Source organism: Tamandua tetradactyla, chromosome 22, assembly GCF_023851605.1.
Source record: "Tamandua tetradactyla isolate mTamTet1 chromosome 22, mTamTet1.pri, whole genome shotgun sequence".
Classification (NCBI taxonomy): Eukaryota; Metazoa; Chordata; class Mammalia; order Pilosa; family Myrmecophagidae; genus Tamandua; species Tamandua tetradactyla.
Window position 1 is genome coordinate 34375778 of NC_135348.1, and position 288358 is coordinate 34664135.

Consider the following 288358-nt stretch of genomic DNA (forward strand, 5'->3'; position numbering starts at 1 on the left):
CATAGACATTAAAATATAGAACATAGGTTATCAGGATATAGAATGATCTAAAGAATGAGAAGGGGTGGCTTAATGTGTGCAGAATGCTTAACTAGGTTGAACTTAAACATGTGGAAATGGACAGAGGTGATGGCAGCACATCATTGTGAGAATAATGAACAGTGCTAAATGGTGTGTGAATGTGGTAGAAAGGGGAAGTTTAGAGTTATATGTGTCACCAGAAGGAAAGTTGGAGGTTAAAACATGGGAAGTAGTCACACTGTGGATGTTGTGGTGGACACAGCCATGATTAACTGCACAAATGTAAAAAAATTCTTTCATAAACTTCAGCAAATGTACAATACTATTACAAGAAATTAATAATAGAGGAGTAGACAGGGAAAACGTACCTATTGAAAACTATGGGCTGTAGTTAACAACAATATTTTAATACTATTTCATCAACAGTAACAAACAGGTACCCCACCAATACTATGGGTCAGTAATGGGGTGAATAAGGAGTAGGTGAGGATTTGGGTCTCCTTTTCTATTTTTATTTATTTTTTCTAGAGTAATGAAATGTTCTAAAAATGTTCATGGGGTTGTATGCAGAACTCTGCGATGATCCTGTGTGTCAGTGGCTGTATATTCTGGATGGTTTTTAAGGTGTGTGAATTTATTTCAACAAAACTGCATTAAAAGACAAAAAAAAAAAGCAAGACCACATGTGAAGTGATTGTTAGACCGACATCAAAATCAAAGGCATTAAAAGAGAAAAATAGAGAGCCATAACTCTCATGAACAATAGATCCAACATCCTAAGTAAAATAATGACCAGTAGAATTTAATAATAAATAAGTACAACAATATATAATGGTCAAATGGTTTTATCTTGTTAGTTTAAGGTTAACTTAACATTTAAAATAATAAATATAAACCAGTTACAATCAACTCAATATATGTAATAAATACCTTGGACAACATTCAGCATTCACGTATATTAATTTTTTTTAAATGATAAACATGTAGAATCAGAGAAATAGGTAAACCATAACTAGGCAGATTCTTAAAAGAACCAAACAGAGTTTTCATGAAGTATTATTGTTGAAATAGGCATATATATTTATATAATGAATGGTTGAAACTGAAAATTAGCTGTAACTGAATAGAAATAAATAAATTAGTAGATATTGCTCAATGAATTACGCAGAATGTAACAGAAACAGATAAGAATATAGATGATGAGGAAGAGTAGAGACATACAGAGCAGAATAAGAGCTTGTACCATAACATGCTTCTAATCCATGTTATACGAACAGAGAATATAGAAAAAAGAACTAGAACAATATATGAAGCAATAGTAGTAGCCCAGAATCTTCCCAAATTGGTAGAAAGCATGAATCTACTTTTATGATTGAAATAAAAAGAGAAAATACCAGAAAATGATGGAAACAAAAACAATACCTCTCTCTCTTTCTCTCTCTCATAACAAGGAAAAAGAAATCTAGAAAAATGTGGGAAAAAGAATGTACAGAACCAAATAATATGAAAATACTCTGATATACCATATTTGCAAGAAATATAAAAGATAAAATCATCAGTTTGAAAGACCGTTGTAGAAGGTATTAAAGTGATTTATCTAATAGAACATACCTGCCAACAGCACTGCAGTAGGCTTGTCATCAAGCTCAGAAAGAACTACTGGTGTCTGATGTCTCTAAATATCAGTAGTTGGTTTACTTGAGAGGCAGGTCAAATAAACGGGTTTTGGGGAAAACTACAATAAATTTAAATTATGGTAGGATGAAAATGGACAGTTTTGTCACTTATCACTGTTAAGTAATAGACTATCATACCTCACAGAAAAAGATTATTTTTCTCTCCTTGAGTGCTGCTGGCTGACATTGGAGAGTTACATGAAAAACATGCTGTCAACTCTGACAAAACATGGGAGCTGTTACCAAATAACTGGGAGCTGGTGTTTGTAAACACCTCTACTATGATATTGGAGATACAGTTATTTCCATTAACCAGATATATAATCCTTGTTTTTTTGGGGATGCAATAGAGAATACCGAAATTTTAATGGATGCCTGGTGTGTCAATGCCGCTTTACCATTTCTGTCACAGCTATAAGGTGAACCAGTTTGCATGGCAATTGTTAGAATTAAATATAAACCAGATTTATGTAAAGATTAACTCACAGTATGAGAAAAAAATTTAAAGAAACATTAATGATATGTAGAGAGAAAATACATGAAGTATGAAATATTTTGAAATGAATATAAAGAAATATTTTGAAAGAAAGAAACTATGTAAAGTCTTAATGAAAATAAATTGGCCAGAAAAAAAGCAATATTGGTATTAGAGAAATTATGCCTTCAAATGCTTTCTTCAACACATATAAAAAGGTTGGAATAACTGTGGATGGTAGAAGAAAGATCATTGATGAGCTAATCAAAGAATATAAAAGACTCATGCATAAATAAGGTCGTGATTGACAAACCTGTAGGTGAAATTCCCACTTTTCATCGGGCGATTCAAATTCTAGTGATCACTTACTCCCTTCTATAAAAATTTGCATGAAATGTAAAAAAAATAATGAAAACAGTCTTGACAAATGCAACAAGGAGACACTGACCAAAAATCAGAGTATGGACTGGGGAAGAAGAGATTAAACACCCACTCTATTATCCAGGGCTCAGCTGTTACCTAGGGAAACATTCTCAAGAGAAAGTTGAGTGACCCATAAACATTCTGATCTGAACCTCCTATTAAACCACTAATGACATTTGCTAGGGGGAGAGCCCTTATCTATGGAATTCATCCGTGGCTGGGCCTGGTGTGTGACGGTTTATAATAAACAAACAGAAAATCTGTAGATTTATGAGGCATGGCTCCTTGGAAAATATTATGAAAACTATGAAACAATCTGGACATAAAATAGAGATGCTTCATAGCCTAAATGCCCCTGTTGTGTGGTTATCTGCATCCCTCACTTAGAGAGCTCATTATTGCTCTGAGGCCAACAGTCCTTGACCAATGCTGGAAGGAACTGGGCAGTCGTAATTGATTTCCCAGACCTCTTCTTGCTTCACCTTACCTCTTGATTCTTATAAATCATTGGTATTATTAATAAACATTGGTATCTGGTAAACATGGTCCTATTTAACAATCTAACACTTTGTTTATACATGTTCTGCTTTAGTAGACATTATCAAATATTTTTCCTAAGTATTTTTAACAGTTTACTTCCCCACCAACAATGCACCATTGTTGCTTGTTCTTGTCACTGCTGGATATATATATTTTTAATTTATTTAAGCCATCAAAATGTCTGTGACATTTTATGACATGAGGTTATAAAATCATTTCTCATAATGTAGTAGACAGGATAAGTCCCCCAAAGATGCACATATGCTATTTCCCAGAACTTGTGAATGTTATCTCCATCAGCAAAAGGAATTTAGTAGACGATTGAAGTAAAATTTCTGAGATAGGGAAAGTATCTTGGATTATCCACATGGGCCTTTTTTTAATTACCAGTACCCTTACAAAAGGGAGGCAGGAGATCAGCGAAGAAGATGTGACCATAGAAATAGAGAAAGAAAAGGCAATGTGATGTGAAGCCATAAGCCAAGGAGTGAGGACAATCTAGAAACTGGAAAAGGCATTAGATTGGTAGGAAAATATAACCTAAATAAATCTTCCTTGGAATCTCCTAAGGGATTATAGAAAGGATTGTATGTAATTCTTGTGACACTCATATAGTGCTCCTCAGACTTGGGGATTCATTTGGTCATTATGCCACCTCTGTCCGTGGTGATATCTCTATAACGTGTCTCCTCAGGCCCACTGCCTTGCTCCTGATTCCGTGCCATTCTTGGAGCATGAAGATCTTCCTGTAGTCTATCAGTAATTCTCCTCTGCTAAACACACTACGGAGCCATTTGTTCTATCTTCTTGCCATTTTTCTGACACCCCTCTTGCATGTGTTTCTATTCTTGCTATAACAAATTATGACAAACCCAATAACTTAAAACAATATAAGTTTACTACCTTACAGTTCTGGTGGTCAGAGGTTTGAAGAAGGTCTCACTGGACTTAACTCTTGGTGCTGTCAGAGTTGCTTTCCTTTCTGGATGATCTAGGAGTGATTACATTTTCTTGTCTTTCCAACCTTCTAGGGGGTCCCACATCTGTTGCCTCATAGTACTCTTCTAGCCTCAAAGCCAGCAATAGCAGGTCAAATCTTTCTCATACCACATCTCCCTGATTCTTACCCTCCTACAACTTTCTTTCACTTATAGGAAGCTTACATGGGGCCCACCTAGATAATCCAGGACAATTAATCCATCTCAAAATCCTTAACTAAATCCCACCTGCAAAGTCCCTTTTGAAATGTAAGCTAAAGCGTGCAGGACATGAATATTAATAAGGGGTAGGAGGTGCTATGCTGCCTACCAGACATCGCTCTGCCTGGGAAACCATCATTTTGTTTTCATAAACTATCTCCAATTCATAAAGGAACCCTTCCCACCAAATGGATTCTCCCTTAGGGAATCTCTGCAAGATGTACTGTCTGAAATTCTTTTTTTAGTAACACTCAAACCTTATAAATATCCTTACAGATTTAGAATTTTGGAAACAAATATCAAGACTTATAGACTATTTATGTACTTTTTCCATGTCTTTTGTCTTTCACATGAAAATGAACAAATGAAGGGGGAAAGCAGGGAACATAAAAGAGAAAATAAATGTAGGTTAAAATCTCAAGATATCTTAGAACTGTACATGTTAATATTCAAGGAAACTAAAAATTCTTGCTCTAGGCAAGAGAAACTGTGTAACAATAGCACATAATAATATAATCTATATGGAAGATAATGGTGATGTTCCAATTATATTTAAAAGATGAGTTAAAGCAGAGTTGAAAGCAAAGCACTTCATCATGCAGAAAATGAATGTGAATAAATAACTTTAGCTTATTACTAAAATTTATTCACCTCAATTATCAATTAGGCCTGTTGTCTTTAGGATCATTCATTTAAAGTTCTCTTGTCTGCAGCCTTCCCATAAGAACATGTTCACGACATGAGAGAAGATAGTTTTCTATTGGGGTATATGTCCATGTGAGAAATCTTTAATGGCACACCATTTTGGTTCACATATTTTTATAAGGGTAAATTTTATGCTCTGCCTGAACTCACCAATCCTTTTTGTTATGGGAAGTCTTAGCACAAACTAAGTTGCTTCCAAAGTTCTTTTAGTTGAATACTTTGATATGATCCATTCATATAATGCATGTAGATCACCCAAAGTAGTTGTAGCAAGAGAAATAAACAGGGGGCTTGCTGTAAGGTCAAGAATGAGGTTTTATTGAGCAAAAGCAAAATGTATGTGGAGTGGTCTCACAATGGGGATCTGCTCAGAGAGTTGCAGTTAGGAGATGGCCTATGTGGCATCTCAGGGGAGGGGACAGATGAGGGAGTCGGTACGTGGTCAGGATGTCTTTGGGAAAATGGTTGACTAATCAGCAGGTCCAGGAACAGGACATTTGGGCAAATGGTCAGACATTGGCAACTCCCAGGAGCAGGACATTTGTACCAAATCTTGGCCATCTGGTGAATGTCAGCAGACCCTCTGTCACCAGCTTGGACTTGTTTTCCTCACAAATGTGGAGGTCTCTGTTACCACCGCAAAGGATCACTGGTATGCCAACTCAGCTAGATTCCTTCTCTTCTTCATAGTTGCCTGTTTAAAGCAGAAGCTTAGCAAATCACGAGGGTTAGTGTAGTCATTAACCATTCCATTTTCACAAAAGAAATGTCTACACAATCATACTGGACTAAAATATTTAAATGAATCTATCAAATGTTTTCTTTATTCATTTTATCCAAACCAAAGAAGTATTTTGCATTTAGAATGAGGGTCATATCACTAGATTAGTTGTAAAATATTTAAGAATTATATCTACTGGCTTGCAGCTAGACATACAAGCTACGGACAGATCTCCTTCAAAATGCATCTCTTTCCATTACACAGAGAGAGAATAATGGAAGGCACATAGGAAGCTACTAATAAATCAGGTCATTCCAGAGGAGACTACATAGCAATTGAAGAATTTGTTAAAACTATGTAATTGGAGCAAGATATGGAGATGTTTATTTCTTATTAATAAACTTGACTATGTTGTATATGCCCATAGATAACATTTTCAGTTAAATGGCAAGATCTTTAAAAGGACAAAATATATCTGCATTAAAGTTATTTGATCCAGTACATATGCTGAGATGTGTGTTACTATACCTACATACATATTACATATGGACCATGAAAGGTAATGATGATGAAAATATAAACCCATACCAGGACAATTCTTACTAAAATGACATTTGTCATTTAAATTCAATCGTAATTCTTGTCTTAGAGCACTTATTAATGATATTTGGAACAAAGCTATAGTTATGAAAAGAATAATTGACGAGAAAGACTAAACCAATGAAACATAGCTTTTTCGAGGCCATATTCTTATCTGTTGGCACATACTCTTAGGTAATATGTAGGTCCTTTCCTCACTTTAGGCCATCCGCCCCTTTGTCAAATGTACTTGAAATTGTTGATGGAACTAAAATGATTTTGTAATGAACTTTAGTTTCGTGGAAAATGATTTTTAAAGTGCAATATTAAATCTCTAGCTTTCACTTAATATGAAATCTGAAGTGGAATAATTTAAAAGAGGCTTATTTTATCTATTATGCCACCTGCAGCTGATTTAAAAAAATATATATTTCTCGCCATGCTGTGCTGGAATGGTTGCCTCTCAAGAGCAGTCATGAGACTTGGGGAGACGTATCTCCCCAAGTCTGCACTCAGTAACCTCACACTGACAATTCAGAGCAGACATGTTGAGGGTATTTATAGGAAAGAAACGAGGAAATGCTACTAATCCTTACTCCCCCCTGGAGATAGAGTTGTTAATCATTTACCAGTACATTGCTGAACTGTGCCAGTGATCTCTGCTTGCTCTTAGAGCTATGTCCCTAGACAATACTCTAAGGTGAATTGTTTCCTAATGGGTACAGCAATCTCTTTTATTTTTTGAATTAATATACATTAATGATTGGGTGCAGTTAATTTCTTTCACATCTAAAGATGTTTGTGCTAAAAGAAAAATGCTGATTTCAGATTTTCTTATTTCATTACTGCACTTGTCAATTTGAATACATTTTCCTAAAGAGTCTAATTAATACATAAAAAGGGAGAGGCTACAAATTTAGATTGTTTATTAGTAAGTTCATAATGAGAGGGTCAGCAAAATCCAAGGTGACACTGAGGTCAAATGGATAAATTTTGCGTGGATGATATTTAACAAGTTTAAATGGAATATAAAAAAGGAATACAAGCTATGCTACTGAGGGTGGTTAAAGAAATGTCATTACATTTAAGTGACTGACACTTAAAACAATATTTAGAGAATGCTCTAATAACTACTTTCATTAATGCCCAGAGTATTCTGGGAATCTAAAGAAGGGAACCTAGTTTTCAGGAGTATTTGAGGTGACCAATACGGCTTTCAAGATATTCCACAAATCATTTCAATTCTTCCATGTAACTTGCATTTCTAAAATTACCCAGATGAAAATCCTACACTAGTGTATCATCTTGAACTATCATAAAAAATAAATTCTTCAATTAAGTAGTTTGTGGCTTTTACCCTTTTTATGAAAGGAATCACTTAGAATGTTCATTTGAGTTCATTGTGAAATAAACAAATAAACAAAAATATCTATCCTTAAAATGAATTAATTACTGCATTTATCTTATGTGTGGAACCAGAATTTCTCCAGAAATTACTAATTTATGGATACAAAAGGAATCAAATCAACAGTACTAAAGTTCATTCCACTGCCACTGTGTTTAGGTAACTCCTCAGTTTTCTAATTATCCCTCAACTATACCTGGGTTTTCCACAGTGCATCTCCTATATCTAATCTCGGTGGACATATGCAGATGACGAAACTACATTGTCTGCTGGGAAAATTTGTCTTTTGCTTTTTAAATAGTTTTAAACATTTTTTTCAGTCTTTTCCTTTGAAGGAAAACACACAGAGAAAGGTGCACAAGAAAATATATTTGCCTCACAGCCTGCCCCATGGATTTTGGACTCTTCTATCCCCATGGTTTTGTGAGAAACCTTTATGAATCTCATATTTACAGATCTCTACTCTTCATTCTGATTCTCTAGAGAACCATGACTAAGACAGCTTGGTACCAGGAGTATTTCTTGTGAAATAGAATCTTAAAAATGGATTTTTTACCATTAGTTTTCTACCCTGACTAGACTCAGAGGCATTAAGGACTCTGTTTCCAATAATCAACATGGCACTGACAGTCCAAAGGGTGTTTTAGCAAAAGCGATTGTCAAAATATCACCATTATATTCTGCTAATTGTCTGCTTATATGAGGTAAGGCTCTGGGTGATAATGTTTTTGACACCTTTACGGAGTTTTGTGGAATTAAGAGGTATAATGGGGCGGGCCACGGTGGCTCAGCAGGTAAGAGAGCTTGCCTGCCATGCCCGAGGACCCGGGTTCGATTCCCGGTACCTGCCCATGTTAAAAAAAAAAAGAGGTATAATGATGTTGGCTGGTTATTGTTAGATATGCTAGATACAGTGATGGGTGAAAAGGATGAGCTGAGAGCTTCAAATTCAAAACTTTGGCACTCTATGAATGATATAAAAGTTTCCATGTCTGCCCTGAAAGAAAATCTTATTTCCTGTGGTCACAAACTTGAGATCTCTGAAAACCAAACACAAAGCCTCGTTGTGAGAGTAGGAGATTTACAACTAAAATCTCAAACTTGAAGGGTGTTTGCTGTTAAAGTAAGGGGTTTGATTGGAAAAGCATTGGATCCTGGCTTGAGCATGAAGGTGATGGGGAGATAGGGACCCTGGAATCTGCTGAGCCTTTTCTAGATAGACCTATAAGGACTGCTCTGAGGAAAGAGCTTTCTGCACTCCATGCTGCCTTGAGGACTCAGGTTCCCAGCTTCCAGTCTCCCTAGAGAAGTCTGCCATATAACCTCCACCTAATGAGATTAACCCTTCCATGCCTGCTAACCCTGTAACCACCTCCCCTGGGGAAACAGCCCTCACTCTCTGTTTGGATTGACTAATCTTGTTTCACGAGATGCAACTGCAATGGAATGCCCCAAGGTATTTGGCTTGAAAGACATTTCTATTTCTTTTTATGACCCCCACCACCACACCTCAAAGCCTATAACTAGACTAAAGTCTCAACAGGTCCCAAAATGTGTGGTGCAAAGTGTGACCCATAAAAAGTAGACTGTACTCCAAAAGAACTTCATGAGTTTTCAAATTTACATAGGCAGAAATCATGGGAATATGTGTGGGAATGGATATTAAGGGTGTGGGATAATGGAGCAAAGAATATAAAGTTGGATCAAACTGATTTTATTGATATGGGCCCACTGAATAGGGATTCTGCACTCAGTGTTGTAGCTCAAGCATTTAGAAAGGTCATTAACAGTTTGTTTGGATGGTTGGCTGAAACATGGATCAAGGGGTGGCTGACATTACCTGAGGTAGAAATGCCAGAACTGCCAGGTATGATGTAAAAGAGGGGATCCAGAGGCTTAGAGAGTTTGGAATGTTAAGAGTGGATTTATCATGGAAGACATGCTCCCATACGTCAGAAATGACAAGAGGGCACATCTTTCACCAGAATCTTAGGAAATAAATTCATGAGATTAGTTCCATCATCTCTGAAGAGCTCTGTAGTTACCTTTCTCTTTAGGTCAGATATTACTGTGGGAACTGTTGTCACTGAACTGGAATCCTTAAACACAATGGGGATGATTGGATCTTGAGTTTGCAGAAGCCATGTGATGACAGTTAATCATCATAAACAGCAGACTCAAAGCATAGTCAAGGTAATCTGACTTACAGAGACTTGTGGCATTGGCTAGTAGATCAAGGCATACTGTGCCAGTTTGAATCTGCAGTGTACCCCATAAAAGCCAAATCCTCATTCAATATTCCTGGGTGGGAGCAATTTGATTGCTTTCACGAAGAGATGAGCCCCCTCTTGTGGGTGGTAATTTTTGATTAGATGGTTTCCGTGGAGATCTGTCTCTACCCATTCAAAATGGAGTTTACTTACTGGAGTCCTTTGGATAAAATCATTTTGGAAAAAGCTTTAGAAACCTCAGAGCCAGAGACCTTTGGAGTTAAAGAAGGAAAATTCTCCAATGGGGAGCTTCATAAAAGAAGCCTGAAGATAAATCTAATAGGCATTGCCATGTTCACCATCTGCCTTTTCAGTTGAAAGAGAAACCCTGAACATCACTGGCCTTCTTGAACCAAGCTGTCTTTCTCTGGATGCTTTAGATTGGGCATTTTCATAGTTTTACCTTAATTTGATCATTTTCACAGCTTAAGAACTATAAACTTACAACTTAAAAAATTCCTCTTTTTAAAAGTCATTCCATTTCTGGTATATCCTGTCCCAGCAACTTACAAACTAGAACAGGTACCTAGAAGTAAAATTGATGGGTAGTCTACTAAATTCTTGTTTGAGCTGTATAATCAGAATTCCAGATCAAGTGGATAGAAGTCTAACTTGAATTACAAAAGCAGAGTCATGACTCTCAATCAATTCCCAGACTTGAGACAGTTTACAAACCCAGAGCCCCTTGAATGAAGGGAGGGCCAGTTACCCTAAATGAAGGACTCTTTTACACTGCCCCAAATTTACACTGTTAACCTTCCTCCCACCCTTCCCCAAGGAGACCTACAGCCTTTTACCAGGGTAACTGTGAACTAGGGAAAAGGAAATGATCAGATAGTTCAGGGATTATTGGACATTGGCTCAGAGGTGGCACTAATTCAAGGATACCCAACATGTCACTCTGGTCCATCAGTCAGAATAGGGGCTTATGGAGGTCAGGTGATAAATGGAATTTTAGCTCAGGTCCATCTTACAGTGTTTACAGTGGGTCCCTTGACCCTTTCTGTGGTCCATTTCCCCAGTTCCAGAATGCATAATTGGAACTGACATGCTCAGCAACTGTTAGAATCCCCACATCAGTTCTCTGACTCACAGCATGAGAGCTATTATGGTAGTAAAGGCCAAGTGAAAGCCACCATAACTTCTTCTGTCTAGCAAAATAGTGCATCAAAAGCAATATTCTATTCCTGGAGGGACTGCAGAGATTAGTGTCACTCTTTGAAGAATGCAGGGGTGGTGATTCCCATCACAGCTGCATTCAGTTCTATTTGGTCTGTGCAGAAAACAGATGGGTCTCAGAGGATGACAGTGGATTATCATATGCTAAACCAGGTAGTGACTCCAGTTTCAGCTGCTCTTTCAAACGTGGTGTCATTGCTCAAGCAAATCAACACACCACCTGGTACCCGGTATGAAGTTGTTGATGTGGCAAATGTTTTTTTTCTCAATAGGTGTGGGTAAGGACCTCCAGAAATAGTTTGAATTCAACTGACAAGCCCAACAGTATACTTTCACTCTCTTCCCTCAGGAGTATATGAACTCACCAGCCCTATGTCACAATTTTGTCTGCAGAGGCCTTGATCATTTCTCCCTCCTACAAGGTATAATGCTGGCCCAATATTTTGATAATATCATGCTGATTGTACCTAGTGTGCAAGAAATAGGAACTACTCTAGACTTATTGGTAAGGCATTTGTTGGTCAGGGATGAGAGATAAATTCAACAAAAATACAGGGGCCTTCCACCTCAGTGAAATCTCGTGGTTTCTGACAGTGTAGAGCATGTTGAGATATCCCTTCTAAGGTGAAGGATAGGCTGTTGCATCCGGCCCCTTCTATGACCAAAAAAGGCACAATGTTGGATTTTGGAGACAACATATTCGTCACTTTGATGTATTACTGCAGCACATTTAGAAAAGCTGTTAGCTTTGAGTGGGGGACCAGAACAAGAGAAGTCTCTGTGTCATCTCCAAGCTGCTGTGCAAACCACTCTGCCACTTGGACCATATGGTATAGCAGATTCAATGGTGTTGGAAGTGTCAGTGCCAAATAGAGCTACTGTCTGGAATTTATGGCAGTCTCCTATAGGAGAATCACAATGCAGACCCTTAGGATTATGGAACAAAGCCTTATCATCTGCAGATACAACTGTCCTTTCAAGAAACAACTTTTAGCCTGCTACCGAGCCTTAGTAAAGACTGAATGTTTAACCATGGACCGGCAAGTTACCATGAGACCTGGGCTGCTTATCATGAACTGCGTATTTTCTGACCCACAAAACCATAAAGTTGGGCATGCACAGCAGCACTTTTTCATAAAATGAAAATGATATATGAAAGATAGGGCTCAAGCAGGTCCTGAAGGCACAAGTAAGTTACATGAGGAGAGGGCTCAAATGCCCAAGGCCCCCACTCTTGCCATATTACCTTCTCTTTCCCAGACCAGAGCTATGGCCTCTTGGCACGTTCCTTAATTAGTTTACTGAGGAAGAGAATACTCAGCTTGGTTCACAGATGGTTCTGTATGATATGCAGGGACCACCCGGAAGTGAACAGCTGCAGCACTACAACCCTATTCTGGGATGTCCTTAAAAGACATTGGTGAGGGACATCCTCTCAGTGGACAGAACTTTGAACAGTGCACCTGGTTGTTCATTCTGCTTAGAAGAAGAACTGGCCAGAGGTGCATTTGTATTCTGACTCATGGGCTGTTGCTAATGATTTGGCTGGATGACCTGGGACTTGGAAAGAGCATGATGGGAATATTGGTGACAAAGAGGTCTGGGCAAGAGGTATATGGATAGCCTTTTCTGAATGGGCAATGAATATGAAGATACTTGGGTCCCAGGTGAATGTTCAACAGAGGGAGACTTCATCTGAGGAAGGTTTTAATAATCAAGTGGATAAGATGATCTGTCTGTGGATACAAGTCATCCTCTTTCCTCAGCCTCTCCTGCCATTTCCCAATAGGTCCATGAACCAAGTGGGTATGGTGTCAGGGATGGAGGTTGAGTATGGGTCCAGCAACATGGACCTCCACTCAAGAGTGACCTGGCTATGAGTAACAAATCTGCAAGCAGCAGAGAACCACACTCAGACCCCATTATAGCACCATTCCCCAAGGTGGTCACCCTGCTACCTAGTGGCAGATTGATTACATTAGAACATTCCATCATGGAAGGAGCAGTGTGTTCTAAAAGAAATAGATTCATACTCCAGATATGGGTTTGGATTCCCTACAAGAAATGCTTCTGCAAAAGCTACCATCCGTAGACTCATGAAATGCCTTATCCACTATCATGGTATCCCCATATAGTATTGCTTCTGATCAAGGAACCCACTTCAGCAAACAAGGTGTTGAGATGGGCACATGCTCATGGAATTCTCTGGTCTTATGATATTCCCCATCATCCAGAGGCAGCTGGGTTGATAGAATGGTGTAATGGACTTTTGAAGACCCAATTACAGTGCCAACTAGGGGGCAATACCTTGCAGGGATGGGCCAGTGTTCTCCAGGAGGCTCTGTATCCTCTGAGTCAGCATCCACTCTATGGTGCCATTTCTCCCATAGCCAGAATTATCGGGTTCGGGAATCAAAGGGTGAAAATGGGAGTATCATCCCTCACTATCACCCCTAGTGATCCACTATGAAAAATTTTCTTCCTGTCCCTGAAACCTTAAGCTCTGCTGATCTACAAGTCTTCATTCTAAAAGGAAGAATACTCCTACCAGGAGACATAGTAGTGATTCCATTGAATTGGAAGTTCAGTCTGTCACCTGGCCAATTTGGACTTCTCATGCCACTGAATCAACAAGCACAAAAGGGGATTATTATTCTGCCTTGGTTGGTTGATCCTTTATAGGGGAAATAGGAGGTAAAGAAAAGTTTTCCTGGAATACAGGAGATCCCCTAGGGTGTCTCTTAGTACTACCATGCCCTGTGGTTAAAGTCAATGGAAAACTGCAACAATTCAATACAGGCAAGGCTACCAATGGCCCAGGAACTTTAGGAATGAAGGTCTGGGTCACCCTACTTGATAAAGAACCACTGCCGATTGTAGTGCTTGCTGAGGATAAAGGGAACATAGAATGGGTAACAGAAGATGATAGTGATAAATATGAACTATGATCACATGACTAGTTACAGAAATAAGGAATGTGATTTATGAATATTTCCTCCTTGTTTTGCTATGAATATGTTTGCACTGACATCAGCAAATATTTTGTTTTCTTCTTATCATATGACATAAGTTGTATTGTTCACGTTACAGTATTTAAGTCTTAAGATATGACACGTGTAAGAGTGAATGTTACCTAAGGACTTGCATCCTATTCTAGAGAGATGTAGTACATTTCCAGTTGTACACAGCGCAATTGAGTATTGTGAGGTGAAACACGTCTGCTATTTTGTTCTATTTTGAAATTAAGTGTGTTTCAATGTGAAGTATATAGCTGCTAATTGACAAAGTGGTGGACTGGGTTGGGTAGGTTTTGGTCTCACCTTGGCCAGTGGTTTTCTCCAGCTGTGTGGCCAGGCAAGCACTGGCTTGATCATTGTTGCAAGGATATTTTGTGACTGATTGATAAACCAGAGGCTGGTATATTAAATTATCAGCCAGTTGATTACATCTGTAACTGATTCCATCTGCCATCAACTAAAGTATGTCTCCTACAATGAGATAATCCAATCAGTTGAAGATTTTAAGGGAAGAGAAAGCTTCTGCTTCTGAAACCCACAACCTCTTTTATGGAGCTCACTCAGAACTTTCATTGTAGCCGACAGCTTCGCAGCTTGCCCTATGGATTTTGCACTCTTCCATTCCCACTGTTGCATGAGGCACTTTTATAAATCTCATACTTACAGATCTCTCTGGTTGGTTCTGTTTTCTGGAGAACCTGGCTAACACACTGTTCATGGACATTTAAGCTCTTTTTAATTTCTCAAATTTTGTGATTATGAACATCGTCATAAAGTCTCAATGTACATCAGCAATAATTTTTATTGTATGCACTCATAGGACTTGAATTACTGTGCAAAGTAATGTACCTATTGAATAGGAGAGATGACAAATGACTAAATATTTTTATGAAAATACATTCTAACTCACAATTTTTCACAATTCCAATTGTTCCCTAATCTTCCAAGAGTTGCTATTGTCTCTATTTTAAATTGTGCCTTTGCTGGAAGATATGTAATATTATATATCTTTGATTTAACACTTTTTTTCAAGTTATATATAATCAAAATTCCAGTTTTTAAATATAAATCTCCGTAAAATACTGCAAAATAAACATATATAAACAATCCATATTCAGGTAAAAGATACAACATGATGACTTCTGTTTTCAGCTCAATTAAGTAAAGAGCTTGTAAGTTATTGGTCTCATCTTTACAAAAAGTAAAATGCTAAACAAACTTAAAATCAATGACTGTTCTTAGGAAAAGAAAATTCTGACAAGTGATATTGTAGGGCAACTGCCATCTTGAAGTCCCATAATATAAATAAATAAATAAATAAATAAATAAATAAATAAATAGAATCACAAATAAATCAGTCTGCCTGGGGCAGAAGCCACTGGAGTCATAAAGTGCTAAGAAGACAAATGGTACTTTTTATGAATTGTTGGAAGTTGAATATAGATTAGCTAAAGAGTGAGAAATTCCTGGTGGTACAGTCTTAACAGGGTTCACAGTTTTGTATGATTTCCCTCCATAAATACCAACAGATTTCTAAATAAGTGAAGATGCAAGCAATATTTTCTCATGTTTCTGACAGGAGAGCTCAGAGAAACAGACAAGATAAATTAAGAAAAAAACAAAACAAAACTATACCTAGAAATATCATATTGAAACTGCAGAAAAATGAAGCCAAAGAGAAAAATCTTGAGTAAACCAGAGGGTGGGAATGAACCACTTTTCCCATAGAGGAACAAGGATAATAATTAGACTTCTTGTCAGAAACTATTTAAGCAAGATGAGAGTAGAGTGAAATGTTAAAAGTGTTGAAAGAAAAAAAAATCCACTAACCTAGAATCCTATGTCCAAAGAAATTATCACTCAAAAATAAAGTTGGAAGAAAGACTTTCTCAGGCAAAAATAAAAACTAAAAGTCCAAGGGAATTAATCACCAGTATGCATGTTCTGCAATAAATATTCTAAAAATTCTTCAGGGAGAGATAAAATTATATAGGTTAAAAACGTATAGCTAAGTTTTTGAAAGAAAAAAAGAAGGAATAAATGAAAGTGAAATAAAATACTATAGCTTGTATTTCTAATTGATAACTTTTGGTCTAACTTGTAATAGAATTAATGCATTTTGTGTTTTTATCATATGGATAAGTGAAATTAATTACAGCAATTTTGTAAGGGAAGAGGGGAAGCAATTAAGAGTGCTCTGTGATAAGTTAACTGTACTACTCATGTAGTGGTAAAATGATATTTGTAAGTGGACTCAGATTAGTTGTAAATGCATACTGCAAATTGCAAAACAACTACTAAAATTAAATTAAAAAGAAATATGATTGATATGCAAAGAGAGGAGAAAAATGGAATCACATAAGATGCTCAATTAAAACAGAGAAGGCAAAATTCCAACAGGAAACCATGAATAAGTGCAATAAATAGAAAACAGCTACAAACAGGGTGGATATTTTAAAAACTTTATCAATAAGCACTTCATATTAATTAACCAATTAAACGAAAGAAATTTTTCAGTTGACAAATAACAAGACCCAACTACAAGTTTCTATAAGAAATCCACTTTAAATATAATGACATAAAACTGTTAAAACAAAAGAAACGGGGAAAGATACACTGTAATAACCATAGTCAAACAAAACTCTATTAGCTATTTCATTGTATACTAAAACAAGTCCAGAAAAATAGAAAGCTATCAAGTAGAAGAGAGGCCTCACAGAATGACTAAAGGTATCAACTCTCCAGAACACGTAACAATCCTAACCATGCATGCATCTTACAACAGGGTAACGAGACACACAGGGCAAAAACTGACAGAAATGCAAGGGAAAATGGACAGTTACAGTATTACAGTTAGGGACATCATCAGTTTCCTTTCAGTAAATTATAAATCAATATCCAGAAAATCAGTAAGGGCATGCTGACCTGAAAAGCACTATCAATCAGCTTTCTCCATTCAACAACAAAAAAATAAACTTTTTTCTTGAATTCACATTGGATATTCACAGAAATAGACAAATACTGGGCCGTAAAACACAACTTATCAAATTTAAAAGAAAAGAAATCATACAAAATATGTTCTCAGACTACAATGGACTTGAAAACAGAAAGATAGGTGGAAAATCCCCCTAAGTTTAGAGATTAAAAATGAGGGAGGACAATGGTGGCTCAGTGGCAGAGCTCTCATCTGCCATGCTGGAGACCTGGGTTTGATTTCCAGAGTCTGTCCATGCCAAAAAATAAAAATAAAAGTAAAAGAAAAAAAGAGTAGGTCAGAAGTTTTCAAGAAAATTCAAAATCTTTTCACTAGATGAAAATGCAAATGCAAATTATTAAAATCTGTGAATGTCAGTGAAAGCAGACAATTAAAGAGAAATTCATATAATCAAATACATATATCAAAAAAGAAGAAATACCCAAATGAATAATCTAAGCTCTCTGGAATCTAGATAAATAAGAGCAATTTAAATGTAAATCAAGTGAAAAAAAAAGAAAAAAGAAAAATTAGAGCAAAAAGCAATAAAATTGAAAACTGGAAAGAAAAAAATTCAACGAAATAAATAATTTCATTTTGAAAAACAATAAAATTGATAAAATTCTAGTTAGGTTAACCAAGAAAAAAAGGGGGAAGAAAAATCAGTAGGATCACAAATTAAGGAGGGGGGTCTTAACTACTGGCTCCGTGATTATTAGGACAATAAAGGAATAGTATGAACAAATGTATGTCCAAAAGTTTGATAACTTCATTGAAATGGATGAATTCCTTGAAATACACAATCTATGAAGACTCACTCAAAGATAAACAGATAATCTGAATAATTCCATGTATATATATTAAGGAAACAGAACATATAATTAACAATCTTCTCAAAATAAAACACCAGGCTCAGATGGTTTAATGAGTGAATTCTATCTAACAATGAAAAAATCATACCAATTCCAAAAATAAACAGCAGAAATGCTTTCTAATTCATTCTTTGAGGCCAGCATTCACCTTAATATCAAAACTTGATAAGGACATTACGAGAAAGAAAAATTAAAAACTGATATCTCTCATGAATAAAGATGCAGAAATTCTCACACAATATTAGCAAGTAGAATACAACAATCTATAAAAATAATTAAATACCACAACCAAGTGGGATTTATTCTATGTATGCAAAGCTCATTCAACATTTTAAAATCATTTAATTTAGTCAAAAACATTCAACAAGTTAAAAAAAAGTTTATATCAACCTTAGAGGCAGGGGACTGGCTCAGAAAAGTGATTTTATTATTTTTTTCTCTCTCTTATTTTTAAGTATTCTAGGCATTTCATTGGAGAAAGCCTCAGGTGTTTTCAGTGGTCAATGCTGACCCAAGCAAGGGCAGAGTTAAGATAGGTCTGAGAGACAAAGTGACAAATCAAGTGAGGGAGATAGTTCCCTAAAGGGCATCTCTTCCCCAAGAAAAAAGGGGCCAGTTCAAGTAGTGATTCTCCTTCAAAGAATTCAGACCCCAGAGCTCGGAATCAGAAACAGCCTTAGTTTGCCTTCCACTTCAGCCTCTGTCTCAACCACTCCCCTGGCAGGGACAGGGGCTGTGGAGAATTAAAGGCACCGCACCACTTTATGCCAGTGGGGAGCTGTGGGCTGACAAGCACCATTTGCTGGGCATCATAGGAAAAGCACAAAATATACAGGCTCACCTACAGGAAAATCAGACAACCTGCAGGTTTCACCCTCAGGAAACACTGACACTGATTAGGCCCTCCTCCTGAGCCCTGGGCTTGCTTTGTCTGGGAAAATCTGATTGGGAGCAACCATATCTATGAAGACCTTCTTCAATAAGAGGTTCCATATAGCAGTAGCAATAACCAGAAAAGCTAGAGTTGAAAAATTCTGATCAGTTAAACAGAAACAATGCTAGAGGTCTAGAAGAAGTTGACCTGAACGTCAAACAGAAGATAGAGGACAAAGACAACCTTCAAGAAAACCCTAGGTAAAAGAAGTGAAAATGACCTCCAAAATAAACTGATCAAGGAAATTAGAGAACTAGACACCAGCAAAATAATTATGAGTCATATCAAGAAAAACAAAGATTTATCCTAGTCAAAGGGACAAACTGACACTTCAGATGAGATACAGAATTTGAAACATGTAAAGATGTTCACATAGGCATGCTAAATCAATTAAAAAATCAAATCCATGAATTGAGGGAAGATATGACAAAAAGAGATGAAGGATGTAAAGAGGACATTGAGTGACCATGAAGAAGAACTCAAAAGCTTGTAAAAAGCAAATGGCAAAAGTTATGAGAATGAAAAAAGTAAATGAAGAATTACAACAGCAGATTTGAAGAAGCAGAAGAAAGAATTAGTGAACTAGCAGAGAGGATATCTGAAATCCTACACACAAAAGAACAGGTAAGGAAAAAGATGAAAAAAATACATAAGTTGAGTCTCAGAGAATTGGTGACAATATGAAGTGCATGAATATACATATTATGGGGTAGTGCCAGGAAGAGAAGAGAAAAGGAATAGGGTAGAAAGAATAATGGAAATAATCCCTGAAAATTCCTCATCTCTTATAAAAGCCATAAAATTGCAGTTCCAAGAAGGGCAGTGTACCCCAAACAGAACAGACCTGAATAGACCTACTCCAAGACACTTACTAATTGGACTGTCAAATATCAAAGACAAAAAGATCATTCTGAAAGTAGCAAGAGAAGGGAAGTACAAGGGAAGCTCAAGAGGGCTATGTGTGGATTTCTCAGGAGGTACTTCCTCACGACAGGAGTCTGCCTTTTTTTTTTTTTGAGTGAAAATATCCTCTTGCTGAGGTCTTAATCTATTAAATTTTCATGGTCTTAGAACTGTAAATTTGTAAACTAAAAAATCCACTTCGTAAATGCCAATTCATTTCTGGAATATTACATTACAGCAGCTCTACCAAACCAAAGCAGGTTATTTGATGCTGAAAAGGTAAAAGAATGTTCAGCAGGATTGATTGTAAAGATCCAAAATGGATAGCACAGTACAACCTGATGGGAGCACAATATTGTAAGTACATGGAAAAAAGCTGAATGTGAGTATGATTGAAAAAGTAAGGCCAGGGGCATGTAACCCATAGGAATGACAAGATAAAAATTGGATCTGTATAATTTACTGAAACCTAGAGTGGGCAATTATGGTGATTAAATGCACAAATATAAGAATGTTTTTATATGGGGGAGAACAAATGAATGTCAACAGCGCATCCCAAAAAAATGGGGTGGTATATGGAAAATATAAACAATGCAAACTAGGGTCTATGGTTATCGGTAGCATTGTAATACACTACCGTTAAGTGTAACAGAGGCAATATGCTAAAGCTAAATGTCAATTAGAAGGGAATTCAAGGGAGGGATATGAGATTCTTGGTGGTGCTGTTTCTTCTTTTTATTTTCTAAATTTAGTTTAATTTTTTTTTCTGAGTCTCATTTCTTTTTTTTTTTTATTAATTAACGGAAAAAAAGAAATTAACCCAACGTTTAGATATCATACCATTCTACATATGCAATCAGTAATTCTTAACATCATCACATAGATGCATGATCATCGTTTCTTAGTACATTTGCATCGGTTTAGAAGAACTAGCAACACAACCGAAAAAGATATAGAATGTTAATATAGAGAAAAAAATTAAAGTAATAATAGTAAAAACAAAACAAAACAAAACAAAAACCTATAGCTCGGATGCAGTTTCATTCAGTGTTTTAACATGATTACTTTACAATTAGGTATTATTGTGCTGTCCATTTTTGAGTTTTTGTATCTAGTCCTGTTGCACAGTCTGTATCCCATCAGCTCCAATTACCCATTATCTTACCCTGTTTCTAACTCCTGCTGGACTCTGTTACCAAAGACATACTCCAAGTTTATTCTCGAATGTCGGTTCACGTCAGTGGGACCATACAGTATTTGTCTTTTAGTTTTTGGCTAGACTCACTCAGCATAATGTTCTCTAGGTCCATCCATGTTATTACATGCTTCATAAGTTTATCCTGTCTTAAAGCTGCATAATATTCCATCATACATATATTTCACAGTTTGTTTAGCCACTCGTCTGTTGATGGACATTTTGGCTGTTTCCATCACTTTGCAATTGTAAATAACGCTGCTATAAACATTGGTGTGCAAATGTCCGTTTGAGTTTTTGCCCTTAATTCCTTTGAGTAGATTCCCAGCAATGGTATTGCTGGGTCGTATGGCAATTCTATATTCAGCTTTTTGAGGAACAAACTGCCTTCCACAGTGGTTGCAAAATTTGACATTCCCACCAACAGTGGATAAGTGTGCCTCTTTCACCGCATCCTCTCCAGCACTTGTTATTTTCTGTTTTGTTGATAATGGCCATTCTGGTGGGTGTGAGATCATATCTCATTGTGGTTTTGATTTGCATTTCTCTAATGGCCAGGGACATTGAGCATCTTTTCATGTGCCTTTTGGCTATCCATATTTCCTCTTCTGGTAGGTGTCTGTTCAAGTCTTTTTCCCATTTTGTAATTGGGTTGGCTGTCTTTTTGTTGTTGAGTTGGACAATCTCTTTATAAATTCTGGATACTAGACCTTTATCTGATATGTCATTTCCAAATATTGTCTCCCATTGTGTAGGCTGTCTTTCTGCTTTCTTGATGAAGTTCTTTGAAGCACAAAAGTGTTTAATTTTGAGGAGTTCCCATTTATTTATTTCCTTCTTCAGTGCTCTTGCTTTAGGTTTAAGGTCCATAAAACCACCTCCAATTGTAAGATTCATAAGATATCTCCCTACATTTTCCTCTAACTGCTTTATGGTCTTAGACCTAATGCTTAGACCTTTGATCCATTTTGAGTTAACTTTTGTGTAGGGTGTGAGATATGGGTCTTCTTTCGTTCTTTTGCATATGGATATCCAGTTCTCTAGGCACCATTTATTGAAGAGACTGTTCTGTCCCAGGTGAGTTGGCTTGACTGCCTTATCAAAGATCAAATGTCCATAGATGAGAGGGTCTATATCTGAGCACTCTATTCGATTCCATTGGTCGATATATCTATCTTTATGCCAATACCATGCTGTTTTGACCACTGTGGCTTCATAATATGCCTTAAAGTCAGGCAGTGCAAGACCTCCAGCTTCGTTTTTTTTCCTCAAGATGTTTTTAGCAATTCGGGGCACACTGCCCTTCCAGATAAATTTGCTTATTGGTTTTTCTATTTCTGAAAAATAAGTTGTTGGGATTTTGATTGGTATTGCATTGAATCTGTAAATCAATTTAGGTAGGATTGACATCCTAACTATATTTAGTCTTCAAATCCATGAACACTGTATGCCCTTCCATCTATTTAGGTCTTCTGTGATTTCTTTTAGCAGTTTTTTGTATTTTTCTTTATATAGGTTTTTTGTCTCTTTAGTTAAATTTATTCCTAGGTATTTCATTCTTTTAGTTGCAATTGTAAATGGGATTCGTTTCTTGATTTCCCCCTCAGCTTGTTCATTGCTAGTGTATAGAAATGCTACAGATTTTTGAATGTTGATCTTGTAACCTGCTACTTTGCTGTACTCATTTATTAGCTCTAGTAGTTTTGTTGTGGATTTTTCTGGGTTTTCGACATATAGTATCATATCATCTGCAAACAGGGATAGTTTTACTTCTTCCTTTCCAATTTTGATGCCTTGTATTTCTTTTTCTTGTCTAATTGCTCTGGCTAGAACCTCCAACACAATGTTGAATAATAGTGGTGATAGTGGACATCCTTGTCTTGTTCCTGATCTTAGGGGGAAAGTTTTCAATTTTTCCCCGTTGAGGATGATATTAGCTGTGGGTTTTTCATATATTCCCTCTATCATTTTAAGGAAGTTCCCTTGTATTCCTATCTTTTGAAGTGTTTTCAACAGGAAAGGATGTTGAATCATGTCAAATGCCTTCTCTGCATCAATTGAGATGATCATTTGATTTTTCTGCTTTGATTTGTTGATATGGTGCATTACATTAATTGATTTTCTTATGTTGAACCATGCTTGCATACCTGGGATGAATCCTACTTGGTCATGATGTATAATTCTTTTAATGTGTTGTTGGATACAATTTGCTAGAATTTTATTGAGGATTTTTGCATCTATATTCATTAGAGAGATTGGCCTGTAGTTTTCTTTTTTTGTAATATCTTTGCCTGGTTTTGGTATGAGGGTGATGTTGGCTTCATAGAATGAATTAGGTAGTTTTCCCTCCGCTTCGATTTTTTTTAAGAGTTTGAGGAGAGTTGGTACTAATTCTTTCTGGAATGTTTGATCGAATTCACATGTGAAGCCGTCTGGTCCTGGACTTTTCTTTTTAGGAAGCTTTTGAATGACTAATTCAATTTCTTTACTTGTGATTGGTTTGTTGAGGTCATCTATGTCTTCTTGAGTCAAAGTTGGTTGTTCATGTCTTTCCAGGAACCCGTCCATTTCCTCTAAATTGTTGTATTTATTAGCGTAAAGTTGTTCATAGTATCCTGTTATTACCTCCTTTATTTCTGCGAGGTCAGTAGTTATGTCTCCTCTTCCATTTCTGATCTTATTTATTTGCATCCTCTCTCTTCTTCTTTTTGTCAGTCTTGCTAAGGGCCCATCAATCTTATTGATTTTCTCATAGAACCAACTTCTGGTCTTATTGATTTTCTCTATTGTTTTCATGTTTTCAATTTCATTTATTTCTGCTCTAATCTTTGTTATTTCTTTCCTTTTGCTTGCATGGGATTTGTTTGCTGTTCTTTCTCCAGTTCTTCCAAGTGGACAGTTAATTCCTGCATTTTTGCCTTTTTTTCTTTTCTGATATAGGCATTTAGGGCAATAAATTTCCCTCTTAGCACTGCCTTTGCTGTGTCCCATAAGTTTTGAAATGTTGTGTTTTCATTTTCATTTGCCTCGAGGTATTTGCTAATTTCTCTAGCAATTTCTTCTTTGACCCAGTCGCTGTTTAAGAGTGTGTTGTTGAGCCTCCATGTATTTGTGAATTTTCTGGCACTCTGCCTATTATTGATTTCCAACTTCATTCCTTTATGATCTGAGAAAGTGTTGTGTATGATTTCAATCTTTTTAAATTTGTTAAGACTTGCTTTGTGACCCAGCATATGGTCTATCTTTGAGAATGATCCATGAGCACTTGAGAAAAAGGTGTATCCTGCTGTTGTGGGATGTAATGTCCTATAAATGTCTGCTAAGTCTAGCTCATTTATAGTAATATTCAGACTCTCTATTTCTTTATTGATCCTCTGTCTAGATGTTCTGTCCATTGATGAGAGTGGTGAATTGAAGTCTCCAACTATTATGGTATATGAGTCTATTTCCCTTTTCAGTGTTTGCAGTGTATTCCTCACTTATTTTGGTGCATTATGGTTCGGTGCGTAAATATTTATGATTGTTATGTCTTCTTGTTTAATTGTTCCTTTTATTAGTATATAGTGTCCTTCTTTGTCTCTTTTAACTGTTTTACATTTGAAGTCTAATTTGTTGGATATTAGTATAGCCACTCCTGCTATTTTCTGGTTGTTATTTGCATGAAATATCTTTTCCCAACCTTTCACTTTCAACCTATGTTTATCTTTGGGTCTAAGATGTGTTTCCTGTAGACAGCATATAGAAGGATCCTGTTTTTTAATCCATTCTGCCAATCTATGTCTTTTGATTGGGGAATTCAGTCCATTAACATTTAGTGTTATTACTATTTGGATGATATTTTCCTCTACCATTTTGCCTTTTGTATTATATATATCATATCTGATTTTCCTTCTTTCTACACTCTTCTCCATACCTCTCTCTTCTGTCTTTTTGTATCTGACTCTAGTGCTCCCTTTAGTATTTCTTGCAGAGCTGGTCTCTTGGTCACAAATTCTCTCAGTGACTTTTTGTCTGAGAATGTTTTAATTTCTCCCTCATTTTTGAAGGATAATTTTGCTGGATATAGGAGTCTTGGTTGGCAGTTTTTCTCTTTTAGTAATTTAAATATATCATCCCACTGTCTTCTAGCTTCCATGGTTTCTGCTGAGAAATCTACACATAGTCTTATTGGGTTTCCCTTGTATGTGATGGACTGTTTTTCTCTTGCTGCTTTCAAGATCCTCTCTTTCTCTTTGACCTCTGACATTCTAACTAGTAAGTGTCTTGGAGAATGCCTATTTGGGTCTAATCTCTTTGGGGTGCGCTGCACTTCTTGGATCTGTAATTTTAGGTCTTTCATAAGAGTTGGGAAATTTTCAGTGATAATTTCTTCCATTAGTTTTTCTCCTCCTTTTCCCTTCTCTTCTCTTTCTGGGACACCCACAACATGTATATTTGTGTGGTTCATATTGTCCTTGAGTTCCCTGATACCCTGTTCAAATTTTTCCATTCTTTTCCCGATAGTTTCTGTTTCTTTTTGGAATTCAGATGTTCCATCCTCCAAATCACTAATTCTATCTTCTGTCTCTTTAAATCTATCATTGTAAGTATCCATTGTTTTTTCCATCTTTTCTACTTTATCCTTCACTTCCATAAGTTCTGTGATTTGTTTTTTCAGTTTTTCTATTTCTTCTTTTTGTTCAGCCCATGTCTTCTTCATGTCCTCCCTCAAGTTATTGATTTCCTTTTTGAAGAGGTTTTCCATTTCTGTTCGTATATTCAGCATTAGTTGTCTCAGCTCTTGTATCTCATTTGAACTATTGGTTTGTTCCTTTGACTGGGCCATATTCTCAATCTTCTGAGCGCGGACCATTATCTTCTGCTGCTGGCATCTGGGCATTTAGTCAGATTTCCCTGGGTGTCGGACCCAACAAGGTTGTAAGATTTTTCTGTGAAATATCTGGATTCTGTTTTTCTTATTCTGCCCAGTAGGTGGTGCTCGTGGTACACGTTTGTCTCACGTGTTTGGAAGGGATCCCCCCGGTCACCATTCTCCGCAGCCTGGGGATTTCTGATCCAATTCTCTCAGTTGGTTTGGGGGGCCGCGCGTGGTGGGGGCGTCAGCCGCCGTGGCTTGAGGGGACCCTGTGGCTCCTTTATTAATTTCCCTATTGGTGTTTGGTTGGACCCAGTCTCTGCCACTGTTGGAAATTCCCTCCTCTCCCTGGAGGGGTGTCGGTCGCTGGCCGCAGCAGCCCGGGGAATTCGCCACCAAACCAGAAATCCGCCCGCGGGGGAGGGCCACCGCGGCTTGGGTAGCCCTCTGATCTGAGACTCGTAGCCGGACCAGGAAGCCGCTCGCAAAAGAGGGGCGCCGGCCGCCGTGGCTGGGGGAACTTGCCTCTCCGAGACTCTCAACCGGCCCGGGAAGGAAGGAGGGAGGAGCTTCGGCCGCCACAGCTGCCGCTGCTCGGGGCGTCGCGCGCTGCTCGGGGATCTCACCGCAGCTGATTCTCACAGTCAGACTAGCCAGTCCAGACTGGGGTACGCTGTGTGTCCATTCCCTGCCGTGGCCCCGGGAGCTGTTCTGCACTGTTTCTGTTCACCTAGTAGTTGCTCTGGAGGAGGAACTAAGACGCACGTACCTTACTAAGCCACCATCTTGGCCCCGCCTAGTTTAATTTTTTATTCTTCACTTTTTCCAGTTTTTTTTTTTTACAGAAAAAATTGAAATGTCTTCATATCAATTGTGGTGATGATTGCATAGCTATGTGATTATGCCAGGAAGCACTGATTGTTTACTTAAGATGGACTGTATGGTATGTGAATAAAACTACTGAAAAATAGTCAGAAAGATACAAATGCTGGAGAAAATCTGGAGAAGAGATGTACCTATTCACTGTTGTCAGGGAAATATTTTGTTGCAGCCCATCTGGAAGGCTGCGGTTTCTATAAGAGGCTAAGTACAGTATTACTATATAATCCTGCAACCCCACTGTTAGGTATATGCTTGGAAGAACTGAAAGCAGAGACAAGAATGGATATTTGCACACTGGTGTCTGTGGTGGTTTTTTTCAGAGGATAGAAGTGGTCACAGGGTACCTCAACTTATGAATGGAATGGATTACTGTGGAGTATACATACAATGGAATAGTGAGTGACAGCAATAAGGAATGAAGTCATGAGGCATGCAACTAGGGGAATGAAACAGTATATTGAGTGAAATAAGCCAGAAATGAAAAGACAGATATTATAATGCATCACTAACATGGGCTATCTGTAAAGTGCAAACCCTGAGAATTAGAACTGTAAATTTGTAATCTAATAAATCCACTTTGTAAATGCCAATTCATTTGCAAGCATACGCTACCAGGGGAAAGTATACTGTGAACAGTCGTAGATTGCAAGCTCTTTTATAGAAGTTTCATTTATTCTTGACTTGTTACTGTTATTTCTAAATTATGAAATGCTGAGCTCTTTGTGTTGTTCCCTAGAACATCAGAAGTTCTGATTGTTCCCTAGAACTTCAGGTATCTGTGTAACACCTGAGACTAAGAGCTAGATATATGCAGCTATGAAAGTCAGCATTATCTCATAAACAACAGTTTAAAAAGCTGAAAAAGAGATCGGACTTCAATTAGAGATGAATGAAGTAGATCTAGTTACCAATAAGTTTAATTAGAATATAGGGCAAAGGATGATATCGACTGTATTTTAAAACTTCAACTTCTGTGTGAGATCAAAGGAAGAAATATTTATTTTACACAGATTTTATATTTTCTGCAGCACACTTTCTAATTCAACTTGTATGATCAATATATTCAAACACCATAATTACATAGAACCTAGAATAGGGAGTGAGATCCTTTTGGCTTGTACAGTTTAGTGCAGTGCCCTTCAAAATCCATAGTAATCTGGGCAGAAGAGAAAAAAGTATTTACAAAGTCCCGTTGAGGGACTGGAGAAAAATGTAGAAATATTAAACTTACGCAACTGGGGAAAACCAAATATTCTCAATCTTAGGCTTGCCATTATGAAACTTATTCGTGCAAAGGAGAAGTTAAAACTACTTATAGTTATGCCTAAGAGATTCTTTTTTGCTGTTCAGATGTGGCCTCTCTCTCTCTCTCTCTCTCTCTAAGCCAATCTGCAGGTAAACTCACTACCCTCCCCCCAGTGTTGAACAGGACTCCCAGGGATGTAAATCTCCCTGACAACTGGGACTTTACTCCAGTAATGAGCCTGGCCCTTGCATCATGGGATTGGGAATGTTTCCTTTACCAAAAGGGGGAAAAGAAATGAATCAAAATAAAGTTTCAGTGGCTGCAAGATTTCAAGTAGAGTCGAGAGGTCATTCTGGAAGTTATTTTTATGCCTTATGTAGCTATCTCCCTTTTCAATTTTTGTTTTATTGGAGTAGCTACAGGAAAATGCCTGAAAGCTTTGAATGTAATCCAGTTGCCTTAATTCTTGAAGATAAATGTATAACTATGTAGCTTTCATGGTGTGAACTTGTGATTGTTAAAACCTTGTGATTGACACCCCCTTTATCCAGTGGATGGACAGGGTAGGAAAATTAAGTACAAAAATGAATAAACAATAGGCGGTTAGGGATTAGGGATGTTTTGGTTGTTCTTTTTTTACTTTTAATTTGTATTTATTCTTATTTTTATTGTTTTTGGAGCAATGAAAATGTTCCAAAATTTATTACAATGATGAACGTACAACTATATCATGATACAATGAACCATTGATTGTGTGCTTTAGATGATTATATGTTATGTGAATAACCTCAATAAAATAGCACATTTGAAAAAGGTCATATCAATAGATTCAGAAAAATCATTTGGTAAAAACCAGCACTCATCCATGATAATAAGACTCAAAAAGTAAAAATAACAGGGAACTTCCTCAACTTTATAACCATAATTACATATACCTGTTTTCAGCTGACATCATGTTTTAGTTTGTAAAAGCCACTGGAATGCAACATACCAGAAATAGACCAGCTTTTACAAAAGGAATTTATTAAATCTTTACACTTGTAAGGCCAGGAAAATGTTGAAAATTAGCACCAACAAGAGGTTATCTTCACTACATAAAGTTTGAAACCATCCAAAACACCTCTGTCAGCTGGGAACTCAACATAGAGACATCTGCTCACTTCTTTTCCTCATTTCATAAAGTTTCCCCAAGGGTGCTTTCCTTCTGCATCTCCAAAGACCTCTGGCTGTGTGAGCTCTGTTGGCACTAGAGCTTTTCCCAAAATGGTCCCCTCTTAAAGGATGCCAGTAAGCAACCCCACCTTGAATGGGTGGATATATATCTCCATGGAAAACAACTAATCAAAAGTTATCACCCACATTTGGCTGTGTCACATCTCCATTGAAACAATAAAAAAGATCCCACACAGCAATACTGAATGAGGATTAAAGAACATGGATTTTCTGGGGTATGCAACAGTTTCAAACTAGTAGAAATCATAGTAATGGGAAGAAGCTGTATAATTTCCCCCTAAGCACAGGAACAAAGAAATGATGCCCCCTCTCACAATTGTACTACAAATCCTAGCTAGTGCTATATGAAAAGAAAATGAAATTCTGGGAATGAATAAATGAAACTATCTTTGTTCACATATGACATGGTTGGCTGTGTAGAAAATAGTGAAGAATCAACAAAAAACCCTGAAACTAACAAGTGAATATAGCAAGGTAAGAAGATACAAGATTAATATACAAGTATCAATTGATTTCCTATGTACTATCATTGAAATTTTCAACTTGAAATTAAAAACACAATGCCTTTTACAGAAGCACCAAAAGTATGAAATGCTTATATGTAAATCTAACACAATATGTGCATAAACAATAGGGATAAAATTATAAAATTGATTAAAGAAATCAAATATGGTCTAAATAAATGGAGAAATATGCTGTGATCATGGATGGGAAGATTCCGTTTAATGTAATCTTGATAAAAATCCCAGCAAGCTAGTGTATGAACATTGACAAAGATATTAAAGAGTTTATATGGAAGGCAAAAGACCCCTAATAGCCAGCACCATGTTTAAGAAGAACAGGTTTGGAGGACTGATACTACCAGACCACTAGATTTACTCTAATACTACAATAATCAGGGCAGTGTGATATTAGTGAAAAGATAGGCACATAAGTCAATGGAGTAGCGTGAACCCCAGAAGAGTCCCACAATTATAATAAAACTGATCTTGGACAAAGGAGCAAAAAGTATCCAATGGAGAAAGCAGTCTCATCATCAAATGGTGTTAGAATAATTGTACAGCCATTTACAAAAAAGTAGTCTATACACAGAATGTACATGTTTCGCAGAGGTCTGCTCAGAATGGATTATAGGCCCAAATATAAAGTATAAAACTTTAAGGCTCCTAAAATATAACAAAGGAGAAAATCTAGATGACTTTGTGTTTGACAATGAGTTTTTTGATACAACATCAAAAGCATAATTCATGAAAGAAAAAATGATAAATTTAAATTTATTAATATTTAAAACGTTTGCTCTAAGAAGGGCTCATCAATGATGATGAAGAAAATATGTGAAACACATGCATCAAATAAAGAACTTTGATCAAATAGATACAAACAATTCTTAAAATGCAACAATAATAAAACAAAGAGCACAATTTTTAAATGGACAAAATTTGTGAGTGGGGACGTCATCAAAGAAGATAGATGGCAAATAAGCAAATGAAAATATGCCCAACATCAATTGTCATTAGGGAATTGCAAGTTAATACATGCCTATTACAAGGGCTAAACTCCAAAACACTGACAACACCAAATGTTAATGCTAATGGGAAGCAACAGGATGACTCAGCTATTGTTAGTGGGAATGCAAAATGGTACAGCTACTTTGGAGGACAGCTTGGCTGTTACCTGCCAGGGGAAGCCAACATGCTCCTAGGTTGAAAACGTATGTCCACACAAATACTTTCAAAATAATATTCATGGTTTCTTTATTCAGAATTGACAGAATTTGGAAGCAGCCAAGGTGTCCTTCAATAAATGAATAAATTGTGGTACATCCATCGATGGAGTGATAAAAAAGAAATGAACTATCAAGTCAGACACACACACACACAAACACAACATGGAGGAAACTTAAAGGCATGTTGCCAAGTCAAAGACGTATACAGACATACAGTACATAGTTTGAAAAAGCTATATACTGTATAGTTTCAACTATACGATATTTTGGAAAAGGCAAACTTTTATAGTTAGTTTTATTAGCGAGACCATACAATATTTGTCATTTTGTTTCAGGCTTTTTTCACTTAATATAATGTCCAGTTTTTTATTCACAGCACTAGCAGTTGCTAGAATATCAATACTGTATGTTGGTTATCTAAGTGCCATTTCTTACAGGATGAAACACAAGGGCTAGATGATACTTATATATGCAGGAGGCTGTAGTACAGGAGAAGAACTTACAGTTCAGGACACTTGAAAAATGTATAATTTTCTCTTAGTATGCATGATCTTTGCTTCAGAAGAAAACACTGACCCTATTTTCCAAGACTGTAAGCTATGTACTTGGCTCAAAAGGGAGTTGCTATTTCTGTCTTCTCAAGCTGTCTGTAGACAACTAGCCTTGAGGTAATAATCCAGAACAGAGGGCAGTTAAATTGTTAGCAACATGTGCAAAAGTGAGAGACTCAAAGAATATTGTCTCTTAACTAAATAGCACAACAGCACAAAGAACTGGAGGGGGAGTTTGAGAATATACTATTTTAAGGTTGTTATAATGTATGTAAGCTAACAGTATTATTTGAAGGTTGGCATTGGTTAATTGAAGATGTTTTTGCTACAGTCTAGTACAACCACTAAAAATTAAAGTAAGTATGAATAATTAGTCAATAGAGTAGAACAATGCAGTCATAAAAATAATACATAAGAAAGGAGATAAGAGAAAAAAGAAAAACTAAAAGGACTGTCATAGTCAGGTTCATGTGTCAACTTGGCCAAGTGGTGGCTGGGCAAGTACTGGCCTGTCTGTTACGATGAGGACATTTCATAGAATTAAATCATGATCATGTCAGCTGCATGCACAGCTGATTCCATTTGTAATCAGCCAAAGGGGAGTGTCTTCTGCAATGAGTGATGCTTGATCTAATCACTGGAAGCCTTTTAAGGAGGATTCAGAAGAGACAGGCTCTCTTCCTGCTTCGGCTGGTGAGCCTCTCCTGCGGAGTTTGTCCAGACCCTCCATCAGAATCGTCGGCTTCACAGCCTGCCCTGCGGATTTTGGACTCTGCATTCCCGCAGTCACGTGAGACATTTTTATAAATTTTATATTTGCGAGTGTTCCCTGTTGATTCTATTTCTCTCGAGAACCCTAACTAATAAAAGACCTAGCAAGATGATATATTTTAACTCTATTATCTAAAGAGGCCAATTAAAAGACTCAGATTTAAAAATTTATATAAGAAAGGAAAACCAAGTACTTTATGTCTACAAGAACTGATCTTTTGACATAGATAGGTTAAAAGTAAAATGATGGGAAAAAATATGCCATACAAAAACTCACCAAAAGTCAGTTGGGTAAATAATATTTAATATTAAAAAAATACTTGACAAGAGAGAATATTATCAGAGAGAAAATAGCATTGGCTAATGATAAAATGGTGAATTTTTATGTCATTAAAATCTTAAATATGCATGCACCTAAAAATAGATTCAAAATACATGAGGCAAAAATTGGTGGAATTGAAGTAGAAATAGAGAAATCCACAATTAAAGTTACAGACCAGAATGTTTCTCTCAGTAATTTTTAAGCCCAGATTCACTATGTTAATATGTTATTTAACCCCACAGCATTGCTCAAAACAGTGAAATTAGGGTGCAGTTGTAGAATGCTTGCCTTCCATGTGGGAGAACTGGGTTCAATTCCCGGACCATGCACCCCCCCCAAAAAAAACAAAATAAAACAGTGAAATTAACTTCATAACAATGCTATTAGCTGTAACGCTGATCTCATTTGGATTCGGTCGGTTTATCCACTCACAGCTTTTCCTGTTGCAAGATCCAAGCCATCAAACAACATTGTATTTAATTGTTGCCTTCTAGGTTCCTGTAATCTGTGACCTTACCTCAGGCTTTCCTTGTCTTTCACGCCCTTGACCCTTTTGTACAAATGTCCCTCAATTTGGTTTTGTATTTTTTTTTAATTCCACAATTAACTGAAGCGATGCATTCTTGAGAAGGATAACACAGAGCCTTTGTGTCCTCCAAGCATCATACGAGGAGGTACTTGAAGTTGAAAAGTATTACTGGTGATGTTAAGTTTGATCATTTGGGTAATGTAGATTCACTACAACCTTATTATTTTAATAAAATAATAACTTTATATTATACTATAATTATGTATTGTATAATAATAATTTTATTTTCCCTTTGTAAGTGCTAAATACTATGCATTATAATACCTATTAGGACTCATAAGATCTATTTTAATATTTGGGTTATAATGCAATACTAACATAATAAAGTTGCTTCAATGGCTCTGACTTTGGCCATTGCAGCTCTTGAAGATTTACCCTGTACGTTTCAATGTGTTCCCATCTTTTTTTTCTCCCCCTGACTTTCTAGCGCAAGGTGATTCATGAAAATGTAAGATGAATCACTCTCCCAGCCTTGCAAGCAACCAGTTTTCTAAGGAGTCCACACTGAAAACTCCATTTCCAATCCAGCCCCACAGGTATCCTTCTAGCGTTCCTCCTTTCCTTATTAGTTACTTCTTTCTATAACAGTGAAATACCTGGTTCTCCTTATCTGTAATTTATTTCCATAGTTGTTCAACCACATTACACAGAACAGGTAGTTTCAGACTTTGTAAACCATACCACTGAGAGAAACAAATTTATTAACTAAGTATACAGTGTTTATTGTTTTCAGCTCCTTTTGCCATTAGGCATTCAGTAACCAAAGAAGAGACTGCTATCTGATAATATAGTGGTTTTTGTAAATAAGAAATCACAGCATGAATTGTGAGGCAATTTTAAGCATTTCAAGCTTTAGAGTCACTTAAAATTCACGTCTTAAAAACATTCTTAATTTGATATATTGCCATATCATATTGCTATTCATGGTGCCATAGATTTGTTCACAGATTATTGGAAGGAATAAACTCTTAATGAGAAAATAAATCATTAAATTTTGCATCAAGGGGACAAAAGTAGAACAATTAAACTTTTTTATTTTACATGGACTTTTTCTTAGTGGGAGTAAGTCACTTAAAAAGGCATATAATTTTCCAGTGACCAATAGTGTCTTTTTAACACACACTTATCAAAACTCCTAAATTACAAATAAAATGAGGTGAAATTAGGTGCAGTTTAATTTCAGGTTGTAGTTTTCCTAGATTGTATTAAAGTATACTTTAATTTAAGCTCTTCAAAATCTTTATTGCCTGCTGAAAGTTATTAAATAGTAGCCTTAAAATATAAACTTTTCAGGTGATCTCTGCTCTTCAGAAGTTGGAGCATTTATTTTAAAATATCAGCTAAGCAATATCAAGGCAATAAAGCAAGAGAGCAGAGCCATTGTCAGAGTGACTAAGGAAAGGAAAACAAATGCAGGTTAAGGTAGAGACACACACTCGGGCTTAGGTTACCTTTCCTTTAAAACATTGTATTAATTTTAAATTTTGTGTACTTGGACAAAAATCTAATAATACATATAAATTTAAACATTAGAAACTCTTTTACATGATATTCATCTTAACTTCCTTGCTTTTCTTTTTCCTTAGTAAAACAGATTGAATATTAATAAGAAATAAAGTTGTATTTAAAAACTGGAGTTGCTTTTAAAAATCTTAATAAATTCGAAGAACAAAAAATATTTTCTGATGAGTTAGGTACAGGTGAAACAACTATAAAAGATCAGACAGAACAAAACTATTTAGGAAAATATTGCATTTGGATAGCTTTGCAAGCGTCTCTAGGTTCTCACTTCCACTTAACTAAATTGAAAATGGAAATTGTGAAATGTTCACTGTGAATACAGGTAGAGTTCAGAGATGTTGTAGATTTGATTCTAGACCACCACAATAAAATGAATACTGTATTAAAGCACGTCACCTGAATTTTTGAGTTTCAAGGTGTATATAAAAGTAATGTTGATATTACACAGTACTCTATTAAGTGTGCATAACATCTAAAAATAAAATGCACATACCTTAATTTAAAAATACTATTTGCTAAAAGTTATCAACCATATCTTGGCTTTCCTTAAGTTGTAATCTTTTTGTTGGTGAAGGGTCTTGTCTTGATGCTGGTGGCTGCTGACTGATCAGGGCTTATAAAGGTGGGGGGAGGGAGCTATGAAACTTTCTTAAAATAAGACCAGGGTGAAGTTAACCACATTGATTGACTCTTCCTTTCATGAAAGATCTCTCTGTAGCGTGATGTTGTTTGATAGCTTTTTACCCACAGAAACACTTCTTTCAAAACTGGAAACAGTATTCTCAAACCTTGCTACTGCTTAATCAACTAAGTTTATGAAATAGTCTAAATCTTTTGTAGCAACTTCAATCAGTTCACCGTATCTTATCAGGATTAGTTTCCATCTCAATAAACCACTTTTTTTGCTCATCAAAAAAAGCAACTTAACATCTGTTCAAATTTTATTATGAGATTCCAGGAATTCAGTCACCTCTTCAGGCTCCACCTCTATTTCTCTTGCTATTTCCACTACATCTGCACTTACTTCCCGCACTAAAGTCTTAAATTCATCCACGAAGGTTGGAATAAACTTCTTCCAAGCTCCTATACATGTTGACATTTTGACCTCCTCCCATGAATCATGAATGTTCTTAATGGCATGCAGAATGGTGAATAGTTCCCAGAAGATTTTTGATTTACTTTGCCCAGATCCTTCAGAGGAATCACTGTCTATGGCAGCTAGAGCCTTATGAAATGCATTTCTTAAACAATACGATGGGAATATTAAAATTGCTCCTTGATCCATGGGCCGTGGCATAGATGTTGTGTTAGCAGGTGTCATGGTTAGGTTCATGTGTCAACTTGGCTAGGTGGTGGTACCCGTTTGTCTGGTTGGGCAAGTGCTGGCCTGTCTGTTGCCATGAGGACATTTCATAGAATTAAATCATGATCATATCAGCTATATCCACGGCTGATTCCATTTGTAATCAGTCAAAGGGGAGTGTCTTCTGCAATGAGTGATGCTTAATCTGATCACTGGAAGCCTTTTAAGGAGGATTCAGAAGAGACAGGCTCTTCTTGTTTCGGCTGGTGAGCCTCTCCTGTGGAGTTCATCCAGACCCTCCATTAGAATCATCGGCTTCACAGCCTGCCCTGCGGATTTTGGACTCTGTGTTCCCATGGTCACGTGAGACATGTTTATAAATTTTATATTTGTTAGTGTTCCCTGTTGATTTTGGTTCTCTAGAAACCCCTAACTAATACATCTTGGTACCAGGAGTTGTTCTTAAGAAACAGAGTCTTAAAAATGGGTTTTTATGAACGGTTTTCTACTCTAACTGGACGCAAAGGCACTAAGGGCTCTGATTCCCATAATCAGAATGACATTCCCAATCCATGGAGTGAGCTGGCAAAAGAGATAGTCAAAGTATCACCATTTCATTCTCCTAATGCTTTGCTTGTACGAAGCCAGGCTCTGGGGGATAATATTTTTGATACCTTTACACAGTTTTGTGGAAATAAAAGGTATAGAGATGTAGGCTGGTTGTTGTTAGATATACTGGCTACATTCAGAAGTGAAAAGGATGGCCTTAAGGTTTCAAATGAGAAGCTTAAGTGCCGTCTGACAGATGTAGATGTTTCTATGAGTATCCTGAGGAAAAATCTTATTTCCTATAGCCGTAGACGTGAGATCTCTGAAAATCAGACTCAGAATCTTATTGTTAGAGTAGCAACTTTACAACATAAACTGAAATCTCAATGTCTCATGGTGTCTGCTGTTAAAGTGAGGACATTGACTGGAAAGTAGAGGGACCCTGAAAAATGGGATGGTGACATATGGATTGATAATGATGTCGGGGGTGAGGTTGAAACCCTAGGTCATGCTGAGTCTTCTCTAGGTAACCCTATAATAGTTTGTCCTGAGGACAAAAACTGCCCCACCCCTAGCCTGCTTTGAGGAGTTGGCCACCCAACATCCTCCTGAAGGGATTAGCCCTAGAGTGATTAATCCTGTTTTACCAGATGAAACTGCAAATGAAGGCTCTGAAGCAAATGGCTTGGAAGATATTTCTAATTCTTTTCATGACCTACCCCCAACAACCCTCATTTCTTCCAGACCTATAACTAGACTAAAGTCCCAACAGGCCCCTAAAGGTGAGGTACAAAATATAACACACAAGGAGGTACATTATACTCCAAAAGAACTGTGTGAGTTTTCCAATTTATATAGACAGAAATCAGGGGAATATGGTGGCAATGAATTCTAAGGGTGTGGGATAATAGTGGGAGGAATATAAGGCTGGATCAGGCTGAATTTATTGATACGGGTCCACTAAGCAGAGATTCTGCATTCAATGTTATAGCTCGAGTGGTTAGAAAAGGTATTAACAGTTTGTTTGGATGGTAGGTTGAAACATGGATCAAAAGGTGGCCAACATTACCTGAGGTTGAAATGCCAGAACTGCCCTGGTATAATGTAGATGAGGGGATCCCGAAGCTTAGAGAAGTGGATTTATCATGCAAAGCCTGCTCTTACACCCCAGGAATGTCCAGAGGATGCATCTTTTACCAGAACAGTGAGAAATAAATTTGTGAGACTAGCACCATCATCCCTGAAGAGCTCTGTGTTTGCACTTCTCTGTAGGTCAGATGTTACTGTAGGAACTGCTGTCACTGAGCTGGAATCCTTAAACACAATGGGGATGACAGGTTCCCGAGTTGGCAGAAGCCAGGTGGCAGCACTTAATCGCCAAAGACATGGTAGACATGGCTATTATAATAGACAGCAAACTCAAAGCAGGTGTCAAAATTATATGACTTGCAGAGATTTGTGGCATTGGCTAGTAAATCATGGGGTACCTAAAAATACAATAGAAGGTCAGTCTACTAAATTTTTGTTCAAGCTGTAAAAAAAAAAAGAGTTCTAGATCAAATGAACAGAAGTCTAACCTGAATTACAAAAACACAGAGTCACGGCACCTTAATCAATTTCCAGACTTGAAACAGTTTACAGACTCACAGCCCCTGGAATGAAGGAGAGGCCAGGTTCCTATGGGGGAGAAACCTGTTACACTGCCATAAATTTACACAGTTAATCTTCCTCCAGGCCTTCCCCAAGGAGACCAACAGCCTTTTACCAGAGTAACTGTGCATTGGAGAAAAGGAAATGTTCAGATATTTAGGGGATTATTAGACCCTCATTCAGAAGTGACATTAATTCCAGGGGACACAAAACATCACTCTGGTCCACCAGTCAGAGTGGGGGCTTATGGAGGCCAGGTGATCAATGGAGTTTTAGCTCAGGTCCGTCTCACAGTGGGTACAGTGGGCCCCCAGACCCATTCTGTAGTTATCTCCCCAGTTCCAGAATGTGTAATTGGTGTAGACATACTGAGCAACTGGCAGAATCCCCACATTGGCTCTCTAACTCATTCAGTGAGGACTATTATGGTGGGAAAGGCCAAATGGAAGCCATTAGAACTACCTCTACCAAGCAAAATAGTAAATCAGAAGCAATACTGGATTCCTGAAGGGATTGCAGAGATTGCTGCCACTCTTAAGGACTAGAAGGATGCAGAGGTAGTGATTCCCACCACATCCCCTTTCAACTCTCCTATTTGACCTGTGCAGAAAACAGATGAGTCTTGGAAGAAGGCAGTGGACTATTGTAAGCTCAACCAGGTGGTAACTCCAATTGAAGCTGCTGTTCCAGATGTGGCATCATTGCTTGAGCAAATCAATACATCCCCTGGTACCTGGTATACAGCTATTGATCTGTCAAATGCTTTTTTTCTCAATAGCTATTCTTAAGGACCACCAGAAACAGTTTGCTTTCAGCTGTCAAGGTCAGCAATATACTTTCACTGTCCTACCTCAGGGTATATCAACTCTCCAGCCCTATGGCATAATCTCATCTGCAGGGACCTTGATCATTTCTCCCTCCCACAAGAGATCACACTGGTCCATTATATTGATGATATCATGTTGATTGGCCCTAGTGAGCAAGAAGTAGCAACTACTCTAGAGTTACTGGTAAGGCGTTTGTGTGTCAGAGGATGGGAGATAAATCCAACAAAAATACAGGGGCCTTCCACCTCAGTGAAATTTCTAAGTGTTCAGTGGTGTGGGGCATGTCGAGATATCCCTTGTAAGGTGAAGGAGAAGTTGCTGCATCTGGCCCCTCCTACTACTAAAAAAGAGGCACAATGCCTAGTTGGTCTTTTTGGATTTTGGCGACAACATATTCCTCATTTGGTTGTGCTACTCCAGCCCATTTATTGAGTGATCAGAAAAGCTGCTAGTTTTGAGTGGGAACCTGAACAAGAGGAGGCTCTGTGACAGGTCCAGGCTGCTGTAAAAGCTGCTCTGCCACTTGGGCCATATGATCCAGCAGATCCAGTGGTGCTGGAAGTGTCTGTGGTAAATAGAGATGCTGTCTGGAGCCTTTGGCAGGCCCCTATAGGAGAATCACAATGCAGACCCTTAGGATTTTGGAGCAAAGCCTTACCATCTGCTGCAGATAACTACTCTCCTTCTGAGAAACAGCTTTTAGCCTGCTACTGGACCTTAGTAGAGACTGAATGCTTAACCATGGGCCACCAAGTTACCATGAGACCTGAGTTGCCTATCATGAGCTAGGTGTTGTCTGATCCACCAAACCATAAAGTTGGGCATGCACAGCAGCACTCTATTGTAAAATGAAAATGGTATATATGAGATAGAGCCAGAGCAGGTCCTGAAGGCACAAGTAAGTTACATGAAGAAGTGGCCCAAATGCCCATGGTCTCCACTCCTGCCACATTACCTTCTCTTTCCCAGACCAGAGCTATGGCCTCTTGGGGAGTTCCTTACAGTGAATTGACTGAGGAAGAGAAAACTCGGGCCTGGTTTACAGATGGTTCAGCATGATATGCCGGTACCTCGCGAAAGTGGACAGCTGCAGCATTACAACCCCTTTCTGGGATGCCCTTGAAGGACAGTGGTGAGGGGAAATCCTCTCAGTGGGCAGAACTTTGAGCAGTGTACCAGGTTGTTCATTTTGCTTGGAAGGAAAACTGGCCAGAGGTGCGTTTGTATACTGACTCATGGGCTGTTCCTAATGGTTTGGCTGGATGGTCAGGGACTTGGAAAGACCATAATTGGACAGTTGGTGACAAAGAAGTCTGGGGAAGAAGTATGTGGATAGACCTTTCTGAGTGGGCTGAAAACATGAAGATATTTGTGTCCCATGTGAATGCACACCAGAGGGTGACTTCAGCAGAGGAAAGTTTTAATAATCAAGTGGATAAGATGACCCATTCTATGGATACCAGTTAGCCTTTCCCCAGCAACTCCTGTCATTGCCCAATGGGCTCATGAACAAAGTGGTCATGGTGGTAGGGATGGAGGTTTTGCATGGGCTCAGCAACATGGACTTCCACTCACCAAGGCTGACTTGGCTACAGCCACTGCTGAGTGCCCAATCTGCCAGCAGCAGAGACCCACACTCAGCCCCCATATGGCACCATTCCCCGAGGTGACCAGCCAGCTACATGGTGGCAGGTTGATTACATTGGACCACTCCCTTCATGGAAGGGACAGGGATTTGTTCTAACTGGAATAGATACATACTCTGGATATGGGTTTGCTTTCCCTGCATGCAATGCTTCTGCCAAAACTGCCATCTGTGGGCTTACAGAATGCTTTATCCATCGTCATGGTATTCCACATAGTATTGCTTCTGATCAAGGAACACACTTCACAGCAAATGAAGTACGGTTATGGGCACATGCTCATGGAACTCTCTGGTCTTACCATGTTCCCCATCATAGAATGGTGAAATGGCCTTTTGAGAACTCAATTACGGTGCCAACTAGGTGATAATACCTTGCAGGGCTGGTGTAATGTTCTCCAGGAAACTGTACATGCTCTGAATCAGCATCCACGGTATGGTGCTGTTTCTCACGCAGCAAGAATCCATGGGTCCAGGAAACCAGGGGTGGAAATGGGAGTGGTACCACTCACTATTACCCCTAGTGATCCACTAGGAAACATTTTGCTTCCTGTCCCTGTGACCTTGAGCTCTGCTGGTCTACAGGTTTTAGTTCCAAAAAGGAGAGTGCTTCCTCCAGGAGAAACAACAATGATTCCATTGAACTGGAAGTTAAGACTGCCACCTGGTCACTTTGGGCTACTTATGCCACTGGATCAACAAGCCAAGAAAGGAATTATATTGTTATCTGGGGTGATTGACCCTGAGTATCAGGGGGAAGTAGGACTGCAACTACATAATGGGGATAAAGAAGAATTTTCCATGTGGAGATCCCCTAGGGTGTCGTTTAGTATTACCATGCCCTGTGATTAAAATCAATGGAAAACTGCAACAAACCAATCCAGGCAGGACTATCAATGGCTCTGAAACTTCAGGAATGAAGGTTTGGTCACCCCACCAGGCAAAGAACCACGGCCAGCTGAAGTGCTTGCTGAGTGTAAAGGGAACATGGAATGGGTAGTGGAAGAAGGTAGTGATAAATATGAATTACGACCACGTGATCAGTTACATAAATGAGGACTGTGATGCTGTTTTGTTCTTGTTATACTACTTAAGTTGTAAGATATCAAGTTTAGGAATGAATATTACTCAAGGATTTGCACCCTATTCTGGAGAGATTTAATGTGTTTCCAGTTATATGCAGTACAGTTGAGTATTGTTAGGTAAAAGAAAAAATGTGTTTTGTTGTTTTCTATTTAGAAATTAGGTATGGTTTAAGGTGGTATGTATAGCTGCCAAGTTGACAAGGGGTGGACTGTCATGGTTAGGTTCATGTGTCAACTTGGCCAAGTGGTGGTACCTGTTTGTCTGGTGGGCAAATGCTGGCCTGTCTGTTGCAATGAGGACATTTCAAAGAATTAAATGATGATCATATCAGCTACATCCACAGCTGATTACATTTGTAATCAGCAAAGGGGAGTGTCTTCTGCAATGAGTAATGCTTAATCTGATCACTGGAAGCCTTTTAAGGAGGATTCAGAAGAGACAGGCTCTTCCTGCTTCAGCTGGCGAGCCTCTCCTGTGGAGTTCATCCAGACCCTCCATCAGAATCGTCAGCTTCACAGCCTGCCCTGCGGATTTTGGACTTTGTGTTCCCACGGTCATGTGAGATACTTTTATAAATTTTATATTTGTAAGTGTTTCCTGTTGATTCTGTCTCTCTAGAAAGCCCTAACTAATACAGCAGGCATGAAAACAATATTAATTTTATGGTAAATCTCCATCAGAACTCTTGGGTGTCCAAGTGCATTTTCAATGAGCAGTAATATTTTGAAGAAATCTTTTCTGAGCAGTAGGTCTCAAGAGAGGGCTTAAAATACATGTTATGCCATGTGTAAGCAGATGTGCTGTCATGCAGGCTTTGTTACTCCACTTATAGAGATAAGCAGAGAAGATTTAGCATGAGTCTTAAGGTCTGTAAAATTTTTTGAATGGTCAATGAGCACTGGTTTCTATTTTAAGTCATCAGATGCATCAGCTCCTAGTAAGAGAGTCAGCCTGCACTTTAAGCATGGACTTCTTTTCTTTACCTGGGACAGTCCTGGTTGGTATCTCCTTCATTAAAAGGTGATTTCATTTACACTGGAATTCTGTTTGGTAGAATCACCCTCATCAGTCTTAGCTAGATCTTCTGAATAACTTGCTGCTGTTTCTACATCAGCACTTACTGCTTCACCTTGTACATTTATATTATGGAGATGGTGTCTTTTCTGAAACCTCATGAACCAACCTCTGCTAGCTTCCAACTTCTCTTCTACAGCTTCCTCACCTCTCTCAGCCTTTACAGAATTGAAGAATGTCAGGACCTTGCTCAGGGTTAGGCTTTAGCTTAAGGGAATCTTGTGGCTGGTTTGATCTATGCAAACCACTTAAACTTTCTCTGTATCAGCAATTAGACTGTTTCATTTTCTTATCATTTATGTGTTCACTGAACCAGCATTTCTAATTTCCTTCAAGAAATTTTTTTGTGTGTGCTCACATCCTGGTTAAATGTTTGGCACAAGAAGCCTAGCTTTTGGCCGATCTCAGCTTTTGACAAGCTTTTCTCTTTAAGCTTAATCATTTCTAGCTTTTGATACAAAGTGAGAGACATGTCACTCTGCAATTCACTTGAACTCTTAGAGGTCTCTGCAGGATTATTAATTGGTTTACTTTCAAAATATATATTTTTCCTCAGGGACTAGAAAGGCTGAAGGAGGAGAGAGATGGAGAGAGAAGGAGACAAGAAATGATTGGTCAGAAGGTACAAAATATTCACCCGTTAAATTTGCATGTAGTCTTATATAGATAGTTTGTGGTACCCTCCATTACTATAGTAATACCAAAGATCACTGATAACAGATCAACATAATGGATATAGTAATAATGAAAAGTATGGAATATTTTGAGAATTATCAAAATGTGACACAGAGACACATAGGGAGCACATGTTATTGGGAAAATGGCACCAAAAGACTTCTTGGTGCAGGGTGGTCCCAAACCTTTAATTTGTAAAAAAAAAAAAAAACATATCAGTGAAGCACAATAAAGGCAGGCACAATAAAATGTGGTGCACCTGGATAGTTTATAAAAGAAAGGTGATCTGGGTGTAATTTCAGCTGCCCTGTTCAGTTTACCTAGGACTGTCTTAGATAGAGAGGAGAAGTCCATGCCTCAAAGTGCAGGCAGACTCCCTTGCTAGGAGTTAATGCATCTGATGACTTGAAATAGAAGCCAGTGACCATGGACCATTCCAAAAATCTTAGTGCCCATAAGCTCTAACTAAGGCTGAAAGAAGTTAGGAAGCTGCAGAAAACAAGTTGGAAGCTAGCGGAGACTGGTTCATGAGGTTTCAGGAAAGACACCATCTCCATAACATAAAAGTACAAGGTCAAGCAGTAAGTGCTGATGTAGAAGCAGCAGCAGCTTCTACATTTATCCTCATTATGATAAAGGAATTGCACAAGTTATATGAAAACTTTTATTTCTGCCATCCTGAATTAAAAGCTTTTAGGCTTATTTTTCCAAATTGTCACTATTTTTCTGTGTTAATCTTATGTATGCATTAAACAAAGTATTAAGCCATATAATTTTAAATCCCCTTCACTCTTCTATATAAAAATTTATATGTGCTAATCCACAGGAAGAAAATTCTGAGAATCATTTTTATTTAAATATGAAAATAATGCCTTCTAGAAGTAAATGGAATACTTTGCACTGAAGACCATTTATAGCCATTCAGAGATGATTGCTTTATTGCAAAATCTTTGTAATTACACTCAAAACTTGAGATTATCCAATAGTTTAAAAGTCCATATTTACTCTAGGGCAGAAACACAGATAAACTAGATAAATGACATTATATGTTGTTGCGTTTAATGCTTGGAATTTGTTTCAGAAATTTATCTCCTAATTTTACTCCTGCGGGCAGTGAATTTAGAGAAATAAAGTGAAGCATGGAAACTAAAAATAATGTTTGCTTTTTAAAATTAGGGAAAATATTGAATATCCTGAAGTTTTTTTATAAAATCCTCTTCTTTTTCACTTAGTTTAAATGTAAATATAGTACAAATAAAAGCATTTTTTATTCATCATCTTATTTGTTCTTGTTGGATTTTTGACACTGTTGACTAGTTTTCATTCTTAAAATCTGCTCACCTGTTGGCCACCATTCAAACATCAAGACCTTATTTCTTTCTCATCTGCTCTATAATTATATGTACTAAAATTATTGTAATTATTATTAAATGATGTACTGTGCTCAACCAAAGGGCCATCACCAAATAAGCAGTCAATGAATGCTAATGGTTTTATTTTTTTCTGATATCTAATAATCTCATTTTCATGTCCTACTAGTGAATATTCTCTATAACTTAATTTTCTTGTGTTTTTTCTTTATCTGTAATCCCTGGTCAATAAATTTAACCCCACGGCAAATGACTTTCTACCTCTGCTGGTTCACAGTTGGACATTTCCAGTGTAACACTCTATTGTGTTCCATTCCCATATCTTCAAATAGCAAACTGTGTCTCAGTGTTAACATGAAAAGTATTCATAATTCAGCCTTACACTTTACAAGTACCTTCAACCCTCTGCAGTCCAGACTAATTTAGCATTCTTCTACTCCCTCCTCTTGCACTGGATTTTCTAGAAATATGAAACTACTTGCAGTTCCCTTTTGACAGCATCCTTTTACACTGGTTAGATCACCCACCTAGGAAATTTTTCTTTGTTTCATCTGGAGCATTTTTTTTTTTCCATTTTTCCCTTAGATTCTCCTATTTGCCCACTGCTATATTGACACATCTCTAACCTAACACATTTAAAATCTCTCTACTGACTAGGCATTAGCTCTTTTATATCTGAAACTCAACTACCAGAACCCAGTTTACATTTTTTAATGCTCTTGATAATTGGAACTAAAAATAGGCAGGAGTTCATAATCTCTGATAAAATATTATATTTCTTTGACAGCAACAAAGAGAAATATTTGCATATCTGCCTTATAGTTTATAAGCTTTATAGCTATGGTTGGCAATCAAATAAAAGTGAAATGTACCTTGGGATTGGATTTACTTATTAAAGATGTGGACATGCGCATTTCTTCATGGGAAATTAATGAGCCTCAAGTACATGGTTCGTATTACCTCACATCCACTTTTCCTTTTCCTTACCAACATGTTTTTTTCCCCCCCCTCAGGTAACTCTATGCCAAGGTAAACAGCTACATTTTCCAAACTTCTTTGCCCAAATAACATAGTTATGATTAAAAATGTTACCCAAATAACATAGTTATGATTAAAAATGTATATTTTTGGAGCTTTCTGGGAAAGATTTGCCTTTTCATTCCTTTCTGCCTGTTGCTTTCTTCTTCCTGAGTGGCATGCAATAAAAGGATGGTGATGTTGAAGATTTTTTGTAAACTTTTCCTAATCATGAGAAGCCAATCTGCAAAAGGGAAAAAACAAGATCTCCCTATTTTAAGATACATAAACTTAATCACATCTGTAAAGTTCCTTTTACCATGACATGTAACAGATCCCAAGAATTAGAACAAGGACAATGGGGGTGGAGAGGTTTTATTCAGCCTGTCACATCCACCCATCAAGTTCCTGTGAATTAAAAAAAAAAAAAAAAAAAAAAACCAGAAAATTTAACAATTGATTATTTTTAGTTTTCAAATGAAAAACTGTTTCTATTTTGATACAAATGCAGATACATACACAGAGACCACACACACAGAGATGTCGTTTCTTCATCCCTGAGGGTGTTACTTCTCACAGTGATAACGAAGTCATCATTTTATGCTGTCTTCTCCTCTGAGCTTAATTGTTGAAGAAGGTTTATGGGTTTTGAATGTGTGCATGTGTGTTTGTTTACAGGCATAGGAGAATTTGAAATGAGATACGAAGCAAATCGTAGATATTTAATGACCTTTTCTGTTTGTCACTTTACTTTAAAACTTGCAACTTTCCCTTAATATCCTTAAGCTAAAGATCACCAGATACACACTTCTATTTAAAGAAGTTAGACAAAAAAAAAAAGTTGGACATATTACTCATTGTAACAAGGAAGCATATACACTGTGGTGAACTTTGGAATGTTTCAACAAAAGTATTAGAAAGAACCTATTATATTTGGGCTTTGATTTGATAATTTGTGGGAGGATCTAAGGAATCAGGAGTTCACTCAAGATTGGATGTCAGAAAGTAGAAACAATTCTGTGATTGACTATCTCAATAAATCATATCTGTGGTGAGAGGAAGCTAAGCACAGGTAGCAAGCTGTTATTAATAGATAAGTAGCAGTCATTTACTGTGGCCAAAAGAGGGATTATTTCAAATTTTGTGTGTCACATAAACCTTATTTTTTCCTGTACTTGGACAAAATTATGAAGTGGCCTCATTTGGTCTCATTTTATTGTTGTCTCAGTATAACCTTGTCTGTGTTGTCCTTTGTAAGATTATTTATATCTAAAAGGAGAACAGCATGGCCTAGAGGTAAGTGCCAGGACAGTTCTGAATATTAGAGGCTGCTCTTTTGCCTTTCTCAACTCTACTGTGGTCAGTGAAGAGGAATCCAATTCGTTTTATAAAGTTTTAGAGTTAAATGACTGCCTGGACCCATCACCTGTTCACCCAATATCTGAATGGACAGTCAAATTTAATTTGGAAAATCTTTAAGGTTAATGCTACTTGATGTCTCAACCAAACATTTGCTGAGAAAAACACTGTGCATGAATATTTTCTATAAATCATTCAAGGATATGATATTTAAATCTCTGATTGCAAATTAAGCTGAAAATAAATAAATACTGAATAATTTGATCTATTTTTTTGGGGGAGGGACATTCACTGGGAATCGAACCGAAGTCTTCTGCTTGGCAGACAAAGGTTCTAACACTGAACCACCCGTGCACCTATTTATGTTTTTTGCATCCACTTCTTCCCACAAATCACTGCACTTTTGGTCTAGAGCATGTTGTTATTTGGCATTCTTTAATCATTTGTCATAAACTAGTTACAGATAGATATTGGTTGATTAGTAACATCGGAAGTAAATATATAATAACATAAAGAACTTGAAGACTTTTCTTTCTACTGTACAGGATATTAGATTCTAAATATATCAAAAATTGTATCTGAATGTCAGATCTTATTTACAACAATTTAAGATAGGAATTGGCATTGTATGCGATCTCTTGTAGTTGAGAAATACTGCTTATTGTGCTATTTTTCTAATTATCTAAAAGAAAGTTTAATGAGATTTAATGAGTGTCTATTTTTGTTAGAGAGCATGTTAAAGTAAATAGCAGAATTTTAAAATTATCTAAGGCCTTATGTTAGTTCACAGACTCTTCAGAGAAATAACAATCAGGTAAAGTAATTAAATGTAATAACCATACTCTAACTGTTCTTCTGGGGATGATACTTTGTTTTAATTTGGCTCATTTGGTAGAAAATTACATTTAAAGTAATATCAGGCATATTGGAGTCAGGGTGGAAGTCCTATACAATTCCCTGCATTTTCTTTTTCCGTGAGCTACTCAAGGATTCAAGGTAACTGTTTGGGAAGATAGGGATGGATTTTTTTCCTTGGATCTCCTTATCAGTGAATTTCCTTACACTTGCAAATTAGGAATTAAACCTTATATACCTGAGACTAAAAATACAATATTTAAATATTAATTCTATAAATAAAAAGAAAAGGGATTTTATTCCCCTGATTAACATATCTCTAGCTTGACAGTGTCATAAGTCAAAGAAGAAATGGGGTATAAAATTATTGTATAATGACACAATTATCTATCACTGAGTGGGAGCCAACACAAGGCAAGGGTGATAAATACCTGCCTGAGTGAATATCCACAGAGTAAGGCAGACATATACCCATGAGCATGGGCTCTAAGGATGGGCATGTGTTCTCCCTGGCAATACTCTGCCTGTGGAATAGATTGCTATGTGGTGATGTGTTGTGGGAACACAGACTCAAGCACAAAAGAAACTTTCAGCAAATGACTACTTAATACCCACGGAGCTCAAAGGGACCAAAAGATCAGGGAAAGACACCCCATTATGGTGGGCATCTCAGCAAGGCCAAGCTGCTTGGGTCAGGCTCAAGAGTCTCCAGCCGCCCCTTCCTGTCAGAGTGGAGAGAGAGAAATTTCTGCTGCCAAGGGTGTGGTATTTATTTGACCTAGGGGGGAGGGGGCCATACCCCTGAGATTTCCCACCCCAGGAAGCATCTGGGGCTGCTTGTCACTGGTTTCTGGGTTCATGGTGTGGTCAAGTCCTTTCATTATACCTAAAATCTCCCCTGGGTTGTGGAATGGAAACATACTGAAACAGTAGAAAAGGAGGTGGAGTAGAGGGGTGGGGGATGAGGCAAAGGCTGAGAGACAGTGGATAAGCCTGTGACTTCCCCAGCACTGCCTGTCCATACATTCAGAAGATTGGCTCCATAATTTCCATAAGCAATCCTTAATAACAAGCAAATGTCAACTGTTAGTCTCCTTCTCCATTCTTTTCCTTTGATTAAGTTATGATCTCTGCATTATTATTGTTCCAAAAATTTTAAACAAAATTGAAGGCAGATTTCACTTAAATTTTAAAAAAGTTTTTTGTGCTTATCAAAGATTTCTAGAATCTAAATAATCCGACTAATGTAATATTCCCAACACAGCTAAAATAATTTTGCTCCATCCCCAAAAACTAATACAGAAGAACTGAATGACTCCTAGAGACATCTCTCCTTTTGATTTCACCAATTAGAAATCTATTGTACTTAATAAGGGTTTAAAAAATATTAATGACCCGTCAGAGACATTAAGTCTATTTATCATTCAAATCACTCAGGGAATAATTTTAAGTTTGATAATCAACTGAGATGATCAGTAATCAAGAAATGGGAGTTTTGATATGAATAAGGAAGGAGCTGAAATTTTAGAGCTGAGAAAAACATAGGCAAGGTTAGTGACATGGGTATTCCTAAGAGCTAATTAGAGGACTGGTATCCAGTGGATCAAAGAATAAATTTAGGAAGGAGAAATAGGATTCTTTTGAGAAGTGAAAGCCATATATTTTGAACAATTGATTATAGATATTGAGGTTGATATTTAGATATTAAGATGTGGAAAGATTTAAAACTCAAATTGCAAACAAATCAGCCTCCTTGATGGAAGCTACTCTACCAGTTAATTTAGCTGTTCACCCAACAAATCTACTTCTTTCTCTAAAAAAATGGAAAAAAAATTCTCTCAACTTTGAAATGTAAAGCAGTGGAAGATATAAAGATTTGTAGTAACAATCTTTCTATCCATGCATCCAACTGTATCTATGCATAGAGATATTGTAGTGTAGTTCACTAAAAACTATGCTCATTCTCTCTAATGATGAGATAAGGGAAGATTTGTCGCTTTCTCTTTTGTATCTTTTTGATGGCTTACAAATGTTTGAAATGAGCATGTGCCATTTTTATTAAACAGTAAGTTATTGCTCTTAAACAGATCTAATGATGATAAATTATATTCAATTCAAACGATATTTGGAGTCATTAGGAAATACCCGTGGTTGATCCATCTACCTCTTGGCGGAGATCAAGAGTCTGTGAGATCATCAAACAGCATTAGGCCATATGATGCAGTTGTTTAACCATAGTTTTCTCTGTACAAAGCTAACTAGTTTGTTTGGATTGCAACCCTCATATATTGCTAGTGGGAAGGTAAAATAGTGCAGCTGCTTTGAAAACAATCTATCAGTTCCTTTAAGAGTTAAGCATAGAGTTACCTTTTCAGTTCTACATTTAGGTATTTATGCAGTAAAACTATATATATATATATTGCATGTCTATATACATATATGCAAAAGCTGTCCGTGAATGTTCATAGATGTGTTGTTCATGACCATCAATCAAATGCCTGTTAACTAATGAATGGATAAATAAAATGTGTACATGCAAACAATGGAATATAGTTACACGATAAAAGGAATGACGTTTCTGATACATGCTACAATATAGAACCTTGAAAACATTAGTCTAGGTGAAAGAAGCCAGTCATAAAAGAGTGGATACTGTATGAGTCCATCTCCAAATGGAATGTTCAGAATAGGCAGCTCTATAGCGATGGGAAAATTATCGATTACCTAGGACTAGAGTTGGATAAGTGGGGGAAAGGGGTTTTCTGAGGAGGGTAATTAAAATGTTCTAGAATTAGATTGTATGGTGGTTGTACAACTCTGTGAATATATCACATATGATTGTATTGTGCCTTTAAATGGGTAAATTGTATGTATGTAATTATCCATATATAGTGTAAATTATATCTAAAAGCTTTAAAATAAAAATAAAAGCCATGTTTGACCACTTAAAAAAATCTGTAGTAAAATTCATTTATTAGCCAATGGACTTACCCGGGTTCTATCCCAGTCATTCTAGTTGGCGTATTCCAAATTTCCTGGGGTGAATATGCATTACCCCAAACCACTGATTTCCCTGAAAGTGATTGGGGCTTGAAGAAAAGCTTTTACTGAGATAAGAAAGGTTTAAATATTAAATTGCTTCTGCTTTTCTGAGATTATTCTGGCTGCATGAGACCCTTGGAACTCTTGCAGCTATCTAGAAAGCTTAAGGGGAACCAGCTTAATGGACAAACACAAACCAAAGAGAACAGCACACATACTTGTGCTCTTGATATGGTCTTTAATTTAAAGAACTCTGGGACTGCTCTACCTTGGGGTTTCTTTTTAACTGAGATAATACACTTTACTTTTTAAAAACATGCTTTCAGTCCTTTCAATGTTTGAAGCTGAAAACATTCTGACTTAGATTTTCCCTCTTTATTGTTATTTATTTCTGGGGAACTTTAGTAAATGTTGTTTATCTCTTGCATATGAAAGAATTTTGGAAAGAAAATAAGATAATAAACAATAGGAGAAAATACAAATAATGGAATCCAAAGGTGTCAGAAAACTCTTCAGCGGGAAGAGGAAACCAAGGACTGGGTTTGATAGATGAGAATGTACAGAGAAAATAAGAGGATGAAAAAGCCATATGTCTGCCTGGAAAGCCTGATCTGACAGCCCATCAAAGTACATTTCAAATATATCACTTATAAATCAGTGCAGCTCATTTTCCTGTACTGAAAGCATTACCCATTATTTCCATTACTCTTAGTTGGAATTTCAGGGTTTCTGAGAGTTTGAATTTTGAGTAGCCCATAATGAGTATATTTATCAAGTTATAGATTTTCATGCTAATATTGATTCTTTGTTTATTTCAAACCAATATTAATTCTGGAAAAAATACAATGTTAAATACATTGTCTGAGTGTGGATACAAAAACTCAATTGGTTATCTCAAGGAAAAATCCCCTAAGTCTTGAGAAAACTAGACAGGAAATACCAATATGAATTTTGTTTTTCTATTTATCAGCATTTATATTGAGTCCTTGCAATAAAAAAATTTTGAATGACTAAAGAAATATGGGAACCTGGGCAGCATATGATCTAATTTTAGGATTTACTTTTGCTATTTGTTTATCCACTGTTTCTCACTCTATATATTAGCAAATTCTTAGCTTAGCATTATTTTATCTATTCATAAAAGCATTAAATTAACTAACCTTAAAAGATTGAGTGAAAAACAAGAATAACAAATGTATATATGCAAAATCAACACTGATTAATCAAGTTGATGTCTGTATATGTGTATATGTGTCAAAAGATAGGTTCTGATATGAACAAATCGGAGTATATATATAAGATAAAGAACAGTAGCAATTTATCTGGACATGGTTATTTGTTATTGTCATTATTACTGTTACTGTTGAGCCTCTGACAACCAAAACTAAAATCTAACTTCCAAAAATATAGCTATATTTATGTTACAAAACATAGCAAAGTATCACATGTATAGTGTGGGTATGCCTTTAACGTTATTAAATAAGATTTTCTTTTCCAAATATTGGTTCTTTGTTCAAAACTTATCTTCGAAGTATTACTTAATATTTAAACATTTCAACATTCTTTCACATATATATGTGAACACTAATGTACTAATATTGATTCCAGTCAGTTAATAGCAAATACATTCTGAATACAAATAAATGCAGAAGAAAAATTTAGATACAGTCTCTAACATAAAATAAATAACCTTATTCTTGAGGTTTAGTCTACTATTGGTTAAACTCAGGAAAAAAATGGTATTCTTTTATTATGCCATGGGTGCAAAAAATTTTGAAGTGGATTAAATGACTCTACTAGAAAAATACTTTTTAATGCACTGTTGTAAGAAAGGGGTTCTTAAAGAAAATAGATATAAATGTATGCAAATATTCAAATATATTCTTAAAGATTGAAAATATATACAAGAAAATAGAAGCATGAAAAACAAATTGATAAATATTGTCATGGTAAATGAAAAAAACACCATAAATATATTAATGTCTTCCTTTAACATGTGTGGAAATATTTGCACTTCATACAATTGAAAAAGCATTGATATGCAGGAAGTGTTACAGCAAAACTGAAAAATGGAAAAGAATATTAAAAAAGAAAAAAAAATAGGCGAGGGAGAGATATAAACAGGCAGATGATCCAAAGAAGATAAAAAGGAAAGAAGATGGAAGATCAGTTTATCTAATGTGCCAGTTACCAATTTATTTCCTTTCTGCTACAGATTTTACTGAGTGGTTTCTAACTCCTGATTAGCTCCAGACTCTCATGCCAATCATAAAGATAAATTAAATGAGATTCAATTTTGTACCCACTAAATGGTCAAATTTGTAAAATTCAAAAATATTACAATATAGGGAAGAATATGGAGAAATAAATTTTTTCATACTCTGTGGCAATGCAAATAGAAATCACACATTCATTGATAGCATTCTCTCAATATGTAAAATATGCTTGTGACCTAAAACACAAGAATTCTACTTCTGGTATGAGTTCTAGGGAAACCTTTGGTCAAGTGGATAATTTGATCTGTCAAAGAAATATTTATAAGATAGCTTTTGTAAGAGATAATATTCAAATGCCTAAACGATCAATAATGATAAAGTAGATAAAAGGGAAAAATGATCTGAGTAAAATATTATATATATTTTTAAATGCGTGAACTAAGACTGTTTATATCAACCGAGATAAATTTCCAAAACACAATGAGCAGTTCACAATGGGAACTCTAGAAATTAGAATACTATTTTCCAAATTAGCAAATAAATGAGATAAATAGATTAAGTAGCAAAGTATACTATTTTGCATAAATATTTTACATAATGAAGTTTTTAAATATTATTTTAAACCTTATTCTATCATTACAATGAACATAAATTACCATAAGCCCTTCCATGCTTTATATATATTACATAAAACAAAATGTGTGCCTTAAAATGTTTAAATCTGAAAAATTAATATTTAATATTACAATGCTAGATGATGCTAATAAAATAATCAATACTTTATAGATGTATAAGATTATAATTTGTATGGGATTGTGTGTTGCTTTAAAGGAACTCCAAATCTATCTAGAACTAAGATAGCACATTAGGAGAAAAAGGAAGTGAGCACACCATAACATACATAAGAAGACACTGAAAGAACTTCTGCAACTAATAACCCCAGACTATTAACATAGAAAGGATTTTTAGTTGCAATTGGTAATTATCAATGGTACAATGTTATTGAAATAAAAGAAATGTTTTTTTCAATTGTATGAATTGCAAATATTTTCACACATGTTAAAGGAAGACATTAATATATTTATTGTGTTTTTTTCATTTTACCATGACAATATTTGTCAATTTGTTTTTCATGCTTTTATTTTCTTATATATATTAACAATCTTTAAGAATATATTTGGATATTTGCATATATCTATTTTCTTTAAGAAATCCTTTCTTACAACAGTGCGTTAAAAAGTATTTTTCTCGGCGGGCCACGGTGGCTCAGCAGGTAAGAATGCTTGCCTGCCATGCCTTGAGGACCCAGGTTTGATTCCTGGTGCCTGCCCATGTAAAAAAAAAAAAAGTATTTTTCTAGTAGAGTCATTTAATCCATTTCAAAATTATTTGTACCCATGGTATAATAAAAGAATACCATTTTCTTTAAAATGACTTCTTTGTGACGGTGACAGTGTTAGGTAGGGGGAACAGCAGTGGGCAGGAAAAAAGCGTATCTTCTGGTGGAGATTTCATTCAGTTGGGCTAATTGATAATGGACAGATTCTACACAAATAAATATGTAACTTAAGTCCCAGAGAAGTGAGTGCTATGCAGGAGAAGTAAGCAAGGCAAGGAGTTAGAGACTAATGGGATACTCTTTTAAATAGATTATCAGAGAAATTCTTTCACTGGTATTTAATTTGAACCACTATTGAGTCTTGGCTTTACTCACCCAACTGAATAAATAATTAGAACCACTCCTGGTAGCCTGAGCTAGTCCGTTCGAAATCAGATTTTCTCATAAATCTCCCCACATAAACATACTATGTTTGATGTCATCTTATGTTTCTCCACTCAGACACCTTAAATGTTTAAGAAAATAAAAGCAGAAAAGGAATTATTTGTCACTTAAATCTCTGTTTTTTTTATTTCATGGGGCATTTTCCCGTAGACATTGTTTTTTTGTGTATGTGTGTGGGGTGGGTGGGTGGGAATTGTGGGTTTTAAGGGAAAGAGATGAAGTGAAAATTATTTCAAGCAGTTTTAATTTCCAAAAGTTCCAAATACCAACTGGGGAAATTTCTTCTTGCCCAATGCTTTTATGATAAGAAAGCAGCCAATAATAAAAAGCCATGGGAGAAAACATTTTAATTGCTCATACACTATACACACACACAGCACACAATTGCTATCATAAAGTACTCATATAATGTGACATCATTACCTTGATTTCCTTAATATGGAAAATTTTTAAAATGTTCAGAGCCATTTAATATCTTGTTAGTAAAATGATTTTCAGGTTATAATTATTGGTGCCTAAAAACTGGAACTAAGGCCTTTCACAGAAGCCAAATTTAGGATAATAAAATACACAGTGAAGAAAATATATACAGCCATAAATTCTGAAACTACATGCCTACATATTTACTTCCCCTTCTCTCTGTGACAGCTACATAAATGACTTTCACCACCACTGCCACCATACATTCAAAAAAGCCAGAGAAGTATAAATTACTATTACTCCAACAGAAGTAGGCACATGTGTTTTAATGTTTCAAACTTTGCCTGTAAGTTTCATGCAGCTAAATCTCATGAAACATGCTTGCTGTCGTATTCTAGATTCAACTCTCTCACACCTTCACAGAATTTCTTAAAACCAATTTAATTTTTACTTTGATTACTTTAACAAAGCTAATCTTTTGACTCTGCCACTCTACTTGCTAAGCCTTTCTATGCTACATATTTTTCTCTCATTAGCTTCAAGTTCATAGGCCATAGTGACAACTGTGATGAAATCAATGGTGTTTCACATGGTCAATATCATCTTTTCTAGAAAAAATCACAATAATGAATGAAAATACTTATTTGCTGAAGCCAGATGTACTCAAATAGAGGACACTGGATTATGCAGATTGATTCTATTTAAAATTGATATTCTCCAAATTCGCCTGGAGCCTCAACAATGCAGGAAGTCATGCTATACTTTTCTTATCTATACTCATTATTTTTATCTGCCAAAATTATGTAGAAATAGGTCTGGGGACCCCTCAGAGCCAAAAAGCCTATGCTTTATTACCTCTTTGGACTCCTCACAAGTTTCTGCTTGATGTCTTTTGAAATTTGAAATACCCACAAAGACTCCCAACCCAGAGAGGTAATCAAGCCCTCAGCGCATTAAGCTTGACACAACACAAAATAAAGCCTCCCTACCCCAAACTTGCCCCTATAAGATGGACAAACTCCCATCCAGTCACTAAGAGTCAAGCTAACTTCCGTTTTACATCTATTAAAAACCATTTGCCATCCTTAAAAGCTTGATGCTGCTTCCGTTTTTGCTAGTAATCCAGTTTCCTTGCAGTAGTGAAACTTTTTGTTGCCCTCAACAAAATGCTGTAACCTGAAAACTCAATTCTGTTTTGTCTTTTGACATATCTTAAAACCTATCCGTTGTTCTCCTAAAATTCCAATCTGATAAAATAACTTCATTTCCTACTCTTAAACGTAATAGTAAACCATAACATACAAATTTCTCTTAAACTCTGTCTCCGAACCAGGACTTTTCTTTTCATTACAATGTATAATATCCTCCTCTCACTATCTATCTTTTACTAGCTACCTGTTTTGCTTCTACCTCCATGCAGGATTCTATATTTACTTCTTTCTGAATAACCTCATATAGTTGATTATTTCTTCTCTTCTCTGCAAATTCATTGTCATTTTTATAAGCTTTAAAGCATAGTCTGATATCTCCCAAAACGGAAAAACAAGCAAAAACAAAACTCTTAAGCTCCAGTGACACCGACATACATGCAAAATTTAAGAAGACTTTAGACTTTCCACTATCAAGACAGAGCAAGATCAATATTTATACAAGTATATTTAATACTTTTCATGTCTTGCCTTATCTTACTCCTCTTGTGCTCTCTTTCTCAATGAAACTTGCAAGCATCCATACAAATGTTTAAATGATAAAGTAGGATTTGTTGTGATATGTAACTATACTGTGTTATGGTATATAAGTATACTATGCTGTATTTTTTTTTTTTTTTATTAACGGAAAGAAAAAAAAAAAGAAATTAACACAACATTTAGAAATCATACCATTCTACATATGCACTCAGTAATTCTTAACATCATCACATAGATGCATGATCATTGTTTCTTAGTACATTTGCATCGGTTTAGAGGAACTAGCAACACAACAGAAAAAGATATAAAATGTTAATATAAAGAAAAGAAATAAAAGTAGTAGTAATAGTAAAAAACAACAACATCAAACAAACCAACAAGCAAACAAAAACAAAAAAAACCCTATAGCTCAGATGCAGCTTCATTCAGTATTTTAACATGATTACTTTACAATTAGGTATTATTGTGCTGTCCATTTTTGAGTTTTTGTATCTAGTCCTGTTGCACAGTCTGTATCTCTTCAGCTTCAATTACCCATTGTCTTACCCTGTTTCTAACTCCTGCTGAACTCTGTTACCAATGACATATTTCAAGTTTATTCTCGAATGTCCGCTCACAACAGTGGGACCATACAGTATTTGTCCTTTAGTTTTTGGCTGGATTCACTCAGCATAATATTCTCTAGGTCCATCCATGTTATTACAAGGTTCATAAGTTTATCTTGTGTTAAAGCTGCATAATATTCCATCGTATGTATACACCACAGTTTGTTTAGCCACTCTTCTGTTGATGGAGATTTTGGCTGTTTCCATCTCTTTGCAATTGTAAATAACGCTGCTATAAACATTGGTGTGCAAATGTCCGTTTGTGTCTTTGCCCTTAAGTCCTTTGAGTAGATACCTAGCAATGGTATTGCTGGGTCATATGGCAATTCTATATTCAGCTTTTTGAGGAACCGCCAAACTGCCTTCCACAGTGGTTGCACCCTTTGACATTCCCACCAACAGTGAATAAGTGTGCCTCTTTCTCCGCATCCTCTCCAGCACTTGTCATTTTCTGTTTTGTTGATAATGGCCATTCTGGTGGGTGTGAGATGATATCTCATTGTGGTTTTGATTTGCATTTCTCTAATGGCCAGGGACATTGAGCATCTCTTCATGTGCCTCTTGGCCATCCGTATTTCTTCTTCTGGTAGGTGTCTGTTTAAGTCTTTTTCCCATTTTGTAATTGGGTTGGCTGTCTTTTTGTTGTTGAGTTGAATAATCTCTTTATAAATTCTGGATACTAGACCCTTATCTGATATGTCATTTCCAAATATTGTCTCCCATTGTGTAGGCTGTCTTTCTACTTTCTTGATGAAGTTCTCTGATGCACAAAAGTGTTTAATTTTGAGGAGCGCCCATTTATTTATTTCCTTCTTCAGTGTTCTTGCTTTAGGTTTAAGGTCCATAAAACCACCTCCAGTTGTAAGATCCATAAGATATCTCCCAACATTTTCTTCTAGTGTTTTATGGTCTTAGACCTAATGTTTAGATCTTTGATCCATTTTGAGTTAACTTTTGTATAGGGTGTGAGAGATGGGTCTTCTTTCATTCTTTTGCATATGGATATCCAGTTCTCTAGGCACCATTTATTGAAGAGACTGTTCTGTCCCAGGTGAGTTGGCTTGACTGCCTTATCAAAGATCAAATGTCCATAGATGAGAGGGTCTATATCTGAGCACTCTATTCGATTCCATTGGTCGATATATCTATCTTTATGCCAATACCATGCTGTTTTGACCACTGTGGCTTCATAATATGCCTTAAAGTCAGGCAGCGCGAGGCCTCCAGCTTCGTTTTTTTTCCTCAAGATGTTTTTAGCAATTCGGGGTACCCTGCCCTTCCAGATAAATTTGCTTATTGGTTTTTCTATTTCTGAAAAATAAGTTGTTGGGATTTTGATTGGTATTGCATTGAATCTGTAAATCAATTTAGGTAGGATTGACATCTAAACTATATTCAGTCTTCCAATCCATGAACACGGTATGCCCTTCCATCTATTTAGGTCTTCTGTGATTTCTTTTAACAGTTTTTTGTAGTTTTCTTTATATAGGTTTTTTGTCTCTTTGGTTAAATTTATTCCTAGGTATTTTATTCTTTTAGTTGCGATTGTAAATGGGATTCGTTTCTTGATTTCCGCCTCAGCTTGTTCATTACTAGTGTATAGAAAAGCTACAGATTTTTGAATGTTGATCTTGTAGCCTGCTACTTTGCTGTACTCATTTATTAGCTCTAGTAATTTTGTTGTGGATTTTTCTGGGTTTTCTACATATAGTATCATATCGTCTGCAAACAGTGATAGTTTTACTTCTTCCTTTCCAATTTTGATGCCTTGTATTTCTTTTTCTTGCCTAATTGCTCTGGCTAGAACTTCCAACACAATGTTGAATAATAGTGGTGATAGTGGACATCCTTGTCTTGTTCCTGATCTTAGGGGGAAAGTTTTCAATTTTTCCCCATTGAGGATGATATTAGCTGTGGGTTTTTCATATATTCCCTCTATCATTTTAAGGAAGTTCCCTTGTATTCTTATCTTTTGAAGTGTTTTCAGCAGGAAAGGATGTTGAATCTTGTCAAATGCCTTCTCTGCATCAATTGAGATGATCATGTGATTTTTCTGCTTTGATTTGTTGATATGGTGTATTACATTAATTGATTTTCTTATGTTGAACCATCCTTGCATACCTGGGATGAATCCTACTTGGTCATGATGTATAATTCTTTTAATGTGTTGTTGGATACGATTTGCTAGAATTTTATTGAGGATTTTTGCATCTGTATTCATTAGAGAGATTGGTCTGTAGTTTTCTTTTTTTTTTTTTTTTTTTTTTATTAACGGAAAGAAAAAAAAGAAATTAACACAACATTTAGAAATCATACCATTCTACATATGTACTCAGTAATTCTTAACATCATCACATAGATGCATGATCATTGTTTCTTAGTACATTTGCATCAGTCCAGAGGAACTAGCAACACAACAGAAAAAGACATAAAATGTTAATATAAAGAAAAGAAATAAAAGTAGTAGTAATAGTAAAAAACAACAACAACAAACAAACCAACAAGCAAACAAAAACAAAAAAAAACCCTATAGCTCAGATGCAGCTTCATTCAGTATTTTAACATGATTACTTTACAATTAGGTATTATTGTGCTGTCCATTTTTGAGTTTTTGTATCTAGTCCTGTTGCACAATCTGTATCCCTTCAGCTTCAATTACCCATTGTCTTACCCTGTTTCTAACTCCTGCTGAACTCTGTTACCAATGACATATTTCAAGTTTATTCTCGAATGTCCGTTCACAACAGTGGGACCATACAGTATTTGTCCTTTAGTTTTTGGCTGGATTCACACAGCATAATATTCTCTAGGTCCATCCATGTTATTACATGGTTCACAAGTTTATCTTGTCTTAAAGCTGCATAATATTCCATCGTATGTATATACCACAGTTTGTTTAGCCACTCTTCTGTTGATGGAGATTTTGGCTGTTTCCATCTCTTTGCAATTGTAAATAACGCTGCTATAAACATTGGTGTGCAAATGTCCATTTGTGTCTTTGCCCTTAAGTCCTTTGAGTAGATACCTAGCAATGGTATTGCTGGGTCGTATGGCAATTCTATATTCAGCTTTTTGAGGAACCGCCAAACTGCCTTCCACAGTGGTTGCACCCTTTGACATTCCCACCAACAGTGAATAAGTGTGCCTCTTTCTCCGCATCCTCTCCAGCACTTGTCGTTTTCTGTTTTGTTGATAATGGCCATTCTGGTGGGTGTGAGATGATATCTCATTGTGGTTTTGATTTGCATTTCTCTAATGGTCAGGGACATTGAGCATCTCTTCATGTGCCTCTTGGCCATCCGTATTTCTTCTTCTGGTAGGTGTCTGTTTAAGTCTTTTTCCCATTTTGTAATTGGGTTGGCTGTCTTTTTGTTGTTGAGTTGAATAATCTCTTTATAAATTCTGGATACTAGACCCTTATCTGATATGTCATTTCCAAATATTGTCTCCCATTGTGTAGGCTGTCTTTCTACTTTCTTGATGAAGTTCTCTGATGCACAAAAGTGTTTAATTTTGAGAAGCTCCCATTTATTTATTTCCTTCTTCAGTGTTCTTGCTTTAGGTTTAAGGTCCATAAAACCACCTCCAGTTGTAAGATCCATAAGATATCTCCCAACATTTTCCTCTAACTGTTTTATGGTCTTAGACCTAATGTTTAGATCTTTGATCCATTTTGAGTTAACTTTTGTATAGGGTGTGAGAGATGGGTCTTCTTTCATTCTTTTGCATATGGATATCCAGTTCTCTAGGCACCATTTATTGAAGAGACTGTTCTGTCCCAGGTGAGTTGGCTTGACTGCCTTATCAAAGATCAAATGTCCATAGATGAGAGGGTCTATATCTGAGCACTCTATTCGATTCCATTGGTCGATATATCTATCTTTATGCCAATACCATGCTGTTTTGACCACTGTGGCTTCATAATATGCCTTAAAGTCAGGCAGCGCGAGGCCTCCAGCTTCGTTTTTTTTCCTCAAGATGTTTTTAGCAATTCGGGGTACCCTGCCCTTCCAGATAAATTTGCTTATTGGTTTTTCTATTTCTGAAAAATAAGTTGTTGGGATTTTGATTGGTATTGCATTGAATCTGTAAATCAATTTAGGTAGGATTGACATCTTAACTATATTTAGTCTTCCAATCCATGAACACGGTACGCCCTTCCATCTATTTAGGTCTTCTGTGATTTCTTTTAACAGTTTTTTGTAGTTTTCTTTATATAGGTTTTTTGTCTCTTTGGTTAAATTTATTCCTAGGTATTTTATTCTTTTAGTTGCGATTGTAAATGGGATTCGTTTCTTGATTTCTACCTCAGCTTGTTCATTACTAGTGTATAGAAAAGCTACAGATTTTTGAATGTTGATCTTGTAGCCTGCTACTTTGCTGTACTCATTTATTAGCTCTAGTAATTTTGTTGTGGATTTTTCTGGGTTTTCTACATATAGTATCATATCGTCTGCAAACAGTGATAGTTTTACTTCTTCCTTTCCAATTTTGATGCCTTGTATTTCTTTTTCTTGCCTAATTGCTCTGGCTAGAACTTCCAACACAATGTTGAATAATAGTGGTGATAGTGGACATCCTTGTCTTGTTCCTGATCTTAGGGGGAAAGTTTTCAATTTTTCCCCATTGAGGATGATATTAGCTGTGGGTTTTTCATATATTCCCTCTATCATTTTAAGGAAGTTCCCTTGTATTCTTATCTTTTGAAGTGTTTTCAGCAGGAAAGGATGTTGAATCTTGTCAAATGCCTTCTCTGCATCAATTGAGATGATCATGTGATTTTTCTGCTTTGATTTGTTGATATGGTGTATTACATTAATTGATTTTCTTATGTTGAACCATCCTTGCATACCTGGGATGAATCCTACTTGGTCATGATGTATAATTCTTTTAATGTGTTGTTGGATACGATTTGCTAGAATTTTATTGAGGATTTTTGCATCTGTATTCATTAGAGAGATTGGTCTGTAGTTTTCTTTTTTTGTAATATCTTTGCCTGGTTTTGGTATGAGGGTGATGTTGGCTTCATAGAATGAATTAGGTAGTTTTCCCTCCACTTCGATTATGTTGAAGAGTTTGAGGAGCGTAGGTACTAATTCTTTCTGGAATGTTTGATAGAATTCACATGTGAAGCCGTCTGGTCCTGGACTTTTCTTTTTAGGTAGGTTTTGAATAACTAATTCAATCTCTTTACTTGTGATTGGTTTGTTGAGGTCGTCTATTTCTTCTTGAGTCAAAGTTGGTTGTTCCTGTCTTTCCAGGAACCTGTCCATTTCTTCTAAATTGTTGTATTTATTAGCGTAAAGTTGTTCATAGTATCCTGTTATTACCTCCTTTATTTCTGTGAGGTCAGTAGTTATGTCTCCTCTTTCATTTCTAATCTTATTTATTTGCATCCTCTCTCTTCTTCTTTTTGTCAATCTTCCTAAGGGCCCATCAATCTTGTTGATTTTCTCATAGAACCAACTTCTGGTCTTATTGATTTTCTCTATTGTTTTCATGTTTTCAATTTCATTTATTTCTGCTCTAATCTTTGTTATTTCTTTCCTTTTGCTTGCTTTGGGATTAGTTTGCTGTTCTTTCTCCAGTTCTTCCAAGTGGACAGTTAATTCCTGCATTTTTGCCTTTTCTTCTTTTCTGATAAAGGCATTTAGGGCAATAAATTTCCCTCTTAGCACTGCCTTTGCTGCGTCCCATAAGTTTTGATATGTTGTGTCTTCATTTTCATTTGCCTCTAGGTATTTACTAATTTCTCTTGCAATTTCTTCTTTGACCCACTTGTTGTTTAAGAGTGTGTTGTTGAGCCTCCATGTATTTATGAATTTTCTGGCACTCTGCCTATTATTGATTTCCAACTTCATTCCTTTATGATCCGAGAAAGTGTTGTGTATGATTTCAATCTTTTTAAATTTGTTAAGACTTGCTTTGTGGCCCAGCATATGGTCTAAATTTGAGAATGATCCATGAGCACTTGAGAAAAAGGTGTATCCTGCTGTTGTGGGATGTAATGTCCTATAAATGTCTGTTAAGTCAAGTTCATTTATAGTAGTATTCAGGTTCTCTATTTCTTTATTGATCCTCTGTGTAGATGTTCTGTCCATTGATGAGAGTGGTGAATTGAAGTCTCCAACTATTATGGTATATGTGTCTATTTCCCTTTTCAGTGTTTGCAGTGTATTCCTCACGTATTTTGGGGCATTCTGGTTCGGTGCGTAAATATTTATGATTGTTATGTCTTCTTGTTTAATTGTTCCTTTTATTAGTATATAGTGTCCTTCTTTGTCTCTTTTAACTGCTTTACATTTGAAGTCTAATTTGTTGGATATTAGTATAGCCACTCCTGCTCTTTTCTGGTTGTTGTTTGCATGAAATATCTTTTCCCAACCTTTCACTTTCAACCTATATTTATCTTTGGGTCTAAGATGTGTTTCCTGTAGACAGCATATAGAAGGATCCTGTTTTTTAATCCATTCTGCCAGTCTATGTCTTTTAATTGGGGAATTCAGTCCATTGACATTTAGAGTTATTACTGTTTGGATAATATTTTCCTCTACCATTTTGCCTTTTGTATTATATATATCATATCTGTCTTTCCTTCTTTCTACACTTTTCTCCATGTCTCTCTCTTCTGTCTTTTTGTATCTGACTCTAGTGCTTCCTTTAGTATTTCTTGCAAAGCTGGTCTCTTGGTCACAAATTCTCTTAGTGACTTTTTGTCTGAGAATGTTTTAATTTCTCCCTCATTTTTGAAGGACAATTTTGCTGGATATAGGAGTCTTGGCTGGCAGTTTTTCTCTTTTAGTAACTTAAATATATCATCCCACTGTCTTCTAGCTTCCATGGTTTCTGCTGAGAAATCTACACATAGTCTTATTGGGTTTCCCTTGTATGTGACGGATTGTTTTTCTCTCGCTGCCTTCAAGATCCTCTCTTTCTCTTTGACCTCTGACATTCTAACTAGTAAGTGTCTTGGGGAACGCCTATTTGTGTCTAATCTCTTTGGGGTGCGCTGCACTTCTTGGATCTGTAATTTTAGGTCTTTCATAAGAGTTGGGAAATTTTCAGTGATAATTTCTTCCATTAGTTTTTCTCCTCCTTTTCCCTTCTCTTCTCCTTCTGGGATACCCACTACACGTATATTTGTACGTTTCACATTGTCCTTGAGTTCCCTGATACCTTGTTCAAATTTTTCCATTCTTTTCCGGATAGTTTCTGTTTCTTTTTGGAGTTCAGATGTTTCATCCTCCAAATCACTAATTCTATCTTCTGTTTCTTTAAATCTGTCATTGTAGGTATCCATTGTTTTTTCCATCTTTTCTACTTTATCTTTCACTTCCATAAGTTCTGTGATTTGTTTTTTCAGTTTTTCTATTTCTTCTTTATGTTCAGCCCATGTCTTCTTCATGTCCTCCCTCAATTTATCGATTTCGTTTTTGAAGAGGTTTTCCATTTCTGTTCGTATATTCAGCATTAGTTGTTTCAGCTCCTGTATCTCATTTGAACTATTGGTTTCTTCGTTTGACTGGGCCATATGTTCAATTTTCTGAGCGTGATCCGTTATCTTCTGCTGGCGTCTGGGCATTTAGTCAGATTTCCCTGGGTGTTCGACCCCACAGGTTGAAAGATTTTTCTGTGCAATCTCTGGGTTCTGTTTTTCTTATCCTGCTCAGTAGGTGGCGCTTGTGGCACACGTTTGTCTGTGGGTTCCACCAGTGAAAGTTGCTGTAGGTCCTTTAACTCTGGAAAATTCTCGCCGTAGGGGAGGTTCGGCAGCCGAAGCGTCTTGGAAGAATGCCAGCCGGCCTGGGGTTCCGAACGCAGGGAGGGTCGCCGGCCGTCGCAGCACAGGAGAGCGTCCGGCCAAATTAGCTTGTCGGCCTGGGGCACCAAGCGTGGCGGGAGGGCGCCAGCTGTCGCAGCCCGGGAGAGTGCACTGTTCCCAGCCGATGGGGGAGTCACGTGTTTGGAAGGGATCCCCCGGTCACTGTTCTCCGCAGTCTGGGGATTTCCGACCCAACTATCTCAGTTGTTCCGGGGGGCCTCGTGTTGTGGGGGCACCAGCCGCCGCGGCCTAAGGGGACCGCCTGTCCAATTCTACCAGCTGGCCTGGGAAGGTGGAAGGGAGGGACTCCGGTCGCTTGCCGTCCCACCCAGGAAAGCCCGTGCCCCTTGGTGATCTCACCGGAGCTGGTTCTCCCAGATAGTCAGCCGTTCCAGGATGGGGTACGCTGTCCCTTTGATCTCCCTCGTGGCTCTGGGAGCTGCTCTGTATTATCTCCACTCCCCCAGTAGCTGTTGTGGAGGAGGAAAGGTGAGGGCGGCAAGGCTGTCGAGGCTGGTGGCGGAGGAGCACGGTGAAGGCGGGGGAAGAGGGCACCGTGGTGGTTGGAGAGCAGCCGGAGCAGGAGGGGGAGGAGGGGGGGGAAGGAGGTCGGGCGGCTCGGCTGCTGCGGGGCGCGGGCGCCGCGCGGCGGGCCGGCGGAGAAAGAGAGGGGGGAAGGAGGTCGGGCGGCTCGGCTGCTGCGGGGCGCGGGCGCCACGCGGCGGGCTGGCGGAGAAAGAGAGGGGGGAAGGAGGTCGGGTGGCTCGGCTGCTGCGGGGCGCGGGCGCCGCGCGGCGGGCCGGCGGAGAAAGAGAGGGGGGAAGGAGGTCGGGTGGCTCGGCTGCTGCGGGGCGCGGGCGCCGCGCGGCGGGCCGGCGGAGAAAGAGAGGGGGGAAGGAGGTTGGGCGGCTCGGCTGCTGCGGGGCGCGGGCGCCGCGCGGCGGGCCGGCGGAGAAAGAGAGGGGAGAAGGAGGTCCACTATGCTGTATTTTGAAGCGGAAGTGATGACATTTTAGCCTAAAGAGAAATTCTTTATCAAATTAGAAAAGCTTTAAAAAATTACCAGGTAATTTATAAAGACATGGACATTTTCACATGTATAAGTACTTTTATCCTTTTAAACATTGCAAATATTTAAAATCTTATCTTTGGGCACTTTTCTTTCTGTAGAAATATTTTTCTATGTAATTTTAAAATGTGAACCTTTTCTTGGCTTTTATTTTTCTATGCTGTGAAATGGAAAATATTGGTGTGGAGAGTGTCAAAAAACTTTCCCATCTTCCAAAATAGCTTCTGACGCCAACTATGCAGGAATCTGAAACTTGAATCAGTTTAGTTCTGATTCTAGTACCGGCCATTCCGAAGTTAGACCAGACTCCATAGGTTAGGGGCCATCCTTTGCGAGACTGCCCTTCAGACACCAGGCACATCCGGGGCCTCTGACCACCCACCCTGCCGACCACCTGGCAGGGTGAGCTCTCAGAAGGTCTCACACACAAGCTCGCAGTGTCTTCTCCACATGAAGCCAGAATGCGTCCCTCTACCGGCTCAGCAGTAACGTATTAACTCAATCACGGAAGTTGTTAAGTCTTCAAGTGTCCTGAGTTTATATGAGGTCTTATTACACGAGTATGATTGTGTCAGTGTCCACCTGGCTGAACGCCATCGGAAGCCCTATTGCCCTCCTGATATGACATGCTCGAAGTCCTAACCCCCTAAGCACATACTTGCTCCAGCATCCATCCTAAGACTGCAGGAATGGCAGTTCCTTCCTATTGTCTGATTAACAAAGGACCTATCAAATGTGGTCCTGGCCAACCAGGAAGAAGAAAAGCTACTCCTGTTATAGGAAATCCACAAGGTTTAGAGGTTGATTCCCCAGGAACTGAGGAAAAAGACCAGCCAAGTTTTACATAATACTGCAATTGGCAAGGAGTAATTTAATCAAAATGCAAAATAAATCAGCAAGTTCCTGGCAAAAGATAAATAAAGTAATTTGTAAAAAATTCCAAGGGTTGGCAAATTCTGGCAATATTTAAAAAAACAAGTTTATAAATCTACCTTGTAATCTGTGAGATGAATATAACGTTAGTATTAAAAATATACTCTCAGAGGACCAGCGTAGCTTTATTTAGGGGCTGATTGTTTTGTAAGCAGTGCATTCTAGATGCGTGATCTTCATCATTATTGGTCTCCTATTGTTACGAGAGTACGCTGTAATTACCCATAGAAAATGTACTGAGGTAACAAATTGATCAGTATGCAAAATAATGTGCATGTTGAAAAGATGGGACAGAGTCTAGAGAGCAATATGCCTCGTTTCTATGCACTAAATAATGTTAACAAATCCAAATAAAATTTTATGCCCTGAGGTTAGTTTGCAGTAGGGTAAGCAATCAAACACAACTCAAATTTGGTAGTCAATATGACAGCATCAACCTCAAACAGCTATTGAGTTGTTGATGAGAATAACAAATTAATGGAATTTCAAATCCGAGGTAACCCATTATTTCCAAGAGAAAACTTTGAAATAAATGCTTGCATCTGCACATATTTTCAAGGTAAGGGAGGTAAAATGAAAACTTACAAATACCACCCATCCCATCAAGCTAATTTTGTCCTTAGTGTATAGAGAGTTCAGAGATCTGTGTTGCTTATTGGTTTGCTTGAAAGTTTGTGATGATATGTCGATAATTGCCATATATAAACTTTGCATTTCTAAACAAACTTAATATGTTAATGACTTCTAGAAGTGTGGGTAATGTGAATTCAGTCAGTAAGTTAGAGTCAACCATACATTATTAATTGATCGATTAGCACAAGAACATAAAAATGAATCAAACGCATTCCATGATTTGAATAATCTAACAAATGAGATAGATCTGTTATTAATAATTGCCATGTAATAATATGTAATGGTTTCACATAGAAAATATCTTCAAAGATGGGGTGGAGTTTCTTAGAAAGTTATAAAATCCATTTCTGAGTAATTCAGAACAGGTGCAGTATATAGTCATGTATGGCATATTTGTGACGTGTTGAATACCTAATGGCATATTATTCTCTATAATAGATGAGACAATTCATGAAGGCTCTCTCATGACTTCATTCTATAGAGAATAGTGAGACAATGTGTATATAATTATCAGGAGAGTGAAAACATGATACCGTTTGTATTTTAGTTTCTACTTTAGAGAAATAGAAGTGTAAAAGATTGTTTCGAGAGAGAAACTACTTATATAGAAGGAAACTATTATGACTAGAGAAGACAGTAATCCTGAGGATTTCCACTAAGACTTGGGCATTCAAGACAGAGAGATGAAAGGATTTTTAACAACTATTAAAGCTATTTCTCTCGTCATCAATATTCTTGTTTTGTATTTTCTGAGAGGTGCATTTAAACCACAAGAAATGTACACAAAAACAAACTTGAAAGAGGAATATTTTTACAATTCTAAATAATAAATACCCTTTCAAGCCAATTGCCCTCTAGTGAGTTGATCATTGAGGCAGCTGTGGCATAGGTTTAAATGATTTATATATATTATTTTTACTTACACAAAGTCTATGTAAATCATTTATATGAGAGAGAAAATTCTGTAGATGGCAACATTGTTTTTATACAGTTCGCTTTCTGTGGGCAGTAGAATGGTAAATGAAATTGTAGCAGAGAAGGGGTGAATGCAGCCAGTCTAGAAATCCATCTATCCACAATGGCAGAGGGATGCTTCAACTGAGAACACATAACAGTTATAAAATTCCAACAGAATTTGTAGCGCAGTACTGAATTCTCACCAAAGCATGAGGATTATTTACAGTTTACTGTCAGTCAAGTTAAGCATATTTGTATAAGACAAATTATTCATGATATATAATTTGATGACATAAATAACCAACTTTTCCTCATTACGAACTGCTAAAGCTAAGTGAGTGGTTTCTTTTCTGTCCAAGCCATATTTTTCTTTATTTAACCATGGTCTGCTCATACTATCTTATATTTCCTTCATTCCCTACTCTGGGCTGTTGCCTGCTGGAATTAAAGCATTTGTGTGTGTGCGTGTGTGTGTGTGTGTGTGTATCACAGGAAATACTTATTTTCTGCTTTTGCTCTAACATAAAATTTAGGAATCCAATTTATATATAAAGGTTTGCTTTATTATATTTTCTACTAGCTGCTTTCTTCATTAGTCAATGTGATGGTTTGAAGCTGTGTGTATCCCAGAAAATCATGTTCTTAAACCTTATTCATTCCTCCTGTGCATGTGAACCCATTGTAGTAGAACTTTTGAGGAAATTACTTCAGTTAAAGTGTGCCCCACTTCAATAATGATAGGTCTTAATTCATTACTGGGGTCATTTAAAAGCAAAGAGAATCCAGACAGAGAGAGGAAGACACAGAGCAATCAGGCAGAAACTAACATCAATAGAACCGGGAGAGACCAAGAGACGCTGCCATGTGCCTTTCCGTGTGACAAGCGAAGGACCAAAAATTGCCAGCAGCCAGTCCCAGAGCGCTACTGTCATCCACGAGAAAGCATCAACTCAAGATCAGCAGCAATGCCTTCATTTAGACTTTTTTTTTAGTCTCAAAATTATTAGCAAATAAATTCCTCTTGTTTAAGTCAAACCATTGCACTATTTGCCTAAACACCCAAGAAAACTAAAAGAATGTGAACTACTTTCACTTCCTTTTCCCTCTGATTTCCATGAGAGCCAATGCTGTTTAAAGCTGAAGACAGCATCCTGTCTTCTCTTAGACTGAGAGGAGTGCAATCAATTTATCCTCTGGCTCCAAATGAGTGTCAGGTAAAAATGGTTTCCTTCATTACATCAACACGTGAGACCCATTGTAATTCCTGAGAAAGGCTGAATGCAGTTTCTTGTGGCTTTACCATATGGGCCTTTCACATACAGTATTTGTGAGTTCTTTGCTTATTTATGATTAATAAACATGTCACTGAAAATTATGATAAATGTAATCACTATTGTAACAGAGACTGTCTCAAAACCAAATAATTATAATGTAAGATTGAGTCTGGTGGCCATAAAGTGTCCAATAAAGGTTTTATATAACTACAAGCAAAGCTAAATATAGCTAAAAAATAAGAGGATATTGAGATGTTGTTAGCCTTTCTTGTTTTGGGTACCATTAGTCAAAATGACAGCAATTCAGTCTGGCTTTTACTTTCGATATTTTTCTCCAAAATGTCCAAATAAAAAGGCATACAATGGCTTTTTAGTAACTAATATGTTTTTTTCACCATCATTATGTGCATATGTAACTCTGACACCATGAAGAAGAAATACTAATTTTCTATATCAACACATATTTTGAAATAATCATAACTTCAGCATAGAAGTTAAAAATAAAAAATTTCTGTGTCTAATAGAGAATGTCATAGTAAATTGTATGGGTTTAATAAGGAAATAAATGTCAACAAGGACAGTATTCCACATTTAATACCATTACTATCTTCTTAAATGTGTAGAGCTATCTAAAGATATACAAAATACCTGCAATATTCAGTACATTTAAAGAGTGAAACATTTTTCAATTTTCTAAGATTAAAATTCTGGCCCATTTTAGAATATCTTTCTCTATTATACTTAATCAGATGGGAAAATGCCAACTTACTTTAAAACGAGTGTCAATAGCCAATTTAAAGAAATGTATGATTTTGATAATTTCTTCACTAGGGTAACTCAAAGCAGATATAGTACAACATATCTTCATAATTTTGCTGACCGAGGTAGCTAAAACAGGAACTTGTTTAAAAACCGTTATATGTATGGTTGATAATCAAAGAGCTGTTCAGGGTCACGAAAGTTCTAACTAGGTCCATGGAACAAGAAGATGGGCTCTAAAATATTAACATTTTTATGCTATGGTGATATTACATTTTAGTTGGCTAGGCTGCTCAAAAAAAATACCATGAAATGGGTCCAGTTAAACAATGAGAAGTTATTTGCTCACAGTTTTGAGGCTGGGAAAATGTACATAGAGGCATCAACAAGGTGATGCTTTCCTTCTCGAAGGCCAGCTGTCAACAATCCTAGGCTCCCATGTCACATGGCAGGGCACATGGCAGCATCTTCTGGCTTCTCCCTTCTCTTCTAGGTTTCATTGATTTCAGCTTCTTATTGCTCATTCTGTGGCCTTCTTATATCTGAATTTCATTCTCTTATAAAGGACTCCAGTAATAATATTAAGACTCATCCTGGTTAATGTGAGACACAACTTAACTGATGTGATCTCATCAACAGGTCCTATTTAAGGGTTTACACCCACAGGCATGGATCAAATTTAAGAACATGCCTTTATGGAGTACACACAGTTTCAGACCACTGCATTATCTAGAACAGTTTGTCAACTTGCATGTCTCGGCCCTTAATGAATCATGAAGCCAAGGTAGTAGCACATGGATAAAACTTCCAAATGAAACAAACTAGATTAAAATAGCAGAAAATTTTTCAAAATGCACCTCAACTATTAAGTATACATATAGTTTCATGAAACTTTCACTTTGGTTTTAACTATACATTTGCTACTGTTTAGCCATTGTTATGGGTTGACAAATTCCCCAAAAAGATATGTCAAAGCCCTAATCCATTGTATTACAGAATGTGATCTTATTTGGAAACTGTGATACCGATGGAATTAGCATATTAAAGTGGAGTCATAGATGAGTAGGATGGTACTTTAATCCAACGCGACTGGTGTCTTCTTAAGAAGAGAAAATTTTGAGAAAGACAGATAGAGAATAGGAAAGAATGTCGTGTCTTACCAGCAAGCCACCAGAAGCTAAAAGAGGCATGGAGCAGATGAAGAGAGCGCAGGCCCTGCCAATGCTGAAAAGCAACACATTTCTGTTGTTTTAAGCCACCAGTATTTGGAGGTTTCTTATGGCAGCCCTAGGATACTAAGACAGCCAGTGAAGGCCTTTGTGGCCACATCACTTGTTCATATTTGCTATCCACATGGATTGATCAACGTACGCACTATAGTCACTAAATCCTACACCATGCCCAATGTTACATGGCTCGAATACCAACCCTGGGTATTTGCATCATTTTCAAATTCATATGAAAAAGATCATTTGGATCTGTGTATTGATTTGACATGCAAAAATATACATATTTTTAATGCTGTCAAAATGTGATAGTGAACCGCAGACTGCAATTATATATTCAGTAATAATGGGAAGCGAAGTGGAATATATCAAACTTACCACTTTGAGAATTGGCACCAACCCACACCGGGTTGGTTGTAAGCCGAGGCTGTAGCGGCTGAGCCCTCTCTGCAGAGGGTGTGCCAGACTGCAACGATGAGTTGACCCAGTTTTTCTGCCCTCAATCGTCACACTGAAGTATCCTCTTGGAGCTCTGTTGGCATTCAACATTCCAGAAGGAAATTCCTCCCAGCTAGGCAGGCATCTTCACTTCATGGTGATTCCTAGCACTCATGCACATTGAGCTGCACTTGAAGAAGGAAAACAAGTCCTAGCTGTGAATGATGTGGATTTTCAAGATACTGAGCGCAGCAAGGCTGCTGAGATCCTGAAGACAGCCCATCAGTCAGCATGTGCAACCACTTCTTTCCCTACAATCATCACCACCGATAAAAGAGAGGACTGTGCACTAGAGAGCTGCAGCCCGAATTTCTTTCACATGGAACCTGCCTGAACCAGTTGGCTAGGCCCTGGAAAGCCACTTAGGAAACTCTCCTCTTAACCCTTCCCTGGCCTAGGAGGATGTAGAGGAAGGAGAATGAGGAGGCAGTGAGATCCTGCACTGAGCCTGCTGGCCTATTGCATTATCCAAACTGCACTGCACTTTCGGTTCCCCAGTTAGTTTGCTGGGTAAAAATGACTCCCTGAAAGGAGAAGGATACTAATGTCTAAGTATAACCAAGCCTGTGGGGAACCCTGCTAGGAAAGCAGCTGACACTTTTTGAATCTCACTTTCACAAATGCCACATCACTCTCATTAACATACAGAAATTAAGGGAAAAAAAGAATCCTGGAGTCCTGCATTCTACTCTGACTGGCCATCTCATCCAGAGCTGAGATGTTCTAACAGAGGTCCCCCACACCTCAAAAACTCCAAGGAACCTTGTTTTCCCCCTTCCCCCTCCTAACTGCTCTCAAAAAAGTAAAAGCAATGCTGAAAAAAAGGAAGTAATTGGCAGCAGTTTAAAAACAATATTTTTGAGCAAAACAAATAAAACTAACACAATTATAATATCTTTCAAAAGCAGCAGATTCTCACTCTGGGGAATAGGATAGCATATTTTCTGGGAGTATTACTCTTCTATTAACTGACATGCTTTTTCTTCACTCTTTTCATCCAATTTGAGGTCAATCCAAGAACTTTATGGAAGCTGAATCTTTTCATTTTCTAATGATGCATAAGAACAGAAAATGTATAAATTATGAATAGATAAAAGTGAATGGCCAAAAGTGTTATCATTTCTGGTGGTCTTGCATTTAAATAGATGGCTAAGTAGTTATAATTCAGGTCATGCTCCTAATGCAAATAATTTCCCTTGTAGAGAGGAACTGGGTATTGCCAGTTACTGCATATGTTTGTGTATAAGTAGAAAACTGAAAAATAATGTTCTTGCCAGCAGGAAAAGCAGCCCAATTGATCTTGCTCTATTCAACTCCCAGTATTTTATAATAATCCTATGCGATCCACTCTCCCCAAAGAGATAGATTCTTATCCCCACTCCGTATTTATGATTCCATTTTCCCTTTTGAAATACTTGCCCTCAGGACTCTGTTGATATCAAAATTCTATCATCTATAGGTAAGTTAAAGTCTATAGGGCAATGTAGAAAATAAAAGTGTTTGTATAAGAGCATGAATCTTTACTCCTAATAAAATTAAAACATATTTTGGGGGAAAGGCATAATCAATTCTTAAAACAAATGATATTTTTGCTTACTTCAGTGATGTTCCTCAGATATCTAGGAACCCTTTGACAGAAAGTAACTTTTACTCTGTGATATCTCTTGGAGTATGAAACTAAGTGGGCTCTTGCAGACCTAACAGTCTCCAAGGAAATATTATTCATTATACATTTAGTTATTGGATTAAAACTTTGTAATGTGCTCTGTTCAATTAATAATAATACAGACCAGGGTGAGCTATGAAATATATTGTGCTTTTTAAAAAAGCTCTAATATGGGAAAAGACAAGCGGTTTGTCCTAATGAATGCATCTAATTGGTGTACTTTATTATAAAACACTGGAGCAGCATTTTTCAAGAGGCAGTTCTATTTGTAACTGGCTGTCTTCAGCATGTCAGGGTGTAATAAATGTGCTGCAGACTAGAACTGCTGATTAGCATTTCTGGAATCGCAGGAAGTTAGTAAAAGCTGTTTGCTATTAAAGAAAGACCTTTTTAACAGCCTTCAGAGAGAGAGCTACATCCAATGACCTATGGATGTTATTCAGTGTAAGGAACTTTAGAAAGTTCTTATAATTTATCCAGTGATATATATGTGACAATGGAGGAAAAATGCTAATGAGAAAATTACAATGCATTGCTATAGTCTTATCATATATCAATGTTTCTCACATATGTATGCATGAAATATCTAGTACAAGAATATCATCACCACAATTATGTGGGGGACCTTATTATTACTTTTTATGCTTGTGGTTTATATTCCTTATTTAGGCAAAGTCAAGAATGGATACAAAACAGCTACTGGTAAGACAAAAAATGAACAAGGACCAGGTTTCAGCAGAGTTGTGTAGTGATGACAAGAAAAGCCATATCAAAAATCACTTATGAAATCGATTTTGAATGGCACACTAACAAGGAAATGGACTTCATTCCTTTCTAAAAGCATAATAAAATACAACCTTAATACATGTGCAGCTTTTGAGACATTTGCTAGCTAGGATATTTAACCCTGAAAGCCTTAAAGTTGCATTTAAATAAACATAGTTAAGATTAAAAAATGAGCAGAAACACAAATCATATTTTGATGCATATTAATTTTCAGGGCTCTCCTCCGTTAGTATATTTTTATTGTTACTTTCTTCTATCAGTTACATCTCAAAATCAAGTTGCATAATTCATCTACACCTGATTTCAATTATAATATTTTCACATGATGTATTACATGGCTGAATTCTCTTGTGGTTTTTAAACTCAAGTGCCCACATACATATTTTTATTTTAAGAGATGAAGTTAATGCCAGTCTTCTAAATTAGAAATGATGATGATAATAAAACACAAATCATGGAGTGTGTGGATAGAAAATATGAATGGAATTACTGATGCATTAGCAAGAGCTCTAATATAATCTTACGTATTTAAAATAAACGTGGGGGGATGGGAGATAATATAATCTCAGATTATTAGTTGAGAGATTAAAAGAAACATGGACCTCCTGGCAGTGGAGAGCATGAACTTCACAAGACAACCTGAAGTCTCACAATAACTCTCTTTCTAACCATTCATTTTTCCTGCTGTCCCACTTTTCTATATAGCCACCTCCTTCTACTAAGATTCAAATATTTTATATGGAACTCTTGTGCCTATTTAAAAAAATCTGAATAAGGGAATGATAGGCCATACTCAGTGATGTGTCCACACCTGGGTTTGGTATCGACTGAGACCAGGACATGAGATATTTTACCAAAATGGGTCAGGTTTTTTAAAGAGAGGTGCTGTTATTTATAGATCTCTGCTTTGGTTTCTTATTTTTTAAACTATAAATATTCAGTAATAGATATGATTATTTTATCAAAATAGCATATTTTATTTTAATATAATAATGAAAGAGGGCCTCTTCTTCAGAATAAATGAGCTCACTACACACACACACGCACACACACACACACACACACGAACACACACATACCGTTCCAAGTTATTTCTAGGGTTAAAATACTCCCTGAAATCCATATATCAGCCTTGAGTTTAGAATCTTCAGCAAAGAGAGGTGGGCTTGTTCTCTGGAAAAATGAACATATCTAAACACACATGCACACACACACACAAACACTCACACTCAGATACTCACACGCTCACAAGTACCCATGGTTGCACTGAGTATTTCCAATTCAAATACTCTGTATTCCATCCATGAAAACTTGAGTAATTCTCTTGCAAAAAGATAATCAAATTCTAAGAAAGGGATAGGATAAGTAAAAAGGCATTCAGTTGCTTAGTGAGGTTATGTGAAGATAGCTACATACTTATTTCTGGGCTGGAAGTATGATATACAATTGTAGTTTCCAACACTTTGAGAGTAAAGCTCCATTTGGTTTTACCCTACAGTCTCTTATAGCCATTATCTATTTAAAAGAAAAAAGAAGCAGGAGGTAGACAAGGGTATTTTCTCAGGTTCTTATTAACTTTTGAACTTTTCCAGAAATAGGGACGCTCACTAATGATATATGATGTATTTTGAAATGATATACTTTCCATTTCAATAATCTGTTTAGTTTGATTTTATCCGCACTGTGTATGCATATTTTGCATAGCTGTGTCATTCAAATCCTTCTAACCATCTCCTTCAAAGTTGCATAGGAATCATTCATATTAGTCACTTGCATAGTAAATCCCAAACATTTTTATTATTCATTCCATAAATTTGATTTTGCTATAACTCTGTGTATAGACTTTTCCATAATTACCTTACAATTAACTGTTTCACTGCATTTTTCACAGATGACAGTCAGATTTATCAAATGTAGCCTTAATATCACCTAATCTTTATCACCATAGCTGCAAACACTCAGGGATATGTTATAGTACACATGCTTATAACACTAACTGTTCCTGAAATTCAGTGCCACATAGAATTAATGGACATGCAATCATTTCTCAGGAGCAAAAAAGCTGCACCCACCAGTGTGTTTCATGTTCAATTACTTATTTCTCATATACAATCATTTTATCTTTGTGGTTACAAATACAGTGGTACTAGCTATTTACTCCTCATAAACCATCTAGCTACACTTATGAATGTCAAATCATAATGGATATTATAATACATGAGCGCTTATAATAGGCTTATTAAAACAGGTCGTTACCTTCTTATTATTGTTGAGTATTGACATCAACAAAACGAATGACAGTAAAATGATTGTTTCAGAATATATAATAAAAACTCACAAAAGAACATAATAAAATGTTATTACATACCATAAGGAAAATAAATAGTTTTAGGAATGAAACAGTTGAACCATTAAAAATGTTGCAAAAATTATTTCAAAAGTCCTTTGTGGACAAAATATTATGTGAGATGAAAACACAACATAAAAGTTACATGGAAAATTAAATGAGTTCATTTCAAACATGAAACCATACAAAAGTTCAGATAGCTAGAAGGAGATACGCCTGAATTTCTATCACACTCAAACATAAATACGTGAATATTGTGCATTTTTCCTTAAACCAAAACATATTAAGTTTAATGATTCTGTTGATAAAACAGGTTGCACTAAAGGGTCCTAACATGAGCTCTTTATATGTGCAAAAGATTCACAATTATGAAAAATGGAAGGAAACTGTTGATGATGCTATTTCAATAGGAACTGGAGGTGGTATTCATCTTAGTTATCACAAGTCATAGCCGAAAATGAGGATCAATGGCAGTCTAAGCAACTGCTGAGCCAGACACTCTGACACTTCCAACCTGCCTTCAAATGTGCATAATATAATGTGGGAGGATGCAGAAGGACTAAAGAGTGTACATTAAAAAGAAACAAAGATTTTAAAATGTGATATGTGAGCTTCATTATAAATGCCTTTGCATATCCCTAAAATAAAATAAAATAAGAGAAAATAGAATAAAATAAATCAGGCTATATGGGGAAAGGCCACTTGTTTAGGAGTACATAGGCATATAATAGAACTCAATACTAATGTTTAAATAGATATTGTATGTTGGATCAAGGCCCTGCTTTACTAAGTGTGTTCAAATAATATCTGTTCTGAGAAATTTTTGTGGAAAAAATACCCCATGTCAAATCAGTTTGGGAAATGCTGCGTAAATATCCTCCTCTGAGACCATCAACGTTACACTGGCAGATCAAATACTTTGAGAAATCCTTACGGATAGACATTTAACTTAATTAGCCTACTATTTCCCCACCTCATGATAACAACTATTCATTTTTACATGACACACTTTAATCTATATATCACTAGTCATTGTTTTGGGAGATGTGTCTTTTAGAAACATCATTTTTCAGCCTTTTATGGCCAAATCTCATTCCCAATTTATATATTAACCTACTTACATTTATTTATTACAGTGAAAACTATTGGACATGCTTAGACTTCATCTTGTCATCTTGCTTTACTCACTATTATGTTTCTCTCATCCCTTTATTTTGATATTTTGCCATCTGTGATGAGCTCTATTTTTGTTTCTCTTTTTAGATATAATTATTACCCTAAAACAGTGACTCAGTAAGATAAATACAGATATATGGATAAATCAGATATATGGAGAAATATAGCTTGAATTTTTATAGGCGTTAACGTTAAAACATTTTTAAAATGTGGATTTACCAAATTAGTTTTGATTATTAGCGATAAGTAACTATTGATGTCTTATTATTTTACATTTAACCCCTTCTCAATTTCTTTCCTCTTGCATTTTTGTTTATGTCTTTTGGCATTTACAAAAATGTACTAATTTATATTTCATAATATAATTTGCATATTTAGTTTCAAAAATATCAACAATATGGACATTGTTTTGTAATAGTCCTTTGAAAGTATCTACACAGTTATAATGTTCAACGCCTGTCCTTTGTATACTGGTGGTTCCTACGATTTACTAAAGTCTGAATTAGTTTTTTCTCTCAAAATATGCTATAATATTTAAGACTCACAAACTAATCAAAAGTTGATTTAATTGAACAAAATAAGTTAGATGTCTTTAAAACTTCTGCACAAAGATTTATGTACCATAAAATGTTTTCTGATTTTCCCTGTTTATAAATTAGTATTAAACTATTTTATTTCACAAACATTTGCATCTTCAGTCCTATCTTCATCAATTTCTTGGTCTAGAACATTAGGTATTCTTAAATTACAATGCCACAAATTTCATCTATTTCCATCCACTAGCTATCAGTGCATTTAGATCATACTGCACTAATGTTTAACTAAAAATATTGTGAAATATTTGTGTGTACGTAAAAATGAATTTAGAAAATGACCAACTTTGTACCTATTACCCAGCTAGACATTGAAAGCATCCAGTACATTTGAAATTTTTTGCATGTTCTTCTTCTTTTGCATCCACCATCTTCCACAGAAACTATCACACTTCTAAATCTTGTTTTAGTTTTTGCATTGCTTTTCCTTATAGTTTCAGTACCTATACACAATACATACATACATAATTTATATGTATATATATATATATATACACACACACATATAATACATGTAATTTTACCTATTTTTTCCTTTGTATAAAAGGAATCACACAGTATGTTTTCTTGTGTGATTTGCTTTTTCCCTCTCACCAAAGTGCTTTTCACAGTCCTCCATCCGTACAGATGAGTGTAACTGAACTAATTTATTTCTCTGCTCTAATAATCCATTCAGGCATTAATTAACCCAGGAAACTGGGTTTTGTGGCATGTGCCTTTTCAATTTTTCTGGTAATGACAAATTGCTTTCCAATGTGGAACTTATTTACCTTTGCATTTATATTATACACATCCACTAGCCAAATCGTAGAGAGCCTCTTGCTCTGTAACTTTGCCCACATTTGATATTATCAGACTTTTGAATTGCATACTTTTGCTTATTTTCCTTTATTTTCAAGCAAAAATTATTTCTGGGAGTACTTGCAATATGTTGGATACCAATCTTTTGTTGGTAAACATTTCTTTCTTGATTGTAATTTGTTTTTGTACAAACTTATAACAATATTTATTACTTTCATTATACTCTAATTTATGATTCTTTGTTTCCTTTTGGTATGTGAATTTTGGTGAACTTTGGTGAACACACACAGGCACTTATATGATCAAGAGAAGTCAAGTGTATTTAAAGGGCATACATTTCATGAAGTAGTTATCTGGTGAATTAGTTTAAATTATTGATGTTAATGGAAGTAAAAACTAGAGGAAGTTTTAGGCTCAGGGAAGAATTAAAAAACTTCCTTAATGTGGTGATTGAGGTGACTGAATGCGATAAGGAAAGGTCACTTTTCTTACCAGATTTAAAGAAATCTCTGCATTGGAAAACTGTTGCCCTGAGTAAGTCTGGATGAGAAGAAGTAACATGAAAAACATCAAGACTGAACAATACTCAGAAGAGCTATTTGATGATGTGGAAAGAGGGAGAGAGAGTGCGAACTAATTGTGTTCTAGCCATTTAGAACACAATTACTATAAACAGTTCCATGATATTCCATTTACTGGGCACATATGGAACAAAGGGCAAAACCCAATTGAGGAAAAGAAAATTTCTTCTAACTATCCATGTTTTGGAAAGTCAACAGTCAGCGATAAACAGGGACTAACATCTAGGGGTAAAAAGATACAAGTTGAAGATCTTTTTTCACTTACTGATTTTAGACACATTTTTTAGACACACTTCTCTCAACTCCTGTTGTCCTCATGGGTATATTTAACCCATTTAAAGTTTATAGAAGAGCTTATAGACAGTTCAAAGAGGAAAACATTTATATTATAGGAAGGTGTTACTCTACCGAGATGGTAGTAGTCTGTACTCTGTAGTTTGCAGAGTTGCAACAAAATTTATAGAGGGAATTTAAGAGGAAAAAATGTAAGAAACAAACTGTGACATTTAAAGTAGAAAAGTATAAATTATGATGCTCTTAATTAGCACTTTAAATAAATCCTCATTGTCTAATTATTAAAATTTGCAAGTATTAAATATTTCCCACAAAATTATATATCATTTATTCTTGGAAACTTTATTTCAATTGTAATATCTTCTTAACTAGGTTATTAAGTATTTAAATTCTTAACAAATTTATTATTAAACTTAAAGTTACCCTAAGCTGATTCTTTAGGAAGGATATAATTTGCTTTGTATCTCATGTGATTAATATGGTTTATATTTATAATCAAATTCTTGCCCTTCATTATGTATTTTTTACAATGCTTAAAAACAAAGTCCTACTCTGGGGGGATCATTTTAATTAAATGTCTACCCTAGATCTAATATTGAATATATATATTCTATTAACTAGATGTTTGCTATTTCAAAACAGTTTTGAAAAAATATGTATTGGATACCATGTTTTAATATTAAAATATCTACATTTAATTATAAATATCTTTTAGTTCTGCAATGACTCAGTCAATAAAGATTTATTGAATGTAGTCTTTGTAAAGGCCTATGTAAATTTCTGGGATGTAATGGTAAACAAGAAGGTATGGGTCATACTGCCTCGATCAACATTTAATCAACAAATCCAATTTTTTGTAACATATCACTTCTTGTTGAGAATGGTAATATAATAAGTGAATTTATGTAAAAATATTTATATCTAAGTAGATTGTGCTATACTTGATGAACATTTTCTGACTCATGTTTAAGCATCTAGTAGGACATGTCACTTTCTACTTAGGAACATCCTAAGGAAAAAATGTGATATTCCATTGAGTCACCACAAATGAGTGATGATGAATTGTCACAGCAGACTCATGTCATCTGGCCCAGCATTAAATTTTACCAATGATTCAGAAGATATCACAGACCTCTGGTACAAAAATAACTTTTCCTAGAGTAGGTGGCAGGCCGTCGGATACCACTCCAGAAATTATCTCTGCTCTTCCACGCTAAAGTGCTCTTGGTTTTGGAATAACAAATGGCCTTGCCTAATGCACACAGAAACAAAGGGAGCCACTTAAGTCTGGGGACTATGTTTTTACTCCCTTAGTCACTCAGATGGAAAAAATGCTTACATGCTTAATCCCATTCTTTAGCTAGCAACGCCCCTCAAATTTATAAATTTCAGCTTGATCTACAGGTATATCCTTATAAAGTCATATTATAAATAGGGACTTTGCTATTTTTCACAAGTAAGTGTACTGGAAGGTCTGGAGAAGTCATCAATGTATTGTGAAGGAGGGATTTGTTTACCCAGGCGAGGATGTAATAGATACAGTCTTATCCATTAATTTAAATAGCTTATAAAAATTCTACTGGAAAGGGAAGAAATTTTTTAAGGTAGCTTTGTCCCTTAAACTGAGAAAACTTTTATATGTAACTAACAAAGAAGACATTTCAGAGTTTTGTAAAAGGTACTGAAGTATAATGTTTTGAGTTAAAAATATTATATGCAAGTGTTACCTCTTTTTCTTCTGGAATAAAAATGACTGTCCACCTGTGGGGGGGGGGGAGGCATGCAATTTTGAGGTTAGCAGAAATACTACATTAGGGAAATTGAATCTCTTCCAGGGATTTCTGAACACAAGAAAAACAAGCTCAAAACACACAGATCAGGGTTGTATACACCATCGCGAGTGCTCATAAATAAGTGGAAAAGTTATGGTCATTTTATTGAAAGTGTAATGTATATATAAACCGTCTTTATTCATAGTTTCATTAAATATATATTTACCCCTTTTACATAATTCAGGCTTAAAAATTCTTATACCAGTCGATGCCAGAATGGAACACTGAGTAAGAGAGGAAATAATCTTACACTTTTGAGCAGGTAGTATTGAAGGCAATTTCATGAAGACAATTCATTTTTTTCCACCATCTGAGGTTCTATAAAGTCACAGATATTTACCCTAGGAGATCTGAGCTCTCTTTCTGACTTCTCCACTAATTCCTGCTTGATATGTGATTTGAGAGAAGGAGAGATGATTCTTGCTCCCTATTATTCTGACGTCCAGAATGGACTTATGTCTGCATAAAAAGTGAGCAGGAAATTGAAATTGCCATTTAAAACATTCTTTTCTAAATACATGTACTTGCATTTCCTGCCTAAGTAAGTTTTCATGTTAAGGGACTGTAGCATCTAGAATTTGGGAGCTCTATGGATAATTAATGCAATGCAATAATCATCTCAATTCAAATATTATTGAAGTATAGAAAGTGACTTTTCATACTTAGCTCAAAATTACTACTTGATAAAGCAAAGATAATAAAGAATCAAAATAAATCCGGAAATGATAAGTCTCCAATTGTTAAAGATTTCAATGTTTTGGCAAAAATCTTTCCTCTAAACATTAAGCTACAAAATGTATGTGATGACATGACTGAAGCAAGCCAGAAATAACAGAGGTATCTGATGCAGTCACTTTGAAGGCAGAATCATATCAATCGGTGTCAATTAATTACTCACAGATTAATAACACCAGAGAAAAATCTTATATGCTGAGCTGTAACAGACTTGTAGCCCTAACTCACACAAAGCCTTAGTCATGGGCAAAATAGAAATGGCCTTTGTGTAAGAACTGAACATTGCTCTTGAGGAATCAGAAGTTTTTCTGTTAGGAAAAATGTGAGAAATGTTAAATATAATATATTTATAAATATGCAAATATAGAAGTCTTACATGAGAAATGTTAAATATAATATTCTGTTATTTGCTGGGAACACAGGAGCCAAGAGTTTGAAAGTAATCTATCCACTCTGTTAAGGGGGTTGGTTGCAAGAGTTCCTTCTGTGGGAGGCCGGGACTCAGGTCATTGTGCCTGAAAAGCAAAAATCAAATTTATTCCAGGACATCTTCAATCACAAGCAAAGTGGTTCATCAATTTTTACTACTCATTTTGCCTTATTTTAAATGCTAGATGTTTACAATATGATTGTGTTATCATTTGGGAAATCCAATTATTCACACTCGGAAGTTTATTTTGCTGATGCTGCTTGTGCTGCGCTGGAACAGAAGGTGAGGAAGTGCCTTTTTTGTACCAAAGATTAACCTTAAAGGTTTATAAACATAATGCAGAATCAGAGAGGTTGAAAAGTTTACTACAGAAATACAGCAGGAGTAGGGTTTGCTTTGGGAACAAGGAGACAGCTGTCATTTGCAGATTTTTTACTTCAATCTGACTAGTAAGTCCAGCCTCATGAAACCTATGACCTTAAAACTGTATGCACATTCTCACAGAATAATGATATTTAAAATAAATGCTGTCATACTTACATGCATTTACCACAACAGCCCAAACACAATGTGCACTAAATAAATGTTAGCTAAGTATATTCCAAAATGAGTGTTAGTAAAATTAGTTTTCAAGGACCTCTAAAGTATTCAAAAATAATCATTAACTTGCTGATAACTAAAATAAGAGTCTGTGCTATACAGCGTAGATTTACCTAGCATTCATTGGGTAAACAGTCTTGCCTTATATGTAAGGGACATAGGAAAATCCAACTCCTAAGAGTTTCTCTGAATCATGTGAAAGAAAATTAAAATAAATGAATCAGTAAAATAAAGAAATATAAGAAGCATAAAGTTAATAATATAAAAGAAAATCAAGACTATGAATATAGAAATTTATTCTGTATTCCTGAAATACACATATTCTGAGGATAGAAATACATTAAAGTAATTTTATTCCAGAAATATTTGAACATTTTTATAGAATTGATTGCTTCTCAATTGTGGTATTCACTTATAAAAACAGAAATAAATAAAATAGTTCAGAAAATAGTTAGATAGTCTTTTTAAAGACACAGACTTGTTTTTAATACTCTGGCAGTATTGAATAAGATAAATCAAGGAACATGTTATAGTAAAGTCTTCAATAACCTTATATAGTAACAATATAGAACTTCCTGCAAACATACCGAAAATCATAAGGCCTTGATTTAAACCCAATTTGTCACTTACTAGTTTTGTGCTTGTGACCCCATCTTTTGAATAATGATCTCAGTTTTCTTATTGGTCAAAAAATAAAAGAACAACAATAATGCCTACTCTGTCTTATTTGGCTCAAGAATTCATAATACAGTCAAAAAGTTCATAAATAAAATAAAAGCCAATAAAACTTATGACAGTATTTGTAAGTATTTTCCTCTGTCTCTTAACTTTGATAAACAATTGTCTTGCCTAATTTTCTAATTTACACAGAATTTATGCATGCAAAGAAAATTTACTTGAAAGAATAGTAATTCTGTTGAAAAACAAAAACAAAACAAATAGAACATATACATATAAAAAAGCCACTTGGTACATACACACCACAGACAATTTGATAGTGAAAAATTAGAACTGATTTTAGAGTTTGTGTAGCTTATAAAACTGTATCATATAAATTCTACCTTATAAAATACATCCAGTATATAAAATATGTGTTTTAATATCAACAGTTTTATAGCCCAAGTGAAATAAAAAAAAAAACAAACTGATACATCACTATCAGGAACAAAAAATAAGGACTCAGTCACTACACCTGCATTCAAGGGCATGCTAAGGAAATATAATACTTGATATATGTATGGCAACAAAGTCTCAAAAAAGAGGATATGTTGTTCCTTTAAGTGTTGTTTAAAGTTCATCAAACTATAATAAAAAATAAGTTAAACAACCCAAAATTGTAAAATATGCATAAAGATTTCATCGAGATATATGAGCTTTACTTAAGGTTAATATCTTAGCACTGGTTCAGGAAATATGTCACTGCCACCGAGAATTAGAGAGACACGGGATATTTATGCTTAGACATGGTAGCTCTCACATTATACAATAGATTAGGGTGAGTGAACTAAGCTTATGCTAGTATATTTACATAAAAATTGCAAATAGTTCATAGGATTTCACTGCAATATTATTGCTGGTAATATATCTTCTTCCTCTCCCCTCCCCACAAACATATAAACAAAAGGAGAAAAAACTGTTGCACTTGGTTCCCACCCCCCGCCTCCTTTTCTTTTTAAATGTTAAACTGTAATATTATCTCCAGGCTTGTGCTGAGTGTTTTTTTTATGTGACTATATTTTCCTCTTTAGGATGTCACAATAAAATAAAGCTTGAAATGATGGAATATCCTCAGATATATATTTTAGGGGACTTTTCATAAATTAACATATCATTACATCATTCTCAGGAAAGACATAAATATGATGAAGATGCAATTAAGAAAAATTAGCTATGGCTTCATTGGCTTTTTTTCATGTACCATTCCATAAATACATGTACAGCCAATAATCAACTCTAGTCACTTTTTTCAGCAAACGCACGGCTTGTGCATTATTCAAAACATGCATTTTGGATTTATAGTGAACCTAAGTATCTGGCAATGGACTGATCTCCATTCTTTTCAATATAGTCCATTTCAATCAAAGAACTCAAAGTTTCTTAAATATTTCATATATGCTCATACCAACTACAACCTTTTCTCCTTTTGTCTCTACTCAGATAATGTCTACAATCCTTTGAGACCCCATTTGACTATATAACTCTCCAAGAAATCTCTAATTCCTCTTGTGTTCATATCCACTTCAAACTGGATTTTGAGCCTTTTTCTAATTCTGTCATTATATTACGAGCTTCAGCTTACATCTCTGATTACCCAACTATATTCTGCATCTAGGATATTGATTGTTGCAATTGATGTTCAGTTAGAAGCAGTTGTAGGAAATAGCCCAATTACCACTACTTTTGCCACCCCCAACTTGCTTAGCATTGAAGCAAAATTTGGGAATAACTATGGTTTTTTTTCTGTTTTTGCTTCTTTTCCCTATTATTTTCTTGCCCTTTATTGGCTCAGACACCCCAAAGGATTAGATTGCTTAATAAATGAAACACAATGAATATTTTCAGTTTTTTTGTATTTTTTTTGGTGGATGGGAGTAGGCAGTCTTTAAACCAATGCATCATTTTTCAAGAGATTTTTGGGAGAATACAAAGATTTGAGGACAAAGTGCTAAGTAATGAAGGAAACAGCTCCTAGCATTTATACCATAAAGAATATATTAGGAAGAAAAATTGATAAAGAAGTAGAAGTTTCCCTAGTTGGGTATGAGACTGAGTCCTTGGGACTTGCTATGAAATGGATGAGGCTCATGACAGGAAAACATGACCAGGAGAGACCATACGGAAAAGAGAAATATCAGCGTGAAGTGACTGCTCAGCTGCCTGGGCAAGCTCCTAAATTACCAGCAGCACGAAACCAAGTGGGAGCTAACTTACACATGATACTCCCTGTGCCTAAAAACTGTACTGACTTGTCTTCTTTGTTGCCACCTCAAGTGGGTTTTCACATCACAACCGTCCATTCATGTCCCGAGGCAATTTTCAACTTAATTCAAACCACTCTCCATGGACACTATTTTCAGTAACTCCATCACTTAAAAATCTAACCCCTCCATTCTAAATAAATAGTGTGTAGACCTTAATTCTTTGCATTGTAGTAAAGGCAGAAAAGAGAAGATCAGGAGCATCAACAATTGTCTGTCACTGAGCCAACCATCAGCTTGTTGTTTTTTCATAGAAAAGCAGAAAAAATCTAAAAATGTGCAAATTTCTTACCTTAATAAGTGTATCAAAAGTTAAGGAAATGTTTGAGCAACCTCTGAGGAATGAGTAGTTAAAGAAATTAATTTGATTTATTTTTTTTCTAACATAAGTTATTCTAGAAACATAGTCAAGTGATTGTTTTTAAGTTGTGTGGTCAAATATATTAATTTTTAAATATCCTTCTTATAATTCTAAGAAAAGGAGATCTCCATGTGTAACCCAGTTCTCCCTAATCAGATGGCTACAAAACAAAACAAAATAAGTTGCAGCTGGAACCCTCACTGGCATGAACAGCTGATAATTATTTATAGAAATTCCCAATTATTTCTAGAGCTTATCAATGACTGTGATATTTGCAGTCAACAAGCAATATCTGCTCTGAACTTCTCTCAATCCTGCTTCTATCTGTGATCAGTTGAGGCCTGTGTTTATAACCACTTAGACCTGACTACAACCAGTCCGATGTTGATCATAAAATAAAAAATGACATAAAATGTCCACATTCTTTAATAATCATAATCTAAGAGCATCGTTGTGGTCTAAACAAAGCACAGAGCCAGGATAGAAAGTTAGAGGACAGTGATAGAGGCTAACTAGAGAAGAAGCTTAGGGAGTTCTCTCAGAGGAGAGTTCTGTAAAGTGGGTGACACACCCACTTTTTCTTGGAATAGTGAGGCTGTTTTACTGGGGGTGGATGTTTGGAAATTCCCATTGCATTATTTTTGTCAAAGAATTATGATAAACAAGGAAACAGAAACATGCAAAATCATCATTGCTTTAGTTTCCTAGATGCCAAAACAAATACCCTGCATTGATTTGGCTTAAATAATGGAAATTTATTAGTTCACAGTTCTGAGATTATGAGAAATACAAAATCAAGGTATCATCGCAATGATGTTTTCCACCCGAAGGCTGGGGTCTTGTGGTGCTGGCTGCCTGGGATCCCTGGCCTTTGGCTTTTCCTTTGTCACATGGCAATGAACCTGGCATCCTTTCCCGCTTCTCTTCCAGGTTCTGTTGATGATGCCCAGTTTCTGGCTGCTTCCTTTCTCCCTCTCCTTGACCTTCCCTGTAAGGCCTTCAGTAATCAGATTAAACCCATTCTGATTCAGATGAGCTGCAACTTAACTAATGTAACCTCATTAAAAGACCCTATTTACAAGATTTCATACTCACAGGAGTAGATGATGCTTAAGACATGTTTTCCAAGAATCTATAGCTACAAGCCGCCACAATCATCTTTTGTGTTTGTGCTGTAAGGCCAAAGGGAATCTTTGATTGTTAACAGAATTTTAGGCTAAAGTGAAGGGTTTTCCTGGAAGTCAGTGAAACTCAACTCTCATTATTTTTCCTCAAATAGGTATTCTAGTAGAAATTCATCCCATTTAATTTTGAGAAAAGAATCGAAACAACTCAAATAAAAAATTTGTTTTGAAACAAATCAAAACAACATTTTGAGTTTTGTAGCATGTCTTTATGTCACATATCTACTATATAGCAAAATAGGTAAAGCAAACAAAGCAAAGGCAATGAAAATATGTATTGAGCACAAGGGTTGATTAGCTGATGGGAGAAACTGACTACTGGTGCTTCCATTTCACCACTTACTATGTGACTTCAGCAATCAACTTAACCTCTCTGCAGCTCATTTTCCTTATCTGTGCCTTTGGGACAATGGTACATAAATGAAAATTTGTGAAAAATGTAAAATAAAGTAAATCTTTATGAAAAGTCTTGTAATGACAACTGATCAGAAATAAGCAGCTATTGCTACTTTCTTTGCATGCAAACATATTTATAATTCAGAAAGCTGCCTCATTAAATAATAGAATAAGATAAACAAAAAAAGGCAAAAATACAACAATGCTAATTGTTCATTCTGAGGAATTTCAAATTTGGCCTTTTCTTCCATTTAGAACAAGACCAATTTGAGGATATTCATATCATAAAAAAGATTTCAGAGTAAAGCACATTTTGGTAAACTTTTAAAAACATTTTAAAGTGTGGAATTCATGGTATTTAGTAAACTTCTTTTGTACAACCATCACCATATCTAAATCCAAATCATTCCATCACCCCAAAAGGAAATTCATACAGACTAAAGAGTGTGCTGGTTTGAATCTGTTGTGTACCCCAGAAAAGCCCATGTTCTTTAATTCTCATCCAGTATTGTTGGGTAAGATCTCTTTGATTGTTTCCATGGAGATGTGACCCACCCAATTGTGGATGGCACCTTCTGATTAGGTAGTTTCCACAGAGATGTGCCTCCACCCATTCAAGGTGGCGTTGATTATTAGAGTCCTTTAAGAGGGAACCATTTTGGAAACAGCTTTAGTGATGACAGAACCCACACAGCCAGAGACCTCTGGAGATGCGGTAGGAAAACATTCTAGAGGATAACTTATAAAATGAAGAGATAAAGCTAGTAGACATCATCATTTGCCTTCCCAGCTGAGAGTCATGTCAAGAAGCCAGAGACGCCAGCAGATGCCAGCAACGTGCCTTCCCAGCAGACGGAGATGTTCCAGAAGGTATCGGCATTTCTTGAGTGAAGGTCACCTTTTGGTGGTGCCTTAATTTGGACATTTTCATGGTCTTAGAACTGTAAACTTGCAACTTAATAAATTTCCATTTTAATAGCCATTCTGTTTCTGGAACATTGCATTCCAGCAGCTTTAACAAGCTAAAACAAGCAGTTACTCTCATTGCCCCCAGCTTCCAGTCCCTGAGAACCAGTAATCTGTTTTCTGCCTCTATGGATTTGCCTATTCAGGATATTTCGTATGAATGGAATCATACAATGTGTGACCATTTGCCTCTGGATATTTTCACTTAACATAACGTTTTCAAGGTTCATCCATGTTGAGGCATGTGCTAGTAATTTATTCCTTTTTATGGTTGAATATCATTCTATTGCATGCATATAACATTAAGCTTATCCATTCATACACTGATGAACATGTGTGTTGCTTCCACTTTTTGGATAATGAGAAAAGTGTTGTTATGGATGTTTGTGTAGAAATGGTAAACTTTTGTTAAATAGCAAAATGGTCTCTAAACAAGAGCACTGTAAACTGCTATTAACATGACGGTAATATATTATTTGCTAAAATATTTATTTTAATGACACTAAACTCAGAACACAACAGATAACATTGCCAGGAGTTAGGTACTTTACTAAGTATTGGACACTTCTCCCTTCTTTGATCTTGAACTTGGCAAATCATGTCTTAGCATCTCATTCTTCCTCACATAAATGTCAATAATAAAGCATTTTTTTATTTGCTACGTTTCACATGTGAGAAAAAAATGAATGATGTGTATGAAAATAACTTGTGAGCTACATAACCAACAAATATTTTAACCACTTTATCTGATGAATGAGAAATGTAACAATAGAATGCTAGAAAGAGGAATGTTTTTAAACTGCATGGATTTGAATGAAGAGAATTGCTAATGGCTTTATTTTCTGCATTTCTTTTCTTAATCTATCCATGCTTACATGCTTTAAATTTAAATCGTTTTTAAACTGAGTTAATTCTGGCTCCAAAAAGTGCAAGCAATACATTTAAAGAATTATTATAAATCTCATTTCAAATAAAGGACTTGTTACAGGATTTTACCTAATTAAAAGTTGAAATCCCAGTTTTTGAAATATTGAAATTTTTCTTTTTAATTATTAAAGTAAATTGAATACAATATTTTAAAAAATTGAGGGGCTTTGTATTTTGAAGTAGAATTGAAAATTAATTTAAACATTAGAACCATGATGGCATTTGTTTCAGTTTGCTAATGCGGTCGGAATGCAACATACCAAAATGGACTGGCTTTTATAAGGGGGTTCATTAAGTTATCATTTTACTATTGTAAGGTCATGAAAATGTCCACATTAGGGCATCAACAATAGTATTCCTTCACTGCATCCGGGTTACTCTGTCACAGGAGGAGACATATGGCGACATCTGCTTTCCTTGTCTCTGGGCATCTGGTTTCCCAGGGCTCGCAGCTCCAGTATCCAGTGGCTTTCACGCTCAGCATCTGTGGTTTCTAACTTAGCTTCTCCTGAGCAGACTCTCGGTTTCATCTCTTAGCTTAGCCTCTCTAAATGCCTGTCCCTTGGTTCCATTTCTCTGCTCTCCGTGTTGGTTCAGACATCTCTCTCTCTCCTTGAGCTTCTTTAAGGATTCCAGTAAATGAATTAAGACCATTCTTTATGGGCGGAGCCATACCTCTGTGGAAATAATTTAATCAAAAGGCCAATAGCTGACACTGACACTGAGGCTACCACTATTAGATGATAACTTTGACCCCTTCCAGTCTGGAAGGCAGCAGCAATCCTTTGTTACTGGAACTGATACCCAAATATGAACTTGCCATGCCTGTTCTAGTGGCGACAGAGGAAGCAGTTTCTTCAGTAATGTCTGCCAAAACATGAAAATACAATATATGTTAATTATGAAGATGAATACCATCAGTAAAGCATAAATATAAAGAGGAAATCTTGCATATCCTTCTTCTTGCTTGCAGGCAAATTACACAAATGATCAGGTTTCAACTAGTTCAAAGCTAGGGTGTGAAGAATAAATATATTTTAAGGAAATGGAATATAATGTGCAATAAAAACCCTGAAGTAATAGCTATTTTTCTTTAAAATTTCTACTCAGTTTTATTGAGGTAATTGCCTTTGTAATATGTACAAGTGAGTGTTTGCCATTTTCTGTTTGTAATGCATAAAATAAATTATTGAGAGTAAAGACCACATATTTACAAAAATAGACTGTCCTCTTTCTAATTTGACACACACACTTCCTTCTTATGTGAATTAGTTTATTGAACTGGCATCTACATTTGTTTAATTACACTGAAGTTTTTATCCTTTTTTTCCCCTTTAGTTGCTGACTAATTTAGAAGCCATCCATGGAGCTAAATCATTCACACTGTTCTTTTTTCCATGTCTATCTGTCCAGCCTATATTAATTTTGATGTTTTATGAGAATTTTAGCCCATTACTGGAACCATGACATGATAATATGAATTACAGGATTTCACTTTATTATATAAGTGGATACTCTGCTCCCAACAGGTTTGCCAGAGGAATCTGCAGTCTATTATGTTAATAACTCATGGATATAAAATATCCAACTGAAAATAATGAACTATAACCCAGAATACATAACAGATCACAGAGAAATATTTAATTATCTTACTTCAATCCCCAATGAAGTGATTTTAAAAAACAAAGAAGAATATTCTAATATTGTACAACCTCATAGGGAGTTTGAATGTGTCCTTCAGATTCAGTAGATAAAACCATGCATTTAAGACCACAAAGGCCCTGTTGTAAAATTCATAACAACTCTATAAAGATTTAGAATTCTTATGGCATACATGATATATAAAATATACATCATGTTGTTCATACATGATGTATAAAATATACATATATTTTTACCAATTAGGATAAAATATACATATATTTCTACCAATTAGGCAAAACAATGAATAATATATGAAGAGAAGATTGAAATATATTATCATAGAATTTCATCTTCCTAATGAGTTTATTCATTGTGACATTTTGTTGTTATTCTTTTATTCTGTGAAACGACTGAGAGCCCTGTGTCTGTTAAGCAATGTTCCCAGGACTGGGATACAGCAGAAAACAAGACAAAGTCATTGTCTTCCATGCCGTGAGAGGTCACCAATAAACCAGAATTAGGAAAAAAAATACATAACTAGTTAGATGGAGAGAGCAGGATGAAGAAAAGTGATGTAAGGTATGGATAGAGTGGGTGGCGTGAAAGGGAAAGTACGAAGTCGTGCTACAGTTTTACAGAGTGAGAAAGGAAGATTTCATTGAGAGTGAAATTTGAGCTAAGTCCAGAAAGATGTGAGAAGGTCAGCAATGGGGAAGAATGTATGGGACACAGGGACCAGGAGGGTGAAAGTCCTGAGGTGGGAGCTTATTTGTGTGTTTGCAGGCTAGCAATGAAGGCTGCTGTTTTTGGAGAAGAGTCAATGAGGGAGAGAGAAGGAGATGGTTTGAATGCCAGATAGTATAGGATCTTGGAAACAACTGTTAAGGAGTGACCTCAACCACGTTCTCTATTATTATATGATGAACAGTGCTCAAAGTCACATAATACAGTACTTGCAATTTGTCAATATGATTATACTTATAATAATAATAGCTATTTTATAGCATCAGTCATGTGTAGTGCATTGTAAAAAGTACTTTGTAAATCTTAATAGTGAATATATTTTTAAAAGACCCTTTTATATTAGAAAAGTTTTAGATTTACAGAAAAGTTGGGAACATAGTTCAGAGTTCCCAGATATCCAACATCCAGTTTTGCCTATTTTTAACATCTTAAGTTAATATGGAATGTATGACAACCAAGGAAGCAGTACTGATACAATTGTTATTAACCAAAGTGTATACTTTATTCAGATTTCTGTTCTAAGATCACATGTGGAATACCGCAATATAATTAGTTGTCATGTCTCTTTAGGTTCCTCTTGGTTATAACAGTTTCTTAGACTTCCTTTTGTTCAATGACCTTGAGAATTTGGAATACTGGTTAGGAAATTTCTAGAATGTCCCTCTATTAGAATTTGTCTAATGTCCTTCTGGTCAATAAACCAGGCTATGGATTTAGGGAAGGAAGATTACAGAGGTAGAATGGAATTTTCACATATGATATTAAGAGTACATATGATCAGACTTGCCTTTGTTAATTCTTTTAACATTTTTTAATTGTGAAATATATATACAAAAAAGCAATAAATTTCCAAGTACATTTTCACAAGTGGTTGTAGAACAGAATTTAAAGTTTGGTATTGGTTATAGATCCACAATTTTTTGTTTTTTCTTCTAGCTACTCCAAGACACTGGAGAGCATAAGAAATATCAATATATTGATTCAGCAGTCATACTCATTTGTTAAATCCTATCTTTTCTGTTATAGTCCTCCCTCTTCTTTTTATTTTTTGTGAAAAATAATATATATGCAAAAAAACCCCAATAAATTTCAAAGTACATTGCAACAATTAGCTGTAAAACAGATTTCAGAGTTTGGTTTGAGTTACAATTCCACAATTAGTTTTTTTATTTTTTAAATTTATTTTTTAAATAAATATGTATGTAAACTTTAACATACAAACATTCTTGACATACAAATATTCTATACATGGTATACAATCAATGGCCTACAATATCATCACATAGTTGTGCATTCATCACCATGATCATTATTTTGGACATTTGCATCCCTCCAGCAAAAGAAATAAAAAAGAAAAAACTCATACATACCATGCCCTTTGCTCCCTCCCTCTCACTGACCACTAGTATTTCAATCTACTCAATTTATTTTAACTTTGTTCCCCCATTATTTATTTTTTATCAATAATTTTTATTCATCTGTCCATACCTTAGATAAAAGGAACATCAGACACAAGGTTTTCACAATCACACAGTCACATTGTAAAAGCTAGAACATTAGATAATCATCTTCAAGAAAGAAGACTATTGGAACACAGGTCTGCAGTTTCAGGTACTTCCCTCCAACCACTCCCATATGCACCATAAACTGAAAAGGGATGGCTATAAATCGTGTAGGAATAACCTCCAGGATTACCTCTCAACTCTGTTGAAATCTTTTAGCCACTGATACTTTATTTTGCCTTATTTCCTCCTTTTGGTCGAGAAGGTTGTCTCAATCCTTTGATGCCAGATCCCAGCTCATCCTGGGATTTCTGTCCCATATGGCCAGGAAGATCTGCATCTCTGGGAGTCATGTCCCACCTAGGGTGGAGGGAGGGCAGTGAGTTCACTTGCTGTGTCGGCTTAGAAAGAGAATGGCCACATCTGAGCAACAGAAGAGGTTTGCTGGGAGTGACTCTTAGGTCTAATTTGAAGTAGGCTTAGCCTATCCTTTGCAGGGATAAGTTTCATAGGGGTGAACCCCAAGATCAAGGGCTTGGCCTATTGATTTGGTTTTCTCCACTCCTTGTGAGAATATCAAGTATTCTCCAAATGGGGAAGTTGAATATTTCCCCCTTTCTCTCTAGTCCCCCATGGGGACATTGCAAATTCTTCTTTATTCACGGTCTGTATCACTTGGGAATTATCAGGGCATCACACTAACTTGGAGAAATCAACAAAATCTCATGCCCTATGCAAAATCCCATGTACTTATGCTGTTAACTAAGCTGACCATACAAGTTAAATTAAGAAATGCACTACCCAAAATATAAACTTTGCACCAAATAAACATCTCTCCCTTTAGTCTCACACATAAATTGTAAAATATGGATGGATGATATCACTGCTTTCCCAGTCTTCCAATCTGCCATAATCCTATCAGCTCAGCTTCATTTATATCTGTACTCAATGTTTGATCACTTTTTCAGCTTTTTAAACAGTTCCTGTATGGGATAATGCTGTCTTTCATAGCTTCAGAGCTCTAGCTCTGAGTCTCAGGTGTCACACAAATACCTGAAGTTTCTGGGAAAAACCATGCTATATTCAAACAGCACAGCATTTGAGAATTTAGAATTAACACTTACACCTCCTGAATATATTTGAATGCTGTAATAGCTTGCAATCTAGGGCCCTTTACAATATGCCCAACCTAATATCCCATGCTTTCAACTTAGTTCACTGAATTTTTATATTGTAGTTAGTCCATCTGATTGAGGCATGATAATATGTGTTTTTTGTTTTTGACATTTCATTCAATATAGATCTCTTAAGGTCCATTCATCTAGTTGCATGCCTCACAAGTTCATTTCTTTTTGTGGCCTTCAGTAGTCCATTGTACGTATACATCATAGCTTCCCCATTCATTCCTCAGTCATTGTACCCTTTGGCCACCTCCATTCATTGTGGGTCAGGAACACTGTCACCAAAGACACCAGTGTGCAAATGTCCATTTGTGTCCCCACATTCAGCTCCTCCAGGTATATACTGAGCAATGGGGTTTCAGGATCATGTGGCAAACCCACCCCTAGCCTCCTGTGGAGCCACCTCTCTGCCTTCCAAGGGGCTGCGCTTCTCATTTCCCCACTGCCAGAGAATAGGTACATCTTTTTCTCCACATTTTCTTTAGCACTTGTTTCTTAACTTTGATCATCTGGCTCAGGTAGTGTTTGTTAGGTTTCTCCATTATAAAGTTTATCTCTTTTTTTCTCCGTTCTTTTCATACTGGATTATTTGAAATGAAATCACATTGTGAAGCCCATGGTGAAAGAATGGGGGGTTATGCTCCATCTTCTTGAGGGTAATGTATCTGAATAATTTATTTGGAATTCTTCTGCACAGCAGATTTATTCAAACTACCATTTATTTATTTACTCAATACTTTTTATATCATTACAGATTTATAGGAGTACATTTTATACTTTGGGTAGTTTACAAGCCAATAATATTTTACTTATTTGATTGCTTAAACTGATTGAGATTTGTTCATTAGAAGATCTTTCAGTTGGCATAAATTTAATTTTAATAATTTTATCCAAGGTTTAAGCTTTACCATAACTCCAAAACACTTATTATTTGATGTATTTTTTTGCCAAATTCTATCATATTTCAAAAAGCATTTCTGCCATTTTTACTTTAACTCCATGCTTACTATCACAAGTCACTAAGTTTCTATTCAGAAGAATTTTTCTCTTGCCTGGGCCATGAAAATCATTTCCTAACTAACTGCCTATGTCCAGTTGATATCCTCCATACCCACTGTTATCAGACAAATCTTCCTAAAGTACAGTAATGATCATAAGAGGCGTTGGTGGAAATAACTTTAATGTACATCCCTAACCAACCAAATAAAATTCTAACTCTACTTACATCAGAGGTTTCTATATCTTGTTGCATACAGAATTTCCATTCTTATCTTCCTATATTCTCTTCCCCAACTTCAAATGTGAGCAAATAGAATTTTCAAGGGGCTACACATATACCCATGATTTCCCAATTATGTATCCTTAGTCATATGTTCTCTGTATCAGGAATATTACCCATAGTCACATGTCTAAATCATACTTATTCTTCCCTGACAAGACCAAATATATTTTGCTTGATCAAACCTCTCCTAATATTTTCGGTTATAAGCAGTATCTTCTCTGAGCATCCTAACATTGAGCCTTTCCTCTTTTATATATCACTTGCTCTTATGTTATTTCTAATATTATTGAAAGCAGGAGATATATCTGAGCACTTCTTAAAATCTTCCACAGCACCTAACACTATATTTTCTATATTTAGTTTGATTTTATCTGGGATTCATGTGGCATAAGTCAAGAAGAATATAATTATTTTTAATCTTCTGTTAAACTGACAAAATTTACAAATCTCATTTCAGTTAACTCCAATTGCCTAATGATATATTGAGTGTCTCCTCTGTATCCAGCTCTCCATCTTCAACAAACCACTTAGTGGAGCTTTTCTAGCACATGATAATTTATAAAATCAGATATTTTAGCCCTGTCTCTTTCTTCTTATTAGTTTCACATTTTATTGTATCTGCAGTACTTGTTTTCTGCATGTATATAATTACATATCTTTGATTTGTATATGCAGGTTGCACTTAAACTACTTTAGACTCACTCTTTCTTGGAGTGAGGGAAAGGGAAGAATCTTTCTGTGAAACCATATTTAAAGAAGTCTTTAAATCTGGAAAACACTTGTGAATGAAAGTGATAACTATGTATCTCTAAATTAGCCAGTGACATTTTAAGCCTCAGACAATTTTTGAGTTTCTTGCTAAGAAATAAATAAAATCTGATATATAATCTAGAGCATTAATGTGGTGAAGAAGCAACAGGATACTAGCAATAGCACTAAAATGGAAAAACTAAAAGTCAAAAATGCCTTGTAAAAATAATGTAACAGCAGAGATTAGTGTCATCATTAATAGCAATCATATGTCATCGCTGATTCTATCCGAGATTGGTCAACACTTCCCAAAATGTACTTGTTCAAATAGACAAGTATATTTCTAGGAACATATTTCTTTTCAATGACCCTTACTTTGAAAATTATAATCCCTAATTATCTGCAGAAAAGTTCTTGACAGGTTAACCTGAAGATTCATGTATGAACAGTATTTGCCTTGAGCTCCACATGTATGTCTGGTGTGGTTCTAAACTGTGAATTCAGTGTTGAATAAGTCACTGCCATAACATACAATTTCACTATGTGATGCTCCTAGTGGGATGAACAGAAAATAAAGTTAACAATTTTAACAATAATGCCAAGTAGCAATAATTCTTAGGAAGAAAAATTAAGTAAAATAAGTGAAGATGTAGCTAGAACTGTGAGCGTGTACATGCTAGTGTGTGTGTGTGTGTGTGTGTGTGTGTGTGTGATAAAGAAAGTTAACAAAGGCTCCTTTGGTAATTATGATATGAACAAAAGCCATGAGTGAAGTGAAAGCATGGGCAATGCCAATACCAAACATTGGTTCAGTCCTTCTTCACTGGGAAATTCCGATCCTGAAAAGAGAATAGTTATTTAAAGAAATTTAAAGAATTTGGACAAGATGAGGATTTGAGATACTTCAACTCAATTCTGCAGCTGCCACATGGTTTATAGCTTAATCCAGACCTTTCTAAATCTCTCTGCACCAACATGTATTTTGGATTGCCTAAGAGATATAGAATACTTTTAAATTTTTGATGCATAAAAACCCTTCTGGGATTCAGCTTTCTGTTAAGGTAAATGAAAAATAAAATCCACCTTAGCCTAAAGAAACCTCAGGTAGCTGTTTCATAAATAAAACACGGATTTGCCACATAATTTTTTCATTCTAAAATAACCTTTAGTTTCTTTCAGACATAACTTCAATGTAATAATAGCTGTTTAGGGAAATCGTTAACAATATATAGAATATGTACACACAAAATGTGTAACTGCAAAATTTTTGTATTTATTCAATACACTTTGAATAGGTCCTAAAAAGCCATCTTAAATCTGTCTGAAGATTGGTATTTCACATGCACTATTGTGGCAATATTATATTTTTTACCCCAGACTTGTGATTTTAGACTCTAGGCAATTGACCATTCTAGTACAATTCCCTATACTCTATTTGTCTTTAGCTGCTACTTGTTTAAATTCATAGTATAATTTTTCCATTCTGATTGTATTTTTGTTTGTTTATTACCTGATACGCTTGTTCTTATATAAATCAATCAAAATATTTCACCCAGGATAAGAAGTACCATAGTGATCATCTCTTCACCACAACTGAAGAAATGATAGATACAATCTCTTCTATGAGGGAAAAATGAAACACAAAAATCCAAGATAGTTGGTGATTGCCTATTGTATTGTCTGCTATGTGACTTGAAACTAATCTATAATCATCTTGATGTTTCATTTTAAGATTATCTATCTATCTATATATTATTTTAGAAGATATTTTGATATTTTTGTTATCAGGAACTAGGGATAAGCATTTAAATTATACTTCAATTTCGCTCTGCTAATAACGCAAATAAATCAAGTGTAGTGAAAATCAGTGGAAAAGATCAATGCTAACTTCCCACTGGTATAGACAATGAGAAAACCATTATAACTCATTCTTATTACATATATAAAGTGCTCCTTAAGTTCAGAACACCCACCAATAACATCTTCGTTTCCTTCATTTAGAGCTGGATGTATTTAATAATTTATTCATAAGATGTCCAATACAACCTGTTTGGTGCTATGTGTAAATTTTCCAACAATCCAGGAATCGTCTGTCATTCAAAAAGGCCAAATTCAGCATTTGCATACCCAGTGCATACTGGAGTCAGATTAGTTTACTTCTATTACTGCTTCTTAATACCACATGGTCTTCTGCTGAAAATGAGCCCAACACTGATAATTTGGTTTTATAGATTTAATGATTTCTTGTTAGTCTTATCCTAGGCAGATCTCATTGTTCAAGGAAGAACAAATCCATTCTATCAGGACTGAGGTCTGACTTAGGGCCCCAGTATTACAGCCAATGTTTTCTGTCTGTAACTCACATAAGTTCTTCCTTGCCGCTAGCTATTTAGATTAGTTCCAGCAACTTCTACCTAAGAGACCCATAAGTGCTCTGCCACATTTCCCCCCCTTTATTATCATAAAAAGTCAAACTGCTGGTCCTTTTTAATATTCAGATTAATAAGTGTTAAATTTTACCTCTATTCTCCAAATCCGTATCCTCCGAAGGGGGAAATATTTAATGATTTCTGTGGACCCAAATTTGTCCTCCTGGGGGAGACTTCATTCAGTAATACAAACAGAACTTCGATCACATCCTCTTCTAATAGAGGCCAGTCTTGGTGATTCCAAGATGATTTTCAGTTTATGTATGCATTCTATTAACTGCTCTCATTAAAGAAAAAGAAGTGCAAACACACACAGGCTTGGTCTCTGCCAGAATATCCCCTCTGGTTGTTTCCTTACAGCGTTCCCCTGCCAAGTGCCTGGCAAATTTATTTTGGCATCAATTACAAGATATCTTGATTTCAGAAAAAGAAAATGTGAGAAATGTGCTACTTAGACTTATGGCAACATATTATGTAGAGTCACAAGCTTTCATATTATGCCCTCAAGCTTAATTTGAAACTGTTGAATTATGCCATGAAAGAAGTTTCATGGGAAAAGTTAGGAGATCAATTGTAATCTTGATTAACATGTTCAGCTCCTCCCACTCCATGGAGGAAAGTGGCACTGCCGTCTACCCATTCATTTAAGCCAGGAAACTGTATCATCGGACTTCTGATTTTCGTTTTTCTTGACTCCTACATCGGATTCATAACCAGATTGTGTCAAGTCTGTCTCCTTAATATGACTCACATTGGTCCATTGCTTTTCCATTTCCACTGATACACTTTCGTCTTTGCCATTAGCATCTCTGGCTTGAATTGCCATAATAATGTCACAGAGTGTCTCTGCCTCCAGTCATGTCTACAAATCAAAACCATTTTCCACATTGCAGCCAAAGTGTTCTTTTCAAATACAAATCTGATCATTTCACATCTCTGGTAAACTGTATCATTGGTTTCCAATGTTCCCAGAATACAATTCTTCTATATGGCTTACTAAGCTCTTCGTGATGTGGGTCCTACTTACCTTTCCAGCTTGAAATCTTAACGCTTCTAATCCAAAACCCAATAATACAGTAAATTGAACTTGTCTCCAGGTAATTTCGCATGCTGTGGTTCTCTCTAAATGGACTGTCCTTCTACCATCTCTTTCTATCAAGTCGCAAGTACTCCTTTCAACCCTCGGCTTAGATGCCACTGCTTCAGGAAAGCCTGCTTGTCTCTCTCAAGTTCGTCCTTATGCATATCCCTAACATAACATCTATTATTCTGCATTGGGATTGGTAATTTTATTAACCATTTTTACCTATAAGCATTCTGGTGTCTTCGGTAGAATGAAACGGAAAGACATACATTGTACGGTCCCTACTTTTCTTTGTTTAAATACTCTGCATTTCAGTGTCATTAGAGGAGCATATCGTGTCCCATTTGGCACAGTCTTCACTACTGTCTTTCCTCTATGCCTGGCTGTGGAGCCCAGGCTCAGACATAGCAGAGATTTCAGAAAATGGCTACTTTATTACTTACACAGCTCACAGGGTACAAAAGAGCAGAGGAAGAGGCCCCTTCACTGCCAGTCCTATGTGGGGGCCCAACTGCTTGGATCAGGGTGAGTGGAGGGTGGATCCCCTCACCTTGCGTTGTCAGCAATGAGGGACACCTGTGCTGCCCGAGTGTTGGTTTTTTATGTGCTGCAGGGGTCGGGCAAGGGGGCTACTATCAGGAAAAGCATATGCTAAACAAATTTTGTGTGGCGTTTCCACCCTGGGAAGCACGTGGGGCTGCTTGTTCCTGATTTCATAGTAAAGCTACCATTAAACCATTCAGTTTCTGGTTGCTTTTTTTCTTCATGGATGAGATCTAATGGCTTCTCTGGGCTGCTTGCAATTTCTTGTGAAATGGGAACATACCGAAAATTCTTGCAAACAGGCAAGATGGAGAAAAGAAGAGTGGGTGGTAGGTGAGAGCCAGGAGATGGTTATTGAGCATGTCCATGACTTGTCAAGCACTGACTTGCTATACACATTTGAATAACTTTCCTTTCTTCTGAAGGGATTTACTTTTCTAGCCCTTCTATTAGAGTGTTAATTTTTGGTACTTTCTTTGTTCATCATTGTATCTTCTTGTACTTGCACTGTATCTAGGAGTGGCTTAGTAAATATTTATTGGGTGAGTGAATAATACCATCAGAGTGAGTTATACATAACTTATTCATATTACCTATAGTTTTATATCAGATAAATAAACCTATCCCAAATTTTAAAACTCCTATGTGCTTCTTTAAATTTTTCATTGTGGAAATAGAATGAATTATTTAACTACTAATTATAAATTACATCATTGTCCAGAGTCTTTATATTATTATGAGTGAAAAAAAAGGAAACTCAAAACTTACAAATATGCTCAGAAGAATTTGAAGAATATGGAGTGATAACAGACATTTCCCCTGAAATTTGTTTACCAATATCTATATTTTTTATGTTAAAAATAAAACAACAATGTGCCTTAAAATATCAGATACTTTTTGATGGCAGAGCATACTGCTATTTATACAACTGAGCTGCAATAACATTGGGTCAAAATAACTTAAATCAATAGATGTTTGCTTTTCAGAAGAGTATTCTTTGTTAAAGGCTAGAATTAAAGTTAACTGCATGAATTAAACTAGAATAGTATGAACAATAATTCTTTATAATGTTTTGAGAAATTTCTTATCAAAAGGCACATAATAAGTAAAACCTTTGAAAATCTGATAATACAGCTTTTGGTGCACCAAGCACAGCATTCTTTGCTTTATCTACATTCTATTTATGATAATTTTGAAGATTTTTCTATTGGAAATCATTCTGTACTTTCAACAGTTTCAGAGTTCATGTGATTCTATAGATTTCCAATGCAATTGTGGTAGATTGAATTCTGCACTCAAATTCAAACATGTTCCTGTTCTTAATCCTTATTGCTGGGGGTATGAACCTACTGCAAAGAGGACCTCCTGAAGATGCTATTTTTAGTTAAGGCATGGCCCAACTGAATGAGAATGTGTTTCGATCCAGGTTACTGGACACCTTATAAAGAGGACCTGAAAATCACAGAATCCAGACCTGTGATAGGAGATCGAAATATAAGCCAAGAAGCTCCAACGATTGCTGGCAACCAGCATCAGAATGCTAGAAATAAGGGGAAAGCAAGGTTTGTTGATAACTTGATTTTGGACTACTTCTAGCCTCAAAACAGTGAGCTAATTAATTCCTGTTGTTTAAGTCAAAAACAAGTTTGTGTATTTGTGATAGCAACTTAGGCAAATTAAATTGCATTGTTCTATCAGATAAGGATTTGGCTGAAGATTTATTTTTCCTCTTCATTATGTCTAGCATAAATCTAGAAGCAGTAAATTGCAACAAATAGCTTCCTTGTCACAAATTTTAGAAATATTTATGGATTTCAATACTTTAAAAACAGAGTCCATTGGTCACACAACAAATTGGTGTACTGCATTAGTATTTAATAATCTTTTGGATGATAGAAAAAGTACATACTAAAGGATTGTAACTACCTCATGCAGATGTTTAAATAATCTTTCGAATCCTGAAAAGAATATAATAGCAAAGCTTTATGTGGTGTTATCTCAATGACCAGTTTCTAAAAAGACTAATAGCAGCATTCTAAGTTGTAGTTCAACATAACACTAACATTTTACACTGAAAAACTAGAGGACAATAATGAAAAGAACTAAGAAAATATGAATATCATTTTTTTCAGCTTGACTATCAACTTAAAAGCCCTGACTAGCCTGTATTTAGTGTAGATCAATGTGTTAATTTTACTAGCTTATTCAAAGTTTTGTCACTTCCATCTCCAAAGACCTCCCTCAAATCTTATAAACAATTCTTTTCTTTTTTTTTTTGAACAGCTTTTAAAAAGGGAATTTATTAAGTTACAGGTTTATAGTTCTAAGACTATTAAGATTTCTAAACTAAGGCATCCAGATAAAGATACTTTGACTCTAGAAAGGACGATCTGGGAAGGCACATGGCTGGCACCCTGTTAGTCCTTGTTCACAATTCTTTCACCTCTAGCTTCTGATGCTGGTGGTTTCCACTCTAGTGGATGTGTTACTACATTTGTATTGCTCAAGTGTTCCTAATTAGTTCTGTATGTGATTGGAGCTGTTACTTACCCAAGAAAAGCCTTGTCCTTTCTCCTGATCCAGTCTTGTCAGGGGCAGCCATGTTTCTTTTCATCCTGATTCAAAATTGTGGGATGGGGCCTTTTGATTGGATTGTTTCTGTGGAGATGTGACACAATCAATTCTGGGTGTGACCTGTTGATTAGATGAAGATGGGATTCTGCTCATTTCCCATTTCCCAGGTGGATTTTGGTTAGTTTACTGGCATCCTTTAACAGAGGAAACTTTTTGGAGAAAGCTCAGAACTGACAGAGACACAGACATTTGGAGATGCTTGGAGGGCTGACAGACAGAACAGATGACTGGACATGGGCCAGACATGGGAGATGCAGACCACAGCAGACATTGCCACGTGCCTTCCCATGAGAGGCTACGCAAACCAGAACCCAGAATTGTCTCCCAGAGTAACTAAGTGAAGCTCCACAGATGCTTAGAGAGTAAATAATTTTCTTGATGCCATTTTAGATATTCCCTTTATTCTATTTCTAAATGAATTAATTGCAACATTTTCATTCACTAAATCAACAAATATTTAATGGTAACAGTATGACAAAGTATTCATTCTTGTAGCCATGTTAAACGGATATTGGTTTATTCAACAGTAAGCTGGTGAAAATATTTAAAGTGTACACATTTGCTATTTAAACATCCATTTATTGGTGAAATATGTAATTAACCTGAAATATTTATTTTAAAATACTCTTTGTTAGGAAGAAATATATATTAGTGATCATGCTGGATTCATTTGCTTTTTCAATAATGAATTAGTACCAGAGTGGATTGGAAGAAATTGCTTATACCCACCATGAATTTCCCTTGACTCCACGGACTTTCAATTTCAAAAATGGGCAACATAGATCATTGAATTTATGAAGTTCTATTTGGCTGTGAATATACAACATGAGATTTTTTAGTAAGTTGTTTTGGGCTTGATTTTGGTGAAGAAATGGCACAATTTTCATTATTTAGAAGGCAAAATCGGATCAATTATGATACAGAAAATCACTTTAACTCAATTAAACTTACTCCCAAACCAAATATTTGTTACAAAGGTACATTTCAACAAGCATAACAAATAAATCACTATAAAACAGCTTGTTATTCTACAAGATATTTCATATTGTGAAACAATTTTGTTGACCACATCTTATAACAATTTACGGTATTTAACGACAAACACTCTTTCCCACACAAATTCCACATATAAGTCTGCTGTGTCAATCTAGTAGCCCCTATCCAAATATGATTCTAATTAGTCAAATTTTAATTAATCAAAATTAAATAAAAGTAAAGATTCAGCTTCTCTGTCATGCTAGCTATATTTCAAGTGCTCAGTAGCTGCCCGTGGCTAGTAACTACTGAACGGACTGCTCATACATAAAACATTCCCATCATTTAAAAAATCTCTTTTGGTCAATATTACTGCATTTTACCATTTCTCTGTGTATTTTTGTGTAATCGACCTTTCATATTTGAGTGTTTTGTTTTTTACCTAAACACTCTATGAACTCTCAATGAGTTTGCATACTAGCAATTCATTTTATTTCAGAGACTAAAATGTATTGTGATTTAATAGTTCCAAAATTTTATTCATCAACTCTGCTTTGTTTTTACAGGTTTCTCTTCTGTATAAAATATTTCAGGAAGGACTTTATATATTCAATACATAACATACACTATTTGATCAAATCAGTGTGGCCTAAATAGTTTGGTGACTGATTTGGAAATATTTGTGAAACCTGTCAGCAGTAGGTACAAGAAACTTAAGCCAAGTGAATCAGCTTAAAAAGTTATGTCCAAAAGTAGACCAGGGAATCTTATCAAGAGTCAGAGTTGAACACTCACTGCGGGTACTGCTCTCATGATGCCACTATCACTTGCCGTCAGCCTCTATCTCTTCTGTTTATTAATAGAATGGAACTTTGACCATGAAGTTAATTAGGTAGTATCAACTTGGTTAATTCCCCCAATTCTATTCTCTTCAACCTCAATAACATAAGAAAAACTAATATCCTTTGAAAGCTAGCTATGGTCCGAGGAAGTTATTCAAGAATTTAACATGGATTCATTATCTCACAGTATTCATAAAATGCTATAAGATGCTAATGTTATCACTGATTTGCATTTGAGTAAATTGCTACTCAGAGAAGTCAAGTCATTATTTAAGGTCACACAATTTCTGGGAGCTGGGATTTGAAACTGGGTATTCTGCTTTTAACTATTATGTCTTCTGCCTCTTATTGGGCTAACCTCGTGTTATTTACACTTTGTGAACTGGCCATTTAAAGGCAAGTTAATTTTTTTTAAATATTATTTTTTTATTTACTTAATTGAGGGAGAAAGAATGATCGAGAGAGAGAGAGAGAGAGAGAGAGAGAGAGAGAAAGAGCAGGACAGAAAATATTGAAACAAAGAAAAATATGATGAAGGTAAAGGAGGAGAAGGTAAGGATGAATGGATAAGTGAGACGACAGAAGGAAGAAAACCTGAGAAAGCATGAATAAGATTAGGTAGCTAAAGACAACAAAAAAGCAAAAGCAAAATATGGTCTTCTTTCCATTGCTTTAAAATCAATACAGTACTGTATAACAAAACACTCCTGCAATAAATATAGCGAGCATCTCCTAGTTTCCAAGCACCCTCCTATATGCTTAAGATATAATCATGAACTAAATAGGCTAAATAGAATTGCATTTCCATTCTAACAGGAGAAGAAAGTTATTAAAAATAATGAATTCCTACAGTTTTCTATATGGAAAGCCATTTTGATAAAGTGACATATTTTTAGAGGTAAAAAAATTTGAGGGCACAAACAATGAAGAGGTTAGGAGCAAACTATTCTGGGCATGATATCAAACTGGTTCTAATGACAGAATCTCTCAGAGGTTGGACAATTAAATTTCTGCTAAGCAATGATCTTCCTCCCACCATCACTCTAGAACCTCAGACAGAGGAGAGGAAATAAAAAACTCCTACACTACTTGTTAATTGAGCAATTATCTTTATTATATTCTCATGTTTCTCAGCTATTTCACTGATTATAAGACAAATTCTTTTCCTTTTTAATTTTCCACCAAAGTGGAATATATTATTTCTAACTTTTATTGGTTCTGAATGCTATATGATGGCAGCTTTTCTTGATTTCCCTTGTTCTAGTTTAAGCTGTCTTTTCAAATCACCACTTTCACTTTGTTATTGCCCAACTAAAACCTACCACATATACTTTTCTGTTTTAATAAATCCAAATGTTTCAGTCCAACATAAACAGTGTAGCAGGTAATACAAATTAAAATTGCTGGGCGGGCCATGGTGGCTCAGTAGGCAGAGTTCTCACCTGCCATGCTGGAGACCCAGGTTCGATTCCCTATGCCTGCCTGTGGAAAAAAAAAAAAGTTAAGAGGGCTAGAACAAAGTTAAACATAGCCTGAGTTACTTTAGTACTTTATCACTCAGCTGGAGAAGCAATGAGTAAAAACAAATTCATATTATTGATCATTTTCTCCCATGGAGTAATAGTCTTCAGAGTCTTTCTTAGTTTATAATTTTGTTTTGTTTTATGATATTCTATATAGTGAAGACAAATCAGATTACTCATATTAGAAGAAAATCAGCCAATGTGAAGTTGGATAAACTAATTGTTATAAGCTAATACATCCTCAAAAACTGAAATCGTCATCATTGTTCTGTAAATCATTTTATTTTATTATTTTTTTCACATGGGCAGGCACCAGGGATTGAACCCAGGTCCTCTGGCATGGCAGGCGAGCATTCTTGCCTGCTGAGCCACTGTGGCCCACCCCTGTAAATCTTCTACTTACAAAAACATCTTTAGGAGTTATGATTATCATGAAAAAGTGAGAATGAGGAAAGCAAGGCCAATGCAAGTTAACTATTTGCACAAGGTCTTAGACTTCAGGTAGCAGACGGAGGCTTGGCACTCCCAAGTGTGGTTCAGCAGGCAGAGCTCCTAAATGTAAGATTTTAATTATTCTTTATCAGAAGAAAAGAAAATTGAAGTCAGAAGGTCAGAGTATGATCTTTTAAAAGACTTGGTGAACTAAGGTTTGTGGACATGTAGAAACTATAACTAGCAGAAAATGCAAAAATATAACAAAAATGAATTTTTTGAAAACTTTCTTTGAAACAGACATTGAGCAAAATGTATATGTATCAATTCATTTGATCTTTATAATCAATGGTATATATTGTTTTCCATGTTTCAGAGACTAAAATAAAATACACAGAGATTAAATAACTTGTAGCAGGTCACAAATTAGAGGCAATTACAAGATTCAAATTTTAGATAGTCTAATGTCAGAATAAATGAACAAGGACTACAAAAGTCAAGTATTATCAGCCTTTCCACAACAAAAGCAAAAATCAAACTAACCAATCAAACAGACAAACAACAGCAAAACATGGGATAATGTCATTTCCTATTTCTTCCTTTCATGGGGCTCTACCTTCTGATCTGTGGCACAGGAACAAAATAATCATAATACAGAGCATCCAATATATATTTAGCTACACATTAATGACTTATTAACTTTTGATACTTACTTCTACGTGCTTTTTAAAATATTGTGAAACATAATTCACAGAGTAAAAGGGGACAGAGCATAAATAATGTAACAGGATTAATTGTCATAAAGTGGACAAACATGGACCACCAGGGGTAGTCAACATTATCAACATATCCAAGCCTTTTTCATGCCCCCCCAAATACAGTCCTCTCCTCTACTCTACATGGAAATACCATTCTGAATTCAAGCATGGTTCCTGAGATTTGTCCATATTTGAACTTTGTTTAAAAGGAATCAAACACTAGATAATCTGTTGTATTCCCCTTCATTTACTTACCAGATTTTCTTTTAAGCATTCATTCATGTTGCCTTATGTACCTCACTCTGTTCAATTTTGATGCTGGATAGTATATACCATAGTATATTTATCTGTTCTAATATTAAGAAATTTGGGTTGCTTCCGGGTTTGAGCTATTGTGTAAAATTGTGCTATATACTGATGTATGTTCCAGTGTACCTAAAATATACAATACACATTTTTGGGGAAATATATCTAATAATAGAATGGCTCATTTCTCAGGAATTAACTTAATGTCCTGGCTGCTAAAACAATACCATGCAATGGGTTGACTTAACGAGAGAATTTATTGACTCATGATTTTGAATCTAGGAGAAATCCAAAACCAAGGCATGTGAAAGATGATGTTTTCTCTCCAAAGATCGTGTAATTCTGGGGCTGGCTGCCAGTGATCCTTGAGGATCTGTCATATGGCGATGCTGTATCATTTCTCTTCTGGTTCCATTGACCTCAAGCTTTGAGCTTCTCATGCATTTCTTTCTGTGGTCTTCTCTATAAGGCCTCCAGTAATAGGGTTAAGACACATCCTCATTCAGCTAGCACACACACTTTAAAAATATCATCTTCAAAAGGGCCTATTTACTATGGGTTTACCTCCATAGGAAGGTATTAGGATTAACAACGTTTTTTTTACCCAGGAGTGCGTAACTCAATCTACTTCAGGTATGTATACCTTCTCAGTTAGTAGGTGATTTCAAATAGATTTTCAGAGTGATTACAATAGCATGCACATTGCCAGCATCGCACTAGAGCTCTAATTGCTCTGTGTGCAAAGACATAGTATTGCAGAATTTTGGTAAGTATGGCAGTAGTGTCTTGTTATGTTTAAATCTTCCTTTTCCAGATTCCTAGTGATTTGAGACCGCATCACATATTCCTTGGTCATTTGTAAATGCAGTTTTATGTAGTGCCTGTTCAAGCTAATTTTCTATCATTCAATTACTTGGTCTTTTTCATTGTTTTTATTTCTCAATTCGCAAAACATTCATGATGTATTATTTTATATGACCAATTTTGGTCACCTGCATTACATTGAAACTATATTTCACTCTGTGGCTGCTCTTTTATGGCTTTTAATATTATTTGATGATCAACATTTCTAATTTAAATATTAATGACTTTTGGTCCTATTAAAGAATACTTCCTCTCCTCCTCAATCATAGAGAGTTTCCTCTTTTTTTTTTTTTTTTTTTTTTTTGCATGGGCAGTCACCAGGAATCGAACCTGAGTCTCAGACATAGTCGGAGAGAACTCTGCCTGCTAGAGATTTTCCTCTTTTTTATCTTCTAGAAGTTTTATTATTTTGTCTTTGACTTCAGATCTAAAATCCATATAGGGTTTAGTATGCTTATATATGAGGCATAAGGCAAGTTTCATATTTTTAAATCTGGATGTTGAATTGACCCAACAAAGTTGATTGAAATTACTCTCCTTAGTCACTCTTTTACAGTGGCACTTGTCATAAATCAGATGTCAACATATGTATGCATCAATTTCTTGCCTCTCTATTGTGTCTTAATTTTCTGTTTGCCTATCTTTGTGTCAAACATATCACAATTACTGGAACATTTTAAATTTTAATAACTGGTTAACCAGTTTCCCTAAACTTATTCTCCTTTAAGAATGTTTTGGTTGTTTTTGTTCCTTAGAGTGGCCATATAAATTTGGGAGTCAGCCAGTCATTCCTCCCCTAAAAATATTCTTCTGGAATTTTGGGGTTTTATTTTAGACTAAACTAAAACCAAAAATCAATTTGGAGACATTTGGCATCTTGAAAATACCAAATTTTTCTACTCATCAAGGTATTATATGTCTCCTTTTATTTAAGCGTACTGTGAGTTCTATCAAACATGTTTATAATATATAAGGATTTTTAGAGAAATTTTACTGCTTTGCTCTAGATATTTTATAGTTTGATACTGTTCATATTGCATATCAATTAAACTTCATTTTGATTATTGGTTTATTTTCAGTTATAATAAATTGACTTGTTCAATAATTTGAAAATGCTCTTCATATTTTTGTACACAGTTATATAATATAGATGCAGATAGCAGTAGTAGTTTTATTTCTTCTTCTATAATTTTTACACATTTTAAAGGTACTTTCTTCCTGTACTCCCTAAAATAGCCAGAACAGTCTTGAAAATAAGTGGTGATAGGACTTATTTTATTCCTAATCTCAAAGGCATTGTTTTCAACATTTTGTCATTAACTTTCATATTTTTTATAGTTCATGTATAGCTGCCCTTATCAGATTGAAGTTATACTGTGCTATTATTATTCTGAGTGAGCTACTTATTAATTTTTTAATCTTTTGAATTTCGTCAAACTTTCACATCTTTCTTGATGAATATGTATTTTATCCTTAATTAAATCAATATATTGAATTGCACCAATTCAAATTAAATATTAACTCAAGTCTATAAAACTGGAATAAGCTCAATTAATTATAATGTGCTTTTTATTTTTTCTTTTTGTTTGTTTTTGCTATTTTTTAATATTTTAGTAACATAAATACAACTTACAATTTCCCCACTTAAGTATAATCAAACAATATATTATTCAGTGCTATTAATTATGTTCACAATATTGTACTATCATCACCACCATCCATTATAAAAACTTTTCTATTACCCTGACAGAAACTGTGCACAATTTATGTGTTAATTCCCCATTCCCTACCTCCACTTTGACCCTGGTCATCTGTTTTCTATTTTTGACTCTATGAATTTGCTTATTTTAATTATTTTATATCAGGTGGATAAAATATTTTTCATTGTGTCTGGTTAATTTCATTCAACAAGATGCCTTTGAGGCTCACCCATGGTGCTACATGTATTAGAACTTCATTACTTTAGGGTAAATAGCAAGAACTGGGATTGCTGGGTCATGGTAATTCCATACTCAACTTTCTAAGGGACCCCCAAAATGTCTTCCACAGCAGCTGTATCATTTTACATTTACACCAATAATGTACGAGTGTCCCAATTTCTACACATCTTCTCCAATATGCATTATGCTCTTTTCTTTTTTTAAATTATAGCCATTCTAGTGGGAGTGAAATGGTATCTCATTGAGGCATTGATTTGCATTTCCCTAATGACTAATGATGTTGAGCATCTTTTCATGTGCTATTTTTTTTGCCATTGGTATTTCTTCTTTGGAGAAATATCTATTCCAATCTTTTGCCCATATTTAAATTAGATTTTTTGTCTTTTTGTTGTTGATTTGTAGTATTTCTTTATGTACTCTGGATAGTACAGTAAACACTTATCTCCCATTGTTTAGGATGTCTTCTTACTTTTATGATGAAGTCCTTTGATTTTATAAATTGTTATATTTTCCTAATAATATTATATAGCCACTATATTTGCTTTATTCATTGTTGCTACTTGTGCTATACTTAGCAATAGAAGGTTATTATAAACTATCAAAAGGATAAATTTGATAAAAGTTTTAAATTTGATGCATTTCCACTTATCTTTTTTTCTTTTGTTGCTTGTGCTTTGCATATAAAGTCTCAGAAATGCCCAATGCAATGTCTTAAAGATAATTTCCTCTAAGCATTGCACAGTTCTGTTTATATTTAGGTCTTTGTTCTATTTCGAGTTGATTTTTTAATATGGTGTAAGGTGTGGTTTGTTAAGATTTTGTTTAAGATTTTTGAAATTATGTTTGTAGAAACTATTGCTCTGCATTTTCCTTTAATTTTCTTGCCTGTTTAATATCTAAGTCATTCTACTCTCATAAAATGAGTTGAAATGATTTCCATCTTTTCAATATTCTGATGAAGTTTGTGAAAAATTATTATTTCCTCAAAATTACTCATGAGCACACTTAGCACTGGAATATTTGTTTGCTTTTTGTTTCTTTTTTAACAGTAAGTGTTTTAGTTTGCTAAAGCTACTGAAAAGCATACATGATAAAATGGGTTGGCTTTTACAGTAGGGATTAGTTTACAAGTTTGTATTTTTGAGGCCATGAAAACGTCCAAACCTGCCAATCAACAGGTGAGGCACAGTGATCCTGAACTCCTCTGTCTCACAGCAAGGTGCACGTTGCTGTCTGCTGGGGTTTGTTGCTTTCAGCTTCTTGCTGCACCATCTGTGGCTTTCTTTCTTAACTTCTGTGGCTTTCTCTCAGTCTTCTGTGGCTCTTCTCTGTCTTCTGTCTTTCTCTATGTATTTCATCTGCTTAAAAGGACTCCAATTAGACGACTAAGACCCAACCTGCATAAAGTGTGTCACATCTCAACTTAAGATCCTACTCACAATGGGTCCGCATCCATCGGACCGGTTTAGCTTTAAGGACCTGCTTTACTGGAGACGCATACAGTTTTAAACCATCATAGAAAGGGTGTTGAAAGATTCTATTTTTTGAAAAGATAAAGGATTATTCTAGTGTTTCCAGTTCTGTGTATCAATTTTGGTAACTGGCAGTTTCCAGGAAATTTTCCATTTCACCTAAATTATCAAATTATTTGACATGCAATTATTCATGATATCCTTTTGATAGTTTGTAATAACCTTCTATTGCTCAGTATAGCACAAATAGCAAGAATGAATAAAACAAATATAGTGACTATATAATATTATTAGGAAAATATCTTTATAACATTTAAAACAATTTCTAATAACTATGGCTATAGAATGAGGATATTAACAGCAAGTTGTGAGGATTTTTACAGAGGACAACAGAGTTAATTTGGTGAAAACATTAAAGAAAGGCATAATCATAGGAGTGAGCATGATTGGTGTATGTTTGCACAAGGGAGTTTATGGAGAATGTAAGGAGACTTCCATAACCGGAACGAAAGGTTGTCTGTGAGAGCACATTAAATTTGGCTATGTAAACTGGGGAGAAAGTTTTGAAAGTGATAAAGTGATGAGTGTTCTCAGACTCTGTTTGATTTTCAATGATATGATATTTAATATGTTTTATCTTTTAGTTCCTTCATCAAAGATCCCCTTAAGAAGATAAGCCTTTTTTAACCTTTCACTTGTAACTGCTGGTTGGAAAATGAATGAACTTAATATATTGTTCATAGAGTACTAGTATTTCTATTTTGGGTATGCTTTCTTAATAGCAATTTTAAAAACAAAAGACTTTGTTTTAAACAAAGGTCTAACCAAATTCACACTATGTGAATTATATACATCATTACTAAACAATGACATTAACTCAGTGAAACAGCTGTTTATTACCTGTAGCAGATGGATTTTGGCCACTAATCCCTCTGGGTTTGGAGAAACCATCTGGTTAGTGTTTTTACAATATTTTACAATGGTTATGACTTCAGTTTGTAAAAGAGACAGGCACAGATGCAAATCTTGTTTCTGCCATTTACTACTAGTGGTACCTCAGACATATCATTGGCTTCAGTTTCTCCATATTTAAAATTCAGGTAATAATAGTGGGTCACAAGTTTGTGGTGATATGAATAACATGCATCATTTATTCATCTCTTTCTATGGGTGCAAAAATTTGCTACATTATCTACATACATTTGACCTCATACAGTATATTATGAATTAGGCTGCAACTCTGTAAAGAAATGAAGGAACTGGAGTTATGATTCCATTATTTTTAGTAGAGTTCTTCTGCTTCTTATTGATTAATTAGGCAAATGGGCAGGAAAAAAATTGCAAACAAGAGAAGATGTTCCAAACTACTAAAATTGGTGGACAAAGGCAGAGAACCTAATTGGAGCAAGCTACTTTTAACTCATCAGAAAGAACAAAAATAGCTAAAGTCACAAATCACTAACCTTGGTAGTCTTAAAGGTATAGAAATTCCTACAGAACTGGGTTGTAATGCAAGAACATTATTGTTTTCTTAATCAAAAACTCCCAAAGTCTTTGTGATACATATGATATTTTATCAAATGCATTAGTCATTCTGTACATGGAATTGATGCCTAATTCATTGTTTACACTAATAGACATAAGAGGAAGTAAACTGTAGCCAGGCAAATATCACAGATATTTAGTAGTGTACAATAATATGTGTTAAGTAAAAAAAAGGTCACCTTCATTGGGTGTTTCAAGGAAAGGACCTCTTTCCAACAAGGGCTTTTTCCCAGAAAAGTAAAACAAAAGGAAAACATGGAACACAATTTACAGGTTTGTTTATGAACAATGCCTGGTGATAAAACTAGTTTCAATCCAGTAGAGATAGTTGTTGGTTTTGAGGGCATACTATGCTTATCTATGTGTATCTGCTCCCCATTTTGTAAGCCCCTCCTATGTACAATGGAAACACTGTCAGCCCATCAGAACATTCTTCACTTGTTTTCACATTCACCATATATGAATGGCCCCTTTCCACTCCCGTATGAGAATTCCTTTTTACTTTCTGAATGGGATGCTTCCAGTTTTTTAATTGCTCTATAAGGCTATGAAATGTAAATTTCATGAAAAGTTTTCCTTGTAACAGTTTTGGCGATGACGATGGGTTTCCAAAACAACTGCTGAAAGCTCTGGAGACAGGAAAGACAGGTTTAAAGCTCCCATTTTGAGCCATTTGAGTTCCTTGTCCTCCTTGCCATCTCCAAGTTTTTGAATGAGTCTCTTTGAGATCCAAGTTCCATACTCCTTGTACTGGAACTTTTTGATATCACTAGCTTTTAGTCTAAATGTTAGAAGGTCAGTCTAGTTGAAAAGAAGGCTCAAATTTTGAGCCAGTGTCCCTAGGCTTTTGGTTTAGTTCATAGTTTCTTTCTTACTACTTATGTATTTTTTGTCCTGTGCACATGGTAAGAAGTTCTGTATCTTGTGCTCAGGATAAGAAATATAATAATACACATGGCATCATCAAGCACTAAAAGATTTTATCCTCTACCCTTTGACACACTAGAATATTACACGTTCAAAAATTATGGGGTCGAGGGGGTGCAAGGGTAGTTCAGTGGTAGAATTCTCACCCCAAAAACAAGCAAGCAAAGAAAGAAAATAAATGAGCAAACAAAAAGTCAACAAATGGTGCTGCAATAATGGGATACTCACATGGAAAAAGAATGAAATGTGATCCCATGATACAGCATACAAAAAAAAGATATATATATATATATGGGGCCAGAAGCTGTACTTATCTAACAAAACAGGAAAAAAAGTCGCACCAATGACAACCTGCAATTGCAATGCTTATTGTGAAGAAGGTTTTAATTAGACACACTTACACATTTCAGATGTTACTTGAGAAAAAGGACTCCTGAATTAAACATACCAAATGGTATGCCCACTTTCAATTAGTACTTAGAACCTACTAAGAAATTTCAAGACTCTAAAATAGCTTTATAAAACTAGTAAGTTTTATATTTCTATGTTTCTTTGTTTTTATGACTTACGGCTACCATCAGCTAGGATTTTGGCTTGAAGACTTTTTCTAAGATCTTTTTTTTTGTGACTTAAGTAGTTAAGAGATACAGAATGCAGTTATGTTAAGGAAAAAGAGAGTAGTTTTATACTAAATTGAAATGACTGGTTGTTGCAGAATGAGAAAAGGAATATATAGTACAAAACCTGAATGGATATAGAAAGTTGTAGAAAGTTTTTGAAAAAGGAACTTTGCCTGTCATTACCCAGGTTCATTAAGATTTCATAGCTTTCTGAAATTTTAAGAGTTTTCATATCAGAGTATCATCATGCAAAACTAGAATTTGGTTTTATCTTTTTCAAAATGACCAAGGTTTTTAGATTACTGTTCTGCTCTGTGCAAGAAGTGTAAAAGGTTTGCCATAACCATCTGTGCAGTCTCCCTACAGGGCACATATTCTGAATCTACTAAATAATCCCTTTTATATTGATCTTATCATCCTCTAATGTCTAAGAGAACAAGTCTTCTAACTTTTGTTGGAACTATTTCTCTTTTTACAATCATGTTAACTCATTTATTTTTAAAATATTTTTGTCACTTTGGTTAAATAGGGAATCAAATATTGTTTCACAAGTGATCCATAATCCTATTTAACAACATGTTCAAACTTGACATCTTCTATTCCCAGAATCAAACCCTAAATGACATTTATTGATTTCCAAAGAAGGATGTGTTCTTTCACCTTGCAAAAAGAGAGGTGCTAGAAATAGATTTATTTGATATGTTATGAGTTATCTCACAAGTGTTGTCAAATTAAAAATGATTTTCTAACCTTCTGTTGGTTAAATTTGTATGAGTACAATGTTATTAATATAAACATTTCAGAAATTATATAAAGTTTGATTTTCAGTGTCTTCACTGTCCATAAGATTACCTTGCACTAATCTGTCTGCTATTAGACAACAATATTATTAGTCATTATTTTAGTTATGCTTAAAATATTTTATGAATTTAATCAGATTGTTCACTTCTGAACAATAAGTTAACAGCAATAAGTTAATCTCAGCCTTTTGTCATCTACAGATGGTTTTTATTCTGTAATTCCCTAAAAACACTTGCAATCAGCTATATTCAACAAATAGGAGAATCTCAGAGACCCATGGAAAGGGTCTCTGAGATTCATGGGTCTCTGAGATTGACCATTACAATTGGTCTGAGATTGACCATTGCAATTGTAAGTTGTCTTCGATGAGATTTTTTCTGTTTGTTTGGATTATTGCTTATAGACTCTTTTCTAGATACAAGAAATCCCTTAATCTTTTCCCTTAAGCTACATATAATTTGTAAAACATTCATTTCTTTCTTCCTGCTCAACTCTATAGAATTAGGAAACTCATATTGAATATACTTATTCTTATGGCAAAATAATTATTTGCATAGGTTCAGTCAGAATCTCTCCTCCTTGTTAAGAGAACATAATTGGAGAGACAGGTTATATAACCAAAGCTTTGACTGGAAATGTTTGGGAATGATGGCCATTTAAAAAGTCACGACCAGAGACTTTTAAGGAAATAAGATTGACTTTATAGTGCCAAGGCTTAAAAACCTCTTTTGGAAAAAACAGTCTGGTACCTAGCGCCAGAATTTCCAGCCTTCCAGTTCAGTAAAGAAGGTAACTCTCTGGTAAGCACAGGAACCATATGATTCTTTGTGGACCTATGCTTCAAATCTATAGGTACTGGAAGTGAAATCTTATGTCAGAGTCTTTGCTTGGCTTCCTAGCCTTGATAAATTTTTAAAAGTCCAATCAGATATCTTCAAGTACCATACAGTACCTCTGAAGTATACAATCCATGGCTCACAATAGCATCACATAGTTGTGTATTCATCACCATGATCATTTTAGAACATTTACATCACTCTAGAAAGAGGAAAAAAAAAAGTCCAATCAGAGGTTCCTTATGAGAACCACTAGCAGAAGAAACTTAAAAGGGTCTTTATGATAAATTACCATTATTTCTGAACCTATATAAATAATCAGACCACGTTTAAGGAAACCAACCTCATTATATGATCTAGAAGAATATTCCTTTAAGGTTGTCTTTGATCAAAAGGAAGGTGACTGAAGAGAGAAATTTTATGCCTAAATGGAAAGCTGTAACACACTCCAGTGGGTTATTAGATTCTGCCTATTCATTGACTGAGCTGTTTTTCATTCCCTTTATAAGCTGAAGATAACTGCATGGGTTTTGTTACTACTTGTAAATTGTACTGGATCCTATTATCTGCCCTAAATTCCAATCAGAAAGCTATCTTAGTATCTTTTGTACCTCATGACTCTTACCAAAAAAGTGTTAATATTCCCTATACTTTGACCTACTGTAATACAAGTTTCCATTTTTCATAAGCATCATCATATCTTCTCTAGGAACATATGATTGGGAGCAAGCAGCTATAAATACGCCTAATGTTGTGAAATAGGACTTTAATATCATGTGAAATGCTCTTCAACCCCACCAGGCTGAAATTGACAGCATCAGTGGTTTTGCAAAAAGTTGAGCTCTAGATACCCAGACTACCCATGCATGATACAGCTTTTATGTTAGTAAAACTGCCACAGAAATAAATAAAAGAGTTCATGTATTTCATGGTATCAGTCGGGTTCAAATCTTTCAATGGACAGACTCCTGACCTAGGTTCTTGTTTTAACGGATTATGGGGACAAACTAGGATGATTTGGTTTTGTACTTTTAATTGTGATTAACAGTCTATAAGTTTTATTTCTTGCACAAACTGTGTTCCATGATTCTGTTAAAATTCTCCGTCACCCTCAAGACAGATAGCTACTCTTAAGATAACTAAACAGAATGTGAAATAGAAATAGGGCTCTCTCCAGAGGACTGAGACTAAAAATAAGAGTCACCCGGACTAAGAGAGAAAGCCAAACCATAACTCATTCAACTGAGTAGGTATTAGTTAGAAAGTATTCCCATTCTAAGAATGTCAAAAGTAATTGAGTAGTCACCCAATGGACCTCACTGCAGACAAGGTAGGAAGCAAGGTAGGAGATGGCTTCACAGGGGAATTTTACCAAACATTCCAAAAGAATTAGCATCAACTGAACAAACTCTTCCCAAAAAATTGAAGAGAAGGAACATTCCGCAATTTATTCCATGAGGCCAACATCATCCTTATATGAAAGCCAGATAAAGATACCACATGAAAAAAAATTAAAATTAGAGACTACGACCTCTTATGAATATAGATGCAAAAATCCTCAACCAAATATAAGCAAACTGAATCAAACAACAGCACATTAAAAGAATTATGCACCATAATCAAGTAGGATTTTTCCCAGTAATGCAAGGATAGTTCCACATAAGAAAATCAGTTAATGTAATACATCACATTAATAGTTGAAGGCAAATATATATATATACACACACACATTATCATCTCAATTGACGCAGAAAAGGCATTTGACAAAATATAGCACACCAAATTGATAAAACACTTAGAAATTTAGGAATACAAGAAAACTTCCTCAATGAGACAAAAAGCATGTATGAAAAATCCTCAGCTAACATCAATTCAATGGTGAAAGACCAGAAAACATTCTCACTAAGATCATGAATAAGACATAGATGCCCACAGTTACCACTCTTAGTTAATGTATCATAAGTTCTAGCAGAACAGTTAAGCAAGAAAAAGAAATAAAATATATCCAAAGGGGATAGGAGGAGGTAAAACTTTCCCCATTTGCATATTACATGATCTTATGTATAGAAAATCCTGAAACATCACCCCAAAAACTCCTGGAGCTAATAACAGAATTCAGCTAAGTGACAGGGTACAAATCAACATCAAAACTCAGCAATGAGTTTTTATACACTAGCAATATACAACCAGAAGAAAACATCAAGAAAAAAATTTTCCTTGACAATACCAACTAAAATAATCAAATATCTAGGAATATCTAGCTGTGGATATGAGGGATTCATATACAGAAAACGAAAAATATTGCTAAAAGAAATCAAAGCCACTCAGTAGAATGGTTACTTTTAGAACAAACAAGCAAACAAACAAAAAAGGAAATCAAAGAAGATTTAAATAAATGGAAGGGCATACGGTGTCATTGGATTGGAAGACTAAACACTGTTAAGATGTCAATTCAACCCAAAGTGATTTACAAATTCAACGCAATCCCAATAAAAATTCCAACAGCCTTCTTTGCAGAAATGGAAAATCCAATCATCAAATTTATACAGAATGATAAAGGATCCCAAATGGCCAAAACTATCCTGAAAAAGGAGAATGAAGTTGGAGAGCTCACACTCCTGATAGTAAAATTTATCACAAAGCCACAATAATCAAAACCACATGCTACTGACAAAGGGATAGACAAAGATAGACCAATGAAGATCAGAAGTCAACTCACATTTACTGTCAACTGACCTTTGACAACGAGGCAAAGACCACTTAATGGGGTAGGCATTGTCTTTTCAACAAATGATCTGGGAAATATGCATCTCCATTTGCAAGAGACTGAAGGTGGGCCCCTACCTCACCTCACACTATATACAAAAACAAATCAACTCAAAGTGAATCAAAGATCTAAATATAAGAATCAACACTATAAAAATCTCGGAAGAAAATGTAGAGAGGCATCTTCAAGATCTTGTGGTAGGTGATGGTTTCTTAGGCTTTACACCCAAAGCTACAAAAGAAACAAATAGATGAATGGGACCTCATCAAACACTTTTGTACCTCAAAAAACTTTAAAATGAAAATAAAAAGACACCCTACAAAATGGGAGAAACGGTATATTTCTTAAGGATTTAATATCCAGAATATATAAAGAGGTCTTCCAACTTACAGCAAAAAAGACAAACAACCCAATTTAAAAATGAGCGAAAGACTGGAATAGACATTTGTCCAAAGAAGATATACAAATTATCAAAAAGCACATGAAAAATTGCTCAACATCACCAGCTATTAGGGAAATGTCAACAAATGCATGATGAGTTACCATTTTGCACTCACTAGAATGGCTACTATTGAAAAAAAAACAATAAAAATATGAATGTTGGAGAACATATAGAGAAATGGAAACATTCATTCATTGCTGGTGAGAATGTAAAATGATGCAGCCACTGTGGAAGACAGTTTGGCAGTTACTCAGAAAGCTTAGTATAGCACCACCATATGACCTGGTAATGCCTCCTTGAAATATAGACCCAAAAGAATTGAAAGCAGAATTCAAACAGGTATTTACATGCCATGTCCATAGCTTCATTATTCACAATTGCCAAAAGATGGAAGCAACCCAAGTGTCCCTCCATCAATGTATGGATAAAAAAAATTGTGATGTTTATAAACACAATGGAATACTATTCAGCCATCAAAATAAATGAAGTTCCAATGCATGCAACAACATGATTGAACATTGAAGACAACACACTGAGTAATCCAAACATAGAAGGAAAAATATTGTGTGATCATAATTATGTGATAATTAGAATAAGCAAATTCCTAGAGCAGAATCTAGAATGTAAGTTATAGGAGATGGATGGGTAGGAGTACAGAATGGGAATTTAAGGCTTAAAATGTACAGTTTCTGTTTGCGATTGTAGAAAATATTTGGTGGAGGTTGGAGGTGATGGTAGCACAACATTGTAAATGTAATTAAAAACACTGAATTATATGTTTGAATATAATTAAGGCGTTACAATTTTACATTGTATATATGGTACTACTATCACAGTTATTTTTTAAATCGATGGAACTGTACAACACAAACATTGAACCCTAAATTAAACCATGGACTATAATTTATAGCATGAACATGAAAATGAGTTTTGAGGTGTATCAAATGGGCCACACTAATGCAAGGCGTTTATAATAAGGTAGTATATAGGACTCCTGTACTCTGTAACCCCTAACTTCTCTAATTCAAAAAAGAAAGAAATGAAAATAAACTCTCTTGGGAACATGCCTTCTTATCCTCTCCACTTTCAAGACTGACTCCTAGCCAGACCAGCTTTAAAATAAGTAGGTGAAATTGACAGCTTCATGCATTATGATTTGAAATAGTCTCTACACTACCTGTAACCACATCATTACCTTTCCTTTCTATTAGGTCTCCTGAAAAATAAAAATGTTCTCTAGATGTGGTAGTACAAGAAGTCATTAACACCCCAGCTCAAAAGTATTCATCAAATCACTTAATCTATTTCCTAGCACAAGCCTGCGGACATGGGATAGGAGTAAATTTTGAGATAGGAAAAGCTGTGAAGGACAGGACAACCTGGCATGAGTCAGTGCTACAAGAACAGGTCTGAGTAACTTACTGCATTAAGTGGTTTGTGTTCTTTCGCAAGCTTGCTGCAGAAATACCACTGTAGCTCTGCAAGGACAGGCACAGGGCAGACTATGGTTGCAGACTGTGGGTATCCTGAAAGGTTTAAAATGTTCCCTGCACGGGTAGGGTAGGAGCAGAGAGCCATGGAAAAGTTTGCAAAGTGCAAAGACTTTATAATAGGATGGAAAAAGACAGTGATGTTTGGTGGTTTGAGTTTTTGAGCTATGAAACCGTCACAGTTCTGGGGCTGGTTTCTTTCTAGTAATGACCCCCATAGATGCCAGTTTTGCAAAGAAGAGGCAGCTTAGGACAGATTGCACACAGTAAGAGCATCACACTGGCTCTGCTCAGATGCGGAAAGAAGGAAAATGGCTGACCTTGCAGGGGACCTAATCTTCTAATGTCTTGAATCTTTACCTCATTGGGATACTTTACATTAGCATCTGCCAAAAACAGAAAAAAAAAATAATAAAATAAAAGCTGAAGTGAGTTCGCTGGAGTCCAGACCTGGATATGAGTCCTGGTCCTCAAAATGCTGGAAGGCCGCCATGGCTGCCCTCAATCGTGGTGACCTTGTGAAAAAAAACCAGGACGATGCCAGCCAGACTCCGAGGAAGAAATACCAAGTCACCCTCAGAGGAGCATTTAACTGATGTGAACAATGGGGTGCTTATATTTGTTATAACTACTGTTATTTTCATCCCAAGCCCTTTAAGAATAAAGAGTCATCTTGGAACCAGGGCTGGCTGAGAAGGTGGAGCAAAAAGGAAAAAAAAAAAAAAAAGCCACTGCGTTGAGCTTTTCTGGGATAGGATCCCTTTCTGAAAAGGGCTTTTCCAGGAGACAAAACTATTGACCTGCTGGGGTTTTGCATAAAACTAGTTTCAGTCCAGTGGAGATAACTTATCAGCTTGGACAGGCATATCTGCTCCCCACTCTTATGGCTGATGACAGCCAATCAGAACATTCTCTCACTTGTTCACCCTATTTGTGTGTCCCCTTTTCACTCCCTCAGAGTTCCCTTTAACTTTCTGAATGGGATGCTGCCCAATTCCTGAGTTGCTCAAAAAAGCTGTGAGGTCCTAATTTGCATGAACAGTTTTTCCTTTATCTTGTATATAGAATATTAGTTGACTTAATATAGGATTAATGGGCAGTCATGGTTGCAACAATAAAGAGTTGCCCATCTTAAAAACAGACAATTGTCATATAATGTAAGTTTTATATTGTTTACCTATAGTTGTGTTTTATTTTTTCCTGAAAGCAGGTGCTTTGCTGCTAGCAAATTTCTGTTTTTTCATGTTATGAACAATCAAATCACAGGTGTTAATAAGCATTGTTTTATCATACAGAAGCAAACAATCACCTTATGTGTTATTCTGGATTTAAAATTGTGTATGTACATCAAAGAGATTAGTGAATATGTAGGGCTATATACATACAGTATGCATAAGGGCAGAATGAACCTGCATATAATGAGATTTTTTAACTATATTGCAGTATTTTGCAGGTCTCCATTTGTTCTTCTTTCCCACTGAAAATACATATATACTTGTATACATATTAAAAGCTCATAGGAGTCATGAGTCAAGGATGCAATACACATCCTTGTGTGAAAAAAATATTTCAAAAAATATTTTTTTGAAAACCCTATGAAAGGGCAGACAATGGTGGCTCAGAGGCAGAGTTCTCACCTGCCATGCCGGAGACCCGGGTTCTGTTCTTGGAGCCTGCCCATGCAAATAAAAAAATTTTAAAAATTTAATAAATAAATACATTAAAAAAATAAAAACCTATGAAAATGGATTTTTTTAAAACTAAGTATTCATAATATTTATTTAATGCCAACGAATAAATAGGGATTTTTTTTAAATCAAGTTTTAAGCTAGTTTGAGAAATTACTTGACAATATTGAACTTTACCCCAGTCCTGTGATCCTGAATAACAGTGATGGTTAAGAAATCCTCTAACTCTTTGGTATTCTAGAAAATGGTTTATGGCAAAGAAACATCCTTTACCCCGTGATTTAGATATGACTCAAGGATTCCTCCTTATTTACCTATGACAAGACCAGGCAAAGACCTTGCGAATTTCCATCCTTAATCCCCAAACCATGAATGAGAACAAAATGTTTGCTAATCAAACTTTTTTTAAGCGTCTCTCTTTACCCCAAGTGCCTGAATTCAAACTCACCCTCAACCTGAGCCTTACATTCTTCTTAACAGTCCCTTCCAAGGAAAAGATGGCCTCAGGGGAAACCATTCTCTAATTCCCTATCTGCTCATGGCCATGTCCACTCACTCATACCCAATTTGTTCTAACCTGGATTATCCTCCCAACAAAAGAAAAGCCTTTTTATTCCTAACTTTTAAGACTCTTGCAGATCTCATGATTAGAGTGCCCTTATGGCAGTAGTCCCTTCCCCTGTTGCAACAATCCCTTTCCCCCCATCTAGTGAAGTCCGTCTTATTTTCTCCTTACCCAAATCTTGATCTTTTTTTTTACCTGATATATAATAAATGTGATCAGAATAAATGTAATCCACCCAAAAATGTAAGATTTTCCTGATTTCTAAATGCATGAAGGAATGAAGGAATGAATGAATAGAATTGGGAAATGTCATCAGCTTTACTCTTAATAGCTATTGTTCAAACCAAACCCCAAAGTAAGGCTGAACAAGTAATGAATGGCGAAGGTTGGCACTCTCCACCACATTCTGCCAAATATCTTCTCCTACACACCTTCACCTATGAATACCTTTAACACACAGTACTTAAAACATTCATAAAAATGGAAGAATGATCTATTTTAAATGTTTAATTAATTTTGGTTCTTTTATGGCTCCTGTATTTCTCATTTATGGAAGCAAACAATTTTTCACAAAAGTCAATAGGTAAGAAGTCTAGGTAAATAGTTGATAAGTTGAAAAGTTATTAGTGAAAATGAACTATTTTTTTCTCCAAAATAAAAATCTCCTTTAGAAATTATTCTAATTATAATATCTTTGAATTGCAGTTGATTATTAGAAAATAATTTCCATATTTCCTTTTTACCCTCCAAAAAATCTTAGCAAATATGCAAGTGCATTATTATCTATTGTTTATGGAGACAGTAAAATTCAGTGAGGCTAAATAAATGTTCAGGTTCATATAGATAAAACATTGGATTCTTCTGATTTATACCTGTAAACATATATATATATATATATATATATATATATAATATATATTTGTATATATGTATATATTAATATATATTTGTATTAGAAAGTGAGTAATAGTATTTTATACGTGGTACCTAGTAGTTAGATATTTTTGAAATATATTTTTTTTCACTTTTTTGCCTGGATTGGTAGGAAAATCGAAGTTAAGATAGCACTCCATTCATTTGTAGCAGCTATCCTTAATCTAAATGCTTGCTATCTCTACCATGGCCTCAATGTTTTGTAAGTAGGTGAGGATTGAGTAATAAGTGAAGAAAATGAAAATTACTTACAATTACTTTTTTTTTTGTATGCTGTATGACGAAGTCACATTTCATTATTTTTCCATGTGAGTATCCTGTGATTGCAGCACCATTTGTTGAATTTTTGTTTGTTGGTTTTTTCTTTGTTTTACCTGTTTGTTTTTTGGGGAGGTGCATGGACCAGGAATCGAACCCAGGTCCCCCACATGGCAGGCAAGAATTCCACCACTGAGCTACCCTCACACCCCCACAATTACTTTTAATAAGTGCCATGACAGAAACTTTTCCACAATGTCCTTAAGTCAATCTTTAATTAATAAAACTTCTTCCTCTTGTTTCAACCATTCATTGATCATAAATGAGAAAAACAGAAGTCTTTTCCAAAACCCCATTTACAATGTTTCTACACTAATTGGTGAGATATTGATGTGAGGACAACTAGAAAGTCTTTGAAGTTAGAGCATCTCCTTTGGGATTCTGGTTCAATCACCTAGCAGGTAAGTGTCCCTCATGAAGCGTTTGATTTTTCTCTTAAGCTTGGTTCCACATCTGTCAAATGGGATGGGAAGAAATCACTACCTTAGAGAAATTTTGTAAATTTGAAATGAATCCATAAGCAAAAGTAGTTTTGAAACTACTACATCCTAAACAAATATTACATATGATTATTGTGCTTTAAAAAGCTTAAAGAAATGAGGAATTCTTCCAACACTTTAATGTTTCACTTACAATAAAACCACAATTTGATTTCCTAAAACAGATTGCATATACAATGACAGAAAAAGGTTCAATCAGTATCAATGTACCTATATACCACTAACACTTTTTCATATTTTGGAGTTGAGGGTGATGAGCGTGTATCTGAGGGAGATTAGGAGTAGCAAAGTTAATATACTTTTCAAAACCTATACTCAGAGCAAAAACACCAAGCCCTATTAGCCCTAATTTTGATCTCTGTCACTTCAGTTCTGTTACTTGGACTTACATATTTTTGGTGGAATTAAAACAGGATTAGCTAAATGAGGGTAAAACTGTCAATGCTCTGATGTGATTTCCTTCTTGAGCAATTTGGCTCCTATTATAGGGCATTGTATTTTCTGGGGGCCATCTGAACTTCTGGTTGAGCTGGGTACCCTAATTCACACCCATTGCACGTACTGTATGGTTTTAGCTGACATACTTTAGAAGGATCCCAGGAGTTGCTAGGAAACCATTCTGTGTTCTTTTCACTTTCATATAGCATTAGTGTTTCAAATGATAAGGCTGTACTGGTGGGTACAGGAGGATTTAAGCAGAATTACACAATAACAGTAAGGCTATTGCCTAGATAACCACCCCCTTCAAAATTTTTTGTTCTTCAAGCAGACCATAAGGGATTATGTGAGTAGAGAAAAGAACATTACATATTTTCTTTAAATAAAAATATTCAGTAAATGTTAAAAAACAAGGCTTCAAGAAACAAACAAATATAATTTTTCTGCTCTTCTTTAGATTCTGGTTTTCTCTTAGATCTCTCTCGTGTTGCAAGGCAAATGACTTTCAAGATAAAGATAACTGTGAACTTCTAAACTTTTAAACTAATTTTCCTGTTAAAAATATCTGTCATTCATATATGCTGTGTAAGAATCTTATTTATAGTCTTATATAAAAAAATTTCTATTATTTTGTAGGTGCCTATTTCAAAACATATATAGACAATTCCAAATGGAAGAATGGACAGTTCTATTTAATTAAAGACCCATAAAAAATAAGAGATAAATGCACTGTTGCTACTTAGCACACATAATTTTGTGAATATTATATTTTTGGCATCTCAAGTAAGTAAGCAAAGCATTCAGGAAAAGACTTCAAACAAAATTCATACACAAAGTAGTGATAGAAGTGACTTCTATGTCATTTCTGTTCTTCGTTAGAAGAAACCAAATTTTTCTTTTAATTTTCATTTTCGGAAAAGTGGTACTCTCCCATCTTGTACAAGATATGCATGCATATGTAAACCAGATAGAGAAACTGGTTCAATCAGTACTGTTTTTTGGACTCATGTTACATAATGGCATGTTTTTCTTAAACTACTGTGTTGGTTCTTTTCAATAGCTTCAAGCAGCATTTTTAAAGGGTAACTGCAAAGGACCCGTTGAACCTATTCCAGTTTCAAATCTTTTATTATTTTCCCATGGATGTTTCAAAGTCTTTGTAATACAGCTGAAGCTGCTCATCTGTGATTACACTGTACCTAGCTGTCTATGTGTCAACCCATTATCTCAAACAATAGTTAATATAGCAATTCTGGAACACATTGTATTGAAAGATTCTGGACTTAAAGAAAATATTTATCCGCTTTTAAATATGCAGATGAGATACAATACTGTCCTTTTTTTTTGAGAAACATTTTCATTAAAATGTAAGTTTCATTTTTGTAATGGTTTCGACATTGTTCTAAGGTACTTGTTTCTAAGGCCTGTGTTTCAATCTGTTTTACTTTTTGCATTTTTATAATGGAGCACCGGCTTGTTTAAGAAATTGTTTAACAATTGGAATAAAATGGGAAACAAAAACACTATTTCCTTTCACCCAAAGATGAAAAATAAGCCAGGTTAATTGCTCAAGTGGTTGTAGAGCTTTTTTGGTATTTTTCAAATATGGCTAATTGTGAAGACATGAGGAGGAACCTAGACATAATTTGAAATTATTTTCAGTTATTTATGAAATTCTTTTAATTGAGTATGATATTTACATATCCAAAAGCCCTTGCAATTCTTAATATAAAATCTGTTATACTCTGAAAAATGCATTCTGTCAGTGAGTCATAACCATCATTCAACTAAATAACTAAAATAAAGAAATGTTGACTCTACTACAACCAATATATCTATCCATAAGACCAAGAGACTTTTACATTTAGAATTTGTGATGTGAACATCAACATCATCTAAGATGTCTGGAATAATCTGTGAGTTATTTGGAAATTTAAAAATAAATTGATGTTTTGATTGTGAACTTTGAAATTCTGCTATTAAATTTATTGTATTAGGGAACAGAATAAGAGAAAATATACGAAGTTGGTTTTTGTATATGGTTAACTTTGTTTCATATCCTGCTTAACCCAAACTAACTTGGTGGCCCTTGGCAGATGATTTAGTGTCATTGTGCCTCAGTTTTCTTATCTGTGAAGTTGGGATATTAATGATACGTTAAATCATTAATGATACGTAAAAATCATAAATGATTTATACGTAAATCATAAATGATACGTAAAAATACGTTAAAAAGTCACTCTGAAAATTAAATAAGTTAATATTTTTAAAGTCTTTGAAACAGTGCCTGGATGTCATAAGTGGTATATAAAGTATTTACTAAATAAAATAAAGGCTTTAAATTAATGGAGGCATATACCATGTTTGTGGACAGGAGGAATTGTTATAGTTCAAGTTAAAAAAGGATTGCACTGTGGAAAAGGAGATGAAAATAAATAATCAAATTGAAAGGGTTTTGGGAAATCTCTGACTCTGAAACATGACTATGTTGTTCATATTTGGTCAGCTGCGACAGTGATGGGATCATTCACCCATATACAAGTTGCTGGAAGTAAAATTAACCTGGAGATGGCTACCCTGTCCTCTGTTTCACACATATCGAATTTGAGGTAACTTTGAAACCAAGAGAAGATGCCAGTAAACAGTTGAATTCACAGCTTTAGAGCTTGGAAAAACAGGTCTGTCCTGAAGACATGAATTATGGAGCCATCTCATATACGGCAATCACTAACACTATCAGCGTGGAAGAAAACACTTTAGGAAAAAATAAGAAGTGACAGAGTAGAGGGCATAGAACCAACCCTAGAGAAACTGCAACATACAGTGTTGGCATAAAGCAAGATGATTGTTCAAAGAAAAATAGAAGATCACCAGAGAAGTAGAAGAAAACTAGGAAACTGCTGTGAGATCGAAGCCAAATGAAGAAAGTGCTTCAAGAAGAAGGTCAGTGACATCTAATGATGCTGTAAGGTCAATTATGAGAAAGAGGTAAAAATTTCCAGTAGACTTAGTGATGTGGAAGTATTGGAAGCATATATCAAGGTCATTGTTCTTTTTGAGTGGTGGTGGTGGAAGCCAACATTAATCTTGGTTATGGAGAGAATGGGACTAGAGCAGACAAAGGCCATAAATAAAGAAATGGGTTTTGAAAATTTTGGCTGCAGATTTAAATATTGTAAGTTCTGGTTGATATGGCATCATGGGGTGGGTGGAACAGAGAGAGAGAAAAAATCTAAGCAATAGACTGTCTGGAAATGGATTTTTTTTTTTAATTTCCATATCTTCATATCTTTAATTGGTATATTTTATATACGAGGGGATAAATAAATACCTTGTATCCTTTCTTGAAAATAATGAATCAAAGTTTAATTGGTCATTTAAAAAATATTTCCTCGTTCTCCATAACTTCATCAAGATCTTTATCCATCTTATATAAACAGCATTAAATCATTGCTTATGATATCAATATTGATAACACCTGATTGTGCTCCTAGCACCCTTTCACCATGTCCCATAAATTCTGTGATAATTATATTAAGTTTGATAAAAAGATAATAAGAATAAATAGCTCTCATTATTTGAAGAAATAGTCTTGGGTGTTTTTATGTATCTTCCCTCAAATCTTTGACATTTCTCATCATTAAATGAAAATATTTCTGCCAAAATGAATGGTTTCAACTTACTCCAAATACTTATAATTTTAGCTTAAGACAACCTTTAAAATTGCCCCTTTCATCCTGTGATGAAATTGGAAGTCTTATAAACTACAAAGAAGATGAATGAACTTGAGAAATCTTTCTTTTAATAACATATCCTGAATAATATTTTTTGGTCATGTGCTTGAATCAGTGAGGATATAAGAACAAGCAGGCAGATATTTTGTCAGACTGCACAGTTCAAACTTATTAATATCTAGAATCATTTACCTTCACAGAATTTCATAGTTTTACTTGAAAACTGCAGCTATTTCATAAAAATACCTTACTTTTTCCTTTGTTAATAAGCACCTAATATCATGACTCTCCCCCCATTAATTGCTTGGAACATAATTTATCAAGCAATGTAACCCACTCATCAAGTTCCCTTTCAATTTTAAACATAGGAAATAACTATGATTTATTCAGGAGAAAAATAACCTTAACTCTCTGCATATAATTTAAAACAGAAAGTCCACACAGGTTCATTACAGTTAGGCCTTCTCATTTCGTAGGCAAGTGAAATAAGTAAAGCATAAGTCATACCCTTTTCTGGAACTCAAGGCATGAAAATTACATGTATCCCAATCTTTGTTTTTCTTCTGAGTGACTCTGTTCCTTAAAACCCTTCAGGAAGGGATAGGTGCTAACCCAATGGTTGTGCCATTTACTAGTTGTATAACTTTGGAGACTTACTTAATACATTGAAGTCTCAGATATCTGGACAGGAATATATTAATATACTAATCCAAAAATATTAGTGTTTTATGAGGATTGTAAGAACTACTGCATGTGAAGCCCTAGACCAATGTCTGTAACAGTACATTCTTAGTATGTTGTAGGGTTTAGTATTTGTAATATTATACACTTTTCGTTGCTAGAAAAAATTAATCTGGTACCATCGCTCAGCATGGAAGGAAGATTCTGGTACGTCTCTTGGGAGATAATTGCTGTATTGCAGATAATAAAAGACAAAGATCTTTAGTTATTCCACTGAAAAGATCATGGCAACATTAACAACTACTACTATTTGTATAATAATTATTGTAGCTCAGATTTTTAAGAGCTAAATATCAATGCTAGTAAATAACAGAGTCAAGATTCTCACCTTCATACCTTTCACAAAAAATAAATATTGTTACTTCCTAAAATATTTGCAATCAAAGTGAGAAAGGACCTAAAAATTTAACTCAGAATATTTTAGAAAGAACATTCAACAAGATTTGAGGTCTATATATAAGACAGGGATAAGGTAAATGAGGCTACAGATTTTGACTTTTAAAAGATTTTCAATTTCAACTGTTTTTATCATATAATTTCATGTGTGCAGACTTGACTATTTCTTATAGGGTTTTCAGTCTTAAAATGTACTTCTAATGCAGGCATGACAGCCTGTCAGGAGGCATGCCACAATTTCTGGATGGGCTTCCGTTCTCTCAATTCTTCAATATATTTCCCCTCTGGTTTCTGACTGCAGACTTTACATTTTGTTTGTCACACAACACCTGGAATTTGGAATGCATCTCAGTTCTTTTTGTTTTCTTTTTTCTATCTTGGCTCCCTAACGTTAACTTTATTTTGAGTGGTGCTCTTAGCTCTTTCCATTTAATGTGAATGTCACATCAACAGTATGTCTAATTTTACTAATAACCAAGCTTGTTATTTCATGGAAGGAATGGAAACAATAAAAAGATATAACGATCTCCCCACCACTGTGCTAACCAAATTTTCCTCTCGGTTCTAGTTGAGTAATTGTCCCTGTCCTATTTCAAGCAGCTTTCCCTCTCTTGCACCCTTCATCCCATCTCCTTTTATCCATACAAGGATTTTGTTCCTGCAAACATCCATCTTTCACCTGCACCATCATTTTTCCCTCTCTACTTAGATAATTCCAATCAGTGTACAAATTCGATTTAACCTTGCCCATGAAAATACACAACAAAGCATTCTTTTGATTCTCCTATTTCTGCCCCATCTGTCTTTATAGAAAACTTCCCTCATTTGTGATCCATCATCATTGACTTCCTTTTCTCACTGCCTGTGCTGGGCAGAACAATGGACACCCAGAGTCATCCATATCCTAATCCTCAGAATCTGTGAATGTGTTACTTTACGTGGCAAAGGGGTTTTGGAAGATATCGTTAATTTAAGGATTTTAGAGTGAAATTGCCCTGAGTTATCTGTGTGGTCCCAGGGTAATCAAAACGGTCCTTAAAAGAGGGAAAAGTGAGGCAAAAAGAGTCAGAAAAGGAGATGGGGTGCTGAAGCAGAAGTGGGAGTGATGTGATCGCTGCTTTGGTTGATGGAGAAGAGGACCTCGAACCAAGGAATGAGCATGCTTCTAGAAGCTGAAAAAGGTAAGAAAATAGGCTATCCTCTAAAGCCTCCAGAAGGAATGCAACCTTGCTGACACTTGTATTTTAGTCCAACCCTTTTTGGGTTTCTGACCTTCTAAACTGTAAGACAATGAATTTATCTTGTTTTGAAACCTTAGATTTGTATCAAGTTGTTATATCAGCATGGAAAATGAACAGATCCTCTGTGTTTTAGTTTGCTAAGCCAATCAGAGGTGGATTGGCCTTTATGAAGGGGATTTATTTAGTACAAATTACAGTTTCTCAGAGGAAATGCAGCTGGCTTTCCTCTGAATTTTTCTGTCACATGAGAAGCCACACACTGACATCTGCTGGCCTTCTCCCCTGGCTTCTGTGTTTAAACGGCTTTCCTTGGGGATTTCCTTTCTGCATTTCCAAATGAGTGGGTCTCTATTGGCTCTGAGCTCTGACCTGAGTTGTGTTGGACTGTGCTGAGCTCCTGAGCTAGCTCTCTCTCTTCTAACCTCCTTTTAAGTCTCCAGCTAATCAAATTAAAGTGTCACTCGTTGTGGACGGCACTTCCCTTAGCCCACAGCAGAAGTAATAAGCCATAGATGAATTTCACATGCTGATGATTTAAATCCACAGCAAGAGAAAAATAGGACACCTTCACTTCACCAAGTTGACACCCAACCCTAAATACCACACTTCAGTTCTATCTTGTCCTCTCCTGTTAGGGTCCCTGTTCAGCTCAACAGAAATTTCTCATTCCAAGGTAATCTACCTCACTGTTGTTAAATGTTGCCAGATGTCGATTCTTAGTTCTCATCTTAGCAGATTTCTAAGTAATCTTTGACTTGTTTCTGAATATACTTATTATTATTTACTTTGTTAGCAACTTTATCTTTATAAAATATTTTAGGTCTGTTTAAAAGATGTGTTTCTTGAAAGAGATGTGCATGTTATTTCCGCCAGCACTTGCCCAGAGCCTGACCATAAAACCAACTTATGAAAAATTTTAACATAAATTTTCACCATGAGATTTATCAGACCACAAAAGTAAGTAAAAATTCAGACACCAGCTGAGTGGATGCTAGCATGTATTTGGCACTTCTCAAAGGGGTCTCTTTTATTTCTCCTGTTTTACTCAAAACAGTATTGAGACAGGAAAGTCTCCTTTTAATGGGCTTTTTCTTCAGAGTTCAACTTTTGGTGTCTTGACTTTAAACAGAGGCCTCAGATCCAATTTCCCACCTGTATCAATCTAAATCTTTATCTCCTCTTCCTTGCATATAGATGGCTCTTCAAGACCAGATTCTAGGTCACCAGAGAGAAGAACAATATTTTTAAGGAAGATACCAGCTCCAGTGGCAGTTTATGTCTGTGGTATGCAGCTTTCTTGTTATTTCTGGCAACTGGTTATTTCCCTTATAATACTTCCTGCTTTGTTTTGCCCTGAAAACATCTTTGTTTGAAATATTATGTCCATCATTTATAAGAATTTATAATGGGGGCTATTTTTCTGTTCATCTAGTGTGTCATCTCCTGGAAATAGAAGGGACTCCCTGCTCATTGAAACATTTGTGTACTTGGCTATAGTCACAGCACATGCTTTGATTTTAAATCTTATTCTATTTGTTGTTCCTTCTCAATACCTTACCTTTTGGTTTTCCCCAATTACTTAATCTAGTACTCAATATTAGGCCGTTCACTCTTCTCCGTACACACACATTCTATCTCATGTAGTTTTAAGTGTTGTTAACATATTGATGGCTCATTTAGTGATGCAGGATTCCTAATTGAAATGCACAACTATTTGACAAATACATTTGGAGCACTAATAGGTATTTGAAAATTAATATGTCCAAAATGAAAAATGACTATTCCACTCTTCAAATTGTCTACAGGGAACCCCAGTGTTTACCTTCTCAAAAATATTGCCTGCTGTTCAGAGGAACAAATACAAATATTCAATTTTATTCTGCCTACTTTTCAGGGACAAACATTATTGACTCTTCTTTTCCCAACATATTCCACATTCAATTAATTAACAAGTTCCAAATCTGGCGACTCTTCATCACCTCCATTCCCCCAAATCACACCATCATCATCTCTCACCTGCTTTACAGCGTCATCTATCTTATCTTCCTCTGCTGAAACAGTTGCCCGGAGCTGATGGTACAACCAACCTATGACCAATTTCAACATACCTGTTCAACTCAGATTTTTTTTTAATTTAAAACATGCATTATATCATATTATATCCACTTGCCCAATATTTTCAATAGCTTTAACATACTTAGACTAAAAGACTACTAGTCACCATGACCCACAATGTCCTATATGATGCCTGACCAAATTCCTCTTTTCTCATCACTTTATTAGCTCTTGTCATTTGCCCTTTAGTTATTCTTCAAAAATACATGTCCTCCCCTTCTTCATCAACCACCTGCCCCCTACCCTGGGACCTTTGAACTTCCTATTCTCTCTCTTTAGTTTATTCATTTCCCTGATTGCCCTCTGATTAGCCAAGTCTCATTTACTTACCATCTTCATGTGTTTTCCCGAATGCTGCTTTCTGGAGAGGTTTTTATGACTGCCTTATCTAAAAGTGCATCCCTTGACCTCTGTTTCTATCCTATATCTTAGTTAATCTCTTCTTGAAATTGCATTCTTTATTTTCTCCTTCTGTGCTACAATTTTAGTTTCGTTAGGATAGAGAGTTTTTATTATTTATCACTGCGTTCCTAGACCTACAACAATGTCTTTACCAAGAAGTTGCTCAATAAATACTTTTGAATGGATTAATGAATATGTGAGTGAATAAATTAATAATTGAATGACTCTGGACACTTAGAGATGTTAGGAACAAGTTGTGTGTGTGGTCACAAGAAGTGGCTTAGTTCATTAAATGGATCCTAAGAGGAGTTTAGTATGTTTTATATGATGAACCCTAAAGGTTTTAAAAACTAATTTAGCTGTACTTCAAGAAGAGTTCCAATTTGTTAGGCAATATGTAGGAAAAAATAAATAAAACTGTAGTGTTTGTGAGTCATCTGGGAAAGTGGCCTGGCCTTTTCAAGTTCTCTTGAACAGCATGAACCATTACTGGGAATAATTCCCATGAAGCCTCTTAAAGGTAGTCAGAGATAATTGACTGAACCTACTGAAATTGAATTGTCTTGTTTGAGCATTTCTTCCAGGGGGAAATAAAGAGAGTAAATCCTTTGAGGATAAAAACCTCATGGTGGAGATGCGCCCAGTAAGGGCATATTACTGAGTTAAGATCAATTATATTGCATTTGAAAGAATTCCTTGCTAACTTGGCAGCATTACCCACCCTCAGTTTGTCTGCCCACCTGTCCTTCTTTGTGTGACTGTGTGTGTGTGTGTGTGTGTGCGCGCGCGCGCATGTGGGTGACTTTTATTTGTCAATAAAGCCTTGGCCAATTTTTTCTTACTCAATCAATCAGTCTATCTTACTCTCCCTCATTTCCCCCTTATATTTTCTGTAATGACATTTAATTCATGTTGTAATACATGTCTCATTCCTCATTCTGCTGTATTCCCTTTGTAAAACTTTGTGTAGGGTGATCTTAAAAAAGTTCAATCATGAAATGATAGTGTAAAATCCCTCAGTGAGTTTGTGGTTCATGGAACAGAGTAGCTGTCATGCCACAACAGTCTTGGAAATGTTATAAAGAGGGAAGCAGAACACTCTCTCAGAGGTTTTATAAAGAAAGACAATGAGATGCTTTGGCTCAGGATAGGAAAGGAGATTTTTGAAAGACAAAAGAATGAAGTGAGGACAAGTTGAACAAGTGAGTGCCTGATCCAATTAGGGATTTGGGTGAAATGCTGAGCAAAATTTCTGAATCAAGAATAGAATTCCTCTTAAATTTGAAGCCAAACAACTTATGGCAGGTTGTGAAATGTTCTATTACATTTAAACACATTTTGGTACTATAAGAATGGCATCTGTAGGAGCCAAAAAGAAGATTATATTTTATCTCAAGAAATTACAGGTACTTTTGGAGCTATAGATACTGATATATCTTTTGATACATAATATTTAACAACATAGTAACCCTTTCATGAGGAATGAAGCTATGTTCTCATCACCATTCATGATCAAAACATCATTGCCAGCAGGATAGATCATAGAACAAACCTGGGATATTGCTTGTATGTGGGACCTTTCCTACCTCATCATGTTAATGTGTCACTTGCTTTCTTCCAAAGCTTGGACCTGAACGTCCAAGAATCATGGGAGGGTGGCTGATTCTCCATGTAAGTTGCACCACACATTGTCACTGAACAAAATCATGGTACCTCAGATCCAGGGCTGCGACAATCTTGGAAATGTGGGGCTTTCTTTAAGAACACCTGGGCTGCATGTGCTCTCCAGGCAGAAGCACAAGGTGGTCCGATTCTACTGCCTCAGGCCACCACTCCAACTCAGGCAGATTAGTTTGTGTCAAGACCTAAACTGAACTGAGCTGCCAGATTAAAACAACCCAGCCAAATAGACGTAACAGTGAAGGCTTTACTCATTTACTACAATTATTTTAGTAAAAGGTAAGCCCTGAGAAGAGTTCCAGCTCTTCCCCCCCTCCCCATGGGACACCACCACCTGGCTGGGTGAGATGGGTCAGTGCAAAATGGGGTCAGGTCTCATTGCTGAGAGAGCCCCGAACAAAAGGCTCTTGCAGTTCTATGAACCCAGGAACTGAGGACTGGGTGACAGGGACAGGGAAGGTGGGGAGGACTTGAAGGGGAGGACTCCCTTCAGTGTACCGAAGCTGTGTGGGGAGGGAAGCTGTCCTCGGTGAGCCCTGTCATGGAAAGCCATTGCCATGGCTTGCGGTTGGGACTGAAAAATGACACGTAGGATTTGGTCCAGGACTGGACCCCTGTGGTGATGAGAAGTTGTAAAACGAACGAGGAAACATGACTTCTGACCCAAGCTGTGTAACACTTAACTAAGACTTTTGGTATCTGGCACTATGAGAACATGTGGGACTATCCATCTGATCTACAGGGGGGTTTCCAAGTGTGATATGTGCGGGAAATTGCTTTGCAATCCCTAAAATGCTATTTTAATGTGAGGTGCTGTACATAAATTACAGGATCACAAGGTTTTAAAATTATCACCCTTCCATAATAAGGAATTTAAAACATTCTTCAAACTCTCTCTATCCAAGCAAATACTGGGAAGTTCTTGGTTCCCATAAGATCACTATTAGGTTTTCTGTCATTTAAAACATCATGACTAGAATGGGCCACGGTGGCTCAGCAGGCAGAGATCTGGCCTGCCACACTGGAGACCCAGGTTTGATTCCTAGTGCCTGCTCATGCAAAAACAAACAAGCAAACAACAACAAAAACACAGCTATTTTTAACTGAGATTACTGTCAGAAATATGCTCCTTTTAAAATTTCCTCTAGTAACATCTTGCGAGGCATTCAATGAGGCGTTTTTAGGCCCAATTTTTGTTACACGTAATAAAGAAATATTTTTTTTTAAGCCCTGAATGAAATGTTGTGTCTGACCAGTGCCTGATATCATTATGTAAAGGACATATTTTGGTTTAAGCATAAGAAAATTACCCTTGCTTTTTAACATCATAAAGACATCATAAGTTAGAACCGTTCTTCCGGGAATAGGTGGGTCAAGAGAAGACACTTCACTGCTGTGTGCGGGACCGTGAAGCCCTCAGTGCACTCAGCAGGCTCCTGCCTCCCTCTCTGAGTAGGGAAGAAGCGACAGTCTACTACCTCACTGATAAATAATAGACCCAAAGAAATATGGCCAAGGTCACGAAGCCCCAGTGAGCCCCCCTTTGCAGGGTGCATGATGAAGCTTTCTATAGATGTAAAGTAAGCTTTTCTTTCAGGCATTTCCTGGTTTTTGTCATTTACTTATTACTACTTTTTAAATTCTACATTGAAAAATGTTTAAACTATGTAGGAAGGAACAAGAAAAGAAAAAAGTAGAAAGCAGCAGATACAGAATTCAAAAGGAAACAGAGAGTCACATACCAAGAAGAAAGAAAGGAAAAATGAGAGTAAAAGACATGGTTATTAATAACTTCAATGGAGATACATATACAATTGAGAATCTGAAAAAGAAGGAACCCATGCGTTAAATGAATACAATAGTTATGGAATGAAGACACAGATGAGAAGACAACAAAAATGATAATCAAATATCTTTGATGGAGAAGAAGTTGTTAGTCAAAAGAGTAAAATCAGAAATAATCTCAGCAGACATTAGACAACTATAATTATGCTTCTCATAAGACTTTCAGGCACATGCTTTTGCTTTAAGAAAAAATAAAAGTAAAAACAGCTAAAGAGCACATTTGCAAAAAACCAACCAACCAAGCAGACCAATAAATAAGTTTAACAAAATAAGATTTGAATGCAGCAAGCTAACTCCAATAACTGACTGCTACTTATTGGTTATTTATTTGATATTAGGTACAGAAATATTGCTTAAATCTCTTCAGTCTCAGTTTGTGATCTAATTCTTAGGGTTGTTTTAAGTTTTCAATGCTGAGTTATCTAAACTCCCCAGATATATTCTATACCCAACAAAAAGTTAAAACTGTTAAAACCATACCACATCTCCTCTGTTATCTCCTCTAAAATACCTTGTTAAAGTTTTATTCATTTTGTATTCCCTAATTCCTATTCAGTGCCTGGAGCACAGTAAATATTAACTAATGGAATAAGATAGTAATAAATGTAAAAATCTTATAAACATAGGAATACTGGTAGAAACTGGTTGGCTCAAAAGTGTCCATCAAATTTAAGTCCTTAATTTATTTTTATTTTGGAGTAGCAAAAATGGTAGTCATATTTTATATTTTATAATGGAAGAAAACAGCTATTAAAAAATAGCTTCAGGATCAACATTCAAAAATCTGTAGCTTTTCTATACACTAGTAATGAACAAGCTGAGGTAGAAATCAAGAAACGAATCCCATTTACAATCGCAACTAAAAGAATAAAATACCTAGGAATAAATTTAACCAAAGAGACAAAAAACCTATATAAAGAAAACTACAAAAAACTGTTAAAAGAAATCACAGAAGACCTAAATAGATGGAAGGGCGTACCGTGTTCATGGATTGGAAGACTAAATATAGTTAAAATGTCAATCCTACCTAAATTGATTTACAGATTCAATGCAATACCAATCAAAATCCCAACAACATATTTTTCAGAAATAGAAAAACCAATAAGCAAATTTATCTGGAAGGGCAGGGTACCCCGAATTGCTAAAAACATCTTGAGGAAAAAAAACGAAGCTGGAGGTCTCGCGCTGCCTGACTTTAAGGCATATTATGAAGCCACAGTGGTCAAAACAGCATGGTATTGGCATAAAGATAGATATATCGACCAATGGAATCGAATAGAGTGCTCAGATATAGACCCTCTCATCTATGGACATTTGATCTTTGATAAGGCAGTCAAGCCAACTCACCTGGGACAGAACAGTCTCTTCAATAAATGGTGCCTAGAGAACTGGATATCCATATGCAAAAGAATGAAAGAAGACCCATCTCTCACACCCTATACAAAAGTTAACTCAAAATGGATCAAAGATCTAAACATTAGGTCTAAGACCATAAAACAGTTAGAGGAAAATGTTGGGAGATATCTTATGGATCTTACAACTGGAGGTGGTTTTATGGACCTTAAACCTAAAGCAAGAACACTGAAGAAGGAAATAAATAAATGGGAGCTTCTCAAAATTAAACACTTTTGTGCATCAGAGAACTTCATCAAGAAAGTAGAAAGACAGCCTACACAATGGGAGACAATATTTGGAAATGACATATCAGATAAGGGTCTAGTATCCAGAATTTATAAAGAGATTATTCAACTCAACAACAAAAAGACAGCCAACCCAATTACAAAATGGGAAAAAGACTTAAACAGACACCTACCAGAAGAAGAAATACGGATGGCCAAGAGGCACATGAAGAGATGCTCAATGTCCCTGGCCATTAGAGAAATGCAAATCAAAACCACAATGAGATATCATCTCACACCCACCAGAATGGCCATTATCAACAAAACAGAAAATGACAAGTGTTGGAGAGGATGCGGAGAAAGAGGCACACTTATTCACTGTTGGTGGGAATGTCAAAGGGTGCAACCACTGTGGAAGGCAGTTTGGCGGTTCCTCAAAAAGCTGAATATAGAATTGCCATACGACCCAGCAATACCATTGCTAGGTATCTACTCAAAGGACTTAAGGGCAAAGACACAAACGGACATTTGCACACCAATGTTTATAGCAGCGTTATTTACAATTGCAAAGAGATGGAAACAGCCAAAATCTCCATCAACAGAAGAGTGGCTAAACAAACTGTGGTATATACATACGATGGAATATTATGCAGCTTTAAGACAAGATAAACTTATGAACCATGTAATAACATGGATGGACCTAGAGAATATTATGCTGAGTGAATCCAGCCAAAAACTAAAGGACAAATACTGTATGGTCCCACTGTTGTGAACGGACATTCGAGAATAAACTTGAAATATGTCATTGGTAACAGAGTTCAGCAGGAGTTAGAAACAGGGTAAGACAATGGGTAATTGAAGCTGAAGGGATACAGATTGTGCAACAGGACTAGATACAAAAACTCAAAAATGGACAGCACAATAATACCTAATTGTAAAGTAATCATGTTAAAATACTGAATGAAGCTGCATCTGAGCTATAGGGGTTTTTTTTGTTTTTGTTTGCTTGTTGGTTTGTTTGTTGTTGTTTTTTACTATTACTACTACTTTTATTTCTTTTCTTTATATTAACATTTTATATCTTTTTCTGTTGTGTTGCTAGTTCCTCTAAACTGATGCAAATGTACTAAGAAACAATGATCATGCATCTATGTGATGATGTTAAGAATTACTGAGTGCATGTGTAGAATGGTATGATTTCTAAATGTTGTGTTAATTTCTTTTTTTTCTTTCCGTTAATAAAAAAAAAAAAAAAAAATGAAAAAAAAAAAAAATAGCTTCAGAATTTTTTGAACATTTTATGTTCTGCTGATCCAAAGAACAACCATAGCAGATATCAAAAATGTCTAGCTATTTGAAACAAAAGATTAAGCAACTGCGTTTCATCCGAAGGCATAAACGTATGGCTTGATGATAAAATTTCCAATAACATTGTTAAAAATTTCAATGACACATTTAATGCAGCAATAATGTCAAACACACATAATTCCACTGCATTTTATAATTATTAGTAATAATTTTGCTATGCCTTATAATCTGTTGAATTCCTAATGCTTAACCTTTTTTCCCCTAATATTTCCTTAACATATCTAACAAGACTGAGAATTCTTTATACACACACACACAGATTCAAGAAGAACTAACAATTCAGAGTTCATTATGTTGTTGTTTTATACGGTCATCAAAATCAATATATGGTAGAAGAGATGATTCTTTGTTTCACACCAAGACATGCAAGTCTGAAGTGCTGCCAGGACTATTTTAAGTAGCTATGGTACCATTAGGGTGAATTTAATACTATTTGACTCAAAACAACTCATTGGACCATTTTAAGTCACAATATATACCTGGTATACCATCCAACTTGTATTATCCCCTCTTTCCCCTGGAAAATGCGTATGTCTAGTCAGAAATGCTGATTTGATTTAAAATGCATACAAATACCACAAGTTATGTCTAATATTTACTTCTCTCATCTCATGAAACACAGCATATTTCTGTGCAATGAATATTTTTTGTTACTGTTGAAATAATCATTGCAAGAGAAAGAATGATGCCTTTTACATTATAAAAACCTTCCTTTTCATGAAATAAATAAATATTTGTTTATTTTCTAGAGCAGGGCCTAGCAAATTAAGCCCATGGATTCTTTTGAACAGACCATGAGTGAAGAATGGTTTTTACATATTTATGAGCTGTGAAATCAAACCAAAGAAGAATCTGTGACTGAGATCAAATGTGGTTTTCAAAGCCTGAAATACTATCTGGCCTTGTACAAAAAGTTTGCAAACTGCTCTTCTAGATTTATTCTTTAATGCATACTTCCACTTACAGTATTTTAAAATAATTGAAAAGAGAAATTCTCTTTCCTCAAACATTTTGGCTTTTCTATATAGTCTTACTAGATGCAATTCTTTCCCCATTAACACATTGAACTGTCAGGTTACAATGATTTGTGAAATTTAAGGTTTTTAACTTATTTCTGTAGCTGTTTCCTTTACTTTGGACCTAATTTTCCTCATACATTTTGTTTTAAGTTTGTAAAATGAATGTTGACTATCTGCAGTGATACTAATGTATATATTTTAAAAGGCTGAATGAACTTAAGCCATAATTTTACCATAGGGACTTTAAATAGACAGACGAGCCTTCTAATAGATCTGGGGAAATGCTGAATTTTTCTTTATGTCTTCAGGTGACAAGCTGTGATGGGTAGCCTTTCAAAGTCCCACAGTCTAGCTTTGCACTACGAGAGAAGTGGTTGTGGCATCTGCCTACCACTTTAGTTATCAAGAGCTAACAGCCTTAAGCAGCAGTTTAAAAGTCCTTTGTTTGCACTTTTAACAAGTACATTAGATTGCGTAGTTTAATCAAGTAAGTGTAATTTTATAACAGGTTGTTAAAAAAAGGCTTTTATCTCCAAAATAAGTCTTTTTTTCCTAGTATGAACAGTTCTAATAGTAAGTGAATATCTCTAAAATTGTATGTCTCATTAAAATCAAAGCAAACATTTGACTAAATATTAGTGCAGCATTATTTTTTGTTATTCTACCATGAAGTCTTTTCTAACTAATATTTTTCATTTTCTTTTTTTCACCTTCATCACAGAAATTGCTCATTTAAAAGATGAATTGTTACTCTCCCGCTTATCGTGGGGTGAAGGCTGTCATCCTTTGCTTGCTGTCAGGGAATGTATATTTCCAAGAGGAAAGTATCTAATTTTAGCAGTCATAGCTTAAAATGATGTTACTGTTAGTTGTCAGAGAAGTGATCATTAAAGAGTCTATTTTCTCTTTGATGCAAGCAATTCAGATCAACTTTTCAAGGCACTTAGAATTGCCATGAATATTCCTCCATTTTTCTGCTCATTCTTTTCACTCTTGTATCAGTGTCAGCTGTTATGAACTTTAAATACAAACAATAAAAATAATTTCCATGTTCACTTTTTCCAGACATAACATTACTGAAGTTGATTATTTTTTAAAACCACTTGCAATAATTTATTTTTAAAAAATGAGTAATTCTAAAAAAGATTATTTTCCTTTTTTGTTTTTTGATTTTGCTTTTTGTTACTATCAAAACTCTGTCTTACATGGAGGATTTCCTTACTCCAAATACATCTAACTTTTATATACTTCAGTATGACTGAAGGTAAAGCTTTTGCTTCATTTCTGTGAGCAATAAACAGAAAAACTTTCAGGTTTTATCTGGTGCTTCCTAAAATGATATTTCAACATCCTATATCTGGGCTTAATATGGTCATCAACGATTGTAAATTACTTTTAATTTTTTTTCTCAACAGTCTCTCAATCACTCAGTCCAATCACAAATCATATCTGTGTGGGTCACAAAAACATTAAATTATAACAAACTTTTATAGAAAACACAGTATTCGAAGAAAGAAGGAAACCCAACTGAAAAGAAATTTCATAGAGAGATCAATGGTATTTGAAAAATGTTAGCATAACTGACAGAATGTTTCATATAAAATAATATTGAACTTAGGACTGAGATGAAGACAGCTGTTTTCCCTTTCATGCTTTAATGGAGGCTGCTTGTAATATATTTCCAAGCCTAATATAAAAGAATAAAGCTTGTTCTCATTGGGTTTCAATGGGCATTTAGCTGTACTACATGTTCTCTCCATTCTTCCCCAACTCTGTACGGCTTCTGTTTCCCTTGGTCCTGGATCCCTAGGAGCTACTTTTGATCTGAAGATTTAGTGTGGTCTTTGTAGAAGTCCACATGGTAGCTGTGGAGCTGCAGAAGTGAGGAAGCAGAATGGATCCAGTTTAGCACTTGGCCCTTATGTCCCCCAATGCCCTGACTCACTCTGGGCTACGCATCCTTTGAGATGAAAAGGCAAAGAGTTGCTCTGTTATGTTTCCCAATACGGGCAAAAATGCAGACTGTCCCTGTGATTCTTCACATTTCCTGCATTCCTTTACAGATCACGGGCATATATTGCCATCTATTTACCATGTTACAAAGAGACTTCACTTAAAATAGCATAGATTTCTGCTTGTTCAAGCTCAAGCTGCCAAATATTTAAAACTCATTTCAAGTTTTGGACACACCTGCATAAAATAGCAAACAAAACACACTTTAAAAAAAGAAAGAGAGAAAAGAACAATTTTAACTTGAAGATAAGGGATTACTAGATGAACAATGGAAAGTATACACCTTTGCAGAGAATCCTTCCTCCATAGCAATGTTATAGGCGAATAGCACATAGAGGAGAGCACGATTGTATGGGTGCATAGCGAAAAGATAGCAGAAGCGGAGGAAGATAATTTGTAAAAAGCAAATGCACTTCAGGGCTGCCTAGGAACCATCACGGAGGGAACCTGTAGGCACTGAGGAAGGTCACTTGAGGACAGGTGATCACGATGTGGGCTTCTATAATGGTTCATAGTTTTATCTTGGGTATAAACCCATTTCCTTTGTTTGAAGAGGCCTTGTGTCATTGCGACAAAGAGCCACTGTCTTTTATGATGGGAAACATAAAGATGAGAAAAATCTAGTCTTTTTTTTTTAAGCAATATATTATATATGTTCGTTTCCTGGACCACACACTTCCCCCTCAAAAAACACTACACATGAAGTTAATCAAATGCAGGGTGCTCATGAGCCTCAGTGTACCTATGAAAGGGGTAGCAGTCAGAAGAATATGGAGAATAGAAACCCAGGGGATAACTGTAATTCTCCGATAAGCATTAAAAAAGCTGGAGAAATTAGAGAGAAAAATATGATACCTGTAAATACCAGAAAACATCTTCCTTTTCCATCAGAATTGTCTAAGACCCAACATTAGGGACTTACCAAGAAAGGGCAGCACCTAACTGAGAGGAACAGCTCAGAAGTTTCAACTGAAGGTTAGAAATTATACCTATTATACGGTTTGCAACATAAACCTCAGATAGGAGCATGATAGTAACAAGGAAACCCAAACTAAGGACTCCTCGCAGGTTATTCCATCATAAACTGATATATCATAAAGTCACTAATGTGGCAGCATGTGGGGGAGAATTTTTTTTTTAATCATACATCCAATTAAGCAAATTGTGTTGAAAACTTTCTACTTTGTGGCTTAACAGCAAATTATTTCAAAGCATATTAGATTTAAATAAGATAATTGTTTTGTTTTTTGGGGGGTGCATGGCCTGGGAATCAAACCCAGGTCTCCCACATGAAAGGCAGGCATTCTAACCACTGAATGACCCCTGCACCCTGTTTTGTTTTTAATCTCACATTCTATGGGTCAGGAATCCATGTACAACTCAGCAGTTGTGGCTTGAGGCCTCTCATGTAGTTTCAATCAGAAGGGGGCCAGAATTTGAAATGTGTAAGACTGACTCAATTAGCCAGGCACATCTTTTATTTATGTGGTCTCCATGCTAGTTAATTTGGACTTCCTCATAGCTTGGTGGCCTGAAAAGAGCTGGGTGACAGGAGATGAGGCTGGACCCAGCATTGTGGGATCGAGAAAGCCTTCTTGACCAAAAGGGGGAAACAAAATAAAAGAAAATAAAGTTTCAGTAACAGAGATTTCAAATAGAGTTGAGACTGAACTCTGGAAGTTATTCTTATTCATTATATAGATATTCCTTTTTAGTTTTTAGAATAGCTAGAAGGAAATTTCTGAAACAGTTGAACTGTGTTCCAGTAGTGTTAATTCTTGAACATGATTGTAAAACCATGTAGCTCTTATGGTGTAACCATGTGATTGTGAAAACCTTGTGACTGACACTCCCTCCACCCAGTATACGGACAGATTGAGTAAAAGAAATAAAGAAAAAAATAAATAAATAAAGGGGATGATAAAGGGCTTGGGATGTTCTGGGTGCTCTTTTTCATTTATTTTTATTTTTGTTTTTATTCTCAGATGTATTTTTTGAAGTAATGAAAATATCCAAAAGTTGTGATGAATGCACAAACTTATGGAGATAATAGTGAATCATTGATTTTACACTTTGGATGATTATATGGTATGTAGACTATATCTCAATAAAGCAAAACAGAAAAAAACCCAAACAAACAAAAAGAGCTGCGTAACTTCCACCATGGCTGAAAACTGCATGCGTGAAAATTCCATTGGATACAGTAGAAGCACTTAATTGCACAGCCTCAGCAGTACCACAGCGTCACTTCCACCCAATTCTATTTGTCTCAGGTGAGCCAAGAGTCTTCGTTGATGAAGGAATTTCTAGAACACATCTCTAGAAGAGCTTGTGGGGCAGGAGATGTTGTTGTGGTCATATCTGGGAAATCTGCCACGCAGGCAAATGCAAACCAAATGCCTCATAAGCCTTGCACTTATGGAAACTAGATTTTGGTGCATGACTCCCACCAAAATCAATTTTCTGTGATTGCTGCCTCCTGATTCAAAGTTTTGTCAAATCCACCCTCTTAACATCAGATTCTCATGTCCTAACTGCAAGAAAGGCTAAAAAGTGAGTTCTAGTCTTTTAACCATCAATAGTATACGATGTTTTATGTCTCCCACCAATCGCCAAGACTCAGCACCAAGTGGAGAATTTCCTAAATATCTTGTACTGGGGGATTTTATATACTGGGGAGCCAAAATAATGACAAACATTTATTACATAAATTATTATAGCAAAATTAGTGGTAGGGGAAATGGATGGGGGAATTGGAAAAGTACATTAATTTGGCAGTGTTATATAAAGACTCAAGAACAATGCTTCCTTAAGATATTCATAATCACAATATCTATATATACATATATGTAAATATACATCCATATACTAAGTTTAGTATTGTCTTTTAAAATATTTGTTTATGAAGATATTTTTTCAATTTATCAACAACTTAAAGGGTAACAGACATATAGACAATTTGTACCCTAACATAACCATAACTGTAGGCTATCTAAATTATTCTGTATAAAATCAAGTTGAAATTTAAAAAAAAAATCTTTCTTTTTTCTTGATACTTTACATAGTTCTTACACACAGTTATATATATGCATGTGTGTTTATATAAACAGAATATTTTACTATACTATTATTATTATTCAAATCTATTTAAAATAGAACTTTGTATCAGGAAATTTGGAAGACAAATATGAAAATAAAATGTTATATTCAATAACATATGTATTGATTTGAATAGATTACTTACATTATCTAGATTATTTTTATGAATTTTATTTCAACTACTTATATCTTTACTTTATTTTATTATTATTATTATTTTTTACATGGGCAGGCACCGGAAATAGAACTCGGGTCTCTGGCATGGCAGGCGAGAATTCTGCCACTGAGCCACCATTGCACCACCCTTATGTCTTTATTTTAAAATACTGTTTTATGAATAAATATAAATCTAACCATTTTATACCTATAACTGTTAAGAAACAAACTAATAAAGCTGCTTCCTGAATTGAGGTTTTCTTGACTCTAAGCAACAGTCAAATATTTTTTAGAAAATTATTACTATCTTGTGAATATCCTTTAGGTCAGCTCATCTTTAATTTGTCCTCAGCTACTATGTGGCAGTTGGACCTTTGAAATGCATTCATAAATCTTGAGATTAACAATGAATGCTGTGATGCAAGCTTGTAAACATAACATAATGCTCTTCACTTTCTATGAAAAATCATTTGACACTATACTTTCAGAATCTATTTTTAAGATTCCCTCTCACACAGTCCACATAGTTAATCACTGTAATAATGACTGTGCTGAACATTTAACCCTTTGACTTATTGATGCATCATAACACAATAAGATGGCAAATCTCTTTAACCCTTAACCTAATCATTTAAATGATTTACACACAGACTTAAACATTAACGCCTACACAAACACATATCCCCAAAAGAACTGCGTGAGTTCCAGTAAGGGTAGGAACCATATTAGCTTTGTTTGTGACTATACAATTTTTTTTCTTGTGGCTTAGAACAAAGAAGGCACTTCAGAATTATAGATTGAACTAATGATTAGATCAATGAAAAGTCAATTACGGTGATGAAGCTATAGTGCTAAGAGCACAATTTTTCTCTTGAGACTTCAAATTTATGAAGTTTCATTTTCCTTTTATGTCATTGTAGAGAAGGTTTGAAGGTAAACGCTCCACTCTATGGCTTACAACACAACAAAAACCAAAAACGGACAATCACTTCTCTTGCTCATATGATCTGGAAAAGAGAAAGTGCACAAAGCATATTCCCTCCAGGTGAAGCTCCTGTCTCTCTTTATTTCTCGTACTCCTAATCACTGCTCTTCCAACCTGCTCTTCCCTCAGCTTTCCACAACTCCACAAATTGCAGAGCCATTTTACCTCTTGTGCAAGGCCAAAATCTGTGCAGTCCTTTCTAATTCCTCTTTAGTCTCTCAAAAACTGTACCTGGGGTGGTGCAATGGTGGCTCAGTGGCAGAGTTCTCACCTGCCACGCCAGAGACCCAGGTTCAATTCCCAGAGCCTGCCCATGCCAAAAAAAATTAAAAATAAAAATAAAAAAGTATACGTGATTTATCTTTAAAATATATATCCACAATTCTCTCACTTATTCATGATTTTTCACAGCCTGAGCTAGTGTCCATCATTGTTTCACATATATCACTGCAATGTCTACCCACCATAGGCCCTTGAGGTACCCCTTAGCTCAAACAAATTACTCCCCACAAAACAGCCAGGGTGTTCCTTTTATAACATGAATAAGTCTGTGCCTATCCTCTAATTTTCGCACTAATCTTTACCATTCTCTTACAGTAAAACCAAAATCCTATCATTGCTTTACGATCCAGTCTTAACCATGCCTCACTTCCCTCCCCAACTTCATCAAATGCTGTCATTTAGTGAGGACATTTCCAGCTTCCCTATGTAACATTACTTATTCTGCTTGGAATATGTGTTCTCATCACTGCTTTATTTTTCTCTTAATACCACCACCTGACACACAGACTACATTTTATAATCACCACTCTTGAATCTAAAGTTCAGGAAGGTAGAGATTTAACTCACTGAATTCCAACACCTGAGAAGAAAAGACACTCAATAAATTTGATTAATGAAAGAGTACTCCAGTTCACTCTTATCCTTCTGGCCATATTTAAATCATGAATACAATAGTACTACAGGATTGTATACCTTTACTTGGCTCTCAAAATACCTGTTAATTTTTGACCCACAATCACTAAGTCTCATTTTTGAATGAATAGAATTCCTATCTCTTTTTTTTCCATTCTCTCCCAGTTTAGATATATTACTTTCTTTATAAATCTACAGGAGGTTAGTCTTGATTCCCTATACCACAAATAAGGTTGCTAATATTTTGAAAACATCACCCCCAAATTTTAAATTGTTTTGGTGAAGCTGAGACAACATCCTGTGACAAAGTCCCTGTGAACACATCTCTCCTCTGTCCTTTATTCCTACTCATATATTTTCCAAAATCTTCTTTCAAAATGTAGATAATTTCCAAAAAAAATAAGTATATAAAAATTTTAGTATAGTACTAAACATTCACTACTCAGATCATAGAGTATTATTTTCAAAAATATTTATTCACGATTCATTAAATACTCTTTGGTTATCATATTCAACTTTGAGTACAATGCAGTCAAATTTCAGGAAAATCACAGAGATTTTTAACTGTTATGCATAAGCACTTGTTCTCTACTTTTTAACCATATGTTCTATACTCTGTTTTCTGAGATCAGTAAACTCATCTCCAGTTGTCTTTCTTTCTTTCATTAATTATTTCAGTCAAAAATTACTATTTGATTGACTTCCATGTGGCAGATCCAAAGCTCAGCACTGGAGATTAAAAGAAAGTAAAAGACCCTGGGGACTTCTGGGAAAATGGCCAAATAGAGTAGGTTGAGTTCAACCCTGCTCCATGGAAAAGTGAGAGAAGGGGCAGGAGGGTGACTGAGGCCGCGATTCGGGAGTGCAGCTGACCTGGGAGAGCCTTCTGCTCCACATGCAGCAGCCCTGGTTGCAGAGGCCGAGGACCTGGGAGTCAGAGAGCTGGAGCCTGGTGTGGAGGCACGGATCCTGAGGAGTGCATGGATGGGAGCCAGTGACTAGGAAGTAAGCCAGGTCCTGTTTCTTGGGCACACTACCCTCACCAGCGCAGCCCCGTGACTGAGACTCACACCACACTCCATGCACCTGAAACCCATCACCCGCTCTCATTCCCTGTGCTCCAGGCGCCCCTGACCCAGACCCTCCAGTGCACGTAATTGCCCCCCACCCCCACCTCAAGTGCAGCCCAACCCACCTCTCCTGCACCCCTCTGGAGCACTACCTCCTCCTCCCTGTTCCTTGCAAGCTGTTGCCAACACAAAACGTCTGCAGGCGCTAACCTCCATACCCAGGGTACCCCTGCCCCCCACCCATAGTGTTACACAGCCTCACCCCGCCCCGCCCTGAGCTCTGTACTTCAGTTTACAGTACTCCTAGACCACACATATGCATGGGCCTCCAATCAAGTCCTTCAACTCTCGGAACTTCAGTTTACAGCAGTCCTAGAATCATGCAAGTGCACAACCCTCAGCATCACTTCCCAGCTCTGAGAAAGTGCTGACCTGCACTGCCGGGTCACATCTGCCCCCAACCCATGAAGGCTTAACACCAACCTGCTGCCATAGCTCTACGCATGTGCACAAAGAGCCCTAGACCAGCACACACCAGGATTTCACCTCCAGACCAGTGCACCTGCATGGCTACATCCTCCCTGCCTGCTGGGCGCCCATGTTCACAAGCATCAGCATAACATCCTCAACCTGTGCCTAAACCTGCCCTGAAACAAATCACCACACTGAGTGCCCCACACCATACTCTGGCGCTGCTGTACATCCATCCCACAAACACAAAGCCTTAGACTACTGAAAGAAATCAGCTCCCACAGCAAATGGATCAAGATACTTACATGCAATGAAAACAACAGAAAAGCATTAAGCATATCACAATGCAGACAGATATAGCCCTGCCTATGACCAAATTAAAACACCAGAGGAGACACAGATGTTGGAATAATGAATCAAAGACATTCATACAACTCTACTTAATAAAATAAGTGAGATGGAAAATGACATAAAGGAGATCAAGAAGACAGTGGAAGAGCATAAAGAGAAGAATTTGAAAAAAATAAATAGATAAATAGTGGATATCACAGAGATTAAAGACTCTGTGAAGCCAATAAAAAGCATACCAGAAGCACACAATGCCAGATTTGATGAGACAGAAGAAAGAATAAGTGGTATAAAGGACAGGATAACTGATGTCAAACACTCAAAACAACAAATGACAAAAAAGATGGAAAAATTTGAATTGGATCTCAGAGAAATGATAGACAAAACAAAGCATACAAATATAAGAATTATTAGTGTCCCAGAAGGAGAATAGAGAAATAAAGAGCTCGGAAGAGTAGTTGAGGATATAACGGGGGAAAACTCCCCAACCCTTATAAAGGACATAAATATACAAGTCAAAAAAGCCCAATGAACTCCAAACAGAATAAATCCAAATAGGCCTTCCCCAAGACACATAAAAATCAGTCTGTCAAATGTTGTACAGCAGCTGAAAATCCTGAAAGTGGTAAGAGAAAAACAATCTACTACATACAAGGGAAACCAAGTGAGACTGAGTTCAGACTACACAACTAGCACCCTGGATGCGAGAAGGCAGTGGTATGATATATTCAAGTTCCTGAAAGAGAAAGACTTCCAGCCAAGTATTCTGTACCCAGCCAAAATGTCCTTCAAAACTGAGGGAGAAATTAAAGTTTTCACAGACAAAGAAGTCCTGAAAGAATTTGGCAACAAGAGATCAGTCCTACAAGAAATACTAAAAGGAGTTCTGCCAACTGAAAAAAAAAAAGACAGAAGAGAGAGGGCTGAAGGAGGGAATAGAATTGAAGAGTACCACTAAGTATAATTAAGGAGTAAAAAGAGAAAGAGGGAGAAGAATATTTAGATCTGACAAATAAAATCAAAATGTTAATATGGTAGATGCAAGAAATGCCTTTTCAGTAATAAATTTGAATGTTAATGGACTAAATTTACCAGTTGAAAGATACAGATTGGCAGAATGAATTAAGAAACATAATCTACCTATATGCTGCTTACAAAAGACTCATCTTAGACACAAGGATGGAAATAGATTGAAAGTTAAAGGACGGAAAATGATTTTCCATACAAGTTATAACCAGAAGAAAACAGGAGTAGCTACACTGATATCAAACAAAATAGACTTTAAATGTAAAGACATCATAAGAGACAAAGAAGAACTTTATACTAATCAAAGGGTTAATTCACCAAGAAGATTAAACAATCATAAATGTTTATGCTCCCAATCAAGAAGCTGCAAAGTAAATGAGGCAGACATTGGCAAGACTGAAGGGAGTGATAGAAGTTTCAACAATAAGAGTAGACCTCAATACACCACTATCTTCTATAGACAGAACAATCAGACAGAAGATCAACAAGGAAATAGAAGAGTTAAACAACTTGATAAATGAAATAGACCTAACAGACATACATATGTCATTGCACTCCCAAACACCAAAATATATATTCTTCTCTAGTGCTCATGGAACATTCTTCAGGATAGATCATATGCTGGGGCACAAAAAAAAAGGTCTTTATAAATTTAAAAATATTGAAATTATTTACAGCACTTTTTCTGATGACAATGGAATGAAGCTGGATATCAATAACCACCAAAAAACAAGAATATTCACAAATACATGGAGATTAAATAACACATTCTAAAACAACAAGTGGGTCAAAGAAAAAATTGCTAGAGAAATGAGTAGCTATCTGGAGATGAATGAAATGAGATTATAACTTATCAGAACTTATGGGATGAGGCAAAGACTGTGCTGAAAGAGAAATTTATTGCCCTAGATGCCTATATTAAAAAATAAGAAAGAGCAAAAATTGAGGTCTTCAAAGCACACCTGGACGAACTTGAGAAAGAACATCAAACTAACCCCAAAGCAAATAGAGTAAGAGAAGTAATAAATATTAAAGCAGAGATAAATGAATAATAGAACAAATAAACTATAGAAAAAATCAATAAAACCCAAAGTTGGTTCTTTGCAAAAATCAATAAAATTGTTGGGGCACTAGCAAGACTGCCAAAGAAAAAAAGAGAGAGGATGCAAATAAACAAAATCAGAAATGAGAAAGGATATATTACCACAGAACCTGAAGAACTAAAAGGAATCATAAGAGGATACTCTGAACAACTATATGCCAACAAACTAGACAACTTAGATGAACTGGACAAATTCCTGGAAACGCACAAACAAGATACACTGACTCAGGAAGAAATAGAAGATCTCAACAAATGAATCACAAGTAAAAGATTCAATCAGTCATCAAAAATCTTTCTACAAAGAAAAGCCCAGGGTCAGATGGCTTCACAGGGGAATTTTATCAAACATCCCAAAAAGAACTAGCACCGATCCTGCTCAAACTTTTCCAAAAAAATGAGGAAAAAGGAACTCTACTTAACTCATTTTATGAAGCTAAAATCACTTCAATTCCAAAACCAGATACAGATGCCATAATAAAGAGAACTAGAAGCCAATCTCCTTGATGAACATAGTTACAAAAATTCTCAACAAAATATTAGCAAATCAAATCCAACAGCACATTAAAAGAATTGTACACTGTGACCAAGTGGGGTTTAAACCAGGAATGCAAGGATGGTTCCACACAAGAAAATCAATTAATGTAATACAGCAAATTAAGAAAGTAAAAGGGAAAAATCACATGATCATCTCGATTGATGCTGAAAAATCATTCAACAAAATTCAACACCCATTTCTGATAAAAGACCCTGACATCAACAAATTCACAATATAGTGGGGAAAACAAGTGCATATATATATATATATCAATAATGATGTCACTGTAGTGAGTTAATTAATAGAGGAATGTCTAGAAAGTTTTGAGACAATTAAAAACTCCTGAATGAGACAAAAGCATCATGCTACTGAGGATGGAAACAACTGACTTCATTCTTAAAGGACAGTCATGATGTAGGCAGATGAAAGGGTGTGTGTGTGGTGGGGGGGGTAAGGAAAATCACCCCAAGCAGTCAAATCTGTGTGAACAGAGAATGGCACAGAGATGTGAAAGGGTATTCCAGTCATAGATGGGAGCACCAGGGAGAGGGAAAGACATAATTATTTACTGTTAGATATTGCAGGCTCATTCTTCTACTTTTTCTCAAGAATCTCTGTAACTCTTATTCTTTTTTTCATGGACTTCAATTCCATCAGAAGTTCCCATGTATTTTTTTCTCTCCCTCTTTGTTTTACAATTAAATTATCCTTGGTTAAATCAGGTACCTGTAGGATAGAATATGCAGGACCCATTTTCTTAAAGGACGTTTTCTCCACTCCAAGGAATGCAGCATCTTCCCTGCATCATGCCATAAACCAGGAAAAAAAAGTTCCATTCCATGACAGTGACTGTATAGTAAAACATTTATCACAATGTCCCTTCCAAATTTCAACAAAATGACAATGAAAATTCTACTTAAATCCTGTGTCTTTAAGCTTCCTTCCCAAAATTCAGAGTTCTTAAAGATTCTGGATAGTTTCCATCAACCCAAAATCAATCAACAGAAACCAATATTTATTAATGCAATAGATTTATCATTTACTGTAGGGTTTACCCCTTCTCATATTTCTGTCTAGGGAGACAGCTTTCTTCTCAACAGACACTGCATATCTCCCCCACGCAACTACCTTCTAATTCTTTGCTGTGTATATTCAACTGCTAAGATTTATTTCTCTATATACTGTTACTACTAGTTTTCCTTGCATGATATGCATACACATTGGCATGCAGTAATGAAATTATCAAACAAATGGGCAGTAGAAGTAACTTTGGAATATACAAGCATTACTTAACAATGTCTTCAATTCAATCCTATGTTATTTGTAAGTTAAAACCACGCAACCAGAAATTTATTATTAAATGTGTATTTGTACCATCAAGATCTAATAGTACATGAAATATGACACATATGGCAGCTCATTAAATTGCACAGAAAGACTTTTTAAAGGTTGTAAAGTAGCTGGCATTTCACATAATATGTAGGAAAGACACATGAAGGGTGAAGTAGTATTAGCAGTCCTAGTGGTTATAATCATGAAAATAGAAAATAGAGAGCAGATAAACTTCTCAGATTTCACATTTATTAATTCACTTAAGTCTCAAAGCAACCTATGAGGTAGGTGTTATTACTAACCCCCTTATACAGACAAGATAACTGAGATACAGAAACTTAATTAGCTTCCAAGATCCCCAGCTAATAAATGGAGTCCAGCTTTAAAATGAGGCATTCAACTGCAGATCCTCTAGGTAATTACAATTTACAATTGCCTAAGGCTGCTTTCACAGAAAAACAGGCTTATCTGGAACTAAAGGAATAGATTTGATGAAAATTTCATAGATGTACAACATGCCTACAGGCAATTATGGGTGAAGAATCCAGGATTTCTCTGAATTCCTAGATATGTGAAGATCCGACTCAGAAACCAACCCTTCCATTCACATTGCTGGACTCCCATGAGGCCAGAGCAACCAAATTGATGTGAATAAATAAGATTATGAAAAATGTACAGCTGGGGAAATCTACCTTTTCTAGCAGTGTATGAACAAATATTGCTAATTTCCTTACAAAGAGTAGTTAAAATTAATATCAGTAATTCACAGTAATTTTAGTCTTGTGCCATTTTGTTGTTGCTTTTCAAGAATGATATCTACATTTGGGCAGGCCACGGTGGCTCAGCAGGCAGAGTTCTTGCCTGCCATGCTGGAGACCTGGGTTCGATTCCCGGTGCCTGCCCATGCCAAAAAAATAAAAAATAAAAAAAAAATAAGAATGATATCTACATCAATCTATAGTGGGTTTGGTCATTATTAATTAACCCTTTATTAATCCACGTATTGATAGATATTACATATCAAACATTATGTGTAAATGCATGAAAGACTGCTGTCAGGGGTTTAAAAAGAAATATAGAAAGAAATCTGGAAGACAGCCAGCCAAAATGAACAGTGAATTTGTACTAGTAATTAGAAATAAAAGGCTGAGGAAGAAAAAAAAAGCTACTTTAATAATGGAAACCATATTTCAACAGTAGTTCTCCGATTTGCAGTGAGCCAAGTAGTTATATCAGACCAACAGCACCCCTTAGAGAATTACAGCTGAATAGATAAACTGTTCCAAATACAAATCATAATACACTGGCATGATGACCTACCTTAGTGCTGCATTTTAGCTCCAGAATATCTTGCCTCTCATTTTGGACTAACATACAGCCCTATAACTCCCAAGGAATATCGCTTACAAGTTGATTTTTTGTATATTTGTTTATGTTATTTACCTATTTACCTATTTATTTTGAACTTTCTTATACGTGAGAAATTCTAAATTTTTCAGCCTTATTACCTTAGTTTTGGCTCTCCACAGCTTCTTATTGTTATTATGAGATTAAAGGATGTTTTTTTCTTCTCTGGAAAGTTCAGATTTTCTCTGGAAGAACAGGAATTCATAGGAACTATGTGGCCTCTCTACTGCCAAATCTGCCCCTCTCCTCCTCCACCCCTCCTCCTATTCCACATTTCATTATTTTCCCTTGGGAACTCAGTTTTAAACTTCCTAAGAGCATTTTAGAGTTACTTCCCCTTTTATAGTTCTTCTAATCTATCTCATAACTGTTTACCTGCTCTGGTACAATAGAATGCTGAGAATTTTTCCTCAATGTCTCATGTTCTTATCATCCATAACAAAAAATCTTGCATGTACTACATACACAATGACTTTCTGTCAAGATAGCCAAAATCACACTCTATTATCAGAGTGTAGGAACAGATCCACTAAGCTTAGGTATGTTTTGATGAAGGTTGGATATTATATGAACAGATCATTCCTTGGGCTCCTCTTAGCAACTACCTAAGTGAATGAAATAAGATATTCCAGGCATGGTTTACCTCAGTCACAGGGCGTTTAATAATACTTTCCCTCCTCAGCAGCTCAAGCATTCTTCTTTCATTTCTCAGAAAGCAATATTTAATAGGTTTAGAAAAAAGAAAAAAGATGCAGAATATATTTACAGAATGATTTATCCATGTATACACAATTACCACAAATCATTGAGAAAAGATAAAAACATTCAACTTTAAATTGTGAAATGAATGGATAGACAAATAATTAATAGAGGAGGTCACAAAATAAGACATTCAAATCACCAAAAATTTTGAAAAATATCTTGCCTAATCATTCACGTACAAAGTACAACAAATATAAAACTATTTTCATCCCCAAAACTCGTGTAAACTTAATTGATAACACAGTGATGCCGAACATATGGTGAAATGAATGTCTAAAAACATTATTGTGGTATGATATTTCTAGAGGCAAACTGTAATTAATTATCAAAATTTTGAAAATTCTCATATATCAACTCAGTAAAACAACCTCCAAAAATATACCCCCGGGAATCATCATAGATCCATGGACAAAGATTTATTTCTTTGTTTAATATATCAATATTTATACTTTTATATTCTTGGTAGTGACCTATCAGAGGTTATAAATAAATGTTCATACATTCTTATTAGATGATAATATGTTGTTATTTAAAATCAGCTTATAAAAAAATGTCAATACTGGTAGAATGATCATGATTTACTTTAATAAAGATGGTTACAAAATTTTATCTAAATTTGTAAAAAATGTCAGTACGTAAATATACTGGAATATTAAAAGTGCTTATCTCTGAGTAAATGTTATTATTGGTGGCCTTAAAATCTTTCCTTCAATGATGACTGTAATTTAGAATTTTAACAAATGCTTTAATTTCATTATCTGAAATAATTTTAAGAGTATGCTTAATAAAACTAATCATCATCACTGAAGACCATATTATAAATACCCAAAATGGTAGGGAAGGCTTGAAGAAAAATGATATAGATAAGAAAGAGTGAGTTCTTAAAATTGCCTACCATCCTCATTCCCATATTTAACTCTTCTCACTGCTATTATTACATCAGATCATAACACATATCAAGGTGTACAATCACAATAAACAAACTAAAATGAACACTTCATTCATGTATAGAATTATCAAATTGCACGAAGTCTAAGATTCTGAAATTATGTGCAATTACTTACAATTAATACATCTATTTCCCTATATAATGGATCGAATTGTATCCCTCAAAATGATATGCTTAAGTCCTAACGCCGGGTACCCCTGAATGTGATCTTATCTGGAAATAGGGTCTTTGCAGATGTGATTACATTAGGATGAAGTCATACTAGATTAGGATGTGACAGCTGTCCCTAGAAGCAGGCACACAGAGAAACACGGAGAAGAACTTACTGTGAGGATGAAGCAGTCACAGAGTGAATCGTGTACAAGTCAAGGGATGTGGAGAATTGCTGGCAACCACGGAAGCCAGAAGCCGACCATGGACTTCAGCCCTCTGAAATGTGAGATAATGTATTTCTGCTGTTTTAAACCACCAAATTCGTGGTGATGTGTTATGACAACACGAGGAAATAAATACACTCCACATGAGGATTTTAGATCTTGGGGTGAAAATGCCAAATGATCCAAGACATGTTTATCCCCCTCATTATTGGCTTTGTAGGAACATTTATCTACATTGGGCTTGATATTATATTTACTTTTTCATCCTTTGACAGTTAAAAAACGAACAAAATAAGTAATTGCTATCATTAAATGTCTGTCTAGCATTTCTAAAGCTTAGTATACCTAATGAGAAACAATAAATGACAAACATTATTTTATCTGTACATCAACCTACAGTATAATTAAAGTAGTAAGACGGATACTAAACAGCCATATGCCAAGGTATAAAATATCAACTGCAGCAAAACTCAAAAATTAATTAACGGACATTATATAATGATCACCAATAAATCAATTATGGCAAAATGTTTCAAACAGCATTCTAAATACAATTTCATTTTGGAATTTTAGATTGATGTAGGAAGGAAACAAAGACATCCACTTGCAAACTTTTTCTTGCATTTTAAGTGTATACATTTTTATGTCATTTATGGATATGCTTATACAAAAAAAGCCTTCAAAAATCAATTATTAATGGAATCCTATGACTATTATATTATATTAAGGAATTCAATATTTAGAAATATTAAAGCATTGCTTACTTCTTGAAAAAATGCTTTATTGAGGTATATACATACAAATCAACTCACAATTTTGAGTGTGATGTTCACTGAGTTTTGGCGACTTTATGATTTATCTAAATATGATTATGATCATTGTATTGCACATTTCCAAGATCCCAAGATGTTTCTTCATACTCCTTTGTATTCAGTCCCTTCACCTCAAAGCCAGGCTTTGACAATTGCTTGTCTACTAACGTTTACTGTACTTTTAACTTTCCTAAAACCATATATAATCAGAATTTGCCAAAATGTAGCTTTTATGGTTGGCTTTTTTCACTTAACTTAATGGTTTTGATATTCATTCATATTGTAATGAGCATCAATGGATTGCACCTTTTATTGGAGAGTAGGTTTCCATTACATGACTACGCCACAATACGTTTATGCAGTTACCTGTTGATGGGCATTTGGATTGTTTCCAGGTTTTGAGTATTGCAAATAAAATTACTTGAACATAATTATTTAACCTCTATTTTTCTTATATAGAATTAGAATTTATGGGCAACAGCATATGAATGTTAATGCAGCTCAAGGCCTTTCTCCAACATCTTATAATGAAAATTTTTAAACACATAGCAAAGCTGAAAGGATTTACAGTAAACTCTTGTACAACCACCACCAAGACTCTACAACTGTGGACATTAGTTTACTAGGCATTTTAAAAATCATTTCCCTCAGATAAATGCCTAGAGCAGAATTTCTTGTAGTAAGGTTAGTATTTATTTATCTTTATATTTTAAAAAAGAACTGATAAAGTAATTTCCAAAGTGTCTTTAACATTTTGCTTTATTAACAGCAAGACATGAAAATTCAAATTGCTTCATATCCTCATTTGTCATTGTCAGTCTTTAAAGACTTTATTTAATTTAATAACTTATCTTATTGTGATTTTAATTTGCATTGCTTTAATGACTAATGATTTTGAGTTTCTTTGCACATGTTTATTTGGCATGAATACATCTTCTGGGGGGAACACTGTTCTAAAATTTTACTCATTTTTTAAAATAAGATGTTTGTCTTTTTTATTAAGGTGTAGGAGTTTTAAAATACATTTTGGTTACAAGTCTTTTATGAGATTTATGTTTCACAAATACATTTCCCCTGCTTGTGTCTTGCTTTAAAAAAAAATTTGAAGGACAAAATTTTAAATCTAAGGTAGTCCAGTTGATCATTTTCTTTTATTCTAGAAGGTTTTTTAAATTCCTACCTAAGAAATATTGCCCTAACCCCAAGATCATGAAGATCTTCTTCTGATTTCTTAAAAAATCTTCTTGAACTTGTATAGTTTAGGACTTACTACAAGATCGGTGGCCCTAAGTTCAATTTATGTCCATGATCCATTTTGATCCTTGTTTGTTTATTCATTTTTTGCTTGGCATGGTTGCTCCCAAAAAAGATGATTTAAAATTTTTTGTTCCCTATGTGGTTGTCCAGGTTTTCCAGCATTTATATTGAAAGACTATCTTTTCATCATGCATTATCTTAGTTTCTTTGTTTCAAATGTAATTCCCAAGTACTTATGAGCACATTACCAAGATAAATCATATTTTGGGCAATAAATACAAGCCTTACAAAACTGAAAACATTCACACTCTGACCACAATAGAAAGTAAAAACAGAGAGATATCTGGAAAATCTCCCAAATACTTGTCAATTAAATAATCTATCAGTCAAAGAAGAAATTAAAAGAGAAATTATAAAGCAATTTGAAGTGAATGAAAATGAATACATGTCAAAAAACTTATGGGTGGCCACTAAAGCAGGACAAAAAAAAGAAATGTATAGGGCTAAACAGTTATGCTAATAAAAGAAAATTTCAAATCAACAATCTCGTTTTATAGCCTCAGAATTTGGAAATAGAACAGCAAGTTAAACCCAAAGTAAGAGGAAGAAAAGAAGTAATAAAAATAGAAAAGAAACAAGAAGAAAAAAAACACAATAAAATAATAGCAAAAATTATAAAAATAAAGATCTTGTTCATTGAGAACAATAAAATTGATAAGACTCAAACCACATTAATGAGAAAGAAAAGAAACAAGACACAAATAATCAATATCAGGATGAGGGAGATGACATCACTAGAGATTATATACACTTTAAAATATATTAAAATTATCTTATGAATCTTATGAATTCATAATTCTGAATATAATTATGAAGGTTATACATTTAAATATTTTAAATAATATTTGTATAAAATTTTAATAATCATTGTAAAGCCTATTTGTCATTTTCATAAAATGAAAATTTTCTGTCAATACATTTGATAACTTAATGAGATGAACAAATTCTTTTAATGACCAAATCTAGCTCGATTTAAACAAGAAGAAATACATAACTTGAACTGACTTCTATCTAATAAAGAAACTGAGTATTCAGTTAGAAACCTTACCATTAAGAAAATTACCATCCTAGATGTCTTTACTGGTGAATTCTGCTAAAAATCAAGAAAGAAGCAATATTAACTTTATACAAACTCTTCAAGAATCTTGACAAGTAAGAAATTCTTGCCAACACATTCTTTGCAGCTAAATTTACACAGATAAGTAAATCAAACAAAGGTACTGCAGAGAAAAAAAAACCTTCAAACTAATATCCCTCATGAATATAAATGCAAATGTTCTTAACAAAAGCAAACAAAATTTTCCAGTACATTAAAAAGACAAAACATTTTGAACAAAGTTTGTTTAATCCCTAGAATGAAAGAATATTTTATCAATAAGAAATCAGTCATTGTAATTCTCCATAATAAGATACAAACAGAAAAATATATGATCATCACAACATATGCAAAAAACACTTCTGACAAGTTTCTATATCTACTACTGGTTTAAAAAACAATTTCACAAACTAAGAATAGAAACGAACTCTCTAAACTTGGTAAAAAGTAGCTTTATTTTTCATTTTATTTTTATTTTTTAACTATTTTTATTTAAAAAGAACAAATAATACACTTAGAACCACCAAAAATAGCTATCTTCTTTAGCTTAATCATTGGCATATTTAAATAAATTTCAGGAAAAATATGAAGATACAAGTATTTTTACAATTAACATGTGAAAATCTTAACCATCTAAAATGATATCTTAATTAGCTTATATATAGGCATATTTATATAAAAATTTTAATAATCATTGTAAAGCCTATTTACCCAATATGTTTCATAAACCAATTTAAAATTAAAGCAAAGAAGAAAAAAATCTACAGATGAAGATATCAAAGTTTCTTAAATTCTAAATATTAAACACTATCTTAAATACCATTTGGTTAACTATCAAAACTGTGTACATTCTCAAAATATCAAGTAGAAAGTTATTACATATTTCACCTTTGTTATAATAGAGACCTAGGTTACTAAATATTTTCAAATTTTTGATTTTCCAAAATTTATTTTATCTAATATTACTATAGCTGCCTAAAGTTTTTTTTTTTACTTTTTTTGTTTTTAAAATACAATATATATACAAAGCAAAGAAACAAAAAAGCAATAATTTTCAAAGTGCACTTCAATGAGCAGTTGCAGAGAATGTCCCAGAGTTTGTCATGGTCTACCATTCCCTCATCTCAGATTTTTCCTTCTGACTGCTCAAAACACTGGAGGCTTTACCAAAGTCATAGTAATGATATCATATAGTACTTATCCTTGTACATCTGATTTATTTCATTCTGTTTTCAAGTCTCATCCACATTGTCATATGTTTCAGGGTATCATTTTGTCTAATGGCCACATAATATTCCACCATATGTATATATCACATTTTGTTTATCCACTCATCAGTTGATAGGCACCTGGATTGCTTCCATCTCTTAGCAATTATGAATAGCACCTTTGTGAACATTGGTGTCCAAATGCCTGTTCAAGCCACTGCCCTCAATTCTTCTGGGTCTATACTGAGTATATGTATACATGTATATAGCTGGGTCACAGAGCAGCTCAATATTTGGTTTTCTGAGGAATCGCCAAACTGACTTCCATAGCAGCTGAATTTTTCTATATTCTCAACAGCAATGAATGAAAAGTTGGAACTTTTTCACATCCCTCCAACATTTATTGTTTCCTGTTTGTTTAATGGCAGCCATTCTTATATGTGTGAGGTGGTATTCATTGTAATCTCAATTTGCATCTCCCTTAGAACTAATGAAGATGAGCAGCTCTTCATGCACTTTGTAGCCATCTGTATTTGCTTTTCAGAAAAGTACCTATTCGTTTCCTCTGCCCATTTTAAAATTGGATTGTTTGTTCTTTTGTCAATGAGCTGTATAATTTATTTATGTACACAGGTTGTAAAAATGTATCCAATATATGGTTAAGAAGAAATAGAAGATCTCAACAAACAAAATGCAAGTAAACAGATTCAATCAGTCATTAAAAATCTTCCCACAAGAAAAACCCAGGACCAGATGGCCTCACAGGGGAATTTTATCAAGCATTTCAAAAAGAACTAATGCTAATCTTGCTCTAACTCTTCCAAAAATTTGAAGAGAAAAAAATGCTACCTAACTCATTTTATGAAGCTAACTTCACTCCAATACCAAAATTGAATAAAGATGATACAGGAAAAGAAAACTACAGGCCAATTTCCCTAATGAACATAGATGCAAAAATTCTTAACAAAATATAGCAAATCAACTCCAATGCCATATTAAAAGAATTATACATCATGGCTAAGCAGAACCATATAAGGAATGCAAAGGTAGTTAAATATATGAAAATCAATTAAAGCAATACAGCACATTAACAAATCAAAAGGGAAAAATCACATGATCATATCAATTGATGCTGAAAAAGCAATTGACAATATCTAGGATCCATTCCTGACAAAAACACTTTAAAAACTGGGAACCAAAGGAAACTTTCTCAATATGTAAAGGGCATATATGAAAAAACCCATAGCCAGCATGATACTTAATGGTGAGAAATTGACAGCATTCCCCTTAAGATCAGAAATGAGATATGGTTGCCCATTGTCACCACTATTATTCAACATTGCACTAGAAGCTTAGTTGGAGGAGCAAATAGGACAAATAAATAAAAGGCATCCAAATAGGAAAAGAAGAAGTAAAGCTTTCATTATTTGCAGATGGCATAATCCTATTCTCAGAAAACCCTGAGAAACCTATAGCAAAGCTACTTGAGCTAATAAACAAATTCAGCAAAGTAGCAGGATACAAAATCAATTTACAAAAATCAGTAATGTTTCTGTATATAAGCAATGACATATCTGCAGTAATGTTTCTGTACACAAGCAATGACGTATCTGAGGTGACAACTAAAGAAAAAAATTCCATTCAAAATAGAATCAGAAGAATTAGGTATCTAGGAATAAGCCTTACCAGGGATATCAAGGACTTAAATACAGAAAATTTCAAAAAAATTGCTATTTTTCCATCTATTTAGGTGGAAATACATTCCACCTAAATAGATGGAAAGACATTCCACATTATAGGACAGGAAAGTTGAATGTCATCAAGATGTTAATACTACCCAAACTGATCTACAGATTCAATACAACAGCAATCAAAATCCCAGTAACATACTTTGAAGACTTGGAAAAGCTGCTTATCAAATCTATATGGAAGGGAAAAGATCTCAAACAGATAGGGATACCCTAAAAAAGAAGAGCAAAGTGGGAGGACTATCACTTCCTGACTTTAAATCTTACTCTAAAGCCACAGTGTTCAAAACAGCATGGTACAGCACAAAGACAGAGGATTAGCCAATGGAATAGAATCAAGAGTGCAGATACTGACTACCAGTTATGGACATTTGATCTTCAATATGGCCCCCAAATCCACTGAACTGGGACAGAATAGTATTTTCAATAATGTCCATGGGAGAACAGAATGAAAGCATATCTATACCCTATACAAAAATTAATTCAAAATGGATTAAGGACCTAAATATAAGAGTCAGTACCATAGGCTTATAGAAAAAAGATGTAGGGAAACATCTCCAAGATCCAATAATAAGAGGTCACTTCTTAAACTCTACACCCAAACCACAAGTTATGAAAGAAAAATAGACAAGTGGGAACTCCTTAGGATCAAGAGCTTCTATGCCAAAAAGGATTTTGTTTAAAAGGTGAAGAGGCAGCCAACTCTATGGGAGAAAATATTTGGATAAGGGCATCTTTTAAAAACTGCTATCTAACGTCACACTTAATAGTGAATGTATTAATACTTTGCACCTTAGATAAAGAACAAGATAAGGATATCCACTTTGACTTCTTTTATTGAATATGTTAGTAGAAGTCCTAAGTGCAATAAGGCACAATAAAGAAATAAAAAGCACCAGATGGGGAAATACAGGAAAATAAAATGCCTTTATTTGGAGAAACCACAATCATCTGTGTAGAAAATCCTAATAAATCTACAAAAAGGTTCTAGGAAAAAATAAGTGAGTTTACCAGGATCATAAAGTATAAGATCAACACTAAAAATCAATTGTATTCCTTTATAATAATTAGTATTCAAAGTTAAAGCATGCTACTTATAATAGCATCCAAAAATATGAAATACATTGGAACAAAGTTGAACGAAGTTAGGTAGCAATGGTTCACTGAAAATAACAAATTATTCTTGAGACAAATTAAAGATAACCTACATAAATGGAAAGATATGCCATGAGCATGAAAATAGAACACTCAATATTAATAAAATAACGGTTTTCTAACACTGATCTATAGATTCAATGCAATCCCAATCAAAATCCCAGCCATTTTCTGTGAAAATTGACAAGCTAATCCTAAACTTTGTAGGGACATGTAAAGGACCTAGAAAAGTTGACATTACTTTGAAAATGTGGAACAAAATTGGAGGATCTATACTACCTGGCTTTAAGATATTGTAAATCTATAGCAACTAAGGCAGTGTGGTATTGAAGTAAAAATAGATGAATAAATTGATGGAACAGACTATATCACCCTGAAATAGATCTATTCATATATAGTCAATTGATTTTCAGTACACTTGCTAAGACTTCAATGGAGAAAAGATAATCCTTTCAGCAAATAGCAATATTTAAAAACTGATTTTCAATCACCTTGAGCCATTTATAAACATTACCTTTAAACGAATCATAGACAAAATGTAAATGACAATGCCATAAAAATCTAGAAAAAAATATTTAAGAAAATTTTAGTGACCCTCAGTGCATTAGCTAGGTTTCACTAGAGAAACAGAATCAGCAGGAAATACCCATAGATGTAAAGTTCATAAAAGTATCTATGTAGTCATGGGAGCATAGAGTCCAGAATCCATAGGGCAGGCTGTGAAGCTGACGACTCTGATGAATGGTCTGGATGAACTCCACAGGAGAGGCTCACCAGCTGAAACAGGAAGAGAGGGTGTTTCTTCTGACTCCTCCTTAAAAGCCTACCAGTGATTAGATTAAGCATCATTCATTGCGGAAGGCACTCCCCTTGGCTGATTACAAATGCAATCAGCTGCGGATGCAGCTGCCATATTAGTGATTTAATTCTATGAAATGTCCTCATAGCAACAGACAGGCCAGTATTTGCCCAATCAGACAAATGGGTACCACTACCTGGCCAAGTTGACACATGGACCTAACCATGACAGTACACCCCTTGTCAATTTGGCAATTATATACATCACCAGAAACCATACTTAATCTCTAAACAGAAAACAAAAAAAGATACATCTTCCTCACCTAACAATACCAACTGTCGTGCATACAACTAGAAAAACCTTAAATCTCCCCGGAATAGAGTGCAAGTCCTTGGGTAATATTCATTCTTAAACTTGATATCCTAAAACTTAAATACTACAACATGAACAAAACAGCATTACATTCCTCATCTCTGTAACTGATCACATGGTCATAGTTCATATTTGTCATTACTTTCTTCTGTCACCTATTCCATAATCCCAATATGCTCAGCAAGCACTTCAGCTGGCTGTGGTACTTTGCCTGATGGGGTGACTCATACCTTCATTCCTGAAGTTTCAGAGCTATTGGTAGGCCTGTCTGGATTGCATTCTTGCAGATTTCCATTGATTTTCATCACAGGGCATGGGAGCACTAAAAGACACCCTAGGGGATCTCCTATATTTCAGGAAAACTCTGTATCTGAATTGTGTAGTTGCAGCCCTATTTCCCCCTGATAATCAGGGTCAATCACCCCAGCCAGTACTGTAATTCCCTTCTTGGCTTGTTGACCCAGGAGCATGAGTAGCCCAAAGTGACCAGGTGGCAGCTTAGATTCCAGTTCAATGGAATCATTGTTGTTTTTCCTGGTGGAAGCACTCCCCCTTTTGGAACTAAGACATGTAGTGAGCAGAGTTCAAGGTCACAGTGACAGGAAGCAAAAACTTTCCTAGTGGATCACTAGGGGTAATAGTGTGTGGTGCCACTCCCATTTCCACCCCTTGGTTCCTGGACCCATGGATTCCTGCTGTGGGAGAAACAGCACCATACAGTGGACGCTGATTCAGAGAATGCACAGCCTCCTGGAGAACATTACCCCAGCCCTGCAAGTATTGCCACCTAGTTGACACTGAAATTGGGTTTTCAAAAGGCCATTCCACCATTCTAATAATACAACTGCCTCTGGATGATGGGGAACATGGTATGACCAGGAATTCCATAAGTATGTGCTCATTCCCACACTTCATTTGCTGTGACGTGTTCCTTGATCAGAAACAATGCTGTGTCAGATCTGAAATAATTTTCACTACAACCCCTTGTTATAATCACTGCTACCATATAAATATTAGCTTACAACATATTTTGGTAATAAGCTATTAAAACGAAGGCTTCTGCCAGGTAACAATGGCACCAGCCCACCACCTTGTTATTCAGAATGAGTGTAGTGAAAAGGGAACCTTGGATTTTCCCTTTTCTGGTGAGAAACAACTGACTGAGTAACTAGTTAGGGTACCTTTGGTAGCTCCCCAACTCAAAGGCCATGAGGCATCTGTGTTAGTTAGATTCAGTTGTCAACTTGGCCAGGTGAGCATACCTAGTTCTGTTGCTGCGGACACAATCCAATGATACGTGAACCTCATCTGTTGCTAATTACATCTGCAGTTGGCTAGGAGGCGTGTCTGCTGCAATGAGTGATGTTTGACTTAATCGGCTGGTGCTTAAATGAGAGAATGCAATGTAGCACAGCCTAGCAGCTTGGCATTCCTCATCTCAGCACTCGCAGATCAGCCCAGGCCTTTGGAGATGCAGAAAGAAGTCACCCTGGGGAAAGTTGTTGGAACCCAGGGGCCTGGAGAGAAGACCAGCAGAGACCATCCTGTGCCTTTCATGTAATAAAGAACCTCAGTGGAAAGTTAGCTGCCTTTCCTCTGAAGAACCAACAAAACAAATCCCCTTTTATTAAAAGCCAGTCCATCTCTGGTGTGTTGCATTCTGGCAGCTAGCAAACTAGAACAGCATCTCACACATTTTGAAAGGAATATACAATATTGCTGCTACACCCACACTACACACACACAGACACACAGACACACAGACACTCTCTCTTTTAAAGTCAACTTCTTATATAAAATTCAGTAGTACTCCCTTTTAGAATCTATAGAAGAAAAAGTACAATATGTTCTTAATGGCAAGAAATATCAGGGGGCTATACTTAGTTCAATCTCAGTCTATATGGCTGACAAAATATCTACAGGTAATGAAAAAGAGGCTAGAATTTACATTGAAAACATTTAACAAAGGTAAAGGAGGTCAAAATAAAAAAGAAGCAATGCTATGTGCAACAACATGATGATGGATAAGGCATTCTGTAAGTCCATTGATGGTAGTTTTAGCAGAAACCTCACGTGCAGGGAAAGCAAACCCATATCCAGAGTATGTGTCTATTCTGTAAATAATCTGCCTCTATGTAGCTAGCTGATCACCTCAGGGAATGGTGCCATATCTGGGGCTGCATGTGAGTTTCTGCTGCTGACAGATTGGGCATTCAGCAATGGCTGCAGCCAAGTCAGCCTTGGTGAGTGGAAGTCCATGTTGTTGAGCTCATGCATAACCTCCATCCCTACCACCATGACCACTTTGTTCATGAGCCCATTGGACAATGACAGGAGGTGCTGGGGAAAGGCTGACTGGTATCCAAAGAGTGGGTCATCTTATCCACTTGATTATTAAAGCCTTCCTCTCTTGAAGTCACCCTCTGGTGTGCTTTTACATGGGGCACAAATATGTTCATGTTTTTGGTCTACTACATACATATTTAGTCTGTCCACATGCCTCTTCTCCAGACTTCTTTGTTACCTATTTTCCAATTATGGTCTTCTCGAGACCCTGACCATCCAGCCAAACCATTGGCAACAGCCCATGAGTCAGTATACAAACACACCTCTGGCCAGTTCTCCTTCAAAGGAAAATGAACAACCAGGTGCACTGTTCGAAGTTCTGCCCACTGGGAGGATTTTCCCTCACCACCGTCTGTCAGGGACATCCCAGAAATGGGTTGGAATGTTGCAGCTGTCTATTTTCAGGTAATGCCTTCATATCGTGCAGAACCATCTGTGGACCAGGCCCAAGGTTTCTCTTCCTCAATCAATTCACTGTAAGGAACTCTCCAAGAGGCCATAGCTCTGGTCTGGGAAAGAGAAGGTAATGTTGAAGGAGTGGAGACCATGGGCATTTGGGCAATTTCCTCATGTAATTTGCTTGTGCCTTCAGGACGTGCTCTGGCCCTATCTCATATATACCATTTCCATTTTATGATGGAGTGCTGCTGTGCAAGTCGAACTTTATGGCTTGGTGGGCCAGATAACATCCAGCTGATGATAGGCAACTCAGGTCTCATAATAACTTGGTGGTCCACAGATAAGCATTCAGTCTCTACTAAGGCCCAGTAATAGGCCAAAAGCTATTTCTCAAAAGGAGAATAGTTATCTGCAACAGATGGTAAGGCTTTGCTCCAAATTTCTAAGGTTAAGGTTTTGCATTGCGATTCACTTATAGGGACCTGCCAAAGTCTCCAGACAATAGCCCTATTTGCCACTGACACTTCCAACACCATTGGGTCTGCTGGATCATATGGTCAAAGTGGCAGAGCAGCTTGTATAGCATCCTGCACCTATCGCACAGCCTCCTCTTGTTCAGGTCCCCACACAAACCTAACAGTTTTTCTGGTCACTTGATAAATGGGCCAGAGTAGCATATCCAAATGAGGAATATGTTGTATCCAAAATCTAAAGAGACCAATTAGGTGTTGTGCCTCTTTTTTGGTCATAGGAAGGGCTAGATGCAGCAACTTATCCTTCACCTTAGAAGATATATCTCAACAGGCCCCACACCTGGACACCTAGAAATTTCACTGAGGTGGAAGGACCCTGTGTTTTTGTTGCATTTATCTCCCATCCTCTGACATGCAAATGCCTTACCAATAAGTCTGGAGTAGTTGCTACTTCTGGCTCATGAGGTCCAATCAACATGATATCATCAATATAATGGACCAGTGTGATGTCTTGTGGGAGGAGAAATGATCAGTCCTTGCAGACGTGATTATAGTATAGGCCTGGAGAGTTGATATACCCCTGAGGTAGGACACTGAAAGTATATTGCTGACCTTGCCAGCTGAAAGAAAACTGTTTCTGGTGGTCCTTACTACTAGTTATTGAGAAAAAAGGCCTGTGCCATATCAATAGCTGCATATCAGGTACCAGGGGATGTGTTGATTTGCTCAAGCAATGATACCACATCTGAAACAGCAGCTGCAATTGGAGTTACCACCTGGTTGAGCTCACAATAATCCACTGTCATCCTCTAAGACCCATTTGTTTTCTGCACAGGCCAAATAGGAAAGCTGAATTGGCTTTTCAACCCTGCATCCTTCAAGTCCTTAAGAGTGGCAGTAATCTCTGCCATTCCTCCAGGAATCTGGTATTGCTTCTGATTTGCTAGTTTGCTAAGTAGAAGCAGTTCTAGTGGCTTCCACTTGGTCTTTCCTACCTACTCACTCCATGAGGGAGAGCCAATGTGAGGATTCTGCCAGTTGCCCAGTATGTCTATTCCAATTACGCATTCTGGAACTGGGAAACTAACTACAGAATGAGTCTAGGGGCCCACTGGAACCACTGTGTATACCTGAACTAAAACTCCATTGATCTCTTGACCTCCATAAGCACCCACTCTGGTGGACCAGAGTGATGTTTTGGGTCCCCTGGAATTAATGTCACTTCTGAACAAGTGTCTAATAATCCCTGAAATAGCTGTTCATTTCCTTTCCCCCAATGCATAGTTACCCTAGTAAAAGACCAATGGACCGCTTGGGGATAGCTTGGATGTAGATTAATAGTGTAAATTCGGGGCAGTGTAACAGGGTCCTTCCCCAAAGGGTCCTGGCATCACTTTCATTCAAGGGGCTCTGGTAAACTGTCTCATGTCTGGAAATTGATTAACGGGCTATGACTCTTTGTTTTTGTAATTCAAGTTAGACTCCTGTTCACTTGATCTAGAACTCTATTCTTTATACAGCGCAAACAAAAATTTAGTAGGCTGCCCATCTATTGTACTTTTAGGTATACCACGGTCTACTTGCCAATGCCACAAGTCTCTGTGAGTCAGATTATTTTGACTCCTGCTTTGAGTCTAATGTCTGTTATGATGGCCGCATCCACCTTGTCTTTGGTGATTAAGTGCTGCCATCTGGCTTCTACCAACTCAGGATCTAGCCATCCCCATTGTGTTCAAGGATTCCATCTTAAACAGTGACAGCTGTTCCCACAGTAATATCTGACCTACAGAGAAGTGCAACTACAGAGCTCTTCGGGGATAAAGGTGCTAGCCTCACAAATTTATTTCTCACAGTTCTGGTATAAGGTGAATCCTCCAGACATTCCTGGAGTTTAAGAGCAGGCTTTCCACAATAAATCCATTCTAACATTCCGATCTCTAAGCCTCTGGATCTCCTCATATACAATATATCAGGGCAGCTCTGGCATTTCAACATCAGGTAATGTCAGCCACCTTTTGATCCATATTTCAGCCAACCATCCAAACAAATGGTTTAATGCCTTTTCTAACCACTCGAGCTTTAACACTGAATGCAGAATGCAGAATCTCTGCTTAATGGGACCAGATCAATAAATTCAGCCTGATCCAGCTTTATATTTCTCTCACCATTATTCCATCCCCTTAAAATCCATTGTCATACATATTTCCCTGATTTCTGTCTGTATGAATGGGAAAACTCACACAGTTCTTTTGGAGTATAATGTACCTACTCATGGGTGAAACTTTGTACTTCACCTTTTGGGGCCTGTTGGGACTTTAGTCGAGTTACAAGTCTGAAAGAAATGAGGGGTGGCGGGGTGGGTCATGAAAAGAATTAGAAGTGTTTTCCAAGCTATTTGCTTCAGGGCCTTCATTTGCAGTTTCATCTGGTGAAACATTAAATCACTCTAGGGCTAATTCCTTTAAGTAGAGGTTGGTTGGCCAATTCCTTAGGGCAAGCTGGAATTGGGGCAGCTATGCCCTCAGGACAGATTATTACAGGGTTATCTAGAGAAGACTCGGCATGATAGGGTTTCAACCTCTCCACCGACATCATTGTCAAACCGCGTGTGTCGCCATCCTATTTTTCAGGACCCCATTCTTTTCCAAACAATGCCCTCACTTTAATGACAGATGCAATGCAAGATTGAAATTTCAGCTTACACTGTAAAGTTACTACTCTAACAATAAGTTTCTGCAACTGATTTTCAGAGATCTCAAGTCTATGGCTGCAGAAAACAAGATTTTCCTTCAGGACACTCATAGAAATATTTACATCTGTCACACAACCCATAAGCTTCTCATATGAAGCTTTAAACCCATCCCTGTTATTCATTAATGTATACAGTGTATCTAAAAACAACCAGGAGGTATAGGAAATATGCCTCCTATTTCCACAAAACTCCAAGGTATCAAAACATTATTTCCCAGAGCCTGATTTTGTACAAACAAAGCATTGGAAGAATCAAATGGTGATATTTTGACTATCTCTTTTGCCAACTCACTCCATGGATTGGCAGTATCATTCTGATTACAGAAATCAGAGTCCTTAGTACCACTGAGTCCTGTCAGAGTAGAAAACCAATCACATAAACCCATTTTTAAGATTTTGTTTCTAAAAAAACACTCCCAATACCAAACTGTATTAGCTAGGGTTCTTTAGAGAAACAGAATCAGCAGGAAATATCTGTATATATAAAATTTATAAAAATGTTTCACATAACCACGGGAATGCAGAGTCCAATATCCACAGGGCAGGCTGCAAAGTTGATGACTCTGATGAATGGTCTGGATGAACTCCACAGGAGAGGCTCACCAGCCAAAGCAGGAAGAGAGAGTGTTTCTTCTGAATCCTCCTTAAAAGCCTTCCAGTGATTAGATTAATCATCACCCATCGCAGAAGGCACTCCCCTTGGCTGATTACAAATGCAATCAGCTGTAGCCGCAGCCATTGTGATCATGATTTAATTCTATGAAATATCCTTGTAGCAATAGAAAGGCCAGCACTTGGCCAACCAGACAAATGGGTACCACCACCTGGCCAAGTTGTCGCATGAACCTAATCATGACTCTTAGTTTGTCGAAGATTTTTTAAATGTCACACAAAACTCATAGACTGTAAAAGAAAAAAATGAATGCATTTGACTCCACCATAACTAAAACTTTTATATTATATACAATTTGTAATATTTTTATTGTAAAAACTGATATAGATCATATAATTTTCCACTTTAACCTCAATTGAGTGTACACTTGCATAGTACTGATTATGATCAAAATATTGTGCTACCATCACCAATATCCATTGCCCCTCCTTTTTCATCCCCTCAAACAGAAACCACTCAACTATTGAACTGTACCCTACCTCACTCTTTCCACCCAAACTCCTGTCCATTCATTTTTTTATGGCTGAATAGCATTCTATTCTTTGGGCATGCCATTTGTTTTTCCATTCCTCCATTGATAGACACTTAGGTTGCTTCCATTTTTTTTTTTGCAGTTGTTAATAATGCTGCTATAAACATCTGTGTACACATTCTAACTCAGCCAGTCTGAATAGTTCATTTAAACAACCCAAATACATGGAGTCCAGAATGAAATGAGGCTTATACTTCTCTGTAGCTTAATGCAATGCCCAGATACATCCCAGAATATGTGGGCAGATAATTTTAAAGTGTTGGCAAAGACCCTGAGGGACTGGAGTAAAAGTATGGAACTGTTAAACTTTCTCATCTAAGAAACCCCTGATACTCTCTCAAAGACTAGGGACTCATAAGTTAATAGGCCAAGACCTTGATTTTTAGGTTTGCTGCTATGAAACTTATTCCTGTAGTCCAGAAGCTAAGCCTACCTATAATCATGTCTAAGAGTTATTTCCAGAGAACTTCCTTTGTTTCTCAGACATGGTTTCTCCCTCCCTCCCTCCCTCTCTCTCTCTCTCTCTCTCTCTCTCTCTCTCTCTCTCTCTCTCTCTCTCTCTCTCTCTCTCTCTCTCTCTCTTTCTCTCTCTCTCTCTCCCCAATTCTGCAAGTAAAATCATTACTCTCCTCCTTACCTGGGACATGAATCCGGAGTGTGAGTCTCCCTGGCAATGTGGGACATGACTTCCAGTTAGTTTGGGTCTGGCATGGTGGGAGCTACAGTACCTTTCTTACTAAAAGGGGTAAAAGATATGTGATAAAATAAACTATCAGTGACTAAGAGAGTTCACGTAAAGTCGAAGTTACTCTGAAGGCTATTTTTAAACAGGCTTCTACTAGATTTTGCTAAATAACACGCTTTACCAAACCCCAACTAAAACCATTCCTGATACCCTAAATAACACCAAAAACAACTTTTGAGATCCTACAAAAGTTGCAAAAGTGAAGTACATAGAAGTGAAGGGTATCAGTAAGGCTAACTTAAAGGACAAAAAAAGAAAGACAGAAAAAAATATATAGATCTGACAAATAAAATAAAGAATATAAGATGGTGCATTCAAGAAATGTGTTTGCAGTAATAATTTTGAATGTTAATGGAGTAAACTTGCCAATTTAAACAAACAAATTGGCAGAATGGATTAAGAAATACAATCCAGCTATATGCTGTTTACAAGAAACTCATCGTAGACCCAAGGATACAAATAGATTGAAAGCGAAAGGATGGAAAAAGATGTTCCATGCAAATTTTAAACCAAAGAAAGTAGGAGTAGTTATAATAATATTGCACAAAATAGACTTTAAATGTAAAGATATCATAAGAGACAAAGAAAGACGCTATTATTAATAAAAGGGACAATTCACAAAGAAGATATAACAATCATGAATGTTTATGCTCCTAATCCAGGAGCTCCAAAGCACATGAGAGAGACATTGACAAAACTGAAGGAGGTGATAGACGTTTCAACAATAATGGTAGGAGAATTCAATATACCACTCTCCTCTATAGATAGAACATCCAGAAAGATATCAACAAGGAAATAGATAAGTGAAACAACTTGATAAATGAATTAGACCTAACAGACATATATAGGTTATTACCCCCCAAAACACCAGGATACACATTCTTCTCCAGTCCCCATGGAACTTTCTCTAGGACACATCATTGTCTGGGGCAAAAAAACCAGGTCTCTGTAAGTTGAAAATCAATAGAATTATTCAAAGCACTTTCTCTGATCACAATGGGATGAAGGTGGATCTAAATAACTACCAAAGAACAAGAACTTTCACAATTATCTGGAGATTAAATAACAAACTCTTAAACAACAAATAGATCAAATAAGAAATTGCTAGAGAAATTAGTAGGTACCTGGAGATGAATTAAAATGAAAATGCAAAATATCAGAACTTATAGGATGTGGCAAAGGCTGTGCTGAGAGGGAAATTTACTGACCTAAATGCCTATATTAAAAAAAAAAAAAAAAAAAAAAAAAGAATGAGACAAAAATCAAGGACTAAGCTACCCACCTGGAGGAACTTGAAAAAGAACAGCAAACTAACCCCAAATCAAATAGAATAAGAAAAAAATAGCAAAGATTAAAGCAGAGTTAAATGAATGGGAGAACAATAAAACCATAAGTTGGCTCTTTGAGAAAAGCAATAAAGTTGATGGTCATTAGCAAGACTGACAAAGTCAAAATAGAGAAAGGATACAAATAAGCAAAATCAGAGATGAGGAGAGGTGCATTACCAGACCCTGAAAAAATACAAGAAATCATAAGAGGAAACTCAGAACAACTATCCATCAACAAACTCGACAATTTAGATGAAATGGATACATTTCTGGAAACACACAAACAAGCTACACTGGCTCAGGAAGAAATAGAAGATCTCAACAAACCTATCACAAGTAAAGAGTCATCAGAAATCTTCTTACAAAGAAAAGCCCAGGGCCAGATGACTTTACAGGGGAATTTTATCAAACATTCCAAAAAAAAACAAACAAACAAACAAACAAAAAACCTAACACCAATCCTGCTCAAACTTTTCCAAAAATTTTAGGAAAAGAAACTCTTCCTAACTCATTTTATGAAGCTAATTTCATTTTAAACCTAAAACTGGGTATATTCTATGAGAAAGGAAAACTACATGCCAAACCCACAAATGAACATAGATGCAAAAATTCTTAAGAAAATACTAGCATATCGATTCCAACAACATATTGAAAGAATTATACACTGTGATCAAGTGGGTTGTGACTGAGTGGGGTTTATGCCAGGAATGCAAGGAAAGTTCAATACAAGAAAATCAATTAATGTAATACAGCACATTAGCCAATCAAAAGGAAAAATCATATGGTCATGTCAATTGATGCTGTAAAAACATTCAACAAAATTCAACATCGTTTTCTGATAAAAGCATGTCAAAAGATAGGAATCAAAGTTAGCTTCCTCAATATGATAAAGGCCATATATGAAAACTTGATAGCCAGCATTGTACTCAATGGAGAGAGACTGAAAGCTTTACCCCTAAGATCAGGAATGAGACAAGGAAGCCCTCTAACATTCATATTATTCAACATTGTACTAGAAGTTCTAGCTAGAGCAATCAGGCAAGACAAAAATGGGGTCTAAATTCAAAAGAAGAAGTAAAATGTTCATTATTTACAGATGAGATAATACTGTACTTGGAAAATCCTGAGAAATCTACAAAAGTTACTTGCATTAATAAACAAATCAGCAAGGTGTTGGGTATAAAATTAATGTGCAAAAATCAGGAACATTTCTATACACAAGCGATAACCTAACTGAAGAGTTAGTTAAGGAAAAAAATACATTCAAAGTAACAACTAAAACAATCAAGTACCTAGGAAAGAACTAGAGATGTAAAGGACTTGTACACAGAAAACTACACAACATTACTTAATAAATTAAAGATCTAAATGGGTGGAAAGACATTCCCTGTTCTTGGATAAGAAGGTTAAATATAGTTAAGACCTCAATTCTACCCAAATTGATCTACAGATTCAATTCAGTACCAAGCAAAATTCCAAAACCTACATTGATGTTTTGGAAAAGCTAGTTACCAAATTCATTTGGAAGGAAAAGAGACCCCAAAGAGCTAAAAGTATCATAAAAAAGAATGAAGAGGGAGGATTAACATTTCCTGACTTTAAAACTCATTATAAAGCCACAGTGGTCAAAACAGCATGGTATTAGCACAAAGATGGAAATATTTACCAATGGAATTGAATTGAGAATGCAGATATAGACCACTACTATGGTCAACTGATTTTTAACAGGGCCCCCAAATCCACTGAACTGGGACAAAAGAGTCTTTTCAATAACTGAACATGGAAGAACCCGAAATTAATAGTCAAAAGAATGAAAGAAGACCCTTATCTTTCACCTATACAAAAATTAACTCAAAGTAGATCAGACATCTAAATATAAGTACTAGCACCGTAAAGCTTCTAGAAGAAAATGTAGGGAAACATCTTCAAGACCTAGGAATCAGATGTAGCTTCCTAAACTTTATACTTAAAGTACAAGCAACAACACAAAACAAATAGAAAAATGGGAAGTCCACAAAATCACATGCTTCTGCACCTTAAAAGCCTTTGTGTTTTAGTTTGCTAGCTGCTGGAATGCAACACATCAGAGATGGAGTGGCTTTCAATAAAAGGGGATTTATTTAGTTAACGTATAGTTCTTCAGAGGAAAAGCAGTTAACTTTCAACTGAGCTTCTTTCTTACATGGGAAGGCACAGGGATGGAATCTCTGCTGGCCTTCTCTCCAAGCCTCTGGGTTCCAACAGCTTTCCTCAGGGTGATTCCTTTCTGCATCTCCAAAGGCTTGGGCTGAGCTACAAGTGCTGAGATGAGGTATGCTGAGCTGCTTGGCCTGTGCTACATTGAGCTCTCTCATTTTAAACATCCAACCAATTAAATCAAACATCATTCATTGCAGCAGTCAGGCGTCCTAGCTGACTGCTGATAAAATCAGCAACAGATGAGGTTCACATACCGTTGCTCATGTCCACAGCAATAGAACTAGGCACCTTCATCTAGCCAAGTTGACACCTGAACCTAAATACCATATTTTGACACAAAGATGAAGAGGAAATGGGAGAAAATATTTGGAAAACACACATCAGACAAAGGTTTACTGTCCTGTATACATAAAGAAATTACACAACTCAACAACAAAAGAACAAAAAACCCAATTATAAAATGGGCTAAAGATATGAATAGGCATTTTTCTGAAGAGCAAACATGATGGCTCAAAAGCACATGAAGAGATGCTCATTTGCATTGGCTATAAGGGAAATGCAGGTCAAGACTACAATGAGATCCAACCTCACAACTATAAGAACAGCTATTGTTTAACATACAGGAAACTGCAAATGTTGGAGAGGCTGTGTAGAAACTTACACTCTGCTGGTGGGAATGTGTAATGGTACATTGCATAGAAGACAGTTTGGTGGTTCCTTAGGAAACTAAATATCAAGTTACACTACTTGGTATATACCCAGAAAAGGTGAAAATTGAGAGTGTTGATGGACTGTGGACCTTGGGCATTATACATAATGCCAAATGAATGCAGGTGGCTGAAGAACACACCGACTGAGAAGTAGGTCAACAAGTGATGGTATATACATATGATTGAATATTGGGCTACTACAAAAAGGAATGAAGTCATGAGGCGTGCAAAGATGGGAATGAACATATGGGTGACATTTGGTGAGGCAAAATAAGCCAGAAATAAAAGAACAATTATTGGATGGTCTCCTTTAGAAAATATTTATAAGAAAAGAGGGGCCTAGATTGTAAGCTCTTATAGCAGATACATTCAGTCCAGAGTGGTAATTATTGTTTTGGGATTTTGAGATGCTGTTTTATATATGTATAACCTGGTATTTAGAGAAAAGAATGCAGCCGATTAGGTTGAGATTAAGTAATTCAGAACACAGGGGTAAGGAAGACATTGTCTGTATTTTAGAACCCACGCCTAGTGTTTGAGACCAAAGGAAGAAAGGTTTATTTTTTCCACAACCTGAATTTTCTGTAGCACATAATCTAGCTCAACCTGACTGTATATCTCATTTGAACCATTGAAACACAGGGGGCCCAGAATGAGAATGAGGGTCTTTAATCCTGTATAGCTTCATTTGATACCTGGATATATCCTAGAATATATTAAGCAGATAATCAAAAAGTATTGTAACAGTCCCTTGAGGGATGGGAAAAAATATGGAACTATCCCCTGATACCGTGTCAAACATTAGGGACACCCAAATCAATAGGCCAAGCCCTTGATCTTTAGGCTTGCTCTTGTGAAGCTTATGTATGTAGTGGAGAAGCTTAGACTACCTATAGACATGCCTAAAAGAGTTGCTTCTGGAGGACCTCTGTTCTTGCTCAGATGTGGCCTTTCTCTAAGCCCAACTCTGCAATTGAAATCATTGTCCTCCCCGCTACATGGGACATGACATACAGGGGTGAAAGTCTTCATCCAGGGGTGAAAGGCAGCATGGGAGATGAATTCCAGGGATGAGTCCAGCCCTGCACCATGGGATCAACAATTCTATCCTGACCAAAAGGGGCAAAGAAGTGTAGCTAATAAAGTATCAATGGCTGAGAGAGTTCAAATAGAGTTGAGAGACTCTGGAGGTCACTCTTATACAAGCTTCAGTTAGACATTGCTGCCTGTTATAACTTGCCAAACTCCAACCAAAATCATTCCAGCCAATCCTAAAGAACACCTAGGGCAATATATAAGATTCTACAAAGGTTCCATGTAAGAAGGTAACTTTCCAGAAACCTACAACCTCCAGATGGGTCCCTGGACCAGATAAATCCTGACACCTAGAGGGTCCAGCCTCTCCAGAACATCGGCTAGTCCCAACTCCCTATCCCATATTACTGATAGACCCTTCCAACTTGAAAAAGTTAGAATGGCCATAACTCCAATACTCCTAAAGAGTAGGATAGAAAGATCAAAGGTGATGGTGGAGTACACAAAGAAGGTAGAGTTTAACAAATGAATATGATTGCTGAATTATTAAATTGATAATTGTTTTAGTCTCCACTATCTTAAAGCAGGTAGAATTAAAAACTTAAGATTGTGGGATTTTAACCCACAAACTCTGAAATCTGTTCTAAAACTAATTGTGTTGTGCTTGAAATTTATTGCTTTTTTTGTATATATGTTATTTTTCACAAAATAGAAAGAAAAGGTCAGTTGTGATGATTCACAAATTTTTATTTCTTCTAGCCTCCTATATTCTGGAGCAGCTAGAAGGAAAATTCTGAGATGGTGGTATGGTAGCCCATGCCAAACCCTATGATCTGTTCACACTTGTTGAAGAGTGCTTTGAAAACTATTGCTTTTTATTTCTTTGTTTGGCAAATATGTTATATTTTACAATAAAAAGTTATAAAAAAAGAAAAAGAGAAATTATAACACAGAAGTTAGAATTTAGCAAATGCGTATGACTACTTAATCATTATATTGATATTTCTTTTTAGTCTCCAGTGTTTGGAGCAGCTAAAAGGAAAAATCTAAAATTGTGTGGAACTATAACCCATACCACTATCACTACTTGTTAAAATGTACTTTGAAATGTATTGCTTTTTTGTTCATGTTATATTTCACAATAAAAATGTTAAAACAAACATGAAACATTGCTGTACAAAGATCTATTTGAGTTCTTGCTTTCCCTATTTAAAAATTGGCAAAAAATTGAATAGACATTTTTCTAAAGAAGATATACAAATGACCAATAAGTACATGAAAAGATCCTCAACATCATTGGTCAAATTAAAACAATGAACAGCCAGCTCACACCCACTGAGATGGAACCTGTGGTATGGGTCAGTCTTAGCATAGCCTGCTGTGTTTCCCCAGAACACACAAATACAACCTGTGCTCAGGACTAGTAGATAAAGGGACTACTGGTATATTCGTTTTTCTATTTCCCCTAGCATATGTAAACCTTTACAGGAGGTGACAGTCTGTCTCTGGAGAGCATGTTTTAAGACATCCAATAACACCCTGATTGTATATCTGTACCTGGCAGGGAGGGAGCAGGGATCCTCAGCACATGAATTGGAGAGGAGTGCTGTGCATAGAACATCTCCTCCTGTTGGCCATGGATTGAGCCTTACTGGAAACAGGGAACCGAAGCCCACTGGTGAAGCTGACCTTGTTCTGTCTCTTCTCTTTGTGAGATAAACGCCTTTGCATCGGTGTCTGTGAGTTATGCCTTTGCTGGCAACTCTGATGCGTGTATTGGAGTCAGTTAACACCTCTTTAGATATCTCTCCTAATGACTGATAGCTATAATTTTTTAAAGAAACAGAAAGTAATGTGTTGACAAGGCTGAAAAGAAATAGGGATATTTATACATTGTTTTTGGCACTATAAAATGGTGCAACCACTGTAAAAATCAGTTTGGCAGTTCCTCAGAAAATACAATTATCGTAAGACTCAGCCATCCCATTTCTTGGTATATACTCAAAAGATAATTTTAAAAATGAAAAGGCAAGTCATAAACTAAGAGAAAATATTTTTGAAACATATATCCAACAAAGGACACATAGAGAGAATACGTGAAGTTTACGACTTAATAACAAGACCAAAAAATCAAATAAAAATGGACAAAAGACACTTCACCAAAGATTTATAGATAAGGACAAAAATGTGTTGACTTTTATAAATGGAATTTAAGTTACAAGTTTACAATCCTAAGGCCATACAAGTGTCTAAACTAAGGCAATCAGAGAAAGAGACCTAGACTCAATAAAAGCAGCTATCTCTCAGATGGGAAGGCATATATCTGGTGTCTGATTAACCTGACACATATCAGTTTCCATTGCTTCTGCTTCTGGTTCCAGTGGTTTCCTCTCTAAACATCTGTGGGCCTTCACTTAGCTTCTCTGTGACACAACTCTGGGTTCTGGCTTGCTCATGGGAATCTCTTATCTCATGGGAAGGCACATAGGATGTCTGCTGGGCTCTGTATCTCCAAATGTCTGTGATTAGGCATCTGCTTTCTCTGTCAGCACTCCGACAATCTCCAAATGTCTGTGTCTCTGTTAGCTCTGAGCTTTCTCCAAATTCTTTCTTCTTTTAAAGGAGTCCAATAAATAAGACCAACCTTGAATGAGCAGAGTCACATCATCTAATCAAAAAGTCGCAGCTACAGTTAGGTGCATCACATCTCATCAAAACAATCCAAAGTTTCCATGCCACAATACTGAATCAGGACTAAAAGAAACAGTTTGGATCAGGAAAAAGGATGTAGTTTTTTGGGGGTACATAATAGCTTTAAACTGGCATAGAAATGTACACTATTTAATATTTCCTGAACATTTACTTTGTAAGCTAAGCATACTACAAATTTCCTTTCATATAGAATCTCATTTAATATCATTTCACAGATGAAGAACTTGAAACCAAAGATATGAAATAACATGCATATACAACTATAACATATATGTAGATAAGATGCTAATAAAAAATGCATTTCGTTGTACAATCATTGACTGTCATAGGAAGAAAAGCCTCAGAAAAATGCATTCATGTATTTGGAAAATTGCCTTAAGGGAACTTTCCTCTTTTAAACTCTAGCTAGATGTACTTATCATTTTTATTAGATAGAGAAATATTAAAATACATAACTAAGAAGATTTTAAAATTTATCTCTGAAAGTAGGAAGATTTTCAGATTTAATTGCATTATACCTGCAATAACAATCAAGAATGATGTGTATTTTGTGGTCTTATTATTTAAAATAGGAACAAGAATAAGGGAATAAGCCCTAATTCTATGAAGAATATTCAACAAAAGCATTGTGGGGTATTTTAAAATCCATATTTCTATAGGACCCTCAACTTTTAGCTTATTTTTCATTAAGCATTAAGAATATGTGCTTTACGCTTCCTGCCTTTAAAAAAGTTTTTTGTACTATTCTGAGCATTCAGTGCGAACCCAGGCAGGGCCAAAATTACACCAAAAAAACACTTGATTGCCTTTAATAAGTGGACACCAAATTACCACCAAATAATTCAGGTATCACTTAAAGAATACAATCATTTAATTTTCAGAATATTTCATTCTAATTGTTGGAAAGTGACCAAGCACTTTTATAATTGGCATCCAAATTTAAATCGCTATTTACAATGGATTTTATCACCACTAGTGAGGATGGACGTCTCCAATGATTCCTGCTACTATTTAGTCAATTGTTAATTCCATTTGCCGATAATCAAAGGGGGCTGATGATGTTAATGAACATTTATCAAAAATGCATCCTTCATTTTGAGTGGGTAAGTACAGAATACCACATTGATTAAATACTCATCATGTCCCGAGGTTTTTGTAAGCAACCCCATAAATTAAAGTGGTTGGTTTAGATGATTTTCCATTTTCAATCTTCTCTATTTTCATTAAATAATTTTTCTTTTGAATCACCAGAATAGCATTTATTGAGAATCTCTATTGAGTAAATAATAGCTAATAATTGTTAAGTATACCAGGGTTCTAGGCCTTATTTGAAGTACTTTAGAAATGCGAACGTTTTTACACTTTGTGAGAAACCTATGAGATTTACTATTATTATAATTTCACAGGTGAAGAAACAAATAACTTGATTTTTACACCTGTACTAGGCTGCCTCATAAACAGAGAAAATACATTCAGTGTTGTAAATAAGTAATTTACAATCAGAAGTGACTGATAGTTTTAGACATTAATTGCAGAAAATTTTAAATGGTATTTTTTATCTCTGTTTCTCTAGTCTAATTCTTCTGCTTTCCATATATAGCTTTATGAGCCAAAAGATAGGACCCTAGCAAAAAGAATAATACTAAACTCATGAAAAAAATGATATTAAGTCAGGAGGTAAACCATCCTTTAAATTCTGAACTATCATAAGCACTGTGAGATTGTAACATTACAGACAAGGGCTAAAATGAGGTTCAGGATGTCTGTCAATCATGCTATTTTGCAAGTAGTTCATTTATTCTCCCTCTTACTAATGTAGATAAATATTAATAAACACATTAATCCTGGAAAAGTAACCAGGATTTAGCCATTGATGATGCCATACTAATATATCCACAACTATTTCCAAACTTTACATAAGTGATTTGCCCACATTTTATGTTACAGAATCATTTAAGAATGGAATTATATTTCTAAAAAAAAAAAGCATGAATAAATAAAAGCATATAATACAGCTGAGAGTTTACTTATTTTCTGAAGGCCATCCATATACTCCTGATTCACATCACAAGAATTCCTGTTCTATCCTTTCAAGTAAAAGATCTTATTTTCTTTTATTTAGCTAATTGGTGATGAAATTTCCTTTCACATTTCACTATCATTCTCTTCAATTCAACCTTTATTGAGAAGCCACAATATACCAGGTGCTGTTAATCAATGTGCATAATAAAAATAAATTAAGATGACAAAGATCTACATTGAGTTGATCAGAGATTTGTAGGAGAGCAGAAAGTTCTTATGCAAACTCTGTTAGGACCCTTGCCTTTAGGGGACTGGAGCCACCGACCCTGAGGTGCCTAGAGCTTTTCCCTTGTGCCAAACCTCCCTTCTCCTTGCCTGCATGGGCCATAGCCAATGACCAACAGGTGTAGGCAACAAAAATTCAGCTCCTTTGAAGTAAAAATCAGGATAAACTCTGAAGTTCAATTTATGTTCAGGAGCTGTCATGTGATGAGACAGAGCCTCAACTCTACCTGAAACCACAGGCTTGTTTAGCTTCTTACTCTTCCTTATCCTGCTGCCCTCATTGCACTACAGATTTCTTTCCTGCATGCATTTTCTTAATAAATCACTTGTATACGAATCCCTGTCTCAGACTCTCATTTCCAGAAACTTAACCTAAGAGAATTCCAATGCTGTGAAATTAAATAATAGTTAATTAATTAAATTGTCTACTTATCATTAGACGTTCTTCTAAACATTTGGATGATTTAAGTTTCTTAGTTATGAAATATTTATCCTGATAATAATAATGATAATATGAATAATACTAGCAACAATAATAAAATTATAATAACTATCACTTCAATTCCTACAATATTGCTGGCGTAGTTAAACCTCATTTCAGTGGAATTTGGGAGTCGTTTCACAGATTAAGAATCTATGTGGCTAAGCTTGTGTAACTGGCCTGACATTATAGAACGATATGAATATATGTTATTCAATAAATTAATAAATGAACTATATGTGGTTTGGAAAATTTTAGAGAAAACCTAAGGCAAAATAAAAAGCCATGCAAAATTTTCTCTTTTTTTGTTAGTGACTTAAAAAAGGAAAAATTACAGTGTAAGGACAAGTTTCAAAACTCAACTATGAAGTTGAATTATGCACAAGAATTGTTTAAGAGATTTTAAATTTAATTAATCCTACTTTTCTTAACGGTGGCTTTCAATGATGTCACCATATAAAACTAATATTTAGTTCCTATTTAAGTATATGCGGTTATTTACACAAATTTATTTAAATAAATATTCTATCCATTAAAATTGTTAAACAAAAATAAATGTCTCAGATCATGCATCATAACGACTAGCATGGAGTGGGTATTACATAAAAATTTGTCAAGGAAATCTCACTTTCAGGAATGGAATTTAGAAAGAAAATATCCAACATTAATGAAAGCATCCCTTAATGGACTGTGTAGGCAGTGGAAGCAATTTATAAATTTAGACTCTAGTTTGAATATATATATATATAAATTTAACAGGATAATTTATAAAATAAAAATAATTCAAATGAGTAACTACATGCAAGGTATCTTATATAAAAATCAAAGAAAACATCTAGAGATAATATAGACTCCATTGAAAATTGCCATGTAACTATTTTGTTTAAAAGTAATAAAAATTTTGCTTACTATAGAAACTATTGGAAAAATATGAATACATACAAGTATATGATTAAATATAGCTCTGTTACGTATTTAAAACTTTCCTCTTACCCATCTACAAGTGGATTAAATGATAAATTATTACTTACATTCCATCAAGGAAAGGTTTAGATTCATATGGGTTTATAACTTGTGGTGATAGCGTCACTGTTTAGTTTCACATGTAAGGATATAGTGAATATTCTTTATATTGTTATTTTCAATAGCCTATAAACAATTGCACCTTTATTATGTGTTTGCATTTGGCTTCCTAATATTTAAGAGATGTTAAATAATTAAGTGATAAAATAAAGAATTAATAGTGGTATAAGAGTATATATGAAATTTTGATTATTCTCCCCACAGAAAAAAAGAGTAGAACAAGGGAGAATTATGTAATTTCTCTAAAATTTTATAACTATCAATGCCGTTAAACAAAATGTGCCCATTGCTATTTTCTTAAATGTCATTGAAGCACTTAATTTCTTTTGCAAAATAATTAAATAAAATAATTTTTAAAATCAGATGAGAAGGTCTGGGCAAACAGGGAGCATACAAAGTGTTCTAGCACTTTCTGGTCAACCAGAAAGGAAGCTTGAAAAAAAGCAGAAAATATGCCTAGGAGGATCAAGTTAAAAAGGAGACAGGAGCTCCTAAAGGATAATAGTTTTATATTTAAAATGAGATTATAATCTTTTCACTCCATTCTTATGCTAGATGGAAGAATTCTAAAATGAGTGACTCAGTTCTATAGGAGACAAAAAGACATCTCTTCAGAGCTTTGACTTCATATTCTCTGATAAGGTGCAAGAAAGCAAAAATGTGTCAGGAGAGGAAGAAAAATAGGTGCTGATAGATTATTATTGAAGTAAAAATAACAAATGAGTTAAAAATGTATATTCGGCTAATTCAAATGAAAGAGAAAAAATTATAGGATGAAATATTTATATATTAGCATGAAGTCAAATGCTGAAAAGCGAAATATACTAGGCTAGTGGTTTTTAATGTTCTTAAAAGCATATGTTACAAGAAGATAAAAAATGAAGCACATCATTCTGCTTGAAATTACCTCAACCATTTTGATTTCCATCATTCTGAGTTATTTTCACATTGAAATTCTGAAATTGCATGCTCCTGACTCAGCATTTTGCACTGATTTGGTGTCATTTGAAGGTGTACGTATTCTGTTTGGCAGACTTTTCTAAGTTCTAGCAAAGTATCTATATTCAAAAACTTAATATTGATCATATTTCCTTTTTCTTCAATAAATAACACATTTGTAAATTAATTTTTCTTACTGTTTATTTCTTTACACTGCTTAATATAAGATATTGATTTCCAATAACAAATATTTTGCATTTCCACATAGCAAAGTTATGTGGAAATCTAACTTTGATTTCACATCAAAGTTTAAAAAGAAAATTTAAAAAATCTTTTCTATTGATAGAATACACAATTTCTCAACATCCTGTCCTCAAATAAATATATCTCATTCAAAATATTACCTTGTATCCTATTCAGGATTTGGCATTTTAAGATTTGAAAATTCTTCTAAGAAAACAGAAACATGATATAGTCTTTATGCAAGTATTTTCATCATATTCCTGTCTTCAAAGATTAACTTTATTGCATCCTATCCTGCTTAAGGTTATATATTAGGTAGAGCTGGGGAAAATCATCTCCTGGTAGCATGTATGTAGCAGTATCATGTCTAGATCTGAAGGTATGATTTTTAGTATGACATCAATTCTAACCAACAGTAGGAAGTTTGCATTTATACCCTGTATTAAAGTGAACCTGAAGAAGAAAACAGAATGCCAAAGAAAAACCATCATGGTCTACAAGCCCCACTGTGAACATTCTCCTCCTTAATTCTCTACTTCAGTGTGTGTCAAGAGCTGGTGTTCTTTCCACTTCAGTCACACGTGTTGCTTTGTTTCTCAAATACCACAAGAAATCTCCCTCTTCTGCATGTTTGGATTTCTTTTTACTTTTCCTTGAGTTACTCTTTTTCTTTCTCTCTTTCTTTTTGCTTGTGACTTGGCCAATATCACCTCTTGATTCTTACCTCAATTATCGCTTCTTCAGGCGCATTGCAATTGACCATTCATTCAAGAATAATTCCCCTCCTCCAAATACACGAGCCACTCACATGTCTCCCTCCTTATCCTTAAAATGTATCACTAAAATGTAAATACGTAGTCTCTTCAATTACTCAATTTCTGTATTTGTTTATCATTTAGAAGACAGATTTCACAACAATAGCTCCTGTTTTGGACCCAAACTTAAATTAATAACCAGATAATAAATATTTGCTAATATCTATGGTATGAGTAAAATATCCCCTAGTAGACAAAGTATAGCCATGATTAATCTTATCTATATTTCTATAATTAATTCATTTTTAGAATTCAACGAATATGTCATAAGAAACAGCATAGACGATACCCAAAGTTTATTTGTATTGTTGTTTAATTTTTAAGAAAGCACATGAATAGAAATTTAGCTGCAGTTAATGAAATTTTAAGAAATCAAATTTTAGGAAACACTAGAATATTGTTAAAAACTTCAAGACCTACATATACAGTCTATATTTGCAACAGGAAGTTCTGTGAATTACAGTAACTGATAAAACACTGTAGCCATTATTCATTAGGAAATGATTGATTAATGTGGCAACTATTTTCCATAATCTGTGTAAATTAAATTAAAATAAAAATATATTGTGAGTTAATCCTTTGCTTTTTGTAAAATTAAACCATCGAGAAGGACACAGATTATCAGGGTTTTTTTTGAACTTAGGTATGATCTCTGTAGGAATAGTAGTCCCTCTTATTTATTTGCAACTTACTCAAATTTGAAATATTTTTATGCCAAGAAAAGTGGGCAATAAATATCCCCTGAAAATCTTTTTATTGGTGTTTTTGATGCACCAAATCTAAACAATAAAATATTTGGAGAATCTAATAGGTTGGGAAAATCTGTTTCTTATTTAAAGGGAAGAGAAATGTCCTGTTTAGGCTGATAAATGTTCACCTTTAATGAATTAATTGCTTCAAATGTCTTAGCTAAGTTATTTTACAGCAAAATTCGGCTCTGCCAATAGCTGTCTTAAAAGCATCATGACTTCTAGTTTTTATCGGGTAAAATATGTCCCATCAAAATTTAGTGTCAGCAGTTATTTATTGTTCTGGTTACAAATTGGCTGGCATGCACACTGAATTAATTTTGGTCAGAGACATTTTCCATTTGTGTCCCTATACAACTGAGTGTTTTACAAAACTGTACTTTCTTTTAAAGGAGCAGACTATTTTAAAATTATACTATGAGTATCTGAACCAAATTGTGCTGTATTAGAAATTGTGAAGACAATGAAAAAAATAACTCAAATCATCAGGAATCTTGATTATAAATATTTTATAATTAATGATGTAAGAGAGCATGTGCCTTAGACTCATTCAGGAATGTGAAATGTGAAGATTTACCCATCCACATGTAGTTTAGCCAAGAAATTTAATATATGCTTCCTGTGAGAGAGTTAGCTATTGACTATCCATAAGCCAAGAGTTTAAAGGACAATGGAAAGTCTTTCAATATATATATATATTAAATAGACATAATTCATGCAAAGTAGTAAATCTATGAATTTATTATACAAACTCAAATTTTACATCAAACAATATTGATATGTTGTTTTCCTAACTATATTCGCTATCACGGTCATATCTCTGTTAAAATAATTGGTTAAGATGGACATCTTTGCCATTATCCTATTTTTGATTTCAACTCCCTTAGGTTTTCACCACTGGCTTTTAAAATTTATTATTAATTTGAAATATTTATACAATGTATGCTTGTGTATATGACAGATGTGACTATGCAGTGATAACTTAAATATATAATATAACATAGAGAAGGATATTGACTCTGAACATAACAGTATTGGAAAATGTAGATTTTCTTAAAACCAAAATTAACCGAGTTTGTTATTTTAGAAATTGAGAGTCTCTGTCAGGGCAGAGTTGAAGTGGCCAGTAGGACCAGGATATGACAAGTTGTAATTATCCTTACTTTGATGTAATTCTATGGTTTAAAGGAGTTTGGTTTGTATTCTTGTTTGCCTGGCAGTTTTCCCAGCCACTAATTTCACTTCAGTGGTTTGCTAAAAGACAACAGAAGTTTTTCAATATTGAAATCTCCGTGAGCTATGTTTAGAATTGAATTGTTTCCTATATTGAAACACTAGCCTGCACTCATTTGATATGAGTACATTGAAAGGCATTTGCAGTGCAATTTGTCATACAGCATCAGAAACATAAAATTTTAAACTGACCCCAGAGATTAAGTTTGATGCATAGCAACATGAAGAAGAAACATATAAAAATTGCTAGCATTCGCCTTTGTGAAAGAAGCTTTGTTTTTGAATATAAAGGTGAAACTCAAGCAAGTAGAAATTAACAAAATTATCCTAAAGATCTGCAGATAGAACTGCAAAACTGCATATATATTTTAATGTGTGCTTATACATATATACATACATTTATTTTAACATATTGGACATTTAAGAGAAAGGATCTCATAGATGCTATGCTAAATTTCAGTTGTATATATTCAATAGTAGTTTTCTTCAGTATAATTCAGTTCTCAATTTTCATAACTCAAATGTGCTTAAATTAGAAAGTATATCTGATTTTATTATATAAAATGCATTTTTCTGTATCTCACATTTTCTTGCTAGTTCTATTTGTCAATCTTTTACAAAATAATCCAAAATAATTTCCCAAATATTATTATGACTCACCAATTGAATACTGGGTTAAAATATATTCTGATCTGATCTTCCAAGGGAAGAGCAACATGGAGGCTTAATGAAGTGTAGAATTTAGTGTGTCTTCTAGAGCAGATGATAAATAGCCAGGAATAGCACAGAACAACTGCTGGGGCTACATCAGTGACTGGACACACGGCGTACACCAGTCTGGACTCAGTAGACATGCTGAGACCCCGCACAATACTGTAAGTCCCCCAAATGCACCTCTCCCCAACAGGTATTTGGGGAAAGGAAATAGACTTTACTAGCAGCAAAGGTTTAGTTCAACCAAGCTCCAATTGTGGAATTAATTAACAAATTCTGACTACTGAAACTAGACCTCCAGCATAGATACACCCATAATAAGCCCTAAAGATATTACTTTTAAAAGAGAGGGGGTGAGGTTAATGGAAGAAAAACAGAGGCTTTCTGAGCTGAACAGCACAAAACACTGGAAAGGGTGGGATCCAAGAAAAGGGGGCACATACAGCCTGGAGAAACACAGAACCATGTACAGTCCTCTGAAAAGGCCTTGTTTATGTTTTTATTTATTCTTTTTGTTTGTTTGTTTTTTGTTTTTTTTCTACTCCTTAGCAGCTCATTAGATAGAACTCGAAATCTTCTCAGACCCCAGCACTGCCTCAGGCAAGTTTGGAATTAAGGTTGAGAGAAAAAGTAACTAGTCAGGTGAAAGGAATTAATTCCTTAAATTCTGTACCTTCCCCAAGAGAAAGGTTAGTCCCAGCTCAAGTGAGATCCCTTCTTCAAGAAATTCAGGCCCCAGGGACTGGAAAACTGAAGCAATTAATGCCAACCTACAACCTCACCTCTATCTCAACTATGCCCCCAGCAGGAGAGTCTGCTGAAATTAAATGTACCACTTCACTTTCTGCTAGTGGGAAGCCCATGGGTAGAGAAGTACCATATGCTGGGCAGGATAGGAAAAGTACAGAGTCTAGAGGCTTCATAGGAAAGTCTGACAACCTGCTGGATCTCAGCATCAGGCAAAACAGATGGTGGTGAATCTTTCCTCCAGAGAGGAGGCAAGTCTGGTCTGAGGCAACCCTCCTGAAAAAAAAACACATATATGCAGGGCAAGGAACAGAAAAACAAGAACTGAAAAACAGGCATTCTGATCAGTTAGGCAAAACCTATGATAGTTAACTGAATTGAATGTCAAAGAACAGATAGAGAAAAAAGCCATACAGTAAGAAAATCCTAGCTAAAAGGGTGAAAATGACCTCCAAAATAAACTAATTAAGGAAATCAAGCACCTAGACACTAACGAAAAAATAAGTCAAACTAAGAAAATTGAAGATAAGGCTCTGTCAAAGGAACAAATCAGCAATTCAAATGAGATGCAGGAGGTGAAACAACTAATTCAGGTTGTTTGAACATCCATCAAAAGTATCATCAAAAATCAAACCAGTGAGTTGAAGGAGGATATAAAGAAAACATTGGGTGAACAAAACGAACTCAAAAGTTTGAAGAAACAAATCACAGAACTTATGGAAATGAAAGGCATAAGAGAAGAGATGAAAAACAATGGGAATATACAACAATAGATTTGAAGAAATAGAAGAAAAGATTAGTGAACTGGAGGACTGGACTCTGAAATATGACACTAAAAGAAAATACAGGGAAAATAAAATATAGGGAAAAGAATGGAAAAATGGTGGGCAAGATTTCAAGGAACTGAATGACAACAAGAAGTACATAAATATATATTTTGTGGGTGTCCCAGAAGAAGAGAAGAGAAAAGGAAGAGAAAGACTAGTGGAGGAAATAATGACTTAAAATTACACATCTCTTATAAAAGACATAAAATTACAGATCCATGATGTGCAGCATACCCCAAAATAGATCCAAATAAACATACTACAAGACACTTACTAATCAGATTGTCAGATAAGCAGTAAAAAAAAAGCAATCACACAAAGTGGAAGCCCAGTAAGACTGTGTGTGTATTTCTCAGCAGAAAGCTTGGAAGTGAGAAGGCAGTGGTGTGATATTTTTAAGTTTCTAAAAGAGAAAAACTGCCAACCAAGAATTCTATATGCAGCAAAATTATTCTTCAAAAATGATGGGGAGATTAAAATATTTTTAGACAAATAATCACTGAGAGAATGTGTTACCAAGAGATTGGCTCTTCAAGAAATGCTAAAGGGAACATTACAGGCAGATAAGAAAAGGCAGGAGAGAGACAGTTCTGGAGAAGAGTGTAGAAATGAAGACAATCAGGACAGGTAGAAAAAGAAAAGAAAATAGATATGGCATATAAAATCCAAAGGTAAAATGGTAGAAAAAAAGTACTGCCTTTATAGTTATAACACTAAATGTTAATGGATTAAACTCCCTAGTCAAAAGATGGAGACTGGCAGTATGGATTAGAAACAGGACCCAACTATATGCTGTCTACAGGAGACTCATTTTAGACCCAAGGACAAAATTAGGTTGAAACTGAAAGGTTGGGAAAAGGTATATCATGCAAACAACAATCAGAAAGCAGCAGGGGTAGCTATACTAGTACCTAACAAATTAGACTTCAAATGTAAAACAATTTAATGAGAAAAAGAAAGACACTATATATTAATAAAAGGAACAATTCAACAAGAAGACATAACAATCACAAATATTTTATGCACCAAAACAGAGTGCTCCAAAGTACAAAAGGCAAACACTGACAGTACTGAAGGAAGAAATAGACACCTCTACAGTAATAGTTGGAGACTTCAATTCCCAGCTCTCATCAATAGATAGAACATCTAGATAGAGGCTCAACAAAGAAACAAAGAATTTTAATTTACAATAAACTTTTTAATTTTAATTTACAATAAATTTACAAAAAATTTGATAATACAGTAAATGAACTAGATTTAGCAGACTATTACAGAACATTACACCTCACAACAGCAGGATATGCATTTTTCTCAAGTGGTCATGGATCATTCTCAAGGATAGACCATACGCTGTGTCACAAAGCAAGTCTCAATAAATTGAAGAGGATTGAAATCATACAAAACACTTCCTCAGATCATAATGTAATTATGTTGGAAATCAAGCAGATGGTGGAAATAACAAGCAGAGGGCCATAAAATTCACCAATAATATGGAAGCTAAAGAACAGACTTTTAATAGACCAGTGGGTCAAGGTAGAAATTACAGAAGAAATTAGTAAATATCTTGAGACAAATGAAAATGAAAACACAACACATCAAATTGTACATGATGTAGCAAAGGCAGTGCTAAGAGGGAAATTTGTTGCCTTAAATGCCTGTATTAGAAAAAAAAAGAAAGAGCAAAAATTGAGGAATTACCTGCTTACTTGGAAGAGCTATAAAAGGAATAGCAAACTAACCACACAGGAGACAAAAGGAAAGAAATAATGAAGATTTGAGTAGAAATAAATGAAATTATTAAGAACATGAAAACAATTGAGAAAAATCAACAAAACCAGATGCTAGTTCTTTGAAAAAAAATCAATGGGCTCCTAGCTAGGCTGACAAAAAAAAAGAGAGACAATGCAAATAAATAAAATCAGAAATGAAAAGAGATAACAACTGAACCCACAGAAATGAAGGAAGTAATGAGGGGATACTATAAGCAAGTATATGCTAATAAATTAGACAACATCAATTAAAAGGACAACTTCCTAGAAAGGCATGAACAACCAACACTGACTCAAGAAGAAATACTTGACCTCAACAACTCATGCACAAGTAAGGAGATTGAATCAGTCATCAAGAAGCTCCCTAAAAAGTAAAAGTCCAGAACCAAATGGCTTCACATGTGAATTCTACCAAGCATTCAAGAAAGAATTAGTGCCAGTACTGGCAAACTCTTTAAAAAAAATGGAAGAGGACAGTAAGCTACCTAACTCATTCTATGAAGCCAACATCACCCTAATACTAAAACCAGACAAAGATACTACAAGAAAAGAAAATTACAGACCAATCTCTCTAATGAATATAGATGCAAAAATCTTGAACAAAATATTTGTAAATTGAATGTCACAGCACATTAAAAGAATTATGCACCATGACCAAGTAAGATTTATTCCAGGTATGCAAGGGTTCAACATAAGAAAATCAATTAATGCAGCACACCATATCAACAAATCAAAGCAAAAAGAGCACATGATCATCTTGATTGATGTAGAAAAGACATTTGACAAAAGTCAACATCCTTTCTTAATGAAAACATTTCAAAGGATAGGAATAGAAGGGAACTTTCTCAACTTCAATACATATATATATATAAATATATGAAAAATCAACAGCTAACAACATCCTCAATCAGTAAAGACTGAAAGATTTTTCTTCAAGATCAGGAACAAGGCAAGAATGCACACTGTCATCATTGTTATTCAACATTGTGCTAGAAGTTCTGACCCAAGCAATTAGACAAGAAAAAGAAATAAAAGGCATTCAAATTGGAAAGAAAGAAGGAAAGCTCTCATAATTTCCAGATGATATGATACTATATGCCAAAAATCTACAGCAAAGCTACTAGAGCTAATAAATGAGTACAGCAAAGTGGCAGGGCATAAAGCCGACACCCCACAATCAGTAGTGTTTCTATACACTAGTGTTCTAGTTTCCTAGTTGCTGGAATGAAATATACCAGAAACAGAATGGCTTTTTAAAGGGGGAGTTAATAAATTGCTATTTTACAGCTCTAAGGCTGAGAAAATGTCCCAATTAAAACAAGTTTATAGAAATGTCCAATTTAAGGCAACCAGGAAAAGATACCTTGGTTCAAGAAGGCTGATAAAGTTCAGGGTTTCTCTCTAAAGTGGAAGGGCACATGGTGAACACAGAGTTTCTCTTTCATTTGTAAAGGCACATGGTGAACACAGTCAGGGTTCCTCTCTCATCTAGAAGGCACATGGTCAATACAGCATCATCTGCTAGCTTCTTCTCCTGGCTTCCTATTTCATGAAGCTCTCCAGGAAGCATCTTCAATCTTCATCTCCAAAGGTCACTGGCTGGTGGACACTGCTTCTTGTGGCTATGTCGTTTTGCTCTATTCTCTCTGAGACTCTCATTCTCCAAAATGTTTCCTCTTTTATAGGACTTCAGAAACTAATCAAGACTCACCCAAATGGGTGGAGACATGTTGTCACCTCATCCAACTTAACAACCACTCTGGATTGCATCACATCTCCAGGGAAATCATCTAACTATGGTTTCAAACATAGAATGCTGAATAGGAATTAGAAGAAACAACTGCCTTTACAAAATGGAATTAGGATTAAAACACGGCTTTTCTAGGGTACAAATACATCATTTCAAATTGACACAACTAGAAATGAGCAATCTGAGGAGATAGTTAATTAAAAAAAAAAAAAAACAATAGCAACCAAAGAAAATAAAATATTTAGGGAATCCTGCTAATGATACAAAAGACCCAATAAACTAAGTTTATATGCAGAAAACCACAAGAAATTGCTAAAAGAATTCATGTAAGTCCTAAATAAATGGAAGGGCATACCGTGTTCATGGACTGGAAGATTAAATATGGTTAAGATATCAATTCTACCCAAATTGATTTATAGATTCAATGTAATATAAATTAATATCCCAAAACTTACATTCCTGCACTAGAAAAACCAATAACCAAACTTATTTGGAAGGGAAGGGTGTCCCAAATAGCTAAAAATATTTTGAGAAAAAAATGAAGTGGGGGGGGAGGTCCAACACTACCTGACTTTAAAGCATATTGCAAAGCTATAGTGATCAAAACAGCATGGGACTGGCATAAAGATAGATAAATTGACCAATGGAACTTAATAGAGAGTTCAGAAATACACCCATTCATCTATGGACAACTGATCTTTGATAAGGCAGTCAAGCCAAACCTCCTGGGACAGAGTAGCCTCTTCAATAAATAGTGCTTGGATTACTGGATATCCGTAAAGCAAAATAATGAGAACTGTCCATATCTCACACCCTGTACAAAAAAAATGAACTCAAAAGGGATCAAAGACTTAAAATATTATACCTATGACCATAAACTTTTAGAAGAAAATGTAGGGAAATATCTTATAAAACTTGCAATAAGATGCAGTTTCCTAGACCTTACACCCAAAACATGAGCTTTGAAGAAATAAATTGAAAAATGAGAACTAAATTAAACACTTGTGCATCAAAGAACTTTGTCAAGAAAGTAAAAATGCAGCCTACACAATGGGATACAGTATTGGGAAACCACACATCAGTCAAGGGTTTAGTATCCAGAATATATGAAGAGATTCTTCAACTCGACAATAAAAAGATAAACAATCCAATTAAAAAAATGGGCAAAATACATGAACACACATTTCACAGAAGAGGAAATACAAATGGCTAAAAGGCACATGAAGAGATACTCAGCTTCAATGGCTATTAGAAAAATGCAAATCAAAATCACAATGAGATAACCTCTGACACCCAGTAGAATGGCCATTTATCAAAAAAAAAAAAAGAAAGAAAGAAAGAAAGCAGAAAACAGCAAGTGTTGGAGAGGATGTGGAGAAAGAGGCAAACTTATCTACTGAAGGTGGAAATGTAAAATGGTGCAACCACTCTGGAAGCCAGTTTGGTGGTTCATCAAGGAAGCTAAATATAGAATTGCCATATGACCCAAAAATCCAATTGTTAGATATCTAGTCAGAGGATGAATACAAGGACACAAACAGATATCTGCACACCAATATTTATAGTGGCATTATTTAGGATTACCAATAGATGGGAACAGCCCAAATGTCCATCAACAGCTGAATGGCTAAACAAGCTGTGATATATACATATGATGGAATATTATGTAGGTGTAAGACAGAATAAAGTCATGAAGCATGTAACAAGAAGGATGAACCTTGAGGACATTATACTGAGTGAAATTAGCCAGAAATAAAAGGACAAATACTATATGGTCTCACTAATATGAACTAACCTTCATGAATGAACTTTGAGAATTGGAGTTAAGAGCAAAGGTTATTAAGAGAAAGAAATAGGGGAGAGGTTGTGCAATTGGTGCTGAAGGAATACAGATTGTGCAACTGGACTTATTCTAAAAATTCAGAAATGGAGAGCATAATACTACTTGATTGTAGCAAAATAATATAAATACATTGGATGAAGCTGAATGTGAGTATGATAGAGGGAGAAAGGCTGGGAGCACTTGTGAAACCAGAAGGAAAGTTAAAGACAGGATAATTTAGGAACATCTAGAGTGGGTGGACAATGATGATGATTAAATGTACAAATTAAAAATCGTTTGTGTATGAGGGACAACAAATGAATGTCAGCATGGCAGGGTGTTGAAAATGGACGGTATATGGGAAAAAATACAATCAAGTCACTAGGGCCTATAGCTAACAGTAGCATTGTAATATGCTTTCACTGAATGTGAAACTACTTAATGTGAAACTTATGCCAAAACTTATGCCAAACTGAATGTTAACAGGTGGGAACAAGGCATGGGAAAGAGGTATTCATTCTTTATGGAAGAAAAGGAAGTGTCTTCAGATACAGCACAGTGACGAAGGCATGTCTATACACTTAGGTTCGATTGTATGTTGTGAGAATAAAACTGCTTAAAAAGTAACAGAGTAAAACAAGTGCTAGAGAAAATGCAGAGAAAGAAATGCACCTATTCATTGTTGGTAGGGAAACTGAGAGTTGCAACCCCTTGGAGGGTAGTGTGGTGGGTCCACAGTGGCTAGGGGTGGGTTTATCATATGCTCCTGAAACCCCATTGCTCAGCATATACATAGGGGAACTGAGTGTGGAGACAGGAATGGACATTTGATCACGGGTCTTTATGGTGGCAGTGTTCCTGATCTACAATGGGTGGAGGTAGCCTAAAGGTATAACAACTGAGGAAAGGAAGGGGAACCTATGGTGTATACATACAATGGACTCCTGAGTGGCCACAAGAAGGAATGAAGTTTGAGGCATGCACTAGGTGAATGAACCTTAAGGACTGTATGTTGAATGAAATGTCAGGAATAAAAAGACAAATATTATCATGCCTCACTCCTGTGGACTAACTGATACAAAAACAAAGTGAATTAAAGCCAAGAGCATGGGTTATCAGGCTGTGGTCTATTATAAAGGGTCCTACATTGCAAGCTCCTATAGTCGTCACATATGTTCAGGATGTGTAAGAGTTAATTCTAGACGCTGAGATACTGAGTTGTCTCTATATAAAATGGTGGTTCCTGTTTCTTGGGGCTTTTATGTGACACATGAGACTTAGAGTTAAAGCTTTTTAGGCATGAAAGTCAGCACTATCCCATACAGGAACTGTTTAAAAAGTTGAAAAGGTGATCAGACTTTGAGTAGAGTTATGAATGAAGCTGATCTGGATAGAACTAATGGATATAAGAATGCAGGGTGTGCTGGTTTGAAAGGATGTATATCCCCTAGAAAAGTCATGTTTTAATCAAAATCCCACTTTGTAAAGGCAGAATAATCCCTATTCAATATTGTATGCTTAAAACTGTAATCAGATCATCTTCCTGGAGATGTGATTTAATCAAGAGTGGATAGATAGATAGATAGATAGATAGATAGATAGATAGATAGATAGATAGATAGATAGATATCCCCTTTTTAGCTTTTTAGTTTATGGTGATTTGGAGTGAGTGGAAGTAAGTACCTGAAATTTGTTGAGCTGTGTTTCATTGGCCTTGATTCTTGAAGATATAGCATCTTGAAGATATAGCATCTGCAGTGTGACTGTGTGGTTGTGGGAGCCTTGTGTCAGAAGCTCCTTTTACCCAGGATATGGACAGATGAGTTAAAACATGAATTAATAAAATAAATAGTAGGCAAGACAATAGATAAAATAAATTGGGTAGATGAAAATACTGGTGGTCAATGAGGCGGAGGGGTAAAGTGCATGGAATGTATGAGTTTTTGTTTTTCATTTTATTTTCACTTTTTGGAGTGATGCAGATCATCATGGATCCAGTTCATTTGTCAACTTGGCTAGGTGGTGGTGCCTGGTCATCTGGTTGGGCAAGTGCTGGCTTGTCTGTTGTTCTGAGGACACTTTATGGACTTAAATCATGATTACATCATCTCTATCCACAGCTAATTGAGTTTGTAATCAGCTAAAGGCAGTGTCTTCTGCAATGAGTGATGCTTATTCTAATCATTGGGAGGCTTTTAAGAAAGATTCAGAAGAGACAGTCACTCTTCCTCCTTCAGCCAATAAGCCTCTCCTGTGGAGTTCATCCGGACCTTTCATTAGAGTCATCAGCTTCAAAGTCTGCCCTAATGATTTAAACTCTTCCATTCCCACAGTTGTCCAGACAGCTTCTCCTGAGAGTTCATGAACCTTCATCAGAGTTACCAGCTTTTGGTCTGCCCTACAGACCTTGGACCCTTACATTCCCATGGTTGCTCAGGCAATCTCTCCTGAGAGTTTGTTGTGGACTTACATTGGAGTTACTGGTTTGGAGCCTGCCCTACAGTCCTTGGACTCTATAGTCCAACAGTTACATGAGACACTCTTATAAATTTTATATCTATGGATATCTCTTGCTGATTCTGTTTTCTAGAGGACCCTAGCTAATACACAGATCATTTCTAAGAAGTGATCATGGTGATGAATACACAACCATGTGATGATATTGTGAGCCATTAGTTGTATACCATGTATGGAATGTATGCGTGTGAAGATTTCTCAATAAAAAATACTGATAAAAAAGAAATCATATTCTGACATTAGTTACAATCTAAAGTATGTATGTGGTGTACCCTCATTTTGGCTTCACTAATTCATGACCCATGTTATTATTTTTTCCTGATCACACACATTTCCTCTAAGTCCTCAGCAGAACTTGCAAAGAAGCTACTACCATTAATAGGATGCACACAACAGATTAAATGTGTTTGTGAAACCTATTTAAAAGTCACAGAAGAGATGAAAAATATTAGGTCAGTAGTTTGGTCTAGGAGACCATAGTCATAGAATGGTGGAGAAACTTGGAAAAGTAGAAATAGAAAAACTCAGAAGGGTTGACTAATTATAGTTCGTAGTCCTGTCTTTTTAATATAATTGCATTCGAATAGATGGTTCCCAAAATCTTAGTTTTACTTTATAAAATACATTTCAATATTTTGTGAATTCTATTTCATTTCCTCTCTCACATTTGGATTATAATCCATTAGGTGTGACATGAATTTCTCTTCAGTTCTATTTTCCTAATAAATTGACATGTTCATTACAAAGTTAGTTTGTTCAATTTGTGACTTTTCAGATTACCTCTTGGTTATATTTTCTTTCAACTTGATCAAGTTTCCATCATTTTCCATTTTCCTGTTCTTGGAGATAACACCATTAATCCCCGAACAACCAGTCCAAAATTTCCTTATAACATATACTATAAAATTCCTTCAGGGATGTTTTGTTTTTAATTCCTGAGCCAATACAGTGAAGTGTGGAATAGAAGTGACATAAATAGGATTATTTATAACAATAGACAATCATTAAAATATTAGCAATCTGTTGTGATATTGTTACTTATTTTCTACTCCATGAAAAGAAATGAATGTTGGTTATGAATATATCAGTGATTTCTTATAAAACTTTGAAAAAAGAGAATATTTAAAACATTGTTCAGTTTTCCATGCTATACTTCAGACATTTCATTTAACAGAGTTTACTATTTTGTTGTCATTCGTGAGGATAAAAATAGGACAAATCTCATTTGACAATTCTGCTAGTGTCCTTGGTAGCCCAGTGCAAAGAGGGTTCTTTTGAAGTGAAGAAACCTACTGCTTTCTTTCCTCCTGGATTCAATGGAATGTTTCATGTTGCGTTGCTTACTTCAGGATTATCTTTTTTGTCCTCTTTTCCAACCAACCACAGTGAAAGGATATCCCAAGGGAAAATTAATAGGCCATCATAGTGTGTCTTAAGAGCAAGGAAATTGGGGAGAGTGAAATGACAAATTTCAAAGCTGGAATATGTCTCAATAAAATGTGGGGAACTATTGGAAATAAGTGAAAGGATTGAAAACTAAGAGAGAGGGAAGAAAAGAGGGAAAGTAACTTAATGGGAAAAATAAAACAAGCAAAAAAGCAGAGTGAATAAATAAGAAGCAACAAGCACCAACATGAAGCAGCCAAACATATTAAGTATAAAATATTAAGTTACTTGGAATTAAGTTGCTTCCATCAGAAACTGTAAGCCCTTGGAAACATAACAAAAGAGGCAATGATATTTTGTAATGATGACCTTGAGACTGATGGCAATTCAGTTAGTCCCAGAGAGGATTAGAGGAAGAGTTTAGGAGAATATTTTAGAGAAGGGCTAAAGTGATTTTAAAGTTCTTCCCCACTTACTCTAGAAATATAACAAATATTTGCAAATGTAAATTCTTCCAAAGAAAACTTACTTTGGATATACACTAACATTTAGCTCTTCATCAAACTGAAAGAAAGTTTGAAATAATTGCCCCATAATTGAGAACAGATACACTTATGCTTACAAAGTGGTGAATGAATTAGGGTCACCTGATGGCCAGGTTCATGCGTCAATTTGGGCAGGTGCTGGTGCCCAGCTGTCTGGTCAGGTAAGCACTAGACTGTCTGTTGCTATGAGGACATTTCATGGACTTAAATCATGACCACGTTGGCTGCATCTCTTAGCAAATGCAATCAGCTAAGAGTAGTGTAGTCCGCAATGGGTGATGCTTAATGTAATCACTGGAAGGCTTTTAAGGAGGATTCAGAAGAGACGATTGCTCTTTCTGCTTTAGCCAGCCAACCTCTCCTGAGAGTTTATTAAGGACCCTCATTGGAGCTGCTAATTCATGGCCTGCCCTAAAGATCTTGGATTTTTATATCTCCATGGTTGTGTGAGACACTTTTATAAATTTTATATTTACAGATATCTCCAGTTGATTCTGTTTCTCTACAGAACCCTGAGTAATACAGTCAGATTGTAGTGCAAAAGATTTTAGCACATTGTAACAATGTAGTCAATTGTGCAGTGCAATCAAATAACTCAAGTAAAGTTTGTATGGCCTTAATTCTATGGTAAATTTTAGAATTATACTAACATGAAATTTATTAAAATTACCTGTCTTTTACATCATCAAAAATAAGCCTATAATTTTCTTTCCTTCTCCATTGAGCGTAGAGGAAATTATGAAAAAGTTGTGGAAAGTTGGGATGCAGTGGAATCTTCATTTCATGTCCCTATAAAGTAATTACATATACCTAAAATGCAAGTTGAGATAAGGACTGTGATAAATTTGAATAGGAAGGATTGTGAAAAGGAAACCCATTATTGTAGTATATCCTCCTATCACTCCTCTTGTCCTATAAATATTTCTGTTCCTTACTGGTTCTCTCACTCAAAGATGGCCTGGGATGAAATGTTGAGCAACATAGTTCATATTTATAAGCAGAACAAAAATGGGAGGTAATATCATCATCTCTTCTTGTACAAGCAGTAAATAAAATTCCCTGATTAAAAAGAGTACAGTAAAATAATGATCTGATCTTAGCGAAATAACTCTTATAGAGAGGTAATTGTAAGGATGTAGTAATCTACCAAATGTATTGGCATGCTGACCAGCAAATAACATAAGGCAAGAAAATCAGTTTTTCAGCATAAAATTGATTTCACTAATTCCACTAATCCAAAATTCCTGGTGATTTTTCCCTTCCTTGCATCAGAGCCTGGAAGCAATCCTTGGATTAAAGTTATATGTATCTTTTCATTATATGCTCCAAAATGCTATTTCTCCCTCCATTTCTCTCTTTATTTCTTCCAAGTTGCAGAATTATATTCATATATATCAGGCTTCACTATTGACCCCATGCATTGTTAATATTGAGTAACCAGTAAGATATGATATGAAATCAAATTAATTTCTGTCCTCATTATTGAGTGAAAATGAATATAAACTGTACAGCACCAGCATCTTTAGGAAATACTTTGTGGGTTTATATGTATATCCATATATATTTTCTTGAATGTGTCTCCAACACTGTACCTTTTCTGTTTTCTGTACACTTAGCTCACTCATTCACAGTTCTTAAATTAAGAGAAAGAGGGAAAGCAAGGATAGATTATTTGCTTCCAGTATGTATTTATTTATTTGTTTATTTATTTATTTATTTATTTATTTATTTATTGTTATTATTATTATTTTTTGCATGGGCAGGCACCGGGAAATGAACCTAGGACTCTGGCATGGCAGGTGAGAACTCTGCCTGCTGAGACACCATGGCCCGCCCAGGATGGATTTATTTTAACAGTGAACATTAGTCTGAGAAGGCAATTCCTGTTAAGCTTTAGTAAGGTTTGTCTGATTAGAACCAGAAGATTAATTTCTAGACAACCTATAACCAGAGGCATAAAGGAAGAGCCTAGTACAACCCAGTCACAATTTCTTCATTGGTTTTGTGGTAAATTGTAGTCATTTACTAATAATTTGCATAATGATATTGAAATAATTCTTCATGATGATCCATTATGGATTTTACAAATAGACACCTCATCCCAAATTCCTCCTTATATTTTGCCTTAAGGGTTTTCAAATAAAATCTAACCTATTGTTTGGTTACATAGGAAGCAATTGTTTGAATGAAGATGAGGTTTGAAGCAAATGATTAAAAATACCAAATCTGTATAGTGGAACTTGATTATCTACATTAGCACTTTTCAAACTCATCTACTTTAAAAATCAAAGGAAGACAGTCAAGTCAACCCATATGGAACAGAGCAGCCTCTTCAATAAATGGTGCCTGACAAACTGGATATCCATTTGCAATACAATGAGAGAGGATTCATATCTCACACCCTATACAAAAATTAACACAAATTGGATCAGAGACCTAAATATTAGACCTAAGATGACAAAACTCTTAGAAAAACCTCTAGGGAAATATCTTACATATTTCTCAGTAGGAGGTTGTTTCCTAGACCTTACATCCAGAGCACGAGCATTGGAAAAAGAAATAGATACATGGGAACTCCGCAAGATTAAATAGTTCTGAGCATCAAAGAATTTTGTGAAGAAAGTAAAAAGGCAGCTTTCACAATAGGTGACAATATTTGGAAGTCACGTATAAGATAAGAGTTAAGTATCCAGAATATATAAAGAGATTCTTCAACTCAACAACAAAAATGTAAACAATCCAATTAAAAAATGGGCAAAAGACATAAACAGAGAATTCTCAGAACAGGAAATGAAAGTGGCTAAAAGGTACATGAAAAGACGCACAACTTCACTGGTAATTAGGGAAATGTAAATCAAGGCCACAATGAGATATCATTTGACACACACTAGAATATCCATTATTGAAAAGAAAAACAAACAGAAAATTAACAGGTGGTGGAGAGGATGTGGAAAAGAGGCAAACTTATCCACTGCTGGTGGGAATGTAAAGTGGAACAACCACTCTGAAAGGAAGTTTGACATTTCCTCAGGAAGCTAAGTATAGAAACTGTCATATGATCCAGCAAACCCATTACTAGGTATATATTCAGAGGACCTGGTGGAAAGGAAACAAATGGACATATGCACACCAACGTTTATAGCAGCATTATTTACAACTGCCATGAGATGGAAGCAGCCCAAATGTCCATCAATGGATGAGTGGCTAAACAAGCTGTGGTATATGCATATGGAACATTATACAGGTGTAAGACAGAATAAAGTCATGAAGCATGTAACAACATGGATGAACACTGACAACATTATGCTGAGCGAAATTATCCAGAAACGAAAGAACAAATACGGCATGGTCTCACTAATATGAACTAACATTAATGAGTGAACTTTGAGAATTGAAGCTAAGGACACAGGTTATCAGGAGACATAAATAGGGGAGAGATTGGGCAATTGGGGCTGAAGCAATACAAATTGTGCAACAGGACTGATTGTAAAAATTCAGAAATGCATAGCACAATACTACCTGATTGTAGCACAATAATGTAAGTACACTGGATGAAGTTGAATGTGAGTATGATAAATGGAGAAAGGCTGGGTATAAGTATGAAGCTGGAATGAAAAATAGAGGACGAAGACTGAGACAGTATAATTTAGGAGTGCCTAGAGTGGAAAATGATGGTGATTAAATATACAAATAAATAAATGTTTTTGCATGAGGGAGAAAAAATGAATATCAGTATTTCAGGGTGTTGAAAATGGATGGTATATGGGAAAAAGTACAATCAATGCAAGCTAGAATCCTAGTCAACAATAACATTGCAATACACTTCCACTGAATATAACAAAGTCAATATGCCAAAACTAAATGTCAAAAGGCAGAGGGCATGGGGGAGAGGTATGGATTCTTTGTTGAAGAAAAGGAAATGTCTTTATAAGACATTAGAGTGCCAAAGGCATGTCTATACACCTAGATTGGATTGCATTGCATGTGAATAAAACTGTTTAAAAATGGACAGAGAGAAGCAAGTGCTAGAGAAAATGTGGAGAAAAAGATATACCCAGGACTGGCCATAGTGACTTAGCAGGCTGAGTTCTTGCCTGCCAGGCCGGAGATCTGGGTTTGATTCCAAGTGCCTGCCTATGTGAAAAAAAAAAAGAAAAAATGATGCACCTATTAACTGTTGGTAGGGAAACTGAGAGGTGCAGCCCCTTGGAAGGCAGTATGGTGGTTCCACAGGAGGCTGGGGTTGACATATGATTCTAAAATCCCATTTCTCAGTGTATACCTGGAGGAGCTGGGTGTGGGGACTGGAATGGACATTTGCACACTGGTCTTTATGGTAGCAGTGTTCACAAATCAAATCAGATGGAGGTGTCCTAAGGGTACAACAACCAAGGAATGGAAAGGGGAACTGTGGTGCATACACACAATGGACTACTGAACAGCCTCAGGAAGGAATAAACTTGTGAGGATGCAACCAGTTGTTTGAATCTTAAGGACTATATGTTCAAATATTCAAATATTTGAATATTCAAAAATTTAAATATTAACTTGCCCTCACTCATATGAATAACTGTAACATAAAATCTCGGTGAACTGAAGTCAAGAGCATGGGCTACCAGGCTGCAGTCTAATGTGAAGGGTCCTAGACTATAAGCTCTTACAGCAGTCACATATATTCAGGAGTTGGAATGTGTTTTTTCTAAATTCTGAAATATCAGCGGTTCATATAGGACCTGTTCATTCCCAGATATTACAATTTATGTGACACCTGAAATTCATATTTACAGCTCTTTAACTATGAAAGTCAGCACTCCCCCATACAGGAACTGTTTAAAAATTGAAAAAAGTGCTCAGTCTTTGAGTAGAGATGTGAATGAAGGTGATCTAGATAAGACTAAGGCATATCAGAATACAGGATAAAGGATATTGTCCTTATTTTAAAACTTAAACTTCTGAGAGAGATTAAAAGGAGAGATGTTTATTGGATGCAAAATGTATATTCTGGGTAGTGAATTACCTAATTTAACTTGTATGGTCAACTTAGTTGAACACCATACCTACATGGGATCTTGAGTAAGGTATGAGATTTTGCTGGTTTGTCCAGGTTAGTGTGATGCCCTGATATATCCCAGAGTAATTTAGGCAGTGAAAAAGGAGTATTTGCAAGTCCCATTGGGGGTCTGGGGAGAAAGGAGGAAGTATTCAACTTCTCCATTTGGAGAATTTCTGATAGTCTTACAAACAGTGGGGACAACAAAATCAATAGGCCAGCCCTTGATCTTGGGGTTCCACACTATGAAACTTATTCTGGCAAAGGATAGGCTAAGCTTACTTAAAATTAGACTTAAGAGTCACTCTCAGTGAACCTCTTTTGTTGCTCAGATGTGGCTTCTCTCACTAAGGCAACTTGGCAGGTGAACTCACTGAGCTCCCCTCTATGTCGGAAATGACTCCCAGAGGTGCAAATCTCCCTGGCAAGGTGGGACCGAACTTCCAGGATGAGCCAAATCCTGGCATCTAGAAACTGAGAATGCCTTCTTGACTAAAAGGGAAAAAGAGAGAAATGAAACAAAAGAAAGTTTCAGTGGCTGAGAGATTTCGATAGAGTTGAGAGTTTATCCTGGAGATATTCTTATGCATTATGTAGATATCCCTTTTTAGTTTATGATGTATTGAAGTGGCTGGAGGAAAGTACCTGCAACTGTTGGGCTGTGTTCCAGAAGGCTTAATTCTGAAGATGATTGTATAAAGATATAACTTTTACAATGTGACTGTGTGATTATGAAACCTTGTTTCTGATGCTCCTTTTATCCAGAGTATGGAAAGACAGGTTAAAAATATACATATGGATAAACATAAATAAAGAATAGGGGGATAAAGGGTAAAATAAATTGGGTAGATGGAAATACCAGTGGCCAATGTGAAGGAAGGGTAAAGGGTATGCTATACATGAGTTTCTTCCTTTTTTTAAATTTCTTTTTGTGGAGTTTTGCAAATATTCTAAAAAATGATTATGGTGATGAATACAAAACCATGTGGAGATACTGTGAGCCATTGATTGTACACCACATATGGAATATATTTGTGTGAAGATTTGTCAATAAAAATATTTTTTGTAAAATAAATGGAAAGGGACAGGAACAACTTTTGACTAAGCTTTCCATTGAACAATGATGAAATATGTCCAAGATTTTGAAGAGAAGTGGATGGTAGCTTGCAATATTTTCCTTTTTTATGAATAAGAATTAAAAAGAAAAGAATCTATCATCCTCTGAAGAAAAAAGAATCAGGAGAAAGTTCCTATGCTGAAACAGTAGGGAAATACATAAGTAGAAACTCAGTCCAAAAATGATAGCAAAAGAATAAGTATCTTTTAGTTGCAAATAAAAATACTGTTAATGCTCAATGAATGGAGAGAAATTTGCTAACATTTTTACTTTTCTTCAACTATAAATTAGGGATGTTAAAACAAACCATTATGAAGGAAATAAAGTTTCCATGGTATACTTTCTTCAGACGTGTATTTAACATTTTATGAACACCAGTTAATGCTCCAACTATGAAAAAGGTTGTAACTGGGAAAAAAATTGTGGAGAGCCGCCTCCCGGGTCGGGCCTAGTGGACACGCCGCAGCCTGCCCTAGAGTTCCCCCCGCCCATCGAGTGAGCCAAGATGGCGCCCGCATCCTGTTTCCGCCTTATACGTATACCCGACATTCGGGCCAAGATGGCACCCGATCGTCACTTCCGCCCATGATGTACACGTCCACCTCTCCTATCCACCTATCCCAGCCTTGTACGTGTAGCTCAGCCATTGGTAATCACCACACTATATCTAGGACCCCGGGCGGGAAGTCGGGGAGACAGCCCGCAGAGAGCCGTGCTTGACGGCCGCATAGAGGTTGTCCCCCGCAGGGAGTCTCCCCCCTGCGTGAGAAATGTAACAAGGTGTGTAAGCTTAGCTCCAGTAAAACTTGGCACTTACGACAAACCTGGAGGAGTGTGTCCGAGTCTTTTTCTTCAGCGTCTTCCCCCGCCGGCCGGGGACCAGAGACCAAGAGAAGAAGCTCCGGACAAAAAATATCTAAAAACATTATTTCTCTGAAATTTTATACTTTGTTGAATCTGCAGTTGGCATATGCTTAATTTTAGTAAACATTCAAAATTTACAAATAAGAGCTTTTCGTTTGTCATTCCTTTGGTGATAGGCTTTTAACTCCAATTTAATTTCATCAAGGAAATGCATATGTTTCATAAATTGTTGCAGATTTTCCAACCACCTGAAACTTATTTTGGAAAATAAGTCTAAGTTTTTTTTTTTAATGCAGAAAAATAGACTAGAATAAACTTGGGCATACTTCTTTACCACGTGTCAGCATCACGATCAGCCAGTTTCCTTCTAATGGCACCATATATCAACAGACCTCAGGCAGGATGTATACACCACTAGAGATATATATGGTGTTTTTAAGGCTACAAGAACATATACGTCTAAAAGAAATCATATTCCAGAGCCTTCATTTCTATGTGCACTCTCCTAAAAACAATTTTACTGAGAGCACCTTTAATAGGCATATTGTGAATGTTTTCTTTCCTCTCACAGATGACCTTTCCTCTTTTTCCCCCTTGACAAAATAAAAGATTCATTTCATCTTGTCGCCTTGTCCCATTTAGGTGCCAAACAAGATCATTCCAAGTAAAGATATTTGGGAAGACCTGGAGGTATGAATTATCCTTTGGAAAGATTTTTGCCGTCTTTATTTCAGTTTAAGAGGCAGTGACACAGAGGACACACGGGTTCCTGACCCATGCTGTGATATTATGAATACATATATCATGTAGGATGGGGTAGGAATGATGATAACTACTTTTTAATGATCCTGACACTTCCATCTCTCCACTGCTGTCCCTAAGGTGAGTCTGATAGCAATCAATACACAAAAGACCTGTATAAAATCATAGAGACAGTGGCATCTTGTTTGATTCATGTGACTCACTCATCGAAAGACTTTATGCCTTGTCTGGCTATTAACACAGATGAGATTTCAGAAGTGAAATGCTAGATCTGGGAAGCTGCTGTCTTCATATTTTAATTTTATTTACAAATAAGGTCAGAGATTTTTCTTTTAGAGAATAAATCCTATTTGACTCACTGAGTTGATAATAAGTTTATCCGCATTAGATTGTGTAAAGGATATTTCAATATATTGAATGAGAAGATATGACAATACAGTGTTTTGATGAAGATATAATTATAACTAGTGATAATATTGAAACAGTTTATCAAAAATATCTTAGTGAAAAATGGATTTTGAAATGAATAATATTTAAATAATTCACAGTCTTTTCAGAGTAAAAGATGTCCCTTTATAAAAGAGTAAAGAAAAAATTATCATCTCTTCATAATTCTTTCTTCCCAGAAATCAATACTTTTTGCAAGTGAAGTAGTTTTCAACAGTTTCTTTTAAAAGATGAAAAAGACTATTGAATTTTCCAGTGACAGATCATTATTATTAATATTTTATGCCATATTTTACTAAGTACATATTAGTCTATAATCCATAGGGAAATATTTTAATACTATTGCTGTAGAAAAATTTATGTTTTATATACTATTATATTTATTATAAAAATTATTCCTATATACTTATATGGGATAACAGAAATGAAAAAATAAAGGAATTGAATTGCTGTTGAACTATTTTTATTTTAACAATAAATAATAAACCCTCTTAATAGTTGTTTTCTTAATAAAATTTACTTTATATGTTTATAACTATCAAAATATGTTTTTGATCATTGTAAACTATCAATAAATCAAAAGATAAACAATTAAAGCTTCAAATTCATAAGAAAATGTATGTTTACACATATATACATTTTATCAGTTATAAATGTTTAAATGTAGCAAAGATGCATAAATGTAACTGTGATTTATTAATATTAAAAATTCTACAGGTGCAGAGTAATGAAATATCAATACATTTAAAAGATTCTACAGGTATTGTTTAAATGTGTAATATTGGATATTAAATCTCATTGTTTACTGTACATTAGATTAAGGAAGGACTGACCCTTCCTTAATCTAATGTATAAGCAGGTAAGTAAGAAAATAAGGACAAATAAATAAATAAGTAAATAATGAGGGGGTACCAGTTTGAAGCTATTATGTACCCTAGAAAAGCCATGTCCTTTAATCCTCATTCAATATTACCCTGTGGGACCTTTTTTACTGTATCTGTGGTCATGTGACCCACCCAATTGTGAGTGATAACTTGATTGGATGCTTTCCATGGAAATATGTCCCTACCCATTCAAGGTGAGGTTGCTTACTGGGGCCCTTTAAGAGGGAACTGTTTTGGAAAAAGCTTAAGAAACAAGAGTCCACACAGCCAGAAACCACTGGAGATGTGGAAGGAAGGTGCTCCCAGGGAAGCCTTATGAAATGAGGAGAGAAAGCTAACAGATGTTGTCGTGTGCCTTCCTAGCAGAAAGAGGTGTCCAAAAGCCAGAGTTTCCAGTAGGTGTCAGCCAAGTACCTTCCCAGCTGACAGAGGTGTCCCAAACAGTATCAACCTTTCCTGAGTGAAGATAACCTTTTGTTGGTACCTCAATTTGGACATTTCCATGGCCATGGAGCTGTAAACTGGCAACTTAATAAATTCCCTTTTTAAAAGCCATTCCATTTCTGGTATATTGCATTCCAGCAGCTTTGACACTAAAACAGGGGTGATAAGGAGGATGGGATGTTTTGGGTGTCCTTTTCTATTTTTATTTTTATTTATTTTTGGAGCAATGAAAATATTGTAAAATTGATTTTGGTGATGAATGCACAACTATATGATGACACTGTGAGCCACTGATTATGTGCTTTGGATAATTATATGGTATGTGAATATATCTCAATAAAATTTCATTGAAAAAAGAAAGAAAAGTTTGAAAACACCTTTAAAAAATCTCAATATTTAGCATTGGGCAATGTTTCAGTTTGCTAAAACTGCTGATTGCAATAATACCAGAAATGGATTGGCTGCTATAAAAGGGATTTACCAAGATACAAGCTACAGTTCTAAGGCCATGAAAATGTACAAATTAAGGCACTCAAGAAGAGGAAACTTTCTTGGCGTGAACGTGGATTTTATCTTTCCAGAGTTTCACTGTCACATGTTAAAGCATATGGCCATGTCTGCTGTCTTTCCCTTCTGGCTTCTGGTTTCAGACGGCTCTTGCAGCTTCCAGCATCCCCTACGGCTTCTGGCATCTTCTGCATCTCCAAACATCCTGCCTCAATTTCATTTTTCTCCTCTCCATGTCGGCTCTGAACATGTCCTAACATCAGCATCTCTCTGCTCTCTGTATCAGTTTTCCAAGGATCTCCAAACATCTGCACATGAGCTTTCCCCAAAATATTCTCTCTTAAAGAACTCCAGTAAGTTAAGTAAGAACGATTAAGTCCATCTTGAATGGAAATAAAATGAGGCCACACCCACAACTGGATGGGTCACATCTCCATGTAAAGAATCTAATCAAAAGATCCACCTTACAGTAGGTCTGCTCCAACAAGATTGGATTAGGATTAAAAGAGCATGGTTTTACTGGGGTATGTAACCATTTCAAACCAGCACAGGAATCTTTTAAAAATGATTTAGCACTTATGTTTTAAATTGCCAATGTTTAAAATATACCATGTCAAAAATTCCCACTAGTTTCAATGTATCAAAAAAGCAAACTGTGTAGCTCATTACTTTAGGACTGCTTGGTCTAAACCAGTAGTCATTAGTCATACGTGACCATTTACATTTAAATTCAAAAGAAATAAAAAATTAAATTGCTCAGCCACATTAGCCACATTTCAAGACATCAGTAGTCATATCTGGCAAGCTACCATATTGAACTAAGCAGATATAAAATGTTCCTATCATCAGAAATAGTTCAATAGAAAAGAATTATACTATGAAATCATACTTGCTTTTGCATTTAAATCTCTAGAATTTATAGAAGCCTAGATTTTGTATAATGGCCACATACCTGCTTTCTGTCTGTTTTTTTTTCTTCTTTCTTTCTTTTCTCTCTACCATGAGGAGGTCAAAATACGAACACAATTGTGATTTCAAAATGTATGGGTAAAAAATATATATATGGGTAGATTTAATATAAATTTCCCTTTGTACCTTAAAATTGGTTTCTTTATCACATTTTAATTAAAACAAATTAGGCATTTAGTTTCAGTGGTTTTTTTTTATTTGTTTGTTGTTTGTTTGCATAGGCAATGGGAATTTGAATCCGGATCTCCAGCATGGCAGGTGAGAATTCTGCCACTGAGCTACCCTCGCACCTCCCTTCAGTGGGTTTTTTAAATCAATAATTAAATTGCAAGGAACCAAATGATTATCTTAGTTCCAAGAATAAACCTTGTTATAGGTATCCAGAGTATGACATCAGAAGTGATCAACTTTAATATTTATCATTTCTGATTTTATGTTCAACAGAAAAATAATATGGAAAAATAGAAGTAGCATTTGTCTTTTTTTAAGGTATTCATTGATATTGAAATTGCTAGCAAAGATATAACAAGGGCAGATCAATTCCTGTAGTTTAGGGCAAAAGCTAATCACTAGCTAAGATTATTTAAAAAAAAAAAAATTCCTCCTGATGTTGAATTACAGAATTAGCAATATAAATAACTCAGTGAGATATTGGTGACATATGTTATATGAAGGGTACATGTGAACTCTAAGAAAGAATCTCTGCTTGTATATAAGCAGGGATTCTCAAGGTGTATTTATAGATGAGTCACATAAAAATATAATCAGATTTTTAGGGAGTAAGCTATAGAAATGCTGGCTTTGTGTTTTCTTATTCCACTAAGTCTGAATGTAAACATGTTTCTTAAAAGTACAAGAAGAAGCAATCCAAAGTAATTTTAATGAAATAAGCACATACGTACACATATGTACACATACATTTATGTACCTATAGATTCACATATGCATAAACATATATATGTATATATGATTTCAACTCTGTGTTGCTTAAATATCGGCAGTTGTGATCATAGAGAAACTAAATCTTAATACAATTTAGATAGCTTTATATCTCATCACAGATCATATATGTATTAAATAATTTCCCGTTGGAAAAGACTGAAAAGTTTTCTTACTTAAATTTACTGCTACAATGTTATAGTTCTTTAGGGTTACAATAAAATGAAACCACTGAAGCTGCTTTAGGCAATTGAGAAGTTCTGCTGTCAAAAATCTCCTGTTTCTAGGCAAAACTTAGGTGCCTCTCAGCTAACTAGGCCAAAAAGTTCCAAAAAATAGTGCACTGTTGATCCAAAATCATTTTTTAACCTCCATTTTGTGGTAATTACAGACTGAGATGGAGTGAAATACAGGTCTCCTGAGAATGTGACACTGGCAGTTACAGAGATTTTGGGAAGGAAGGTTACTTGAACATGGGCAGTGGAATACTTTGAACTTAGTGTTTCAAATGTCATATATCAAAATATGTGCTAGCATGTTAAAATAACAAAGCTTATATTTAAGTGTTCAGATTGATTTTGTTCTCATGTTTTTTTCTTTAGGAGACATGTTTCTTTTTAGGTCAACACAGCAAGTTTTGAAATAGTCTATATCTTAGAAATTAATTTAGTTGTTTTTTATTGGTCTTACTGAAGGAAGTCCTTAATTATAGACAAAACTGTCTTTACCTTGCATGAAAATGATTGCTAGTGATATCTGTGAAATTACACATGGTGGATAAACACATCTGCTCAATAAAACATGATGCATATATACATCAATATTATTTTATATATGTATTTCTTAAAGACTGTGATGTTTATATTGAAAACCACTATAAGATATTGAACAAGTACTCCAAAAGATTTTTCAAATTATCCTTCAATCTCTAAAGATCAGTGAATGATATGTCTCATAGTAGAAACTCATAAAAGGGTTGTTAAATAATTGAATGAATCATATTATTTATTTTGTCTAATAAAAAGCTAGGTACAAGTAAGATAAAGGTACAAGTAAGTCAATCAGCAAATATTTTTATTTAGTGTAAGTTAAGTACTAATGGCAAAACCTCTCTAATAGAAGAGGCTAATATTTCATATTTCAATTCCCATAACTGAGCAGACTGGATATAAATTCAGAACAGGTATAAGGAATAGAATTACAGGAAAGAACAAACACCAAATAGGAAAACACGATGTGAGGGTATTAGAAGAAGGATAAATTAGGATCATTTCTCAAGTAACTAAATGCAGTGCAGTAAATGCAGTGAGAGGAGAAGCAGCAAGTCTGTATATTCTTGTTTGAGACCACATCATAAAATAATCAGTCAAGGCCAAGAGAAAGATTATTGCAGCGAATTGCTTGAGTGCTGATTTTAAAGGAATTACTGTCCTAAAATATTTTGGAAATGGAGATTTTTATGAAATTTTTTGAAGGAATCCAGAGTATACAAATTTGAATATGAAAATGACCTAAAAACATCGTTCTATATTTCTATTTTCACTTGGAAAATAACTTACAGCACAATTTTGTTAACTTTTTAAAAAATTTATAACTTTATTGGGCTATAACTGATGCACAAGCAAAAGCACTTATCTAAAATACACAATTTGATAAATTTGAAATATGACTACATCGTTGAAACAATCACCAAAGTCAATAGTGTGAACCTATTCGTTACCAAAAGCCTCTGTTTTTCTTGGAAATTTCATCTTCTTATCTCTCCTGGAATTCCCTCTCCTCAGGCAGCTCTGGGGAACAGTTTATATTAATCTTTCAAGTTCTGTAGAAATGCAATAATACAGTATGCACATTTTTGGTCTGGATTTTTTCATGCAACAATTATTTGAGTGTCATTCATGTTGTCGTAAGTCATGAAATCAGTTCGTACAAATTTTCCAACTTTGACTTTATTTTATTTTCAAGCTGTTTTTGGCAATTTTATGTTCTTTAAATTTTCATAGGAGTTTTGGGCTCATTTTGACTCTGATACTTTGGAAACTGGATTCTGGTGACCACACCATGCAAGCAACCTTAGAAAACTGCTTGAGTAGTGGTAAATGTGTTATAGGTGTTAGAAGAAGTTGATAATAAATTTCAGTATGGTCTCAAGACACATCTTTATGAGGTGGGGCACACCCAAGTGAAGGGTCCTCCTACTTGGAGTAGATGCACACCCACAAGTACTGATTAACTTTAAAGAATATATTTTTCTGGGACACATACAGTTCCAAATCAGGACCTCAACTCTGAAATGAATCAGAGAATTAAATTCTCTTAATTTCACCTTTTACCTTCCATTAAATATTTTGGCACAACATCCTCTCCTTCTCATTCCTAATCTATATCACAAATTATTTCTTGTGAATATGCATTAGACTTATGAGATCAAAATATGGTTATTCATATTAAACAATTATGTTATCATTTTTACATTACCATCATGTTGCAAAGGAACATCTTCAAGATAGGACAAAAATAAACCAGAATATAATAATCTGGTGATGTCATTGTCTCTCTAATTTGAAGGAATATAACACTATATGGGTAAAGAAAAGCAAAACAAGCAAATTTAAAATTATCTAAGATGACTTTCCCTCAAAAATCCCAAATTAGTAGCTTTACTTTTTTTTTTTTACTTTAAGAATGGAAATTTATTAACTTACAATTTATAGCTCTTAGGCCACTAAAATATCCAATTCAATGAATAAACTGGATGATACCTGCACTCTGAAGACAAGTTTCTGGCATCTGGGATACCTGTGTCACATGGGAAAGCACATAGCTGGCATCTGCTGATCTTTTTCTCCTGGTTTTGCTGTTTCAGCTTCTTGCTTCACCATCTGTGGTTTTTCCTCTGAGCTTCTCTGGGGCTTCTTCTCTTAATTTCACCTTTTAGCTTCTGTGTGTATTTCATCCTCTTATAAAGAACTCCAGCAAAGAGATCAAGACCTATCCTGAATTAGGTAGATCATATCTCAATTGAAATAACATAACTAACAGTTCACACATACAATACGTCTGTACCCATAGTTTGGATTAACAGACACAACCTTTTCTGTGGTACATAACAGCTTCAAACCACCACATTCCATCCTCTGGACCTCCAAAATGTATGTTCTTTCCATTTGCAAAGCACATTCCTTCCATCACAATATCACAAAAGCTTTAAATCATTTCAGTAACAATATTAAGTATAAAGTCTCATCAAAATCAGTTACAGGGGTGATCTGTCCTACAGTAAAATTTCCTCTTTCTGTGGGCCTGTGAAACTTAGAACAAGTTATTTGCTTCCAATACAAGGGAGGGATACTCATAGAGTAAATGTTCCATTTCACATGGAGAAATCGGAAGGAAAACAGGGGTCTCAGAACTCAAACAATTCCACAAAACTGTAGGACATACTTCATTAGATTTAAAAGTCTGGGAGTCATCTATAGAATGATTCTTTTTCCTTAGGCCTTGACAAGCATCAGCCCCATCCTTTCCAAGGGCTTACACAGTGGCCCTGTCCTCTCCAAACACTGGGCTGAGGGCTCCAACATCTCCAAGTATTAGTGAGGGGGCCATGCTCTAGATTCGAACCTCTTCAAGCATCAGGGTGACTGCTAAACTCTAGGTCCCACCCTCCTCAAGCATTGTGGTGGTGGCCGGACTCTCTGCCATTTTTGTGGCACAGGTTCAAGCCCTCAGAATTGTGGGGTAATGTTCAGACTCTCCTCAACCCCGGGAAATGTGGTCCTCCATCTCAGAAGCTTGGGGTGGTAGCACTCTTCCTTAACAATGGTGCAACCAAGCCCTCCTCAACCCCCCGTGCATCTGAAAACCCTGGGGTAGTAACGTTTTTCCTGAATAATGAGGCAGAAGGCTCACCCTCTGGAAAAATCTAGGGCAACCACACTCTTTCCACATGCATAGGTGAGTCTGCTCTCCTGGCCCAAGATGACTTGGCTCCCAGATCTGGCTTTTATGCTTTTGCCTTTAAAGTCATTTTTCCTTCAATCTGTCCCTTTCCTGTTCTTTTAGTCCAGGCTGGCAGTGGTTCCATTTATACAGATCTCACAACAAAGTTTTTGCTTTCGCATTCAGCACATGAGGGTCTCAGCCATCAGACAACAAGACTTTTCCAAAAATCCTTTCTGGATAATTGCATTTCCAATCCTGACTCACATTGAAATGGCTGACTGGTTCTATATTCAGTTACATCCTCACATAATGTACTATTCTCTTGTGACTCATTTTCTGGAGGGTAAACATTTTTCAAACCATCAATTTCTGGTTTCTTTGGGTTCAAGAGTTCAATTCTACACTTATCCCGTTCCTTTCACATTTTACTATAAGCTGCAAGGAAAAGTCAAGCTGAATTTTCCATATTTAGTTCAGAAATTTCTGTATCTGAATATTCAAGCTTGTCATTTTCAAATTCTTCCTTACATCTGACACCAAGACTCAATTTTGTCAAATTTTCTGCCAGTCTAAAACAAGAATCACCTTTCTTCCAGTTTGCAGTGACACATTTCAGTTTTGTATAAGTCTCCCCAGAAGTACCTTTAGTATACGTATTTCTGCCAAAGCTCTAGAAATTTTCTATCAAGCACCTCTCAACTGCTCCAGAATCATCCCCTTGCTTGTTCATAAAGCTGTTCCAGCATTTTTGGTATTTGCATATCAGCACCCCACTTATTGATAACAAAATCTGTTTTGGTTTGATAAAGCTGCTAGATTACAATATGCCAGAATTGGGTTGTGTTTGACAATAAGGATTTAAAAGGTCTTAGATGTAAATATGTCCAACACAAGGCAACAACAGGAGGATTCCTGGACTCTGAAGACAGACTTCAGCATCCAGAACACCTCTGTCACATGAGAAGGCTCACGTCTGGTGTCTGCCAGTTATTTTCTCCTGGGTTTTCTTGCTTCAGCTTCTGCTTTCTCCATCTGTGTCTTTGCCTCTCAGCCTCTCTAGGGCTACTTCTATGAGCTTCTTTAAATTTCATTTCTTAGTAGTTTACCTTTTGATATGGGCTTTCAATGTGTCCTTTAACTAGAAACATTTTGATTAATTTTCAATGAGCCCAGTTGTCATAGACTCTTGGATAAATAAAAATCATAAAGGGCAAAATGCTAGTATGGTCTGAGATATTTCCCCCCAAATCTCTAGTATTTCATTGAATTAAAGCAATTGCAAATGTATTAGAAAATTGGATGGCAAATATTTGATGAATAATTTATTAATAAATTGCAGCAGATAACACCACATAAGCATCTGTTCAGGAAGCAGGAAAGGAAATTGGACATGTGTTTTGGAAATGGTCGAGATGGTTTGAGCATTACAGCAGAAGGAAAAAAGAATTGAAGCCATTTCTTCTACAAATTATGTTACCTGCTCTAGAATTACTGAGATATCTTTTAATATTTTGAAATGAATATTTGAAGAAAATGGCAGTTATATAATTTCCAATCAGTATACCATTAGATTGAAATACTGTTATCTCTCTGGGCCAAAAGTCGGTTTTCTTCTATTATGCATATACCAATTATATAGTAGCTTTTTTAAACTTGAGATAGATTTAGTGGTTTTGAAAGTTTGGAAAGTCATTTTATCCAATACAGCTCTGTCTAAAAAAGAAATCTTAGTGTTGCCATATGAGAGAATCATATACAATTCCTGACAACACATCTAGATTTGCTGTTTTGGTCAAAAAGCTGCACGCAAAATTGTGACAATATTGGCAAGTGCTAGTGTATGTATTTTAGTATTATTCTGGTAGTAGTATCTAATATGCTGAAAATCTTTATCTTCATCTGAGTTGGAGTCCTTTCTGAAAGTTTTTTAAAAATTAATTATAATGAGAATAAAACATGAAGGTGAGACAACGGTGGATCTCCAGAGAATTAGTCTTGAAGCATTAGACAGATTGAGAAAAAAATGAAATATCCAAAGAACAATATGACAGGAAGACATTCATTTATTGTTTTGCTTCCTGGGTAGATATCTGGGGACATGTGCATTAGGACCATATTTTCACTTAAGGTTCTGTGATTGCAAGCTCACATATTACTACACGTATATTTGCCAGTGTCCCCATCTGGAAATGGCAATTGAAAATGACCAATCCCAGCTGGATAGGTGCTTCTGAAGCTTGAAATTAACTGTACAAAACTTTGCCTCTTTTACTGTAGTAGAAATGTATGGACATCTAAAAACAATGTATATTTTTTGAGAGAGATATCTGTCCTAATACCAATCAAAATGGAAGTGTAGATCAAATTTACCTATTTTACAGAGTAGGAATTACCAGCAGAAATTGCAAATTTTGAGTTCATTTACTTGTGGGAAAAAGCAATGAACTATGACTTGATTGTAAAGAGCTTTGCATTTCTCTACGCCCCTTGATTCAAGGGTTCCTTCCATTGGAGAGACTGTTAGTATTTAATATCAATTCTTATTAATTTGATTGCCTATAATATTGGAGCTAAAAGCTTTCCACACTCTTTTCCAGAGCAAAGGGATGTAAGCAGAAGTCATTTAACTCTCACTTTTTCCTCTTCATTTTTTATTTAGAACATATACCTTAGGACTGGCCCTCTAGCAGTCATATTAGCACCATAAACCACACATTAAGGATAGTGAAAATGAAAAAGAGAAGGAACATATAAATGAAAATATAAATAAGAAAAAATAAGACAATATTTAAAAAAATAATGTATCCTTTTTAGGTATGTTTACTTAAATCTATGTAAGTTAGTATTTCTAGCTATGGAAATACTGTTTCCATTTGATAAAATATACTTTGTAAATCAGTGTTTTTGCATTGTTACAACCAAACTGAACGGTAAACATTGAATAGACACCATAAAATTGCATACCAATTTCCATTGCAAATCATATTCCACATCTTGACCTTTTTTATTTTACTGTTACAAAAATAACTTCCTTAGAAAGTCACTTTATATTAGAACTAGTGTGCAATTTCTAATTTTATACAGCATTTTTATAAGTCCAGAAATTGATTCCTCATATTTGTATGGAAGCACTAGATTGAGAGGGAGATATTTTTTCATATATTGGCAGAGGGAGGTTTCCTGTAGAGACAGATTTTCAGACCAATATTGATGTGGAGGAAGTTTATTGAGGAATACTCTTGGTTCACAACATTTGAAAGGCAAGAGAAGGAAACAGGATTGGGGAGAGGGAAAAGTGGAGCTATGAGTCAATCCTAATTTTCTTCTTAGCAAACCCATTATGGAACTCTGAAATTAGGTAGTGGTTCAGATGGAACTTCAGTTGAGGTACATGAACTGCATCTTTATTATATTGACATCCATTTGTGTTCTGATGTGAACCATCCCAGAAAAGGGCTTCGTAGCCTTGTAAGAGACAGTTCTCTTCAACCAATGTAATTCCAGTAGAGTTTAACAGCTGGGTAAAGTTTGCCGGTAGCACATCCAACTGGAGTTACAAGTCCTTCAGACTCAAGGAAATCTTCGTGACACATCACAGAATCAGAAAATATGTAGGCATTTTCTTTAACTATCAAACTCTAAAGCAAAAGATTGGGATACACTCTGTACTGTCCTGAAGAGAAAATATAAAAGATGAACACATTCTCAATGTTTTAAAATTTCTGTTTTAGATAAAATATCTAAAATATGCTTAAATTTTTGGAAACTAGTAAAATTATCATAAACAATTAAATCATTCTGGACAAAATAAAATTAACTAAAACTATTTAAATGGGATTAGATATTTGGCAAACTTATCCTGGTAAATTAATTTTTAGGTGAAGTGACTTAAGGTCTGCTGATAAAACAAAGGGAAATACTTTTGCTGATTCTAACTTTCTGGGTAGGTAGAACTAATCAGTTTTTTCACTCATGAATAGGTGAGTACCTACAGAGTTAATTTTTATTTTAGATGAATCTCTATTTAGAAAATGTGCTGTCATAAATCAAAATAATCATAAAAATAATGGTGGAAAAATTATGAAATCACTACTATTGCACATGCTTGAATATGCTATTCATATTTTTTATTTCTTCCATTTCTTACTGTACAAAAATTTTCTTTGTAAAAGTAATTCAATGTATTAAAAACACGTGGGCCAGAGGATTGTGGGAAGAACAGTGCAGAAGAGTGTGTTCCATTATTCAGGCCTTCCACCCAAACAAATATTAAACAGGCAGGAATTGTGTGAAACAAATATTTTGAAACTTCAGAGGTCAGAAGAACACTGTACAGCATCCAGGAAACAGTAGAAGGAAGAGCTAATGAATAATGGGAAAGAATAGTAAGTTGCTCTCTGCATGTTTGCTAGTCCACCCCCCACTTTTGTGTGGACAGTTGTGGAGTCCAGATCCTAGCTAGCCCACTGGTGACAGAAAGAGATGTGAAAATGCTCTTCCCCAAGAACAAGGGTGGGTACAGCTGACCACTGATCTCAGCTTTTCATTAGTGAATCTGGATTGTTATGGGCCCAGTTCTGAGAGCAGCTAGTGTTCCCACGGCAATGGAGACTTCAAGATGCTGCACATTCTCAGCACTGCAGGGAACACTTAATTGAATGGCTACATTTGCTATCTCGCCAGAAAAACTTAACTTCAGAGAGCTGTTAGAGAAGTCTTTGGTGCTCTTCCTAATCCCTTCCCAGGGCAGTCTGGAGCCAATCTGTGCTGCCTCCATGGGTCCTTGGCCTGTTTTGGCTGGCAAAGAGAGACTTGTGAAAGGACTCTCTGGCAGGCCCCTTCTCCCGGCATTTGCCTTCCAAGCAAAAGGAGCTACAGACCACAAATGAAATGTAGAGGTACACAGTCTAGGGCAAAGGTCTGACTTCTAGGGAACAGAGAGTACAACCAAATTCCTGTAAACAGGGAAATGACAAAATAACTAACAAGTGAAAGCCCAGGGCAAGATACAAGCTCAGAAAGACAGGGAAAACCATATGTACTGAATCTGCCTTCAGCAGATCTTCCTGATAGAAGAGTGGAATCTCAAGTCAGAGGTCTTATCACCAACCAGTTACAAATTCAAGGAATAGGCATCTCAGAAAAAAAACCCCAGAGATAACATTTTAAAACATTAAAATGTTCAGTGTGCAACAAAATAGGACAAGACAAACAGGAAATGATAGCCCATCCAAAAGAAAGCACCACGAAAAAGAATGTGTACATACCAAGCAGAAAGCACCAAGGAAAAAGAGTGTGTACATACCAAGCAAAACATTTTTAAAAATATTTTTTAAATGCTCAAGGAGATGAGGAAAATACAGAAGAGGAACTAAAGGATTATCAGGAAAACAATGAATGAGCAATATGATAATCTTAGTAAAGATATTAAAATATTAAAAAGGAACCAAATGGAACTACTGGATATGAAGTCCACAAGAACTGAAATGGAAAATGTCCAGCAGGGTTTGAAGAGCAGATTGGAGCTAGCAGAAGAAAGAATTAGGGAACTCAAAGACAAGATGCTTGAAATTAGTCAGGCGGACAAGCAGAAAAAATTATTAAAGTGAAGCATCCTAAGACAGCTATGGAACACCATCAAGTGCACCAAAATATATGTTATGGCAGTCCCAAAGAAAAAGAAAAAGAATAATATGTGTAAGGAATATTAATAGAAAGAATAACAGTGAACTTCCAGAATTTAGCAAAAGTCATGTATACGCACATCCAAGAAGCACAGAGAACTCCAAACAGGATAAACACGAAGAAAAATACAAGCCATCAAATATTGATCACCCTACCAAATGTAAAGGACAAAGAGAGTGGCCCGAAAGCTGCAAGAGAAACACAATATCATGAAATGGTTTGACTTAAGCCATGAGAATTTATTCATTTATGGTTAGAGTCCAGGAAAATGACCAAATCAAGATATTATCAAGATGATACTTTCTTCCCCTAAACCAGCCACCAGCTATCCTTGAATCTTGTGCCTTGTGGCAAGACACCCGATGGCAATGCAGATCCCTTTCTTCTCTTCCAAATTTTGTGGATTACAGTATCATGCTTCTATGGCTTTCTTTTCTCTCCCTGTATTTATTCTGTTTATAAAGGACTCCAGCAATAGGCTTAAGACCCATCTTGAATGAGATGGGCCACGCCTACACTGAAGTAACCTCATCAAAGGATCCTACAGAAAATGGGTTTACACTTACAGGAATGGATTAGATTTAAGAACATGTTTTTTTTGTTTTTTTGTTTTTTTCTGGAATAAATACAGCATCTAACCACCAAACACACAATTACTGGTAACGATATTGAATAAGTAATCAAAAACCTCCCAATAAAGAAAAGCTTCGGGCCATATGACTTCACAAGGGAATTCTACCAAACATTCCAAGAAGACTTACCTACAAGTCTGTTCAAAATCCTCCAAAAAATAAAGAAGGAGGGAGTAAGCCCTAACGCATTCTGTGGGCCCAATATCACCTTCCTATCAAAGCCAGAAAAAGATAACCCAAGTAAAGAAAACTATAGCTCAATATCTCTTATGACTATAGATGGCAAAATTCTCAACAAAGTACTGGCAAATCAAATTCAATAGCATATTAAAATAATTATACACCATGATCTAGTGGGATTTATTCCTGGTCTGCAAAGTTGGTTCAACATAAGATCAATTAATGTAGTACCTCACATTGACAGAATGAAGGGAAAAATATATGTCATTTCAATTGATGCAGAAACAGCATTTCATAAAATCCCAACCCCCTTCTTGACAAGAACACTCTGGACATTTGAAATAGAATGAAATGTCCTCAACAAGATAATTAGCATGTATAAAAAGCCCACAGCTAACATTTTACTTAATGACATTTTACTTAATGGTGAATGACTGAAAGCTTTTCCTCTAAGATCAGAAATAAGGCAAGGATACACCTGTTATCCAACATGTACTGGACATTCATGCCTGAGCAATTATGCTAGAGAAAAAAATAAAAGACATCCAAATTGGAAAAAAAAGAAGTAAAACTCATTTGCAGTTGGTATGATCCTATATACAGAAATTCCTAAAAAACTCACAACAAAGAGCTAATAAATCAATTCAGAAAAGTCGTAGAATATAATTAGCAATCTGAGGATGAAATCAAGGAAAAAAATGATTCACAACAGCAACTAAAAGGATAAAAATCTGTCAATAAATCTAACCAAGGATGTAAAGAACTTGTACCCAGAACACTATAAAACATTGAAAGAAAAAAAGAAGAGAGCCTTGGTCTCATGTCACGTGAAAAAGTCAACTCAAAATTAACTAGAGAGGGTGGGCCATGGTGGCTCAGCAGGGAGAATTCTCGCCTACCATGCCAGAGACCTGAGTTCGATTCCCAGTGCTTACCAGGCAAAAAAAAAAAAAAAAAAAAGAAAGAAAAATTGATCCGAGACCTTAATAAAGGAGCCAAAATGATCAAACCTCTAGAAGAAAATTTGGGGAAGCATCTTCAGAATCTGATGTTAGGTAATGGTTTCTTAGAATTTACTCTCAACACACAAACAACAACAAAAAATAGAAAAATGGTACTGCATCAAATTAAAACTTTGGGGCTCACGAAATTTTATTGTGGAAGTAAAATGACAGCCTACATAGTGGTAGAAAGTATTTGGAAACCACGTACCTCATAAGAGTTTAGAATCTAGAATATAAGAACCCTTCAACTTAAGGCTAAAAGACAAACAACACAATTTAAAAATGGTTCAAAAACTTGAATAGATATTTCTCCAAAGAAATATAAAATGGCCATAAGGCATATTAAAAGATGCTCAGCCTCATTAGCCATTAGGAAAATGCAACTCTAAACCAAATGAGATACCACTTCATACTGATTAGAATGGCTGTTATTAAAAAAAGAATAATTTCAGTTAAGAGCAGAGGGTATCATGAGATAGAAATACGGGTATTTTGGGTAATTTTGGGTAATTGTAGCTGAAAGGATACAGATTATGCAAAAGGACTGATTGTAAAAATTCAGAAATGGATAGCACAATTCTACGTAATCATAGCACAATAATGTTAGAACACTGAATGAAGCTGAATGTGAGAATGATAGAGGGAGGAGGGCTGGGGGCACAAATGAAACCAGAAAGAAAAATAGATGATCAAGACTGAGTTGGCATAATCTAGGAATGCCTAGAGTATATAATGATAGTGACTAAATGTACAAATTAAATAATGTTTTTGCATGAGGAAGAACAAAAGAATGTCAATATTGCAGGGTGTTGAAAATAGATGAATTATTTTTAAAATAATTCATATTTTAAAACTTTAACTTATGCATGAGACTAAAGCAAAAAAAAATGTTTATTTGGTACAAAATTTATATTTTGACTAGTGCATTTCCTAATATAATTTATACGGCCAAGTTAACTGAACACCATAAGTGTTCATAACCTAGAATAGGGCATGAGATTTTGTAGGTTTATCCAGAGTGATGCCCTCTATAAATCCCAGTGATTTGAATAGTGAATAAAAAAGTATTTGCAAAGTCTCCTTGGGGGAATGGTGAAAAAAGGGGAAAATTAAACTTCTCCACTTGGAGAATTCCTGATATTCTCGCAAGCAGTGGGGACAACCAAGTCAATGGGCCAACACCTCAATCTTGGGATTTGTTCATATGAAACTTATCCGCACAAAGGATAGACTAAGCCTACTTAAAATTAGGCCTGAGTCATCCCCAGAGAACCTCTTTTGCTGCTCAGATGTGGCCTCTCTCTTAGCCAACACAGCAAGCAAACTCACTGTCCTACCCCTCTCTACATGGGACATGACTTCCAAGGGCATAAAACTCCCTGGCACTGTGGGACAGAAATCCTAGAATGAGCTGGGACTCGGCATCAAGGGATTGAGAAAACCTTGACCGAAAGAGGGAAGAGAGAAATGAGACAAAACAAAGTGTCAGTGGCTGAGAGATTTCAAACAGAGTTAGGAGGTTATCCTGGTTATGCTTATGCATTTTATAGGTAGTCCCTTTTTAGTTTAAGGTGTACTAGAAAGGCTAGAGGGAAGTGCTGGAAACTATAGAGCCCTGTTTCAGTAGCCATGTTTCTTGAAGATGAATGTATAATGATATAGCTTTCGCAATGTGACTGTGTGATTGTGAAAACCTTGTGCCTGATGCCCCTTTTATCTACGATATTGATAGATGAGTAAAAAAATATGGATTAAAAATAAATAAATAATAAGGGGAACAAATGTTAAAATAAATTCAATAGATTGAAATACTAGCGAACAATGAAAGGGAGTGATAAGGGGGTATAGAAAAAAAAGGGAACAAAGGTTAAAATCTGTTGAGAAGATGGAAATACTTGTGGTCAACGAGAGGGAGGGGTAAAAGGTATGGTATGTGTGAGTTTTTCTTTTTCCTCCTTTTTTTTTTTCACTTGGGCAGCAGGCACCAGGAAAAAATCCTGATCTCCGGCATGGCAGGTGAGAACTCTGCCAGCTGAACCACTGTGGCCACCTTTTTTCTTTTTATTTCTTTTTTTGTAGTGATGCAAATGTTCTAAAAAATGATCATGGTGATAAATATATTACTATGTGATGATATTGTGAGCCATTGATTGTAATGTCATACACGGAAAAAAAAAAGGAAAATAATAGATGTTGGAGAGGATATTAAGAAATAGGAACACATTCATTTCTTATGGTAGGTGATATACACAAAAGAATTGAAAGCAGGGACTTGAACTAATATTTACATACCAAATTTTCATAGCAGCATTATTAACAGCTGCCAAAAGACGGAAGCAATCCAAATTGCACGTATACTTACCATGGAATACTATACAGCCATAAAAGGAATGAAGTTCTGATACATGTGACAACATGGATGAAACCTGAAGACATCATATTGAGTGAAATAAGCCTGAAACAAAATGACAAATATTGTGTTAACTAACTGTATGAATCATTAGAATATCAAATTTATAGAGTTAGAAATTAGTATATAGGTTACCGGGGTTGGTGTAGACATATGAAGTGGGGAGTTAATGCTTAATTTGGTACAACACTTCAACTTAGTGTGAAAAATATATTTTGAAATGGCATTTTGGTATTTAGTGTCAGTAGTACAACATTGGTAAAGCAATGAAATATATGTATTTGAAAGTTATTAAAATGGAAATTTTAAATTTGTATACGTGTTACCATAATACATTAAGAAAAACATGTAATTGCAAAACACAAAGAATGAATCCTAATGTAAACTATGGACTATAATTAATAATATAATGATAATAATATAGTTGGATCAATTTTACAAAGATAAAGCACTAATGCAAATTTTTATTAATAGGAAAAACTATGTATATGGGAGAGAATGGGAACTCTGTAATTTCTACATGATTTTTCTGTAAAGCTACAATTTCTCTAATATATATATATATATGCAGGAAAATCTACATGCCAGGAATTGGAGTTTCAGTACAAGAGGTTCTAATAAGAGAAATAACAGCTTTGGTTTCTATTATTTGAAAAAAATTGACAAACTTTACAAGCCCTTAAAGCATTTATTTAAGCAACAACATTTACTTCATCTAGGCAAAACTTAAACATATGTACAGAATAGTGCATAAATCATCAATGTACAACTTGATGAAATTTTACAAAATGAACATCTGCATATTACCACCATACACCAACATTGTCAGTTTATCATGCTCTTCCCTTGGGATATTAATAAATACTTCCAATTACTACCCTTCCAAAGCTAACTACGCTTTGATTTTTATCACCATCGATTAATTTTGCAAATTTTGACTTTATATAAATAGACTTACATGGAATGTGTTCTGAATAAGCATCCTGTTTCTTTGAATCCATATTATGTTTTTAATTAATCTATATAGTATGTAGCAAAGTACATTCATTTTAATTGCTCAATTGTATTTCATTATTCCATTATACATTCTACATTTTTGGATATTTTGGTTATTTCCAGTTTGGAGCAATTGCAAGCACCAATGTTATAATCCGTCTCCCACGTATCTTCTGATGCATATATTCACACATTTCTGTTGGTGTTTACCTATCTGTTTAGCCTCAGTAGACAATGATAAATAGTTGTTTTCATTGGGGACACACATTTGTCTGAAAATACTCAATTTTCCTAGGAAGGAAAGTGTTCATCATTGGTTTATATTTTGTATTAAAGCATGCTGCATTAGCTCTAAATAATTGCAGTTCCTGCCCTGGGCCACACCTTGCCCCAAGGAGCCTGTCTACTAGTAGCCTGCATCTTCCACCTTCTAGACTCTGTATACCTGAGAATGTGGAATTGTCTGGCCTGTAGGCACTTTCAGAGTATCAAGGGGGCTCTTTTCCTAAGCTTTCCAACAAAGGGTAAACACACCACAAAGTGGCTATTCTTCAATCCAAGAGCACGTTTAAGTGGTGGCATAAGGACTGCCACAGGTGGGTGCTTGTGGCAAATGGAAATTGAATATGTGGTGTGGGCTGCAATATAAATGAGAATGTATAAGAGGCCCTTTTTGGAATTGGATGGACCCAGGGTGAGAGGAGTCTGGGGAAGATAATGTACAACACAGGGACAATGTACTAAGACTGAAGAAGAGTCTAAGAAATCTTAACTTACATCTGGAAATTTATTATTCTTTGATAGGTGTATTAGTCAAGATAGAAGAAAAAAAATGTATTGTTTTTAGTATATGTAATTTCATAAGTGTATTTTTATATTTTGGTATAAGTCATATTGGTTTCTATTTGCACTTTAATCCAGTTGTTCGAAGATGGTTGGTTACTTATCCAATTTATCTCAGCATATACAAAACGTAGTAAAGGAAGAATATTAACTAAGTAGCTGAAGTATATTTTAAATCTCCATTAGGAATTTGATGCGACTCTAAGGACTCGCTTGTATAGCCTGAATCCAAAGTAAGAATCACTTGAGAAAATTAGACAAAATGAAATCTATAACAGTTCAGGTTTCTTTTAATTAAAACCATTAAATAATATTGTATAGCCTAAACAAAAGATACTGAATGAAAAGTTAAAACCTTGGGGAAATAAATTGACACTAGAAATATAATAATTCATCTCAGTTGATGATAATGCCCAGGTAGAAATAACTTTTAGATCAAAAGAGACATATATAATATTCAACTATAGGCCCATTAATGCAATCTGGCCCTCCTGGTTACACACAGAAAATACTTACCCTTTGTATTCGGTTAAATACACACATATTTAAAAATTGTGAGCTGTATGTTTTAGCTTTCTGTACTGTATTAGTTAGGGTTCTCTAGAGAAACAGAATCAATAGGGAACACTTGCAAATGTAAAATTTATAAAAGTGTCTCACGTGACCACAGGAACGCAGCGTCCAAAATTCACAGGGCAGGCTGTGAAGCCGATGACTCCAATGGATGGCCTGAACGAACTCCACAGGAGAGACTCACCAGCCAAAGCAGGAATGCAATCTGTCTCCTCTGAGTCCTCCTTAAAAGGCTTCCCATGATTGGATTTAGCATCACTAATTGCAGAAGACACTCCCCTTTGGCTGATTACAAATGGAATCAGCTGTAGATGTAGCTGATGTGATCATGATCTAATCCTATGAAGTGTCCTCATTGCAACAGACAGGCCAGCGCTTGCCCAATCAGATAAATAGGTACCACAGCTTGGCCAAGTTGACACCTGTCCCTAACCATGACAGTCCACCCCTTGTCAGCTTGGCACCTATATATATATATCACCTTAGACCATACTTAATTTCCAAATGAAAACAAATAAGCACACATTTTTTCTTTTACCTGACAATACTCAACTGTCCTGCATATAACTGGAAACACATTAAATCTCTCCAGAATAGGGTGCAAATCCTTGGGCAACATTCATTCTTAAACTTGATGTCTTACAACTTAAATAGTATAACACGGACAAAACAGCATTACAATCTTCGTTTCTATAACTGATCACGTGGTCAAAGTTCATATTTATCACTACCTTCTTCCACTACCCATTCCATGTTCCCTTTACCCTCAGCAAGCACTTCAGCTGGCCGTGGTTCTTTGCCTGTCAGGCTAACCCAAACCTTCATTCCTGAAGTTTCAGAGCCATTAGTAGTCCTGCCTGGATTGTGTTGTTGCAGTTTTCCATTGATTTTAATCACAGGGCATGGTAGTACTAATAGACGCTCCAGGGGATCTCCTATATTCCAAGAAAACTTTTCTTTACCTCCATTATGTAGTTGCAGTCCTACTTCCCTCTGATAGTCAGGGTCAATTACCCCAGACAATAATGTAATCCGCTTCTTGGCTTGTTGATCCAGAGGCATAAGTAGCCCAAAGTGACCAGGTGGCAATCTTAACTTCCAGTTCAGTGGTATCACTGTTGTTTCTCCTGGAGGCAGCACACCCCATTTTGGAACTAAAACCTGTAGACCAGCAGAACTCAGGTAGCAGGGACAGGAAGCAAAAATTTTCCTAGTGGATCACTAGGGGTAATAGTGAGTGGCACCACACCCATTTCCACCCCTTGGTTCCTGGACCCATGGATCCTGGCTATGGGAGAAATAGCACCATACAGCGGTCGCTGATTCAGAGCATACACAGCTTCCTGGAGAACATTACCCCAGCCTTTCAAGTTTTTGCTACCTAGTAGGCACCGTAATTGAGTTTTCAAAAGGCCATTCCACCGTTCTATCAATCCAGCTGCTTCTGGATGATGGGGAACATGGTAAGACCAGAGAATTCTATGAGCATGTGCCCATTCCCACACTTCATTTGCTATGAAGTGTGTTCCTTGATTCGAAGCAATGCTATGTGGAATACCATGACGATGGATAAGGCATTCTGTAAGCCCACGGATGGTAGTTTTGGCAGAAGCATTGCATGCAGGAAAAGCAAACCCATATCCAGAGTATGTGTCTATTCCAGTTAGAACAAATCGCTGCCCCTTCCAGGAAGGAAGTGGTCCAATGTAATCAACCTGCCACCATGTAGCTGGCTGGTCACCTCGGGGAATGGTGCCATATTGGGGGCTGAGTGTGGGTCTCTGCTGCTGGCAGATTGGGCACTCAGCAGTGGCTGTAGCCAGGTCAGCCTTGGTGAGTGGAAGTCCATGTTGCTGAGCCCATGCATAACCTCCATCCCTACCACCATGACCACTTTGTTCATGAGCCCATTGGGCAATAACAGGAGTTGCTGGGGAAAGAGGCTGACTGGTATCCACAGAACAGGTCATCTTATCCACTTGATTATTAAAATCTTCCTCTGCTGAAGTCACCCTCTGGTGTGCATTCACATGGGACACAAATATCTTCATGTTTTTAGCCCACTCAGAAAGGTCTATCCACATACTTCTTCCCCAGACCTCTTTGTCACCAATTTTCCAATTATGGTCTTTCCAAGTCCCTGACCATCCAGCCAAACCATTAGCAACAGCCCATGAGTCAGTATACAAACGCACCTCTGGCCAGTTTTGGTACCGGAGATTTGGTACCGGAGAGTGGGGTGCTGCTGCGGTTTGCAAATACCAGATACGTTGGAACAGTTTTTGGATGGCTAAAGGGAAGATTTTGGAGGAACTGCGAGGAGAATGATGGAGAAGACCTGGAGTGCATGAAGGGACTGTTGGTTTAAATGGAACCACTGCCAATCTTGACAAAGGAGGACACAAAAGGGAGAGACTGGAGTTTGCAGAGTGAGAACCGTGGACGCTCGGGTCTGAAGCCAAGAAACCTCGGCCAGGAGAGTGGACCCACCCATATACATGGAGAGGGTTAGTTTACCCTGAAGGGTGAGGATAAGCCTCTCATCTGTTGCAGTGGAAGAGTTGTGTAACCTCAGGCCTTGGAGAAGGTAGAGCATGCTCCTTGGGGGACTGGGAGAGCCTGGCTGCCACCATGTGGAGGGGTTGAGCATGTGCCCCAGAATTGGCAGAGAGTTCAGGGGTGGCCCTGATGCCTGGAGAGAGTGGAGCCCAGAGGTGGTCTCCTCAATGTTCCCTGAGGTTGATTTGGAAAGAGGCCGGCCACTGCATAGGCCCTTGGGAGGGGTGGGACTGCCACTTTCTACAGCCGAAGGATAAATGACTTTTAGACTTTGAAATCCGATGGTGTTTGCCTGCAGGTTTTCCTTCCAGTTTCTCCCTATGGATCCGGTGTTTATCCTCCTTTGCATATTGGCATCAGACAACTTGTTTTGAGATTCACAGGTCCACAGCAAGAAGAGAAGTTTTTGCACCTGTTTAAGGTGATGCTGGAAGTTGCCAAGTTGACAAGGGGTGGACATGTGTTAGTTAGATTCAGTTGTCAACTTGGCCAGGTGAACATACCTAATCTTGTTGCTGCGGACATAAGCCAATGGTACGTGAACCTCATCTGTTGCCAATTACATCTGCAGTCGGCTAGGAGGCGTGTCTGCTGCAATGAGTGACGTTTGACTTAATTGGCTGGTGCTTAAATGAGAGAGCCCAATGTAGCACAGCCTAAGCAGCTCAGCATGCCTCATCTCAGCACTCGCAGCTCAGCTCAGGCCTTTGGAGATGCAGAAAGAAGTCACCCCGGGGAAAGTTGTTGGAACCCAGGGGCCTGGAGAGAAGACCAGCGGAGACCATCCTGTGCCTTCCACGTAAGAAAGAACCTCAGTGGAAAGTTAGCTGCCTTTCCTCTGAAGAACCAACAAAAAAATCCCCTTTTATTAAAAGCCAATCTGTCTCTGGTGTGTTGCATTCCGGCAGCTAGCAAACTAGAACATGTACTTTTAATAGGTTTGTTTAAAATATCTTTTTAAAACAAGCAAACAAAATTCACTTTTTGTTTCCAACTATTCTGATGCCAGATTATTGTTTTCCTTTTTTTAAATTATTTTCCCTTCACTAAAGCATGTCCCTTTTCAACATTACTTGTTGTATAAAGGAAGAAAGAATTCTCTAAAATTTGGAATTGCATATATTCCCACAGGGAATAAAGAACTATAAGTTAATAAGTGGACTTGGCTTCATTTTTAACATGCTATGATATTTCCACTGACCAAAAAGATACAATTAAAAGCTTTTCATTGGTCCTTTCATTTAAGTATATTCACATCAATATTTATAACCTAAAATATATTTTGATGAGCTTCTGCTTATAAAACATTATTAAAATAATTCTCAATATCGTATTCTTTTGAGAGAAAGAAATATATAGGTTAGAGGTGACTATTTAATGGGAAGACTGCCTTAGAGCAAAACAAAATTAATCATGAAATGGACTATTTAATTACTATGGATGGAATTGAGAAAACATTCCAGTCTTAAATATCTTTCTCATTATATTAAATTCTAAAGTATATTCCTCTGCCTTCCAGTAGTTATCACCTACATAAGTCAGTGAGCATGAAACAGATTCTCATAATCCTTCAGATGGAGAGAAATGAGATTCAAAATACCCCTTTGAAAACAAAGCACATCGGAAAGCAATAGTCAAAAGATTTTTTTGAAGGAAATAAATTTGAAATAATATCCTTAATATATATGTATACAATTTTAAGTAAATTAACTTCCAGTATGCTAATTGGTTATGTCATTTGTTTGGATTTTTCTCGTTCCTTTTCTTGAAAATAAATATCTTAATGTATCATCTATCAATTCAGAAGGAAGAATTTCATATTAGCAATATAGTGATTTGAAGATGTATGTACACTAGAAAAACATATTCTTAATTCTTAATGTGTAATCATTCTCCTGAGTGTAAACTCATTGTGAGTAGGAATTTTTGATGAGATTTCTTCAGTTACGGTGTGGCCCAGCCCAAGAAGCAAGGGTCTAAATCTTATTACTGGGGTCCTTTATAAGCAGAGTGAAATTTAAATGTGATAGAGAAAGTCACAGGAGCAGCCAGAAGCCGAAATTCAATAGAACCCAGAAGAGAGCAGAGAGGGCATGAGAAGCCATCATGTGTACTGCCATGTAACGGAGAAGCTGAAGACCAAGGATTACCAGCAGTCATTTCCAGAAGGAAGCGTAGCTTTGATGATGTCTTCATTTGGACATTTTCTCAGCCTCAAATCATGAGTGAATAAATTACATTGTTCAACCCAACCCATTTCATGGTGTTTTCTCGAGCAACCAAGGAAACTAAAACAGATTTTGACACCAGGACATTGGGGTGCTGCTATTGTAAATACCAAAAATGTGGAGCAGCTTTGGAATTGATAGCCAGTAGAGTTTGGAAGAATTGTAATGTACTTGATAGGAAAACCCTATTGCTCTGAAGATACCGTTGGTAGAAACATGGATACTAAGGTACTTCTGATAAGGTTTAGACAGAAAAGATAAATGTGACATTGGAAACTGTAGGAAAATTATCTTTGCTTGAAAGTGGCAGAGAACTTGGTGATACTGAGCTCTAGTATCAGATGGAAGGCAGAAGTAGAAAATGAAGAGCTTTGTTATTGAACTGAGGAGATTTCAGAGCTAAATATAAAAGCAGTCTGGTTTCTCCTTGCAGCTTACAGTAAAATGTAAGAGGAAAGCAATAGCTGAGAACTGAACTCCTGGGCACGAATACAACAAAAATCAATGGTTTGGAAAATTCTGAGCTTCCAGAAAGTGAGTCCCCAGAGAATAATCCTCCATATGAGAGTTTAACTGATCATGGAACCAATTAGACATTTCATGGAAAGTCAGTGTTGGAAATGCAGTTACGCAGGAAAGATCTATGGACACATCTTTCGTCTGACGGTTTGGACCCCTGTGAAATACACGCAAGCCCTAAAAGTGTTTTGCATAATTTGTATATAGAACCACTGCCATCCTAAACTGAAAGGGACAGAGAAGGGAAAAATTGAAGGAAGAATCACTTCAAGGACAGAACCATTCAGCTGAGGTCTGGATAAGTAAGCCCACAGATGCATATGGAAAAAACAAATCTTCCCTAGTGCTTGGAGAGGGGAGAATTTCTGCCCTATTGTTCAGAAAGAGTGCTGTCACCCCAGTGCTGGAGATACTGGGGCCAATGTCCCAGCATTCACAGAGAGATTGACCACTACCTCAGTGTTCAGAAGGGGTGGGGGCCTCATCCTTGGGATTATGAAGTGTTTGCCCATCACCCCAGTGCTGGACAGCGTGGAATCTTCTCCTCAATCTTTGCAGAAAGCATGGCTACAACACAGGCCTTGGAAGAAGTGGGATTGCCACTTCATCAGTCTCAGAAGACAAAACATTTATGTATAGATGACTCTCAGAATTTGGAATCTAATGGAGTGTGCTCCTCTGGGCTTTAAAATTCTTTGCAAGCACTGACCCCTCTTTTCTTCCAGTTTCATCCTAGTGGAATGAACAATGTTTATCTTTTCTCTCTTCATTGTAGCTCAGAAACAGATAACTTATTCTCTAGGTTTCACAGGTTCCCAGACAGAGGAGAGTTATGCTGCAGGATAGATCACAGGCTTAGCACATTTTAATGATACTTTGTATTTAGCATTGTTTCTGAAATGGATTTAAGTCTTTTTAGATGTTATGATGGAATGAATGTATTATGCATGTAGAAAAAACATATCCTTTCCGTGCTCAAAAGGGTGGTCAAAAGTAAGAGCTTTTGATGAGATTATTTCTGTTAATGTGTGACTCAACCCAATAAGGATGTGTCTTAATCCTATTCCTGGCATCCTTTATAAGTGGAATGAAATTCAGGCAAAGAGAGAAGAAGCCGTAGGAGCAGTCAGAAGCTGATATTCAGTGAAACTCAGAAGAGAACAGAGAGGCCAGGAGAGGCTGCCTTGTGCATTGTCGTGTGACAGAGGGTCTAAGGACCAATGACTGACAACAGACAGTCCCAGAGGCCACAGTCTTGAAAGAAAAGATCACCTTAATGATGCCTTGATTTAGACTTTTTCCCAGACTTAATCCATGAGCAAATAAATTCCATTTTTTAATCCAACCCATTTCATGGTATTTGCTTGAGTAGCCAAGGAAACTAAAACAGCAAGTTTATGTTAAACACACACACACACACCCTACTGGTAATAGAGTCAATAGAAAAATAATTGTCCTGTATTACATTTTTAATTAAAAATAACACATAATTTGAATAAAATTCTGGTGTCTTTATAAACTTTCTTTAAATATAGTCTGTTTTCATAGACAGAGTGCAAAAACCTTTCCACACTGATGAACAATGAAAAGGTACATGATATTACATTTGTTTTAAATTTAATTGAAAATATGTCAAGATGATGCCATCATAGATTTTTGAAAATATATTTACAATAGTTTCAGGTAGAAAATTCTGCCTGAATTAAAAACTAGTTGTTATTACAATTTTCAACTAGCTTGCTATGTGTTAAGTGTCAAATTCATTTCACCTAAATCAAACTTTTTTTTTTATATGCTGTATGGCGGGGTCACATTTCATTATTTTTCCATGTGAGTATTCCGTTATTGCAGCACCAATTGTTGAATTTTTGTTTGTATTGCTTGTTTGTTTTTTGGGAAGTGCATAGACTGGGAATCGAACTCTAGTCTCCTGCATGGCAGGTGAGAATTCTAACACTGAACTATTCTTGCACCTCCTTAAACCAAACCTCTTTCAATGACATTTAGGAAAAATATATTGCTATTTTCATTTATACATATAACTTTTTATTGGAGAAATTTTACATTAACATAAAATCATACAAAAAATACAGTTTTCATATACACCTTCTCATTATTTTTCTATTTTTATTAGAGAAGTAGTGGGTTTACTAAACAATCATGCATTAAATCCAGGGTTCCCATATTCCACCCTACCAGCAACATTTGCCTTGGTGTGGAAAATTTGCTACAGTTGATAACGCTTTTCTTGTAATTATACTATTTATGAAACAGTAGTAACATTTGTTACAATGGATGAAAGATGACTAAAGTAATCCTATAACTATTGTCCATAGTTTGCATGGGGAAATTTTCTCCCATATTCCTCACCTATTTGTTTTTCAGGCATGTCTTTATTTATTTATATATTTTTATTTTTTTACTGAGAAATATATATACAAAAAAGCATAATTGCTGTTTTCTTGTATGATTCTACTCTATGCCCTCTTGAAAAATAAATCAAACTACATTTTTAGACATTTCCTTTTTATATTAGAGCACACCAAATTGAAATGTATAGCCATATTTAAAATTAGAAATACTCGTTTTCAATCACATTCTACTCTTTCTTATCGTTATGATTTTGGAGTTCTCAAAGGCCCAGTTTTAAATTCTTTTTCCTGGTCTCTAGACAGACTGATTCATTCCATTTTCTTCAATGGTATGCAAATTATTCACATACTCCTCAATATTTACGTGTTCACCTGCCACACAAACATCTCTAACTCCACATTCCCAAACATGCCATCGATTCTATTTTCACCCCCCAAAAACACAAAAATGATTTTCCCAGCTTGCCACACACAATCCCTTCCATTTTATATAATGCCATCCAGTATCTTATGCCAAAACCAAGGAATCATCCTAGATAACTTCCTCTCAGATCAAGTTCTAGCAATCATAGCTCTGAAAGACTCTTGAAACTATTCATTTCCCTCATGCCATTTTCACCAACAGCAAATATGTAAGCAAATATCTTCTTTCGTCTACACTCCCAGAAGAGTAAATATTCTAATCTCATTCACCTCTGGCTTTCCTCTAATTATTTCTCCACCCTGCTTCCAGAGACCTTTTTATTTTTTCAAAATCAGACTTGGTCATGCCAGGCCATGGATTAAAACTCTCCAGTAACTTCCTATAGCTCAAAGAATTAATACCCAAATTATTAAGACCTCTAAGTTTTTTTATAGTTTTATCTTTGCCTATTTCAACATCTCTGCTCCTTCTCTATAGCTGCACATTGACTGTTTATTCCCTCATCCTTGCCCGATAACTTTTTAATCATTGTGCAAATCCTTTCTGCCTGGAATGGTCTGTTCTTACTTTTTTTTCTCTTGGATTACATACAGCCATGAATTACATGTTAGCCCAAATGTTAAGATTTCAGAGACACCTTCCTTGACCTATCTACCTAATTCTAATCCAGAACTGGCTCTCACAACCCCATGTAACTGCCACTTGTTGCATTTGTTACCTTCCTCTTTTACCTGTTTGTAAATATTTAGTCTTTTACCTATCCATTGTATTCAAATTCAGTCAGCATCTGACTGTGTTTAATTTTCATTCGCCAGTCCAATAAAACTGAAGCTGGAAATTAGGACACTGTCTGACACATGGCATGGGTTTCAATAAATGTTTGCTGACCAAACAAATAAATGAATGGTTAAGTAAATCATGTTACGCAGATTAACTCAACAAACTAAAAACAAAAAAGAAAGGCTTTGGTTATAATAAATAAGCTAGCAATAGCAAATTTCTAATATATATGTACTAGGTACCAACTAATGAAAGATATTATTATGGATGTGTGGCATGATAGTGTATTCAAGTTTGGAAAAAATATTGCCATTGATACCATTATCTTTTGATATTCAACCACTTTTTTAGAAAAAAAAAAGAGCAATGATGAATGAATACAAAACAACCATGTGCTTTTTTTGTTCAGAGTTATTCTGTCCTGATAAAGTGAAAACTGTTCTTTATTATATACCATTACGACAATTTTTGGAATTTCAGCTCCACCATCTACTTACCATCTATATTGATTTAAGTCGACCAGTTTACTTCCTTTACAAGCAAACTCCCAATTTTTAAAGATGACTAAATATACTATGCCACATTGGATTGTTGTGAGGATTGCATAAGATATATGCAAAAGTGCCTCCATAAAAGAGGTACAATTATTGGCCCAGTGAACTAAACACTGAAGTAAAATTTAACAAGGGAATCCAAACAGTGTGCTTCATGCTGGGAACACAATAAATACATATAAAACAAATTAATATTGTTGAGGTTTGTGATATTTCCCTCAAACTGCCATCTCCTTCCTCATGTAGCTAATGTGAACGTGTTTTCCCTAATCATAGGGAAATTGAGAAATTACTGTATGGTATGATTTTTTTCATTCTAATAAATATCCTGATGATACACTTCCTTTCTAGTTCCAGATCCCCCTTTTGTGGTAAATCTTACAAATAGTGACCTTATTTCCAAAATGCTCTAAACAGTGAGAAAATGATCCTTGGCTGCTCTATCAAAGCAAACAAAAGATAGCCCTCATTCAATGCCGGCTGATTGACTAGTTAATTAGGATAAGCATTTCATTAGTATAAATTATTATATCAAACAGCTAATCGTACTTTTTCCCAACTTATGACATGTAGACATTAGGATTTTCCCTGTAGACTTTAAAGTAGTGTTTAGAGAAATTAAACATTTTAACTAGAGGTGGTCTTTTAGGTGCAGAAAATATGAATCCTGGGGAAGTTTCTTGTGAAACCTGCAAAGTTTTGTTCAAGTCCGAAATGCAACACTGATTTCGTTATTACCATTATTGTAAAAACCAGAGGTATGCTTCTAATTCTCTCAATATGCTCATTAAGAAAGAAAAGAATAGGGGTTCATGGGTAGTTCAGTGGTTCGCATGCCTGCCTTTCGACCGGAGACCCGAGTTCGGTTCCCGGACCATGCATGTTAAAAAAAAATAAAAGAGTAAAACCTTACATGAATTATGTTAATTTCTAAAAATAAGCCTCTAAGCCATGTTTTCCCACATTTCTGGGGCATAGATCTCTACTAATTAAGAAAAAAAAATGTATTCCCTTTTCTAACTCCAGTGTCAACAATTCTAATCCCCCGTCCCGTAATGTGCTCCTTCTGCATCCCAGCCTCCAAACCTTCAAGTCTTTTCACACAGCTCCATGCTCCAGAATGATCTGAGTGCCAATCTTCAGGAAGTCTTCTTAGAAAATACAAAAAAAAAAAATGATATTTCACTGTTCATCGTCTATCAGAGAAATTCCTAGTGCTCAGAACTAGGGTAAATATGGTTGGGGAAGGGTAAGGTATTATTTCTCATTCTTAGTAAAAATAGGGTGCAAATTAATTTATCAATAGGTTATATTGTCCATTTTCATAGCCATTTTTTTTCACCTTTCAAATTCTCGAGCCCGTCTTTGTTCCTTAGGTGGACAGCAGCATTTGCACGTGGCTGGTGCAATGCGTAGGGAGTACCCACTCGAATCTGGCACTAGACTCTGCAGTTTTATGCCTACGCTGGCACTATGCTACTTGCACCAGCTGAGTCTGAGCCATCAAGAGTAAAGGGTGAAGCAGTTGAAAGCAGAATATTTGTGTCTCCAAATTAACTTTACGTCTTCTCATTTTTTTTCATACTCGATTACAGGGATTTGGGGACAAAATTAATCTCCTTTCAGCACTTTGAAGATATCACTCCCATGTCTTCTGTCATGAAGTTGATGTTACAGCTGATTAAAGATTATTCAAATATTCCTCTTAAGAACAGTCCATAGTTTGCATTAGGTCTATTTTCCCTCATACACCACCTTGCTATTAACACTTTGCAGTGGTGACACAGATTAGTTATGGCTCAGGAAAGAGCATTCTTATGTTATACTTTTAACCACAATCATCATCCATAACAGGGTTCTCTGCGTTAGAAAGCCCCACATTTTATGTCCTACCTTTCCTTCTAGTAACATATTCAACCACAATCACACATAATTCAGCGCTGAAAGGAAATCAATAATGTGCTACCACCACCACCATCCATTTCCAAACCTTTACAATCAAACTAATTCGAAATTCTGCACAATTAAACATCACCTCCCTATTCTCTACCTTCATTCTATTCCCTTGTAATCTACATTCTAGATTATAACTTTATGTGCTTGCATATTATAATTTGTTCATATCAATGAGATCATACAATATTCATCTTTTTATTTCTGTCTTATGTAACTCTTCATACGGCTCTCATGGATTGTCCACATTGTTGCTTTCATCGCGACTTCATTCCTTTTTTATGGCTGAATAACATTCCATCATATGTTATATGCCACATTTTATTTACCCATTCATTGATTCATGGAAACTGATCCTTGCTTCTATCTTTTGGCAATCGTGAATAATGCCGCTGTGAACATGGGTGTATATGTTCACAGTGAACATGTGAATGAGTGCTCCTATTTCTCCACATCATCTCCAACATTTGTAGTTTCTGGCCATTCTAGTAGATATGAAATTATCTCATTATCATTTTGATTTTCATTTCCCTAATAGCTAGTGGTGTGGAGCATCTTCTCATGTGCTTTTTGGCCATTTGTACTAGCTCTATGGGAAAATGTCTATTCCAGTCTTTTGCCCATTTTCAAATTGGGATTTTTGCAATTTTATTGTTGATTTGTAGATTTCTTTGTACATTCTAGATATTAAAAACTTATCAGATATGTGATTTCCACACAAGTCATGTAGACTGTTTTTAATTTCTGAACAAAGTCCTTTGAAGTTGGAAAGATTTTAATTTTAAGGAGGCCCTAGTTATCTCTTTTTTCTCTAATTGCTTGAGCTTGGATTATAAAATCTAAGAAACAACTGCCTACCAAAACATCTTAAAGATGTTTCCCTAAATTTTCTTCTGGGAGTTTTATATTCCTGGCTGTTATATTACGTCTTGGATCTTTTCTGAATTAATTTTTTTGTATAAGGTTTGAGGTAGGGATATCTTTCATTCTTTTGGATGTTGATATCCAGTTCTCCCACCCCCACTCATTGAAGAGACTGTGCTTTCCTAGTTGAGTGGGCTTGGCGGCCTTGTCCAAAAGCAATTGCCCAGGGGATGCAAGGGCAGTTCAGTGGTGGAATTCTTGCCTGCCATATGGAAGACCTGGTTTCGATTCCTAGCCCATGTACTTCCCCAAAACAAGCAAACAAACAAAAATTCCACAAGTAAGTGCTACACTAATGGGATGCTCACATGGAAATAGAATGAAATGTGACCGCTGCCATAGAGCATACAAAAAGAAAAAAGAAAAAAAGACAATTGGCCATAGATGAGTGGATTTATCTCTGAACTCTCCATCAGTCTATATATCAATTCTTGGGCCAATATGATGCTATTTTTTATCACCATAGCTTTTTAATATCTTTCAAAGTAAGGAAGTGTGAGTCCTCCAACATTGTTCCTCTTTTTCAAACTGTTATAGGCTATTTGTGACCCCTTTCCTTTCCAAATAAATTTGATAATTAGATTTTCCATTTCTGCAAAGCATTCCTGTTAGAATTTTAATTGGGATTGCATTGAATCTGTAGATAAATTTGGTTAGAATTGACATCTTAATGATATTTAGTCTTCAGGTCCACAAACATGGAATATCCTTCCATTTACTTAGGGCTTTTTAAATTTATTTAGCAATGTTTTGTTGTTTCTGTGTATAAATCCTTTACAAACTTGGTTAAATTTATTCTTAGGTATTTGATCTTCTAGTTGCTGTTGTGAATAGGATTTTTAAATTGATTTTTCTCCTTAAATTGCTTATTATTAGTGTATAAGAAACACCAATGGTTTTGGTGTGGTGATCTTGTATCCTACCGCTTTGCTGAACTCATTTATAAACTCTAGTATCTTGGTTGCAGATTTTCCAGAACTTTCTACATATAGGATTATGTGATCTGCAAATAATGAAAGCTTTACTTCTTCCTTTCCAAGTTAGATGCCTTTTATTTGTTTTCTTGTCTAACTTCTCTAGTTAGAACTTCTAGCACAATGTTGAATAAAAGTGGTGACAGTAGGCATCCTTGTCATGCTATAGATCATAGAAGGAAAGTTACCAGTCTTTCACCACTAAGTGCAATATTAATGGTGGGTTTTTCACATATTCCATTTATTATGCTAAAGAAACTTTCTTCCATTTCTGTATTTCAAAGTATTCTTATGAAAAGATGCTGAATTTTTTTTAAATAACTTTTCTGCATCGTTTGAGATGATCATGTGATTTTCCCTTTTGATTTGTTAATGTAATGCATTACGTTAATTGATTTTCTTGTGTTGAACAACTTTTGCATACCTGGGATAAAACCAACTTCATGATGGTAAATAATTCTATTAATATACTATTAGATTTTATTTGCATGTATCTTTGAGGATTTTTGCACCTGTATTCACTAGAGAAATTGGTTTGTAATTTTCCTTTCTGTAATATCCTTATCTGGCTTTGGCATTAGCGTGATGTTGGCTTACTAGAATGTATTAAGACATGTTCCTTTTTCAATCTTTTGGAAGAGTTTGAGCAGGATTGGCATTAATATTTCTTAGAATGATTGGAAGAATTCACATGTATAACCATCTGGTCTTAGGCTTCTTTGTTGGGAGATTTTTGATGACTGATTAAAATTGTGTTACTTGTAATGGTCTGTTGAGGTCTTCTGCCTCTTTGAGAGTAAGTGTAGGTCATTTGTGGATTTCTAGGAATTTGTCCATTTCATCTAAGTTGTCTAACTGATCAGCAAACGGTTTTTCTTCGTATCCTTTATGATCCTTATTAATTCTGTGGAATCAGTACTTATCCTCCACTTGTCATTTCTGATTATTTTATTTGCATTTTCTCTCTCTTTTTCTTTGTCAGTCTAGCTAAGTTTGTCAATTTTATTGATCTTCTCAAAGAACCAACTTTTGTTTTTTAATACTCTCTTTTTTTTCTTCTTAAATGCATTTATTTCTGCTCTACTCTTTGTTCTTTCTTTTTTTCTCCTTCCTATAGGATTTGTTTTCTCTTCTTTTTCTAGTTCCTTCAGGTGTGTAATTAGGTCTTTGATTTAAAATCTTATTTTGTAATGTAGACATTTAGGGCTATAAATTTAACTCTTAACACTGCTTTTGCTACATCTCATAAGTTTTAATATGTAGTGTTCTTGCTTTCATTCATTGGGAGAAATTTGCTGATTTCTTTTGCAATTTCTTCTTTGACCTATTTATTACTGAACTTCCATATATCATGAATTTTTTAGTTCTCCTCCTGCTATTGATTTCCAGCTTCATTCTATTATAGTAAAAAAATGTTTCGTATAATTTCAAACGTTTAACATTTTTTGAAAATTGCTTTATGACTCAGTATTTTGTCTATCCTAGAGAATGATCCATGAACACTTGACAACAGTGCATATCTGGCTGTTTTGGGCTACAAAGTTCTGTATATGTCTCTTAGTGCTAGTTTAATATGTCATATTATTCAAGTCCCTTGTTTCTTTATTGGTCCTCTGTTTGGATATGCTACCTATTGGTGAGAATGTTTTATTGAAGTCTTCAACAATTATGTAGACATTTCTATTTCTCCCTTCCGATTTCCCAATGTTTGCCTCATGTATTTTGTGGCACCATGATTAGGTTTGTAAACATGTATGACTGTATTTCTTCTTGATAGATTGTCCCTTTTATTAATATATAGTGTCTTCCTCTTTTAACCATTTTGAATATAAAGTATACTTTCTGATATAAGTATAGCTACCCCAGATCTTTTTAGCTTACAAATCATTTTAGAGTACTGTTTGCATGGAATATGTTTTGTCAACATTTCGCTTCTGGCTACTTGTGCTCTTGAAACTATGGTGAGTCTTTTGTAGATAGCATATTGATGGATCATACATTTTTATCCATTTTTCATTTATGTCTTTTGATTGGTGATTTTAATCCATTGACATTCAATGTTATTACTGTAAAGTAAATTTACTTCAACCATTTTATCCTTTGTTCTTTATATTTCATACCTTATTTTTGCCTTTTCTTTTACTCTTTCTGTTATCCTTACCTTATTGATAATCTTCATTTTTACATTCTATTCCAAACCTCTCTCCTCTGTGTTTCCCTTTCAGTCTGAAGAAATCCCTGTCACATTTCTTGTATGACAGATCTTTTGTTGATGAACTCTATCAGTTTCTGTTTATCTGTGAATGGTTTAAACTGTCCCTCATTTTTGAAGGACAGTTTTTCCAAATAAGACACTCTTGGCTGGCAGTTTTTCCCTTTCAATATCTTAAATATGTCATAACACTACCCTCTCAACTCTGTTTCTGATAAGAAATCGGAGCTTAATCTTATTGTAGTTATTGTGCGTGTGACAAATAGCTTTTCTCTTGCTGCTTTCAGAATTCTCTTTCTTCGGCATTTGACATTCTGATTAGTATATGTCTTGGAGTAAATCTACTAGCATTTCTGTTGTTTTGAGTACATTGCACTTATTAAACACATATATTTATGTCTTTCATAAGAATCAGGAAAGTTTTGGCCATTATTTCTTCAAATATTATTTCTGCACCTTTTCCTTTTTCTTCTCCTTCTGGAATACTCATGACACACATGTTTGTGTTCTTCATGTTGTCATTCAATTCCCAGTGACCCACTTAGTTTTTTCCCATTCTTTTATTTATCTGTTCTTCTGTCTGCAATATTTAAATTGCCCTGTCCTCTAGTTCAACGATTCTAATTTCTGCTTGTTCAAATCTACTGTTGCATTCTTTTAGTGCATTTTTTTTAACTGTTCTCTTTTGCCTTTCACTACCAGAAATTCTGTAATGGGTCTTTTAATACTTTCAAATTTTCTTTATGCTCACCCAATGTCTTCTTAACATCCTTTACCTATTTAGCCATGATTTTCTTTCATCTCTCTGAGTTGATTTAGATTTGTTTGAACATCACTGATTGATTTTTCTAATGTCTGTTTCTCCTCCAAAGTTTAAATTAGCTCCTTCGACTCCATCATATTTCCCTGTTTGACATCATGGCTTATAATTGTTTGCTGATATCTAGACATCTGATTATCTTGAATTTACTCTGAAGGTCAGGTTCTTTCCCTTGCCTAGGGTTTTATTATTGATTGGTTTTGTGTTAAGATTCTCTTTGAAATTTTGTTCATCATTTTCTAGACCTTTAGAATTGCCCGTGTTTAAAGGACCAGATTTATTTACCTCTCTTTCTTATAATTCTTGTCCTGGGTTTTGGTACAATTTTTAAGATTACACTATATGCACAATTGTGTCACCCCCAGGAGAAAGCATCCTTTCATCTGTTCCTTCCGCAGGAATCTTGATCTGTTTTTTTGTTTGTTTTTTCTTTTTTTTTTTTTTACTTTCCTTTCATTGCCTGTAGCTGCTTTTGTCTGGAGGGCCAATTCTGGGAGGAAGATCACCCCAGAGAGGACAGTGTCAGGTCAGTGCTTCCCAGCCAAAACAGTGCCAGGAATGCATGAAGGGAGTGAAGACCAGTTCCAAAAACTCCTGGGGGGAGAATCAGGAAAAACACCATAAAGTCTTTTTATTGGCTCCCCAAAGCTATATATTCCTGTCCTGCCCAGTAGATGTTGTTCTTCAGCAAAATGTCCCCATAACCCATAAGAGGACATGAGTCTTTATAATTCTTCACAGACTTTGACCCTGTCAGGAGTGGGGTTGAAATATTGGCCACGATGATCCTTGTCTGGGGTGGGCTAAACAGCAGTTGTGAGCCAGGACCTAGCATCTAAATTCACTGATTCAAACCATGGTCAGTACTTCTGGGCTATATGGCTTCCATGTACCTCTCCATCCATAACCACCAGTCAGGGATTGGACCTGAAGCAACTCACCTTGAGAGTGGGTTATGGACACTGGCAGCCAGCCACGATAGAATGAGTTATTCAGTTTTTTTTTTTTTTTTACTGCAGTTCTTGTATGTGTTATTTCTTTAGACTTTCTGACTTTTTTCATTTGTGTTATTCTTCCAAACTTCTGAATTTTAAAAAATCTTCCTAACCATGTGTTTCCCAAACATTTCCTTTCATAATAATTGGCCCTAAACTCTGTTTCCATCCAAATCTGGCTAGGTGTAGAAAGATGTATTTCATTTCAATCAGCTGCAGCTTTTGGAAGATCCATCCTAGATCTTGTCTCTACAACACTTTATAGCTGTGATATCAAGTTTAAGATGGTAGATTATTCAATTGGTCACAGAAGACATGGGTGAGCAGATCTGTCATGTCAGTTTGAACAAGCAATGTATTGCCAATCACATGGATTCCAGTGTGCATAGTATTTCCCTTTAGGAGGCATGTAATATAATAAGTGAGTAGATAGTGCTGAACTCAGCATCAGGCTTGTTAGATTTATACCTTGTTTGGTCAATTGGGTATGCAGGTCAGGAGCTCAGAAAAAATTATATTAAGACTGGAGATATATATCAGTGATTCAAAGGGCTATATCTAGTTTTAAACAATCCATGGGAATCAATAAGGTCAACTAGATTAAGAGTTTAAAATAGGGGCCACAGTAGCTCAGCAGGCAGAGTTCTCACCTGCCATGCTGGAGACCCGGGTTTATTTCCTAATGCCTGTCCATGCAAAGGTGTCTGCCCATGCAGAAAAAAAAAAGAGAGAGTTTAAAATAGAAAGAAATGAGTGCAAAATATTGAGAAATTCAACATTTAAGAATTGAATAGGGAAGGAAATTCCTGTAAAGCAAGCCAAGAGGAAAATCATAAAGCAGTATACAATATGTTTATCATGTATATACATAAAGGAGATACATATTAACATATTGCATATAGAAATGAAATATGGAAAGTACTCCAAGTAAAGGATAATAAAGCACCACCTACATAGACACCTCCAGATTAACATGCAAAACAGTAATAATACAAAGTATATATACTCTTAGTTAATCTGTTTGACCGTAAGATCAGAGGGCATCATTATCAGAAAAATTGATATCATCCACATACTTGCATTTCTATATTATAATTCATTCCAAGTAAATATAACATTAGAAAATATGCAATAGATATTTCATACTTTGTTACATAAATACTATCATTCATATATGTTTTCTGCATCTTTTATGATTTTTCCTTCTAAAACTTATATTGGTGAGTTTCATGTTAGATAATGAAGAGACAAATCATTTTCAGTGCTTTATAATATTCCATCTGTATGCACATACCACAATTTATCTATTCTCCTTTCCAACATTCAATCGTATGAAAATAAATTGGTAAGAAACAACTTGTTTCTGTTATACTTGTTCCCACATATCCATGTACAACAGTTTTTCTAGGAAATAACTAAGTGCTGAGACAAATAATACTGAAATGATCAATTTTCCTTATGTAGCCAAGTTATTGTCCAAAATTGTTGCAAAAATTTGTGCCCAGTGTAAATTTCATTTCTTTTGCTTCTCATTTTTGACAATAGTAAGGTTGTGTTTTCCATTTTTTATCCAGTCTAATGGATGTATGTTGATATCTTACTGAGTTTTAATATGCATTGCCCTGATTATTAATGAGTTTTGCCTATCTTTTCATATTTTAAAAGCCAAGTCTATAGTCAACATCTGGATTTCCTCTGTTTATATTCCTTAATTTATTTGTGAATGTAAAATGTGTTTGACATGAAGATTGCCAATAACTTCTTCCAATAATTTGAGGTTTTAATTGTTAATATTTAGTCTTTTGGTGAAAAGCACTCTAATTTTTATGCTGTGTGGACATAAATGAAAATCCATTATTTTGTGAACTATACCTGTTTAAATAACTACTTTCCCTCCAAAAGTTGCCAAGCCTTTCAAACTTGCTTCTTTTAAATCTTTGTTTTAATTTTCGCGTTTAAACATTTTGTTATCTGAAATAGATTTCAATATGGTGTAAAGTTGAAATACCTGTGTTGTCTGTGTGTTTGTGCATGTGTGTGTTTGTCTTCTTTGGTTTTGCTTTACATATGATTCTGTACTAAATCTTTTTGACTAAGTAAATGAGTCTCTATCTGGAATGGATATAAGTGTCAATATTTGGTTGAGCAAATAACCCTACCTTGTTATTCTCCTTTAAATTATCATGGTATGCTTATTGCACTTTTACTTTTCAACCAAGAAAACCCTGGTTGTTTAAACTAATGGAATTTAAAAATAAATTTAAAGAAAATTCACAACTTTAAAATACTGAGGCTTACTATTCAAGGACATTTTCACTTATTCTTTGATATAATTGAACAAAGTTTTGCAACTTTCTTAATAATAAAAGCTTATTCACATACATGTTTTATTTACTTCTACATATTTTATATTTTTGTTGATATTTCAGCAGACGAAATTTGAAATATGCATAAATACATTTTTTTATATATATAGTGTGTATAAATGTGTTTATATATAATATATTATCATTTCATATATAGCAAATATGCTCTCACTCTTTGTTATAATAAATGCAATTGACTTCTTCAATTGATCTCATAGTGGTCAAATTAGCTTGGGTTCCATAATCAGGCATCATATCATCAAGAAAAAGAGTATTTTTCTTTAGTTTCACTTCTTAATTTCTGAAATATTCATTTCCTTTTTGAAGTATTTTCTGGATACCACAATAAAAATTTAAGAAAAGTAATGAAAATATTCATTCCTGTTTCTTAAGCTCTCTCATATGTTCTTTGTTCACGTATTTTTCTCTCTATGCTGCATCATGGATGAATTGTTAGCATGCCATCCAGATGATAAGTTTATCCTCCACCTATTTGTTCTTGTTATTGAATTTTTAATCCCAATGGTTATCGTTTTTACATTTAGAAATTTTACTTAATCCTTGTTATTATCTGTGTCTATATATTCTGACCTGTACACACTCTTGTAATACAGAAAATTTTTCCATTCTGCATCTCAGACTTTAAAAAATTGAAGATGATGGTAAGAATATTTACAATTTAGTGTTGTTGGTGTAGAAATGCATGATAGTAGTGATTCATCATAATATATGACGATATTACTTTCTGACTAAAGAGTGATAGTTTGGGATGCTATGCCACAGGAGTCAAACATGTCCCAGAGTATAAGGACTAGTGAACTGTCATAGAATGAGGAAATAAAAGCACTGAAAAGCATTGAATTTCCAGTCATTTGTATGTCACAGATCCAGGATGACATCACTCGGGACATGTTTCATGATGATTGCTGTTTGGAAAGATAGTATATAGTTAGTGGCTGAATTGTCCCTGATTGAAGCAATAATATGCACTTGAATGTGCAGTTAGTTAAAATCAGTATGTGTGAGAGCACTGAGGTCTAGAGAACAACCTCACTGAAATCAAATAAAACCCACCTGATTTATGTGCCAGACAGTTAAAAAAGGCTCATAATAATTTTAGCAGCTTTATCGGTGTCCAGATGGACAGACAATTGAATTTCTATAACAGAATCTTCCTGACAATAAAATTTAGTCATATAGTAGGAAACATTGCCGGCACTAAGAAGCATAATTGTTGAGAACAAAAGAAATTAAAATATGCTATGGCAGCAAGAAAAAAGAGATGAAATTTAGTGTGAGTAAAGTTAAGTTAGTTATCTAGGGAGATTCAAACAGAAAGCTAAAGTAAATGTTTGAGATGATTTTAATTTCAGAGAACAAGGGATAGAAAAGGAACTGGGGATGTCACAGTAATTAATACTCTGAAATTAAAAGCTCAGGGTCTAGCAAGTATAATGAAGGGAAGTAAAGTCCCAGGACATATATATATTTAAAAGAAGGTAATTAAAAGTCAAATAGATAATAGACCCTGTTCACATAGCGTACCGGTAGTAATCACTATTTCAATATCAAATGAAATGGAAGCATTGTCCCTTTTTAACTTCCCCTGAAAGTAAAACTTTAAAAGATAGTGTTAAATGTGTAGGATGAAAATGCAACAACATATCCAATATTGACAAGGAATTACTGAGAACTATTTCTAAGAATATGCTGCCATTATAAGCCCTGGTTGACTTTTGAGTGCACAGATTTCTTCACATGTGTTACGTAAAATGTGCCTCCAAACTATGTGTAATTAGTCAAACAAGATAGCTACCATATTTGAAAGTTCAGAAGCAATTTGTTCACATTTATTTTCTATGAATTTCAAAAATCGTTTGTCTTGAGCATCAAGTCATAAAGTTACCATTACTAAACTGTGAGGGTTTTGCATTCCTTGGACTTGATGGATATTTTCCTGAGGAAACTTAATATTTTAATATGAAATTAAATCTCAATAATTTCAGAGATACAAATCATAGGTTCCTTGATATCGTTACATATATGTGATATATATTTAATTTTTAGTTGGCAATAGTGCTCAAATCAGTCCTTATTTCAACAAATGTTCATTGAATAAACACCGTATCATGAATACCTGTTAAAATTATGGCAATGCACAGATGTAAAATATGAAGATTTCACCCTTCACAGGATTCTTTTACAGAAGTATAAATTGAACACTTCCACCAAGAAGGGAGCACCAGTGATAAAACAAGTGTGCAAGTTTTGATGCTGAACTAACCTAATTTTGTAATTCCATCTGAGTCCGTTATAGCTGGTGAATAATATGATTACTTAAAATCTTTGGGCTTCACTTTCCTCTTCTGTAAACTAGTGGTAATACCTGTGCTAGGATGCTAGTATCTGCAAAATTTTGGCACATTAAAGGTATCACATAAATGCTTTATTTTTGCTATTGACTTGTTGGATTGACCCATGCAATTTCCATGCCTTTCTCCTTTGCTTCATCTGGAGCCAATGCCACAAAACAGATTCTCCATTTGATTTTCTTCTCTTTTATAGAGATGATATAATCTTTTAGTTTATATTATGTTCTGTAATATAAATCTGTTCTTATTCATTTAAAGTGCATTTACTTAGTACCTGTTATTTGCACATCTCTTCCAGGGCCACCATGCTGCTTAAAAATCTTGTAATATCAAAATAATTAGCATAAGAATAACTTTGTACAAAATATATGATTATATTGGAAATAGTTTCGTTATATCTGTTAAGAAAACAAATAGAAGAAAACAGGAAGAGAATATTGAAATACATTTTAGAAGAAACACTATACGAAATGAACTTTTGAATTGAACTTTGAATAGAAGTAAGAAGACATTTAAGATAAAAAAATTGTACAAACATAAACATGAATATGACTATAAATGTTTCCTATGTTCATACTTGTAACTATCATCTATTAGTTTTATGGCTTCTTTTTTTTTTTTTTTTTTTTTTTTATTTTTTTTTTTTAAAGGAAAGACAGAGAGAAGGAAGGAAGGATAGAAGGAAGGAAGGAAGGAAGAAAGGGAAACATTTTTAAACATTTTCTTGTTTTATTGTATTCTGTTTCTCCGTTTTTGTTACATGGGCTGGGGCCGGGAATCGAACCGAGGTCCTCCGGCATAGCAGGCAAGCACTTTTGCCCGCTGAGCCACCGCGGCCCGCCCTTATGGCTTCTTTTTGTATGATTTCTTTTGGACCAAAATTTTATTTCTTGCCATGCTGTATTTGAATATATGCATTTAGTAGCCAGTAAACATATCTGGACACAGATTACATAAAAAATGATCCTGTGCTTAGGGGTTATGAGAGTCATAAATAAGATTACATTAACATTTGGCTGTTTGTCCAATATTTCTTTGGATAGAAGCTCTAGATCTCATTTTTAAATAAACCAGTGTATTTTATTAAATGCTCATATACAATATATACTTTTTTAGTAGGTTTATTTGTGGGTTTTGGTACCTTCTATTTTTCACTTTGATTATTTTCACTGCCTCAAGTGCTTTCCCTAATTTGCTCTTCTTTTCTCCCACATTTAAAATGATAGATTAGGGGGTGGAAGCTGTACTAGCTTGAATCTGTTATGTACCCCAGAAAAGACCATGTTCTTTTTATCCATCCTGTGAGTGCAGACCCATTGTATGTGGGACCTTTTGATTAGGTTGTTTCAATTGAGATGTGACCCACCATCCTTTACTGGAGCACTTTATGACAGGATAAAAGGCAGAAAATGAGAGAGCTTAGAGAGATAAACACTTAGAGACGTTTGGAGAGAGCTCACAGACAAAAAAAGCCCAGCAATGGCAGCCATATGCCTTCCATGTGATAGAGGGACCCCTGATGCCAGCAGTTTTTCCTCAGAGAAGGTTTCTTTGTTTTGATGCCTTAATTTGGACATTTTCATGACCTTAGAATGGTAATTTTATAAACTAATAACTCCCCATTCTAAAAACTAACCCATTTCTGGTATATTGGTATTCTTGCAGTTTTAAGAATCCAAAACAGAAGCTTTCTTTGATATTATGTGATTATCCATAGTAACAAGTATTTCTGAATTTAAAGCAGAAACTAGTTGTAATCCTCTATTAAACAGGAGACTTAATTGAAGTTAAGAATGTTAAAATAGAAAATTTCCCATGAAAGAATGCTTTATTTTCATCCTTTCAAAGATTAAGAGTGTTTAAAAGCAATGGCAAATATTAAAAACATAAGGGAAAACAAATATTTTATAACCTCAGAAACACTGGTTTAAGCAGTCCATCTCAGTAATTTAACATGGATTGTAGGGAAGAAGGTAAATATTTGATTTACTTCATTTGGTATTTAATTTTTATATTTAAGTTGAGTAATATGTGCAATGTTACATAATGTGTTGCATTAAACCTAATTGTGTTTTTTAGTAATCATTTTGCATTTAAATTTTTCAAAGAACAATTGCCAAACATCAATAATAAATTGAATTTTTTTAAAACAGAATTTACTGTACAAATTTAAAAGAACATTTAGAAATTATAAACTAAAGCACCTGTTGACAAGAAATTTTGGCCATAAATTTAAAAATCAGTTTTACATTAATTTAAATATAAAGATAATAAAATTATGATTGCTCTGTTTGTCAAATAGGGTTCACAGGTAGTACATGTTGTGTGAGTTTTTCAGGGTAAATTTTCATAAAAGGTAACTAAATTTTCCCCTTTTGTATTTTTAGTTGTCTACAGGTATTAATATTTGCATCGCCAGAAGGTAGAGCTAAATTTAATAATTCAATAATAAAATTTTCACAAATAAAATTGCTCAGGTTTCTTGCTATATACCTTTGTAAATCAGAACTTTCATGCTAAAAAATAAATCTATTTTAATTTTTCCAATTGTCTATCATAGTAGTGGATATGTCAGCATTTTACTCATAAAATTATTGCTAGATTAAAATTCACAGAGAAGCAATCTGTCTAGTCTTATCAAAATAACTATGCACAGCAATGTAGAAAAAAATTGTATTGGAATGTAGATGATTAAGCTGGCAGAAAATATCTGCACTATTTTAAGGGTTTGTATAGTTTTAAACTTTGATAAATACTAGTTAAGGGATAAGTGTCCATATACATATATAAATTAAAACAATCAACTGTTTTAAAATATCACAGAGATATGTTTTAAATGTGTTCTCTGTCTGAAAATCAAAACCAATTTTTATCCAACCAATTTATTTGACAAGTTATTAAATGTAATCTGACACCATTTGAGTGTTATTGCATGGCATATGTGTGCATGTGTGTATGTGTGCAAAGAGCACCAACCAGAAATATAAATTATGTAGTTTTACAGTCTGTGTGTTTAATAACCAATGAAACAAAAACTGCTTTAACTATACATTAATAATCTTATTTTTCCCTGTAATGAAAGGTGCAGTAAAACTGGATGAACTATAGTTTGTAAAGGAAGAACCACAGTCCTTTTTTCTTTCTTTTTCTTTTTCTTTTTTTTTTTTTTCTTCTGGTAAAACTAGTTTGAGGCCAGTCAGGATCAGCATATTCTTAAGATAAGAAAATAGCAACTGAGCAGAGCATGAGATTTGCATCTCCACTTTAAATTTTTCACTCTTGTGCCTCTTCTTTCCTTATCAGTACAGCTACCAAGGGACTTAGCAAATGTAGCTGGAGTGAAATCTTTCACTGCATTTCAGACTGAAATTTTAATTGTTCATCCCCATTTCTAACAGCAAGCCATGTCTGCAGACTTATGATAAATCCAAGCAAAGAACAGAACAGGCTTAAGATGTATGCAAATAAAATGTTAACCCACATCTGTAAGAGTTAATGTGCCAAATTCTATTATAGATATTACGTGCATAACTTAATTTCATTTATGCTTCACATTGAATGCCCTCATAAGATTTATAAATATTGAACCTACATTTCAAGTAATATAGGTCAGTTTAAACATGCCTACTATTATCATGCCCTTGGCAAATTTATTTCTGTCATTTAGATCAAAGGAATATACTTGCTGCATTTCTGTGCCTGTTCCTTAGATATATGTCTGTTCTTTCTTCCCTCTCCAAATGTAGGTGTTTTGACACGTGATTCTCCAGAATATAGAAAATTACAAAGCTAAACTATACAAATGACCTTATTTTTACAAATATAATCATCAAATCCTTGTACAGTGGCATTATTTGTTTATGCACACAGTGCTTTAGTCCATTTTAATAATTTATTTTAAGAAAACAATTATTTTAACTGGGAAAACTGACACACAATAAAAATAATGAATGAAAAATCAAAATCTGTCTTATGAAACTATGCATACTATCACTCATGTTAAAAGGAAGACTTGATCTCTGAACAAAGGAGCTAAAAACTAGAAGGCAATTATTTAAAACCCTATTAGGATGAATACTAAAGGAAGTAGATATGTTACAACCACCATGAGTAAATAATTCAAGAATGAGTATATGCTAAATATATAAAATTGTTTTATGTTTTATTATAAATCAAAAGAAAGAAAGAAGAAGAAAAAAGGAATGAAAAACAGCATGGTAATTTGGTTTCTTACTAGAAAAGCAGTAGATTTTAGAATCAGGACAAAATGAAATATAAAGTTTTAAATGTCTTAAAATGGCATTTGGGAATATTTTCAAGCATAAAAGTTTCTTCTACTTCTTCTGCATTACCCAATGCTTAGGAAACATATAGGGTTTTTTTCCCTTTGAGAACTTAAAATTGACTTCTTGATAACAATGTATTCATACATTAGTATTTCTCTATTTGTTGTAAAAGAGTCATGTTTCTTATCCTAAAAAGGAAATTTCTTTGAACCTATAAGATAATTGTTGGTTAATTAGTACTCTTGCTTTAGTTGGGATTTACTGAAACATTTTTTCCAATTGTCATCCTCATCTTATTCAGCTGCAAATCTTAGTCAACCAAGGGTGTGTTGTGGACTGATCTTTAGTGATGTTGATATTACTACGTAATACAGGCTTAATCATGTCACATTTATTCTTTATAGTTGCAAAGCTCAGAAACTGTATAGAAGAAAACATTTCCTTTTATTAACCCCTTATGAATATTACTCCCGAAGCTCTCTATTGATGTGGCTATTTTATTAGTTCAAAAATTATAAGATTACATCCCTGTAACAAACAGCTCTTTGGAATCATAAACTGGAAATAAAAGCAATCTCTCCCTGGCCACTTTTTCATTTTGATGAATTTATACTGATGGGAAGGATGATAAAACAAAGTTTTCTTGGAGGTGGAGACCTCCGCTTTTATTTTTAAGATACAAATAATCAGCAGGATTTAATAGTGCAATGCTTATTTTTTGAGAAGAGCTCAGATTGATTGCAGAAGGCAGAATGAAGCAGTGGTTTGGAATACAGAAGAACTAGATTTCCAATCTGTCTTCAAAACTTAATCTATGGTATCAGGAAGGTAATCAGCTTTGATGAGTATCAATGTCCTCAACTGTAAGACTGAATAATTTCTGCTTGAAGGTTTTTATGAGATTTGGAGGGATGTTAATGCCATATAGGCTATAATCAACTAGCATAACTGGACTAATCTAATATTCATATATTAGATTAGATTACTGGAATTGTAGCCTATGTAAAAACACAAAATGAATTAGATAATTTCTTCATTGAAATTCTCCCAATTCCTTTTAGCAGTTATCGTGTTCCACATTCCTTGAAGTACTGCAGGTTGAAAGCAATGCATCCATTATGGTAAAGGATGGAGACTTTATAGATTGTAGTAGTACATGCAAAGTAGTTTTAATATAGATTAATAGTTAATCAAGATTCCCTATAAAAGTAACGTAATTTCATGTTGGGGACTCTTGCAATTGCAAAAATTAAAAGGAAGATATCACTGAATACCTAAAATACATTTGTTTTGCCACACTTTTTTTTTGTATTGCAGAACTCAAGAGGGAAATAGATGACATGTATGCATAATACACATTTATGGTTCAGACAAGACAGTAAGATGTTAAAGATGAGAACAAAAATAAGCAGGTGAAGATAGAGAGAGCAATCATCTAGGCTGTGAGTGGAGCCTAGAGAGAGCATAGTTGCTTAGAATTTTTGGGATATCGAATGGAGGGATATAAGAAAGAGGATTATAGATGTGAGGCACTATTAGGTGATTCGCATGCCAGCCACATAAGAGGATACGACCCGATTTTCAGTTCCGAAATACCACTTTGACCCGCAGCATGGAGAACTGACTAAACTTAGAAGTGGGAGTCCACCTGAGAGGCAGTCGCAGACACCCACCTAAGAAAGGATGGAGAACCAGAAAGATGGGACTGAAAAAATAATTAGGGGTGAAATTGATTAGACTTACATTACTGATGTGAGGAGAAGGAAATCACCAGGCTCTCAACTAGAGCCATTCTCTAGCTATGAAAGTGTGGGATTCAGGAGCGAAAACTTGAGTGAAGCCAATATTTTAGAAATTGCTGGAATGGATTTAATGTTGAAATGATAATACAGTTTTGTTGTCTTAGTGCAGCTTTTAAACCTCTTGTAATGTAGAGACGGGGACTATGCTATTCCATTGTAATGATTATTCAATATTATTGAATAAACAATTTTAGAATATTTTGAAATATATAGATAAAAGACTATACACACATGGGTAAAGGTAGTTCAGTGGTAGAATGCCCGTCTTTCATGAGGAAGACCTGGGTTCAATTCCTGGGCCATGCACCCCTCAAAAAACAAACAAACAAAAAGGCTATATAAACAATGGTATTTATTGTTTACATTATCTGTGTACCTTTATTTTAGTGTTAAATTAGTTTAGATTTCTTCCATCATATTTTTCCTATTCTCCCCACACCCCCACCTTGCAATCTTTAAAGTTGATATGCTTGCATGCAAAACAAAAGATTTTCCTAGGAGAAAAGATAGTTACTTGACCATTGGGTACCTCACATATATGGATAATGATATATTTTATGGAGTAACTTGCTAAGTGTTATTCATTAATTTTGTAGGTCAAATAACAGCAATTAAAGTTTTGGGTTTTTTTTTTTTGCATGGGCAGGCTCTGGGACTCGAATCCCAGTCTCAGGCATGGCAGACTAATACTCTACCACTGGGCCACCACTGCCCACTGTGTTCACCATGTGCCCTTCCACTTAAGAGAGAGTCCCTGAACTTCATCAGCCTTCTTTTTTATTTTTTTATTTTTTGCATGGCCAGGCATCGGGAATCAAACCCTTGTCTCCAGCATGGCAGGAGAGAACTCTGCCTACTGAGCCACCATGGCCTGCCATATCAACCTTCTTGAACCAAGTTATCTTTCCCTGATGTGTTCAATTGGACATTTCTATAGACTTGTTTTAATGGGGCTTTTTCTCGGCCTTACAACTGTAAATTAGCAACTTATTAAATTCCCCTCTTTAAAAGCCATTCCGTATCTGGTATATTGCATCCTGGCATCTAGAACAATGTCTTTGATGGCCAATACTAGTTCAGCACAATACAGAAGATGGAATTCTGGGAGATATAGTACCAGCTTAGCTAAGTAGACATAGCACAAATCCATCATAAGAAGTAAGCCAGAAGAGAAAGATATTTTCAAATAAGTTTTCATAGGGTATCCTGAACAATGTATGAAAATGGACTCACATGTAGCCACATCATTGTAAAATTTCAGAAAACTGGGGAAAAGGAGAGAACATGTTTCAAGAGAGGCAAACTAGGTTTCATACAAAGAATCATAACAGCATCATATCACTCAACTTCTAACTCTAAAAGTTAGAAGAAGATGGAACTGTGTCTCCAAAACTTTGAAGAGAAACAACTTCCCGTCTAGAATTCCTCACTCAAATTACCACTTAAAGATGGAGATGTTATTAGGCATTTCAGACATGCAAGGCTTAGGAAAGCTCCCAAAGGATGGGATCCACCAAAAGATGTGGGATTCCAGAAACACTGGATCCTGCAGTGGAGGGAAACTAAAGGAGCTCCTAAAGTGAACAAATAGAGAGATCCCAGGAGAGTAGCCTGAAGCCCACGGCAAAACAAGGCCAGGCTGCAATGGTCAGAGTATTTGCACAGCTTCCCTTGAAGTGAAATTAAAAGACTATTTAATGAATTTTAGTGCTTTGAGAGGAGACTCACAATTAAGGATTCTTCAGGTTGAATTTATGATACGCATATAAAATATATAACAAACAAAAAGTAGGATATTATCTTCAGGGGAAACAAAAAATTCTACAAGAAAAGAAAGAATCTTCAGGAATACCAGGTGGCTTAGCTACGATAGTATTCTGCAGTCATAGTAATATAAATGTTGAGTGCTGATCTAGTAAATATTAGAAGTAACTATCTTGAGCACTGGAAAGGAAATGGTGGGGTGGGGGCGGGAATGGAAAGGCTGAGGGAGCTCGATCTTCATGTTCCAACCTAGAATTCTAAAATAAATACTTCAACTTTTGAACTTCATTCCAAGTGAAAATATTGCCTACAAAATAAATAAAATATGTGTATGATTAAAAAAGAATTTATTTATATTGTTTTAGATAAAACAGAGAGGCTGGGAGATTATATCTTGTCTGTGTGTGTGTGTTGTTTGTTTTGAATTTGTTTATTTAGGTTAGTATACAAATCAGATAATGACTTACAGCTTGACCAGATTTTCAGAAAAGGTGTTCATCATCATTAACAACTATGAAATGTCGAGTCTTATTTTTAAATCACAATTGGAATACACTTTGAGAATGAGATCCCTGCAACTCTGAATTCCATTAAAGAATATGCTTGGAAGTTGTGTAACTTTCTCACCAAGGAATTGTTAAATTGTGCTTATTATCATAATCATGATATTAGATATGTATCAATTCAAAATCTAAGCCTCTCTAACACCATTTGTGCTGGTTTGAAAGGACTGTGTATCCTGGAAAAGCCATGTTTTAATCCTGATCCGATTTTGTGGGCGCAATTATTTCTTTTAATCCCTCTTCAATAATGTAGGTTGGAAACTTGATTAGGTAATCTCCACGGAGATGTGACTCACCCAACTGTGGAAATTAACCTTAGATTAGAGGAAGCTATGACTCCACCCATTCCAGGTGGGTCTTGATTAGTTTACTGGAATCCTTTAAAAGAGAAAGCATTTCGGAGAGAGAGAGAGAGAGAAAGAGAGAGAGAGAGAGAGAGAGAGAGAGAGAGAGAGAGAGAGAGAGAGAGAGAGAGAGAGAGGAGAGAGAGAGAGAGAGAGAGAGAGAGAGAGAGAGAGAGAGAGAGAGAGAGAGAGAGAGAGAGAGAGAGAGCCACAAGAAAGAACCCTAGAGGTTTCATAGCCAGAGACCTTTGGAGATGAAGAAGAAATACACCCCTGGAGATGCTTCGTGAAACAAAAAAAACTGGGGAGAAATCTAACAGGTATTGCCATTTTCACCATGTGCCTTTACAGTTGAAAGAGAAACCCTGAACTTCCTCGGCATTTCTTGAGTGAAGGTAACCTCTTGTTGGTGCTTTAATTTGGACATTAGAACTCTAAACTGGCAACTTAATAAATTCCCCCTTTTAAAAGCCATTTTATTTCTGGTATATTCCAGCAGCTAACAAACTAGAATACCATTTGAAAAATCCCAGCCCCTTTATATTATATAAAAAGGAAAATAAATCTTGGCATATTAAACTTCTGATATATGGATGAAAACTGAAAACAAGCTATAGAGAAAAAATATTAAAACTGACCTGTTAAGCAAATATAGGACTGTTAAACATCATATTAAAAAAAAAAGCACAAAGATCTTTCTTCATTTATTTATATTTATATTATAAATATGAATATTTATAAATAACAAGATCGTTGTTATTTATTTAACAGCTTTGCTAATAGATATTGGTTTATCCTTACTTAAAAAATAAATTTTAAAATTAAATTTAATATATATATATATATATATATATATATTTTTTTTTTTTTTTGCATGGGCAGGCACAGGGAATCAAACCCAGGTCTCCGGCATGGCAGGCCAGAACTCTGCCTGCTGAGCCACCATAGCCTGCCCTTAATGTTAAATTTTAATAATGACCAGATGTAAAGACTTAAATGTCAAAATCTATATTTCTCAAAATAAGTTGGAAAAGCCAATATTACTGGGTTAATAGACCAAAATACTAAGATCTAAAAAGGAGCTTTTCCTCTTCACTATCTAATTCTGTATGTTTCTTTCTTTAGCTCAGTGGCTTCTGCTCCTTCGTGAGCATCTGCGAACTTGATGTCTTCCTAATGATGTCAAACCTGTGGCAAATGACCCACACATTTCAAATAATACTCACATAAGCTAAGGATAAAAGTAATTTATCCTTTTGTCTGGAACAGGTGCTTTTGGAATGACTTTCAGTAAGTCATGCTTTGGTTTGGTTCCCACAGCTGTGAGAGAATGTCCCAAGCAGGTGACAGATTGTTTATCTACTGAATTAACATTTGTCACTTTAAATAATGCAAGCATTTCGCTAGTATCAGCATACTAATACATTTGATGGCATCCTAGTTTTACCTTGAAAACTATGTAAGCAATTCTTTGTAATACAAAAGGCAATGAAGCAAACCCAAAGGACATTGTGTATCATTCTGTTTCCACTCCAAGAATGTAAAATGGCAGATGAGAAATGTATCACTTAATTTTTTTAGCAGGTTTTCACATCCACAAGGTCAGATGTCATTGAGACTGAAGCTTTGTTGGGATCTAGAAACAATGATGTTTTTCATCTCACTTTGAGTATCACAATCATTTCATGCCTTACTTCTATGAATATCCCTTTTCTCCCCTATTGTGGCGACAAATCAAATGATCTAATATTTAACAAACATGACAGGGGAAGATTCTGTACACATTTGTGATCATGAAAAGTTACATAGCAGGAGACATTTCATAAATTCGTAGGAGCTTAAAGTTTACTCTGGAGAAGTATAGTACAAATTGAAATGTTCAGTTTGGACATGCACACATAAGAAAAGATAAGTAGACAAGTAACAGAGTAGATATTTTTATTTCTTCAGGAAATGAAGCATTTCCAAATTCTTAAAACTCTGTAATGCTAAAACCTTTTTTAGTTTAAAAAATATTTGTCCTAATTTCTATTACAGATAATGTTTATAGTAGATACATAGGTCATTTAAACTCCTTACTCAAAAAATATAAACTCATACCAGTTAAGATTAAAAAAAAAAATGTTGGTGAGTGTGAGGATAGTTCAGTGGTAGAATTCTCATCTGCCATACAAGAGACACGGGTTCAGTTCCCAACGCATGCACTTCCCAAACAAACCAGCCAAGAAATCAATAAAACAAATAAACAAAATTCGACAAATGGTGCTGCAATAATGGCATACAGACATGGAAAAAGAATGAAATGTGACCCTGCCATACAGCATACAAAGAAAAAAAAAATGTTTACCATTAAACTGAGGATTGCAAACAAAGCAAAAAAAAAAAAGAGATAATTTCTAGATTAAGCATATTTTAATTATTCACACACACACATGCACACACACATAAACTGGATCAATCTGGTCACATCAAATCATGGATAAAGTTATTAATGTAAGTATTACACATTCTGAATTCCACTTCCACAGCTATGCCCAGGAACAATCAAATTAGTTTAACGTAGACAATTGTCCATTTTTTATGGTCAGGTTTGGCAACTTTAATAATAAACACATATCTTTTCTTATGCAGTAATGTCTTTTAATATAATTCAGTGACTAAATGCTTTTTCTAATCCCATAGATTTTTATAGATACAGCTAGACATCATTACCATAGTTTCTGAATCCTTAGAGTGATTTTAGAGCAATACTATTTTAATCATCCACAGAATTTTTAAAAATTATTTTCCCTAAAATAGAATTACAAGAGAATACAATCCTTTGTTTGTCATTTATAAATTCAGTGTATGATAAGAAAAAAAGATGTATATATGTACCTTTATAGAAGTTTACATATTTCATTGTTAGTTGAAATTGGGTGTGTATTCTGAGAGATTTTAAAGTCTGTATGCATATGGGCAGGCTCCAGGAATTGAACCCAGGTCTCTGGTGTGGCAGGCAAGAATTCTGCCACTGAGCCACCATTGCACCGCCTCTAAGATTACTTTTAATGCTATATTTCTCAAGCTATGTGCCCAAAAGATTTCTGTGAGTCTTCTTGAATCTGAACATCTTTTGCACAGTGAATTTAATAACCTCCAAACCCCCATCGCTTGGATTTCCTTCTTCATCCATACCTTTTAAAATTGGTGGACCCTTTTGTGCATTAAGTCCCTCAATCTATATGATAGGCACAAAGTTATACTTTGATTTATACATTTCTTTTTCCATATCCACAGGTATGCTCCTAAGGGCTAGAAACAATGCCTGATGCTGACTTGCGATTCCCTGTTATTCTTAGGATTAGCACTCTCTTTTGTTTTTGGCACAATACAGAGAGCAGTCAATTAATATATGCAATAAATATGTGTGTATTAATTGATTTAATTACTTGCTTGGTAATTATGTTACTGCTAATAAGTAGCTTCCTTTTGCAACTCCTCAAAAACAATACAAATATTTTAATCAAAAAATTATTTGCTTTAAAGACATTACAAATACTTGTATGCACAATTTTTATTTCTTTCAACATTGCTGGAAAAAAGATCTATAATTAAGCCTGTAATGTCTTTATTATTGGTTTCCTCAGATCTTTCTTATAGAAATTATGTATAGAATTATAGCAATGCTGCTTTTCAACAAATTCAAAGGTTAATTTGAGTTTGTTGAGTTTTCGTTACAGCTATTGTGTTTGGTGGCTTGTTTCACAATCAATGGAAACAAAATGAGGCAATATCTATAATAAGAATTGGCTTCCATAAAGTTCCTGAACCTCCAGATGCAAAAAGTGAGGAACAAAATTGTCCCTGTATCTGCAGGAAAATTATCTCTGTCAATAGCTTGCAAGTAATTTAGGAAATATATGCTTCACTAAGATTATGGTAGAGCTGGTTGCCTGGGATAAGTTGTAATATTTAATATTTGTTTATGCTTCAATCATTTTAAAAATTATTCAGTCTTTAGAAAATAAGAAAGCAGAGCAGAGACACTTATCACCAATTAGGCAACATTTTAATTAAGCAAGAAAGAATAAGAAAAAGTAAAATCTATTTTATTTTCCAGTCCAATGATTCTCAAATTTCACTATATACATGAACTGCAGTGGGTGTGTGTGACGCATTTCTAGTGCATCATCTACACCTCATCTACCTCATCTATACCTACATATTGGGAATCCCTGTTTTTAGCCTCAGGAATATGTGTTTGGAGAAGAAGCACAGGTGATTACAATCCAGTGAGGATTTGGGCCAATTCTTAAATTTGCTCTTAAAGTTCATTCAAGACAGAAAAATCACCATTCATGGAAAATAAGAGACATGTAATAAAATTTGATGGATTGATGTCTAAAGATCACAGAGAAGATTGAGACCTGAGAATTATGTTGAAATTCTAAAAATGTTACTTTGTCCAATGTCAGTTAACCAAATATAGTCTCATTTTTACACATATATAAATGATTGTATTTATTCTTACATGAATACTATACAATAAATTTAATAATATAAGTGGAGCATACACTGACTTCTATAGAACATTTTATATTTATTGAAAGAATCACAATTTACTTTCCTTACTTTTTCATTTATAATCAATTGCCACTATTTTCATATTAGATTCATAAACAATTTGAAGAAAATTCAAGCAAACTATTCATTTATCCGTACCTATAACATTGAAATTTCTTCTACATATTTACATAATATTTGACCTACCAACTAAGAATGAGAGTAAGCAATATTTTGTCAACGCTACATTGGTAGCCAAAATGATAAATATAAAGACAAAATTCAATGAACCTGCTTCCTGTTAAATCATATATATTTTGGAATCTCACTGTTTGAGTATTACTTTTCCTTCTGTAGATCCTCATTTTTCTCATCATGGAGATTATATATGATTATACAGAGACATTATAAGCCATTTAAAGTCTTTATTTGTATGCTTTTTTGAAATACATGAGCAACTCAAATTTATTATATTATTTTTAATTTGTTTTCTGTTACATATAATTGTATAAAGTCTTCAAAATTAATAGTTTGTGATCTAGGACTCGTCTTCATTTATATTTTGAATATGATAATTACAAATATTCATGGAATCTTCATGTTACATGTTAAAGATACGTAGTGCCAGAGGGCCAAACACAGTCCCCCAAGATTTAATTGTGTAGCAGGATATGTACAGACAGGCACACACAATCGCCTGTAGTACTTAAACAGTAAAACAGTAAATAACAATAAAAGATGGGTCTCCAAGATAAGAAAATTGTCTTATCTCAAGTGTAAGAAAAATGTTGATATGCTAATCTGTGCAAGGTATAGTTTATATAAACCACATTTAATCATAAGCAATTTAGTAAATACAGGAAATATCAGTAAATACTTCAAGAGAAGGAAAGTAAGAATCAAAGAGGCTGGGTAACTTCTGTAGTAACCTACAGTCATGGTTCAAACACAGTCTGACTGGTTGCCTGTCACAGTTGTGCCCCTCCTCCACCACTCTGTGCAGTACTAACTTACACAGAGTTTTGAGAGAGAGAAAGAAAGGAAAGAAAGGAAGAAAGAAAACGTGATACAGTTAAAGTTTCTACCTGATTTTGATGCTGTTTTTCACATTAGATTTGAAGATGTTGGAGTAGGAATGGAAGAGAAGTTATGAGAACCAAACTTTCTAGGATGAATATGATTTTAAATATGAATTGTAGGTATGTATTTGGAATATAATTTAGTTACCCTTGAGGTTGAGCGTTACTACTGAAACAACTATTTATCCATACAACAGGCAGCTATCTTCTAAGAATGCAAATTTGGAAAACAATATTAGATCATATTTCCAAAATGTTTGATCTTAAACTTTTGTGCACATAACATACATGAAGCAAGGGTTAAAAATTCAGATTCCTCTGAATTCCCACGGCTTCACTCATTAACATCGCTGGAAGTGAGTAAGACTCTGAAATCCTTTTCCTAAGCACTACAGACTCTCCTGATGCAGGTGGTTTGAGTACATACACTATTTTGAGAAATATTTACCTGGGAGGTAGTGATCATATACAGATAGAGTGACAGATATAGGAAGTCATGAATTTGGACACAAATTTTAGGAAATAGAGAACTCTTGAAAGCTGCATGCATGCATTGATGTGTGTGTGTGTGTTTGGCGGGATTTACAATGTAATGTATTACATGCTAATTGAGGTGACCACATTATACTCTATATTATGTTAATGAACACTGGCTACCATAAAACCTTGAGCTTTCTATTGTTTTCCTGGAACATGTGATATCTTTAATAATAATAATAGCAGCTAACCTTTACTTAACTCTGAATCTACAACAAGCACTGTTAGGAGTGCTTTATAGTTAAATCATTTAAGTTCACAACAATCCACTGAGTTACATCTCATTACTATTTCTGCTTTACAGAATCATCAACTGAGGCTAAGGAGCTAAATGTCTTGTCCCAAAACATTCAGAAAGTAGTATACCCAGATCCAGATACTGCACTTACAAAAATGTAATAATTTGTACTCAATATATTGTACCAATTTGGTGATTGCAACTTATTTTTATTACAAGTATTCAAATTAATCTACAGCAAAATTGTTTCCATTAATTTAATTTTTCATTTATTAAATACTTTCCATTTATTTGTGACATCCTCTAAATCCCTAGAAAAATTTAAAAGACTACTTTTGAGCATAAAATGTCACGATAGAAATCATTTTAGATCAATTTGACATATATCTTAGCCATTTACCTTACTTCCATCCATCTTTGTCTTCAATGTATAGAAGAATGTCCAAAAATAATGGAAAAATAAATGAAAATTCACTTAAATGAGTGGAAAAACCTCTAACAAGTGTCAACTGTCAAGTGAATTAGAAGAACTGAATGAATAATGACTGAGAATATATAATTCTGCTGATAGTGTGGTTTTACAGATACATATGTGTCATTTGTCCCACAAATAAAGACAGAGATGAGTGAACTGTTTAAAACACATTAAGTATTTCTTAGGGTATTCATGAAAAACTTTTCTTAAAATAGGTTACCTGGATTGATATGTATATATAGTTTTTCATAGCATCTGTTCCAAAAGGACCTGTCCAATATGGAAATGACAATGGCTGATTACACATAGTAAGGCTTCTCTTTTGAAAACCAAAAATGCATACTGTGACTCCACAAATAAAAATGTAAACAAAACATACATATACAGTATAAATTAAAAGGTTAAGTTAGAAATCACTTTCCATAGAAGCTGACAAACTTTAAAATATATATTAATTTGGGTGTCTGAAGCCAACAATCAAAAGTTGAGGGTGTACTTTTCCTGTAATTTGGTGGAATACTGTTCAGGAATAATTACACATTTCAGACATAATAACAAGTTTAATGAAATGGAGTTTGTGATGAAACAGTGCTCTTGGAAAGATCCCAAATCTATCCTTTACTTGAAGAGTGACTCTAGGGATAAATGCTATTTCAGTTTGCTTTTCCATGAAAGGGGAATATTAGTATGAACCTATGTTTGTTCTTAGCACTAAATGTGATAATTCAGGTAGAAAAGTTCTGGATCATGTTAAGTTCTCCATACCTATTAAGCTATTTTCATCATTATTATGACTGAAAAATAATAACATAAAAGAGGCAAACTTAAAAAAATATGGTAGAGATATACCTTCACTTTTAACATTTCAAAGAAAACAGTCATTTATATCAGAATATTTAAAAAATATAAAACCCCAAACTATAAAACTTGTAGAAGAAAACAGGAAAAACTCATTGTGATCTTCCATCGGTGGGCAAAAGTTTTTAAAACAGAAAACCAAAAGCACAAAATATAAAAGATATTTTGATAAATTGAACTTCATCAAAATGAAATACTTTCGCTCTTCACAAGATGGCATTAAGAAAATGAAAAAGCAAATCACAGACCCAAAGAAAACATCCACTGAAAATATATTGGACAAATAATGTGCATCAAATACGCCTACAGGTCAATCATAAAAACACAAGCAATTTAATGTAAAAAATAGGCAAGGATTAATAGACAGTTCACAAAAGAACATGTTCAAATGACCCATAAGTGCATCAAAAGATGCTCAATATCATTATTCATTAGAGAAATGCAAGTTAAAACCATACATACCCATTAAATTGGCTGAAATTTTAAAAGACTGACCACATTGGTCAAGGATGTGGAAGAAATGGAATACTTGGTGCTGGTTGTGGGAATGTAAAATTTGGAAAAGTGTTTGACTGTTTTGAGTAAAAAGTGAAATTTTCACCTACTAAATGACCTGACAGGACCGGCTGTAGAGCTCATGGGGCATAGTGCAAAATGGAAATGTCAGGCCCTTTTTTGCAAAGCTCATTAAGAATTTCAAGAAGGTAGCAGTAGAGCATGAAACCAAGATCAGAGCCCTTCTAAGTGAGAGGCTCTGAGGGTTGCAAGCCCATGAAGTCAATCCTTGACAACAGACCTTGTACTCCTACATATTTACTCAAAAGAAACAAAAAGTTATGCCCGTGCTAAAACTTGTATACTAATGCTCATAGCAGTTTTGTTTGGAAAAGTCAAAATCTAGGAACAACGTAAATGTTCTTCAATAGGTTAATGTACCAAGAACTTGTGGAATAGTCATACAATAAAAGACTCAGCAATAAAGAGGAACAAACAATAGATTCAAATTCAAGTGTTGCTGAATTTCCAAATTATTTTGACATGTGAAAGGAGCCAGGCAAAAGAACTTCTGTTATTCTGTTTATATAAAATTCTACAAAAACAAATTAATGTATAGTGACAAGAAAGCAGGTCCAAGATTGGTCCAGGCTATGACCGTAGCCTGGGAGTGAGGTCACACACTTCAAACGGAAATTGGGGATTGATGGATATGTTCATTATCTTAAAATTGATCATGTTTTCATAGTATATATATATATATATTGATTGATTGAAGAAGATCAATCATATGTCTTATATATGTATAGTTCGTTGCATTTCAATTTTATGCAAATAAATTGTTAAAAGTGTGTGGGGGGATAGTATTAGTTTTTCTAGGGACAATATAAGATAAAATATGTAGATGGTGTCATTTCCAAAAAACAACAAAAGCAAAACTTAAAAATAAGGAAATGAAAAAAAGAAAGCTTCTCAGTTAAATAGCTATTTAATAAAATACAAATAAATAAATATGATAAATACATTTATATAATGAAAGTCTTTCAAATAATGCCATATATTCTCCCCTGGGCTCACAGTTTTGCTTATATAACATAACTTTGTAATAGTTGAATAAACAGTTGCTTTTTACCAGCATCAGTATTGTGTTTCCCTGTATCAAAATTCTCTCTTCACCAGGAATATTTAGAGTAGATTGAACCATTTATGGAATTCAATCACTGGTTCTTATGCTTTGTTCGGAGTATGATTTTGCAGGTCTCTTGCCTATGGGCATTTGACTCTTTATTGCATTTGTCATTTGCTAATGATATCTCTATAGTAACACATGAAGGAGCTCTTCAATTCCAGACTGCGTAGACAACAAAATAATTGAGAATGACTAAATCTGAAACTTGGAATAGGACAGATATGCTATTCTCATAGCCTCTTAAGTGAGGCACAAATATTTATGATACATAGTTAATTTCTCAATAAGGAAGGATTTGGACATTTCCTTAGGAATTTTATCTACCTGTGTTTGGATCACATTTTGCTTTATTCATCATCCTGTTTAATTATTATTATATGGTTATTTCTATGCTCACTTTCAGATACACTGGGGAAAACACAAAACAAACAAGCACAGCAAAATTTTTCTTCGTTTGGGGCTAATACCCTAAGTGCTTAGTGCTTTCAGTCTCTCTGTCTGTAACAGGTCAAAGTTATGCTCCAGTCAGTAATAATCACGGGCTGTATTTCTAGAGGTTCAAGCCTTCCTAGACCTATTTGACACCACATAAGTTTCAACATTTCTAAACACAATATCAACACAGCTTTAATGAAGACTGCAAAATATCAACTGTAGTTCTCTGTGTCTGTATTTTCTCTCACTTAGACATGCTTAGCTTTCTTTTCTGAAATCTCAGACCTGTTGCTACCGCAAGTTTATTGTCCATCCTATCTTTCATCAGAAAATGACTCATTGCAAGTTGAGTGTCACATCAACCAAATCCCCTTCTATTCATCAGAGCTGTCTAACTATTACATTAGGATACTATATAGCAGATAGAAAATAACCCATAAAAATGAATAATTGTAGGAACAAGTATGGTTTCTAATGCCTTATGTGTTATTTTCTATGATTTAAATTTTACAAGACTATGAAACAAGCAAATGGATATATCAAGAAGGCAGGTACATTTATTTTGAGCTCATTGGAGAACTCTGACCACAAGCAAAAACTAGGGTGTCATCAAAAATTCACACTTAACTCATGGAACTAGATTGACTTCATTTACAGAAAGAGTCTGACTGAGAATGAAAGGGGATCTTTCTGTTAAGAACACTGTAAAATTTAGAAGGGAAGTTAAGAAGAAGTGAGGATTTACAAAGAACAGCCAAAGTCTAGAGAAGAAAACAAAAATGTATGGCTCACACAAACCAAGAAAGGAAGAGTTTCAGGAAGGCGTTGTGCATCTGGAATGCTCTTGACTAAATAACAGAAAAGAACAAATGAGTTTTGTAACATGGAGCAAACTGATGACCTTGCAATCAAGTGAAATATTGGAGCTGAAGACAGGCTGGATTATTTTGAAGAGTGAGAAGATGTAAAGAACAGAGTAAAAAAAAAAAAAAAGAAAGAAACATAAAATCTTTAACTTTTGTAATAATAAAGAACAGAGAACAACACTGGAAGGTATATAGAATCCAAGTATGGTTTTGTTTTTCACTTTCTTTCTGTTTTAATATGGGAGATACTAGAACATTATATATTTGATTCATGAAAAGGGAAAGATTGGTGATGCAGGAAGAATAACCTAAAGAAAGATGTTCTAAAAATGAGTAAAGGGGCTCACTAGGTGTATTTAATTAGCCTTTGATTCAAAGTGGAGACTTATAAAAGGAATGATTTTAAGAAGATAGCAGCAAACAAGTATTGAGTTGGTGGTTTTTTCTGTGTTTTTGTGTTTGTTTTGAGAAAGACTACATTTCCCCGATGACTGATATATATTTATTTTGTGTATATATTTTGCGTGTGTGAATATTGTGAATTTGTTATTAGGATATTTATGAATATATAGGACATATGTGAACTTCATTAATTAAGAAACTGAAGACTTTAAGAGAAACATGACAACAAACTAAACTCATGTTAAACAGTTTGTTATCTTACTTTAGAAGGTTATACTTTTTATATTCTAAGAAGTTTGGAGGTGGACGGATGCAGGATTGGTTGATATAGTGACTCCAAAGGTTCCTTTTCCTTTTTATATTTTTGTAGCAGGCAGCTCCTGTTTCCCCAGGCTGTCTCCTCTCACAGCAGCAGCCCCTGTTTACGCAGGCCATTCCCCCGCTGAGAAGTCTCCCAGGCCCCAAAGACAACTGAAACTGCATGTAGACAGGATACTCGCCCGGGAATAGTTGAAACTACACCTAGGCAGGGTAAGAAAAATTCCTGCACAGACCTGTCCCCTTCTCTATTCCTATGGGCACATAGGCAATCGCTTCCCCTCAAACCCTGTGACAACCCCGGTTGGGAAGTCGGACTTTCAGAGGCTGCTCGGCTGAGTTCTATGGCCATAGACTAATGAAACTTACTTCCTGAAGCTTGGGAGCCTCCACCCCAGTCTGTTGTTTCTACCTAGCATTCTGGGAGGATTGCAACATTGTTCCCGGTTTCGCAACTGCCATTGCTAGGACACTGATCCCTGCCCTCAAGGTCACAAAATGGACAAAGCCACCACAGGCAACTTTCTCACAATCTCTTTATTAAAGGCAGAATAAGCAATTTCTCCTGATGTTTCTTTTTCAATGGGAAATGGGAAAATAAATAAAATAAAATAGAGTTACTGTGGCTAAGAGATTTGAAATGGAGTGGGGAGGTCATCCTGTGGATATTGCTCTTAGGCAAATCTCAGGCAGTATCAGCAACTGTCAAAGTATGCAAATCCTTAAGCAACAATGTACCTCAAAACACTAAAGACAGCTGGTTACTATAACAAACCAAAAGATAAAGAACTTAGTAAACTGTTGAATGCCATTGGAGCACCTCTACCCCCAGTATCCACCCATCACGAACAACTTATGTAATCTTTTTCTTTAAACCTCTTACCTGGAAAGCCCCCATGGGACACAATTTAGGTTGTACCAGAATCTCCCGGAATTGTAATTGTGAGACCACAATACATGCCTCTGTTGTCTTGCAGCTTTACTTGTTATTTCTGGCTGGACAGAAGGAAATACATCCCCTAAGCCATTTCATCAGCTATCACTGTACATTTCATTGCTCAGAATTAAAGGACACTCTACCCTCAAGCTTAAACAAATCATGGACAAAGAACAACGTGGATATATGATTGGATTATTTACTCTGAAAATCTGGGGATGGGCCCACTTTTCCAGAGCAGTGTGAGATCTCATTCTAAAAATGAAGGTACTGTCAGTAAATGAAAGAGGGAACTAGCTCTTAGACGGATAACTGATCATTTTACAGTAAGGAAAAAAGGAGAAAATGTGAAGTGTGTAGAAGCTTATTTTATTAAGAATGTTTAATTTGATTACCAAGCATTTCTGAGTGCATATTTGTGTTATAGGAAAATACATTTGAAGTTTATTTGAAGTAAACCCAGTAAGGTTGCTTTCAAAATTATCCAAATTTGTAATTATAAGGGCTTTACAAAATATTTGTGCTTATGGACCTGTGATATACTGCATTTATCTGCATCGATAGTATTTAATGTTACAAAAATTGATTCACAGATAGAAACGGCAAAATATAATGCTCCACAGCAAATTTGGCAATAATATAGTTTATCACGATTTCAATCTTATCCACCCTGGAAAGCCTGTACATTATCAACAAATTACTTCTTCTCTGTCATATGCATCTGCAAAAAGTATATCAATGAAAACTGTTATGGCAATTTTTTAGCCTAATCTCAGTATACAAATTTCTCTACCAATTAATGTATATTAAATGTATAAAAATGCAAAATATGTTTGGTATACATATTTCTAAAACAATTTTAAATGCTATTAGTATATTAAGTGAAATGAACTCTATTTGCAATATCAATTCACCAGTTAAATGAAGCATTGCATTATAATCATTCTTTCATTGTTGATATTTTTATGAGCAGAAATATTTTTTATTACCTTTGAGAAGGAGATGTAACATTTTCAATAGATTTTAAAAGGGAAGTTCAGCACAACGACATTGAAGATTCAAGTACTTATGAATGATGATTTTAAAATTTCTTAATATATTCAACATAATATATTGAAGAAAAATATTTATGAAAAATCAAAGCAAAAAACTGATATAAACATAACTATTTACGAGAAATTTGAGCAAAGATTAGGGGAACTTGGTCAAGATAAATGAGAATTTTTTTTCCTGCAAAGTAATTTTCTACTGACTATTAAGTTGCAGTCAGTTGTTACCCACTCATTTTTCCTCTCATTTGGTAACATCACACTTTTAAAACTGTTTCAAGTATTTAGTAGACCTGACCTCTTCTCATGCTCATTCTCAGGACAGCAAACTCAAACAGTCTTTTCAATCAAGCAGTAATGGGTTGATCTCCCAGTCATTGTTTTTTCTACCATACGTCCCTCTGTTATATGAAACGTCTACTGTGACATGGAAACACATTTATTCTTTTTTTATTACAAACTTTAAGTGACTTTATAAGTAGAAAAATGCAGAAATTTTAGTGATATACCATGATAAAGAGACTAAAGGAAATCTAATGCTTTTTTTCCTTTCCCATATATTTACAATGTAAATAAATCAGTTTTATATGATTGAAACGACCTCAGCTTTGCAGTTTCATGTTTTCCTAGATTACAAAGTACATTTTTTTCACACAAAGAAGTTATTGGATGGGAAGTGGCTAAATAGCCCAGTCCACATCCTAATGTAGGTATATTATTGATCACCTTTCCCATAATGCTTTTTTAGTGAGAACAATCCTTGAAAAACCATAAGTTTACTTCTGTGATGATGAAATTTAATGAAACCACAATTTCATAATAACCCAAATCATAAAAGTATAAGTTGGTTGGTATTGAGATAAAGAAATTGATACTTTTGATCTTATTAGCACTTAGAATCTGGATATTCATCTTCCTTTATTAAGAAATATATTCCTTATCTGAGCAGAAGCTAGAAGCAATGTAAGGAAACTCAGTGGAAACTATATTTAGGTTCTGGGAAAGCTTGCAAGTCTTGCTTACCTTGAGGTGCAAGGGGCATAAATTGAAGGACTGACACATAAGGTGGTCACAATGATCACGTTTCTAATGGAGGTCACTGAATATTTCCTGGTACTCTATGAGACAATGTACTTTAATGTAAATTATATTGATTTACCTAGGATAACAGTTTCCTCTTACCTTGCAATAACTTAGAGCAAATCAATGCAATCTGCATTTCAATACTTTATTTTACTGACTTCTTAATAGAGATACTAAAAATTTGATTAAAGGACAATATGCCCATACCTGCTAATAACTAAGCTGCATATAGGTAGGAAATTTGAGTAAAAAATAAATCCCTCTATTTTTAAGTCTAACAAAGGAATTAATGCTTTTATAGTCTAGAAACTTTTCTGGTGGTGATGTGACCTTGTCAACGTTGTCACAATGTCTAAGAGATGCAGCTTGAAAATATTCACATCACACTTAATAAGTTATGTATTACATGATTGCATTAAAATATAAGAAGCTAAATATATATATATGTATTAGTAGCTAAAAGCACTAGCCATAAATGGAGAGGAAATTCATTATGCCTTTCCCTCTCTCTCTTTGTGACCACATTTCCATGGCTAGATAAAATTATAACTTAAAAGTTAGTGATAAATAGGCAGGCCACGTTGGCTCAGTGACAGAGTTCTCAACTGCCATGCCAGACACCCGGGTTCGTTTCCCAGTGCCTGCCCATGTAATTAAAAAAGAAAAAAAAAAAAAAAAGATTAGTGGTAAAAATGTTTTTAATCCACTCAGTTTTATGAAAGTTTTGGATACTTCCTATCATCGCATTGCATTCTTATCAGTAGAGATACACATTTGATGCAGATGTGGTGTTACTGCTGCTGTCATTATTTTGGCCAAAGCTTAACGCATCATAAAGCTGAAAAGTAAATCAGAAGTCGGCTCATAGACACAAGTACACCAGGAGAGCCATCTATTATATTAAGTATAAAACCCTTTTATTAACATAGGTCAATACGAAGTGTTATTAAATAGCATATTTTTACTATGTTTCTATAGTCTGTGTTTTGGTTTGCTAAAGCTGACAAAATGCAATATACCAGAAATGCACTGGCTTTAACACTGGGGATTTATTAGCTTACAAGTTTACAGTTTCAAAGCCATGAAAATGTCCAAGTCAAGTCATCAACGGAATGATACTTTCTCCCTATGACTGGCTGTTGGTGATCCTCAGCTCCTTTGTCTCACAGCCAAGCACAAGGTGAGGTCTGCTGGTCTCTCTCTTTTCTCCCAGGTTTCACTGTTTCCAGCTTCTGGCTTCAGGGGCTTCTGCTTTGTTTTCTGTGTCCTCTCTTTTAGCTTCTGCCTCTTTTAGCTTGTCTAGGGTCTTTTTCTGTGTGTTCTCTCTCTCTTTTATCTCCTTATAAAGGACTTCAATAAGAGGATTAAGACCCACCTCGAATAAATCTCAATTTAAATTATGATCCTATGCACAAAAAGATTCTATTTGCAATGGGTCCATACCCACAGGAATGCGTTAAATTTAAGAACATGACCTTCTGGGGTACATACAGCTTCAAACCATCACAATTTGAGTGCAAAAAAATCACATGAGGAACACTATTTTAACCATTGATTAAGTTAATTTAAGAATGATATTAATGGATGGTTTATATGTGCATGTATGTTTATGCATATCATAAACGAGAGAGAAAGAGATTGTCTCTGTTTTCTAGTATCAGCAGTTAAAGTAAGTTTTTATAATAAAACTAAGTAAAGATATTTAGTAAGCTTTTAAGATAGTCTTGTACTAATGCAATGTGAAGACATAAAAATTATCTACAATAACTACAGCATTCCATCTATTCCCTATTTTTTTACATCCTTGAATATATAGCTCAATGCCTACCTTTTTTATTTGCATAGTTCTTTTTTACAGATTCATATTATATTTACAGTACACTATTATAATATTTTGAACTTTATTTATTATGCAATTATTTCTCCTTCCCGGGAAGATTATGAACACCTTGAAACGGTATATATAAACATATATATAATATATATAAATTTGCAACATCATAAATCGGTGGGGTTGTTTCACAGCAAGGTTCATATCTATTTAGAAATTAATAAAAATCTCATGAAGTTCAATTTCAGCATTCCATTCTCCTGATCACTAAGTTCTAATCATAGGGATGTTTGCAAGAACATTTCAGAATCTATTTTTATGAGCCTCAGAAATTGACATTTACAAGAACATTTGCAGTTAACATTCATGAGAAGGCTTGTTAGGCCATTTAAAAGTACATTTATAAGAGCATTTACAGTCAAAAATAAATTATAAGGACAAAGGCTTTTTTTTCAAGAGATCTGGCTAAATTCATGTGTAGTAGCAAAGACTCTACAAGTAGTTTTTCTTCACATTCAAGTTGATTTCAACTTCACATGAAAATAGTATTATATTTACCTTTAGAATAATTCATAGGTTCAGCCTAAATGACATATGCAACTAGAGATCTTGAGTTTGGATTTACCAGTTTTACTTAGAGTGGTTAAAAATATATATCTACTCATTTTCATATTAATCTCATGCACTCTTTGCCTCTTAGCATGATTACTACGATTGCAAATATTCATAAACTTTGCTATTTCAGTTACTTGATTTATGGGCATTTAAACGTTAGGAAAATGATACACAAGAAATTATCTCAGAAGAATTTATCATGAATTTGCTAAGGTATTGATTTACAGAGAAATTTCATGATGTTAACCTATATGGGAGGGAAAAAAGAACTTAGAACATTTGGAAGAAATAAAAAATCTACACCTTGATAATGACTGCATGCCAAAATCATTTAGTGAGCATTACATTTAATGGAAAAAAAATCAGATGTACTTTAGGATCAGATAAAGCACATGAATATTAGATCTCACTGATATTTTTATAAATAATATTGAATAGGTTATAAGATGATAAGAAAAAGAAGAATGGATAGGAATAAATGCTGTTCCCATTATTTGGTGAAAAGATGATTATCTCTGTGAAAAAAACAAACCAAAGAAATAAGCTTCTCAAGTCATTAAGAGATTATGGACATATTTGTTCTAGGACAAGATGATATTTTTCTGCACAGCAATAAACAAATAGAAGACACAATAAGACCTGCCTTAGTATGGTAAAGTACAGATCATAAAATGAATGAAAGTATTATTGCAATATTACCAATTAATGAAACGGCCTTACCAATCTGAGCAGGCATTCTACCAAGAATCAACATCCAGCTGCTTGATCTAAATGGTTCCAGCTGTGGCTTGTCATCACCAGCGGGAAGTTGTCTGCTTTGGCTTCAAATTTAGATGACTCTCATTCTTGTGCATCCAGGGACTTCCAGAAAGAATATCAGTAACAAATCAAGGAATAGCCACCTGAACATTTCTTATATTTTCATCCAAATCCAGGAACACTGGGCAGGAAGGACGGTGATGTGTCACCTTCACTGTCCACCTTCCTGGAGTCGTCTAACATTACGTCAGGGGCACTGCCATCTCCTTCCTCTCTTACCCCAATGAGAAATAATAATTATTGCACCGTATCTTAACCCATTTGTAAATGGAGTTAATTGGAACATAATAAAGGCCAATAATCTAAGGTCTTTAATCTGAATTTGGTGCATTACCATAGGGTTTTACTGTATTGGAGAATATAATATAGAGTATACAACTAAAATAACAAGTAATGCTCTAAATCTTTAAGAAATAGCTGAATAAAGACTTCACAGTCTTTGGGGAAAATTTTTTAACTCTGTGAACAAATTCCCTAACACTCTACTAAAAAAATCATGTGAATAAAGATTTAGATTATTAATGAATTAAATAGCTAATACTGGTAGGAAATATCAATGTTGCTCATGTTTTCCTAGTAATTAAATGCAATTGCATTCAAATTGTTATGAAAAAGATGAAAGATCCAAAAAAATAAATCAAGTTTGACAAAAAGTAAGCATGATGGGGGCTCATCCTATTAAACATTACCACACAGTACAAAGCCAAGGAGTATAAAATAATGGTCCAGAAAGTAAAAATTAGTGATGACCCATGTTTATATGGTTTCCTCCTATATGATAAAGAATATATAACATCAAAGTCAATAAAGAAAGGATGTGAACTTGGAAAATTGGATCACTATTTGAAAAAAAAATAAAGCTATATCTTCAACTTGCACTAAATAAAAATATGGACTCCAGATGGAGGCCAAAATGTTGGATAGTGTCTTAGATAACTAGGCATAAGAAGGCACTTCTTAAACAGAAGCCATGAAGCATAAATAGTAGAGAAATCCTGGTTTCATTTGCTTTAAAACTAAGATTGCTTTTGCACAAAGGATAAGCAGAGCTATGTTAACAGAGAGGTAATTGCTTAAGAGAAAATATTTGTGATATGTTAAAATAAGACAACATTAAACAGATATAATTAATTCCTGCAAATCAAAGAACAATAACGAAAAATGAGTAAGGATATGGTCCTGAAAATACATCCCAGAGTAATGTCATGTAGGTTCATACGAGAAATTGTGAAAAATATCCATCCCAGTACCCATTACAGTGAAGGAGAATTGGTGGCTACCTACTGTTCAGCAATAGAGATACATATAAGTAAAAGATGATGGACAAACACTTTAGAATATTATGCAGCATTAGAAGCAAAAGTTTCAAAATAGATAAACCTATGTGTGCACCTATATTTTAAAAATTAATATTTTGGGTGAAATGAGTAACAAACAGAAAGACGTGTTGTAGTCACCTTGTGATGACAGGATAGACCACCATCACCTAAAATTTGGTTCAGATGTCTAATCTGCTGATCACACACACACACACACACACTCACACACACACACAGAGGGAATGAAAAGTTTTATTACTTAGATAATAATTACTTTCTGGAAGAGCGGGGCAACTCTCAAGCTGGTCTATAAATGGCTAGAGGGCCTGACTTGGGTTTCTTAGGTGGAGGGGTTGGAATGAGGGTTCCTGATGAGGGGCTCGACCGGTTTGACCCTTCCACTGGTATTGAAGGAGTAGCACCAGCATCTTATCTGCTTGCTGAGATATGGGATAGGAAGGAAGAGGGAATGTGAGGGTTAAAACTGTCTAGCAGTCAAACATAGAAAAATGGAGTCATGTTTTGTTTTGTTTTTTGACAATGCACCCTTGATGTTTGACAGATTATTGGAATTTTGTGTTTGATTTAATTGAATTTGAACTTGTTTAAGCCATTATCATGTTCTATGAGCCTGAAAGCTGAGGCCGGTAAGGGATATGAAATTTCTGTTGATGGCCTTGTTGAAGAGCCCAGTACTATGTATTCCAAGAAGTAAAATGAGTACCATGGCCACTGTCAATAATATCTAGAACTTTCAGGTGACATTAATCAATCCTGGGGCTCAGGTTACACATATCTGGATATCCAACTATACTTAAGCAAAGAACTCCCCATATTTATAGGGGAGTCACCAAATATGAAACAGAGAACAAATAGTTATACCTCACCTTAACTATCACAACTATTGTCTTGCCTAAATTCCCCATAATCAGAGCATGCGTTCTTCTAAAATATCTGATAGTGAGCATGGACACTTGAACTAATGAATAATAAATTTAAATTAAATTAATTCTTTGGAACTTACAAATAGGCTTGAAAAAAATGGAACCCTATGGGCCATCTTTCCCAGTATATATGGTCCAACATAAATAGAACAAAAACTTCAAGGTTTGAAACCCATTTTACAAGATCAATTAATTATTGAAATTTCTAATTTCGGTCAGTTAAATCTATGACACAGGCTTAGTAGAACTCAGCAAATGCAGCACAAAACAGCACAGCTCACAGTGCATGCCAACCAGAAGCACGCTCAAAGTGCCTGCTTGCCATCAGGCAACAAAGCCAGCTAGCAAGCCAGAGGAAGAGAAGAGACACCCCTGATGGGGGTCATCATACTTTAAGCTATCCTGCTCAAAGCACCAACTGAAATTGTCACCCTGCAGAGATAGGATATATACCTGCCCAAAACTTGGTTCAGATGTCAAGATTGATGATGCCATACATGCACCAAAAAAGTATGAAAAGTTCATTATTTACATAATAAAGCTTTGAAGGAAGAGCAGGGAGATTGTTGAGCTGATATCCAGTTGAAAGGAGACTGGCTTGTGTTTTTATTGGCTTGTGGTTAGGGGGTAAAGTTAATGTGAAGGTTCTTGCATGCAGGAAAGGACATGAATGGTTTGAACCTCCTACCTGTGCCTAAAGGAGAGAGCAAATGGGTTTTCTTATCAGCTTGCACAGATGTGTATTAGAGGAGAAGACACAAGGCTGAAGCTTAAAATCTGTCAGCAAACAACAAAAATTCGAGTCAGACTATTAAGAAAATAACATTTATCTATCTGTAAACACACACAGAAAACACTGTACTTTTTCCAAAAAATAAGCACACAGGCAACACAATCAAGGACACTAGAGTGGAAGCCTTTGGAGATGGAGATGTCTGCAAGAAAGGACTGGGAAATAGGGGAGAATAGAGAAGATTCATTTGAATCTCTGAAGATATTGTGCCAAGAATGGAAGAGGATGAATAAGCCAACCCTCCCCACCTAGTTTGGTGATGATTTGCAGCTGTATGTGTTCCAGAAAAACATGTTCTTAAATTTTAATTGATCCATGAGGGTATAAACCTTTTGTAAGGAGGACCTTTTGATGAGGCTAAAGTATGACCCACTGTTTGTTTTTTTGTTAAACCTGCCAAAATACAATAAACCAGAAATGGATTAGCTTTTACAATGGAGATCTATTGACTTATAATTTACAGTTCTTAGGCCATAAAAACATCTAACTGAAGGCATCAACAAGGCAATAACTGGAATCTGAAGAGAGGCTGCCAGCACCCAGGACATCTCTGTCACGTGGGACAGCACTTGGCTGTTATTTGCTGGTCCTTCTGTCCTGGATTTTGTTGCTTCAGCTTCTGGCTTCGGTGGCTTCCTCTCAGCTTCTCTGGGGCTTTTTGTGTGAAAGTCTCTTAATTTCATCTCTTAGCTTCTGTATGTATTTTATCCTCTTATAAAGGACTCCAGTAAGAAGATTAAGATCCTTTTTGGACATAGTGGGTCACATCTCAATTGAAATAATCTAATCAAAAGAGCCCACCGATTGTAGTTCTATACCCACAGGAATGGATTAAAAGGAAATGACCTTTGGGCCGTGTGATGGTGGCACAGTGGCAGAATTCTCACCTGCCATGCTGGAGACCCAGGTTTGATTCCCAGTGCCTGCCCATGTAAAAAAAAAGAGTATGACTTTTTCTGGGGTACATACAACTGCAAACTACTGCATCCCACTCAATCAGGATGGGCCTTAACCCTATGAGTCAAGTCCTTTATAAATGGAATGAGTGTAGACATGAGAGAAATCCACAGGACGCAAGAAACTGAAATGGAACCTGGAAAAGAAGTAAGAGTCCAGGCTGCCATGTGACAAGCTAAGAACCAAGAGTCATCAGTAGACAGCTCAGGACCCCACAACTTTGGGCAGAAAACATCACCATGATAATACCTTGATTTGAGTATTTTCCTCGCCTCCAAACTGTAAGCTAATAAATTCCCATTGTTTTTAGTCTATCTGTTTCATGGTATTTACTTTAGCAACCTAGGAAACTAAAAGAAGTTTTAGTGTCTTTTGTTTGTTTGTTTTGTTTTTTACATTTTCACGAGGAAATAGTGAGTTTCATGTGCTGAGACCATGCATATTCACTATACAAGGCACCTTATCCCAGATATCACAATGTATACAGGGAACAAATTGGCAATCTCAAAATTAGCTTTTGAATGTGGAATAAGATAATAGATTTCACAAATAAAAGCCATAACTGATTGAGCATATACCATATTCTAATAATTTATGTACGTTATCTCAATTAATCAAGCCTATGAATAAATTAAAGAAAACTGAATCATATGAGGAGTAATGCCAAAGAAATTATTCTGGGATTTGGATAATTACCTCTGCTCCATTCTGGAATCTTTGTTCCTAGTGACTCAATTATGACAGACACACTATGTCTAGCCCATGGAAATGTTTCTTAAGCCATGCCACTTTTTTCCACGACTGTTTATTTCAATGTTCATAAACTATGACTGAAAAGTGCTACCATTTGCTGCAAATCTGAAGACAATTGTAAGAAGTTCTAGTTAAGGTGATTAGAATATAGAAAGAAACTTTGTTTAATAAAATATATATATGCAGATGTATCCATTACTTTTCCTTTGGCTATAATACCCTTAGAAAAAAAACGAATAAAATGTAGCTGGAATTTTCAATAACTAGTGAAATTTTTATGTTATTTCATGCTTCTACAACTGGGTCTTAACATAAAAAATTTAAGAAAAAGTAAAAATAGCATTTGCAAAGAGAACAATTCTACCATTGTGGCATTCTCTTTTTAATGTTTTATCTAGAAAATGTCACTCAATTTTTTTCTCATTTTTTGCACTTCTCTCTGCTGGAATTGTAACATGCCCAGATGTCTGTATGACTCTTTAGCTCATTTTTCCAGATCTGTGCTGAAATATCACCTCCCAGGAAGGCCTTACTCAATCACCATAGATAAAATAACAATATCCCACCCTAACCCAGCATGCTATAAACCCTTCCCTTAACTACTTATCCCCATTCAGCACATTATGTATTTACTTGAATGTCTGCTCATTGTCTCTTCTTCTAAAATATGAGGTCCATGGAAGAAAATGATTTTTTCAGCTTTGCTCACTATACCTAGAAAACAGCCTGATACATACCAGACATTCAAAGTGTATTTTTGAATTTTCATTTTTAAATTTTTTTCCAAATTGCATTTTGTGTGCATTCAAATGCATTTTTGGTAGTAGAAAAGAATAAGATTATCAACATGATGATCTAAATAGCTATTGAAAACTACTCAGAGATTTAGCCAAAAAGAAGACAATCTCACTTGTTCAGAACTCTAGAGGAAGGTAAAGAGACTGGAGAAGGAACCCACATTTTGCTGAATGGAAGGAAGAGGAAAATGTCTAGTAGAAAACTTCTATCCCAACCAGCCAGTCCTCTCCCCTACCCCTCACTCAGTCACACTCAGCTGGGTCCCAGAGGCAGCAACTGAGACCCCTCCCACCAGATTCACAGACTATACAATCTCTGACAGCAGTGAGACAGACCCTCACCTATATCTGGACACAGAGACCCAAACCTACAG